Raw genomic sequence first — 243,793 nt, 5'->3', positions numbered from 1 at the left:
TCCTGTTATGTAACCCATTTCAGGGAGGAAATCAGCAAGTCCTGAATGAATTCTGTTACTGTGCTGACTGCTGGAAAGTTTGCAGTTCTATTTTGAGGTGAGCAAGCCCATCATTTATAGACCTCCTCACAAATACCACAGCCGTTCACGTCACCCCGCAGCTTCCACAACAAAAACAGGTAAGAGACCTGCGGCCTCAGAACATGGGGTCTCAAGAGGAAAAAAAAAAAAAGACCTCATTAGCCTCCTCAGGCAGTTGCCAATTATTCAAAAATGTAAATATCCAAGAGCAAATAAATATTCATCTCCCACACCCTCCTCCCCTCGCGGCTTGGCGTTTTTAAACTAAGTCCAGCAAAATATTCTGCTCAACATGAAAAGAAACGTCTGTTTTCCACAGAGCCCTTGGCCATGAAATCATTTCTGGAAGCTATGAAAGCAACGTCTTCAGGCCGAGGGCAGCTGCGCAGGCCAGGGTGCTGGCTGAAAACAGGAAACCTACCATCACACAGTCCTCAAGGGCCCCCTAGTGGGCCAGACAGGAACAAGGTCATGACACCCACAGCACCCAGGTGGAAGCAAAGTGTGGCTAGCTCAGTGGCCCTGAGGCCCCACCCCTGCCCTCAGCCCCCCACTCCTCATTTCCCACCACCTACCCCTGCGCAGGGAGATCAGGCCAACCACTATTGACTGGCATATTGAGAGCCACGAAGGGGCAACCAGAAGCCCACACTGCAATGTGCCAGACAGTAAACCTGCAGTCCTACTGGCTGCCCACCTGAGCAAACCTGCAGTCCTACTGGCTGCCCACCTCATTCCCCCAGGCACAGCGGAGGATGCTGCACTGGAGCCCCTGTGCCAATGAAAACAACTGGGACACTGGCAGGTTTATCATCTGTCAACTGTGGCTCGCTGGACATTTGGGGTCTAGTTCTTCTTGGCTGTAGGGTCACTCTGTGCATTGCTGCCCCAACACTGGCCTTCACCCGCTGCATGACGGGAGCATGCCTGCTGCAAGACCCCAAAACATCTGCAGATGCTGCCACGTGTGCCCACAAGAGCAAATCCACAGCTGGGGTAAATGAATAAAACATGATCTGCTTTCTACACTGCAGCTTAGAAACTTTTTTTTTTTTTGCCTAAAACATGACTGCAGTTTTCATTCTTCTATCTCTCGATTATATAAAAAGGACGGGTGGCAGCATTACGGTGCAGCACGTTCAGCCTCACTCTGCATCGCCAGCATCGCCTACGACATCTGGTTTGAGTCCCAGCTACTCCACTTCCAGCTCCCTGCTAATACTCCTGGGAAGGTTTAAGAAGATGTCAAAAGTAGGTGTCTGCCACCCGCGTGGGAGGCCAGCACAGAGCCCAAGCCTCCTGGTTTTGGTCCAACCCAGCCCCAGTCACTGCAGCCGATGGGGGAATGAGACAGCAGATGGAAGATCTCTTAAAAACAGAGACGAGACGGCACCGTTTTCAAGGACTACGGTATAAATACGACAGAGCCTGCGCTTTCTGCCTCTCTCCATCTCTCTAACACGCACTTCTTGAAATTCTTGATCACTCTCGAGAGTAAAAAATACCTGGTGTTGATTTGGGTTTCACTTTCTGCTTCTTGTTCTTCTGATGGAAGACATGTTCTTTGCATTTTACATACTGCACGGCCGACACGACGCGGAGGAAGTGAACCCCAGGTTGTCACCTGTTTCCATGCAAATTCCAATGAGCCCCCAAGGCAGAAGGAACACAAGCTTTATTGGGCACAACAACAGGCCACGCCGGCAAACAAGGACAGTGGGATCCTCAGAACACAAGCGCTCACATGCGGGCCGTCGCAGGCTGGAGCTGCTGTTACAGAAAAGCAAACGGTCCCAGAGCTTCCCTCGGCCACACAGCACATCCCGGGGCAGGTGTGCAAGCAACCGCTGATGAACGAATCACAGATCCCAAACAAGCTCCCGGTCAACTGCACCCCAACAAAATCACAATGTATGCACACATCACCTCTCCCACCCCCTGCAAACATCTGAAACACAGCGTTCACGAACATGGCCCAGCCTGCACCGCCGACTGTGCTGACGGAAAGGACAGACAGGTGACGTGGCTTTGGCACGAACGGAAATAACAACAAAAGCTGCACATCAAAAGAAAGAGGGGAGACATCAAATCTGCTGTATTTGCAAAACTTGTCGAGCATTTTTAAAACAAAAACAGACCTGGGAGTAGAGGAGTATTTCTTCAACAAACTCTCAATGACTTGAAAAAAGTTTGGGGAACATGGGATTGAAATCTAAGTTTACTTTGGTGCAATGAAAAGTGGGAGGTCGGTATCTATGCATAGTTTTTTCACCATATGCATTTTCATTATCTTCTTGCAATCTTGGTGTGCATACACTTCAATCTTTTTTTTTTTTTTGCACTGAAATAAACTTATCTTTTAATTTGGTTTCCCATGGACATTTTGAAGCACGCTCACGCACGTGCACACACACACACACACACACACACACACACACACACTTTAAATACACAAAATGACTTAAGGGTAAAGTAGCTGATAGATGGCTCCTTCAAAGAGGAAAAACTGTGTAATGTTCATTTGCAATTCCCAAGGGGTTTAAAACACTGCCTACAGAAGCAGGAGTGTGTTTGCCCCAGCAAAAACAAGACAGCATCCACACACAGTCTGGGAAAAAGCAACAGGCATTCAATTGCCGATTTCCAATAAACACAAAATGTAAAACACATTAAAAAGTGTCGTTAATGCCGACATCCCGGCGCAATGAACTACGCTGCCACTTGTGGCCACCAGCATCTCGAATCGCAGTGTTGGTTGGAGCCCCAATTGCTCCACTTCTCATCCAGCTCCCTGCTACTATGCCTGGGAAAGCAACAGCAGATCACCCAAAAACTCACGGCACATTTTCTTAGAAAGTTGGAGGAGAAAAAAAAAATTGGGCAGATCCCGCTCTGTGCACACACACTCAGCTGATGCAAGAGAGACACCCACAGCAAGGAGACAGGAACGGAGGCGTCGGCAGGCGGCCGTGCTCCCAGCGAGGGCGGGGTGGGGACTGCGCGAGGAACAGCTGCCCCCGCAGTGCTGCCCCACCCGCACCAGCTCCTTGAGCTCAAACCGGCTGCCACAGGCTCGCATCACAGTCGCTGTGTCACTTGTGTTCTTAGCACGTCCTTCCCAGATGAGTGACCCCCCAAAATCCTAATGAATCTGGGGACCCAGGGAGGTTCCTGCAGAACAGTTGAGGTCTTGTGTTCACTTACGATTCCCCCAAAAAACTAAGAGAACCTCCCAATCTCTCCCTGCCCCTTCATGGCTATTGTGGTCTCTCTGGAGAGCTTTCTCCCTCTGCTGCACGGTACCTCTTGGCAGTCTATTTTGCCATTCTCCCCAGTTAGAGCTGGAAAGCAAGGAAAAGGCTGAGAGATCCTCTGTTACCCCAAGAAGCTCACTGGCAAAAGGGCACTAAGAGAGACCCAGCACAGTAGCCTAGTAGCAAAAGTCCTTGCCTTGCATGCACCAGGATCCCATATGGGTGCTACTTCATGGGCCTGCTTCCCATCCAGCTCCCTGCTTGTGGCCTGGGAAAGCAGTAGAGGACGGCCCAAAGCCTTGGGACCCTGCACCTTACGTGGGAGACCTGGAGGAAGTTCCTGGCTCCTGGCTTAGGATCAGCTCAGTTTCGGCTGTTGCAGCCACTCGGGGAGTGATTCAGTGGATGGAAGATCTTCCTCTCTGTCTCGCCTCCTCTCTGTAAATCTGACTTTACAATAAAATAAAACCTTTTTTTTTTTTTTGTTAAAAAAAAAGGCACTAACATTATTTGGGGGCAAAAAAAGAATAAAATAAAATCCATGCATGGATTTTTTTTTACTAATTTGCATTTTCTCATGAACTTTTTAAAAGATCTTTCTGATCTGCTGGGAATATCTATAACTTCGTAACGAACAGCACCTGTGACCCACCTGCAGCGCCATCGCCTGCGCTGTGCCCAGTGCCAGGTGCCAGGGGTCTCCAAGTCAGAGCAGAACCACCCTTCAAGACCTCCAAGCTCATAGGCTGACATCCAAGAAAGACAGATGCGACGTTTTCCTCCGCTGCCTTGGAAACCACGTAGCATCTCTCGGACTGGCCCAGCCTCGCTGCAGCAGGGGACACGAGCAAGCGTCTGCTCCGTGCAGCCTCCCCATGTCTCCGCAGACCTCTCGGGTCCAGGTGACTGAATCAGACACACGAGACACTGCACAGCGGCGCGATCTTCAAGTACCAGGGCACTTCAAAAAAAGTTAATGGGAAAGCAGCAGAGGTCTATGCTGGTGCCAAGACATTTCAAAATAAAGGCAGTTTTTTCTACAACAGGCGTTCTCCGCAAACTTTTCAGAGCGCTCGGAGACACGGTATGAAGAGTCTCTTTTGCGGTGCCTGCAGCTTGCTGTTACCTCGCGAGGTTTTGAAAGGGCAAAACACAAGAGCACATTAAGGGTGCTCTGCCAGCCAGGGGCTCTCCGAGAGCAAGTTTCCCCAAGGGTGGGCAGTGTCATGATCAGGTGGCAGCTTACAACTCTCCCACATACACAAGCATTCGGCGCATTCATAAAGAACATAATCACGGGTCCAAATTACCAGCCACACTCAGCTCCCCAAGACCCAGCGACTGAACCCTCCATGGCACACACTTGTGGCTCCTGCAACAACTAACTTGGAAAGCCAAGCATGCCTTGCCCTGCCCCATCCAGGGCTTGCCAATGCCCTTCCTCTGAAACAAGTAGCTCCAGCCCAACAGAAAACACGCACACACACACACAACAAACACACACACGCAGCCAACCCTGGTGGGGAGGAACCCCAACTCCGGGCCACCTTTCAGCCGAGCGCCCCTGGAAAGCCGCAGGCAGTGGGAGAGATCCCAGCCCCCAGGCTCCAGCCTGAGCCCCTGGGGCCCCGGGCTCTTGGCTTTGAGAGTCACTAATCATGATGGCGCAGTGTGGCGTGTGACGCCTCTGCCTTTGTCAGTTCATCCTCAGTAATTCCTCCTAACAGGAAACAGATTTCTGTGCTGCGGCAGGGCCCGGCTCCCTGACCTCTCCACTGTGCACGCGGAGGAGCTGAGTCACATTTGCCATGTTGTCTAAAGAATTAGCAGAGTCTCTTATCACACCGTCAACACATTTCAAAGCGTGGTGGCCCGTTTCCTGCTGCAGACGCAAGCAGCTGTCCTCGCTACCAGGTCCCTACAAAGCATGATCACACTTCTGAAATCCTTTTATGAGGTGGCAGGGGAGGCGACTTCCAGTGCTGGGGCCGCTGGCTCGAGGGCACGGCGCCCTTGTTCTTCAGCTCCATTTTTCGGGATCCTGGGACCACGGCACGGTGGCGAGTCGGCATCTCCAATTGCACACGACTGTGAGGGTCACCTCTGCTCAATGTCCATGTCTTGCTTTCCCCCAAAACCCACACAAGAGCATTCTCTTTTTCAGATTATCGCTTTGTAAGAGGGAGAAAAACTTAAAATGGAATCTGCACATATTAGACTGTTAAAAATAAAAACAAGCTGTCTACAACCTTTCAACTAGATAGAAACTTTTATCACATGACAACAAATTCAAGTCATAAAGAAGCCCGCACAGTGACCCATCACAGTCTCCCGGCTGAGCCCCCGCCATGGTGTTTTCACATTTATTCGCTGATCATCTGGGGGTGCTGGCAGTGGGGGTGGGGCACCCGTCAGGAGCCTCCCTGTTTACAGGGTGCCAGGCCCTTGTCAGTGCAGAGCCCCAGCACACCAAAAAACTGCACGTGTCAGCAATCACTGCAAAACCAACAGAGGGGCGGGAACGGGAGCAGAACTTGAACTCGAGCCATCCAGGAAGCACGGAGACCATGGTCCCCTCTGCTGAGTGCCCAGGCTAGGACGTGAGCTTTGAGTAGCTGGGCGGGGAGAACCGCCTCCGCAGGTACTTGAGGACGTAGAGGGGGAGACAGCTGACCAGCGTGATGACAGACACCTTCCACAGGAATGACAGCGTGGCTATGAAGTACACATCTGTAAGCAGACAGGCACAGCGGTGAGCAGAGCACCGGGTCCAGGCAGGCGCACGCCATCAGCACCCACAACAGAAAGCCTTTGCTCCATCTGGGGCCAGTGTGCTGGGGATCCGGCATCACTTCCCTCCCTCCACGCACTCTTAAAGGGACAGGCTGGGGGCAGGCGCGTGGGCACACACACGTACCCCCGTCACTCTGCCTGCTTCTGTGCCTTCCTGTCACACAGGCAAACAGTGTCAGGGTGGGACAGGGCGGGAGAGAGGGGCTGGTTAAGGGAGTTTGTGATTTTCAATCTGAATGCTGGAATCGCTCTCCCTCTAAGCCCTACTCAGCAAGCCAAGGCAGATGCCAGCTTCCCAGAAACCCTCCCTGGTTCTTGGTGTAGGCCCCAGGAAGCCTGGAACTGGAGTGGAGGCCTGGGCACCCCGTTTTTGCTGCAGAGAGTAAACCTCAGAATTTCCAGGTGCTGTTGAGATGGGCGGGGGGGCAGCTTGTGGCAGCAGCAGCCAGGGCCATGTGGCTGCAGCTGGTGCCCGCTTCCCAGACCCAAAGCAGGATCCTGTCACAGGCAACTTGAGCTTCCTGGGCAGAGCCATACCCCTATGTGCCACTCTAGCCCAAGCCTTGGAGCACAAAGTAGAAGACTGGGGACAAGTGTGAACTGCTGAAAAGTGTGATTCCACTTTGCCCTGGAATCATCCCCCACCCTGCCCAAATGCCCACAACACCTGGGGCTAGATCACACCACAGCTGGGGGCTTACAAGCCCATCTGGGTCTACCATATGGGTGGGAAGGATTCAAGCATCCCAGCCAGCGCCACCTGTTGCTTCCCAGGATGGCAACAAGCAGAAAGCAGAGAACACGTACTCGAACCAGGCACTGACAGGGGACACCATCTCAAGCAGAGGCTTAACTCTCTGAGCAACAACAGTGTCTCCTCCACGCTGACCCAGTGTATTATATATGCACTTGTACTTCAAACGTGGAAGGAGCAGGGAACAGTTACAGCCAGTGAGAACGCAGTGCCCAAACAGCAGGGTCCAGCCACCCAGCTATGCCACAGCCCTGCCCTTGAACCCCTGGGTTCCCACAGGGAGCTGGTGGGTAAGAGGTCCACCCAGAACCATGAGCAGACACTAAGCCAGGCAGTCTTCTCCCACCCCCAGTGGCCAGGTCCCCCAACCCTGCAGCCTTCTCTGCCCCTAGAAGTCAGGTCCCCAATCCTGCAGCCCTCCCCAGCTTCCAGGACCCCCAGCCTATGGCCTCCCCTGTCCCCTAGCTGCCAGATGCCCCCACCCCAAAGCCTCCCCAGCCCCCAGCAGTCAGGTCCCCTAATCTCATGGCCTCATCCTGACCACTTCCTATCTGCCAGGTCCCCAACCCCGCAACCTCCCCTTGCCCCCATCTGCCAGGTCCCCATCCCCACAGCCTCCCTTTGCCCCCATCTGCCAGATCTCCAACCCCATAGCTTCCCCTTGCCCCCATCTGCCAGGTCCCCAACCCCACAGTCTCCCCTTGCCCCCATCTGCCAGGTCCCCATCCCCACAGCCTCCCTTTGCCCCCATCTGCCAGATCTCCAACCCCATAGCTTCCCCTTGCCCCCATCTGCCAGGTCCCCAACCCCACAGTCTCCCCTTGCCCCCATCTGCCAGGTCCCCATCCCCACAGCCTCCCTTTGCCCCCATCTGCCAGGTCCCCAACCCCACAGCCTCCCCTTGCCCCCATCTGCCAGATCTCCAACCCCATAGCTTCCCCTTGCCCCCATCTGCCAGGTCCCCAACCCCACAGCCTCCCCTTACCCCCATCTGCCAGGTCCCCAACCCCACAGCCTCCCCTTGCCCCCATCTGCCAGATTCCCCCACGCCATGACCTACCCTGGCCCTAGCTACCAGATATTTCCACCCCATGATCTCCCCTGCCCCCAGCTGTCAGGCCCCCAACCAGCTGCCAGGGCCCTCCCTGACCCCCTGGCTTCCCCCACTCCCAAGATGCCACCTCCCTCCATCCCCAGCTTAAAGCAGAATTAGAACTGCTCTGTGGAAGAAGAGGTGGACAAAGCTTTGTTTAAGCAAAGCTGGCTGGGGCTAACGGTACAAGCAATGGTTGCAGCAACACTGCATTTGAAACGCTGATATCCCATATGGGTGCCAGTTCAAGTCTCTGCTGCTCCATTTCTGATCCAGCTCCCTGCTATTGCACCTGGGAAATCAGCAGATGGCTCAAGTGCTTGGGGTCCCTGCCATCCATGTGGGGGCCCAGGTGGAGCCCCAGGCTCCTGGCTTCAGCCTGGGCCTGCCTTGTGACTCTGGGAAGTGAGCCAACAGATGAAACAGTTCTCTGTTACTCTGCCTTTCACATAAATCAATTAAAATCTTAAAAAAAAAAATAAAAAAGGGACTTGGGGCAGTCCAGTGCCCGGAGCTGCTGGACCAAGAGCCTGGGGGACAGCACGGAGGAGGCCCAGGCCATTGGGGCTTCCCCGTGGGGGTCTCACCGATGAACTCGTGAAGGAACACCAGGGAGGCAATGTAGCAGGCGAGGCTGAGCAGCTCGGCCACGGTCATGAGCCAGTGCCACGTCTGGATGGTGAGCGCCACCATGAGCAGCTCGGTGAGGATGAGCGACGTGAAGGAGATGGCCACAATATGCACGAACTCCGACTCGAAGAGCAGCAGCGCCCCGTACATGATGGTGCTCCCTGCCAAGGCCAGAGGAAGGTGACGCGTGGCCCCAGCTGCCCACCCACCCACGGGTCGCCACCCGCCGCTGCCTCTATCAGCATTCAGACACAAAACCCATCACTCATTACAGGCGAGCGGCACCTTGTGGCACCTGGGGATTTCCTTTTGACCTTGTGGAAGAACTAGACTAGGAAGGTCAAGCAGGCAGAGGGTATGAGTGGGGAAAGCCATGTGTCAACATCATTGACAAAGGGCCCCAGTCGGCTCCCCGCCACCTCCAGGACCTCTCAGAAGCAAACTCCTGAAGGTGCCACAGGCAGCCAGGGTGCAAGGTAAAAAGCCCCAGGGAAGGTAACTCCCCAGGGCTGCCCACATGTGTCACGGTCACCAGGGTGACCAGAGAGGAACAAATGGAGCCTCAGCGGCTACAACCTGACAATGCAGAGAATGGCTCAGCAGGGCCAGGGGCACGGCAGCCCTGGGACGCTCCCCGGCGGGCCCTCTCAGAGCGGCAGCTGCCTTTCATAAGCAGGGTTGAAGATGGAGGTGGCGCTGGTTATTACCAATTCCAAGCAGGGGCTGCATATTTTTAAGCCAGATGCCTGTAACACACTCTGATGGACTTCTCAGAAACATTCAGAAGAAGAATTCCTGATAACACTTTGCTGCCAATAAACGTGATGTTCTTTAAACACTGCGCAGCCACCGCCTCGCACACACAGGCTTGCAGTGAGCTGACACCTTATCTCCCACGCCTGTGCCCTGACCGCAACCCAGCCTGGGAGGTCAGGTGAGCAGCGTCCATGCTGGACTCAGTTCTCAGGGCAGGGATGCCTGACCTCTGTCAGCCACGCTTGTCCTTGGACCCCATGACCTCGCTGAGCAGACAGCACCTGCACACACCCGCCTCTCCCTGTTCCCCATGAGTGCTGTCGGCCAGGCGGCCCGGCTTCCATGGGACACAGCGTCCCCTCCCTGACGCTCACGTTCTCTGGGGGAAAGGGACTCCAGGGGCCCACGCTAGAGACAAGCTGGCCGATGGCTCCGCCCCTCCTTACCTTGGTAGATGCTGATTAAAACCCATATTAAGAAAGTCTTGTAGGACAACGGCCGCCCCTGAATGAGAGAGAGATCAGAGTGAGTCCCGCTCCTGCCCCGTTCCCGGCCCTGTCGACCCCATGTGGCTCTCATCCCCAGTGGCTCCCACGGGCGACTGCTGCAGAAATCTGTTTTTTTAAGCAAAATGATATTAGATGGGAGTAACAAGACAAAGGACATTACAGAGACATGTTCACCACACATGCTGTCAGAAGTGAGTACAAGACATCCAGGAGGGGCTCGAGGGACTGTGACACGGAACTCGCCAGGGCTTTGGAGAAGCTGTCCCCTGGCTCTTTCCCACTTACGTGACTGCAGCGTTTGCCACTCTAGATGTACATTTACTGCAGTTTTAACATAAAATACGGAGCCCTGTGTTGTGGAGCAGTATGTTAAGTCACTGCTCGAGATGCTGGCATCCCCTGTAGGTGCTGGTTCCTTTTTGGATGCTTTATTTCCAATCCAGACCCTGACACTGAACCTGGGAGAGCAGCAGAGGATGGCCCAAGCGCTTGGGTCCCTCCATCCATGTGGGAGACCTGGAAGAAGCTCCTGATTTTGGCCCAGTCCTGGCCACTGTGGCTATTTGGGAAGTAAACCAGCAAACAAAACATCTCTCTTTTTTCAAATACACAAATCTTTCGAATGAAAAAAATATATATTAAAAAAACACCCCCACCCCTTCCCCATACAGTATAAAGCCAGCAGCTGCAGTTTATTCACATCAGACACAAGCAGAGAGGATGGGGGCAGCGACAGCAGTGAATCCCACCTTGAGGAGGTCCTTGTAGAGTTCGGGGTAGAGCATGGCAACTTCAGACTTGACATCTTTGTCCAGGACCAGGGAGAACACGGGAAACATAGTGTAGATGGTGGAGTACCTGGGGTACGGAGATTGCCAGGGGTCAGAGCCACCCAGGGCTCTGGAATCCAGTGCCCACCACACCCCTCCTCCCACCTGTCTGCTAAGTGCTTCTCCTGGGCCAGGGCTGGCTGCCTGGCCTGGAGCCTCAGGGGAAAAAACTGGGTGACCACACTTGCCTCAGAATCTTGTGTGCCAAGTGTGAGTAGTTCCCCAGAAAACTGAGTACCCTTGACAGCACTGCCAGCAATGCCAAGGAGACCCCACAGGCAGTACGGGTGGCCAAGGAGAAGGTGTTCCAGTGAGTACCCGCAGGTGGGGAGGGCCAATCACGGCAACACCCGGAGGAGGGGGCACAGCCCGGCGATGGCTGGAGGCTGGAGTGGGGCTGTCGAGTCCGATAGTGATGAGGCTAGAGTGGCTGAGGATGAGGTCCACAGTTACAGGGAATGCTTAACTATATCCTGGTATGTTCTCCCCTCGGCAAGGCCCCAACAAAGGCAGCGCAGCCATGCTTCCCAGTACCCACAGCAGGACAGCGCACAGGGCTCAGCAGCGACCAAGAGGACGCCTTCAGACCCCTTGTCCTTTCCTAAAGACCCTGGTGGTGTTTATGAATCTCCTCGCTTGCTGTTGTGGTCTCGCTGGGGCAGGTAAGGGTGGAGACCACACGTGTGAGCCTTCTCCTCCTGCCCAGCTGGGGGTGCGGCAGCACTGTACCACTGGGCCTGGCCTGCCCTGGGCCCCCACGCGGGGTCCCTGCTCTCTTGGGTGGCACTCACCAGAGGTTCTGTAAAACATCTCTCTCTGGCCGGGCTCTCCTTACCCGATGATGAGGAATCCTTGGTAGAGAGGAACAGAGGCGAAGTAAAACACGGAGGAGAAGACGGCCTGCACCAAGGGGAGAGAGAGGGTGTCAGTGGGGGCCGTGATGGTGACAGTGGCTGGCACTCTCACGCCAGTCCTTCCCACAGCACCCCCGGGAAGGCAGCTGTGGCCACCACACCCACTACACAGCCGAGGATCCTGAGGCGGCACTGTGAGGGGTTGTATCCTGGCCAAGAACGCACAGCAGCCAGGTGACAGAGCCAGGAGTCCCCCCAGCCTGATCCACCTCCAGCGTCCACACTCAGCCCCTTTCCACCCCCTCCCGGGGACACTGAGCTCCACAGGACCATCCTAAGCCCAGCGGGGACCCAAGTAGACAATCAGGGACAGCCTGAGGACCAGACATGGCATCCTGGGCACCTGTGGTGGGAGGGGAGGGCTGAGGCCAGGAGAAGCCTGCAGAACACAGGAGCTGCCCAGCCCATGAGCATCACCGGCCAGGGAACGCCGCCTCCCCCGTCAGTGACGGGAGTCACAGGCAGGCTGCCCGCTCATGTGCTTCCGTGTTTCTGCCTAAGCCCCCGGGAGTCCCCTTCCTCTACAAGGCCTGTGCTGGCTTGGCAGTAAGGCCTTCATCCTTGCCTTGCCAGAGCACCCGGGTACAGGGAGTGTGGGAACAGCGGGTTAGGCTGCACCGCTAATGCACATCCCATTTTCAAGTCCCCACTCCTCTGCTTCCCATCCAGCTCCCTGCTGACACGTCCTGGGAGGTGGCAGATGATGGCACAGGTGCCATAGATGGAAGGTGGCTTTTTCTCTGTCGTTCTCCCAAGAACATAAATATCTAGAAAAGGCTTCCCACTAAGAAAAAAAGCACTTGGAGGAAATAAGAACACTGAGTCCACATCTACCTAGGTCCAGGGCACTAGTTCTCCCACAGCCCCTTCTGGCACAGCAGATAGGGGAGACGGTTGGTCCCCAGCAAACAAACAGAGTCTGCCCAGAGGGCTTCCTGGAGTCGGCACCAACGGGAGTGTCATCTGGCACTATAGAAGCCAGCTCTCGCCAGCCTTCCTTTTGTTTATGTGCCCAGGATGGGTGGATCATCTCCTGTGATTAAAGCCATGGCATTGCCCAGTTCAACTGATGAATTAGCATAAATTAAAAGTACAGATGCAGGCTGAGGAACCACACCAGCTGTTTGGTTTTGGCTGATTTTGATGAAAATCACTGAAAGATTCCTCTACACACAAACACAATAGATCCCTCACCATCAAACTGCCGCAGGGGGCCTGGAGGAAGCCTGCGTGGGGCAGGTCTGTGTAATGCCATCCAGCTCACTGCGCTGGGCAGACGGCATTTCTCATGAGATTCAACGCTGTTCCCAGAAGTAAAACACTGCCACATTTTTATGCTTGTCCTGGGCAACTTCCATTAATCCTGGGGAGGATGCTTTAAGCACAGATGTCTCAGAAAAATGCTGGTTTTGAAGTTATGGCTGAGCACAAGGTGACACATATCACCATACTGGAGGTAGAAACACTGAGACCTAGAGTGGTCAAGCGACCTGCTCCGGTAAGGAGATGTGGGTTCCAGGACGCACCTCGGCCGAGTGCTTACCCCTTGACGGGGGCTGCTGGCACCCCGGGGGCACGGGGATGGGAATGGGCAGTAGCCTTTTCAGCAGCCAGTATGTCTCTTGACCCGCCTCTGGCCGCCTTGCTAACACACATTGAACCGCTACAACCTGATGACCAAGAAGAGGGAACGTGGCAAAACCCTTCACTCACTCTAGACTCCCTTGGTGAACAACCACGATGGTGCCAAGATGCTGCCTACTTCCCAGGGTACTAACAGTCTCAATGACCAAGGCCAACTCTGCAGGGGCCGATGGCTGACCCAGGCCTTGGACTGTACATGGTGCATGGTGCAAGTTATGGTGGCCTCAGTAGGCAACCCCCTGCAGGAGGGGATGCTGGCCTGGTTGGGGTCCACCTGCCCAACAGACCAGGGGACACTACACAGACTCTCCCTAACACAGCCTCAGCCTCTGCATCTGTAAAATGGGCTCAGGCTACCGTCAGGATTGTGGGGACACTGAGGCCAAGGCCTAGGGAAAATACTCTCACGCTGTGGTTTTTTCTGTTGGCCTCTGCCTGTGTGTTCGTGAGAACCAGTGCTGCGGTATTTCCCGGACGCCTAACAAGCCAGTTACAACTCAGCCTCAGCCACTCTCATCCCACACTGCACCCACTCCACACTAAAGACCACTGCTGCTGCTCATGTCAACTCTACACAGACAGAGGCGGGGCTGGGCACCGAGGGGGATGCAACATGCCCAAGGGCTACCAGCTGAAAGCAAACGTCAATGTCGGCTGGGTTTCCAGGATAACCCAGAGCCCTGCACAGCTGGCAGAGGGGCCAGCTGCTCACCCACCTGCATGGTGCTGATGCACAGGCTCCTGTGAATCACGAACTGGCTGAGGGCCGCCGACCGCTTGTAGCTGTTCCGGCCATGCACCATGAGCAAGCGGCCAAGATGCTTGAACTGTGTGATGGAGAAGTCGGCCGCCAGCGAAGCCTGTTTCCCCTCCTGTAATGTGACAAAACGGGACGCCGTCAGAAGACCGAGAGGTCAGGCGGGGCCAACATGTTTCCCTTTAATTGAAAAAGTAAGACACTCTAAGATCTTTGAAGAACTTCAGCACAGAGGATCTTTGGTTTCAAGTTCTGTGCTGTTGGTGGTCCGAGCCCAAATTTGATTAAAAAGGAGGAATCTACTTAAATAAAAAACAGATAGTTATAATTTGGAGGTCAAATGAGTCTGCTATTAAGCCCTGGGGGTTCAACCATCCTATAATGTGTGTCAGAAGAATGATTCCAAATCAGAGAGATGTAACTTTCAGGCCTTCTACCAGAGAAGAGGAGAAAACAGCCCCATATAGGCCTCTGACAACACTCCACGGAATATTCCCGAACACGCAGCTCTGTGCGTTGATCCAAGCAGGGAGAAGTTCCCGGGCAGCCCCATGATGGATCCCTTCCTTGGAACAGTACACAATGGAAGGCAGTAATGAAACAGGCACACATGAGAGGACCCATAGGACAACCTGAGTGATGGCTGTGCTGGGACACAGCAGGGAGAACACAGATGCCCCATCCCGGTCCTCTTCCCGAAGCAAGAGTCAGAGTCACCTCTGCCTGGCTGGCAGCACCCATGGGACACTCTGTGACCATCCCCAAGGCTCCACAAACGCCAATGTCATGAATAACGGCTCCCACCATCCTGGTCCCAAAGGATGCAGAAATGTGTTTCACATTACAGAAGATTAAAGAGACCCGGAAACACACGCACACACACAGCCTGGGCTCTGGAGCTCTTCTCAGACTGTAAAGCCATTCTGGGGGACAACTGGGACAGTGACTACGCAGCCCACAGAATCACTGTGTGAATGCTACAGTCAGGAGGTGACACGGCTGCTTGGCTGATGTACAATGAGAGCTCCAAGCTGAAGGTTTCTTATTTCTTATTTCTTGAGTTGATCTGTGTGTATTTGAACGGCAAAGTTAGAGAGAAAGTGAGAGAGAGGTGTCTCCATCTGCTAGTTTGCTCCCCAGATGGCTGCAGTGCCTGGGGTTCAGCCAGGTGACAGGAACTTCATCCAGGTCTCCCCCATGGGTAGTAGAACCCAAGCCAGTTTCCCCTGTCTTCCAGGCACATTAGCAGGGAGCTGGGTTTGGAAGTGGAGCAGCTGGAACTTGAACGGATGTGCCTATGGGATGCTGGGGCTGCATGTGGCAGCTCCACTCACTGCCCCACGAGGCCGCCCCCTGCTGACAGGTTTAGGTCTAACACATCATCACCTTTGCAATTCACTTTCTGAAAGTGTAAATGTTAGGAACAGTAAACCCACACGAAGGGCAGGTGAACGGCCATTGCTTCACTCTACCTGTTCCTAAGGAATGTCATTTTCCAAAATCGAGAGTCGCAGGAAGGGCGAGAAGTGACGGCTGTGGGAACGTGTTACGGCACAGAGGGTTTGGCTGCCACTTGGACGCCTCCATCCTGTCCCAGCCACCCAGCTGCTTATGCAGCTTCCTACTGAAGGACCCGGGAAGGCAGAAGACGCAGTCACCAATGGCTGGGCCCCTGCCGCCGTGGAGGGAGACACACTCGGAGTTCCCGGCTCCTGGTGTTGGCCTGGCTGGACTCCAGGTGTTGGCAGGTACTCGGGGAGTGAACCAGCAAATGGAGGCTCTGTGTCCTTGAAGTGGAAACACACACTACCTTCCAACGTGAGGGATGGCTGTGCATGGACAAAGTCCAGACACACCGGAATGGAGCAAGCAGCACATCACAAGGCGGAGTGTGCTTTAAGTGGAGTGAATCATTGAAAGGAAGATATTTTTCTCTGTCTCTCCTTCTCCCTGTATATATCTGACTTTGCAATAAAAATAAATCTTTAAAAAAATAAAGTTTATACAGCAAAATGCTATATATACGCATGTGCACTCCTAACAAGTGTGCTCACACCCACAACCAATACAACACACAGACAACACCGTGGAAGAACGGCCCACATTCCTAGTTTGTGGTTGTCTTGAAGAAAGAAAGTATATACTTTATTTCTAAACTGTTTCCATTTTCTAAAGTAAGCACTTTCCCATTCTAAAAGAACAATCAGAATACTTTAGTAGAGGGAGAATTTTTAGAAGATTTATCTGTCTTATTCAAAGGCAGAGCTACAGAGAGACGAGAGGACGAGAGAGATCCTCCATCCGCTGGTTCACACCCCAGATGGCTGTAATGGCCAGTTGAGCCAATCCAGAGCCAGGAGCCAGGAGTCAGGAACTCTACCCGGGTCCCCCATGTGGGTGCAAGGACCCAAGCACCTGGGCTATCTTCTGCTTTCCCAGGCACATGAGCAGGGGACTGAACTGGGATACCAGCATGGCAGTTGGCACTTTAACACATCGTGGGCACAATGCCAGCCTCAGGGGCTGGTGGAAATGTCTTAATGGTCGGTATATAAGAGCTGCAGAGAATTCGCTGAAACTCCAGCGTGCTTCCTAACGCCTCTCCAGGGATCGAGGCAGACTTCACGGGTTAATGTCTCACCCACCCATCATGCCACTCGGCAACTTCACCAAACTGGCATCTGGCTGCGGACCAGACAGCCAGATACGGTGGGAAAGGAACAAGGAAAACATCCAAGGGTAGACACATTCATGGAGATACACGACAAAACTTGCAAGAGTAGTTCAGTGGTGCTGAGGCAGGGGGGCCTCGGTACTCCCGCATCTCATATGAGCACTGGTTCAAGTCCTGGCTCCTTCTCTTCCAATGCAGCTTGATGCTAAGGCGCCTGCCAAGGCAGTGAACATGCCTCAGATGCTTGGGCATCTGCCACATATGTGGGAGACCAGGATGGAGTTCCAGGCTCCTGGTTTATGCCCAGCACTTTCTTGACAGTTGCGGCCATTTGGAAAGTAAACAAGCAAGATGGAAGGTATGTGTGCGTGTGTGTGTGTGTGTCTCCCCCCTTCTCTCTGCCACTCAGTCTTTCAAATACATGAACAGCAACTGCACCTCCCACTGTGTCTGAGGAAGGAAGAAGCCAGGCCATGTTCTCCCACACCCCAACATCAGCGTGTCCAACATCCCCAAGCTTCCACCGACCCAGGCAACCACCACCAAGATGCTCCAAGTGCACTTGCTGTGCTCCAAGAAGACAGTCACAAGAAACGGGTTCTGGCAAGCAAATCAGCATCGTCTGCCTGTGAGCAACCTTGGGATGGGCCCTGACACCAAGTGACAGGCGACCTTGATGCACGTGGTTATTCTCCTCTGGAAGCTGCCCGCATCCCGAGGCTGGGTGGGTGGGGGACAGGCCCGTGGTGGGCGGGGCTGAGCAGGCAGAGGGGAGGAGCTCACCTTGCCTTCCACGCCCACACCGCAGTCGGACTCCTGGATCATGCTGACGTCATTGCCCCCGTCACCTGCGGGCCAGCAGAGAAGAGAGGTGGCTGTGCCACATGTCCCAGGGCACAGCGGTCCCCAGACCCTGCTCTGGCTGGGCACCTGCCGAGGGCCTGTCCCCTAGCCCAAAATGCCCAGGTAGGGCTGCCGAGCACCAGAGGCCACTCTCCAAGGGTCACTGTGCCCCAATGCCAGGTGGGCATGTTAGGTGTGACGCTGCTAGGGGACCCTCACCCCTGCTTACTTGCTCTCTCAAAGGGAAACACTAAAAACAGAAGCAGCTAAAATCTGTGGGAACGAAAAATGACCCGAGACAGCCCACCTGGGGGATTTCACGATAGGATGGGCGGCCAACACTAATTACACTTTCATAAGGAACCCCAGGTCCCTGCGGGGAGGGCCAGCAGCAAGGGCCCGGGCACTCACTCACCTGCCGCTTGGGACCACTTACCTACGGCACAGGTGAGCTTTCCGGTGCGTTCCTGCAGCAGCCGCACAATCTGGGCTTTCTGGGTGGGGGCGCAGCGGCAGCAGACCACGGCCGGGCACTGGCAGGCAAGCTCCATGAACTCATACTCATAGTACTTGAGGCAAACCTGGGGAGGGGTGGCGGGTCAGCCACAGTCCCTCCCCAGCTCAGCCCAGTCTGATATCCAACGGCCATGTGAGGCTCCCATGAGGCCCTGCACGCACCTCCAGGGAGTCCCCAGAGATGACCAGGGCACAGTCATGCTTCCGGCGGAAGGCATTCAGCTCCAGGTGGGCTTCGCCTCGGTTGGTCACCTGGAAGGGGAAGTGACGAGACGACGGCATAGTAAACAGAGGCTCTCCAGTGTGATGTCAGTGGCCACCCAGCCAAAGGCCCTGCCCTGGCCCCAGCTGTGATGATCCTGAGCAACGGGGGGACCTGGACGCCAGCCATCAGCCCACAAGCCCCGCGGGACTGACAAGCACAGGCCACCGTGTGCTGAGTGCTGGGTGCAGATCTTCCCACTGCAAGTTGCACGGGGAGGGGACTGTATTCTACATTTGAGCACTTTATTGCACTGCTTTGTCAAGAGCTTGCCATGAGGATGCCATGGTATAGCAGGCTAAGTCTCCACCTATGGCACCAGCCTCCCATACGGGTGCCTGTTCATGTCCTGGCTATTCCACTTGGGATCCAGCTCCCTGCCAATGCATCTGGGAACACAGCAAAGATGGCCCAAGTGCTTGGTTCCCTGCAGCTATGTGGGAGACAGAAGAGCGTCCCAGCTGCTGGCTTCCGCCTGGCCCAGCTCTGGCCATTGCAGCTGTCTGGGCGTGAACTAACACGTGGGAGCTCGATCTCTCTCTCTCCTTCCCTTTGTAACTGTCTTTCAATTAAAAGTTAATAAATCTTAAAATAAAGAGCTTGCCACTAGAGCAGCCAGTTTCTCACTAGCCGCCCAATCCCCCTCCTTCCAAAAGGGAGCCAGACAGGCTGCAATTTCCTTCATCTCCAGGGCCTTGGCTGCGGAAAGTCTTGTGTACTGCTTCCCATGCAAGAAGTGACCTACGAGGGCCAGGGGGCAGTAGTTCTCAAAGGGACCATGACGCTCCGAAACAGTGAGAGAACAGCACTGGCCCAGGGCCCAAGCCAGGAGCTCCCAACCACCCCAGAACATGCCTGCGCCAGCCTCACCACATGATCCCGCCCAAACTAACGCGGACCTCCATCTGTCCCACCCCAGGTGCTGTGTGCCGCCTCCTCCCAGCTCTGGGGGTCCCTGAAGGCGACGAGGCTCCAGGGTAGACACGGGCCCGTGCGTAGGTGGCTTTACCAGCCGGAAGACATGAATGTCCTGGTTTCTGGTCACCAGGTGGGCGTTCTTTGCTGTGCATGTGGCAGTCTCCAGCTTGTCCCCGGTCAGCATCCAAACCTGAAACCCAAGAGGCCCTGTGCGTTAAGTTTTAGAGGTGGGGCTGTTGCCTGCATTGGCTGCTGTGTCCCCAAGAACATGGGGGTGAGCCTGACGTGTTCCAGTCACCTCCTAGGATTCACAGGGTCTTCCCGACCCCTCAGAAAACACGGCAGGTCCTGGGATTCGGGGACCCCTAGAAGCCACTGCTGGTGGCCGGCTATGATGCTGCGACACTTTGAGAAGCAGCCCTGATCAAGCTCTGACCTGGGGGGGTTCATAACCCTCCTCCTAGGGATTCCTCTCACAGCAGCCAACAGTCTGAAAGAAGAGGACGCCCAGGGATGGAGGGGTCACGCAGCATCCCATGGGAAAACATGACAGTGACATCACAGCCTCTCTACATGACCGCATGCTCATGACAGCTGCTCCTAGGGTTAACTCTGCCCACGAGGTGTGACAGGAGCAGTGCCAGGGCCCACATGCCCTGAGCCAGGTCATGTCTCTGCCACGGGCCCAGAGAAGACAGGGGACGTGCCCAAAGCCACACAGCCCACCCTGTCCTGGCCAGGCCCCAGATCGGAGTCTGCAGAGAATGCTCATGATGGAAAAGCTCTGTGCAGACTTCAAGACATCTTACATCAAAATAAACAGCTTTAATTCTACTTTCCCACACGCTCTGTGCAGGCGCCTCAGTTCTCCTTTCATTAACTGTTCTGTTCCCACAGTTCCCAGCAGGGACGAGTCCTGAAGGCTGAACAGAGAGGGGCATCAGAGAGGCATGGCCACACCCAGCTCCAGGGACTTCCTGAAGGGCTGGATGCCCGTGCCAGGGGCGGGCCCAGGCCTTGGCAGGAGCCCCAGCCAACACTTCTCTGCGTTTCTTGAGGCTGCCTGGTGTTAGGTCGCCCCCTCCTGGCTGCTGCAGGAGTTCCCTCGTGGCCCACAGCAGTGGTGCCCAAAAGGCATTCGGGGTGGTGTGCAAAGCTTGCAGTTACTGTGAGAACAGAACTCAGCTCAACTGGGAGGCCCAGGACCGGTGTGCTTTTGGGGGGCTGCTGGTGTTGGACCTAGCATGGTCCATGCAGGATGGGGTGTAGTGCCTCCTAGATAGGCCAGGTGGCCCTGTCGGGCTCCTCTGACTGCTGCTCTACCATGAGGGTGGCGATGGCGCGGTGTGGAGCTCGTACTGCATGGTGGCCCAAACTAACAAGCGATGCCTACCTTGATGCCAGCATTCCTCAGGGTCTCCAGGGTGGGCCGCACGTCGGCTTGCAGCTGGTCCTCCACCCCGGTCAAGCACAGCAGCTCCATCTCCATCTCCAGGCTTTCGATCACCGTGGCCACCTTGAGCGAGCGGTCGTGCACACTCAGCTTGGCTTGCACATAGCGGGCCTGGGCACAGGGCGACGAGTCAGGGCTAAGGAGGGGCGCAGGTAGAACCCCAGAGGGTACGGCACACCTTGCCTCCTCCCCAGACAGGAAGAGGATCTGGGCTCAGCCCGTAGGAGGGCCCCGGGCCTCCCCCAACCATCCCTGCAGCCAATATACCCACCTGCTCTCTGTTCTTTCCAGGACCCTCATGGGCTTCCTGTATGTCCCTAACCCTCTTCCTGCCACCATGGAGGGCACAGGTCTCACTCCAAGAGCCAAAATTCAGCAGCCACTTCGGCACCTTCAGCCAACAAGTTTCCCTCACCCTGGCCTTTCTTCTCTCTGTTCCCTGCCCCCAGCATGTTAGCAAAAATCGGCAAGAAAATCCACACCCACTTATTCACAGGCACGTTCACACCCCAGGCTCTGAAACACAAGGGCAGGCGGTGGGCAGGGTGGGGAGCTAGGAGGGCTCCCCAGAAGTGGCTCCACCAAGAACAGAAGCATGGCAAGGAGACAGGCTCCGCCCAAGGTCTCCAGGGCAACAAGGTCAGGCCTGCACAAGCCCCTCCCTGGGCCCCAGCCCCTTCCCTGCATGCTAGCCAAGACCCAAAGATGACCAGGACCCTCCCCTCCGGCCCTAGAGCCCTGCACCAGTGCAAACAAGTCAGCACTGCAACCCAAGTGCCACACTTTCTGCAACTTAAAGACATCAGGGCTCCAAGGGGCGATTTGCACCACATTTTCCAGAACGTGCAGCAGCTGCCAGGAGCCATCCCAGGCCTGCAGGTGGAAATGCAAGCCAGAAGGATGAAGGTGTGGCCCTCAAAAGGATTTCTTCCTATAAGAGTGCCATGGAGACCCCTGCCTGGGGCCCCACCATCCCCTCTGAGTTCTGGCTCCACTTCAAGGCCCAGCTGCTCTACCTCCGATCCAGGCCCCTGCTAATATGCCTGGGAAGGCAGCAGAAGACGGCCCGTGTAACTGGACCCTTGCGTCCATATGGGAGACCTGGCTGGAGTTCCAAGTTCCTGGCTTCTACCAGGCCCAGCTCTGGTCATGGAGGTCATCTGGGGAAGGGAGATTTCTCTGTAACTCTGCCTTTCAAACTAAATAAATCTTTAAAAGCCAGATTTCAGACAGGTGAGGCCTAGGATGAAATTTTTAAAAAAGAAAGGAAGATAAATATAAGCAAGAGTTGTAAAGACAACGAAGAAAGTTAAATGAGATGATAGAAGGAAACGGGGGCAGGGAGGAGGGGAGTGTCAGGCAATCCAGGAAAACTTCCTGGAGGAGCTGGTGTCGCAGCTGAGACCTAACGGGAGAGAGATGCCCGCCAGCCTCTGTGCAGAACACTCCAAGCAGATGACAGCAAGTGCAGCCGCTGCGCAACAGCAGGGAAGCAGGCAGGCTTGGAAAGGCCCTCGGAAGGTGAGGGAGGAGCGGCAGGTGAGGGGACGCCGCTGGCTGGGACTGTGGAAGTGGGCAGGGCAGGCCGCGGGCAGCTTACCTCGAAGTCCTGGTACTGCTCCTCTGCCAGAGACTTCTTGGCTACCACGAGCACTCGCAGCCCTTCCCGGGCCATGTTGCCACACTGTGAGACAGACTGGGGTCAGCGGGGAGCCCCCGGGCCCCAGCTCCGAGAGCAACTGGACAAGGAGGTGGCTGCATCCCTTCTGAGGGGACAGGGAGAACAGCCAACTGGCAAGGGGTTTTCCCCTCAAGCACCCTTTCCCGAAGCGTGGGCGCTGATGGGCATCCCCCAACAGCTGCAGGAGGCTCCACTCAAACAGGAGCTGTGGTTCGGGGAAGAAGGGGGAAGGGCAAGGCTGAGCATGTGTCCCCATAAATCTCCCATCAGCAGTCATTGAGGAGTGGCTGCTTCCCCCATGCCCTTGGCAAACACCTGTCAGGGTGTGTGGCATGCACAGGGTGCCGTGCCAGGCTCAGACCCAGCCTGCTTCCTTTCTTGGTGCCCCCTGCCCAGCCCCTTGGAGGTGTGTGGGTTTGTGAACCCCCAATTGGCACTCCGGGGTCACTGAACATGAACCACATACTTCCTGCCCCATGTCTTCCACCAGGCCCAGGATGGCCTCTGCAGGCCATGCCACCAGGCCTGACCTGCTCCGGTGTCTCACTCACCTCTTCCTCCAGCCAGTCATTGTATTGCACGATGCCCGCCATGACAACATCCGCCCCCTTCATGTAAAACGTAATCTCGCCCGTCGACTCATCCTGGGGAGGGAAGCCAGAGGAGGCACTGAGAGGCCGCAGGGAGCACTTCCCCCGCTCTGAGCATCAAGTGTCCGAGGCTGACAGGCACTCACACTCTCTCACTTGGCCAAAGACAAAAAGCAAGGGACGATCGTGGGCTGGGCAAAGGTCACAACAGAGTCCAAGAAAACACTAGTTTGGAAAACTATCAAATGACGAAAAAGCAGGATCTCGGGGAGTTGGCACGTGCTTTTGCAAAACAATGCTTATCCCAGCTGCTTCGGATCCCTCTGCTGTAAGATGATTTTAAACCTAAGGGTCAGGAGCCCCAGCGACGCCAACCTGTGGGGCACCCAGAGCCAGGGAGGATGAGCAACAGAATCCGGAGGGCTGAACCTTGGCCCCACCCGCATCCAGATGCACCTGCAGCTCCGTGCTGGGGGCCATCCCTTGCCTGCCTGAGGCCTGCGCTCCGGATACCAGCAGCACCCACAAGCACCCACCAGAAACATCTCCAGACACCAGCAAACAGCCACTGTTCAGAGAACAGTCCTTTGAGAACCACAGGCCTGGGTAACTCTGGGCTCCGTGGCTACCTGAGGGCTCACCTAGAGACCAGGCCACCCAGATGCCCTGAGGCTTTGTAATGTCTCTGCGACAGCACCTACTGCCTGGCCCAGCACAAGCCCCAGCTGCATGCACTTGGATGAGTTGCTTCTCTTAACCTCAGTTTCCTCATCTGTAAAATGGGCAGACCAACAAGTCCTACCAGCTGTAGCTGAGATAATTCTCATTGAGCCCAGGGTCAGACCCCCTCACAAAGCACTCTCAGGGATGCAACACCTGCTGGAATCAGAGCTGACTTCTGCAGTCCTCGGTGATATTGGACACGGAGACCAAGTCTTAGCCCAGATTCTTAAGGCTAGAGGGGAGAGGGGCAGGTCTGGTCCCCCAGGAGACAGCCAGCACTAAAACTGGCACAGCTTGTGATTTGGCGTTGGCATGTATTAGGCAGAGGCTAGAGATGCAGGGAAACCCTTCCACAGTGGCACCACTACATACCAGGTGCCCATCTGGTCCCAAACACCAACAATGCCAAGGGTGAGCGACCAAGGCTCTGAAGATGGACGGAACAGGGCCTTGTCACTCCCCCCTGTTTTTCCTTGAGGAGGTGGGGGCAGCAGAGAGGCACGTGGAGACAGCTGGGCCAGCAGCACCTGGTCCCGCGCTCTGCAACCCCAGGAGCCCCAAGCAGTGCCTAGACAAACACTGACGGCGACTGAGGGCTCTCATTCACCTTCATGGTCATTTCCTCGTGCCCTCTAGCCCCAGGCAGGCTCGAGAACAGCGTGCCCACAGCCTCCCACACACTCCCAGGCACTCTCACTCTCCAATGAGTCCCCACTCTGCTGGCCTGGGATTCATGCCAAGGACAACCGTGGGGTCTGCACAGGAAAGCATCGGGGGCCTTTTCCCTCTCTGGTGGGACGCCATGGCGGTAGGAAGGAACGCCCCCGCCAGCTTCCTGCACCATGCAGCCGGTCTAGGCGAGCTCCACCGTCTCCACCAATGTAAACACAGGGTCCGCTATCTCCTCCTCTGAGTCACTTCCTCCCACCAAGTTCATCCCAACTTTACTTTGCTCCCATCTCATGGCCCGAATGCACTATCAGGTCACTGGGTCGGCTGTTGGTGCTGCGTTGTTCAGGAGCCACATCGTGCCCACTGTGGCCTGCGCCTGGCACCTGAGTGGAGGCCTCTTTGATACCAACAATGACGAAGCGATGATCTATCCCACCAGCCCAACTCCATCATCCACATGGGGGAGGCGAAAGGCGGCAGAATATTTCACACACAACAAAAGCACACGGGCATCCTTGGAAAGACAGGCATATAAACCCCCAAAGAAGCTGGCTGTTCCCCTGGCTTAGCTAATCTCTTACTAGCCAGAGATCCACGCAGTACACAGGCTGCCTTGTGGTGCTAGGAGGGGCTGTCAGCTACTGTGCCTGACCGCATGGGAGCAGATGGCAGGGGCTACAGTGCAATGGCTGCCAAGCCAGGCTAGGGAAGCCTCCAGCCTGAGCTGTCATCTTTTCGCATCATCTACATGTACCAATCACAATGGCTGTGTTCTTGCAATGGGGAGATGCAGGGGCGCCTGGATGGGAAGGTGGCGTGTGCTGTCTACTTCTCCTCAGAGGGCTGGTCCCAGGAACCTGGTGATGATTCAGCTCTCAAATGACCTCAGTGGAGACCACGGTTCTTGAACTTGAAAAACGCAATGGCTGGAACAAACTTGATTCCAGAGGAGATAATGACTGTCATTTCCCGGGAAACAGCCGCCCCCAGGATTGAAGCTGCTGGCCATTAGCAATAGGCTGGGCTCATGACGTGGCATGGAAGCCCTGGTTCAGGCCGGAGTGGACCATGTTGAGGGGGCAGACTCAGAAAGCACCTGTCAGCATGTGAGACAGACAAACCACTCAAGCCAGGCTGTTGCAAAGTGAGTTCCCATTGGGCCTCACTGGGCCATCCAGCTGCTGTGGCCACTTGGCAAGTGACGCAGTGGATGGAAGATCTTTCTCTCTGTATCTCCTTCTTTCTGTAAATCTGTCTTTCCAGTAAAAATTTAATAAATCTCAAAAAAAAAGACAATCCAATTACAAACCAGGCAAAGTCCTCTGAGAGCCAGTCCTCCCAGGAAAGAGCACAACAATCCTTGGACGCACCACTGTCAGTGATGGGGAAATGAAAACACAAACCCAATGACATGCCACTTCCTAACCAGGGGCCAACTACAAACCAGCGGGGAGGAACAGGCAGTGGCCAGGATGCGGGGATGCTGGCGCTGTTATGCAGGGCTGGGAGGGGGAGGCATGGAGTGGTGCAGCCATGTGCAGTGAGTGGTCTGGAGGGATCCAGGAGCAGGGGACGGACCCAGCATGGCTCATCCCTAAAGAACTACAAACAGAACCACAGATGCTATGTGCCCCTGCTCCCACAGCGCTAGTCACAGCGGCCGACCCAGGAACAAGAACCCACGGATGAAGGGACAAGTTGAACAAGGCACATATCCCAGGGGGTGCCAGTGAGCCACGAAAAGAACAGGTATGCCGATAATCCTGACACATGGCATCGTGGTAGGCATGGAACCTGGCAGTTAGGCTACTGGCTGCAATGCCCACGACTACCATCAGAGTGAGTAGGCTTGAGGCCTGGCTCCAACCCCTGGTTCTTCCCTCCTGCTCCGTAGGAGGCAGGTAGCGGGATTCCTATCTGCTATGTATGAGACCTGGTCTGAGGTCCTGGCTTGAGGTCCCAGCCCAGGCTGACGCAGGCATTTGGTGAGCGACTTGGTGGAAGGAAGTCGGCCACCATCCCTTTCTCTCACATTAGTAACAGGCGCTTGGAGCAGTGCTTAACTTGCTGTTTGGGATACCAGCTCTCCTATTGTACTAATCAGATCCCAACCTGGTCTCCAGTCCAGCTTCCTACGAAATGGGCACCATGAGGGGCAGAAGGTGCTGGCTCAAGGAGCTGCTCGGCTGCCACCCACGTGGGACACCCAGATCACGTTCCCAGCTCCTGGCTTCAGCCGTGCTATGGGGACATCTAAGCAATGAACTAGCAGTGGCAGGGCTTTCTCACTCTTGTCCCTCTTTGGCCCCAGACCCGCTTTTCAAATAGTTTCATTAAAATTCAAAACATAATTCCTACAATGAAAGAAAACGTGCTGAGAGAAAGAAGCTAGCACCAGAAGGCAGTGCAGTGCAGGCTTCCACTCACACGGCACAGCCAGAGCGGCTGAATGCAGACACACACGAAGTAGGCTGGACAGAGGGGTGGCGGAGTGGCTGCTGGGGGTGCAGGGCTTCTCCCCGGGCAACGGCCGTGCCCTGAATCCTGCCAGGTGGCTGCACAGCACAGTGAATGCATGACTCCTCGGGACTGTCAGCTGTCACTACATGACCTCTACCTCAGTAACACACAGAGATGCTGAATGGAACAACAGAGGAGGAGGGACATGTCACCAAAAACGGCCAATTCATCACTGTTACAACATTCACCCCAAAATCGGGCTCATGGGAACAGCCTGGTCACCTGGGACCTGCTTAACTGACACGCAAATTTCCTTTTGGCTGGGGGCATTACCGCCCAGTGTGAGTCTGGGCCACAGACACCATGGTAGAAGGCTGGGAAGAGGCAAGGAAGACTGGCCAACCTTCAGGGACACACCTGGTATCTGGGGTCTCCAAGCATTTCTGGGCATCACCAAGGACCACTCACCCTCACTATGATGCCCATGCGCTTGCTCTCGTAGGTGAACGGGAAGAGCTGCAGAATGGTGAAGTTCAGGATCTGGTCACCAGGGGTCCTCAGCTGCATGGAAGACTGGTCCCGGCCCACCAGGGTCAGGCCCACACTTTCGGTCCACTGCACCAGGGCCACCTAGGTGTGACACAGAATCAAAGGTCAGACATGTGGCCAAGTGTCCTGGCTTGCAGGGATGGGGAGTAGAGAGGGCAGAAGGCACATAGTACCAGACCCTGGGGACTGAGGATGGGAAGGGCTGTGAGGGCATCCCTCTGGCCCTGCAGGGCACCCACACTGGCAACTGCTCCAGGAAGCTGTAACACATCTTCTTCAGGCCCAAATCAGGCCGCACGACACAGGCCCGGCCCAGAGAGGCTGTGCGGGGCCCCCACTGGAACAATTGGTACCAAGCTCCACACCACCCAGGAAGGGGGGGGTTGTGCCCGATCTCACTTGGAGGAGGTGCTCATACTTCCAAGAGCATGCCACGGGCTGCGTTCTGAGCACAGTGAGCCTCACCTGGGCAGTGAGGAGCCCAGGGTGCTGCCAGGAGATCCGACAAGTGCCAGGGGACATTTTCCCTGTCACATCTGGGAAGCAGGCCCCACTGCATGGAGTGGACAGGGGCCAGGGACCCCACTCCACACCTGTAGCACACAGTGTAAACCACTCGGCCCCAAGGTCGACAGTGTGGAGTGGAGAGTACCACCCCACACTTGCATGCACTTTGGGGCTCAGAGACGCGAACAAGGCTGCCTGCAGCGGCAATGATGGAAAGTGGCCCAGGCAAGGCCAGGTCACCCCATGACACCCTGGCTGCCAGGAGGACCAGCTGGGTCTCAGTGGAAGCCTCTCACAGCCTCAGCCTGACTTGCTGATTGGGAGCTGAACCCATGGCATAGGGTGGCACACTCCAATCCAAGGGCCAGGCTGGGCAAGGCAGCCAGTGAGGAAGGCTGGGGCAAGAGGGAGCCCACACTCACCCCGAAAAAGGGAGGAGTCTGCAGCTTCCAGTGCCTAATGAAAAACCAGAGACCCTGACCCGCCCTTGACATCTCCTTACAGTCAAATACAGGCAATCCGTTCCCTATCAGTTAACTGATTAATGAATTTACATGATGTAAAAGCCCTGCAGTGGGGTGGGCATCGCACAGCAGCTAAGATGCCCCCCAAGTGCTCACATCCTATCTCATAGCACCAGGCTCAAGCCATCCTGACTCCACACCCAGTGACAACCCACATACATGTGCCCCTGTCCCCCACATGGAGATCCAGATGGAGTTTCTGGCACCTGGCTTCACCCTGGCCTGGTCCAGCCTTGGCTAGTGCAGGCATTTGGGGAGTGAACTGGAGCATGAAAAATCTCTCCCTCTTTGTCACTCTTTCAAATCAGTGCATGTTTTTCTATTTAAAAAGGAAAATAAATGCCCACAAAGAGCAAAATTCATCTGCAGAAAAACAGTCTGGGGTCTCTACGAAGGGGAGAGAACAGAAGTGGGCTTGAAGGCAGCTTACCTTGCCACAGAAGCAGCAAGACGGGCCCAAGGGCAGGGCCATCTTGCTTCCCCTCAGCCCAGCCCAGCGAACCACATGGACTGGCTCTCCAAGAGATGAAACCAAGACTCAACGAGGCCAGGTGGGTCTCTCAGGCCACCAGCCTCCATGGGACATGCCAATCCTCACTCACCCAGGAGTCCCTTCTTAAGGCACACAGGCCCTTGTCAAGTGGGGTGTACACGGCAGCCTGCTCCCGGAGGGTGGCACTCCATATCTCCATCAGGAAAAGGGTCTGTGGTGTCACAGGCAGAAGAAATCCCAAACACCCCCATTCCATCTCCCAGGACCCAGCAGATGTGTTTGAGATGACAGACTGCAAGGGACCCTGAAACAGGCAGATCCACCCAGATCAGCCAGGTAGGCCCGACGTGGCCTCACGGGCCCTCCAAGAGAGCCATCTGCAGCCAAGACAAGGGACAGATGAGAGGCAGAGGTCAGGCGAGATGTGAGGACCAGTGAGGTCATCAGAGAGAACAGGTAAGCTCAGAGGGAGATGAGGCCCCGGGGATGCGAGGACCAGTGAGGTCATCAGAGGAGAACAGGTCCCAGGGACGAGAGGACGGGTGCCGGCAGCGGTGAAGGGGGAGCCCAGGTATGCAGGCAGCCTGGGAGAGGAGGAGGTGGACAGGAAACACAGTCTCCCAGGGAATGTCTGGGAGTAGCCCAGATCTGTGGACACCTGATCCAATCCTCATGAGAGCCAGGTGAGACCTCTGCCCCACAAAACTAGAGGGCGGTAACTGCTTCATGCAGCCACCAGGGGCTAGTGACCCACTTGGGGAGCAGGAAGGAGGCCCTGGGGGAGATCCTGGTGGCACGCAGGCCTCCTTGTACTACAGGTCTACAACCCAAGATGTCCAAGTAGATGTAAAGAAACAAGGAACCCTTTGCTTTCTTCTTCTTCTTTTAAGATTTATTTTTAATGGAAAGGCAGATTTACAGAGAGACAGACAAAGATCTTCCATCTGCTGGTTCACTGCCCAAGTGGCCACAATGGCCAAAGCTGAGCAGACCTGAAGCCAGGAGCCAGGAGCTTCTGACTCCCACCCCAGAGCGCTCCGGGGTGGCCCTGCCGGTGACCAGCAGTAGGACTCACACTGCACAGCTGGTCAGCTGAGCCAGGCCCCATCCTCCCAGATCACAGTTACCCTCTGACCCAGGGCTTCCTCCATGTAAGAAGGAAACACACTCGACAACACATGGCTGCCATGTTCAAATGCTCGCAGGACCAGGACGTGGCCACGTGGGTGCCAGGGGTGAACAAAGATGGCATCTGAGCCCGTGCCTGTGCCAATGCTTGGCATGTCCCCATCGTACAGCGGTCTGGATTCAAGGCTTTGTTCCACTTTCCATTCCATCTCTTTGCTAACACAAATGGCAGGTGACAGTGATGGCTCAAGTACTTGGTCCCGGGGTCAACGCTGTGGTGGTGCAGCACATTAAGCTGTTCTCTGCAGCACCAGTATTCCACATGGGTGATGGCTCCAGTCCCAGCTGCTCCATTTCTGATCTAGCTCCCTGCTAAATGTGCCTGGGAAAGCTGCAGAGGACGGCCCAAGTGCTTGCTTGGACTCCTATACCCATGTGGGAGACTTGGAAGAAGCTCTGGGCTCCTGACTTGGGCCTGGCCCACCCTTGGCCACCGTGGCCATTTGGTAATTGAACCAGTGGATGGAAGCTCGCTTTCTCGCTCTCTCTCTGCGTGTGTGTGTGTGTATAGACACTACAGCCTGACGCTGTACATTTTCACTAACATGTGCATGACCTTACAGACGATCCCTCTAGAACAGAAACAGCAGTTACAGCCAGAGGGTGAGAATGACAGGTGACTTCTACCTACTTTCTAAAAACTCTACGATGCCTGTTTTTGGCAATGAGGACACTAGTACTTAAGATTTTAAAAGATCAGCCCAATGGTGTGGCCTAGCGGCTAAAGTCCTCACCTTGAACGCTCGGGATCCCATATGGGCGCCGGTCCTAATCCTGGCAGCTCCACTTCCCATCCAGCTCCCTGCTTGTGCCCTGGGAAAGTAGTAGAGGACGGCCCAATACTTTGGGACCATGCACCTGCATGGGAGACCTGGAAGAAGTTCCTGGTTCCCGGCATCGGATCAGCACAGCACCGGCCGTTGCGGTCACTTGGGGAGTGAATCATTGGATGGAAGATCTTCCTCTCTGTCTCTCCTCCTCTCTCTATATCTGACTTTTCAATAAAAATAAATAAATCTTTAAAAAAAAAGATTTTAAAAGATCAGAAAAAAATATTCTTTGTTGTTTTAATGTGAAAGAACTCATGGAAAAGCCAACTGAGGCCGAGGACGGTTTTTCTTGCTGGGAACACGGCTCCATCTCGAACCCCCGCTGGGAACAAATGCTGTAAGGGCTGTGGTCATCCCTACCACCCCACCTCCAATGACACCCAACAGCCTGCAGCAGGCAGAAAGCAACAGGCTGCGAGCTGCCAGCACCAGGGCACGAGGCAGGGACCTATCAGGGCGATTGCGTCTGTTCATTTCCCAGGGAGGGCCCAGTGCCCGCGGGCTGTAACCGATGCCTGACTAAAGACACTCCAAGGTTTCCAAAGCTAAAAGCGCACAGGAAACAAATTTAGGAAATCCTGCTTTCTGTTACAGGAAATGAATGCTACGCCAACTGGTAGGAATTACTGTGCAGCCCCAAAGTAAAATGATTATGGGTTTCTGTGTGGATTCTATAAACTGACCTGGCCCACATGACCCATGTTGTATTGATATTGAATTTCAAAGGTTCAAACCTGAACCCAGCCAATGCCGTGCACAGAGCTCCCGAGGGGGTTTGGAAACGGTGCTGCTTTTTGAGAGACAGGCCTTGAACCACGTGTGGCCTCCTGGGTGTACCCCCTAATCCTGCACACAGTGGCAGTTTTGCTATGAGTATGTCACCCCGGAATTCAGAAGGCTGATCGGGAGCACGTTCCCAGGGGCTACGTGAGCAGAGCTCTGGCGGACTTTTCCTGAGCGATACGGTAACATGTCCCACTGCACACATGGAATGACTGCAATAGAACAGCAGCAGTGAAGGCAACTCTGACCCTTAAGAAAGTTCCAGAGGAAAAACTCTCCTTCTTCATCGTGACTCACAACTCAGACCTGAATACAAGCGCCCAGCGGACAGAGAAGGCGCTACTCTGTCCTCCTCCAGGCAAAGTGGCTGGGAAGCACAAAGCATTCCCTCAAAGACTCAGGCGCCTGGACAATCTCTGCCCAGCCCTAGAGCAAATGTCCCGAAGTTTGGTAGGAGAGGGGCAGACAGGCAATAGTTAAGGGCCTCCAGGAACTCCTATCACAGCCTGCGCAGGTGCAGGCAGCCAGAGAGCAGGACACCAGCTCCTCCTGCAACTTGCTCAGCTCCTGAGTCCATCAAGTGCCCACAGGTGACCTCCTCCCAGCCCGTCACAACCAAGGCTCTGGGTCTGACATCTGTCATTCCACGGCATTGAGTTCCCGTTCCCAAGGGAGGACGAGACCTTGCAGACAAATCTGATAAGGTCGAGAGCAGAAGTGACAGCGAGCCTGAGGGGACTCAGTGACTAAAGCTCACATCCAAGTCGCCTGGCCTGTGGGGTGGCAGTGCCAGGGGCCAGCCTTTCACTCCGAAAAATCCTGGCTTGAACGTCAAGAGCTGCAGATGAGCCAGGGAGCTTCCCATAAACACCAGGCAACAGCAAGGGGCAGTCTCCCAGGTGACCAGTTCTACAACAGACAGGGAAGGGGACATCCAGGGGTCCGCTCATCTGTGGGAAGCCCCGGGTGGTGGGACCCTCAGTGTGCCGTGTCCCACGCCCTGAGCGTGGGGCCCACCAACACCCACAGAGCAGACCAGGCCCTTGAGACAGTTCATTTACCCAGAGCTACCCTCGCCTCTTCCCAAAAGGCTTAGAAACAAATAGCTGGGTGGTCGAAGGGTAAAAGATTAAAGCAAACCAAACAGCACATTGGGAAGCTCTCAGATCACGCGTACCACATACCTTTAAAACACTCAGTCATTCAACCCCCAGGATCTCCTGCCTGCCTGCTGAGAGCCATGCAGCAAGCCTGTGGTGGCCCCCACAGGTCACAGCAAGGAGGAGGAGGAGCCACTCCCCGAGGCTCAAGGGATGCTGGCTCACCTGAGCCATCTCCCTGGGGGCACGTACTACCGTCTCCATCACTGTGGGGGTCCCACCAGGCAGTCCACGCGGAAACACGGGGTGAGTGAGTGAACCTGGTCACAGCTCTGCCAGCACTCCTGGGGACAAGGATGCTTGCTGTAAAACGTTTACAGCCACTGCTGCTTTCCCACTCATTCGTGGAACCTGAGGAAGCTGATGCATGGCAGAGCAGTGGCTACGGGAAGCCAGAGAAGGGAGGGGTGGGCCGAGGGGTACGAAGCAAGAGGCAGCTTGGAGGGGCTGGTCCTAGCGGGCCCACGCCCAGGAGGGTGGCTCCGGGGAATAATATTATGTTGCATATTTCAACATAACCAGAAGAGAGGGATCTAACACCTTCATCACAAAGAAATTCCAACCATTTGAGGTGATGAATCTGTTGAAATCTTGATTTGCTCAATATACTATGGACTCATACATTAAAACATCACACTGCACCTCAGACACATGTACAAATAGTGTAGGCCAGTACCATCTGAAAAGGTATTGTTGCTAAAAATTAGGAATAACCTAACTTGCAATGATAACAGAAGATATGAAGGTCCAGTGCATGGCCCAGAAGCTAAATCCTCACTTTACATGCCCAGGATCCCAGCTGGGCATGTTAGTGTCCCAGCTGCTCTACTTCCCATCCAACTCTTTGCTTGCAGCCTGGGAGAGCAGTAGAGGATGGCCCGAAGCTTCGGGACCCTGCATCTGCGTGGGAGATCTGAAAGAAGCTCTTGGCTCCTGGCTTTGGATTGGCTCAGCTCCAACCACTGTGGCCACTTAGGGAGTGAACCAGCAGATGGAAGATTTCTGTTTCTCCTCCTCTCTAAATCTGCCTTTCCAATAAAAACAAATAAATGCTTGAAAAAAAAATAAGATGTGAGAGTATATACAAGCTGTAACTAAAGAAAGACCAGTTTTAATACTACTCCTAGAAAACTGGGAGCTAGAACAAGCTTCTGAGTGAGAAGCAGCCACGGCTTGTAACCCCAGCATCATCTGCAGACATGTCCGACTGCAGCCAAGCTGGAATCTCTGGATTCAGCCAGCTACCTTCCAGCGTGCCCAGGGAGGCAGCAGATGGTGGCCCATGTACTTGGCTTCCGGTTTTCTGGCTCCTGGCCCCAGCCTGGCTCCAGCCTGGCTGTTGTGATCATTTGGATAGCAAGCAAGCAGATGCTGTCTGAAGCATATCAGCAGGGAGCTGGATCCCAGCTGAGGCAGTCAGGGCTCCAACGAGCACCAGGCACATGATGCCAATGCTGCAAGAAGCAGCTGAACTTGCTGGGCCACAACATCTGCCCTGAATAAAAAAAAAAAAAAATTTAAAGGGAGAGAGAGACTGAGAGTCACAAGCCTTGGCCAAGAGATAGAGAAAATAGAAGTCACACACATTGCTGGCAGATGTGTACAATGATGCAGTCACCATGGAACAATCCAGCAGTCTGTCACAGGTCAAGCAGAGTCACCACGTAACCTACAGCCACACAAAGCCATGCACACCAACGTTCCCAGCAGCCTTATCCCTAACAGCCCAAAGATACCACAACCAAAGTTCACTGATGAATGGAGACACAAAGTATAGCAGCTTTAAAAAAACAACAACAAAAAAAACCCCAAAGTGTAGCAGGCTTATACAGCAGAATATTATGCAGCCACAAAAAGGAGCAGAGGGTACTGATCTACTATTACGTGGATGAATCCTAAGTGAAAGAGGCCAGCCTCACAAGGCCATGTGGACACTGCTCCTGTGCAATAGAGTTCTAGGGGGCAACTATACCAAGGCAGAAAATGCATGAGTGCTGGGGCTGGGGGCACTGGGAAGAGGGAGGAGAAAGGGCTTGGGGGAAAGTGGGACAGGGTTAACTTTCAGGTAATACTAGCATTCTACAGGTGCCTATGCTGCTGGTTGGGCACCTGTGGCTATGCCACTAAATCACTGAGCTGTTACTTGGATGGGACGAACGCCAAGGTATGTAGGCTACATCTTCAGGTTTTTACCCCTTAAAAGAAAGCATGTGGTTTCGCTCTTGCCCTGCTCTGCCACCTCTGTGAGCTGCATAACCGGCTCTGTCACTCTTCCTAACACAGAACTCTTGAACCTGTGATACTTTGTGCACACATTTGAAATGCATTAATCCTGGGCACTGTGGTGTAGTAGATTAAGCCTCAACACGTGGTGTCAGCATCCCGTGTGAGTGTCAGTTTGCATGTAGGCTGCTCCACTTCTGATCCATCTCCCTGCTGATGGCCTCGTTGGGTCCATGGCTTCCCAGGAGGCAGCACGTGGCTTCCTGCCACCCACCGTGCACCTGTCTCAGGTTACCTCGTCGGGGCTGGACGCCTGGTACACGCGGCAAGAGTCCTCGTACTGCTTCTCGGCCTCAGCCTGGTCGGTGACGCCGTTGGACTCGTACACGGGAGTCACGTTGTGGCACAGCGCGATGGCTTTCACAGCCTCGTGCACGCGGCTGCTCATGGTGCGCCGCACCTTGGTGGTGACCGCGGGGCCCTTCTGCGCCGGTGGCTCCTGGGCCTGCTGGGGGAGGAGACATGGGTGAACATGGTGCCAAGGCAGGCAGGCGGCTCTGGCAGGGGCGGGTGAACCCCAGGCAGAGCCACTGTTCGTTCACTGTTCAAGGCACGGAATTCTAGTTGACCTATGGCAACATAGAAGGAAAACAGGAATCGTTTACAAGGTTCCAATCAAGGATGGTTGAGGGGGGAGATGAGGACCAGAGGAAAAAAACTACAATTTAACGAATGAGGCCTTTCAGAAAGTAATGCGGTTGATTCTACCTGTGGATGGTGAGTCTGTCTCCCTTGGGGACATTGGGGCTCCAACCCGGGGCTGGGGGACCTCCTGCAGGGGTCCTGGAGTCTCAGAGCAGGGTTCCTGCACCCACACTGCTCCCGCTCAGCAGCAGGACTGTCCCGTCCGCTGGAGCACATTCACCCACAGCCACTAGAAGTCGGCAGTCAGCGATGTGACAAGAGACTGAAAGCATCTCTAGATGCCACCTAAGGGCCCAGGGAGGCCAGGATCACGGTGGGTTCAGAGCCACCACTTGATCAAAGGCAACCACTTCAACCAGCAATACCCCGTGAAGGGAACCACCACCAACAAGCAGCCTCGGCAGATGCTCAGAGCCAGGACCAAGCCTGGCCAAAGTCCTGCAAGAAGGTGCCCAAGGCTCCACCACAGGAGCAGCTGTAAGCATGCTCAAACTGAGCCTTCCACGCCAGCACTGGAGCCGAGAAGCAAGTGCATCCCCTGCCAGCACGCCACCGAGCCTGCCAAGGGCTGGGACCAGACTCGGTCTTCGGAACCCAATCAATGAGCACGGGAGGCGAGGAAATCCTGCCTACTCTCAGCTGGGTGGTGAACAGCTGTGTGACCTGCAGCCAGCTGCACCTGCTCTCGGAGCCGTGTGTCCCTGGAAGTGAGCGCAGTGGGTTACAGTGGGGCTTTCCAACTCAGCACTGCACCCATGCAGGCTGGGGGCAGCAGGCAGCACCCTCCTTCCTGTTTGTCACCCACCGGGCCTCCCCCAGACCTCCTTGGCAAGCAAGAGCACCACGGCCCTGGAGCACCAGACAGCACTAAGCCTCTGCGGGTGGGTAGGCCACTCAGGTGTGTGCAGGAGGACCCAGATGTTTTCCCACAGACACAGCACCGGCCTGCCTGGGCAGCCCCAGCTCACCTTGCTCCACCTTCCTTCCTGCTTACTCTGCTCCTTGAATGCCAGCTGCCTCAGGGCCTTACCTACATCCCTGGAACCCCATCGCCAGGTGACTGCAGGCTGGCTCACTCCTCACCATTCAGGTCTCAGGTCAAGCACCACCTCCTCAAAGGGCCTTCCTGAAGGTTCCCGGCTCACGCTGGCCCAACTCTCCATGCTTCTGGCAGCACCTCTAGAGCTGGCCTGATAACACTCTCACCCTCCAGCCGAGTGAGACCAGCATCCTTGTCCGAGTTTTTGCTCACTGTATCACCCACGCCCGGGGCAGGCCCTGGTGAACACTGACATCAGCAGAATGACCAATACCCAGGAGCCCTCACTGGACATGAGCTTTCTTTTTGGCTAACATTTCCAAGAAAGCATGGATGACCCCTTGGAGCGGGCATGGCTGCCTCCAGGTCTCAAATCACAGTTTGGACACTGGACCCCCTGCGGCGGGCTGCCACCCCACCCCACCTGACAGCACCCCGAAGCTGCTAGTGCTGATGCGTGGCTGGCGTCCACATTCCAGCTGCAGGGAACAGATGGGCTCCTTCAGGGGACCCGTGACACGTAGGTGCCCAAAATAGGGAACAGATGGGTTCTGAGAAACAACAAGATGACTTTCATTTCATTTTTTAAATTCTATTTTTAGTAGTAGCATTAGAGACCTCAGGTAATTAGACAATTACCAAATTACTCTGGTCACTGAGGGGACACCCAAGTGCTCTGACTTCCTGTTCTGTTAACCTTACTGTCAGGAGCACACGAATTTCACTTCCAGGCCAAAGGGCACTGCCTGGGAACAATAATGAGAGCCATGCCTGAGAACTCCAGTGTAAATGGATCGTTACCGGCCAAGTGCTTTTCATTACCAAGGATTTCACTCCACAATCGTAAAGAGGGCTGGGGGTCTGCAGAAAGGGCCTCTGCATGGGAGGAAGCCTAAACCTGACACACTGTAATTTACGCTTGGCAATCTGTAATTCACACTCGACAGAAATTGACGTGATGAAGCTGCAGACACATTCCTTAGCACCTGGATCCCGCTGTTGTGCCGTGGGACAGGCACTAACAAGACGTGGGATAAAGTTACTGCTGCGCCTGCCAAGGCTTGAGGCTGGTGAGGCTACGAAGCCCCTCGCGTGCATGGCCACCAAAGCCCCACAGTGCAGCTGCCGACCCAGGGCTGGGTAACAGCGCAGTAGAGGCACCTCCAGCAAGTCAGCCTGGTTTCACAAAGACCCCCCCATTGTCAGATCAGGGGTGGGGACCACCCGATCACCCATCAGAAGGCAACTGTGGAGGGTAACACTCGCAGCTGGCTTGCAGCTCCGTGTTCCCACTGGCTTTCTGATGCCCACTGTGACGGTGTCAAGGTCCCCCACTGGCGACCAGGGCCTGGGCTCAGGGCTGCGGCAGCGATGGGCCCTGGCTGCTGGCCACCTCACGTTCCCCATATGGAAGAGTTTCACATGGTGCGGTATTTAGCTCCAGCTCCTCCCCACAGGCCCTTTAACCTACACACATTTTGCCTTACTGCGAAAATACCAGGCGAAACAAAAACAGATGTGGCATCTGCTGAGGTGGGTTAGGCATTTGCTGCCCTCGGGGGGGAAAGCCCCCGCTCCCGGGGCAGATGGAGTGAAGGCCCAACCGAGCCGCATGGGAGGTCGGAAGAGGATTTTGTCACCACAGGCACGTGGATGCAGGAACAGGAGCCAAGATCTCCAGTCACAAAGGTCCTGCCCTGGGCTGGGCGGGGTCCTCTGTGCTCAGCACCCAGCCAATCAAATAGACCTGGGAGATGTAAAAAGAAAGCTTGGGTCACTTCAGCCCGGCTGCATCCCAAGAGGAACTCCCAGCTGTGCTGCAGGTAAGATCCATCCAGGCACCAAATGTGCAGGAACAAGGAACAGTGACTGCCCTGCTAACACAGTCTGCATTCCACCGTGCATGGACCTTCGCAGATACATGCACAATTCAAGAGAAAGGCTTTCTGGAACCCTAGCACCACCCACCACAAAAGCTTGAAGCTTATGATGCCTGAGCTGCCAAGGGTCACCAGCAACTACAGACACAGGACATGGAGGGACAAGCCAACAAAGCACTAGCAGTGGCCACCACCCCATACGACCAAGTCAGCACCCATCAACCCAGGCCCACTCCGGACAGGCTCTCCAAGTGTGCAATTCTGCCCCTCAGGTGCCAATGTCAGCCAAGGGGAACGGCCCTGCTGACAATCTGAGTGCGGAGTCCCAGGCAAGCTGCTAACCGTCCTGCACCACAAAGCCTGCCCCCACTCAGGTCACAGGGCAGACCAGCACCCAGAAGCCAGCTGGGAGGACCCCACCCATGGTCACCAACATTGGAAACCTGGGCCCCTTGTGGACTGTCAGCCAGCAGGCCAACTGGTGCCAACATCCTTTACAGCTGTGGTAGAGACCTCCGAACTCTGTATTCAACCAAACATGATACACCTCCACTACTGAGGTTTCTTTGGAGCTTATGAACTTTGGGACTGTGGCAAATTCCTCACTTGCCTCCCCTTAAGCCAGGCCCTCCTTCAAGACAAGTCAGAATGAGCTGTCACAGACAGCTATAAAGCAGGATGCTGCACAGCGGTACCCCAGCAGGGCTCAGGCACGCATCTCAGAATTACCAGGAAAGATGATCAAAGAGCCACACGCGTACCAGCCTGAGCAACACATACAGTAACTGCAGGAGGGCCCGGGGCACACAGGTTTAGTTTTACAACTTCACACACAGTTCTGCTGCACCACTCCAGCCAGGAAGAATTAGAGCAGGGGCTGGCACTGTGGCATAGCAAGTTAAGTCACCACCTGTGATGCCAGCATCCCATATGAGTACCAGGTCAAGTTTTGGCTGCACTGCTTTTCCAGATTCATAAGCAGGGAGCTGGACTGGAAACAGACCAAGTGACTATGCCCTTGCAACCCATGGGGGACGCTGGATGGAGTTCTGGCTTCCTTACTTAGCCTGGTCATGGTCATTGTGGCCACTTGGGAAAGAAGCCAGCCACTCTTAATAACTTTACCTTCAAAAAACGAATTACAAGACCATGATGTCTTCTTGATGAGAAGAAAAAGCATCTGGGTCTGGTGCTCCATGGCATAGCAAGTTAAGCCTCTGCCAGTGGTGCCAGCATACCACATAGGTCCCAGTTCGAGGCCCTGGCTGTCATGGCCATTTAGGGAGTGAATTAGTAGGTGGGAGATCTCTTTCTCTGTCTCTCCTCTTTTCTATGTAAATCTATCTTTCAAATAAAAATAAACAAATCATTAAAATAAATAAATAAATCCTTAAAAAAACGTTTCACAGAAGTACCGTGTGTGCCTCCGCCCAGACACACCACACCCATCGGGTGGTTTGGTGTCTTACACGCCACGTGTCATGACCAGAGCACAAGAACATGAGGTCTTTCTCTTGTAAATCACCCGTATTACTTATTTCTTTTGCAACAAAAACAGAAAGATACCAGCAGTAAAGCAGATTTTAAAAAAAATGAATAAAAATTATTTTAGCAAGATAAGGCATCTGTGTTGAGCACAAAGCATACACACAAAATATTTTCCCTGAGAAAACGTAAGCTAAACCATCCACATGCTTCTAGGAGACAGCATGGGCAGGTGCGTGGTACAGTAGGTCAAGCTGCTGGTCGGGGCAGCTGCGTCTCCCATCAGAGCACCTGGTCTCAGGGCCTGCACAGCTGTGCTTCCGGCCAGCCTCCTGCTAATGGTCAGGTGGGGCAGTGGATGCAGATTCAGAGCACCTGGTCTCAGGGCCTGCACAGCTGTGCTTCTGGCCAGCCTCCTGCTAATGGTCAGGTGGGGCAGTGGATGCAGACTCAGAGCACCTGGTCTCAGGGCCTGCACAGCTGTGCTTCCAGGCCAGCCTCCTGCTAATGGTCAGGTGGGGCAGTGGATACAGACTCAAGCCATGGGAGACTCAGAAGAAGCTCCGCATTTCTGGCTCAGCCACAGCTGTTGCAGGTGTCTGGGGAGTGGACCAGCATAGGGAATCTCTCTTTCATTCTGCCTTTCAAAGAAATAAATCAACTTATTTTTTGAAAAAGAACACTGGGCCATAGTAAGTAGGTGCTGAAATACTGAATGCTGTGCCCGTGTGTCTGCAGAAGAAACAGTTTACAAGCTTACATTCATTCAAAGCAAGTGGGGAGGGCACTGGACACAGCAGGGAAGATGCTGCTGCGAAGGTCGGCCTCCCGCATCAGACGGTCTGGATTTAGTCCAGTTCCGAGGCAGATACTGGGTGACAGCTGCAGGACTTGGGCCCCTGGCACCCGCAGGGGAGACCCAAATGGAGCTCCTGGTTGTGGCATGGCTCAGCCCCAGCTTACACAGGCATTTGGCAAATATAACGGAAATAATTTTAAAATTTAAATTTCCAATTATTTTAGCTATTACTCAGCCATAAGGGAAAAAATGTAGTCCTAACAGGTACTATGACTGGGAGAACCTTGGGTGCCCTGGGCTGAATGAGAGAGGCAGACACTGCCTGCCAGCTACGGTGTGGGGTTGTCTGATGACACATTCAGCACAGGCAAATGCAGGCAGCCTGCACACTGGAGGCAGCCCCGAGTGGGGTGAGAAACCCGGGGCACCTTGGAGCCTGAGAGCTGGGCCGATTTGGGAGTGATAAAAGCGTTCTGCCAGGGTGTTGTGAGTGCATTAAGATTGACCATCTCACACGCGAAAAGGGGGAAACTCAACTGTTTTGAATTATATGCCAATTATTTTTTAAATAGGTACTAATAAATAGGTAAGTAAATAAGTCAGCCTTGCCCCATAAAGCACTGGCTGCTTCTTGTTTACTTGGCCTTGTGTTAATAATCCGGAGCCCTCCAGCCGGAATCCCTTAGACCCACCTCCTCTCTTTATGGGGTTGCCTTTAGTTGAACAAGACCCTTAAAACCAGTCACCTGGCCACTCATAAACCTCAATCTACATGTCAACAGCCAGAGAATAAATACTCGTAGGATTCCGGCTCCTTCCGCAGGACACCTCAAGGAGCACACCTGTCACAGTGTGGGTGATCGATGAGCGAAGGTCCCCGGGTCAATTTCAAGGCAACTGTGGACGGTTTAGATTGCGCATAGATTTTGGAGGAAAAACATGAAGTGCAAACAGATGCCCTGATTTCCTTTCTTCCAGGGATTCATCATTGAAACCCTGCCTTGGGGTCCACAGAAGTGGGCGCCCACAGAATGGGCGATCTCCCCTTCAGGAGAGCTGTGAATTCCTGTTCACCTGTTAAAGGCACAGTTTTGGGCCCAAGACCCAGCACCTCTGACTCGTGCCTGAGGAGCTGGCCTGGGGTAGCCCACATCGCATCTTAACACTGTTATACAATTCCGTAGGTCACAGGAATGACCACCAAGGTCACCAGGTATCTATTGGGGGAGATGGGCATGCTCAGAGGCTGGACGGTGGAGATGATTCCACAATTCTGTAAATTCACTAAAAATCACCATGCCATACCCTTAACATAGCTGGATTCCACAGCATGAGACTTAGACCTCAATGCAACTGTTAGATAAGCACGGCAACCACCGCGCGTGCCTCCACCGACCAGCACTCACCGCAGGATGCTGCAGACATCAGGACAGGGCGACAGGGCAAAGCACACAGCTGGGGGGCAGCGGATGCTGTAAACGGGGCTCCCCCAGCCTCACGAACACCTAACCCCACCACAGCCTAGGAGGTTTAAACTTGAGACCCGAGTGGGTGGGTTTGTGAGCTTCCGCTGAGGAAGTGGCAGGAGACAAAGTTGACAGTAAGAAAAAAAAATCATTTTCTGACTTACAACCCTGTACTCAGCGTTATCAGTGCAGAACCAAAACAGGAGCCATAAAAGCTGAAATGCACAAATAGCCCAAGAATGATGGCCTCTGTAAAAACCACCCTCATGGGGAGGGGTCCATGAAGCTGTCCATATAATCATCAACTGGCAGGGAGCAGGCCCGAGAAGGGGCCTTGACCAGGATACAAACATCCTGCCCAGACAACGCCCGCCCGAGGCGGAGGGCCCAGGGCGTCTATTCCCAGCTCTGTGGGAGAGGGAGCGGCTGAGCAGCAGGTGCGGAGGGAGCTTGTAAAGACAGGGAAACTGGCTGAGAGGTCACTGAGGAAGTCAGGCCAGGCAGAGGGTTGAGCAAATGAACAAGAGTGAAGACAAAAGGCAAACAACAGGTGCACAGGCAGGAGCAGGTGCCACAGAGCAGGCACCCTGGGGTGAGCAGTAAGGAGGCTGGGGTGGCACGAACTAAGACCAGAACCTCTGGGGGAGAAGTGGGGTAGAGGATGAGGCCGTAGCGTAGGCACCATGGGCAACAGTGCCACGCAAGCAGGTGCACTGTCATCTACAACTCCCACTGGAGACCACAAACACAGAAAGCAGCATCGGCCTATCCAGGATGACAGGAATGGTGGAAGGGTCACCCAGGGAGCCACATAACTGGGTCCCATGCCCAGTCCTGGAGACACCAACAAGGACTCAGTCACCAACGAGAGGCAGGCAACGGGGACCAAGTGACACCTCCTCCCTGTGGTCATGTGCCTGGCTGAGGATGTCTCAAGAGACCGACAGCACTTCTTTAACAAGTCCACAGACTGTCCCAGGGCCCACCCATGGAGCTGGAGCGATTTCACTGTCAGCTACATTTGTGGATGATAATGTGAGACACAGCACAGTAACTATCACCCCTTCCACACTGGCCCCTGCTATCCTGGAGAGAGAACCTAGAAGCTCTGTTGCAGAAATTAAACAGACTATGGAAGGCCCCTGTAATGCTGTCCATCTTACTGAAACCAAGATCAAGTGTAACAAACAAAGGCAACATGTGGTCTCTTCCTGCAGGGCAGCTGCAAGCCACAGGGAGACACTGCTTCCACAAGACGGCTGAGAAGACCACCAGGCAGCATCGCAAGTAAGGTGCACCACTGATGAGGGATGCTCAGGCTCATAGCCAGGGTGAAGGACCAAGTCAGTATGTCCACACGCCCAAGAATAACCAACAGGACACTCCCAGCTCTTCCTGGTAGCAGCTGCTGGGCTGAGAACTTCGGCCTAAGTTTCCCCTGCTGTTCATGAGCACTTCCAGCCCCGAGGTGAGGAGACCTCAATGGTTCTGATTGAGTACGAATGGACAGCATTGTCACGGGTTTGTAGGGGGACGAGTGCGGCAGTGTTTTGAGGGCTGGGAGCTTCTTGCTGGGGGGCACCATTCTACACACAGAATGAACACTGCTGAATCATACACTTTCAGTGGGAACCACAGGGCACCAGGATTTACTACCTAAACTTAAAACATCCTGCCCAGACAATGCTGTGAGGAAACGTGAAGCACCCCCCAGAGGGTTGCACGGAGGGCTTTACCTGAGTGTACACGCTGAATATGTGACTCTGTACTTCGTCCATGGAGTCCAGGCCATACGCCACTGTTCCCAAATGCAGGCGTTTGAAAACCATCTCATTCTGGGTGAGGGTCCCTTGAAACACAAGACGCACGGCTGACGTGCAGGCAACGGTGACGTCCCCCAGCTTCCCGAGAGGTTCCTGAGTCACACGCTGGCTACAGCGCCGCTCCCACTGGAGCAGAGCTAAGCCTTTCCCAAGTAGAACTCCATTCCACTTTTTAAAGTAATGTCGTGGGTTTCCAAAGAAACACCACCAGACCCATTCCCTGGAGTGACCCAAGAGAACTGCTAATCAAGGAGCCTGCCTTATTCCACTGGCTACAAGGAAGGCGTGTGACATACAGCAGGCCAATCAAAATCTGTCTCAAAGGAACTTAAACTTTAAACAGAAAAAAAATACAAGGAGGGAAGAGGAGTGGTGTCCAGACACCCCAGGGCAGAGCTCCAGAAATCTCCAGGGGTCCTCGGTGCCAGAACTTTCTTCTCCTCCCTCCCTGACAGCTTCCCGCTGCCCAGGCTCTCTCAGTGGTGGAGCAGAAGTAGCCCTAGCTCCCCCCACTTCTCACACTGGGGAGCAGTGTCAGTGTGGGGGGCTGTGAGAGCGGGACTCTCGGCCAGGCTGAGTTCAAGGCCTGCTTTGGGCAGTAAGCAACTGTGACAGGTCACATCACCTTTGTGTCTCAGGTCCTAACTAACTCACAGGGCTGGGATGCAAACTGGCTCCCTAAACAGTAACAGGCTATGCATGGTCAGTGCAATGCAGGGGATCGCCGTTGCCCTCATCATCACCTTCATCCTCCACTGAAAGACCCAGGCTCCAGAAGGGACCCAGGAACCCATGCCTGTCCACTCTCCTGCAATCCTGGGTGGCCCTGGGAGAGAGGCAGCTCACCTGTCTTGTCGGTGAGCAGGTACGAAATCCTGCCCAGCTGCTCGGGAATCGTGCTGGAACGCACCACTGTGCCGGGGATTTTGGAATCCCTGCGGATAACCCAACTGTACACGATCTTGCCCATGTCCAGGTTCACACGCAAACTGGTCAGAAGAGAAGAGACACATGTGAGCGGGGGGGCACAGACAGGACCCCTGGTCCTTCACACACACATTCTCTCTCTCTCTCTCCTCCCCACCAGGCACACCTGTGCTGTAGCACACAGAGCTGCTCACGACACACACCATCTGCTGGGACTGAATTATCGGATTTAGCCTTACTCCACACCCCCGTCAAATAATGTACTGAGCCAATTGCTGCATCCTCAAGCTATTCCATTACAAAGTGAAGACTTTCAAAACACAGAAAAGGTAGCTGTTTGAATCTTAATTAAAAAAAAAAAAACAAACCTGTTAACTGGTTCCCTAAGCTTATCTATTTCTGCTCTTATGGTCATTCCTTCAAGTGTGTAGGCAGGTACACAACACAACAGTCATCACTCTCATCGTGTTACGTGCCCATATGAGAATGCTCATCTGTGGTGGCAAGTGATCATTTAAAAAGAGTGACCGGGAGAAGGGGAGAGGGGTTCTGGATGCTTCCATCATTCCACACTGGGACTGGCTCCTTCTAAGAGCCGGCACGTTCTCTGAGTGCAGGTGTCATGCGCACGAGCCTGCACCCTGCTCACCTGATGGGGATGATGTTGGAAAACAAGAGGAGGAACCGGATGATCTGCAGGTACCAGCGGCCGGCGAAGTGCTGCAGGGCGACCATGACCAGCGAGACCACCACCAGCGCGCCAAAGAGGATCTTGGTGAGGCAATTCACCTCCAGGTCAAACAGGCCAATCTTCAACAAGAGAAAAACAAACAGGGAACAGGCTAACACCAAGACGGCAAACAGACAACATCATAGTTTGCAATCAACACGCAAAAGTCTTCCTTCCAGCTACTCGGAACTGCACAGCACATCGCTGCAATCACAGCCCCCTGCAACACCAGGCCTACTTCTCCTCTCTCCCTGTGACACCGGCCCTGGACCCACTCTTTCCCCTCAACCCCATTGCAAATGTTGTTCTTTCGGTTTTTAAATCTAGCCCCCCTCCCACCCACACCAATCACTGACATGCCTGGGCTGCACCTGCCCAGGAGCTCCCACGCACCTTACTCCGGGGGTTGGAGGTGTTCATGACACTCCGCAGCTCTCTGCCAGTGTACAGAACCACGCCCACCACGGTGCCTGGAATGAGAGCACACAAACCAAGGCGATAGGAACAGATGCATGGCTTGACACACAGCTGCAGATCCCAAGTCCAGCAGCCATACCACGAGGATGGCAGAAATTGTGCTGGGACCACAGCCTGGCTCAACTGGTTAATCCTCCACATGCTGGCATTCTCATATGGGCACCAGTTTGATTCCCAGATGCTCCACTTCTGACCCAGCTCCCTGCTGACGCACCTGAGAAAGCAGTGGAAGACACAGTCCCAGCTCTTGGGCCTCTGCTTACCACATGAGAAACCCGGATGGAGTTCCAGGCTCCTGACTGCAATCAGGCCCAATCCTAATCATTGTGGCCATTTGAGTAATGAACCAGTGGATGGAAGACAGCTCTCTCTGTCTCTCCCTCTGCATAACTCCACCTCTGGATTCAATCAATCTTTTAAAAACAAAGGGTGTTGGGGCCGGCATTGGCATAGTGGGTGGGCCGCTGCTCACAATGCCAGCAACCCACGTGGATGCCAGTTCACATCCTGGCTGCTTTGCTTCCACTCCAGCTCCCTGATAATGTGCTTCGGGAAAGCAGCGGAGGACAGCCCAAGTGCCTGGGCCTTTGGGAGATCCAGAGGAAGCTCCTTACTCCTGACTTCGGCCTGGCCCAGCTCTGGTCATTGCAGTCATTTGGGAGAATGAACCAGTGATGAAAAGGCAGATCTTCTTCTTCTAACTCTGCCTTTCATATAAATTTTTTTTTTCAAACAGAGGGAGGGTGGGCATAGCAGACCTTGCCAACAGGACAACTAACTCTTCTCCTTCCCGCTTCCCAGACATTCAAGCACAGCAGAGGAGTCCAGACGGGGGAAAACACACTTCTTACAGACACACTACCTGTGTCATCCCAACTTCTCCCATCCCTGGGATTGAAACTTGCCTCCAAACTCCTCCTCCCTGGGAAGACCCTACCCAGGCCCTGGCAAGCTGCTTAACCTTAATGTGAAGACAATGTCTGGGTCCCGAGCAGCTTCACACTCCCTCCTGTTTCTAGAGCAAAGTGCCTGGGTTTACATCCCAGCTCTTCCATGCACTGTGTGACTGTGGGCAAGCTGCTCCTTCTCGCTGTGCCTTGGCAGCCTCCCCTGCCTCAGGCCACACACCTGTAGCACCGTTACGAAGGCGACAGGCACACAGCACACGGGCTGGGCTTAGCACACACAGCAGCTGCTGCAGCCCCATGTCAGCCCAGCACTGAACCTTGAAGCAGCAGCTTTGGCCTTGTCTGAGCGTTGGATACGGTCTCCATCTCCAGACCCTCCCCAGCAGCAGCACCCCCCGGTGGCCGTCCAAACACACCAGGGTCTGGGGCAGATTAGCACGGCCACCATCCGCTCTCCTCCAGAGCCAAGGGACATGTTGGTTTAAATCCCCCGAGGGGCCGGAAGGAGGGGAAAAGACCTTCAGACAGACCACTAATTGTCCCAAGTGACGGATGATTGTCATAATTACAGAGGAACGCCTTTCCCTGGGCAAATCGCTAACACATTCTGTGCCTGGCAGCTCACCTGATGCCACCACAGTGCCAGCCCACAGCGTGTTCTCGATGCCCAGGCTCTCGCTGACGGGAGGGTCGCTGTCTTCCTGGAAGAGACCAGACAGGCACAGGTGCACCTACAGCCATTCCCTCGGAGTCCCACAGGTACAAGTTCCAGGACTCCCAGAGGCTACCAAAACCTAGGCTGCCTCAGTCCCTGAAGGGGGCAGCATTGGCACAGAACCAACACACCTGCTGCGGACTTTAACCCATTCCTAGGTGACTGCTCACACCGACTGCCCTAGAAGCAGTTGTTACCACTGCATCAGTTAGGAAAGGATGATGAGAAGGCCACACAGGTTCAAGACAGATGTCGCGTCCTAAGATGATTCTCCATGCAGCTGGCTGACTCCTTGGAGACACACTTGTGGATATGGGGCCTGACTGTCCTGCCATTTGGGCTGTTTCTAGCTTGATGAGATCGGGCGTCAGGTCTGGAAATGTACTGTTGAGTCACACACACTATAGATGCTTAGGGAGGTGGCTTGGGGCTTAACAAGAGCAGGTGGCTAACATCAGGGAAACACTTCATGGGTGAGAGCTAAAACGCAGAAGCAACAAGCAGACTGCTGGCTGGTCCTGGAGTTTGCAGAGAGCCAGCAGGAACAGTCTGATTGGAGTTCTGCAAATCTACAGTCCCAGCGGCCTGAAAGCTTTTACATCCAAAGGTAAGGGCCATGCTGGAAGGTGGGGAGCCTTGCCCCATCTGGCCATGTCCCCAGGGACCCTCCTTGCAACCACAGGGCGAACCCACTTACCCGGGTAAATGTCCCCACGAAGTGATGAATGTCGATGTTGGGCTCCTCTGCATACACATACGACCGGACCTGCAGCAGGTCCTGTCCCACGCAGATGGTGCATTGGAGATAAAAAAAAAATCAAATAGGATTCAAGATCCCAACAGGCAGTCTCTGTTGAGTCATGAAAAGCAACCAAGCTGTAACTGCATGTCACAGGTTTCCTGGGCTTTGTATGAATTCTGACCCATTATCCATTGTTTTAACTCTGGAACACAAAAGGCTGCAGACCAGCCATCTCGGGAAAGGGCAGGATGAAGTGTGGAAGCAGGAGTATTGGCCATACCCAGTCAGCAGGCTCTCAAAATTACCCAGCAGGCAGCCGGGGAGAAGCCTCCATTCAGTGAGTTTGGGAGTTGCTACAATGGCCCAAGACACTCTGGGAGGCCGAAAGAAAGGCACCTGCTCATCTGTGTGCACCCAGCGTTCTCCAACCTGACCCCTAGCAACACAACAGCCAAGCAGCCCCTCGCATGGGCTTTGCTGAGCTCTGGCAGAGATGTCTAAGCTGCCCCGGGTAAATAACACGCTCCCTTAGCTTTGGGAGGTGCTGAAAAGGGAATGCAAACCCCAACACCTATAAAGACGGCTACTATAAAAACACTACGGGCTGGTGTTGTGGCATGGTGACAAAGCCACCAGCTGCAATGCTCGCATTCGATATGGCCACTGACTGGTGTCCTGGCTGCTCCACTTCCGATCCAGTTCCCTGGTGGTGGCCTAGAAAAAGCCACCTGCTGGTCAAAGAGGAGGCTTAGGGCCCGGCGTGGTGATGCAAGTGGTTAAGGTCCTCGCCTTGCACGCCCGGGATCCCATAGGAGCCAGGAGGTAGGCACCACAAACATAGATGACTTTGCACTACGGTCTGTGTACTGACAAGGAAAGTCATGTTAAGCCCGGAGCAGACAAGCTTAGAACAAGCACACTCTGATTCCACATATGTAAGATCACCACTCACAGCCCCGTCTACAGCTACACCTCTGTTGAGAGAACATCTGGAAGGACCACAGCCTCCTTTGCATCATGCCCTCTGGGAAGACGATAAGATCTGGGCAAGAGCTGTGAGCGACATTTAACTCTTTCAAAGCCTTCTACATGTTTGATGTTTTTTTAAAAAATATTGAGTTTCCTGATTTGAAAGGCAGCCAGAGAAAGATTCTTCCATCTGCTAGTTCACTCATTCAATACTCACAGGAATGATCCCAACAAAACGCCCAGGCCAGGAATCCCATCTGTGTCTTCCACCCGAGCGGCAACAGCCCAAGCACTTCAGCAAGGCTTCCGTTGCCCACCAGGGGCACTAGCAGCAAGCTGGATCCTAGCCACTGGAGGGATCACCTGCTGGTTTCTAGGGCATGTATTTGCAGCAAGCTGGGATTGGGAGCAGAGCCAGGACGTAAACCCAGGACATGTGGCAGATCTAATTTGATCTGATTGTAAATACAGGTGTTCAGGAGCTGGCTGAACCACTACACCCAAAGTCCATCCTTAATCTCTTTACCTTGCCTACTATATATCCATTACTTTACTCAGGTAATCTCTTCATATAAATACTTTAAACTCTGGTTACAACATGGCTCCCTACCCCGACCTCACAGGCCCACTAAGGCTAACTGTAAAGACAATGGCAGCTTATGTTCCACTGAGTCCCAGCACGGGCCTGGAGCAGACAGGGAGCGAAGGCAGAGGCTTCCAAAGTAGTAAGAAGCCCAGCTCCAAGCTGTGCAGAAAGCCCTCACGTCCAGGCTCTTCTAGACTGCAGAATGCAGCCCTGCAAGTCACCTGCAGGATCAGAGAGCTTTCTTTGAAGGTCTCTTTGGAAGATGCAGAATACATCCCCCAGATGAGATCAGCGTCTGTGGCTGGATTGCCTCTGTGCCTCCCAAAAGCTCCTGGACTATGGTTAAAAACCTGTTGTTCTGGAATTCCCGGTTTAAAATTTAACAGGGACTACAGTGCTGTTTCACTTTTGATTGGTTATGAAAAGTGAGGAGTGAGGCAGCCGTGCTCGCTGCTGTGCTCGCTGCCATGCTAACCCCACTAAGAGTGGTTTCACTGCCTGTCCCATTCAGGCAAAGCTCAGTATGCATGGGATGCAGGCACAGCAAGTGCCTCCAGATGCCACCTAATCCTTCCAGACTCATGCAGAACAGGCCAGTCTCTGAGCACTTACGCTACCTTCGTCTGGCAGCACGGCCAGTCCTCCATCCCATCCTATGTACTGAGGGGATGGCTGAGCCCGCTTGTAGGGGATTCTGCTCTAGAGAGAAATGGGACCTCCAAGGCAGCAACTGGAAAAGGCGGCTCTGACGAGTCAAGCTGCCCAGTGAGGTCAACAGTGGGAAGAGTGGGCTCCTGGGGGAGGAACTGGCCAGGAAAACATGCAGAGGCAGAGTCACTGCTGGCCAGGGCCCAGGGAGCAAAGGATGGCGGGATGGCATGGGGCCTGGAGAAACAGAGGCAGAACACCCGCAGGAAGGGGCTGCAGGACCAACCCTGGGTAAGATAAGAAGCCACAGGAGGTGGGCCACAGAGCAAGCATGAGTTCTAGCTCATCTTGTACAAGAGTGCCAGGCACCATGTCAAGGTTAAGCTACCCTTGAACAGAGCTGGCCTCACTGCTGGTAGGGTCTGCCTTGGGCATGGCCACCTGAGTGAGAACGCTCATACTCCGCAGAGATCTGGGATCCTCTGCTGCCCCAGCAGCACCCTTCACACCCAACTCCACACTGCTGAACTAGAGAGCCTGGCCCTGGCCAGGTGCCCAGGTCTGCCGCCCGAAAGCTACTCACCGCAGCAGTGGGGAGCCTCTGTGTGCCGGCCACAGGGAGCCGCAGCTTCCAGTCTGTCTCTCCATCCAGCTGGTCTGTTCGCAAGAAGCAAGACCCTGTGGGAAGAAGTCAGGTGCCATCTGGTCACCTGCAAATCAAGAACCTCTTCCTCGGCTACACAGGGCAATTCCTGTACTGCAAAAACTGCCAGCCAACAGCTAATAACAAATCCTGCTTCCCATGAGCTTGGTGAGCTCCAGGGCAGCAAGATCTGAGTTCAAAGCCCTGCTCCACCATACATCCATGATGGTCAGGATCTCTGGCTAAGCCACAGCATGTCCTCATAAGATGTGACATAAGCAGACCTCACACACTGGCTATGAGGAGTCAGACGGTGACCTCAGGCAGACCCAGGAGAACAGCCTCAAGGTCATTCAAGTTCCTCAGCAGGAACCTGGAGGTCAGGGTTGAAGGTGCTGAGCCACCTCCTGGCTTCACGCCCGGGACAGCATCCCCTCCAGCCTCCATTTCCCAAGGGCAAAAGTGCAGGCAGCGGGGCACTAACACAGCAGGGAGGCGAGGACCTGCGGAGGGGCACTGCACAGCGCTCAGGGCCATGCCCTGCAGAAGGCACGTCGGTGCCTGCTGTACACACCTGAGCCCCAAATCCAAAACCCAAACCTCCCCTGAGCACCAAGGGGACACCACAAGTGGAAAACTAGGCAGCATAAAACTGCTCCACGCACCTAACTGCTGGGAGCAGAGCACAAAACGACCTTTCCGGCTACGGACGTAAGTGTACACAGAATGTCAACAGACTCCACATTGAGACTTGGGTCCCATCCCCAATATTCCAAGTCTGGAAAAAACACTGCTGCTCCCAGACATTTTGGATAAGGTACTCTACCTGTTCTACATCTGTAGGATGCAGTCTGACCTACAAGTCCACACAGCTAGCTACACATTTCATCAGACGGAAAATGTCTTCACTTCCTGGAGCAGCCAGTCTCTGTCTTGGCTGAAGTGGACAGTCCATCACAACCTTGATCCATAATGTCCAGTGTTTATCACACAGGCCCCGAGAGCTGCTTCAAGGGTAAAGCTATGATTTTTAAAACAACTTAAGTTTGGACCTTTAACCTCCTCTCTTGATTACTTAATTTATCACTCACATAAAATTGTATTGGCAGTGCCAGGGTGGTGGTGGTGTAGCGGCCTAATTCTCCACACGCAGCACTGGCATCCCATGTGGGCGCCAGTTCATGTCCCAGCTGCTCCCATTCCAATCTAGCTCTCTGCTTGTGGCCTGGGAAGGCAGCAGAGAATGGCCCTGGATGATGGACTCCTGTCCCACATGGGGGGCCGAGAAAACTCCTGGATCCTGGCTTTGTGGCCATTTAGGGAGTGAACCAGTGGATGGAAGACCTCTCTCTCTCTCTGTGTATCTCCTCTCTTGGTAAAATCTTCCTTTCAAACAAACAAAAAAGCTCTTTAAAAAAATTGGATTGGCACTTTCTCCTAACACATAATAAAACAGGTAGCAACAGCCTCAAAAGAATAGAAAAGCAAATTTTCCAAATTTTCCAAATCTCAGATTAGACCGATAGGAACAACAACAAAGGTCTTGCTTCCCCCGAACAGCTTAAGTTACAGAAAATGCTAAGTGAGGCAATTCTGAGCTAACGCAGCCTGTGGGCAGTGGTGACTGCCACCCAGGACATACCCGCAATGGGCGGGGTCTCGGGAGAGTCACTGTGACTGACTCCGGCCGGAACGACAGGCAACGGGCAGGGGCCATGGCCACAACTCCTGTCCACGGACCAAGGGCCTCCCAGGCACAGCCACAGCTCCTGCTCATGGGCCAAGGGCAGAAGCGCCTTCCACTTGCCTACCAGCCATGGCCACAGCTCCCGCTCATGGGCCAAGGGCAGAAGCGCCTTCCACCTGCTTACCAGCATCTTTCCCGCCTAGCTCCTCCCACCAATGATTCCCCCGTGTTTCTTCATTCAGACACACATCCTCTTTCAACCTGTGACTCCGCCCTGGAGCCAGGAAAAGCAAGGCTTGTGTGTGCAGGATGCCAGCAGGTGCCCCCCATGCTTGTCCTTTCGTGATCGGGACCCACCGACCTACGAGGCAGCAGCATTTGCTGAGACACTGCTTGATCAAAAGAGTGCTTTCGGATTCGCCTTGGAGTTTCCAAAACGACCATGTACTTCTGTTACATTTTCAAATGATTATTTTGCCAAATTACCACTGAAAGGTTAATGGTTATTTGCCAAATTGGTCTCAGATGTTTACCATTTTTCTCAGACGTCCTCAGGAAGATCATGTCAGCAGGGACGCGCTGGTTCTGCATTGTGAGAAAGAAGAGAAGGTTACTGTGCAGGCTCCGCCCCCCGACCCTAGGATGGGGAGGCGAGGGGCCAGCCCCACCCTGCTCAGGCTCTTGCAAATGGCCGCCTCTGTCAAGGACGGAGATGGGGATTTATTTTGTTTTGAATCCGAAAAATCTTGCACTAGGCTGTTACTCCGTTAATCCCCTAGTGAATCTTATCTCTGAAAAGGAGCTCCTAGTTTTGCCGTAAATCCTACCTTGAAATTCCAGCCCCAGCTGCAAACCCACCCCAGCTGCTTCTCTTCTAGGCCACCTGTGGACCCCCCAGACCAACACCCTCAGCTCCACTTCTGGCTTTGACCTGTTTCCCAGTCAACACCTGGCTTTTGGGGGGAGGGGGTTAATAGGGAAGTCAAGCAGAAAGCGGCCACAAATGCCATCGCCCACAGAAGGCGGAAGCCTTGCACAGACCCCTGGTGTCACTGCGGTGGGGAAGCTATGGCCACATGGGGTGACCCGCCAGGGTCTGCTGAGCTGCCATCTCAAGCAGCCTCACTTCATTTCAAATCAACTTTGAGTTCTCACATTTAATCCTTTTAGAAGAGCACCGTTCAATCCCTACCAGAAACGAGCCAGCACATAATCCTTTTCTAATCAAATGTTATTCCAAGACCCTCCAGGACTGCCTTCCAAATCCAACGCCCTCTATGCACACACCCTGTGCTAAGAGACACGTGTGTTTGTTCATACAAGTAACAGGCATATTCACACTGCTTCTTTTTTAAACCACATTTTTGGCCTTGTTATTGTTCTCATGTTACATTTAACCCCTGCGTCCCATAAAACAGTCAGCAAGCACAGCACTTAAAGGCAAAAATGCAAGCTCCAAAGACTGAGCAAAGAGATGGAGAACTACTTTCAAAGCGTCTGTGCAGCAAGCTGACTCCAAGGAAGGATTTGATGATCACTTTCTATACTTCCAAAACAATAAACACATTGGGGCCAAGAAATCAAAACTTGGCGCTTGCGATTTTAAGCAGAATTCCCTGCTAACCCGCACACATCCATGTTGGATAGAAAGCTTTCTCTGTGTCTCCAGGAAAGGAAACTTCTCTCCCCAGGCCAAGCGTCATCAACCAGCTTGTCCACCCATGCTCGGCTCCAGGCTGAGGTGGCAAAACTCCGCATTTGCGCACACACGTGGCCAGCCGCGAGCTGCCGTCACTCACCTTCTCCACAATGATGAGATCCCCAACTTGGATGTTGGAGCTCTTCACCTTCACGGTACCTGCAAGGGAACAGGTGCACGGTTCATCACTGTCTCCATCCACCTGCTTCAGCAGGCTGTTCCTGCGAGCCTGCGGCCAACAAGCCAACAGCGCCCACCCGCAGCAGGAGTCAGCCCAGCCACCACACACGCACCTCCTCCCCTTCCCCCCAAGATTCAACCGCACACCCACTGCTGCGCAAGTGAAATCATCACCCCCTCCACAAAAAGCAGCTGAGCCCAAATGACTGATTTCCCTTTCGATTTCCACATCTGCGCGTGGCTTAGACGCTTGAGGTCAGAGACCCTGGTGTGTGCTGGACGTCCATCAGGGCGAGTGCCACAATCTAACACTGAGCACTCAGCCTGGGCTGAGCGCCGTGCAGACAGACGCTGATGGCTTCAGTTCACCTGCGTGGTCGCTGTCCAAAGGAGCCAGAGGAGGAAAGCAGGGGCAGAAAGCGTCCTCTGCCTTGCCCCGCTCTGTCTCAGAGCCAGAACAGGTCAGTGCTGCCACCGGCACCCACATCAAGGTGCACAGTACATGACAGACAGCAGCGAGCTCAGCCCAGCTCTAAGGACAGGTGACAGACCCTGTGCCAGCCCTGGTGTCAACACACATGTCCCACGAAGAGCTCACAGAGGCACACCTAGGTCTCACTGGCCAAGTACCAGTGTCCTCAGCCTACGGATGAAGGTTCTTCTCCCTCCAAAAGACAAAACAACAAGAACAACAAAAAACAACCCCCCCAAAAAAGCCCCAAAAAACCACACACACACAGATCTCTGGTACATGTAGATTTTCCCTTTGAAAACACAGAAGCCACCTTGGCTCTCGGGGCTGGATGTGGCCCACAGGCTTTGCTCCATACCCTCTATTTCAGCAAGAGAGACCATCAGACAGATGTTGTTAGCGCCAAAGAGCATTGAACAGTGATGGCAGGTGCAGACAGGAGGGGAAGCTCCCCTCCAGAGAAGGACCTGGAACAGCTCCCAGCACTGAGAAGGCAGCCCGCCACTCAGCACTCAAGCAATATCTACTGATGAGTGGAGCACACACGGAACTCAAACGGTGGTGGACAGGAGGAGGAAAGGAATCACGGGCAAATAGGGGTGGGGAAGCAGGGCAGCAACATCAACAAACTCTTCACAGGAGAGTTGAGGCCAGATTCAGCCAGCCAAAGGGTACTGTTGTTTCCAGGAACCAGTGAAAAGGCAGCCAAGGGCTGGCACTGGGACTTAGCATGTAAAGCCACTGCCTGCAGTGCTGGCAACCCTTATGGGTGCAGGTTCAAGTCTAGCTGCTCCACTTGCAATCCAGCTCCACGCTAATGGGACTGGGAAAGCAGAAGAGGATGGCTTAGGTGCTTGGGCTCCTACTGTTCATGGGGAAGCCTATTTAGAGCCTGGTTTTGGCCTGGCCCAGCCCCAGGAGTTGTAGTCATTTGGGAGACGAACCAGTGGTTGGAGGATCTCTCTCTCCAATTGTGCCTCTCAAATATGTAAATAGAAATCTTTAAAAAGAGGCAACCCAAGCTCGATAAAGTAACTTCCCCAGTGCTGCACCACACGCGGGCGGCCAAAGGCTGGAGTTCCTCCCCCAGGGCCGGAAGCATCCCCCCGAAGCACCCTGCGGCACGTCCGGGCAGCACATCCACCTGCAGTCTGGTGGTGGACTGGGTTTTCACACAAGGGAGCAGTGTCCCACAACCTCTGCTGATCACGGTGTCTCACAGGAGGCCCATCTGACTCACCAGTGCTCAGCCAAGACAGGAGAAAGGTAAGACATAATGCTTTCAACCCCTCAGCCAGCTCATGCCCAAAGCTGGAGCGAGAAGGGGAACAGGGCTGCTGTTCTGGGTGTGCTCCCTCCTTCCGGCACCAGGCAGCCTTCACCCGCCACCCCTTTCTGCTTCATAAAGAAGTGTAAGACACTGAAATAGCCGCACTGCAACAAGCCACTGCCTATGACACCAGCATCCCATATACTGCGGTGCCAGCTTTAGTTCCAGTTGCTCCACTTCCAGTCCAGCTCCCTGCTAATACACCTGGAAGGCAGCAGCAGACAGCCCAGGTACCTGCGCCCGTACACCCATGTGGGAGACCAGGATGGAGCCTCTGGCTCCTGGCTTCAGCCTGGTCCAGTCCCAGATGCTACATCTATTTGGGGAGGAAACAAGCAGATGGAAGATTCCTCCCCCTCTCTCTCCACCTTTTAGATAAACACATTCAAAAATAATGTTTTAACAGGAAATAATCTGTATACTCTATCACAGTATTAAAAACTGTAAACAGTTTTCAATGGAATTTCAAGGGATGTGTATTTTAGGTAATTCACCATCAGCACTGAGGTCACTTCTACTGGAACAATGCCCCTTAACAGGCTCTGCAGGGTTGGACGGCAACTGTCTTCACGTCATCACACTTCAGCATTATGAGTAAGCAGAGCTGGCCCTAAGCGAGCTGCACACCACCACAACGGACTCCGAACGTTCAGCATCTGATGGGCAATGGACCACTCCGCCCCCAGGAGTCGCTAGGCTCTCCATGCCCACCCACATCAGGGTCTTGCCCTGGTAAAATGTGGCAAAACGTAGTATTACACACAATCTGGCAGCCTGAGCCCAGGCAGGCAAAAAGCTAGAGAGAGACCTACCGGTGAGTGTGTTTAAAGGACTGCAGAACATACATTAACCCAGTTAGAAACGTTTGCTCTGGGGCCCTGGTGTCAGACACTCCCTGTTTATAGCACACTCCAGAAAGGTTCAATTCCCCTCCAACTCACAAAGCAGCGCTTGCATACAATCTGCGCAACCACTGGGATTTTTAAAAAAACATTTATTTATTTTTATTGCAAAGTCAGATATAAAGAGAGATGGAGAGACAGAGAGGATGATTCACTCCCCAAGTGACCGCAACAGTTGGTACTACACCAATCCAAAGGAGCCAGGAGCTCTTCCAGGTATCCCACACAGGTGCAGAGTCCCAAGGCTTTGGGCCATCCTGGGAGCTGGATGGGAAGCAGAGCTGCTGGGATTAGAACCAGTGCCCATATGGAATCCCAAGGCATTCAAGGAGAGGACTTTAGCCACTAGGCCACCACACCAGGCCCAACCATTGAGATTTTTTAAAAGTCATCTCTAGATTGTTTGGAATACCTACCACCCAGAAAATGTCATGCAACCATCAGCTACATTGTACATATCAGCAACAATGTGATATCTCCAGTCCCTGTTTGACTCAATCCCTGGATACAGAAGCAGCCAACGCCCAGAGCCCATGACAATCAGAAGTCCAGTAACAGAGGGTTTGACTGGGGCTGGCTCCAGGACATGGTGCGCTAAGAGTCCACCTGCGGCACTGGCATCCCCTATCCCCGCTGCTTCACTTCTGACCCAGCTCTCTTCTTCATGGCCTGTGAAAGCAACAGAGAACGGCTCAAGTCCCTAGGCTCCTACACCCACATGGGACGCACGGAGGTAGCTCATAGCTCCTGGCCTTGGATCAGCTCAGCTCCAACCATGAAGGCCATCTGGGGAGTGAGCCAGCAGATAGATGCAAAGTGACTCTCATCCTGTACTTCTCTCATCTTCTCTGCCTCTTCTCTCTATAACTCTTTCAAATAAAAACAAAACTTAACATTAAGAAGAGGTTCTGCCTGACCCTCTCTTCTCATCCCACCGAGATGCGGCAGGCAGCGTGCTCACGAACAGGCTGTTCTCCCGTGACTTCACAAAGGCACTGCCAGGAAGGCGCTTATAAATCTAAGCTGGCTCTGGGCGCCAGGGAACTTTCCCTTCATCTGAGCAGCCTCCAGCTTTCACAAACATAAATTTACACATTGTCTTGGGGTTTATTACTGAAATTTATGCTGTTGGCCTGACCCCCCACACACACACCTGTGTTCAGATCTGCACGAGCTGCTTACAATGATTTTTTTGAGAACCGGACTCCAGGAAGAGCAGGTGTTTTAATTCTTCCTGACTGGTAACTGCCACTGAACACTGGTTAGTGCGATCGAGCAGGAGACGGGGGAAGGGGGGCATCAGTGCATTCCCCAAGAGGGGCACCTTCACCCCTTCCTCCAGCACACACATTTCTCAACATTTCACATTCCATATTTACAATAAGCATGAGCTTGCTTTGCTGGCAAGAAAAAATAATACAGTAAATCAGCTTGGAGGTCTAAGCGACCAGACCCAGCTTTTCCCCTTCTGCCACTGAGTGCTGATTTACGACCAGTTCATCTGAACTCTGCCTCTCTGTCCATCTGCTCTGCCTCAACCAAACCCCTTTAATCCACGGTGTTTGCAGAGCGGTTGCTGAGTAACTCCAGCAGGCCGATCCCTCCAGCAAACACTCCTACTGTACCTGCCCACCCACTGGCCACCAGGTGCCTGGCTCCCCGGCAGGAGGACAGCAGGAGTCGCGCTGTCACCAGTCACTCCAGCTGCTCAGCCTCAAATCCCCCGTGAACATTCCAGAGGCTGGGGGAGTGGATCGCAGCTCAGCAGCTCCCACCAGGGAGACGCCAGACTCTCTAGCCCCAGGGTGCTAACAGGGTGCTCACCAGAAATGTGGCATGTGGACTTTCTTCTCCATGTTGCCATTTTTGGATAATCAAAAACAAGTGTGTTAGGCCTGGGTCTGGAGTATCTGGTGGGGGCAGGGTGGTCCTGGGGCCAAGGAGTACTTCCCTGCTCTCTGTATGGCCACAGGGACCGCTCCACCAGCCATGCACTAGGGCTGGCCATTGGCATCTGGCCCCAAAGCCCCCCAATGTGACGGCTTCCCAAGCCAGCAGGAAAGGTAGGCACAGCTAGTCAGGGAGACAAAGCAGGGCCCAAGCTGGACATGAGGGCCACTGGGTGGCTGGGCCTGACTCCCAGGAGTCAAACCTTTGTAGGGTGGGAAGGGCCCCACACCTGCCTGACTTCTGACCTCTCACCCACTGCTGAGTCTTCCACAAGCCGGGAGGAGAGAAAGAAAAACAAGACACAGAAAAGCCCTAACAGCCTCTGGTGGCCCAGCACGGGGACAACCTCCAAGTCAGCAGGGACTCTGACAATTGTATAGTCCTTCAGCAACAGTTACAAGTCTATCAGTCTGCTTTAAGTTTCTGAACACGAAGCCTCACATTGTCATTTTGCCCTGGGACTGTGAATTCTGTAGCTCACACAGCAGGGAGGTGACTACAGCCAGGAGAGCCAACCAGCATTATGGGCCAGCAAGTCAGCCATCCCCAGGACACCTGCGGCTCGAGCCACGGCTTGTGTCCTGGGTCCTGTGTCCCCTCAAGCCACAGCTGTGGACTCAGCTCCCCGCTCAAGAAGGACTCAAGCACTCCAGCAGCCCCTGCCACCCATGTGGGAGACCACATCTGGTTCCGGGGTCCTGGCTGTAGCCAGGTGTCATCCTGGCTGTCAGGAGCAGTCGCAGAGTGAACTAGTGAAGGGACGATCTTAATATCCTGTCCGTTGTGCGTTTCAAGCAAAGGAAAAGAAACATTAAAAATAATAATTCCCGGGAATCTCCTTTCCAGCACACCAGAGGGCCTGGCCTACCCTTAACACTGAATCCATCTCAGAGCATCCTGGCTCTTCTAGACCCTGTAACGCCCCTGAGCTCATTGCTAGGCGCCAGGATTTTAACATACATTCAGAGAGGGGCCTCTGCTGTGGCGTAGTGGGTAAGACTACTTTCTGCAACACGAGCATCCCGAAGGGGCGCTGGTTCTAGTCCTGGTTGTTCCACTTCAGATCCAGCTCCCTGCTGATGCATCTGGCAAGGCAGCAGAAGAGGGTCCAAGTGCTTGGCCCCTGCACCCACGTGGGAGACCTGGACGTAGCTGCCGACTCTTGATTCTGACCTGGTCCAGCCTTGGCTATGGGGACCATTTGAAGAGTGCACTAGAAAAGTGAACTTTCTCTTTCTCCGCCCTCTTTAATTCGGCCTTCAAATAAATAAAATAAATCGTTGAAAAAAAAAAATACACTCACAGAGACTCTGCAGAAGGTGGGAAGCAGAGTTTGCAAAAGCCGAGTGGAAAAATTCTCAGCCCAGCACATCTTCTACCAGCAAAGGTTTGCTGACAGATCGACCTCTTTCGGCTTTCGCCACTCGGAGCGAGTCAACCCTCGGGCTCCGCTGACAACAGCGAACAAACTTCCAGTCACTACGGCTGTTTATTTCTACAGCGCTGGACCCCACGCCTTCCATAAGCAAACCCATAGAGCCTGCCTTTCACGGATGAGAGCTTCTGAATAAGAGCAGCTTGTCTGCACCGCACAGAGAAACCAGATGTGTCCCCAAGCCAAAACGAGGGAGGGACAATTCCAACTGTAGAACAGCCTGCCAAAAAAAAAAAAATAATAATAACACATTTTAAAGAATAAATTCCAGGGCCTTGGTGGGCACGGGCCTCGGTTTTGACCCCCAAACACCTCCAGCCGTGCTTGCATTTTTCATTGCACACGCGGAGGACACCGCCTGCTTCGTGCAGCCTCCAGGCGCTGGCCCTGGATAATGTAGGACCCTCCGGCTTGCTCTCTGATCTAACTGTGACAGTGATGAGTTGCAAATTCGGCTCCATGTGTACATTTCCTGGGGTTCACGTTAAAACACCCAGCGCAGTTCAGTGCGTTAGAGCTGAAATTTTCATATTCAAATAGCACTGTGTGCACCCCCAAAGCCCCGGGAAAGGCTGTTTTTGTGGAAACAGGCAAAGGGTTCAGAAGTATTATTATAAATATCATTAGCACTTCCTGGAGCTTTTGTTTAAAATAGTGAGAACTTTAAAAAAAAAAAGCTGAAGTTTAAATGTAACAAGTTTATAACCAACAGAGGCTTTTAAAATAAATATTAGAAATGGTCTTGCTGGCTTATGGGGCCCACAAAGGATGAAGAGGCAGACACCCGAGGGGTGGGACTGGGGGCGGGAGCACGGTTGGAAAAGATAACAATGCAATTTGCAAGGCAGATTTTGCAGTCTGGGTTTTTTAAAGCGGTGGATCAGCTCGGTTTACCCGTGATTTTTTTTTTTTTTAATAAAGTGAAACTGAATACTCAGGGCAAACACGGAACCCTAGGAATCTGCAGGAACTTCTCAAATCTGTATTTAGCAAAATGTTTCAAATAAGTCTCAGACATGCTGATGTGCCAGACCTGAAGCAGGGATGCCCTGCAAGGGACTGCCACACTCCTGGGACCCAACGTGCCATCCCTACCCCAGGCTCTGCCCCATAGCTTCGCCACAACACACCTAAAAGGCCATTCCTCCAACCCCCTTCTTCAAAAAAGCGTAAAGTGCTTGTCGCAAGCCTGCCTTGTCTGCACAGTTTGAACTTTGAAAACACCAGCAGTACTTGGACCGAGCAAGGGAACAGGAGCAAGACCTGCCCGTCACCAACAGCGTCTTCCTAACCGGGTCTGCCTCTCACTGCAGAGGAACACTGGAAGGCCAAAGACAAGAACAAGCACATCCTGGGCCTTAACACCGAGACACCTGACGGCCCCACGTGGGCCTTGGGGTGACAGCTGAGTGCGTCAACTGGAAAAACTGAGTGCAGAGCGCCGACACACACTATTCAGAAAGAACTAGAAGCACAAAGGCACCAGCTCTGGTTTCTTCTGTGTTACTTTTATTATTATAATTATTATTTAACCACACAGATCTGAGCAGCTGAACAGGGAGTCTCTCCTTGTCCACAAACCTGACTTGGGCCCACAAGCCATCACCCGTGCCACAGGGAGCCCACGAGATGGAGGCCCAGCTGTCCCACTTCCCATCCAGCTCCCTGCTCCTGCAGCTGGGAAAGCAGGACTTGGGCCCCTGATCTCACATGGGGACCTGAACAGAGTCCCGGCTTTGGCCAAGGCCTGGCCATCGTGGTCATTTAAGGTTTGACGGAAGCTCTCACCCTGACCCCGTCCCCTCTCTCCCTGTCACTCTGTCTTTTTCTCAAACAGAAATAAATCTTCACAAAAACTTCTGACTCATGGCTAATGTCGGCACCGCTGCCCGCAACAGGAGTGGAGCATCAGCGGTGTGCCAATTACATTTCAGTCTGCGCTTTCCTTCCAGGCTAATGACCTGCCTAATTCACTTAGCCCTTGATCAGTCTGGGAACGCACTTCTGACACGAAGGCCCATAGCATTTCTCTCCTGAAAATGCAAATCCAATTTCTCTGGCCACGTGAAAAGGACTCCCTTTCTCAAGATTAAACTTCGGTTGGGGGGAAGGCAGGTACAAAGAGAAAGAACTCCTTCACTAAGTATGCTCCCCAGAGCCACCCACACCCTGTGGTCAATGCCACCACACCGTGCTGGTCTTCATCGTCGGCTTTATGTTTTTTGTTGTTTTGTGTTGTTCCCATTGCCAGTGAGTGTGTGAGTCCAGACAGACAGCTCTATGATGAAAGCATAAAAAAATCATCCAGAACTACAGCCACTCTTAGGTCTCCACGTATGAATGTGAAGGCAGGAAGAGAATGTTCTGCTATTCAAAAGCATCACTCCCACAGGCTTTCAACAGCTTGTCCACCGGTGAACAAGGAGGCCAGGGAAGGACTCTGTGAACTCAGAAATCCTGTTTTAAAATGTCTGACAGCGGGACCAGTGACATGGAAGAGCAGGTTATGCCACCTATGGTTTAAAACCCAGCTGATCCACTTCCTTGCTGTTCTGCTATTTGGGGAGTGAACCTGCAGATACAAGATCTTTCTCTCTGTTCCTCCTTCTCTCCTTCCTTCTATAACTCTGCCTTTCAAATAATAAATTAATAAAACTCAATTGGTACAGTTTCAGATGCATCTTGAACATACTAAAATGTTGGGAGCTCTGGTACAATAGCCTAGTGGCTAAATCCTTGCCTTGCATACATTGGGATCCCATAAGGGCTCCTGTTCATATCCCAGCTGCTCCACTTCCCATCCAGCTCCCTGCTTGTGGCCTGGGAAAGCAGTCGAGGACGGCCCAAAGCCTTGGGACCCTGCACTCACATGGGAGACCCAGAAGAAGCTCCTGGCTCCATGGCTTCAGCTCTGCTCAGCTCCAGCTGTCGTGGCCACTTGGGGAGTGAAATCAGTGGATGCAGTCATCAAGACTCTCTGGTTTCTGAACATCCGAACCTCACAGACAGCGTCAAGATTTCATGGGGGTTGGGGGGATGGGGCTGTGCCCCTGCATCCTTCGGCCAAGTGCCTGGGCTCTACCCGTGCCTCCAGGTTCCGCCAAGGCAGACTCAGGAAGGCAGCATGGATGACACAGGCACTGTATGCCCGCTGCCCACGTGAGAGACCCAGATTGAGTTCCCAACTCCTGGTCTCTGCTGTGAGCACTTTGAGTGAACTACCATCTGTCTGTCTGTATCAAATCAATAAACTTCTTTAAAAAAAAAGCTTTCATGTGCAGCACAAGCATTGTGGTGCACTGGGTTAAACCACCAGCTGCAGGGCCACTCTCCCATACTGGAGTGCTGGCTCAAGTCCCAGCTGCTCTGTCTCCAATCTAACTCCTTGGTGTTATACCTGGGAGAGCGGCAGAGAAAGGTCCAAGCAGGCCCCGCCACCCACATGAGGCCTGCAGCTCCGAGCTTGTGGCTTTGACCCAGCCCTGCCCTGCACACTGCGGGTATTTGAGGAGTGAACCAGCAGAGGGCAGATTAATCTCTCTTTCTACTCCACCTCCCACTTTCCCCTCTCCCTTTCAAATAAACAAAACAAATATATTTTTAAAATACACTCCAAGATCTGGGGGCAGGTTTTGTAGGCTCGTCTAAGAGAATAAAAAGAAGTAAAACATTTTTCCCACCCACCTTCCTCTGTACCTCAGCCCTACCCATCCTACTTGGGGGCCCACATGGGCTTACATCCTTCTCAATGATGTTGATATTAAAAACAAAATTTTAAAAGTGAAAAAAAGCTTTCATATGAATGCCAAAAATGGTGTTGGAGGTGATTAATTATTCTGATCTGACCATTACACACAATAGTCATGTGTTGAATTATCACACTATAACCCGTAGATTTGTCCAAGCACACGCCAATTTCAAAACAGAATAAAGCTCTGCTTAAAGGGAAAAAAAATTGATGTGGTAAAAGATAAAAAAAAAAAAATGCCATGCAAAGATATGGACTGATTTCTTTGATTTTGCACCTGAACGTCCTAAATGGAGATGAGAAGTTCTGCTCAGGAAGTATTTTTATTTCAGCAGTGAGGCCCTAAAAGCCTCATTGTTCCTCTGCCACAGCCTCCCAGCCCGGCTTGGTGAGTTAAGCTTCCCCATACATGGGTCACAGAATAGAGTCTGGCACCAGCCCATGAGTGGATACAGAACCCCGCCCAGCACTGCCCCACACATGGATCACGGGAACCAGCACAGGCTGTGTGGCAGCTGCAGCCTCAGGCTGGGCTCTCAAGACAGGCTGAGGCCCAGGTGCCACCTCCCTGTCCTGCTGCTTGCCACACCACCACCCTGGGGTCTCTGGCCACAGGCAGCCAGTGCCTCATGCTGGCAAGCTCTACCAACTCTCCTAGCACCTCTTCCAAGGCTGAGAGAAGTGAAGGCCAGGGCTGGATGTCGTTTGAGGAAAAGCCACTGCGATGTGCGGAAGGGTGGAGCCTGGAGCTCCTCCCCACGGCACCCTGCTTAGGGCAGCACGAGTTGGCTACCCTGCATTTTCAGAGCTGAGGACAGAATATTTCACCTGGGAGAGGAGTTAAGGCACACCAGTCACAAAGAAATGCCCCCAAAGGGGCCTCTGACTACTACGGGAAGGCCCAGGTTGCCTGCCTCTGCAGAGTGCCCCGATTCTTCTCACTGGCAACTTTCACCAGCTCTAAGCGCCTGCCCAAAGACTTGCATGCCTCTGCAACTATCAACTGAGACAGCACAACCTTTGCAGACAGCATCAGAGCTTCAATTTTTTTCTGGTTTTGCACCCAAAACAAATCCCATGGAAACTTCTCCTGCAGAGAAGCCCCCCAGAGGCCTGTAGCCCTGGAGGGGCCGAAGGTGGCTCAGAGCCTGCTCTGGAGTCTGAGCCATCTAGAGACCTCCCCTATTCCAGAACCCTCCTTTTCCTCAAGGCAAGGCACAGCTTTGACGCCCCTCAGCTTCCCTTAAAACGGCCCGAGCCCCCACGTTGGGACCTCAGTGATCAGCGGTCTCCTCTTTCCCCGGCTAGCTCAGCAAACTTCAGGCCACACTCGTTCCAGTGTGCAGACGGCAGACAAGAGTGCAAAGTGTGAAGTAAGCCCACTGTGGCCTGGCCGGAAGAGAGACGGCGGCGCCCTGGGGGCTTCCCCAAGGGTGCACTGTGCGGCAGCTTTAAAGTCCACCATTTAACCCGCACAACACAGGGCCAATTACAAAAGAGTCCCTCCTCACTTCTCCAGATCACACCACAATTCCTGCATACCTCATCAGCAAAGATTTCTGAGTTACCTTCAAAGGAACCTGCAGAATGGAGGCAAATCTCTTGCCTTCCTAACAATGTTGCAACAGTCTGTCTTTGAAGTCGTTGGTCCCTGTTGCAATAGTCTCTCTGAAAGCCTTTGCCCACTTCCACCAGGACAGGTGGGGGCAGGGAGTGCACCCAGCACAGGAAGGACATGAAGTGTGGGTGGCCTTGCCCTCTGGGCCACGCACGTGCGCATGGTTTGACAGGACCCACTCCGAGAGGCCCGGGGTGACTGCTGAGGCCTGCAGGGCTGCAGGCCGACACTGGCCTCCCTGGTGTCGTGGCAACCGAGCGCCCGCTGGCCACGCGGCGCCCACACACCAGCAGCCCGGGCCTTGAACTCTGCTCCCCTAACTGTCAGCGGCCATGATTGAGTTGCAACCCCGCCGCCCCAGGAGCTGGAGGCTGACCTCTTGCTGTGAGCCGGCTGTAGACCTGGGAGTTGACTTCCTTGTCCCGCACGTAGCATCGGATCTCCTCCACAGCCTCCCGGATGACAGTGACAGCCAGCACGAAGCCCTGTGGAGAGCGGGGACAAGGGTGAGCCAGTGAACGGGCTGCCTCTCCTAGTGCCTGGGGCGACAAGGCCAAGAGGCCAAGGGGGAGGGCAGCGGGGCAGGCCCTGTGAGTCACCCCAGCAGGCAGGCAGCAGCGGCTGCCAACATCCCTGCCACTTGCTACCTTCATGTGACTTCCGCACAACCCACCTTGCAGACCGAGGCACACGGAGGGTGAAGAACCTTCCCTGTGCAGGCAGGATCTAAGCACAGGACATGTCCCCGGCTCTCACACACAGAGACACAGGAGGGTGACAGGGAGGGGGGCACACCACGGCCTGGGCAGAGCCCGGGGTGTGGGATGGCAGCCTTTCCCACCACACAGATGCACGCAGGAGCCACGAGAACAAAGCTGGGCAACACCACCCAGCGTTTCCCTGCATCCTTAACTACAGCTCGGGCTCCCCTGCAAAGCAAGGGGATGAGGTTGGCCTCACCTGCGCCATTCCAGCTTCTATAAGGAAACCCTGCTGAAGAGGGGAGCCCGGGAACCTAACAAGGCCATAGCCCGCCCCCACCCTCCCCAGGCTCCCCCATTCATCAAACCTGGCAGGGGAGGGACAAGGGGGCGGAGCCACCTCAGCAAGCATCTATTTCCCTTCTAGACTTCTTTTCTTGTATCAAAAATGGCAAAAGTCTTCACTCATTTCTTCTTGCAGTCACTCACCTCCCCATCATCCCTCTGCCTATTTGAGGCTCCCCTGATCAATAATTTTCTCAAAACACAGATGGTAAGACCCGGCGCAATAGCCTAGTGGCTAAAGTCCTCGCCTTGAACACACTGGGATCCCATACTGGTGCCGGTTCTAATCCCAGAAGCCCTGCTTTCCATCCAGCTCCCTGCCTGTGGCCTGGGAAAGCAGTCGAGGACAGCTCAAGGCCTTGGGATCCTGCACCTGTGTGGGAGACCCTGAAGAAGCCTCTGGTTCCTGGCTTTGGATCAGAGCAGCTCTGGCCATTGCAGACACTTAGGGAGTGAATTAGTGGATGGAAGATCTTCCTTTCTGTCTCTCCTTCTTTGTGTATATCTGCTTTTCCAAAAACAAATGCCAGAAAAAATCTTTAAAAAAAATCCACAGATGGGATAACCAGCTGGGGGAGTTCTCCGCTGTGCTATGGGGGGAATCCCGTTCCTGTGTCAACGCCGTGAGATGCATCAGCTGTGAGCCAAGGGCTGTGCATGCCCTATAACTGCAGCCCAGGATGAGCTGCCCTGGGGGAGTCCTCCAGAGCCCCTCGGGTGCCCTCCCTGTTCCAACCCCCAGCCATCTCCCCTGCAGCCACTCAGAAGGCAGAGCATGCTCCAAACCAGAGCACAGGTCCCTTTTCAGAGAGAGGGGGAGGAAACCCCTGCAAGGGGCAGAGCCCCTCCCTGCAGGACCACTCCCAGCTCCTCTCTGTGCCACAACCAGGGGCTTCTGACTGCTGCGTCTTCTTTCAAACGGCCCAGCCTCTACTTCTCTCTGCGTGGGCCTGGGTAGATCCCAATGACATCTGCAGGAAGCTGAGCTTAAACACAAGAGCTGCTCACTACCGTCCCCGTCCATCCACACTACTGCCCTGCTCACACACACAGGACCAGCCATTCCCTGGGCTGGGAACTGCTTGACAAAGAGATGCAAATGATGAACCCCAGCCAGGGTCCTAGGAGGCCTGACACCCACAGGCATCAGGAAGGCATCAGTGGGGGGTGGCGTGTGCCTGGAGAGAAGTCACCCCGGCGACAGCGCGCACACACACACACACACACACACACACACACACACACACACACACAGTTCTGAGGGTGCTGAGCCTCTTTGGTGAAGTTGACATCAAAGACAGATTTGCTACAGCAAAGCTAACCTGTGGGACACACAAAGCAGAAAAGCAGTGACCCGCTATGTGTGTAGACAGGGGCTGGTGGGGGGGTCACGTGGCCTAGCAGTGAAAGACACTGAGAGCACCACACCTCCCCTACGGGCACCGGCTCACAGTCCCAGCTGTCCCACTGCTAGACTTGGAACAAGCTCCTGGCTTTCACTTGGCCCATTGCGGCCACCTGGGGAGAGAACCAGCATTTAGAATATCTGGAATATCTCTCCCTCTTCGTCTAACTTTCAAATACATAAATAAATCTCCTTGGGGGAAAAAAAAAGAAATGAGAGAGTGGCTGGAGGGAACTTTTTGGCGTGATGGAAAATTCTGTGTCTCAACTGAGATGGTATCTATGCGGGCATGCGCAGAGGTCGACCCCGCCGGACTGCAACCTGCAGACCTGTGTATTTGACGCACGCAGATCCTCTCTCAGTGACGACCAGGAAACTCTATACTTGTTATCTCATCACCCAACAAAGAAGGTTTCGGAGAACAACGTCTCCTGGAAAAGAACTCCCCCTCACGCATTATTAATACCAAGAAAAAAGCAATTAAAAGCTAAAACTTGGCGTCAGCATTGAGCTCAACAAGCTAATCCTCCACCCTGTGGGACAAGCATCCCATTTGGTGCCGGTTTGTGTCCCAGCTGTTCCTCTTCCCATCCAGCTTCCTATTTTTGGCTTGGGAAAGGAACAAAGATACCCTAAGTACTTGGGTTCCTACAGCCAAACAAGAGAACTCTAAGAAGCTACTGGCTTCAGATCGGCTCAGCTCTGGCTGCTGCAGCCACCTGGGGGGTGAACCAGCAGATGGAAGATGTTTCTCTCCATCTCTCCTTCTCTCTGTAAATCTGCCTTTCTGATACTAAAAAAAGAAATCAATCTTTGTTATGTACATATATGTATATTAAATAAATGAATGCTGAAACTATTCCTGAGCAATGAAGACCAATGTCACGAGTGGCAGGATTTTTTTGTTTTGAGACTTTTCTGTTTTCTCCACATCAGGAATTACATAAAAGCAGCATTTCGTTTCCTCCTTCCGGAAGGCGTGGAAGTAGACACAGTCACCTCCATTTTGCAGACGAGGATAGTGGCGCTATGAAGCAGTGTTCAAATGAAAAGTCTTCTCAAAGCAGAGTCAGAGCTGAACCCACGGAGCCCCAGGGACTGCCCTCAGAGCCACCAGAGCTGAATCTTCAAATTTTATTCTTATTGGAAAGGTGGCTTTACAGAGAGAAGGAGAGACAGAGAGTTCTTCCATCCTCTGACTCACTGCCCAAATGATCAAAACAGCCAGAACTGAACTGATCTGAAGGCAGGAGCTTCTTCCAGGTCTCCCATGCACGTACAGGGTCCAAAAAAAAAAATTTTGTTTTTGTTTTTGAGCTATCCTATGTTGCTCTCCCAGGCACGTTAACTAGCTTAGAAGTGGAGCAACTGGGACACGAACCAGCACCTATACAGATGCTGATACTGCAAGTGGGGAATTATCTTGCTACACCCCCATGGCCACCGCTCGTAGCTGGAGCTCAAGTTTGAGCCTGCAGCAGTGAACAATTCACACCGTGTTCCAACCAAGATCTGAAGCTTATCCCGCAGAGAAATCAACTGGAGGAAATCAGGTACAGTCACCTATAAACGCATGTTCACTGACTTCAACCTTCTCTTCTCCGCGGTCTCTTGGGAGAAAGGCAACACCTGAAAATGTCCCCCAAGGGACCCATCACAGGAAAAGCTGATGATAAAAGCAACCACAGGGCCAATGTTGGGCTGAGCCAGCTAAGCCGCTGCCTGTGACACCAGCACCCTACAGGAGTGTGAAGTTTGAGGCCTTGGTGTCTCACTTTCTTTTTTTTTTTTAAGATTTATTTTTATTATTTTTTCATTGGAAAGACGGATATAAATCTTTACTTTTTAAATTATTTTAAAGATTTATTTTATTTTTATTGGAAAGGCAGATATACAGAGGAGGAGAGACAGAGAGGAAGATCTTCCGTCCGATGATTCACTCCCCAAGTGAGCGCAACAACCAATGCTATGCCGATCCGAAGCCAGGAGCCTCTTCTGGGTCTCCCACGCGGGTGCAGGGTCCCAAAGCTTTGGGCCGTCCTCGACTGCTTTCCTGGGCCACAGGCAAGGAGTTGGATGGGAAGCGGGGCTGCTGGGATTAGAACCGGTGCCCATATGGGATCCCGGGCGTGTAAGACAAGGACTTTAACCACTGCGCCACCGCGCCAGGCCCAAAACAAATAAATCTTAAAAAAAAAAAGATAAGATAACCACTGACTTTGGGGAAAATCCTTCTAGATGGTCAAGCACTTAGATGCCCACTAATGCAGACCCAGGGAGGCACATGGCACGGTTCAGGTAATTGGGTCCTTGCCACCAACACAGAGACCCAGACTGAGCTCCAGGGTCCAGCTCTGGCCCAGCGCAGTCCCCGCTGCTGTGGCCATCTGAAGAGTGAGCCAGCACATGGAGCTCTGTGTCTCTGCCTCTCCTATGACAACAACAAGCACTGACTCAGAAAGAGGTATAGCTGTTGCCTCTTTCTAAAAGGAGAAAACATGTAACACTTCATTACTTGTCCTTCTTTGCTCAGAAACCCCAGAAGGAAGGACAAGAGATGAAAGACAGTATCTGGGGACAGAACTGGAGAAAGCTAGATGGTCACCAAGGGACACTCCCATGTTCCATGTGCCATCTGAATGCACTCAACTTTGAAATACACCTTTTTAAAAATCACTAATACAGGGCCCGGCAGCATGGCCTAGTGGCTAAAGTCCTCGCCTTGAACATCCCGGGATGGGCGCCGGTTCTAATCCTGGCTTCGGATTGGCCATTGCGCTCACTTGGGGAGTGAATCATCGGATGGAAGATCTTCCTCTCTGTCTCTCCTCTCTGTATATCCACCTTTCCAATAAAAAATAATAAAAATAAATCTTTAAAAAAAAATAAATAAATCTTTTTTAAAAATCACTAATACAAGGCACTATAATAAATATTCTGTCTTTACTAGACTAACTTTTAAAAAAATAAATGATTTAAATTTATGTAAGTATACAGTAAGCAGATGGGGAACCTAACAGCTAAAATAAAGTAAGAGTACTTAATCAGAAAATGCTAAGGCTGGGTGCAGTAGCCTAGCAGCTTAAGTCCTTTCCTTGCACGCGCCGGAATCCCATGTCAGCCCTGGTTTGTGTCCCAGCTGCTTCACTTCCCTTACAGCTCCCTGCTTGTGGCCTAGGAGTGTGGTGGTAGACAGCCCAAGACCTTGGGACCCTGCATCTGCATGGGAGACCCCAAAGAAGCTTCTGGCTCCTGGCTTCCAATCAGGTCAGCTCCAGCCATTGTGGCCACGTGGAGAGCTGGCAGATGAAAGATCTTTCTCTCTCTGTCTCTCCTTCTCTTTGCAGATCTGACTTTCCAATAAGATGCTAAGGGTGCTAATCCTCAGGTCTGATGACTCCTGGTTCACACTCGCACCTGCCCACACACGGAGCACACACGAGTGTTCCCTTCTCCCACACCTTCCTCACTCTGTGAGCCCAGCTGCCTCTGGCGTCTCCACCGTGTGCTGAAGGCCACAGCTGCCCGAGGCTCACGGCACCCCATGCTAAGAGCACAGGCAGTAGCGGTACTGGGTAGGCATGGGCTGTTGGGATTTTGCCCCCCTGCCACAGGGCCCTTGCACTGCCTGCCCCCATTCCCTTCAGCTCATCAGGAGGCCTTGTGAAGCCAGGCTGGCTAAGGTTCCCCTCCATGTCTCCCACCACCTAACCCTACCCTTGCAAAAAGCACTAGGCGTTAGCCTGTGCCATCTCGCTACTAGGTGAAGTGGTCCTGCTTCCCTGGTCACTATCAGTCCCCTCTCGGGGAGGGACTTGGACCCCTTCCCTTCATCCCAAGCAACCATCACAGTGTCTGGCATACCCCAGGGGCCCAATCACCACGTGCCCAAAGGACGTAAGGAAGAAATAAGAGCCCTGCTTTGCTGCCCAGGCATTAATGCAGGTTCATGTTGAAAATCAGATCTCCAAAAACATTTGAATGGAGCCTCTTTTGGGGCGGCGCGATTGCCTTTCTTCCTCGTTGTGACGCCCCCACAGTCCAGGATCATGCCACCTCCAACAGGCATGCCAGAACTATCCACAGAAGACTGGACCAGGGCACTATTCCCAAGAGGCACACTGCAAGAACAGCAGAGGCTGTGCGCTCGTTGGAGCCCAGGACGTGAGGTCATAATCGAAATAGCTCAGGGTTCCCCCAGCATACCCCCACTGGGGACATCCTTGCCATCCCAGACACTTGGGGTGAGAGAAGCAAGCAAGCTCTTGCCCCGAGACCGTTAAGGTGACTGAGCAAATCCTGTCCTGCCACACCATGCTACTCACCAGGGGAACCCAGTAGGTGTATAGCGCACCGAGCCTCATCTCAGGAACAAACTGGGAACAGGCGAGAAGTAAGAAATAGAGGTTGAAGAAGTACTTGAACTGGTTGAACAGCACCTGGAAGCAGACAATGCGGCAGACGGTCAGGGCTGGCCAGACGGGAGCTGGGCAGTCAGGGCTGGGCGGATGGGGGTCGCTCAGGGGGCTGGGCAGTCAGGGCTGGGCGAGTGGGGGTCGCTCAGGGGGCTGGGCAGTCAGGGCTGGGCGAATGGGGGTCGCTCAGGGGGCTGCGCAGTCAGGGCTGGGCGAGTGGGGGTCGCTCAGGGGGCTGGGCAGTCAGGGCTGGGCGGATGGGGGTCGCTCAGGGGGCTAGGCAGTCAGGGCTGGGCGGATGGGGGTCGCTCAGGGGGCTAGGCAGTCAGGGCTGGGCGGATGGGGGTCGCTCAGGGGGCTGCGCAGTCAGGGCTGGGCGAATGGGGGTCGCTCAGGGGGCTGGGCAGTCAGGGCTGGGCGGATGGGGGTCGCTCAGGGGGCTGGGCAGTCAGGGCTGGCCAGACGGGAGCTGGGCAGTCAGGGCTGGGCGGATGGGGGTCGCTCAGGGGGCTGGGCAGTCAGGGCTGGGCTAATGGGGGTCGCTCAGGGGGCTGGGCAGTCAGGGCTGGGCGGATGGGGGTCGCTCAGGGGGCTGCGCAGTCAGGGCTGGGCGAATGGGGGTCACTCAGGGGGCTGGGCAGTCAGGGCTGGGCGGATGGGGGTCGCTCAGGGGGCTGGGCAGTCAGGGCTGGGCGAATGGGGGTCGCTCAGGGGGCTGGGCTGAGGCAACTGGAAGTCTCCAGGAAGGCAGTGACAGTGACTGAATCTGTTGCACCAGAACGTGGCGTTCATGTCGTGTCCCCTCTCACAGGGGGCTCCACACTTCCACGTGTCATTTAGGATTACAGAGTCCTCTGTGACAGAAGGGAATCATGACAGACCCAGATGCTGTAAGCACCACATTCAGGATGGTGGTGACCGCTGGCTCACTTCTCAAGTGGCCACAACAGCCAAAGCTGAGTCGATCCGAAGCCAGGAGCTTCTTCTGGGTCTCCCATGCAGATGCAGGGTCCCAAGGTTTTGGGCCATCCTCCATTGCTTTCCCAGGCCACAGGCAGGGAGCTGGATGGGAAGTGAAGCAGCTGGGACACAAACCAGGGTCTAGTGGGACCCCAGGACTTGCAGGTGGAGGATTTAGCCAGTTGAGCCATCACACTGGGCCCCAAAATAAATAAATCTTTAAAAATAAATAAATAAGTAAGTAAAAGACATGGTGTGCGATGCCCACACCCAATGTCAACGTGCTGGGGTTCAAGTCCCAGCTGCCTGCTAATGCACACCCTAGGGTCCTTGCCACCCCTATGGAAGACCCATATTAAGCTCCCAGCTATCATGGGCACTTGGGGAATGAACCAATGGGTGGCAGATCTCGCTCTGTCTCGTGTGTGTATGTCTATCTGCCTTTCAAATAAACAAAATAATAAATGAGTATTTCAAATGACACAGTCATCTCTGAAAAGGATTCCAGCTGACCTAACTCCAGGGTACTCTACCACTCAATATTGATTAAGACATGGCCACTTTGGTCCTTCTCACCTGGGACCTGACTGCTGGTACTGCTGAGTCAACAGGTGCATGTGGAAGTCACACTGGCCAGTGACAGACATGCCAGCCACGTGCCTTAGAGGGGAGGGTGGCTGAGTACATGCCCATGACCATGCGAGTGCGACAACTGGCCAGGCCACCTTCCCTCTACTGAGGATGGATTTTAAGGATCAGGTACATTCCTCTTCCATGTTTTGGTTACAAGGCCACGTTCCCACGCTGGGAAGAGAGGAAAAAACCCATGACTCTGCTGGCACTTACCCCAGGAAGAAAGGTGAAAAAATTGTACTTCTGATTGTTGATGACATTTCGAGGATACCTCTGGTCCCTCTTCTCGGGGTGCCCCAACCAGACAGTGCGGGGTCTGGGATCCCCTCCACCACAGCATCTCAGCCACTCACAGCACCTGCGGGAAAGACACACCACCAAGATCATGCTCACACCACCCAGACTACACCCAAACCACCCTGCACCATCATCGAGGCCACATCCATATTGCTGAGGCCACACCCACATCTGCCCACCCATCCCAGAATATTTTTCTCTGCACACACTCTGGTTGGGTCAAGCCCCAACACTGGAAAACAGTGTGGACACTTCTAAGAAGCTGTGATCAAGAGAGAAGCAGCCGGTCCTCCAGCCTAAAGGATTTATGTCAAAAATATAGAATACATAGAGGAAAAAAAGTAGGATACATTTACAAATTTAGAAGACATAAGCTAAAAGTAATTTTAACACAATAAGCACAATCTGTTGTACAGATGAGAGAAGGAAGCCCAGAGCAGTCAAGCAAAGCACCCAAGTTGAACGCGATGCGAGAACCAGCCAGCTCTGCCCTCGACCGTGATGGAGGAGCATACACAAGGCAACATCTCTGAACCCAATACACCTGCCACCCCAATCTGGTTCTCAGAGCTAGGCAGCTCATTAGCACCAACCCACCCGTCCACCCAGGCACTCTGTACCACCCAGGTTACTCTCACAAGGCAAGAGGACTGGGCCACTCTGTGAGCATATTAAAAGGGCAGCACCAGGCCCAGTGCGATAGCCAAATGGCTAAAGTCCTCGCCTTGCATGTACCAGGATCTCATATAGGCACCAGGGTCGTGGGACCTTGCACCTGTGTGGGACACCCAGAAGAGGCTCCTGATTCCTAGCTTCAGATTGGCTCAGCTCCAGCCATTGTGGCTGTTTGAGGAGTGAATCATCAGTCAGAAGATCTTCCTCTCTGTCTCTCCTCCTAGCTGTACTTCTGACTGTCCAATAAAAATAAATCTTCAAAAGAAAAAAGGCAGCACCAGGAAGTTCATTTCTGGGTGCTTGGAGAGGTGCAATCCCCCACGAGCAGCATAATGCAAGGACCCCAAGCTGTAGAACACACACTGCACCAGCTCGTGGAGCCAGGAGGGCAGACAACCCCAGCCCCGCACGCCCCAGAAAGTCACCAGCTGAAAATAAACCAATGGTATGTCACAACTCCCATAGCTACTTTTCCACAGCAGACTTCTCTTCTCCCCTTTCTCCCACAGGTCAGGAACTGCAGGGCAAACACATGCCCATGTAACAGGACCCTGGAGATGAGCCGGCCAGCACCTGTTCACACATGCACAACTCCCAGGCAAACACATAACACTCTGTCTTAAAAATGGCATCATAATTCTGGTGGCTGGGACCTCGAGTGCGGCCAGGGGTCACTTCCAGGAACACGTGCTGGCTCCTTCTGAAGCTGGGCAAAGACAGAGACACACACAGAAGTTCCAGGAGGGTGATGCCTCGCCCCATCCTTGCTCCAGGTTCAAAGCCGGGCATGACCTGGGGCTATGGAGGATGTGGGGAAAGGCAGGCGTGGGGACGGGCAGGAGGAAGCAGGGCGCAGAGATCTGCTGCTTCGGAGACAGGAACTCTGAGATAACCCTGTTGATTGCTCTGCAGATCTTAGTAAGCTGGGAATGCTACAACTCCAGAAATACTTAATTGGGCAAATGTTAACAGAAATTCTCACTCAATCTGGCAGAATTAAAATTTATCTTAGGCCAAGAGTATCTGGGAGCCAGTCCCACCTCAGCTTCCCATCAATCCAGCTTCCTGCTAACGTAGCTGGGAGGCAACAGGTGATGACCCAAATACTTGGTCCATGCCACCCACATGGGACCGCCAGATGGAGTGCTGGCACAGCACTGGCTACTGTAGCCACATGAGGAACAAATTAGTGAATGGAAGATATCTCTCCCACTGCCTTTTTTTATTTTTTTATTTTAATTGGAAAGTCAGATTTACAGAGAGAAGGAGACACAGAAAGATTTTCCGTCCACTAGGTCACCCATCAAGAGGCCGTTATAATTGGAACTGGGCCGATCCAAAGCCAGGAGCTTCTTCCGGGTCTCCCATGCAGATGCAGGTCCCAAGGTTTGGGGACGTCCTCTACTGCCTTCCCAGGTCACAAGCAGGGAGCCAGATAGGAAGTGGAGCAGCCAAAATGCAAACTGACACCCACATGGGATCCTGGTACATGCAAGGTGAGGACTTTAGCAACGAGGCTACAGCACCGAATCTCACTCTGCCTTTCACACAAGCAACTAAGCATGTCACAATTAAACATACAAACGGGACTAGTGCAATGGCTCGACTTGCTAATCCTCTGCCTGAGCACCAGAATCCCACATAGGTGCTGGTTCATGTGGTTCATGTGCTGGAGGTTCCATTTCCCATCCAGCACCCTGCTTGTGGCCTGGGAAAGCAGCAGAACATGGCTCAGTCTTGGGACTCTGTACCTGCTTGGGAGACTCAGAAACAGCTTCTGGCTTTGGGTCTGCTCAGCTCCAGCTGTTGCAGCCATTTGGGAAGTGCACCAGCAGGTAGAAGATCTTTCTGTCTCTCCTTCTCTCTGTTGAATCTGGCTTTCCAATGAAAATAAATACATCTTTAACACACATACACTTATTTTTGTAAGTACTTTTACCTCCCAATTTTCTTATATTGAGTATAGGGGGAATCCCACAGTTTCATGTTTTCAATGAAAGAAGCTAAGAGAATCACATACTGCCAGGCTACTTATGCAAGTTTTTTTCTGCTCCATTCTGGCAGAAAATTCCTTGCACTAAGCTACTGCTGTTCTTCACTAACCTACAAATGCAGGCATGTGCACAATACATCAGTATACTCACTACACACAGACTACAAACAAACATAAGCATTCATCACAGGAAGAGGGGTTAACTAAACAGAGAGCCAAGGAAACGGAACCGGCAAGAGTTGTCAAGGAAGGAGGAACACGAAATGGCTCCATTCAAAAGACAGGGTCCAGGCAGACAGAGTGGCTCAAAGGCGTGCTCAGGACGCGAGTCTCTGCAAGAAAGCAAGAGAAGACACACGTCGACGTGGCCCTGCAGGTGCAAGGAAATGCCCTGGATTAGCTGACAGTACCAGCCCCCCTTGGGAAGAAGCAGTAAGGAAAGCTTTTCCAAGAATTCTTCAGCATTATCCATATTTTTTACATTGTCCATGTACTGTTGGGATGTTTTCCAGCTAAATTCACAGAAGTAGGGCCCGGCGCGGTGGCGCAAGTGGTTAAGTCCTCGCCTTGCAACCCCGGGATCCCATATGGGCGCAGGTTCTAATCCCGGCAGCCCCGCTTCCCTTCCAGCTCCCTGCTTGTGGCCTGGGAAAGCAGTGGAGGACGGCCCAAAGCTTTGGGAACCTGCACCCGTGCGGGAGACCCGGAAGAGGCTCCTGGCTTCGGATCGGCATAGTATCGGCCCGTTGCGCTCACTTGGGGAGTGAATCATCGGACGGAAGATCTTCCTCTCTGTCTCTCCTCTCTGTATATCCGCCTTTCCAATAAAAAATAATAAAAAAATAAATCTTTAAATTCACAGAAGTACACATCCAGACATTAGATGCCATGCAGCACGAAGCCCTAAGTATGGAAGGGGCCAGATGCTGGAACTGTAGCCTGCTTTCTCCTTTCTCACAAGCTCACTGCACAGCAGGGCCAAGGGTTTGTTTGGCATAAGATAACAGAAGGGCTTTGTATCAGCAGAGCTTGACGTCATCAACTTCAAGGCCACCTCCCTTTTAAAGACAAAAGGCAAAGTGAGACAGAGACAGAGGAGAGATTTTCCATTTACTGGTTCATTCCCCAAATGCCCACCACAGTAGAGCCGGGCCAGAATCTCCATCCCAGTCTCCCACAGGGGCTGCAGGAACCCAAGCCCTTGAGTCATCGTCCGTTTCCTCCCAGGCAAATCAGCAGACACCTGCATCGGAAGCAGGCAGTGGCTCCGATCACAACAGGCAGTCCAGTACCAGAAGCGGGCGACCCACGTGGCACCTGCAGCCACTGCCACAGGCCCACACCCATCAAGGTCCTTAGTCTGTGACTCTTCACATCACTCATTCACTTTTCACCTAGCACACTTTCAATACAGGAGTAGTTTGACTTTCAAGCAAATTGTATTTAACTAAACACTTAATAACAATAGGGGCCAGCATTGCTGCTTGGGCTGGTGGGAGTGGGGTTCACCACTATTCCTCTAGTGAATGGAATTCCTGGCTCCAGCCTGGCCCAACCCTACATGTGATGGACATTTGGGGAATGCACTAATACATGGAAGACCTTCCTTTCTCTCTCTCTCATTCTACCTTTTGAATAAATACATCATTTTTTTTTTAAAGATTTATTTTTATTATTTTTTCATTGGAAAGGCGGATATACAGAGAGGAGAGACAGAGAGGAAGATCTTCCGTCCGATGATTCACTCCCCAAGTGAGCGCAACGGGCCGATACTATGCCGGTCCGAAGCCAGGAGCCTCCTCCGGGTCTCCCACGCGGGTGCAGGTTCCCAAAGCTTTGGGCCGTCCTCGACTGCTTTCCCAGGCCACAGGCAGGGAGCTGGAAGGGAAGCGGGGCCGCCGGGATTAGAACCGGCGCCCATATGGGATCCCGGGCGTGCAAGGCGAGGACCTTTAACCACTTGCGCCACCGCTCCGGGCCCAATACATCATTTTAAAATAATAATAACACAGCCAGTAACTGCAGCTGCTGTTGGCTACCCATTCATTCACCCGGGATCCTGGAAGCATTCAGTGCTGGGTTTCCATCCAGTGAGACAGTGAACAACAACTGAGAAAATGAGGCCAAGGAAGAGAGAGCGTGTAGAGAAGGTGTGTGGCTCTGGAAGACTGGTAGGGCAGGGGCCCAGAGTGACAGCCTGGCCAGGGGACCAGAGCAGCATCCACACGCCTTGTGCAGTGCACGGCAGCCCAGGCAGGTGGGACTGCAAAGGCAAAGCCCTGGACATAGACAGAGCCTGGCATGCAACAAGCTCCCCATGGAGACTGAAGCCAATGGACACACCACCCAGAAGAGAGGACCTGCCTCCCTCCACGTTCACAACAACCCAATAGACAGACGCTGGCATCGTCCCCCTCCTCACAGTGGGAAAGCCGAGCCACGGAGAACTCAGTGACTCAGCTGTTGGCTCTGCTACTGCACCTGCCAAATCTACAGGGAACAGGAAAGCAGAGTGGGCCCAGCCTGCCCAGGCACACCCTGAGCTAAGAGCGCCCACACCCGGCACCACCACTTACAGCTCTGTCTGCATAACCATCGTGCAGCTTCACTGTCAGTCTCCCCACATTTTCTGGCACTCTAAGACTCCCCAGGGGCCGCGAAGAACAGCCCTTGTGCATTTGCCCATGATCTGTTCTGCCCACACCCATACATATTTGTGCCAGTTGGTGACAATCTCTGAGCACAAACATCACCCTTCAGTACCTGCCCTGCTCCTCTGGTGAGCACAGTGCTGGGCTGTTAGCAGAGGGTGCTGACAGTTCCTGCCGTCTGTTTCAGGCTGGGATGTGCCCAAGCCACCAGCCCAGAAAGCACATTTAGGGATCTCTCCCAGCCCCCCACCCGAAAGCCCTTTTCCTGCACCCCAAGCCTCCCGCGCACAGGTGGCTGACTCCCTTCTCCTTATGCATGCTCCTAGTTTTGTCTCCCAAGGCCTCTTTGTGACCACCACCACCCACATCACACACCAGCCCCAGCTGTGCCTCACCACCACAGCTGCATTCAGGTCTGCTCCCTGACCCGGGCAAGGGCCCAGGTGAGTCTCTGACAGTGTCTGCAGACATTTTTGTCACAGTTAGAGCAAACTATTGGCATTCATGAGTGGGGAGGCCGGGGACACAGCTCAGCACCTCACCACGCACAGCCCTGCGAGAGAGAATGACCCAACCCAAAGTGCTGACGGTACCCAGCCTGGGCACTCTGGCCCAGATCATATTCCTAAACTCCTGGCTTTAAAAGTTTACTCACTTTGTTCACATAAAGGTGTTTTAAAAGCTAACCTCACATCACTTGTCTATATGGAAAGCAGTGTCACTTAAGGGAAGTGTCAGAGAATTTCAAAGTCAACAATGTGAAAAGCAAACCCCATGACTCAGGACCAGCAGGTCACGGTGTTGGCCACGGCACACAGCTGTGGCAGGTCCTGGCCTCCACCCCTCCATCCTATCCAGACACCAGCAGGTGCTTGATGTCAGCAAGTGGCCAGGAGCCAGCACTGTGGTGCAGGCAGTTAAGCTGCTGCTTGAGACATGGGCATCCCACACTGAATGGCCAGTTAGAGTTCTTCCTGCTCCACTCCTTATCCAGCGCCTAGTGAATGGGCCTGGGAAAGCAGCAGCAGATGGCTCAAGGGCTGCCCAGATTATGTAAAGAGTGAGCCAGTGGATGGGAGATCTCTGCCTCTACCTCTCTCTGTGTCACTCTGCCTTTCAAATACAATAACCCTTTAAAAAGCAAGCAAGCCAGAGCACAGCTATAAATGCTGAAGGAAAAGTGAAAAAGAAAGCATCACTGAAGACCTCAGCATGACATAATTCCTGCCCAGGAATTCCCTAAACTTCCTCTTGGCAGCACCCACAAGCTGTCTGCCCACATCGCCGGAACTGCAGATGTACAGAGGAAACCCTGACCCTGGCAAAGCTGCAAGGGGCCACATTCTCCCATCTGTCCCGACAGAAGAGGCGGCAGCCAGGCTCCCTGCCGATGGCATCTGCCATCTGCCACGCTGGGGGGCTTCCTGCCCCCACCCAGAGGTCTCCAAGGGGCTGCTTCTCAGAGCTGCACTGTCTTCTTGGGGTCTTGGATGACGTTTCCCTTTCCTTTTTTATTTCTTTTCTATCGGTTTACGTGAAAGGCAGAGTGACAGAGAAAAAGTGATCCACCTGCTAGATCACTCCCCAAATGGCCACAACAGCCAGGTCTGCCAGGCTGAAGCCAGAAGCTCCATCTGGGACTCCCTTATGGGCGACAGGAACCCAGGTACCTGGGACATCCTCCACTGCTTTCCCAGGTTCATCAGCAGGGAGCTGGATGGGAAGCGAGACAGCCAGGATCTGAAACAGCGCTCCTACAGAATGCTGGCATTATAACTTTAATCCTCTCCCACCACAAAGCCAGCCCCAACACTGAGACTTCTTAACAAAATGAGCTGTCAGAGTGAGAAATTACGGAGCATAGCTTCAAAACAGCAGAGCTATGCAAGCGAGAAGAGGGGAAGTGGTGGAAACCCAGCAAGCTCAGATGCAAACCCCAGCCTGACGCTGCTGCCTGGCTCTGGTCTGGAGGCCACACGGCTTTCATTCCTGTTTTTTCTGTCTGTACAACAATATCACCTGCCTTGCCGAATTCCTCTGAGCATTTGAGGTTTGTACATGTAATGGGCCTACGACAGTACCTGGGCCACACCATACCCATTCAATTAATGACATGATTTCCCTTAAGCTGTTTTTCCAGGTAAAAAGAAAACCTTCTAATAAATGTTATAATACTAACCTGACCAAAAAAAAAAAAACAAACCACACATGAAAAAGCTTTCTCATTGTTTCTCATTGTAGACAGCAACAATTACACAATTACACAACCAGGTTAAGGTGTCAGACTCAAATAATTCAGTCCAGCCTGCTTCCTGCTTACCCCTCTATATGCATAAAGGACAAATCAAAGTGGGCCTCTAACCATCTGACTCAAACACAAACACTGGTTTTGCTAGGTAAGTGTGCTGACCAGGTGGACACTGGTTTCCCACAGTCTGGCTGAAGGCACTGGGAAAAGCAAATATTTAGAGGAAAGGGTTAAGGCAACAATGTTTCTGCAAAAACTAACAAGGAGTGGGCCTTCCACAGAAGCCCTCCTCAGCTCCAGCCAGCCCTCACAATCAACAAGCACTCGGTAAATATTTGCCAAAATTGCCTCCCTGCCTGCCTGCCTGCCTGCCTGCCTCTCACACCGGCCTCTCAGGAAACGGGAACACCCAGGAAGAAATAAACAAACAGCCTCAACATCCGGCATTGGGCAGACCTGGGAGAGCACAAAAGGCAAGTGAGGGCAGCCGTTTGGCCCTGCAACTGCCGAGATGCTGCTGCAGTGCCTGGGTTCGAGCCCAGCCTCCACTTCAGATCTACCTTCCTGCTGAGGAGCACCCTGCAGGCAGCTCAAGTACCTGGGCCACCATGTGGGAGACCCCCGCTCCTCTGAACTTTGCAGAAGAAAATCTTGGGTAAAAAAAAACAGAAGACAGAAACACGGCAGAGGTCCCCGTGGCATGGCATGGGCCCACCGCTCTCTTCCCTGTAGCCCTGTGGCCATGGCTAACACTACATTATACAACCATGAACCAGAGGATGCTATTTCCATAGCCTCTCTGCAGGGAGGGGAACTCACTCACAGGACGTATGTGGCAGATTCCAGCATGAACCAGAGAGGCTGGCTTGAATCCTCATTTCTTAACCTCAAGACACCCTGCAGGCATGCCTTGCCTGGAGCCGCAGCCTCCATTCTCTCCCCTTTACCTGTTCCCACGGAGGCGCATGCAGCAGTCAATGCCGAAGTGCTGCACCACCAGGGGCATGGCCTTGGCACTGCCATGTATCTAAGGCTGCCTGCCAGGTCACCCTCCTGATCCAGGGGAGGTCACCTTTAGAGTGTGGGCGGGGGGGAGGTGCCGAGGGCTGGCACAATGACCTGGGGGGGAGGTGCCGAGGGTTGGCACAATGACCTGGGGGGGAGGTGCCGAGGGCTGGCACAATGACCCGGGGGAAGTGCTGAGGGCTGGCACGATGACCGGGGCGGGTAGTGCTGAGGGCTGGCACAGCAACCCAGGGCAGGGACTACTCCCGGTTCTCCTGTTCCAGGTGATACTGCATGGCGAGCTCTATCTTGGCCCAGGGCCCTGGCACCTACACATGGTTTTGCCATGAGAAACAGCACAGAGCACAACCTGATTTTTCTCATCCACCAAGGACTTAATGACTGCCTGCAAACTCCCAAACACATCCCCAATAACTACCCAACCTGCCGCCAGAAGTGACACTCCCCTGGGCCACAAGCCAGACACTGGTGGCGTCCCACAGCAGGTGCAGAAGGCTGCCACTCAAATTCTGAGCCCAGAGTGTGGCCAGGCTTCTGTGAGTGTAATGCAGCACAGCCACTCCAGAAAACCACCCAGCAATGGGCAACTGCAGCCCCTGGATGCTCAGGTGTTCCACGTGACCCAGCCTACAAGAGCCGCGAGAACAGGAAAGCATGTATATCAAAATACACGCTGTAGGGGCTGGCACTTTGGTACAGCATATCAAGCCTCTGCCTGTGCCTCTGCCATCCTGTACAGGCACTGCGCTGGTTCGAGTCTCAGGTGTTCTACTTCCGATCTAGCTCCCTCTTCATGGCCTGTGTCACTCACAGGAGAGACCCTGATGAAGCTCCTGGCTCCAGCCTTTGGCCTAACAGCACTGGCCTCTACAGCCATCTGAGAAAGGAAGCAGCAGACAGAAGCTCTCACTGCCTCTCCTCTGTAACTCCTTAAAATAAACAGATAAGTGCTTTTTAAATACCAAAAGATATTAGTTATACATTAGGTTATAATTTACAACAGCAGGGGCTGGGGCACTGGTTCAACAGGCTAATCCTCTACCTGCAGAAGCAGCATTCCACATGGGTGTAATTGGCCTTTCCAGACCCAGCCTGGGGAAGCAGAGAAGGGCGTCCGACAGCCTTGGGTCCCTGTGCACACATGCTGTAGACCCCAAAGAAGCTCCTGGCTTTGGATTGGCTCAGTTCCAGCTGTTGTGGTCATTTGGGGAGTGAACCATCAGCGGACAGAACATCTTTCTCTTTGACTCTCCTCTCTGTAAACCCAACTTTCAAATAAAATTAAATACATCTTTAAAAAAAAAGTTTTCAACAGCGAAATGAACTGTTATTATGTTGCTTAACAGCAACTGGTTACACAGAGAGGAATCAAGGCTTTCGAACATTCCAGCTACTGCGTCTTCAATTCCCCTGTTACAGGAGCTCCAGGACTTAATAATGGGAGAAGTCCCAGGGTCGGGACAGGGGTGGGGGAAGGAGGTAGGGAGGCTATGTGTGTGTGTGTGTGTGTGTGTGTGTGTGTGTGTGTATCTATCTCCGAGCCAGGTCCTGTGGTTGGGCACCCACACCTCGGTGGGCTATGCATGACCCCCTCTGCTTCTCCATGTGCAGTTCTCCACCCAGATCTCCCTGGTCTCTCACTTGGCACAAAGCTCAGGAAACATGAGTGCCTGTCTGACAGCTGCTCAGCCCCGGTCAGCACAGGTGCGAGCTGACGGGAACTCCTGTCGCTGTTCTATCAGCAAGTGCATCCTTATGTGCAGCAGCCACCTGCTGACACAGGGACTCAGCCGAGGAGACAAGCAGAGACAAGCAGACACCGCGCTCTGGCGAGCATTGGATGCAGCAGCTGAGCTACTGGTGGAAACACCTGCAGCCCGCACCACGAGTGCCTCGGTTCCCCTTCTGGCTCCACCCCACTCGGATTTTAGCCTCCTGCCAAAGCGCACCCTGGGAGGCAGGAGATCATGGTTCAAGTGGCTGTGTCCTTGTCACCCACGTGGGAGACGTGGATGGAGTTCCCGACTTCTGGGCATCTGGGGAATGAACAGGCAGATGGGACCTGCAGCTGTCTCTCGCCCTCCCTCTCCCTTGTCTTACAAAATAAATAAATGCTTTTTTCCAATGGCACTGCTCTCATGCAGCCTACATTTTGTAGGCGAGTGCATGGGAATAGACATTAAACAATGAGAAACAAAACACAAATAAATATATGGATGCTGGCTCCCACACAGTGGGCGGCCTGGGAAGCCTTCATTAGGGAGAACCCACAACACCTGGAACAGCAATTCAACCCTGTGAGCCTCCACTTCCTGAAAATGGAGTGATCACAGTAGCTTGTATTGGACTACATCACAACCAACCAACTTAGGGTATCCACAGCAGGGGTTCCGGCACCTAAGAAACCCAAAGGTGGCAGAACCCCTGGGAGACACTGGTGGGGGGTGGAGCATAAGCACCTTGCTGGGTGCATCTTTGGGCTCTCTGTTTGCTGCCATCTCCCCACCACCACCGCCTGGGACAGAGCGAGCGCGTACTGACTACTCACGGAGGGAGTGAATGAAGAATCAACAACAGTTATTTTCAGCTCTTTGCTATAAATTTCCAGTAACATTTTTGTGACTGTGTAAAGCCTGGAGATCTGAATACCCTAACAAGTTGGCTGGCAAGCTGCCGAGATGCCCAAAATCCAAGGCCAGGGTTTCCGCGTAGGCGCTGGATGGCTGAGGCGCCAGGGACGGAACTTTGGGGAACGTGGCCTGGCAGGTCCCTCTGACCCCGTGCCTGAGGGACGACTTCTTGGTTCCTCGATCTCCCTTTGTTCGCTGTAGGGGTCTGTTCTGGATGCCCAGGACCTGGGACACAAACATCACTTCCAAGACAAAAATTAAAGACAAATCAAGGGGTGTAGCGTTTGAGACACCACTGGTGACACCCACAACCCTGGGTCCAAGTGTTGGCTCCACTCCCAAGTCCAGCTTCCTGCTAATGGGCACCCCGGAAGGCAGCAGGTGTTGCTAAGCGCTCGGCTCCTCTACGGGAGACCCGGATGGAGTTCCCTGCTGTCAATTATTTGGGGGGTGAATCCCCACAAACAGTGTTTCTCTTATTTCCCCTGCCCCAAATTTACAATCTTAAATAAGAGAGACTCTCAAACAGGCTGTGATTAGTCTGCTGTATCCATACACATTAGATGCATCTTCTTAAAAACCAAATGTACGCCAGTCTATGTCAAAGCAAAGCCAAAAGCAAAAAAAAAAAAAAAAAAAAAAAAAAGCCAACCTCTGGTTCCACAGTTGGATCATGCGTACAACGGGGCTGTCAGGTGAATTACAGGGAACAAGGGGCATAGAATGCCCTGAACAGCACCCAGCACCTAGCATGTGACAGAAGTAGCAGCCTGGTACTATGCAAGAGGGATGGCCGAAGTGACAACAGCAATCAGCAAGCAGCCACAGGTGGCAACGACAGTAAGAACAAACATGTGGGAGTGGTACCCACACCAGCAGGGCATGCAGGTTATCCCTGCAGGAGGAGGTAGAGTCCTCGGGTGGAAAAAGAACTCACGGACACCGGCTTACAACGAAGGTTTATTAGAAGCACGGAGCAAGATGGCAGCAGCTAAACCAGCAGCACTCAGAGAAATGTTCCCCAGTTCATTTGCCACCAGAGTACAATGAGTGAGGCCAAAAGCACAGTAGGTGCCCTAAGCCAGGACACCACATCATTCTGGAGGCCCGGCCCCAGGCCAAGGTGCCAGCTGGTCTGGCTTGCCCTGAGGCCACTTCTGCTCTGTTCCCAATGTCCTCACCAGTGTCCCCTCTGGTGCCTGAGTGCATCAAGCCCCTCCTCTTACAAGGCCACTTTCAGAGAGACTAGGACCACCCAGTCTCTCTTAAGTCAGTCTGTGAGGCTCTCACCTGCACAATGACTTTTGGTGCGCTGGGGCTGGGGGCTTGCACATGCGCAGTTCAGTCCACAGCGCCCTCACATTGCAACAGCTGCCTTCCTCGGCCACTAAATCAGAATGCTGACCTCACAGTGGAGAGCGACAGTCCACATACAAGCTGCTTGCTCAGTAGGCTTTCCTATGTGCATATATTCATTTTTTATTTACTTGAAAGGCAGAGAAAGAGGGATAGCTGACTTTCTCTTAACGGCTCACTTTCAAAAAGCTCACAAAAGCAGGGCTGCAGGCCAAAACCAGGCGCTCCACCCGGGTCTCCTCACTGGGCAGCAGACCCAAGCACTCTGTCCTCTGCCGCCTCCCCAGGCCCCATCAACTGGGATCTGGAGGGGAAGGTCAAGGGACCGAGCTCTGGTACTGACTTGGGGTGTGCACACCCCACGGGGTGGGCTTGTTCACTGTACCCCGCCACCCCACAGGTTTCTTGGGGTTGCCCTCCCTTTTTTAAGACAGAATAGGTAACTCACAAGGGTTAAAACAGGAACACAGCCCCTCAGAGTGAACACTGTACCAGCACAGTACTCCTTAAGGACACCTTGTCCCCAAGATGGCACAGGACCATATCTGGACATTTTTCCTTTTTTTCTGATCCATGTATTTATTTATTTAATGGCAAATAAATAAACAACCGCATATCTAAATGGGGTACAATGTGATGTTTTGATACATATATCCATTGTGCTGTGCTCACATCCGGGTCACCAACACAACCATCCCCTCCACTTCCTTCCTTTCTGGTAAGCGCATTCCAAACCCTCTTTCTAGCTATTCTGAGCCACATGCTACATCACAGCCTCCCACGGTCACCCTGCTGCACAGCACTGACTCTGCACCCACAGCTCATCCTGCCTCACACCCCAGCAGCCACTGCTCCGCCTTACCCTTCCCCGACAGCGGCCCCTGCACACTGCACTTGCAAGGGAGACAGCCTGCAGTCCACAAGTTCACGCACAAACGACATCGCAAACGTGGAGACAGGTTTGGCTGCCGTGGGTGAAGAGGTCAAGGCCTGCTGCTTCAGTCTGCAGAGAATGCCCTGAACCTGAGATGCTGCCAATGCTGGGGCTGAGACGCCCTGAAGTCGAGCCTGACTGTGTCCAACCATCAGGCAACACGGCGAAGCACCTGGCACTGGCAGGAATCTCTGCCAGGCCCGCTGATGCTGCCTTGAGGACAGCAGCCAGCAGGCTCTTCGCTGGCATTCGGCAAACACCACTGAGATGTCACCAGGACAAGGAAATAGCCAGGTACACCCTACCCACCTCCCTCCCAACCCCCTCAGCCAGGAGCTCTAGCTTCCCTCTCTCACAGCACCACAAATGCCATTCTTGCACCAATGTGGCCAGCTACGTGGTTTACAAACCACATTTTTCATAGATAACTTGGAAATTTTTTTTAAATCAATCCATACACACCATCAATCCTCTTTAATTTTTTTTTTTAAATTTGGAAGTAGATTTACAAAGAGAGAGAGTGAGAGATCTTGTATCTGCTGGTTCATTTCCCAAATGGCCATAATGGCCAGAGCTGCTGAGCTAAAGCCAGGCACTAGGAGCTTCTTCCAGGTCTCCCAAGGACTTACACCATCCACCTCTGCTTTTCCAGGCCATAACCAGGGAGCTGGATGGGAAGTGGAGCATCTGAGACAAGAACCTGTGCCCATATGAGATCCCGGCACTTGTAAGGGAAGGAGCAGTGTATTGAACCATGACCTTGCCCTGGATATTTGTTTCTTTCCCCTTATACTAATTACATCCCTAGGCCATTGGTGCCATTTAGCATCAGTCACTGCCTCCTAAATGCTGGGCAGGACATACGGACATCTACACATCCCCAAGAACTTTCAGTCATTTCTTGTTTCCCTTTAAATTGACTCCTTAGCGCCAGCCTCATGGCCCAGTGCATTCAGCTGCCACCTACGGTGTAAGCATCTGAAACCAGAGCAAGGGTGCAAACCACAGGTGCTCTAATGCAGCTCCCTTGGGAAAGCAGTGGAGGATGGCCCCGGTGCTTGGGCCCTGACACCCACAAGGGAAAGACAGATAGGTTGCCAGACTCCTGGCTTCAGCCTGGCCCAGCCTCTGTCCTTGTGGCCATTCGGAGAGTCAGTCAGTGGACGGAAGATCTCGCTCTCTGTAACTCTGACTTTCAAATCAATCAATCAATCTTTAAAAAAAATAAGAAAGTCACCCATGGCAATGTTCCCACTGCCTGGTCTTTGAATTAACACATGAAGCTTCCATATTCACCTTTAAGAGAACCAAAGCTACCAAATAAAATCAGAGCCATTCTGATTATGTAGGTAAAAGTCACCAACAATTGTTACAGCTAGGGACAGCATTGTGGCATAGCGCATTAAACTGCAACCAGCTGCGGACCAGTACGTAATTCAATCGGCTAATTCTGTACCAGCAAGTGCTGTCATCCCATACGGGGGCTGGATGGTATCTCAGCTACCCCACTTCCCATCCAGCTCCCTATTTAAGACCTGGCAAAGCAGTAAAGCCTTGGGACCCTGCACCTTCCCGGGAGACCTGGAGGAAACTCCTAACTTCCTGGTTTCAGATCAGTTCAGCTCCTGCCACTGTGGCCATTTGGAGAGTCAAACAGCAGATGGAAGACTTTGTCTCTCCTTCTCTCTGCCTTTGCAAGAAAAAAAAAAGCATCCCTCATGGGCACCGGATCATGTCTTGGCAGCTCCACTTTGAACCCAGCTCCCTGGTGACATGCCTGGGGCTGCAGCAGAGGGTGGTCCAAGTCCAGACCCACACAGAAGACCCGGGTGGAGCACCTGGCTTCAGCCTGGCCTAGGGTTAGCCGTTACGGCCATCTGGGGGCAAACCAGCAGATGGAAGATCTGTCTCTCCCTCTCGTTCTGCGTAACTATGACTTTCATAATAAACAAATCTTAAAAACAAAGCTGTAAAGTTGGGGGCCAGCTTAGTAACACACAGGCTACTCATCCGCCTGTGGTGCCAGTACCCCACAAGCACACTGGTTCCTGTCCCAGCTGCTCCATCTCTGAGCCAGCTCCCTGTTAATGCCCTGGGAAAGCAATGGAGGATGGACCACGTGCTTGGTCCCCTGCACCCACCTGGGAGACGAGGAAGAAGCTCCCGGCTCCTGGCTTTGGACTGGCCCAGCTCCAACCACTGTGGCCATTTGGGGAATGAACCAGTGAATGGAAAATCTCTTTCCAAACTAAACTCAGAAGCTCCATGCCCTTGCCCACAGGCTGCCTCGAGGGCGCACTTCAGCTGCTGACATTCACACTTATGTCTGAGCAGCCACATGAGAACTCTCCTGGGAATTAATAGCAAAAGCCCAAAGAACATTGGTTTAGGGCTCTAACTCCTCCTTCCACCTTGCTGCGTACATGGGTGAGGTCAAGGTCAATGGCCTGCCAGGGTTGAACAGCTGCCCATCTTCTCTTGGGACTGGTACAGAGGAGCCTCCCTGCCTTGGCTGGCTACTGTGGAACCAGGAACAACCCTGGACCGGGTAGCCTGGGGCACCCACTGCTTCCTGATTGGGTTCTGATGCCACATTGCCTGGTCACTGGAGGAGAAAGAATGCAGGCCTTGCCCAGCCCAGGGCAGAGCTCTGTGACTGCAAGTGGCTGGCACCAGTGCAGCAGGGCAGCTGGCAGAGGAGGCAGAGCACTTCCTGAGGGACCACAGCCAACTTATGCTCTGACCGTTGTCATGCAAGAGAGCAAATCGCTGCCCACACAGCTCTGCACCCCTTGAGTGGGAGGGGAAGGCTGGTGGGGCTGGGGGCGAGGGGCTGGATGTCGCTGTGTTTCACCCACATCTACACACTGGATATGTTGCATACCTAATGATACTGCCATCAGAACAAAGAGCACTTAAAAACCCACGCCCCTACCTCTGTGCTACACACTTGGCTCGAGGTCCCCGGAGGACACCCAGTTCTGAGGGTGTTCAAGTCCCTTATATAAAACACCATATGAAGGCAGGTGATGGACACAGCGGCCAGCAAGCCCTTTGCGACATCTCCTATCAGAGGGCCCTGGCTCTGCTTCTGATTTCTGCCTCCTGCCGATGCGCACCCTGGAGGGCAAACAGGGGACAGCTCAAGGACATGAGATCCGCACTGAGTTCCAGGCTTCTGGCTGAGGACTGGCCCATCCCAACTGCTGTGAGCATTTGAGAACCTCTGGTTGGAAGATCCGTGTGTGTGTGTGTGTGTGTCTATACACATGTGGTTTCCACCTTTCAAATGAACAAAAACAAATAAACAAAAACTAAAGTAGATGGGGCCCGGTGGCATAGCGGCTAAAGCCCTCGCCTTGAACGCCCCGGGATCCCATATGGGCGCCGGTTCTAATACCGGCAGCTCCGCTTCCCATCCAGCTCCCTGCTTGTGGCCTGGCAAAGTAGTGGAGGATGGCCCAAAGCTTTGGGACCATGCACCCGTGTGGGATACCCAGAAGAAGTTACTGTTTCCTGGCTTCGGATCGGTGTAGCACCGGCCATTGTGCTCACTTGGGGAGTAAATCATCGGACGGAAGATCTTCCTCTCTGTCTCTCCTCTCTGTATATCTGATGTTGTAATAAGAATAAATAAATCTAAAAACAAACAAACAAACAAACAAAAAACTAAAGTAGAAGGGCAGGACTGATGGCTCAATTGGCTGATCCTCCAAGCACCGGAATCCCATACGGGCACTGGTTCATATCCCAACTGCTCCACTTATTGCCTGGGAAAGCCGTGGAGGACGGTCCAAAGCCTTGGGACCCTCTCCTGCATGCGAGACTCGGAAGAAACTCCTGGCTCCTGGCTTCAGATAGGCTGAGCTCCGGCCATTGTGGCCATTTGGAAAGTGAATCAGTGGATGGAAAATCTCTGTGAAATCTGCCTTTCCAATAAAAATAAACAAATCTTAAGAAAAAAAAAGTGAGATGGGATATATGCATACAATACACACATATCCTCCCATAGACTTTAAATCTCTAGGTGGCCATGATACGCAATACAAAGAAAATGCTCTAGGTCCCGCGCGGTGGATTGGCTCAGCTCTGGCCTTTACAGCCACCTGGGGAGCGAATCAGTGGATGAAAGATCTTCCTCTCTCTCTTCGTCTGTGTATATCTGACTTTCCGATAAAAACAAATCAATCTTTTTAAAAAATGCTCCATAAGCCTACATGGTCAGTACAGACATAATTTTTTCCCAAACACTTTCAAAATGGAGTTGGTTGAATCCATGGATATTAAATCATTGGATACTCAGGATCCACCTACACACACAGGCTATCTTTATCGCTCAGTTTCCATATTTGCACATTCACCTACTCCTCCCATTTGCAACCCCTAAACCCACACCCACGGCCCTTTCCCAGCCACTCCCATGCATGTGCATGGGAAGAAACACTCGCATGGCCCACTGCTCTCCAGTGCCACGCCAGTGGGGCAAGCCAGCCTGCTCAATCCATGCTGCCCTCCCACTCCAGGCCAGAGTCCCCAAGGAGCCACTGAGAGGCACATTTTCTGCATGGCTGTGCTATTTTCAGCAATACTGCTGTTTTAAATAGCTCCCATGTGCAGTGCTGCAACGTGGGGTCCCCCCCACACACACAAGGTGGCTGGGGAGTGCCTCAGAGGGGGCACACACATGCTGAGCTGGTCCAGGCATCGGATCCTGTGCTGCTGGCTGGAGGTCCCATGTCAGAGAACCCATGTTTAACACTAAATGCAGTGTCGGACCTGTTCAAACACGTTCTGTCCGGTTCGGTTGACAAAAATGTTGTGACCCCAGGCTTGCAGCAACCTACTGCCCTACTTCCTCCATGAGCACGGGGTCAGGATTTGCTAACTCGGTGTTGGCAGAGGCATCACTGCACAGGACTCCTGGTAATGAGGAGGAACGGACCCAGTGCCACCTCTGCCACACTGAAAGCAATGAATATGTCAACACCACAACCAGAAATGACAGTGGTCCCTGGTCCTGGCTGGTCTGCCTCAGTAACTTGAGGAACATTTCTACAGAGGATAAGTTCACTGCCAGTGCAGTGGGCTCTTCTGCAGCCTGTATGTGGTGTATCTGGTCTGAAGGCTTGCTCAACCAGATCCCATTCAAAATGTTCTAGGAAGAGGAGGAGGTGGGGTGGGCCTCGCCTATGGCAGTTGGGACAACGCTGAGGGCGCCTGCACCCATAGCTGAGTTGGGACAATGCTGAGGGGTCTGGGTCCCAGCTCTGCCTCTGACTCCAGCTTCCTGCGGGTGCACACCCCAGGAGGCAGCAGGAGATGGCTCGGGTGCAGGCCAAGTTGGAGCTCCAGACGCCCAACCTCAGCCCGGCTCAGCCCTGGCTGTTGCAGGCATCTGGAGAGGGAGCTAGCAGATGGAAGCTGTCTCTTCGTCTTTCAAAGAAATTCATTACAAACCGTTTCGATGACAGAGTGAATGTCACCCAGGACGAAACCTGCACGAGGTTTCACCTGATGCTCTCTGACGTATAAGGCCTAGCAGTGCAGGCATTGTCCCTTAGTCCTATTTTACAGGACCATCCACCGCAACACTGGCACAGCAGCCTCGGCCTCCGTCACCCGAGTCCACGCCCTCCAGCATGGGCCTGCTCTGGGGACTTGAAATCATACTTGACAGGGGTCAGTGTTGTGGTGCAGTAGGCAAAACCACTGCCTCCAGCACCAGCATCTCATATGGGTGCCCGTAGGAGTCCCAGCTGCTCCACCTCTCATCCAGCTCCTTGCAGAAGACGGACAAAGTCTTTGGGCCCCTGCACCCACATGGGAGACCCAGAACAAGCTCCTGGCTTGTCCCTGCACGCATCTTCCCATCGCTCAAGGCACGACTAGGGAACCACAAGATTCCAAACCAAAATACAGGGGCTGAGCAGGGACATTCGAGGAAGCCGGGGGACAAAAACCCCACAACATGGTAACCGGCACCATCTTGTGTTTGCAGTCCTCGCACACCTGTGGAAGCCGCCCCCGCAGTCCACCACCACGGCCCGAGCCACTGACGCGGCAGTAAGCGGGCGCCGCCCGGCCGAGCGCAGGCGGGGGAGGGCCACCGTGGCCGCAGGCTCCGCCCAGCCGCGGGCACAGCGCCGCTGGAGCCCGCCTCACCTGAACCTTCGGAGAAAGCGCGCAGCTCCGGGTCCCACCCCCGGGAACTCTGATTGGCGGGGCCAGGGAATCTGAGTTTGCATCACCCTCTCCCCCGCCCCCAGGTAAGACAATCGCAGGCGAGGCCACTGCCCTGGAAAACCTCTCAACAGGAAGGCGGCAGGGCGCAAATGGCCCATCCAGCGGAAGGGAAGCCCCCACCACTGCCGCTGCCCTCCGCGGCAAGGGCACAGCAGGTGGCAGCTCCCACCCCGGCTAGGGGGGCTCCTGATTGCACCCCCACATCCCAGCTACGGGAGGAGGGCGGGGGCAGCGTCACCAACCGGCCAACAGGAGCCCCCTCCCACCCTCTGGGCTTGCGGTTTGCCTCTGCACCCCCCAGGGCAGGGAGGGGCCAGTGGTGATCCGGACAGCAGGTGGTCTCAGCACATCCAGGTTTGGGGGTAGGCCTAGAGACCCGAGGTGCAGCCCCACGGCGGAGGCCGAGACCTCCCAAGCAGGACCCATCTGGGCGACCGAGGGACGCTCCACGCGCGGGACATGGCTCCACACTGCCTAAATCGTGCTTCCAGGGACAACCAGCCGTTCCGAAACAATAAATCGGCTCTAAGACACAGCTGATCCTAATTCGGCGCGCCTGTAAACGGCGCCGGGGCGAGCCCGGCTTCTTCGGGTTTCCAAAGTCGCCAGGCAGTCGGGCCCCTGGGCCCAGCAAGGATGGAGCCGGGCGGGGGACCTGGCGCGTGGCTGGACCTGAGGACGCCCCCGCCCCAACACGCACACACAGCCGCCGCCGCGCCGGCCCGGCCGCGCTCATGGCGCCGGGAGTCGCCAACCTGTCAGGCCCGGCCGGGCCGAGCGCGGAGCCCCGGGGCGCGCGGACAAAGGAGAGGCAGCCGAGCCGGAGCCGGGCCCACTCACCCGGAGCGGGGCCTGCTGTCCATCCGCTTCTTCTGGCGCACCGGCTGCAATGGGATGTTGTCCGTCATGTCGGCGGCGCCGCCCGCCTTGGCCGCCGCGCCCCCAGCGCCGCCTGGGCCGCCGCCCGGTCCGGCCTCCGCGCCTCCGCCCGCCGGCGCCGCGCCGCCCCGGGGGAGGAGGCGGCGGCAGCGGGCGGGCCGAGCCCGCAGCGAAGGGGCGAGGTCGCGAGCGCCGGGCCACGCGCGGAGCCGCCCGCGCGGCCCGACCGACGGACACGGGCGCACCATGGACCCGAGCTCCGCGCTGCGCCCGCTCCCTCCGCGCCGCGCCTGCCACGGGGGGCGGCCGGGCCGTGTCCGCGCCGCCGCCGCCGCAGCTGCTGCTGCTACTGCTGCTGCTGCTACCGCTGCTGTTGCTGCCGCCGCCGCAGTGTCCCCGCCCCCGGCCCGCGCCGCGCGCCCCCCACGCGCGCCCACCCGGCCACGCGCCCCCCGCCCACGCCCTGCAGTACGCGCGCGCGCCCGGCCGCCGCAACCCCCAAACCCCATCTTCCTCGTTGGCTGGTGCTGTCTCCAAGGTTCACGTTCGCCGGGACCTTGAACGCGCACCTTGCCACAGCCACGGCCGAGTGCGCCCCCCACCCTCATCCACACACACACACGCCCTGGGTTTCGGGGCGCACATTCACAGGTGCCCCAAGAAATCACACACTTCGGCTCAGGTTTTCCCCCCTCACGCTTTCCTGGGATGCCTGAACTCACAATCACACCCACTGAACCACACAGCCTCTCACACTCATCAGACCCCTTTCTGAGACTTGACCAAGCGTCCCAGGCTCAGGGCGCCGACTCACTCTGCAGAGTCTTGCACACACACCTGACTCGTTCACCTGAACCCCAGCACATATTCATTCATTCACACTCTCACAGTGTCCGGGACACACCAACTTCCCAAGAGCCTGACAAAGCTTTGAGGACAGGAAAAACAACGGGACGAAGAAGGGAGGGGGCTGGGGCAGCACGTTCGGTTGCCACCTGCGAGGTCAGAGTCCCAGGAGCCCTAGGCTTGAGCCTCAGCCGCCGCTAGACTTCCAGCCTGGGAGAGCAGTGGAGGATGTCCCAGTCCTTGGGCCCCTGCAGCCATGTGGGACACCGGAAGAAGCTCCTGGTTCCTGGCTTCAGGCCATCTGAGGAGTAAACCACAGATAGGTGGAAAAATCTCTCCAATTCTGCCTTTTAAATAAAAAAAAAGTTTAAAAAGGAGGGAAGTTTAAAACATCAGTATGTAATTAACAAGCTTCAAACAGTAAACAATAATTCCAACTAATAAGCTGCAACTACAACACATTTTTTAAAGATTTTTTTTTTTATTGCAAAGTCAGATATACAGGAAGGAGGAAAGAGAGGAAAAAATTCTGTCCGATGATACACTCCCCAAATGGCTGCAACAGCCGGATCTGAGCTGATCCAAAGCCAGGAGCCTCTTCCAGATCTCCCATGCGAGTGCAGGGTCCCAAGGCTTTGGGCTGTCCTCTACTGCTTTCCCAGGCCACAGGCAGGGAGCTGGATGGGAAGCTGGTACGGTGGGATTAGAACTGGCACCTATATGGGATCCCGGCACGTGCAAGGCAAGGATGTTACCTGCTAGGCTAGTATACTGGACCCCAAATCGTTTCATTTTTAAAGGTTTATTTTTATCTACTTAAAAAGCAGAGGAAACAGTGTATCTTCCCCTGCTGGTTCACTCTCCAAATGCTGGGAAACCAAGACCACATGTGGACCAGGTTTACCCCAGCACCTCCTCTCACCGGCTGCCTCGAATCAGAAAGTGGAGGACCCAGGACTTGAACTCTTAGGGAGCAGCTGTCCCAAGCCACCATTAACTGACAGTATGTAGCACTTGCCTCTAAAGCAAACCTGTAAGTAGTCAGATCTGATGTTACTTCTTGTTGGGTCAGTGGATACATTCACTATGATATGGGGGAGCCACGAAATAGTCTCATGTCTGGGCTCTGGCGAAGAGAGGAAGAGGATCCCAGCGTGTGGCCGGTCTTTAATCCCAGAGAAGTCCAAGGGCTTAGAGAAGTAGCCGCACTGCACGGGGGAGAGAAAACACGCAGCATTCCTTGACCCACACACCTGGTCTGCCAGGCTTCTTGCCCTGTGTCTAAAACAATGCCCCACAGGGAGCGAGGCAACAGCTCCTGGAGCGGAGGAAGTGAAAACAGCTGGGCCTGTCAATCACAGCATCAATGTAGGCCCCACCTGCTCCTGCCTACTCCCTTGAATCACTCTTCAAATCCCGACCACAGGCTTTTCCTCCAGTGGTACACAGGGCACCCGAGACAGGGAGATGGTGAGCTCTTCGGTCAAGCCTTAAACCCGAATGGAGCCCCACAGCTAGTCCTCCCAGCAGCCTTCCAGCTAAGTCTAAATGATAACAAATATTGCATTAAGTGGAAGCCCAGGGCAGCCTGCAGTCACTGGACTAGCAAGGAACCAGGCTGGCCTCCAGTCCCAGCCTTCCTGCTGCAGATAGCAGGAAGTGGCTTCCTGTGACCCGCTGAAGCCGGGCTATTATGACACTTCTGGGTCTCTGATGTTTCTGATTCCAAATGTCTCACACCACCCCATCAGAAGGTACCCACATTTCTAAAACCTGGAGTTAAAATAAGGGTTCCTGAAGCTGGGATGGTCACATAGCAGGCTAATCCTTCATCTGTGTAATCAGCTGTATTGTGTCCTAGCTGCTCTACTTCCACTCCAGCTCCCTGGTAATGTGCCTGGGAAGCCAGCAGAGGATGGCCCAAGTCCTTGGAACCCTGCCCCCACAGGGGTGACCTGGAGGAGGCTTCCATCTCCAAGCTTCAAGCCAGCCTAGCTCTGGCCATTGTGGCCATTTGGGAAGCACAGCAGAAGACGGAAGCTCTCTCTGTAACTGATATTCAAGTAAAACAAAAAATCTTTTTTTCAAGAAAAGGGAGTTTCCCCTGCAGTCACACCATGAGGCCCCAAGCACACTACGCGCTGATCTGTCTCCTCCTCCAAGAAGAGGGTGATAGCACTGTGCCCCTCAGGCTCAATGGTTAGAGTAAGTTGATGGATTTCCACTGTGCAAACTCCATCTCCAGGCATTACCCAGAGCAGCAGAGCAGGGCTGACCGGGCTCCATCTTACCAAGATTAATCATCTACCTTTAATTTTCTTATTCTAGGTTTATATCTGATAACACCTGTGAAATCTCTCTGGGCGCAGCAATCTGCTGAGTTGTAAACACCAGGTTATGCCACTTCCGGTAAATGTGCAAACGCATCAACACCTTCTGTGACACTGTGGTTTCACTGCCACCCGATTCAACCTGGCATGGATGAGACACAAAACCCCCCTCTTCCCAACCCCCAGCCCTATCCTCACCCCAAGAACAACAGGCTCTGAGGACAGGTGGTCAAGTGCACCCTTGAAAAGTTCGTGTGTGAGGCAGGTGTTGTGCCACAGTGGGTTAAGCCACCACTTGGGACCCACACACTTCTGAGTCAGATGTGATCCACTTCCTACCAATGCAGCAGGTGAGGGCTCAAGTGTGTGGGCCCGTCTCCAATGTGGGATCCACATGGAGTTCCACGTCAGGCTTCAGGCTGGCACAGGCCTGGCTGTCTGCAACATGTGGAAGTGAACCAGCAACCGAAGATCCGTTTCTCTGTCACTCCTCCTCTAAAGGAGATGAAAACAAAAACTTAGCAAAAAGAAAAGCTGTGTGACCAGCAGCACCTAATCACCCGTCGAGCAGTAAAGCTCAGCCTTGAGTGGAGCCAAGGAGACAGCAGGAGGGGACAAACAGGCCTCTAACACGGCGCTTGCTCCACTTCCCACACCCCACAAACTTAGCAAGTCACCGTGCTGCCCTTCAAGGAGACTGAGGCTGGCTTTACACACACACGCATGCACACATACACACAATATAAACACACTAACAATCTTTGTCCTAGCCACTTTGCAAGTAGTTTACACCGGATAATTCAAGTTATTCCATGATGAAGTCATTTCACCTTGCAGTTAAGAAGCCCACGTCCCCCTAATCAGACTACCCGCACCCAGTCCCACTCACTGGTTTCGAGCTCCATTTTCCCAGAAACGCAGGCCTTCAGGGGGCAGGGGATGTTCTCAGGCGCCTGGGTCCTGGCTGGGGCTCTGGGCTCCTGGGCTCCAGCTGCCTAGCCCAGCCCTAGCTGTTACTAGGAACTGAGTGAACCAGCAGACAGGACATCTGAACTGAAAACTAAGAAAAAAGAAAACTATGTCACAAAGATAAGAAGAACTACCTCCGTGTATTGGCTTTGGCAGCAGACATGCCAACACTGAGACAGTAGGAATTAACACAGCTCTTGCACAAGCACAACAGGCAAAACCTCAAGTGTTCCGCGTTTCTTAGAAAAAGTTGCTTAACAAAAAGCATCAGGGACAACACGCCGTCTAGCACCTGCTAGTTGGGCATTGTTCTGGCTCTGTTTTGGTGTACAGTGTCTGAAGGCCTTAATCAGTCTTGCCCAAGGTGGCTGCTTCACCCTGCATGGAATTAAAGCCAAACTATTGGCGATCTTTCCGGACAGGGCGTCCATCTGCTCTGGAGCTCAAGATTTCACACCCAGGGACCTGGCGTGGTAGCCTAGTGGTTAAAGTCCTGGCCTTGCACATGCACCAGATCCCATATGGGCATCAGTTCTAATCCCGCAGCCCCACTTCCCATCCAGCTCCTTGTTTGTGGCCTGGGAAAGCAGCTGAGTAGGGCCGAAAGCCTTGGGACCCTGCACCTGCATGGGAGACCTAGAAGAGGCTCCAGCTGTTGCAGCCACCTGTGGAATGAATCAACAGACGGAAGATCTTGCCGTTTGTCCTCTGTATATGTGACTTTCCAATAAAAATAAATCTTTTAAAAAAAGAATTCATACCCAGCCTTTCTCCCACTGTCAGGTCAGTCCAGTGGCCCTCACCCATCAGGGGCTCCCTCAGGCGGCCTGTGAAGGCAGGTTGAGACTCTGCCCACTGGGGGGTGGGTGCCAGGGACATAACTGCTACCTGCTGCCTCCCACGGTGTACATCAAGCAGGAAGCTGAACTGCCAGGAGTGAGAACTCCAGTTCAAGCACCCTGATATGGGAATATGGAATGCACCTTAACTGCTTGGCCAAGTACCCGCCCACGCCTTTAACAAGCTTTGCACAGTCCATACAGCATCTGGAACAACCATCTTGTAATTACCTAGAACCCTGCCCTTCTGAGCAGCCCGGGATGGAAGAACATGAATGTCAATCCAGGGTGTTCACGCAACAAACAGACCTCTATGGTCACAGGCCAAGCATTCAGAGAGCATGCTAACAAAATGTCGAACCTTTTAAAAGCAGAGAAACCCAACAGCAGGTAGAGTTCTGTGTGTGCCTGACAAAGGGGGCAATCTGAAACCAACCAGGTTTGTCTTCTTGTTTCTAGGGACCAGAACTGGAAATGGTCTAGGTTTAGTGCAAGAAAAACACACACCAAATGGGAAGAAAAACATTCAATTTTTATTTTCCAACAGACAAGCATCAGCAGGTACAACTACAGGGGCATCTCTGTAGATCTTACATTCACAAAGCATCATTAGCTCAACAGGTCCACTGGTGCATTCTCTGTAACAATATCCACTTCACAGTGTAAACAGCTATCATTGTGTTCGTTTACAATTCCAGAAGGAAAGGCACAACTTGGCAAAAAACTTTTTGGATCCTAAAACAGGTGCAATAACTAAGACATATGCTGGGTAACAGTCCTTGGCCCACATCTCAAAGAAGACCAGGAGAGGGTCTTCCTCTTTGTAGATCAGAGCATTGCTTCATCGCCTGCTGCAGGCCATCACGTGGACAAGAGGGGGTTTCAGGAAGGAATCACGAAAGATCCTGAATGGCCCACTGCTCTCACCAACACCTGGGCTTCAAGACACGACCTGGGAATACTTCAGTGGTCATAAAATAGGAAAATAGAATCTATGGCTACAAAAATAAAAAATAAATGAGGTAGATAAATTAAAGCTTTTACACCCAGGACTTGCCTGTTCTATCTTCCATAGCCTTCATGCAATACTGAGGAGAAGAGGGGGGAAAAAAATCTTCACAACTTGGCATGTCACATCAAGGGGAAAAAAAAAAAATCAGAATGTGAACCTGGAGTTAGGAAACACATCCTTCCCAGATCCCTAAGCATGAGGTTAGTTTAACAGACCAGGGCTAGTGGACTCCATCACCTCAGCTGGGATTTCCCACTCAGGAGCCCACTCCTTCTGGGGTCTGGGACACAGGGGCACTTGTGGGGCTCCATGGGAACTGTACTTAAATAAGCAGCAACATACACACATGGACTCCCTAGGGCCTAGCACCTGTCCAGTAAAGGACTTCTGGTTCTAAGGTTGCAAGGATTTTGGAATTCTACAACCTTAGGTTCTTCCTTTTTTGTTTAATGTACATTCAAAAAGCAAACCAAAAGATAGAGGTACGCAGTTGGAGGGCACCCAAACAGGTCCCTAACACACGACGGGCCTCATCCAATTACCTACACATAGTTAGCACGGAGGCATCCAGCACTGCTCCCCCCACCGGCTATGCCCTCTTCCCTGTGACTGGGTCCGCTCCACCCTGAGACAGGTGCATCTTTGGAAACAGGCTAGGCTGTAGACAAAGCTTCTGCATCCGGCGCAAGTAACAAAGCTACTTTGCAAGACCCGCTTTTTTCCAAAAATTCAACGTTTCTAGTCTGTATTTGTTTTTGGTATGAATTTTTTCTTTACTTTTCATTTTTTTGCAAAGCAGCTTGGAATCACTCTGATTGTAAGACTGCCTGAGGTTGTGGTTACAACCGTAAACATCATTTGCATATCAGTAAGAAAAAAAAAAAGATAAAGAAAAAAGGAGGACTCGGCTGGTCACCTCTGGGGACACAGATTTCCTTCTCTGCACTTGTCCCTCCACCGTGGTCGCTCGGGTTTAGCTGACTGCAATCTTGTTTTCCTCCAGGAAGTGAGGGAACTGGTGTTTGGCCACAGCGTCGGTAGCACCAGGCTTTTCCACATCAGCACTGGTGCCCGACTGGGAGCCATCAATCTTGGAGACGGCGGCGTTATTCACCACAGAGCTGGCCCCCAGGGAGACGGGCAGTGGGGGGATGCCCCCGCTCTGGATCACCGAGATCTCGTTGGTCTTCATGGCCACGCCGCCGTTGAGCATGCTGGCGTACTGGGTCCACAGGACGGAGTCCATATTCACTGCCGGGGCCAGGATCTCCTTGGGAAACATCTCGGAGACTCTCTTCCCGTCGTTTCCTAACAGTGCCATGGTGTTCTCGATGGCCAGCTTCCTTCCACGGCGGGCCGAGTTGTTGGCCCCGTGTGTCATGTAGTGCACCTGCAGGAACAGGACACGGGCGCTAAGACAGGTGGCAACTCTTCGCTGACTTGGTTTTCTCCAAACCTGGCTGCTGTCCCTAACCATCTCCCTGCCGGCCTTTCTGGCATTGTAATACAGCGAGTCCAGCCACCTCCTATGGCACCACCATCCCATAAGTGAATAATATGGCCCCTGCCCAAGTCACAGCTACCCCACTTCCAATACAGCTTCCTGCCAATACACCTGGGAAAATGGCCAAAGATGGTCCAAATGCTTGGGCTGCTGCACCCACGTGGGAGGGAGGTTCCAGGTTCCTGGCTTCTAACCTAGCCCTGCCACTGCAGCCGTTCAGGGAGTGCATCAGTGGATGGAGTCGCTTGCTGTTGCTCCCCATCGACGCTTTCAAACAAGAACTAAATCTTATTATTAGTTTTAAAAACTCAAATGCTAGACACCTGGTTTGCTGGGAACTTTCTTATCTTTATTGGCTATAAGTTAACAGCTGCCCTCGCTCGCTGTCTGTCCCTGAAAGAAGCTAGGAGAACTATAGTTAAGGATGCTTGCAGTAAGTACTCTTGTCACATTCCAGACATGCTCTGCAACACTTCCCTGCAACAGCTCCTTACCTTGCAGTCATCTGAGTCACCACTGCCAGTAACGTGTGCCTGAGAAAGCAAGGGCTGGCCCCCACACCACCTGCCTGAGTTCTCCCGTAGCTGCTTTCAATCGTGGGGGAGGGGGGCGGGGGATAAGAGGATGAACTCAACATATCCTAACAGCAGCAATACTACAAAGACCACCAGCTGTATTAAGCACAGGTTACCTTTTTAACCTAGAATCTTCAACTCCAGGTTATTATTTTTTCACAGGTTTATTTCAGTTTAGCAGGATAGGCAAACAAAAAGAGTGGTCCTCAATTCCAAAACGAAACCAATCCACGGAAGATTAAGAGCACAACAAGTCTCACGCCGTCTACTTCCCACACCGGAGGGAGATCTGCCCATACAGAACTGGCAGGAGACAGGGGCATAAGCAGACCGCACCGCTGCTAGACAGTGCCGCTCGCTAAAAGCAGTTACTCTTTTGCCCTCTTATTTATATATACTTATTTCAAAGCCAGAGTTGGCCAATCTCATCTGGCTTGGCCTAGGCGGGGCACCAAGCCAAGAATGCCATCCAGTTCTCCCCTGTGAGTGCCAGGGACCCAATCATCAGACCTGCTGGAACCGGGAATAGAAAAACGAACTCCAGGCACTCAGAAGCCAGGTGCAGGTCTCCCAACCTTGATGCTTGGCACGGCTCTCAGAAACGCACTGGCTGACGGGTAAACAAGTGCTTGGAGCACAGGTTCAACAGTTCTTACTGGTCTGCCCCCGAGTACAGAAAAACCACCGATCACAGACACGATGCTTTTTTCTCCCACACACTGTCTCTGTGCAGCACATGAGATGTCAGAATGTGACAAAGCATCCGGGTTTCCAAAGCCAGATAGCTACAAGGTCGACCAGACAGCCCACTCCATCTCCAAGAAGCCCTCACTCCCGGATCTCACAGAGAAACCTCAGGCTGCCCCCTGCCGTTCCCTGGGCCTAGAGGGACGCACCTTCAGGTTGCCCTTGGTGGTGAACGCACGGCCACAGATGTTGCACACAAAAGGCTTCTCCCCCGTGTGAGTTCGCTCGTGGATCTGCAGAGCACTTGCAGACGAGAAGTTCTTCCCACAGCGCGTGCAGCCATGCTGCTTGGCCTGTCGGCGCGGCTGGGCCACCATCAGAGGCGTCGTTGTGCCTGGGGACAGGGTTGAGGGACCCACAAATGTGCCGGGAACTTCAACCTTGACATAGGTGGGCTGCGTTCGGATGAATGTCGATGATGGGAGGCTGCTCCGACCTAGTTACGCAGAAGAGGGGGGGGAGGGGAAACAAAACTCCAAGCCTTTATCATCCAACACTCCTTCACCCTTCCAACCAAAACACAGCAATAGAACTCCCAACTAGTCAATGGTTTTAAGAGCCTGGCGGTGGCTTCTAGGAAGCTTGCACAAAGAAGAAAAACACTGACCATTAGGGTTTGTATACAGGTGTGGGCAAAGGGCAACAGTGAAGATTTCAGCATTACAAGTTACCTTTAAAGGGGACCCACAGGCCAGGTTTCTGGGATTGTGCGACACTGCTGTTACTCTGCCCTGCCAAGAATGATTCAGCAGGCACCACACACGCTGTGTGTATTCACAATGGGCTGCTCTCTTCTTCCCCCAACCCCAGGCGGGATTCGCTTGTGAACACACATTGGGGCTGAGACCTCAGCGAGAAAGATCAAGGGCCCTCGTTTAGGTGGACAAAGGATGGTGCCCGTTTCTCAAACGTGCTTTTATCGTAGGGCCCAACAAGGTGGCACGGCAAGTTAAGCCGCCACTTGTGAGGCTGGCATCCCAGAAAGGGGTCCTACCTAGGTATGGTGCTTTGGGTTCTGCTTCCTGCCAGTGTGGCAGGACAGGACTGAAGACAGCCTTGGTACTCGGGGTCTTTGCCTCCCATTGGGGAGCCTGGATGGAGCCCCGGCTCCAATCTTGGCTGTTGAGTCCGTTGGGGGAGTGAAGCATAGGGGAGGCCTCTGTTTTCCTCCCTCCTTCCATCTCTGTGTCTCTATAAAAGCATGCTGAGCAGACTGCACAGCCACCCCAAAGGAGGACAGAGGCTGCCGATATTCTCTACCCGCAAGGACAGACAAGCTACTGTCCCTGGAGGAACTGCTCCAGCCCATGCTGCTCCAGCCCTAGGTTCCTGTTGGATGAACCCAAGCCCGAAAAGGGACATAAGTTAAACCCAAAGCTCCATCACCTTCCATCTCAGGGCGGCTGCTCTCGGAGCTCTCGGCTTTGCCCCCAGCATCGGGAGACTTGGACTTGATGCTCTCGGCTTGGCTATTGGCTGGCGAGAGCGCCTGGAAAGACGTGGGTTCCACAGCATCCGGGCTTCGGCTCTGATACTCTTGGTCTCCCATCAGCGAGGATGAATCGTTGGTCAGGCCATCACTCTCCACCGAGCCATTCTCCCGGCTGCTCTGCCGCTGCAGGCCGAGAGGGGCTGTACCCACTCTCCCTGGGGTGTCCAGGGAGGCCAGCACAGGGAAGCCCAGAGTGGGAGAGGCCGAGTGGACACTGGCAAGTGGTGTGGAGACCTTCGAGGAAGCGCTGGGCACATCCTGAGGGCTGACTTCACCCACATCAATGCTCTCGAGGTTGTCGTGGCAGACGGCCCCGGTACGGCCGTTCTCGCTGCCCGGGGCAGGCTCAGGGGCCCCGACGTCGCAGGGGCTCTCTGCCAGGGGCGTGTTGGGGATCTGGCCGCCCATATGCATGCGGATGTGCTGCTGCAGCAGCACAGCGTTGGTGAACTTCTTCTGGCAGATGGGGCACGAGTGCTGCGGCTTGACCGACGAGTTGGTCCGGTGGACACCCAGGTGCGTCTTCAAGTTGCCTTTGGTAGAAAAAGCCCGGCCACAGATCTTACACTGGAAGGGTCTCTCCCCGGTGTGGGTGCGGTAATGCATTTTGAGGGAGCTTTGGCAGCTTAAAACTCGGTGGCAGACGTGACACTCGTTGGGGTCGGTGGTGGCCTTGTCGATGTTCTCCACCAGCTGCTGCAGCTTCAGGGTCTCAGACCCTGGCTCGGGGACCCCGCTCCCTGGGAAGCCACCAACCCTGGAGGAGATGTGGTTGGGCCCCACCCCAGCTAGCGTAGGCCCACCCTCGCTCTCGGGAGAAGGCCCAGGCTGCAGGTCAGCAGGCAACGGGGCACCCAGGAGGTCCTTGGGGTTAGTCCCTGAAGAGAGACTGGCAGGTAGCCCAACGGAGGGAGTCCCCACCACAAGGACAGGCTTGCTGTCTACGGGGAGACTCGACTGGTCAACCGGGACGGGGACTGAGAGTGTATAGGGGATGCCAGTGCCTGCCACCATTTTGTCCTGGAACTCGGCAAAGAGCTGGGGGTTGGCCTTCACCTGGGGGTGTCGGTGAAAGTGCACTTTGAGGTTGCCCTTGGTGGTGAAGCGGTGACCACAGACAGAGCACATGAAGGGTCTCTCTCCAGTATGGGAGCGTACGTGGATCTGCAGGGAACTATCAGTCCCAAAAACCTTGCTACAGTACTTACACTTGTGCTTGTAGAGCCCGGCCTCGTCTCTGGCTTTGACTTCCACCGTGGAGACGTTCGGGGGCTTCCCCTTGCCCTTCTTGGACGGGTCTAGCGACACAGTGGAGAAAGGACTCTGGAAGAGCGTAGAGCTGGGAGCCTGAGGTAGCAAAGCGCTGGGGAGGCGGGACACGACGCCGGGCAGCACCCGGGCCCCGTCGGCCTTGAGGGCGAAGGGGGTGAGCCCCGAGGGCAGGGAGGAGGCAGTGGTGGCAGCAGCCGTGGCCGGGATGCCAGGGTGAGGTAGCTTGCCTTGTTTCAAGGCCTCCAGTGACAGACCCTGACTGCCAACCTTCTGGCTGAGCAGCGCCACGGCCGCAGACACCTGCTGGGACACGTGACTGCCCAAGGTTTTCAAGGCGTCGGTACCGGCCACGCCAGAGTGCAGAGCGTGCGAGGCCCACATGTTCACCTGGATGCGGATCTGCTCGGTGAGCTGGATCTGCTGGAGCTGCTGCTGCTGCAGGCAGAGGATCTGCTCCAGGACCCAGGGGATGCTGTTGGCACCCGGCACGGGGGCCGGTGGCGCATCCACGCTCCGCTGGTTCACGGCCACCTTGGTGCCACGCAGCGCCTGCAGTGTCACGTTAGTGTTGGCCACTTTACCTTTGGGTAAATAGCTTATGTCCGGGGAGGTGGGGGGCAGGGCGCTCTCTGCCTTCAGGTAGATGACAGACTCGGCACCCAGCTTCTCCTTCGGGTCCCCGGGACCGTCTCTGGGGCTGGGACTGAGGACCGATCCGGAGAAGTCTTCTGAAGGCACTGGCCCCTCGCTGTCGCTCATGATGAGGACAGGGGGATTCTTAGTGCAATTTTTCTTATGCTCCAAGAACTCGGAGTGGCTGAAGAATTCAGCGCAGCACTTCTCACAGACGTGGGTTTCTTCCCTCCGTGGCCGCTTCCCGGGCACTCTGTCCTCATGTGCTTCGTCACCAGCCCCCAGCTGGCTCATTGGGGCACCTGTGACAAGAAGAGAAGGAGCTAAGAATCCCGCCCACTACAGGAATTGGGGGACGATTTCTGCTTAGCCACTGGCAAAGCAACCCAGCAACAAGAGGACGATCACCTGGGAGCAAAGAGCCACCCCAGACTCAGAGCCAACTACCAACTTCCGCTACGGCTGGCATCTAGACTCTGCCACCAAGCATGAGGCCCAGACCTAACCCGGTCACCCGCACCTATGCACAGGATCTTAAATCTAATGCCCGGCAGCCTAATCAAAGAAAAAGGAAGGCATGAAACAGAACAAAGGCATGACACGACACAAGCCAGGAATGGTGGAAGCCAACAGGAAGCATCAGGTTGAATTATCCCTTAGAGCCTGTGCGAACCCTAACCCCGCGGTCCCCTGAAGCCTCCAGAGGGTAAGCTTATCGTCGCAAACCATCCAAGCCAGTGTGGCAGCTGCAGTCTTCAAAGACACACAGAAATGTGAGGTAATGCCTGCTTAAGTGCATCAGGATTGGCAACATGGCATAACAGGCTACACCTGTCTTATTCACATCCCATATGGGTACCAGTTCAAGTCCTGTCTGCTCCACTTCTGATTGAGAACCCTGCTAAAAATGCTAGGGAAAAGCAGCAAAGAATAGCCCAAGCCCTTGGACCCCTACATCCACGTGGGGACATGGAAGAACCTCGTGGCTCTGGCTTCAGATCAGCTGAGCACCGGCCACTGCAGATCAAACCAGCAAATGCAAGATCTCTTTCAATCCTTCTCCCCACGACTTTTTTTTTAAGACTTACTTTCTTATTGGAAAGGCAGATGTACAGAGAAGGAAAAACAGAGAGAAAGATCTTTTATCTGTTCACTCACCAAGTGGTCACAATGGCCAAAGCCAGGAGCTTTTCTGGGTCTCCCACATGGGTGCAGGGTCCTAAGACTTTGGGCCATTCTTGACTGCTTTCCCAGGCCACAGGCAGGGAGCTAGGATGTGAACCAGCGCTCACATGGGATCCTGGCACATGTAAGGTGAGGATTTAGCCACTAGATATTGTGCCAGGCCTCCCAACTCTTGACTTGAAAAAAAAAAAAAACCAGAAAAATGAAAAGCAGCAGGAGCATTTGCACAAATCGATCTATTTGGGCCCAGTGCAGTGGCCTAGTGGATAAAGTCCTCGCCTTGAATGCACCGGGATCCCTTATGGGCACCAGTTCTAATCCCAGCAGCCCTGCTTCCCATCCAGCTCCCTGCCTGTGGCCTGGGAAAGCAGCAGGGAACGGTCCAAAGCCTTGGGTTTCTGCATCCACGTGGTAGACACAAAGAAGTTCGTGGCTCCTGGCTTCGGACTGGCCGTTGCAACCAGTTGGGAAGTGAATCATCGGACAGATCTTCCTTTCTGTATATCTGACTTTGCCACACAAATAAATCTTTTAAAAAACGACCTAATTTTTCTTAAAATTTCCCTTCCCCAGAACAAGAAGAAATAGCAAATTTGGAAGCAATGAATTCACCCAATTTTCCCTAAACCTCGATCCTTCCCACCCTGATCAACCATGTAATCATTATTAATAAAATAAAATTGATTTTAAAAAAGAAAAAAATTTCAAATAAAATCTGTGCTTGAAATGCTAAAACACGTGTGTGTGTGGGGGGGGGGAGGGCCTTTGATGCAATCAGCCGCAAGTTGGCGAGCTGACATTTTCTTACTTTCACGATTACACTTCATTCAGCCCGTGGGATTTTGACTGCAGGGGCTTGCGGGAGAGTTGGTCTGGAAGCAAGCCTTAAAACAACCTTTGCTTGGCTCATTCCAGGCTGGGTATCAACAGGTAGCTCTGTCAGGTTCCTGGGGACGGGTGGGCCAGGCAAGAATGAACCATCCCAGGCAGGTCTGGCCTGACCAGGTGAGTTTAAGCTAAGGAGCTCACACCACCAGACCAGCAGTCAACCGTCACAATCCTGCACTTGACACAGCAGGTACAGCTCAAACAGTGTCCGTCACACAAAGCCCGCACTTCCTACTTCATGCATGCAAATGGGGTGAGACTGTTTACACTTCCTGCTCAGCCTAGTCATCACAACAGCCCCATTTAACAAACTGAAATGTGTGTGCCTGGGGGTGCCGGGTGGCAGTACAGCAGGTGAAGCCACTGCCTGGAAGTCAGTGTGTCCCAGCCGCTCCACTTCCCACCCAGCTCCCTGTCTCCCTACTTAGGGCCTGGGACAGGCAAGAACAGGGCAGCCTCGGTATTCTAGTCCTTGCCACCCATGTGGGAGACCTGAACGAAGCACTTGGTTCCTGGCTTCAGCCTGGCCACTCCAAGAATAAGCAAGTGGGGATGGACAGTCGACCTCTGTATATGACTTTTCAAAATAAATACTATCTGAAAACAAAACAATAGGAGTGGACTGGGTGTTCAGCATGGCAGTTAGCGAGCATCTCTGGGTGCTGGGTTCAAGTTCTGTCTTCCCTCCCAGTTCCCGCTTCCTGCTAACGTGCACCCTGCAAGCGAAGCGGTGAGAGGCTGGTCCAGCCCCAGCCATCGTGCGCATCTCTGGAATGAACCAGCAATCTGAAGATGTTCTGGTCTCTCCTCTCTGCAAGTCTGTTTTTCTAATAAAAACAAACGTTTAAAGTATTAATCTCTTAAACATGCACAGCCCAGGCCTGCCGACAGAAGGCTTCTACCTGCCTTTTGGCAGACCCGCCTTTATCAGGCTTCCTGTTGGCTCCCAGGAAGACGAATGGGAACTCTTTGCTATCTTGGTTCCGGGAGTTCCAGAAATCACTTTTAGGTGTTAGATGTGATACACCTCGTTACTCCCAGGGTGGGCTCCCAGGAGGCAGGCACAGGAGAGGGTCTTTTCTTAAGGCTCCAGTACCTCTCGGAAGCAGAACTATTTCAACAATCAAGTTCAAAGCATGAATTGTGAGAAGCCTAGAGTCTGTACACTTGGGAGTCCCCGGACTCTGTGTGTCTCCCCTGAAGTCGAAATGCAAAGCTTGCACGGGTCTGAAGGAGTTGGATCTGCCTGTAAAAGCAGTTTTGGAAGTTCTGTGCCAAGACACGTTGTGCAAGTTTCTTTAGGGGAGGCGTGAGATGGGCAAGTGTGAATGTGACTGGACGCCAGGCAACACGTTTCTCCAACTGCCCTTGACGCAGCGCTTCCTTTGTTAGGAATTCACTTCCCGTAACGCCAAGGTTATTCCTTGCAGCGTTTCTCTCCCTCCCTCTCTGTCCCTCTCACACACACGGACACAGCATAGATCATCAGTACATAACTAGGGTACAGGGAAGGATGTGAGGCAGAAGAGGATGTGTAGATACACAGCACGCACACCATGGATAACGTGAAGTGTGCCGAGAAGCTGCTGCCGGGGCTGGGGACGGGAAACGCACGGGAGACAGAAGCTGAACTTCCACGCTCTGTCACCACAGCGTCTTTCAGCTCCCCAGCGAACATCACCGAGCACAGGGCTACCTCCTCAGTCAAGACACAAGCTACTGAGCTTTGGAATCTATCTACCCCTTAAAAAAATTCTGTATGGGCACCAGTTTGAGTCCCAGCTGCTCTACTTTTAAAGCATTTATTGGAAAGGCAGATCTATAGAAGGACAGAGAAACATCTGCAATCTGCTGTTTCAGTCTCAAAGTGACTGTTAATGGCCAGGGCTGATCTGAAGCCAGGAACTTCTTCCGGATGCCCCCAGTGGGTGTAGGGTCCCAAGCAAGGAGCTAGATGGGAAGTGGAATGGCTGGGACATGTCCATACAAGATCCCAGAGCATGAAATGTGAGAATTTAGCCACTCAGCCATCGTGCCAAGCCTAGCCGTTCCAATTTTGATCCAGCTACCTGCTAATGTGCTAATGTGCCTGGGAATACATAGAAGATGGCCTAGGTTCTTGGGCCTCAGAACCCACTATGGAGTTCCTTCAGCTAGGTCTGACTCTAGCTGTTGCAGATATTTCAAGTGAACAGCAGATGGAAGACCTTTTTCCCTTCATTTCTTCAATGGACTTCCAAATAAAAATGAATCTTTAAAAAAGTGTTTTTTTTCACCAGGCCCAGCACCATAGCCTAGTGGCTCAATTCTTACCTTGTATCTGCCAAGATCCCCTAAGGGCACCAGTTCTGCTCCAGTTCCCTGCTTGTGACAGGCCTGGGAAAGCAGTCAGGGACAGCCCAAAGCTTTGGAACCCTGCACCTGCAGGAAGCTCCTGATTGGCTCAGCTCCGGTCATTGTGGCTACTTGGGGGGGAGTCAACCAGCATATGGAAGACTTTTCTCTATGTAGAGCTGCCTTTCCAATAAATAAATTTTAGGGGAAAAAAATCATCCACCTTCTGGGGGAGCAGAGAGAAGGAGCTGGGAACTCAACCCAGGCCCCCCACGTGGGTGGCAGGAACCCCGTCAGGAAAGGAACTGGATACTCCAGGTATCTTAGCCCAGGTCCAACCACCAGGCTGCACCTTCACCTGTCCCCTTGGCTCAGCTGCGCCACCTGCCTTCACTTGACTTCATTACAAGTTATCTTTGTTCCCACTTTGAGGAAAGGAGCTCAGCTGCTATCAAATCAACATGCTGCCAACAAGGAAACAAAGGCAGGCATTGGGTTCCTAGAATAACAGCAGAGAAGGATCTTGAATTGGGTAATTTCTGTTCCAACCGTAGCAATTTCAAGCTTTTAAAAAATCAACCCAGGGCCTGGCACGATAGCATACCGGTTAAAGTCCTTGCCTTGAATGCACTAGGATCCCATATGGATGCTGGTTAGTATCCCGGCAGCCACACTTCGCATCCAGCTCCCCGCCTGTGGCCTGGGAAAGCAGTCAAGGACGGCCCGAAGCCTTGGGATCCTGCACCCACGTGGGAGACCTGGAAGAGCTCCTGGCTACGGACTGGTTCATCTCCAGCCGTTGCGGCCACTTGGGGAGTGAACCATCTGACGGTGGATCTTCCTCTCTGTCTCCTCCTCTCTGTATATCCGCCTTTCCAATAAAAAATAGATCTTAAAAAAAAAAAATCAACCCTGCTCCTGGGGCTGCTCTGATGGCTCCACTGCTAATCTTCCTCCTAGAAATATCTACATCACACACAGGTTTGGTTCATGTCCTGGCTGCTCTGGTTGCCATCCACCTCCCTGCTAAGGCCTGGGAAAACTGTCGAGTGTGGCCCAAAGCTTTAAGCCACTGCACCTGCGTGGGAGACCCTGACGGGAACTCCTGGCTGTGGATCAGTGCATTGTGGCCATTTGGGGGTGAGCCAACAGGCAGAATATCTTTCTGTCTCTCCTTCTCTCTGTAAATTTGCCTTTCCAATAAAAATAAATCTTTAGAAAAAAGACTACCCTTGTGAGAAAGGCGACACAATTTGCCTCATCCTCCCATTAATGCTTTCCACTTCGATCCTGCTGCCAGCGAATGTGGCTGGGAAGGCAGCACAGGATGGCCCCAGTTCCTGGGTCCTTGCTACGCACATGAGGGACTTGAATGGACTGCCAGGCTCAGGGCTTCGGCCTGGCCCAGCCTCAGCTTTGTAGCCACTTGCAAAGTAAACCAGTGGATGGAAGAGCTGTCTCTAATACTCCCGTTTGTAACATCTTTCATCCACTGATTCACTCCCCAAGTGGCTGCAACAGCCGGTGCTGCGCCGATCCGAAGCCAGGAGCCAGGAGCCAGGAACCAGGAACCTCCTCCAGGTCTCCCACGTGGGTGCAGGGTCCCAAGGCTTTGGGCCGTCCTTGACTGCTTTCCCTGGACACAGGCATGGAGCTGGATGGGAAGAGGGGCTGCCGGGATTACAATTGGTGTCCTTATGGGATCCTGGCGCATTCAAGGCAAGGACTTTAGCCACTAGGCTACTGTGCTGAGCCCACCAACGAATTTTTTAAGGTAAGAATTTTGAAAAACTATTTTTATTGGACAGATTTACAGGAGACAGAAAGATCTTCATCCCGCTGGCTCACTCCACATGCAGCCACGTGGGATGCCGTTACTTGCGGGCCAAAAATTAGCCAGCTGAGCCGATCTGGTCCAAAGGTAGGAATTCTTAAGCAGGGTCCAAGAAATTGGGCAAGAAACAAACAAACAAAAAAAAAACCTCTTCACTCCCCTGAACTAAAATTTAACGTTTCAATTACAAATTTACAAATGTAAGAAACCCAGCCCGGGCTCCAGGAAGCCTGGCATTTACAGGGTGCTGCTAGAACAGCCTACCTAAGTTTTGTTATTTAACAAAGCAGCACGTGGTTTCTGGTTCCTATTCTAATGCAGTTTATTTCCTTGGTAGGCAGAGGTAGTTTACGCCTGGAGACACATTATGTTGAGAAGGAATCCCCGGCACACAAAAAGGTTAAGCTCCCCTGGGCGAAGGACCCAGCAGAGCAGCTCCCAGATAATTTACTGCCTGAACACCAACCCTACCAGCCTGCCTCGCTGTATACACAAGCTAGCCTCTTGTGTCGCCTAAGACACCAGCAGCATCCCACTTGAGTCTGAGAACAGAAGCAGCTCTGTTTGCCGGGGCAGTAAAAAGCACTTCGGCACCCAGACCACCACTGACCGGTGCCGGAGCCGTGTTTGCTGAGGGGTGAGAGGCCTCCTATGAACAACTGCAGCTGTGCCTAAGTTAACCCCAGAGGAGGAGCGAAAGGGGAAAAAAAAAACCCCACAGTTCAGAGATCTCAGGGCAAGGCATCCTCCACTGGCCACCCCACCCCCACCCCGAATTTTAGGAATGTTATCTCCCAGCATCTAGTTATCCAGTAAGTAGGAAGAATGCCGTAAACCCAGCAGGGGGCTTAAATTCAATCACTGCCAAGTGGATAGAAAATACTGACTATTGTATAGAGAACGTTAATCTAGCAGAGGCCAATCAAAATCTGGAGACACTAAAACGCTTAAAAAAATAAAACCTGTATATCTTGATAAAAGCATTACAGCCTCAAGCTTATCTTTTTTCATTCCCATATTGGAAGAATGACAATGGGCAGATTATCTAAGACACACAACACAGTCCCTTCCCCCACTCCCAGGAAAACCGCTTACCAAAAAAACAAAAGGAGACGAAGCCCCCATTCCTAATGGCGCTTTTACCTCCTCCAGTTCAGGGGGCAACTCAGCCCAGAAACGGGGGGGGGGGGGGGGGCTTGATGTGAAAGAAGAACTGGCTTGCAAAGAAGGTGGGACCTCCCCAGTTATCCAGGCTATGGTGATGTCACGTTCTGTCTCATCCACAGCTATCTCTGCAGAAATTTTGCAAGCGCCATAAGGGCCTATGGCCGCGATTTTGTTATCTGCTTCCCCACAGCAGCTTAGAACAAAGCTTCAAACACAGAGCTTCCTTGGTGATGGAGGGGGGAGTACTAGAGTTACCAGTTCAGCCAACATTTCGAAAACACGCTTTCTGGAAAAATGCAGCAGCAGCTTCAGCCTAAGCAGAAAAGGAAACTTCAACTCCTCGGCCCCATCACTTTCTTTCCAGTGTTAAGCTCAGAAAAGATAACCAGGCAGCCATTATTTCATTGCCAACTTGCACATCTGAAAAACGACAGGGGCGGAGACAGCAGCCAGCTTGGCCTGGCATGAGGCGTGGCTCTTGGAAGATGGGGACGGGGCAGAATCCCACCCATCTTTGGGCCCTGACTTTGCATACAGACCCCGGCCCAGGGCAGGGAGACAACCAAGCCGCAGGGGACACGGAGGGACAAACCCTCCAACAACCAAGAGCTGCCAGGAATTCTAGAGGTGAAGCCCCCCCCCCCAACGCGGCCTGGTGCCTGGCACACAGGATAAGCTATTGTCTCCGAGGAAATATCCTAATTGGCAGCTCAACACCAAATAGGCACAATATGTAAGCAAAACGGAAAACACCGTTTTCAACAAAAACCCTTTACTAATCACATTCCCGACACACAAAATGCCCTCCACAGTGAGAAAGGTGTCTTATATAAAACCCCCCAAAAAGCTAGAGGGTGGGGAAGGGAGGAGGAAAAAAAAAATCAAGTTTCAAGGTTACTCAGCTGAAAGTCACAGAGCTAGATTGGAATGCAGATTTCAAAATACCCACCTTTCAGAGCACACAGACGCTTCAACATTTCAAAACCAACAACTACCTCCGGGTCCCCGGGGTCTCCCCCAGAGCCCCACACCTCCCAGGCACTCAATACTGTATCTGCCTCCTTACCAGGGGGAATGGCTTTGACAACGCTATTTATTTTTTTATTAACACACGGGGCAGTGGGCTCACAGGAGTCCCTCACCTTTTTGGGAAACCACAAGTCCACGAAACTAACGCTGGAGCCCCAACAGCAGCAGGTCACTTTAGCCCGGAAACTGGGGCTAGAAGTTCCTCGAAATTTGGGACTCAAAACGTCCATGCTGTAATCCAGTTTATCACAAAGGGCACTTGAAACTTTTGAGAATAAACGCTAGTTTTCTGTAGGGTTGGTTCCCACCCCCTTCCTGACCACCTGCCGATTTTATCTAATTGATAGCCAGACTCCATTTTCCTAAGTTCTTAAACTGTCTTTTTTAAGTGGCTTGGCAAAAAAAATGCCAGCCCAATCTCAAGTAAGGGTAATATATATGTGTGTATATATTTATATACACACAAAAACATATACATACACACATACATGTATAGGAATATGACCAAGCAGGCATGCGACAAACAGCCAAAACGCCAATCTGAAAAAACGCACTGCTTGGGGAAACGACGTTCCGTCCCACAGTGGCAACCGGGGCTGTGCACACGCGCTCTGGAACCGGCAATTCCTTCCAAGAACTGCAAGACCTCGGGCCAAGAAAGGCAGGCCCAGTTGGCAGCGGCGGCCAGCGGGAGTCCCCGGGGACGCAGCTTCGGGGCTCGGCCCAGCACTGCCCCTCACCAGGTGGGGTCACTACCTGCGCGGGGACCCGCCTCCCAGACCTGGGTCTGCAGGGGGCGCCCGTGCGCCACGCTCCCGCTCCCAGCCGGCCGGTGCGCCCGGAGCGCTCGGTGCCCGCAGCGCGGTGGGAGCGCACGGCGCGGCCGGGACCCCAGCCCGGAGCAGGTCAACCGCAGCGGCCCGCAGCGCGCATCCCCGACGCCCTCCCGCCGCGAGCTCCCCCGAACCCAGCCAAGCACCACCCAGAGACTTACTGGCGCGCGCCTACCCCAAAATGCAAGGGGCGGGGGGGTGTGTGGAGGGAGAGGAGGTCAGAGCAGGACCAGAGGAGGGGTCAGAGCCAGGAGCTCGCCCCTCCTCTCTGGAGGAAGCGGGCGGGCCGAGGGTTAACCCTTTTGTTCCAGGTGGGCCAGGCGACGAAGCCCCTCCGTGCTCCCCCCACCTCCCGGCCGAGGCACAAAGAGAGTCCCGTCCGGACTGCTGGGGCCTGGGGAGCGCGCCCCCTCGGTCAACCCCACCCGCCTGCCTGGTTTGTCCCAAAGTAACGCTATCTAGAGAAAAAAAAAAAACAGGGACCTCGTTGACCTATTGCAAACTTTGGGGACTCCTCGCCACAAAGGTCGCGCGCGTCCTCCCGGGAACGCCGGGGCTCCGCGGAGCGTGTGCCGGTCCCGCGCGCACCCCGCCGGTGGTCCGCAAAAATGGGAAACCAGGCGGGGAGCGGAGGCAAGGAACAAGGCCGGGCAGGTTAAGGGATGTCCCCTCCCCCCACACTGCAAACTTATCAGGCGACAATTTGGCGGGACTAAGAGGAGATAGTGGGAGACGGACTTGCTTCGGAGCCGCCTCGACTAAGCGCCTGCCCCGCGCGCCAGGCCGGGCCAGGGTCCCGAACCCCTTTCGGGCGGCCTGGGAGACGCTAGCCGCGGCAGCGTGGACCAGGTCACCCCCCGAGCGTGGTCAACTCGCCCCGGTCCGACCCTCCCCTTCCACCGCCGCGCGCGCTCGAGGAGAAGCGGGCGCCCCGAGAACGCCGGGCGGAAAGCGCGGTGCAGGGGCTCCCCCGGGGCTCGGACCCCCTGGGGCTGGCCGCGGTTATTTTTAGGAAGTCGGAAATCAAAGATGGCTGGAGGTCAGGCCCCGAAAGGTTAGGGCGATCGGCAGGCGGCGTAGCCCCAGGAGGGAAGACGAAAAAAAAAAAAAAAAACCCTCAAAACGGGAAGCAGCCATGCCCCCCGGCCCCCACCTCTGCAGGCCCTCCAGCTCCTCCGCGGCGCGGGTGGCCCCGCACCCCGGCTCCCGGGAGGGAGAGGTCGCGTCCCCTCCCCCACCGGCCCCCTCCGGAGAGCTCTCCCGGGGTGCGCCCCTCCTCCAGCCCCCTAGAGAAGCCCCCGAGGGTGGGGGTGACTTTTGGGGTCTTGCAGGGGAGGGAGGGGGGGATACGAGTTATGGGGGGAGGTAGCAATGAGGGGAGTGGAGCCACTTTGGCGAGGGGGGTGGAAGAGGACGAGGCGAGGGGGCCGCGCCGGCGGAGAGACTGGGGTGCCCTCGCCCGAGTGGGCAGGAGCGGGGGGCAGGAACTCACACGAGGGGGAGGAGAGGAAAAGTGTGAAATTCGCGGGGCGCCGGAGCGGCCGGCGCTCCGAGCCCGAGTCCGCGCCGGACGCCGCAGGGCCCCGCAGCCCCGCGCCCTCGAGGGTCGCGCCGACGTCCGGGAGGCGCCGCAGCCCGCGGCCGGTCCTCTGGCCGCACTCACCCGGTTCCCCCGCCGCCGGCGCCGCTGGGGCCGCATCTGCAAACTCCGGGGCCGGCTGCTGCGGCGGCTGCTCGCCCTGGTCCTCCTCCGAGTTGATGTGCTGCGGCTTCGCCTGCTTGCGCCTCGACATGGTGCGGGCATCGGGGCGCAGGGAGAGCCGCGCGTCCTCGCCCTCTCCGCCACAAATTCCTGGAGTTGGGAAATTTACCCCCCTCCGGCCGGAACGCGCATGTCCCAGTAATTATTATTATCAATAATGCATTGCGATTTATCATGAGCCCTGACAGCTGATTGGCCTGGGTCCAGGACCTCAGAGATCATTTAAATAAACCCTCATTGATCAGGGAGGGGCGAGGCATTCTGGGCTTTGTAGTCCGGCCCTACATGTGACAAAGGCGTGTTCATCAGGGGAGCGCGGCTAATTAGCATCCGAGCTCAGATTGGCTGGGGCGTGGGCGAAATCAGAGGGGACCCGTCCTCGCCCGGGCCGTCCGAGGGTTGGGGGAGGGGGAGGTGACCAGCCACGGGCGCACGTACAAGTTTGGGAACGCCTGGGTTGCGTGGCGAGTCCCAAACTCTGCTTTTGTAGGCTTAGTATCCTGCAGCCGGCGAGGGGGTTGTCTTCACTGTGGCCCGATTTGGTTCAGTTTTGACATCCGCCCCCCTGCTGCCCCCAAAACCCTCCACCGAAAAAGCCTGAAGTGTGACCCGTATGTCTCGCATCTTTTTTTTTTTTTTTTTTTTTGACGGAAAATGTTTACATTGAGCTTCGAAGGCTGAGGAAAGGTGAATTGCCGGTTTAGGCAGCCTTACCACCCATCTTGATTCTTAAAGTGGCCTGCGAATTTACCAGATTTAATATTACCCTTTCACCAGGATCTGACTTCCTTATGTGCAGGATACCAGCCCCGCCCCAGGATTCACAGTCACAAAGTTTGTTGCAGACCTAGATTTAAAATTTTTTTGCAAATGACTGGCTACCAAATATAGAGAAGGCAGATTAAAAGCAAGCAGAGAGATGGGCCGATAATATTGAAATGGCAAGCAGTTGCATTTTCCCCACAGGCCATACGCGCCTGATAACATCGTATTTTATTGCGGAGACAAAGCTCTCGGATCTTCCATGAAATAGCAGGAGACCATCAGAGTAACTGGGAGTTCCTGCTCATTATTGGGATTTTTTTTTTGGCCATACTAATTTTATTACAGAAATATCTGTTCAAAGAGAAAGGTGTGCGGGTGATCTCTGAGTGTCTCTCTCTCCATTATACCATGAGTCCGCACGCCTTTAATTCGGCTCTCGCCCTAAGTCTGCTGAACGGCAGCCTTCTGCCTGTCTAGTGCTTGGTGCTTCCATCGTGCCTCCAGATAGGAGTCGTTATTTCGCATTTGCTTCCTTGTCGGGACTGAGCGAAGCATGAACCTTTCCTCCCACTTGGGCACGGTGTTTTCTTGATGAGTTATTCGTCAGGCTCCCAGCTTGTAGGAGTTGTGTGTTAGCTAATAAGGAATGCGAGCCCAGAAATCTGTTCACCTGGGAGACATCTTGGGACAACAGAGGAAGCAGAAAATAAACGAGCATCATCATCTTTTCGATATTCACAACCGTCGGGAGAAGCCAAGAAAGGCCATCTTGTGGTTTTTGAGTGCAAACTGCGTTGTTTTATGTAGACCCCGAAAGCGAGAAGTACAGCCAGCCACCATGTTGGGAAGCTTTTAGGATTCCTTTTAATAATATGTGGGAAATAATGGTACAGAGGAATACTTTAGAATTCTGACTTTGAGTTAGAAACAAAGTCAGTTAACACCTGTCCTGCTAACTAATCGACTGATATTCTCAACACCTTTTCTGGATAAAGTAGGAGACACAGCTTTACATTCTAAACAAGTGTTCAGTGGCTCTACAGCCCAGAGGGCAGGAGGGTAAGGCAAACTTCATTGAAGTTAGAGTTTTCTTTTGTAGGTGACAGTTAAAGTCTGTGAACCATTTCTGTTAGGACCAGGGAATGGTGCTGTTTACATCTTCAAGTGGTAATAATAGCGCTGGAGCCCCCCCCCCCCAGGAGTCTCCCACCAGGGTAAGGAGGAAGCCAGGACGAGTATTGGATCCAAGCACGCCCTCACGGTGGTTTCTCTCATTTTGAAAAAGAGCAAATGGAGGCATAAGGACATGAAATGACTGGATTAAGAAGTGGTTTGAGCAGGTGGTCAGTTCCTAAACCCTACTTTAGGATTTTTTTTCCCATGACATTCTAATAGTTATTATCCAGCTATGCCTAAATACAGACATCTCAACGAGAAAACGGCTGTAACAAACATTAATTCTCTTCTCCCCCGAAAAAACAAAACACCTCTCACCCCAACAGATGATTTTCAAGCTAATTGCTCACAAGTGGAAACCTTGACGTCATGAATGCCATGCTCGGGGGCCTGCCTCTAATTGGAGAGCTGCACCCAGGAGCTAGTCAAAAAGTCAGACAAGATCTCGGGTAAATGCAGGGTGTTGGAGGAGAGGGCAGACCCTAATCCAATGTTATTGTCTGATGAGTTAATGAAAGTTGTTTCTGCACTGCAGGGTGGGGCAGAGCGTGAAAAAAGGAGATATGATGAGACTAAAGGACCATCCAAGGTCTTCCATATTAAAGCCTTTTGTTAAGTCACTGGCTCTATTAAACACAAACAAACACAAACACAAACACAAACACAAACACACACAATCTCTTCGATGTTTGTACCAGACAGGAATCTGCAGGGAGATGTACTTCAAGGTTTGGTCTCTTCAGTCTGAATAGATGCTATACTCTTCATCAGGAGACTTGGGGTGCAGAATGCTAAAATCCATTTTTATTCCCATTTCATTGGTGAGAAGATGGAAGCTCACAGCTCCTCTCTGCTCCTTGGGGTCCTAAGAGACGCAGGCCGGATGATGCACCCAGCAACTTCCCAGGGCAGAGGTCTCAGTGGGTGACTTTCCCTGCAAAACCCCACTCCACCCCTCTCCTCCCTCCGCCTGGCCCCTGCCTTGGTCCCAAGGCTCCAGTCTCAGTTAACCGTCTTCCCTCATCACAATGTGTCCAGCTTGGAGAAGCCCCATCTTCCCTTATACAGCGTGCACCGTAGTTCAAAGTGCGCAAGGACAGATTTAGTCGTGTTCCAATTGAAGAAGGTGCGATTGTACAATGGTAAGAGCCACACGCACTCAATAGAAACTAGACTTGGGGATTTGTACCTCATCCAGTCCTTCGGCCAGCCACCTGCTCTCTGTCTCTCCGTATTGGGCAGCCAGATCACCAGGGTAGACAGGTGTCACTCTGTGTTTTCAGATACTATATTGGGTAGCCTTCACATCGCATAGTATGTAGAAACGCCCATCCGTGTCTCCTGCTGCTGGTGCCAGTGTATTTTTGATAAGATATTTTGCATGGATGGATGGATCTGTCAGAACATGGACCCATCCCTTCAGGGAATGTCTATGTCTGTCTATGCTTGTCTCCAAGGGCAGAATCTTCCCTCCTGTACCCTTTAGTCATGAGACACAGCCAGGAAGCCCAGAGGTTGCCCTCCATAAAAAGTGAGTCAATGATGAGTGACCTGGGGAGCCTGAACATGAAGTGTCCAGGCAATAACCACTTTAAAAACTAGCATGTCAGCTTTCCCCCCAAAAATTGAAAACAGAATTACCCTCCTATCCGGCAGTTCCACTTCTGAGCTTCCACCTAAAAGAACGGAGAGATATTTCTATCTGTGCTCATGGCTAAGAGTGGAAGCAAATCAAGTCGCCATCCACGGATGAATGGGCGAGAAAGATAGGATATATATTTGTTTATTTATATTTACACAGTGGACTATTATTTAGCCTTAAAAATGGAATTTGTATATGTGCTATCAGAGGCAAATGCCCCCTGAAGATAGTAAGCAAAATAAGCCAGTCACAAAATGAAAATATTGTCATTCCACCTAGATCAGAGCCCCAGATATACAGAGACAGAGAACAGAGCGGCAGTTTCCAAAAGTTGCTGGCAGGTGATGGGGAGTTACTATGTAAGAGGTGTGGAATCAGTTTTGCCAGATGAGAAAAGATCCAGTAAATGAGATTTGAGCTGATGTCACACACACTAAAATGAGAAACCAGAAGACAATGAGATGTTGGATATGTGAATGAGCCCCACAGGTGTAATCTTTTTCCTGTCTACCAGGGTCCCACAACGCCACCTCGCATGGCTCCAGTCAGGTCCACAACACTTGGTCTTTGAGCCTGAGTTCTTGGCCCTTGCCTCCCACAGGGGAGACCCAGATGGAATCCAGGGTACCTGGCATCAGATCTCCCTCCTGGGTCCTGCCCAAGCTGCTGCACCATCTGCGGGGTGAACCAGAGGATGAAGGATTCTCACTCTCCCTGTCTCTTCCTTCTTGTAATTCTGACAACCAAATAAATATATGAGCTTTAAAAACAAAACAAGTATCAACTTAAAAATTAACCTGTATAGATTTATGGAATGTGGAATTCTGCAAATGGTTGCCTTGGCAGGGTCAGACCAAATGTTTTCCCAGGGGCATTAGCAGAGAGCCCAAATTAATGATTTTGTACGGCCTGTGAATGATGTTATAAATATCCAAATGCAATAAAAGGGTTCCCAATCTCACCTTAAATAGACACAACAGAAATTTCTTTCTCTAAAAACAAAGGGGGGATGGGTGGGATTTGGAGGGACCAGGATTGTGGTACTGTAGGTTAAATTACCATCTGCAAAGCTGGCATTCCATGTGAGCACTGGTTCAAGTCCTGGCTGCTCTGCTTCCATTCCTGTTCCCTGCTAATGCGGACGATGCCCTCGGACTTCTGCTATCCACACAGGAGACCAGCATGGAGCTCCAGGTTTCAGCTTACCCGGACCTGGCCACTGTACCCGGCTGATGGAAGGCTCCTTCCTCTGTCTCTCCTGTCTTTCAAATGCATAAAATAAATCGTTTTCAAAAGGAAAGGGATAGACAATGGATTACCTGAATGGGAGTGCATTTAACATTATTTAAATATGCCAACTTTCATGTGAAATATATTTTATCATAGTTGAAAGAGAAAAGGTGGGTCTGGCGTGATGGCTCAATTGGCTGATCCTCGCCTTGCAAGCACCGGGATCCCATACGGGTGCAGTTTCATATCCCCGCTGCTCCACTTCCCATCTAGTTCCCTGCCTGTGGCCTGGGAAAGCAGTCGAGGACGGCCCAAATCTTGGGACCCTGCACCTGCATGGGAGACCTGGAGGAGGTTCTGGCTCTTGGCTTTGGATCAGCTCAGCTCTGGCTGTTGCGGCCACTTGGGGAACAAATCAGCAGATGGAAGATCTTTCTCTCTGTATATCTTACTTTCCAATAAAAATAAAATAAGTCTTAAAAAAAAGGCAACAAAGGGAAAAAAGGCCATTAAATGCTTGGGGCTGTCCCCATGGTGTGTGGGATTTCCAGCATCTCAGGTCCAGAGAGTCTGGGCCCATGAATCATGATCGGCTAGGGCTGAAGAAAAATGGGAGGTTTGGCTCCAGGAAGCAGCAGCTTTTCCTTCAACATGGAGCAGCCTCGTGGGGGCGTGCATGGATCCTGTCCACCCGCCTCCAAGGGCAGGCGGGCTTGATGTCCGGGAGGCGTGATTCCAACTTCAGAGTTGCAGAAGTCGAGCTGAACTGCCTCCGGAATCACGCTTGTAATTCAGCGGGGTTGCTGTGTGATGGGGCCAAGCGTGCGCTCCTCTCAGTGTCCGATTTACGGCTGCCACGTCAGCGCTCTGCGAGGCTCGCCACTGAGCTGGTGAAAGCTGCCCTGCTTGTCACTTGGTAAGCAGGGACTTGTCGCTCCAATTCCTCTGCTTACTGCAGCTGACAAACTCAAATAAAGAAGTAAAGAAAGCATTCTAATCCCCCTCAAAAAAAAAAAAAAAATTCTAGCCAGTGTATTAGAGCAGGAATGAAGAATCAGAAAAGACAGTTTCTGTGCTACCGCTGCAGGGGACCTGTACACGCCGTGTTGGGGTCCAGCTCGGACTCACACTCATAGCCGTTTCAGAGCGTTGATTTGCTCAGTCCACAATGGTTATCAGTGGGCTGGGGGCAACTGTTCCTTCCGTCACCCAGGGGGACATTTGCCAATATCTGGAGACACTTTTGACTTCTCATTACCTACCAGGTGGGGGCTAGGGATCCTGGCAAATAGCCCACAATGTCCCGATAACCCCGTACAACAAAGAATGATCTGACCCAGAACGTGAAAAGTTCTGGAACCGAGAAGCTGGGCCTGCAGCTTGACTTCAAGATCACATTAGCGTACACCTAATACTCTATTTTTTTATATACAACATTTCTAATGAAACGTTAAGTGTGAAATCCCAATGCAATCCTCTTATCTTCTCCAGGGGAGCCTTCTTAACCTCTGCAGTGACAGCAGGCCCCAGCTCCCTGACCCTTCCCCTCCAAGATTGCGCAACCACAGCCTCACACTCGCCCCGGTAACGATCCTGGGATTTATCTGCTGCCCCTGCAGGTTAGAGAAAGATAACATTTTGGAGTTCTGTACATTACACTGAACAGAATATCATACATTTTTCTTTCTTTCTTTGCAAAGAGAGAGACACAGCAAGAGAGGTCTTTCCTCGACTGATCTCACCCCCTCCAAAGCCTGCGGCAGTCAGGGCTAGGCAAGACCACAGCAAGAAGCTGGAAATGCAATTTGGTGAATATCATAGGCCTATTTCCTGATACTGTAGTGAATTTTTGTCAGTGTGGTTTGCAATATGAGTTTCTCCCTCTGGGGACAGACCTTTAGCTGACTTAAGTGATGCCTGTTGGACATCTGAGTTCTTAGTCTTTATTCTAATAACAGTTCTGTGAGCACCGTCCGAATTCTGGATTTCTTAGGCCTCATACCGTGAGACTTTCTGGAATGAAGGCTGGGTGTTGTGTCAGTTCACAGGCCTCCCAGAGTTTTTTCCAAACAGTACCTTAGTGCCTTTGTAGGCTCTTGTGTAAGCTTAGAGTCCCAGCCGTGGGGGCAGCTATAGGAGCCAGCTAAATGTGTCATCCCATAAACACGCTTATCAGGGCACTCACATATTGTGTAACACTGCCCGAGAAATGTATGGATTTTCAAAAACAAGTCGAAGGTTCAATTGATTGAACAATTTTTCTGCTAAAAACACTTCCCATCTCAATCCCTGTTTTGGCAATTTGGATTCGCTCTTTAAATTTTTCCGAACAGGTGCGCAAAGCCTGGCTGAAAACTTCTTTTCTTTTCTTCTTCTTCTGCTTTTTTTTTTAAATCTGCCAACAGAATCCCCACTACCTCCTGAAAGCCGTTGTGAACTTGGTCTTTAAAAAGTAGCAGGGCCAAGGTATTTCTGTGACTTTCCCACAACCTTCTTTCCTTCTTTATAATAACAAAGCTGGTAGAGCTAAAAGTCCAGCACCTTGGCAAGTTCACTGTCATAAATATCTACATGTCTTGGAGATATAAATTTTATTTATGTATTTGTGTATGTATTTATTTAATTATTTTAGAAAGTGGTAAGGTTTAATCGGAAGGCGAGGAATACAGAAGCAGGTGAGCCGTGTTCAGAGAGAATGAGCCAGGACGAGCTTAAAGGGTAACCGCGTGAAACTGCTACCTTTCATCCCTCAGTCTGTCCGTGGGAAGCAAGAAGAGTGAGTTCAGAGACCGAAAGAGAGGCACTATAAATTTTAATTGAAAATAAACTTGTCAAGGAATTTTGCCAACACCCCAAAAGTGAGCCGTTAGCGTGAGGCCAGCAGGAATGTTGCTGCCACCGAGAGAAGCGCTGAGGACGGCCGTTGCGGAGATGACGTGGTCTGTGAACACCACGTGGATTTTGTACGGAAGAAGAAAGAATCACTGTGCCCCTGCGAAGGAATAGAACACGGGTTCTCCTGCGTCTTCCTGCTAATTCCTTGCCTCCACTCAGGTTCTCCAGCAAGCAAAGCTACTCGGCCCAGGTCTGATGGAGCCAAGCCAGCAAGATGGAGAGAGGGTGAGGAAGGGACACGGCCCAGCAGGAGCAGACCAGCTGCTGCGAGCAGGTGAATCAAGAGGGGGAGGAAAAACAGAAAAGCAAAAGACCCCTGGCGAAGAGAATCATCATGACAAAAGCATTCACTGGCTTTTCTGCACTGGCTCCAGGTGATCTCAAAGTTAATTTCTCACAGCAAACCAGGTGAACAAACCCACTGAGACAGAGCCACGTGGGACCCAGCCTTTCCGATTTCCATCCATTCTAGCTTCCCCCAGGCTCCACCTGGCCGCGCCCTGATTGCTTCTTCACTAAGCAGGGAGGGGAATCTTGGCTTGCGACATTCATTGCTGGGAAACTCAGAAATAAATTGTATACAACACTTTTGATCGCAATCTATTCCACACAGATTATTTGGGGGTGACAAGGATGTTTATCTCAGATGTCTCCTAGCAGCACACTTGATTAGGTATTTGAGTTGTTTTTATTCTGCACATTCATTTGCTTATTCCCTCATTCAACAATTGGAAATGGAGAAATTTAAATGAGTGATACTCTGAAATGTGTTAACGCTTAACATGGACATTGCAGGCCTGTGCAAAATGCGCATGTTGACCCTGGCCGTTCCAGAACAGACATTCCATGACAAGGGAGCGCCAGCGTCACGTAACACAAAGACCCATGTGTGTGCTGCATAGTGTTGGCGATCCCACAAAACCAGGATGTCTTTGTGCAAGCGACCTGTGAGTCCTGAGCCTGTGGCGCCGCTGGTGGAAGCGATCCCACTGGTCATATGAGAGGACACCTGCACACTCCTTAAAGGGGCCAGCGCATGGCTTCGGCACTGGCTCTCGGATACACCAACCCGGGCTTTGCAGCATCGTGCTGGAGTGCACCGTTCTAAAGAAAAGCAGAGATCAATCGCAGCGGCCTGTGGCAGGCCCTTGCAGGAGAAAGGCACGGTCATCGCAGGCCAGGCCAACTCCGTTCCTGTTATGGCTGCAAAACTCCCAGTGGAGCGAGATGAGGTGTGCAACGCTGCGGTACTGACTAACCTGACCCTCTGTGTTAACAGGTGTGCGTCTTGGAGCTTTTTTTTCCCCTTTAAGATCTATCTATTTATTTATTTGAAAAGCAGAGTTGCAGGGAGAAAAGGGCGACAGAGACCTTATGCCTGCTGATTATTCCCCCAAATGGATGCAATGGCCAGGGCTGGGCTATTTTAGAGCCAGGAGCTTCCTCACGGGCTCCCACGTAGGTGCCGGGGCCCAAGCATGTGAACCATCTTCTGCTGCTTTCCAGGGCATTAACAGAGAGCTGGATCAGAGCAGAGGAATCAGGACTCAAACTTAGCATGCCTATGTGATTCTGACTAAGCAGGCAGTGACGTTACGTGCTATGCCACAGCACTAGCCCATCTCTCTCTCTTTCTTTTCTTTTATTTTTTTTAAAGATTTATTTATTTTTATTGGAAAGATATACAGAGAGGTGGAGAGACAGAGAGGAAGATCTTTCATCTGATGGTTTACTCCCCAAGTGACCATAACGGCTGGAGCTGAGCTGATCCAAAGCCAAGAGCCAGGAGCCTCTTCTGGGTCCCACACGTGAATGCAGGGTCCCAAGGCTTTGGGCCATAGTCAACTGCTTTTCCAGGCCACAAGCAGGGAGCTAGATGGGAAGCAGGGCTACTGGGATTAGAACCGGCACCCATATGGGATCCTGGGTGCATGGAAGGAGAGGACTTTAGCTGCTAGGCTATCACGCCAGGCCCAGCCCATCTCTTTTTAATAAAAAATTTTAAGTGAAAATAGAAGATAAAAGCCTATAGAAAAAGATATAAAGAAACTATTTTTGCATAGTTGTGCCATGTGTTTAAGCTAAACCTTATTGCACAAGAGTTAAAAGTTCAAAAAAATTTAAAAAGTTTATAAAGTAAGAAGCCACAGCTTCAGTGCACTTAGTAATGAAGACAAGCACCTGCTTTCGCAGAGTGCAGTGTAAGTGTTTGGCATTTCCGCAGCCTATGGTAGCACAGGATCGTGGTCTGGCCCTCCAGGGCATTCACACACACTTGCCAACTCACCCACAGCAGCTTCAGGCCAGCAAGCACATTCACCTAAGAGCCCCATGTGGCTGGTCCCATTTTCACCATTTACACTGGATCTTGGCTGTTCCTGTTCTGAGTTTGTAGATGCAAGTCCTTTCCACTGGGTTACACCTGCTTTCAGGCCATAATTTACATTACTTTGCTGTCCAGGTTTCTACAGTCAAGGTGCAACAGGTGCACCCAGCCGGTCTGTTACTCACGCTCAACGGTGCTTGCACACCTACCCATGTCTTCGCTGTGAGGGGAGAGGAAGCTATATTGTGAATACACTCCACGCCAGCTGGAAGCATGCGCTGTGGAGACAAAGCAAGGCAGAGGAATGTAGAATGTCACCAGATGGCCTTCTGGAGGGTGATCCGGACGGGCTCACTGCAAAAGAGACGTGGAAGAGCCATATAGGAGGTGAGGGAGGCAGCCAGCTGTGCAGAGGCCTGAGGCTGTACTTGAGGAGCCAGAGAAAGTGGGAATGAACTGGACACTGTCTGGAGCCCCAAGGCCTTGGAGAGCATGACTCTAGGTGCCTTCTTCTATCTTCCAATTATTTCTAGCACGTGATAAATGTTATTGTTTTAACCATTTTTCAGCATGTGTCATGTGAACTTCATCACCATCCACCTGCACAACTCGTGATATTGTAAAACTCAACTCCAAGCCCTGGCAGCCACGGTGGCCTCTAAGTTCCCTCTACCCTGCCATTGGCAGCTATCCCTCCACTTTCTGTTTCCATGAACCAGCCTACCCCAGTGCGAGCAGAATCACACAGCGCCTGCCCTTCCACGCCTGCCTTATTTCACTCAGCATGATGTCTTCCGGGTTCATCCACAGCATAGCATGTGTCAGTCACCATGGGCACTGGGCTGCCACCGCTGCACGTGTGGGCCAACACGGGGGTTGTTCCTACTTTCAGCTACCGCGGACAATCCTGCTATGACCATGCTTTCAGCTCTTCTGGGCAGACATATACAGAAGTGGTATTGTGGTGTCACTGGGTAACTGGTAATTTTTGAAGGAACTGTCATCCTTTCCCGTCTTGCCTGGCCAGGCTACATTCCCACCCACAGACCACAAAGCTTCTAATTTATCCACTTCGGTGCCTGTTGTGTTGCTTGTTACTGGCTGTGTAGCTTTCACGGCTGCCATGCGGTGGGTGCGTTTGGTACCTCACAGTGATTCCGAAACTTGGCATTCTCCGTATGCCGGTGAAGCTGAGCCTTTCCGCAGGTTTCAATCATATGTATCCCAGATCGAAGATTACGGTGCCTCTTGCTTTCCCACTTATTTTAAACATCATCTCATCATGGCAGCTTCCCAAATCAGCACTCAAATAGCTACCAGGTCATTTTAAAAGGCATTAAGAATACTTAAAAAGGGTGGCTAGTGGATGGTTAGTAAAGCCTGACTTGTCCAGCGCCAAGAACACCCAGGAGCCGTGATCTTCAGACAGACTTCCTCTTAACATCCCTGTGAAGACAACCAGCAGACACTACCCCTGCACCTCATTTTTTAAACGCCCCCCCCCAGGGCCATGAAAGACTATCAGCAGTGTTTGGACAGGAGAATGAGCTGATCATCCTTTAGAAAGAGAATTCTGGAAGTGGGCCTTTGAGATATCCACCTTGGGGTAACGGGTTGATGCTCCGACACCAGCTTCCTGCTCATGCAGATGCTGGAGGCGGCAGAGATGGCTCGAGAGTGACTGGGTCCTTGCCACCCATGCACGAAGAGCTGGAGTCGGGGACTGAACCCAGGCACTGGGAGGGGGGACATAGTTGTTCTAACCTCTAGGACAAATATCCACCCCAACACTTTTTTTTGTTTATTTATCTTATTTTGCTTATTTAAAAGGCAGAGAGAAAGAGGGAGAGAAAGAATCTTCCAGTCACTGGTTTACTCTCCAAATGGCCACAATAGCCGGGGCTGGGCCAGGCCAAAGCCAGAAGCCAAGGTCATCCCAGTCTCCCACGTGGGTGACAAGGACCCAAACTTCTGGGTCACCATCCACTGCCCTTAGCAGGAAGTTAGATCGGAAACAGAGCACCCAGAACTCAAACTGATGCTCTGACACGGGATGCTGGTGTCATACGTGGCGGCTCCACACGCTGGGCTATATTGTCCGTCACTTAAAAAGGCTCATACATAGTTCTCGAATTTTTTTTCTGATGTCTCCCAGATGAAACACAAAGTCCTTAGCTTCCTCGGCCTGAGCTCTCACACCTTGAATGACTCCTAAATCTGTATTCTTTTTAAAAGATGTACTTATTTTAATTGGGAAGCCACATTTATAGAGAAGGAGAGACAGATAGAAAGATCTGGGATAAGAGGTGGAGCAGCCGGGACACAAACCTGTGCCCATATGGGATCCCCGTGCTTGCAAGGGGAGGATCAGCCAACAGCCATTGTGGTAGGCTCTCCTAAATATTTGATCTGGGTACCTGGAAGGATGCCAGGGCCACATACAGAAAGAGGGCACGTGTGGCAGAGGGGGATGCTGCATAACCTCTCTGGAGTGTATTCCATCTGATTAGCCAATGAGATGTCCAAAGGCAGAAGCCCAGTCAGTAGTTGGAGATACTGTGAAGTTCAAGGGCAAGGATTAGGACGCTGCAGCCTAAGGTTGTACTTGACAGCGGTAAATGCAGATGAAAGAGAGACGAATATGGGGCTGCTGCTGTGGTGCCCTGGGCTAGGCCTCTGCCTGCAGCACTCACATTCCATATAAGCACTGGATCAACTCCTGGCTGTTCTGCTTCTGATCTAGCTCACTGCTTATGGCCTGGAAAAGCAGGGGAGGAAGGCTCAAGTCCTTGGGCCACTAAACCTACATGGGAGACCCAGAGGAAGCTCCTGGTTCCTGGTTTCACATGTGGCCCAGCTCTGGCCATTGTGGCTATTTGGGGGTTTGGCCAATGAATGGATGGTCATTCTGTTTCTCTTTCTCTCTATAACTGCCTTTCAAATAAAACAAACCTTTAAAAAAAAAAAAAGCAAGAGAGACCAGTGCAAGGGCCTGGAGCTCCCTCCTGCAAAGGTAACTCAGACAGCAGCCGACGGACTGGAAGGAAAGCGAGCTGGGAAGGAGGCAGAACAAGGGACCCTGTCAGAGGGAGGCAACAGCCCTCCAGCCAGGTACCACTGCCATTCTAAAGCAGACAAGCTCCAAGGTCCAGGTGTTGGGCACAGGGATGCAGAGCTGGCACATCACCCAAAAATGTTCCTCCACCTTCAGCTTGTATCTTTGTAAACAGGCCCTTTCTTGCTTGCTTCCCCGCCTTTATTTCTTATAAAATCATTTATTTGAAAGAACATGAGAGACAGAGAGAGAGGGAGATCCTCTAAGCAGTGGTTCACATGACAGCCGGAGCTGGGTGAGGCGGAAGCCAGGAGCCTGCAACTCTTCCCGGTCTCCCACGTGGGTGGCAGGGGCCCAAGCACTTGGGCCTCCTTCCCTGACGATGCTGGCTGCCTGGCCCGTTCAACCCTAACTGCTTCATTTGATGTCACCATTCTTAGAATAAGAGTCGCTCAGGAGCCAGTGTCTCATGTCCCTGCCTCTGTCCCAGGGCGTCCCTTTTCTGGTGGCCCAGGACTGCTGTGCGCCCTGTTGATTCTGGTGCCCAGCATTTCACCAACACACCCTCTTGGGCAGGGGATAGGCTCTTACCCCTTCCTCATCGTCCCATCCTGCTCCCACCTGAACAAAACCACCAGCCAAGAGAACTGTCGGGGGTCTTGCTTTGGGCTGGGGGACTCGGCTGTGGGCAGCCAGCAGTGGGCACGTGGGTGGGCTGGGGCAGCTGAGCTGTGCACGCCCCCCAAGGTGTCAATGAAAAGGCCCCACTGCTCTGTATCTGCAGCTACTCAAGGGAAATAAAGCCGTTTGCTTATAAAGAATTTCCATAAACATTTGTGAGGCTGTGTGTGAGGGGTAATCTCGGGATGTGCACTAAGCTAAACAGGGCAGTATAAACACAGGGGCCGCCTGGGAGGGGCCGCAGTGACCTGGCTCTGCCCCGGCCCGAGGACCCGCATCTTCATTCCTGGCTTAAAGAAGGCCACGAGGGGAGACACTAGGCAGCCCCTGGGCAGCTGCTCCAGCTACTCCCGTCCCTTGGTGCCCAGCGCTCAGACTCCCTGCAGGCGTCCGTGGTGAGAGCTCAGAGAGGAGGGCAGGCGCATGTGCTTGCCAGGGTCTGGTCTCATTTCATCCCTCGCACACTGCTGCATTCATTCTACAGGTGAGGAAACAGGCCCAGGGATGGGAGAGGGTAGCTGTGGGTCACAAGGCAAGCCTGGCTGCAAGCCCAGGTATATATGTGTGTGTGTGTGTGTGCATTTCACACATGTGCAAGCATCTACAACACCAGTATACAGAAGGGAGGGAGGCACTGCGGGTAGGAAGTGTTAGGAGGCCCCAGGATCAGGAGCAGTGCCTCACCAGAGGGAGGTTCCGTATGCTTCAAGCCGACGGCACCTCCTTGCCCGCTCCTGGGGCCGTGTGATGCCTGCACTGCGCCTAGCACCAAGGCTGAAACAGTGAACAGCATTAAAGGACAAGTGAGCAGGCCGTGGCAGTGTAGGGCTGCACATTTTGCTCTGAGTGGATTCAGTTAAGGATAGAAGTTTTGAGGGGCAGGTGTGTGACCTAGCAGTCTAGACGGTCCCATCCCATGTTGGAGCTCAATGCTCATATCGCACCCTCTGCTCCGGCATGCACCAGTGTGCACTCGAGGAGGTGGGGACAGCTCAAGCGGCTGGGCTGCTGCCACTCCCGAGTGCAGTCTGGACTGTTTCCAGCTCCTGGCTTTGACCAAGTCCATTCCTGACCGCTGCAGGTGTTTGCATGGAGCACAGGCAGATGAAAGTACTTTGGCTACCTGCCTTTGTCTTTGTATCTCAGCTTCTTCAATACTTAAACTGTTAAAATTAGGGGAAAAAAACTTTTCTTTCTATTTTTAAAGTTTTATCTGTTTATTTGAAAATTAAAGTTACAGAGAGGAAGAGACAGAGAGATCTTCCATCCACTGGTTCATTTCCCTGATGGCCAAGCGCTCCATTATGCTAAAGCCAGGAGCCAGAAGCACTTGGGCCCTCCTCCGCTGCTTTCCCAGGTGCATTAGCAGGAAGCTGGATGGGAGGCCAAAGCCGAGAGTCAGGTGGCAGCTTAGACCACTGTGCCACACACTGACCCTCATGTTTGCCTGAAGGTTCGAGGAGCTATGCACCTGCTTTGCTTTCACTGAATCCCCCCTCTGTGTCCCCAAGTTGTCATGTGTGGCTCAGGACAGAGGCTGACAGTGGGTCCCACCTGTTACTGCAGGTGCACCGACCCATACAAGCTCCGTGATGCTCAGCAGGGCTGGACCCGTGACGGCACAGCAGGTCAGTGACTTGGGTAAGGGCATCCCAGAGGCGGCTGGCCATGCGAGATTCAAAGCTGTGTAGAGGCTCTTTACCCCCTTCCTGTGCCCATCGTTCCATTCCCTCAGAGTGGCGGAGTCCTGGGGACAGGCGTGGGCAGGTCAGGATGCTCAGCTCCCATGCTGGAAGGCCTGGATGTGAGTGCCAGCTATGTGCGTTCCTGCTTCGTGTCAGGCAGCAGGTCAGGATGGTCCCCCACATGGGAGCCCCAGCTGCAGTTCTGGGCCCTTGCCGTTGGCTTCGTCCCATTGTGGCTGTCGTGGGCACATGGGGAGTGGCTGGGAGATGCGTGTCTCCTGTGTGCACTGGTGTGTGCATTCTCTCAGCATGTCTCACAGACATAAAGCTTGGTAAAATTTTGGGTGACTGTCACTTATTTCCGTGCAAGTGGGCTGAGGCCTTGAAACACAGGCTTTGCCCCGAGATGCCATTCTACCTCCCGGTGGAGGGCAACCCTGGGGCATTCGAATCATTCATCCCACCTTCTCGGTAGAAGTAAAGACAAGTTCTACCTTAGCTTTCTGACCCCTTCCACTTTCCCAGCCAGTCTTCAGCTGCTCACTGCCATCCTTTTCAGAGCGTTTGACCCAGAGTTGTGATAACCAACACGTCCTGAGTCTTGCCCTCTCCATCTGTGCCCACACAGCAGGATGCTGAGCACATGGGAGACCCAGAAAAAGCTCCTGCTTGCTGGCCTCAGAAATGCTCAGATCTGGCTGTTTTGGCCACTTGGGGAGAGAACCAGTGGATGAAGATCATTGTCTCTCCTTCTCACTGTATACCTGCCTTTCCAATAAAAATTAATCTTAAAAACAGCACATACACCAAATTCAGCTATATAGGAGCCATCAGGAGGGTGTCATAAATGGGAACTCTTACGGTTGGTAGGGTCGCACAGTGAGTTGAGCCTCTGATTTCAGTGCCAGAATGCCTCACTGGAGTGCCAGTTCGATTCCCAGCTGCTCTACTTCTGTCCCAGTTCTTTACTCATGCTGCTGGGAAAGTGGCAGAAGATGGCCCAAGTGCTCTGGCCTCTGCCCACCATGTGAAACCCACACGGACCTCCTGGCTCAGGTGGCTCAGCTCCAACTGTTACCGCCATCGGGGAGTAAAGCAGGTGATGGAAGATCTCTCATTCTGTCTTTCACATACATAAATTTCAAAACAGAAAAAACCTTAACTTCTCCTCACAGTCCACTGAATTGTAAGCCTCATCTTACCACAGCCTACAGGTGGTTCCTCAGGACACGTACCGATGCTGAATTCATTTTTTAAAAAAGATTTATTTTTATTGGGAAGGCATGTTTACAGAGAAGAAGAGACAGAGAAAGATCTTCCACCTGCTAGTTCACTCCTCAAATGGCTGCAATGGCCGATACTGAGCTGACTTGAAGCCAGGAACCAGGAGTTTCTGCCGAGTCTCCCACACATACAGGGTCCCAAAGCTTTGGGTCATCGTCAACTGCTTTCCCAGGCCACAAGCAGGGAGCTGGATGGGAAGTGGAACCTCCAGGACATGAACTGGCACCTATGTGAGATCCCAGCACTTGCAAGGGGAGGACTAGCCAATGGAGCCACTCACCTCCCCACCAGGTTCCCCCAAATCATAAACCTATCACACATTGTCCACCTGTCCATTTCTGTAGAAAGCCAGCCCCAGGACCTGTGGGGATTGGTTCCAGGTAGACATCCTCCCAAAGACTTCAGATTACTAATACTAATTCAACAGAAACAGTTGTTATACATTGTACAAAGAGTCTGCACATATCAACAAAAACACAATTTTAAAAAAATTGAGCAAGACCTCCCATCCACAGGCTCACTCCGCAGTTGCCTGGGGGCGGGGAACTCCACCCTGTTGTCCTCAGGCAGGAATCCAACTACTTGAGCCATCCTATGCTGCTTCCCAGGGTGCGGAGTTAGGACTGCAGTTGAGGTACTCTAAGGGGCACCACGAGGTGCACCTCCTGACTTCCTCAAACTCCTGCCCCCTCCCCCAAACTATTTCTGAATGCTTCAGATTCCTGGTTGGTTGAATCCATGAGGGCAGAATCTGCACACGGAGGACCAGCTGTCCACAGATGGATGAGTATGAACGGCAACACAAATGCACAGACCAGCCTGGAATTACATTCGCAGTATATTTACTTTTGAAAGGAAGAAGGGACTGAAAGGAGCAGGGCAGCTGGGGGGAAGGAATTCAAGGGGACTTTCACATCTCACTGCATGTATTGATCCAGTCTACAGCGGGAACCTGTTAATGTATTACTCGGCTTACAGATTTCAACCGTAAGGGTGTATGGAAGTAAAGGCGAAGTTGGTCTTAATAACCCGAGCATCTCAGGGATGGACTCGCTGACTGCACAACCTGCCCATTTAGCTGGAGGAAGGTGCCCCCAGCATTGTTTGCTCGCTCGCTCACTCTCTCTCTCTCACACACACACACACTGTGTGACAAAGGTGCATGGTAGAAGTACCACATGCAATGAGAAGCTGGCACAGAGAGTAAAGGGACCTTTACAAAGGAACATTACACAGCCTGAAAAAAGGCTGCAGAGAGAGAAGAGGGACCTAGAAGACAGACTGCAAGTTCAAGGGTGCCCAACATCTACACTCTCATTTGTGGGGCAGTGACACCTGCTCATCTCTGGCAATGCAAGTAAATTGCTGGTCTGAGTATCACAGCAGACCCAGGGAACAGAGACGGCCATGCATCGGGAAGCACAGCGTGCCCGTCCGTGGGCTTGGAGATCCCACTCAGCTGTCGCACCAGGTTGTCTGGAGCCTTGGGTATGACACCTGCTCAGAACTTTACTAAGACAGGAACAGAACAAAGCAAGCAGAAGCTCTCGGTTTTCATCTTGCTTGGAAACCCTTCCCCTCCTGGGAACACCGTCTGGGGAAGTGGTGACAGACAGGACATCCTCCAGGCTAAAGGAACAGGCTCCCACCTCTGAGTGGCCTCCTGGCGGCCATTCCTTCCCCCACTGTTCTTAGTTTATGTGACTCAGCAAAAACAGTACCAAAACTCAAAAGTTGCTTCCTTTTGCGTTAAAGTTCTACTTCCCTCTGTCTCTTTTTCTCTTGCAACAATAAAAATCTTACTCTAGGATGACACTGATGAAAAGGACAAACTAAACAACCACGAAATCAACAGGAACATCCATCAAGGGAAAACACGACTAAACAAGAAGATGGCAGGCCATCTCCAGGGCTCGGGGAGACGAGGGCCCCCAGGCCTCAGGACCAGGGAAATAGAAATTTCCAGCCACTTCTATCCTGGGTACATGCTTGTCACACACACACACAAAAACAAAACAAATAACAATTCCAACAACAAACCTCAAAGAGCAGAAGCCAGCGAATCCCCTTGCTGGTTTCTTTCTCAAGCTTTCCTGAGACCTGAGCTATCCTGGGGAAAGGACCACGAGACAGAAAGCGACACTAGGTAACCACCGTGGCCCAGGAGGGGCTGGTGAGGCCCAGGATACAGAAAGAATCCTGAACAAAAGGGCCTTTGGGGAGGCAATTGTCCTGAGCCCACCGTAACTTAGCACACAACAGGGAAGCTTAGGCAGAACCCTGGAGTGGACATCTGATCGACCAGAAGCCACAAGGCCAGCAGAGTGTCGTGTCTACTTTCTCTAAGAGTACAGGGAGGTTTCCAGGCTCTTTGAGCCCCACCCGTCTTTCTCTTCTGAAAGCTCCTGCCATTTTCTTCTGGCTCTGTGTCTGATTGGTAAATTCACGAACGCTTTTCACTGATGCAGGCTCTAATCCTCACGCCTGTAAATGCATTCCTTGTGCACGTTCGGAAAACGGGGGGAGCTTGGGGACGTCAGCTAAGGAGAACAGCAAGGCCGAGAAGGCCACACATCGTGTTTGCCTGCATGTGAACCTTCCAGAACCGGTCAACCCAGGGCAACAGAGAGTAGATTGGTGGCTGTGGGAGCTGGGCGGAGGGGGGTTGGAGAGGGTCAGCCAGCAGGACCAGGAGTCTGTTCTGAACTTGATCGTGGTGATGGGGCAATGCCTGTGGACTGTAACGTGTGTCAACTGCATCATAAGTTGCCAGGGCGCTGCCATTCAGCCCAGCAGTGGAGATACCCAAGGCTTTCATTGGAGAACCTGAGTTCGATACCAGGCCCCAGTTCTTGACTCCAGTCTTCCTAGGAGGCTACACGATGGCTCCAATCGTTGGGCCCTTGCCACACAGAGGGACACGGCTTGCCTTCAACTCTGTACCATTATGGGCATTTGGGGCATGAACCAGAAGGTCGACCAACTCTCCCTCTGGCTCTCCCTCTCTAATTCTTTCAAGTATAACAAAGGCATCTTTTCTTTTAAAGATTTATTAATTTTTATTGGAAAGGCAGATATACAGAGAGGAGACACAGAGGCAAAGATCTTCCATCCAATGATTCACTCCCCAAGTGGCTGTAATAGCTGGAGCTGAGCCAATCCGAAGCCAGGAGCTCTTCCAGGTCTCCCACACAGGTGCAGGGTCCCAACGTTCTGGTCCATCCTCCGCTGCTTTCCCAGGTCACAAGCAGGGAGCTGGATGGGAAGCAGGGCTGCGGGATTAGAACTGGCGCCCACATGGATCCTGGTGTGTGCAAGGCGAGGACTTTAATCACTATGTTATCGCACCAGGCCCAATAAATGCATCTTAAAAGAGAGAGAAACATGCCAGGCTGTGGCTTCAGTGGGCCTGGAGCGGGGCAGATGGGGGCTGTCTGTTAAGGACTTGGTCCTGTAGCCCAGTCCTGTGCCAGCACCTGCCTGAGGAGATGGAACAGCCAAGATCTCTGGCTTAAAGTGCAGCCAGACATCACATTCTGTCCAATCTGTCTTGCCATGTTTGAACTACTCTAACTAAACGTGCGATTACGGATTCTGTGGAGTCAGTGTAGTCCTTGGGATTTAAAGACTGCAAGTGAACCGTGACAGATAGCCTGTGGCATGATGCATCGATTCGCTGCCATATCTGAATTCTGTGGTTTTATGAGGTTTTTTTTTTTTTAAGATTTATTTATTTTTATTGGAAAGTCAGATATACAGAGAGGAAGAGAGTCAGAGAGGAAGATCTTCTGTGCAATGATTCACTCCCCAAGCGGCAGCAACAGCTGGGGCTGAACCGATCCGAAGTCAGGAGCTTCTTCTAGGTCTCCCACGCAGGTGCAGGGTCCCAAGGCTTTGGGCCATCCTTGACTGCTTTCCTAGACCACAGGCAGGAAGCTGGATGGGAAGCAGGGCTGCCGGGATTAGAACCATTTGAGATCCTGGTGCATGCAAGGCGAGGGGCTTTAGCCACTTGGCCACTGTGCTGGGCCCAGTTGTCTTGGGTTCTAACAGAGCTCTTAGATCCTGGAATCTAGAGCTCCAGCATTCTGTAACAACATCCTAGACTGCAGATGAAGGCATAAATCACTGGGGATATCTATTTCTTTTTTATCTGCTTATCAGATGAGCTGATACTGGCCTTTGCAAGATAACGGGAAGCAGACTGTGGTGTGGGCACCCGTGGTGCCGGGAGGTAAAGGTTCCGCGTCTTGGCGGCCGTTTGGAAATATAAACTGAACTCCTCGATGTACATAGCCCCTGACCTAGCAACTGTTCTGCTCGAAACGGACCCTACAGACGGGCAGCTGGATAATGTATGGATCAGGAAGTACACTGCCATACTGTGTGTAAAAGCTGGAGATCGTAATAGAAAAAGGCAAGACGTCCATTAGAGGCCACAGTGAGGCCAGGGCATGGTCATTGGAAACACGGCGCTGTGCATCCGCAGCTGGAGACAGCTGTGCACTGATGCGGCATACGCGCCATGTGGTGGGAAAGGAGGTGACGCACAGGGGTCAAACCTAATCTCAGATGCTGACCAGAGACGGAGAAAGAACTGCAGGTTGGACCATGTGGAAATGCAAATATTAGACCATTTCGAACACTAGAAAACTTTGGCGTAATCCGATATAGAGATATATTTTTAACTTAACACATCCTATTTCAGACATGGGAAGATTCACACATGGTTAACATATTTATAAAAAAATAATGAAGGGCTGGGGACTCAGTGTGATAGCGTAGTGGTTAATGTCCTCGACTTGAACGTGCCGGGATCCCATATGAGCACCGGTTCTAGTCCCGGCAGCTCCCCTTCCCATCCAGCTCCCTGCTTGTGGCCTGGGAAAGCAGTGGAGGATGGCTCAGAGCATTGGGACCCTGCACCTGCGTGGGAGACCTGGAAGCAGGTTCCTGGCTCCTGGCTTCAGATCGGCACAGCACCAGCCATTGTGGTGGAGTGAATCATCGCACGGAAGATCTTCGCCTCCGTGTCTCCTCTCTGTACATCTGCCTTTCCAATAAAAGTAAATCTTAAAAAGAAAAAAATAATGAAGGCGGTTGTGGTGCAGTGCGTCAAGCTGCGGTGCTGGCGCCCCATGTGGGCACTGGTGGGTATCTGGCCACTCCATTTCCCGTCCAGCTCCTTGTAATGTTCCTGGGAAAGCAGCAGAAGACAGCCAAGTGCTTTCCCACTTGCCCACCTACATGGGAGGCATGGATGAAACTCCTGGCTTCTGGCTTTACTGGTTCAACCCTAGCAGTCGTGGCCATTTGGTGAATCAGGTACTAGAAGAAAGTGCAATTGCTCGCTCGCTCTGCAACTCTGCCTTTCAGACACATTGATTGATCTTTAACAATAAAGAAAAGTAACACAGAGAAAGCACATATACGCCTTACACGGTTCCCGAGTGGTAACACGGAACAGAACTTTACGATAATATCAGAACCAGGAGGTTGATGTTAATATTGAAGATATAACACGTTCTTTCAGCATACCTGGGCTTTCACAGCCGCACCACGTGCTCTCCCAGCCCGACCCTCTCCTCATGCAGGCAGCCGTGGAGGAGTCCTTCGGCTAGATGCTGGACCAGTGGCTGACACGTGACAGGCAAGCATTTTCTCTGGGGTATTGACCTGTCTCCCATCATCTCAAACCCATGGGGCAGAAGCTCTTGTGCTGGGCCTTCCCCCTTTGAAGGTTCTTGCCACCAGGGGCAAGACTGCTGCCTCGTGTGGCACCCCAGCTGCCCATGCGCCCCAACCGTGTTTCTGTTCTCAAAGGGTCTCGGTTTGTATTGTTCCCCACACATGCTCTCCAGGACATCCAAGCACCATGGCAGAAACAGCAACCAGGGATAAGGGGGCTCGGGCGTGAGGAGGGGGCTCGGGGAGGGATGCCAGCTTTGGCCAGGTGCTGTGGGGTAGTTAAAGCCGCAGTCTACAAGACCAGTAACCATGAGAGCACTGCTTTGAGTCCCAGCTGCTCCGTTTCTGATCCAGTAAATCTGCTAGTGGATTCTTCACTCCTGGGGGCTCCAGATGAGGCCACGGCCTCAACCCACACCATGGCTGGAGCCTTGGAAGAAATCCCGAGCCAGAGACCAACCTGTGGCATGAAGAGAATGCAAGCCTGCACCCGCCCTGACCAGCTAAGGGCCCGTGTGTCCCACAACAGTGGGTGACCAGGGCACTTGTTTTTGCACTGTCCCTAGTTCATGCTCTTTTCTCTGTAACACCTGCCTTTGTGCATCAGGCACCTCCTGTGCAATACTGTGTGCAAAGCTCATGTCAGGGACTGGTGTCATGGCATAGCAAGTTAAACCTCTGCCTGCAGTGCTGGCATCCGTGTGGTGGCATGTAGTTCCACTCCCAGTGGCTGCTCCACTTCTGATCTAGCTCCCTGTTAATGCCCTGGCTCACATCCTTGGGCTCTTTTTTTTTTTTTTTAAATATTTTAATGACCATGATTACAGAGAAACCTGTATTTGTTTTATTATTTTTAAAGATTTATTTATTTATTGGAAAGTCAGATATACAGAGAGGAGGAGAGACAGAGAGGAATATCCTCTGTCTGATGATTTACTCCCCAAGTGAGCGCAACGGCCGATGCTATGCCGATCCGAAGCCAGGATCCAGGAACCTTTTCCGGGTATCCCACACGGGTGCAGGGTCCCAAAGCCTTGGGCAGTCCTCCACTGCTTTCCCAGGCCACAAACAGGGAGCTGGATGGGAAGCAGAGGTGCCGGGATTAGAACCGGCGGCCACATGGGATCCTGGCACGTTCAAAGCGAGGACCTTAACCACTAGGCCACGCTGCCAGGCCCCCTTGGGCTGTTATACCCATGTTGGAGAACTGCAAGAAGCTCCAGGCTCCTGGCTTTGGGCACGCCCAGCTCTGGCTTTGTAGCCATTTGGGGCGTAAACCAGTGAATGGAAGATCTCTGTCTTTCCTTCTCTTTGTAACTCAGCCTTTCAAATAAAAGTAAGTCAATCTTAAAAACAAAACAAGACTCATCACAAGCTGGCATGGGAAGTTCTAACATGATGTCCATTTTATAGCCAAGCATACTGAGGCCCAAACAGACTGGTAGGTTACCAAGAATCCACAGCTGGGAAATGCCCAATCAGACTGAAAAGCCAACATTGCGTGCCTTACAGCCTGTTCTGTTAGTGCCATTCAAGACTTCACCCTTTGGAATTCCTAATCTTATTATTTACTAGTGGGTTGGAGAGGAAGCCTGAATTGTTTTCCCAAAGGGCACTCTCTAGGTTTTCTGGAACAATCTGCTGAGTCTGCAGAGTATGAGGCTGACGAGGACGGGAAGTTGAGGCCTCGGAATCATTTCTTCCCAATCCATCTGCACTTCAGCTGCAAATGCCCACATTAATCTTTCTGTCTACGATTTGTTTCTTTGAAAGGCAGAGAGGAAGAAACAGAGCTCTTTCATCCACTGTTTCACTTTCAAATAGCTGTGATGTCCAGGGCTGGGCTAGGCTGAAGCCAGCAGCCAGGAACTCTACCTGGTTCTCCCACAGGAGGGTCAGAGACCCAAACTCCTGGACCATTTTGCACCGCTTTCTAGGAGCACCAGCTGGGAATGGAATCAGAAGTGGAGCAGCTGGACCTTAAACTGGTGCTCATGTGGGGCTTTGGCATTGCAGATGGAAGCTTAACTCACTGAGCCACAATGCCAGACCCTAAAGGAAATGCAGCAGTGACCAGTGCGGCGCTCTGGGCCCGAGTTCCACCCACACCAGCAAGGAGGACTAGGGGCTGGCGCCGCGGTGCACTTGGCACACTTGCATGCCCTGCCCAAGTGTGTGGCTGCAGTACTTCCCATCAGCTCCTTGCTGATGCTCCTGGGAGGCACACACACTGGCTCAAGTACTTGGGTCCGTGTGCCCAGGTAGGACACCCGGATGGATCTCCTGCCAGTTCCAGTTTTTATGGGCATTTGGGACAGAGAACCAGCAATGGAATATCTCTCTCTGCCTTTCAAATGGATGATAGTAAATTTAAAAATAAAGTAAAACTGGCACTTAACTCTAGGGATCGGGGGAGTTACGGCCAACACACTGGGCTTAGCACATAGAGAAAAGAAGACAGGACTCTTTGTTTCAACATGATCTTGGGCCTGGCGCTGTGGCCTAGCAGCTAAAGTCCTCATCTTGCACGCACCAGGATCCATATGGGCACCAGTCTAATTCCGGCAACCCCGCTTCCCATCCAGCTCAACTGCTTGTGGCCCGGGAAAGCAGTCGAGGACGGCCCAAAACCTTGGGACCTGAACCCACATGGGAGACCTAGAAGAAGCTCCTGATTCCTGACTCCAGATTGGCTCAACTTAAGTCGTTGCGGCCACCTGGAGATTGAATCATCGGACAGAAGACCTTCGCCTGTCTCTCCTCCTCTCTGTATATCTGACTTTGCAATAAAAATAAATAAATCTTTAAAAAAAGAAGAGAGAGAGAGAGAGAGAGTCTTAAAAGTCTTCTGAGCCTGTTTTCCCCAAGTCACTCTGGCACTGCGGAGCTTGGGCCTGGGGCCTGGAGGACTAAAGTTCCTGACACTGGATCTTTTTTTTTTTTTAGGATTTATTTTATTTTTTTATTGGAAAATCAGAGAGGAGTACAGACAGGGAGGAAGATCTTCTGTCCGATGATTCACTCCCCAAGCAGATGCAACGGCTGGACCTGAGCCAATCCAAAGCCAGGAGCCAGGAACTTCCTTCGGGTCTCCCACACAGGTGCAGAGTCCCAAGGCTTTGGGCCGTCCTCCACTGCTTTCCCAGGCCACAGGCAACGAGCTGGATGGGAAGCAGGCTAAGGGATTAGAACATAGAACCTGCACCCATATAAATCCCAGCACATTCAAGTCAAGGACTTTAACTGCTAGGCTACCATGCCAGGTCCAACCTTGGATCTTGAGCGAGCACTGCGATGCTGCCACACCCTGCCTCCAGAGAAGTTAGGGGTGTGTACAGTGGCCTGGTCCTCCCCCACCTGCCACAGGTTCTCTGGTACTCTGTCTGCTCAGCATCTCAGAGATGCCCAGGAAGTGGCCATCTCTGCTTCATCCAGGATCCACTCCACTCAGTCCAGGGGAAGACAACAGGGCTGGCTCCAGCTGAGAAGCAGGACAGAAGAGAGGCAGCCAGACTCATCGGTCGCCCTTGGCATGAACACACGCAGCCGTGACAATGGGTTGCAATGGCCACCTGTCCCCCTTATCCCTACCCTGGGCTCTGCCAGGATGGCCTGAACCCCAACCCTCATGCATGACGTGATGACAAGAACACATCTGATAAGACACTGTTTAGCTGTGACAAAGAACACGTTTGAACAGCCCAGAGAGATGGAAAGTATCAGAGTGGTGTAAAAGGAGCAAAATTATTTCGGATAAACCATGAAGGAATTTTATTACCTGGTGCAGTGATAAATCAAGTTCTCTGTAAATGCAATAAAACAATTGTTTAGTCTGCATGATTCATACCACAAACCTTAGGATTCTGGGTTTTGATCTTATTGCCGCAATAAACTGTCTAGACAGCAATTAACAAACGGTTTCTCCTTCAGATGTTTGGCGTGCCGGGACAGCGGGCAGCGGCACTTAGAAAGGCTGGGGCTTCTTCCTGCCCCGATTAATGAGCGGGTCGGGCCTCCTGCGAGTGTCGCTCTCTGGAGAGCAGTGTTCAGCCAGGAAACTCCGGGTTGGTAACCAGCACGAAACCCACGCGGTGCGTTGTGTCCGAACCCCTGGCTTGCTGTTCTGATATTGCTCTAGAGAGAAGTGACCAAAAACAGCTTTCCGAAAGTTAGCAGTGTAAGATGTCTCGGGTCCTGGAGGAGAGGAGAAAGACGCGGGCTGTGTTGGCATGGGAACAACCTAACTTGTCCGGGTGCTCCTGGCAGGTGCTGCTCCAGCTGCAGCAGCCTCCTCTGCAGTCCTGGGACAGGACTGGGATGAGGAAACTGGCGGAGAAGTTAGGCTACATGAGGTCTCAAAGCTGCTGCAGAGGGTGGGATTCAAACGAGGTCCACTCGAGGCTGCTGCTCTTCCTCCTCCTGCCAGATTCTGTTTCCTGAACCAATGCAGAATACAGGCATCCGACTAAAGACTCCTACATCCACAGCCTCACAAGCAAGGGGCTTTTGTCTGGCTGGTTACTCGGCATCACCTCCGAGGAAGATTTGCATTTATTTTATTTTATTTATTTGAAAGGCAGAGCGAGAGAGAAAGAGAGTGAGGAGGGGTGGAGAGAGAGAGGGGGAGGGGAAGAGGCAGAGGGGGAGCGGGTTAAGCCAGCTCTGCCACAGTCAGGTGGAAGCCAGGAGCCTGGAGCTCTGTCTAGGTCTTCCCTTTGCAACAACTGACAACTGAGCCATGTCCCTCCTGCACATGCCAGGAGCCAGGACAGGTGGGTGGCAGCACTTACACAAGTGACAAAACCAGAGCCTACTACAAACCAGAGTAGGGGGAGGGCCTGGAGGGGGCTATTGTGGGTCGCTCTGACTAAGCTGCTGCTCCCACTGGTTTATGTGAGGGCCGAGTATGCGCTGGGCAGAACCAGGCTGGACTGCAACACCCATTGGTTCCAGTGGAAGTCAGGGCTGAAAACAGGACCAACCCAGCAATTGCAACTACCAGCTGACCGGGGTGATGGACTGCGGTGGGCCTGTACTTGCTAGTACATACAAGAATGTGGTCTGGGAATACCTCAAAGTTTCTTTGGAGATCTCCCCAATTGAAATGCCAGACTCAGAACCCTAACCAAGAAAAGACAGAAGACAGAACAGGTCAATCAACCACCTCAGCCATATGTTGGCAGTGAAAAACTGGACAAATGGAGACTCTATGACGGACTATGTCAATCAGTGGATTCTTCAACGACCTCATTGTGCTTGGAGTGGTGAAATTGGCAGTGATCCATAACTGGTTTTTTCTTAACTATCAAACAATTTTTTTTTCTTAACTATCAAACCACTTGAGCAAGTATCTCAGAGCATGCCCTACATGTGGGAGACTGTGTGGGGCTTCTCCCTCAATATCCTCTTTATCTCAGATACATGAAGGAAACAATATGGAAATAATAGTCTTACCCACTTTCCTGTAGCCCTTGTACCTTTTTACCCTAATTAACTATGTATAACTATGTAAAGATTGTCAAAAATATAATAAAAAAAGAAAGAAAGAAGGAAAGAAAGAAAGAAAGGAAGGAAGGAAGGAAGGAAGGAAGGAAGGAAGGAAGGAAGGAAGGAAGGAAGGAAGAAAGAAAGAAAGCGGAGCCTACTAGAATGCTGACCAGTAGGGAACCATGCAGCTAAATTATGGTACTTCTTCCACCTACAGAAGACTGTGGTGGTGAGAGGAACAGGTGAATTGACTCCGGAAGCTTCACCGGGGCCACAGTGCTGAGTACAGCGAGTTCCAAGACAAATGCAGAAAACACAAAGTAGCCTTGTGAGCTCCCTGCAGGTGCCTGTTTTTGCATGGGATGCCCGGAAAGGGTCTGAGATGGACATTCTGAGCTGGTGGTCAAGCTTCCCCCTGGAGGAAGGAAGGGTGGGGACTTGGGCAAGCAGGTTCTCTAAGGGAACTTCACTTAGAAGGTTCCAAGGTTTTTTTGCTAAAAGGACATCTTTGTGAACAGTGAGTGCAACCACAAAACCAGATCAGACCCATCTAGAGAAGTTGTACACAGATAAATTATGAAGCAGATGACTCGAGGGTGGGCATGTTAAGCCACTGCTCAGCTTCCACGTTCTATTGGAGTCCCTGAGGTTAAATCCCACCCGCTTTGGATGCAGCTTGCTGTTCATGCCCCTGGCAGGCTGCAGGTGACCCAAGAGCTGGCGTTCCTACCGCCCATGTGGGAGGCCTGCATGGAGTTCATGGTCTCCAGCTTGGACTTGGCTGCTGTGGTAAGCCAGTGTATGCAAGATTTCTCTCTCTCTCCTTCTATCACTCTTCCTTTCAAATAAAAATAAACAAACTTTTGAAATGAATAAAAATGACACACTTATCTCTTTATCCTCCCTCCCTTCCAACCACCCATCTGCCAACCCATTCACACATTCAGATCTGTGCTGTCAGGGGACTCTAAGGCCAGACTGCTGGTTGTAAAAAATAAAAATAAAAATGACCCTTGACTACAGGTAGGTCTCAGATTAACCGGAAGGCATAACTGAGGCTCTGGGAGCGTGTGACCCTTGAGGGGACAGAGGACAGTGGCGCAGGTGTTGGAGTGGTTTTAGCGAAGATGAGTGGTACCGTTCACCTCTCAGAGCCGAGGTCCCCATCGACGGACTCGGCTTCATCCACGTAGTAACAGGTCAAGGCTGTACTTTGGCCCCAAGCCCTCCACCAAACAAACAAGGTTACTGAGTTCAAGGTGATTGGTGAACATACTCTTCCGGGGTGGGCTTTGCGTGCAGGAGTTTTCTCACTGCTTGGACCACCTGCATCCTGTATCAGAACACACGAGTTCGAGTCCCAGCCCTGCCTCCCATTCCAGCTTCCTGCAAAGGCACACCTTGGGAGGCAGCAGGTGAGACCCAAGTGCTTGAGCCCCTTCAGTCTACATGGAAGTCTCATGACAAGTTCCTGGCCTTGGCCCTGTCCTAACCTTACCGGGCTGCTGAGGCCTTTAGGGAGTGACCCAGGAGGCGGAAGCTTTCTTGCAGTCTCCACTTTACAAATAAATAACATCAGCATACTTTTTTTTTTTTTAAGTACTGAACTCTTTAATAGATAAATAAGTTAACAGCAAGTCTCTGGGCTTCTTCCCCATTCATTTCTAGAGAAAACTGCACTCCCCAGATGCTCAGGGCTTGGCTAAGAATGCCCCCCAGGAAGTATTTGTGGGGCTCCCCCCAGGGCTGCAGCCCTAGTCTGCTGCTACAGAGCAGCATCTGCTAGACCCTCTGGGGCTGCCCCTTCAGCTGTTGTCTTACCTCCGGGGAGCTCCCAGGGTCTTTGGAAAGACAGACACAGCACTGGCAGTGCCATGTCATGGCATCACCACGTAGGGCCATTAAGTGTTAGAGAGGTACTTAAAACAAATACATGAAGCCAAATAAAGATTTTTCTTTAACTCCCTAGAAGTGGTGAGCTCACACTAACCTGGAGGCACTGCCACCTGCTGCCAGAGACTCCTTGCCTCCACCCTCCAACCCCGGGCATGCTCTGTTGTCCACGCAGCCAAGAGGCTCCTCTTCACCTAACACCTGTCCCCACCCCCACCCCTGTCTTATCACCTGCTCCATCGCTCTCTGACATCCAGTCCTGCTTTTCTGCCTGTTTGCTCTGCTCAGCCAGCCAGCCTCCCAGTTGTTCCTGGAAACACCCCCCACCTGCTCTTCTTACTCTCCTTGTTCGTGTCTTGCAGGAATCTGCTTGCCTTGCACTTCCTGCAGGTTTTTGCTCAAAACAGCTTCTTAGGGCAGGAAATGTGGTACGGCAGGTTAAGCTAACACTTCCGCCATATGTGTCCCAAACAGCACCATCAAGTCCTGGCTACTTGCTTCAGATCCAGCTTCCAGTTACCAGACCTGGGAGGCAGCAGGTCTGGCCCAAGGCCTTGAGTTCCTGACACCGACATAGCAGGTCTGCATGAAGTTCTGGGCTCCTGGCTTTGGCTTAGTCCAGTCCTGCCTATTACAGGTATATGAAGGATGAACCAGCATATGAAAGACCGCCCCTCTCTCTTTGTGGCTCTACCCTTCAAATGAACAATTTTCCTTAAAAAAAAAAAAAATCAAAACTCAGTTTCTCAAATCATCCAAGATCATTCTATATGCTAGTTCATGCTTATTAAAATGTTTACTATGGGGACTGGCACTATGGCACAGTAGGTAAAGTAGCCATCCCGTATGGGTGTCTGTTCGAGTGCTGGCTGCTTCACTTCCCGTCCAGCTCCCTGCCTGTAGCTTGGGAAAGCAGTAGACAATGGCCCAAGTCTTGGGTTCCTACTTGCACACGGGAGACCCAGAAAATGTCCCTGGCTCCTTGTATCCTGATTTCAGACTGGCCCAGCTCCCACCTTGGCAACCATCGAGGAAGTAAACCAGCAAATGGAAGCTCTCTCTCTTGACTGCCATCTTAAGATTTTTCTTTATTTTACTTTCCTTGGAAAAGCAGATGTACAGAGAGAAGGAGAAAGAACTTCTATCTGCTGGTTTTCTCCCCAAGTGGCCACAATAGCTGGAGCTGTTGTGAAGCCAGAATCCAGGAACTTCCTCTGAGTCTCCCACGCAGGTGCAGGGTCCCAAGGCTTTGGGGTATCCTTGACTTCCCTCCCAGGCCACAGGCAGGGAGCTGGATGGGAAGTGGAGCAGCCAGGACATGAACTGGCATCCACATGGGGTCCTGGTGGTTGGAAATGGAGGATTAGCTAATTGAGACATTGTGTCTGGCTCTTAAATAATCTTTTTTTTTTTTTTTTAAAGTTTCCTGTAATTCTTTTTCACCTTGTTTTCACTGGCATTTTCTCCCCAGTGATCTGCTGTGGGGTGCAGGTGTCAGAGCAGCAGCTGTGCAGCACAGCACCGGCCCTGGTGTACGCTGGCAGCTGGGCAGCAGCCATCCATGTTGCATCTTAGCAGTGACAGCTTTTGTTCCCTTTAGCTGTGCCTCCTCTTTGCTGGAGCACAGCAAGTCCATGATGAGAATCTACTTCACTTGTAAACATCCTATTTGGAGAGAAGGCTATCATCTTCCAATGCCACACCTTGGTAAACAGAAAGCAAGCCCTTTTCTTTTTTTAAAGATCTATTAATTTATTTGGAAGGCAGAGTTAGCCTCGTGAGAGGGTGGAAAGCAGTGTGGGCTGGGCAATTCTCCTGGCTAAGCTCTATAGTGTGTTCCCAGGGCTGTGGACGCACTAAGGTGCACTTTGCAACAAACAAAACTCAACCCTTGCACAACGAAACCAACTTGTCACAACTATTCCAAGCACTCAGGTGTGACCCTAGGAACACTCTTCCCCACGCCGGAGTCTCTAAGGTGTCATCAAATGACATCCCCGGACCTCCCCTGCATACACAGGAGAAAAACACAAAAAACGAAAACATTTGTCCCACCCACCTTCCTCCATCCCGACCCTCCCTTACGGGAGACCCACATGGGCATGCGTACCTCTTAACTCCATAAACAATATTAAAAATAAAAAATGTTAAACTCGTGCACACAAAAGCCATGCAGTTATGGAGATTTCTTCTCTCCTCTGGTTCACTCCCCAAGAGAGTCACGACAGCTGGAGTGGCTCAGGCTAGTCAGGAACTGGGGACGCCATCCGTACCCCACATTGGGAGTCCTCCAGCAGTCATCCGCTGCTTTCCCAGGGAGCTGGAGCAGCCGAGACTGAGTGCCTGAGGCCTTACTACACTCTCCCCTGTGTCAGGGGCTGGTAGCTGGATGGCCAATTTTTAAATTAAAAAAAAAAAAAAAGATTTATTTTTATTGGAAAGTCAGATGTACAGAGAGGAGGACAGACGGAGAGGGGGATCTTCTGTCTGCTGATTCACTCCCAAAGTGGCCGAAACGGCCAGAGTTGAGCTGACCTGAGGCTGGGAGCCAGAAGTAAGGAGCCTTTTCCAGGTCTCCCACGCCGGTGCAGGGTCCCACAGCTTTGGGCCATCCTTGACTGCCTTCTCAGGCTACAAGCAGAGAGCTGGATGGGAAGCAGGGCTGCCAGGACTTGAACTGGTGCTCATATGAAACCCTGGCATATGCAAGGCAAACTTTAGCCACCAGGCTACCACCTCAGGCTCCATATATTATATTTTAATATAGTTATGCTTATCCACTATTTTCTTTTACAAGTTATGCATTTTGTGTTTTATATAAGAAGTCACTTCCTTGCAACCTTATACAAGATTTTCCTATATTATCTCCTAAATTTTTTTAAAAAGATTTATTTATTTATTGGAAAGGCAGATGTACAGAGAGGAGGAGAGACAGAGAGGAAGATCCTTTGTCCGATGATTCACTCCCCAAGTGAGCGCAATGGCGATGCTATGCCGATCCTAAGCCAGGATCCAGGAACTTCTTCCAGGTCTCCCACGCGGGTGCAGGGTCCCAAGGCTTTGGGCCGTCCTCAACTGGTTTCCCATGCCACAAGCAGGGAGCTGGATGAGAAGCAGGGCTGCCAGGATTAGAACCAGCGCCCATATGGGATCCCGGTGCGTTCAAGGTGAGGACTTTAGCCACTGGGCCACGCTGCCGGGCTCTATCTCCTAAACATTTTTTCACTCCAGTCTTTAATCAATTTCACAGATGATGTGTGTGATACAATTCAGCTTTCAGAAGAAGATGTTTTGATATGAGGACAGAACCCAATTTTACTTCTTTCCCCAAGGATAGCTAATTGTCTTTCGCCATAGTTCTCATTCTCCACAGATCTGTACTAACAGCTTTATCATAAATTAAATTCCCTCACAGTGAAAAGTTTCCATTTCACCTTGACCATCTTTCTGAGCCCTTTTCTCGTTCCATTGGCCATTCATTCCCTGGCAGCAGTACCATATTGTTCTTATAACTACAGACTTAGAAAAGAGCTTTAGTTATTAGGGGTCATTTCTCCTACTGTGTGTTGTACTTTTTCGTTTGTTTTATTATTATTAAAGATTTATTTTATTTTCATTGGAAAGGCGGATACACAGAGAGGAGAGACAGAGAAGAAAATCTTCCATCCAATGATTCACTCCACCAAGTGAGCGCAACGGCCGGTGCTATCCCGATCCGAAGCCAGGAGCCTCTTCCGGGTCTCCCGCGCAGGTGCAGGGTCCCAAACCTTTGGGCTGTCCTCAACTGCCTTCCCGGGCCACAGGCAGGGAGCTGGATGGGACGTGGGGCTGCCGGGATAGAACTGGCGCCCATATGGGATCCCAGGCGTGCAAGGCAAGGACCTTAACCACTGTGCCACCGCGCCGGGCCTATTATTATTATTAATCATTTTATGATACAGTTCCATAGGCTCCTGGTATTTCCCTTATCCTAGCCCCAATACCCCACCCCCAATTAGTTCCTCTATATCATTACTAAAGTATAGTTCTTCATATACAGTCATATGTCCATCACTGCGGGCATGGACAATGCAGAGAGTCCAGCATCCTATTGTCAACATACAGTAAAGTTTCATTGTAAGTCCATCTTTGTCTGGAAGTGGAAATGCATATTACATTGTATCCTCACATCTGGATATGTTAGTCTCCATTTCACAGCTACTGTACATCCCCTCAAATGAAAAGTCATAATACAAATATCAACAATAGAAAGAAAAATAGAAATTTACAATGCCATGCAGTTAAATAACATGTTACTAGATATGACAGTCTCCATTACACAGCTACTATACATCCCCTTAAATGAAAAGCCACAAAGCAAAATCAACATCAGGAAGAAAAAAGAAATTAATTCCACTTGAAGCTAAATAACATGCTACTAAATGACTAACGTGTAGCTGAAGAAATGAAAATCAAGAACCTTGTTACAGAAAATGATGCTACTGTATGATCTAAGAGTCACTGAATGATTTAATCAGAAGAAAGTATTTTGAAGAGATGAAACTAACACAAAACATCACAACCCATGCAATATAGTTTCCGCTGATTTTTGTTAGTGAAATGTGTCTCTTCTAGACAACAAATAGATGGGTTTTGTTGTTTTTAATCCAGTCTACTAATCTATGGCGTTTGATTGAGCTAAGCCATTTACATTCAGGGTTAGTATGTATGGGTGGTACTTTGGTCCTGTCATTTTAGGAATGGGTTGTTCATTGATTTAGTCTTCTGTTTTCATTTTACTGGGATGTTCTTCCCATTTGCTTTTGGTTTTGTTGGGTGCTATTTCTCTTCTCTGTCAAGAGAATATCTTTAAGTATCATTTGTAGAGCAGGTTTGGAAGAAGCAAATTCTTTCAATTTTTCTTAACTGTGGAAGAATTTTATTTCATTTTCAAAGACAAAAGAAAGTTTTGTTGGATATGTTATCCTAGGCTGACAATTTTTTTCTTTTAGAATCTGGAATATGTCACTCCATTTTCTTCTTGTCTATAGAGTTTCCTGTGAGAGATCGCCTGTGCTTTTAATTGGCGTTCCTTTATATGTCAATTGATTTTTTTCACGTGCACATTTAAGGATCTTTTCCTTATGTTCAATTGAAGAGAGCTTGATGATCTTGTGTCGTGGTGAAGATTGCTTTTGATCAAGCCTGTTGGGAGTTCTGTGCCCCTCCTGGATGTTGTTTCCCAATTCTTTCTCCAGATTAGGGAAATTTTCCTTTATTATTTAATTAAATATATTTGCAAGACCAGTTTGTCTTTCTGCACCTTCTGGGACTCCCATAATTCTTATATTAGGACTCTTAATTGTGTCTTTCAATTCTTGAATATTTTTTTTTGGCCTAATCCAGCTCTGCTTCCAGCTTCTTGTTTGCTTCCCCCGATGACAGGAAATATCTTCCAATTTTGAGATTCTTTCTTCTGCTTGCTTCATTCTATTTTGGAGACTCTCCACTGTACTTGTAATTTTCTCTACTGTGTTCTTAATTTCTGATACATCAGCCTTGATTTGCTTTATTGCTGTTATTGCTTGTGTAAAATATTCCTTAAATTCTTTGAACTCTTGTATGTGCTTCTCATTGTTGATCAGAAGCTTTAAAATGAGTTTTCGGAATTCTGTATCCCCCATTTTCTCGATGTCTTCTTCAGTTAACTCTGAGGTTGACATAGGGTTTTGCTCCTTTGCAGAGGAGTTTTCGGTAATATTCATTGTGCCTTTGTCTCTTCTTTTGCTCTTTGTCATTGTACTTCTGGTTAGCAGAGTCTTCTCCTTGGGGCAGGTTTCTAAGCTGTGTCACCCACAGGTCTACAGTTTGATTTTACTTATTGCAGTTGGTACACAACTCTTTGCTTGCAGCCAATTGTGCCACTTCCTCCAGCAAGTTCCAGGTCTGGGTTCTTATATTAGATTTCCACCATGGTCTCCGTAGCCCCAGCTCCTGGCTTACCACTCTTCATCTCCTGTGATACCATGCTGAGGCTGCACCTTTGTCTCTGCAAACTTTTTCCTACTTCCAGTTGGAGTAGGTCCCAGGATTAGGGAGACACCAGGTGTCCTATATAGCTAGGTTGTTGGTGACACTAGTCTTGCCAGAAACTGTTGAACGTTAGGTCTGGGTGCCACACAGATCTATTTTGGCCTGTACGATGCCACAGTCAGTATCATTTTCCTGTGGGACCAGTGCAATCTACAGAACTCAGTGAGTTCCCACAAGCTCAGCACATGCACAGTTCACTGTTGTCCCCTGCAGTCCTAAAGCTTTTGCCACAGTGTACAAAATGGCACCTGTCATACCACTACTAGAGATCTTGATCTGCTGGCCGTCAGGTCTGAGCACTGCCCAGACCTGTCTTGGGTGGAACCTGTAGAATGCCACGTTGATGCAGTTCACTGAGTCAGAAATGAGTTCACTCCCAGCTCAGCATATGCTCAGTCCTTTCCCTTACCTTTGCCTCCTTAAGCAAAATGGCGTCCAATTCAGCTCTAGGGGGCTGATTGGGCTGTGAAAGCCACCCTGTTCTCACACTGCCCATCTGGGATCTGTGGCTCTGTCTCTGTTTCTGGTCAAATCAAACAGACCAGCAGGATGGACTGTTCTTTGTCTGGGTTCACCTCCCAAGTTCCCAGTGAAAGCCCCTTCCCACCTGATTGCTGGTGGAGTTCAGATCGTCATTAGCTGAATGCTTTGGGTTATCAATCACTGCAACACCACACCGTTGTGTCTGCTGCTTCCCTGTGTCTGTCAGTCTCCAGGTACCCCTCTGCTGTTGTTCTGTCCTTTCCTATTTCCCGAAATGAGTCCTCTTTGCTTCATCCTGATTAAATGTTTCTCTGTCCATTTAAACATGTCCTTACCCTATTCCTATTCCACCATCTTGATTCTCCTGGGCTTTTTTTTGCAATTTTTTTTAGCTATTCTTGCTCATTTGTTCTGCTATAAAAATTTTTGAGTCAGCTTGTTCAATTCCTTAAAAACTCAGATCTTACAGGAGAGCTAGTTCTAGGAACTAGGACAGGTTGCTCATAATAGTCTTGCATTTTTAAGTTTATGTAAGATTCATTTATTTATTTGAAGGGCAGTGACAGAGAGAGAGAGAAAGATCTTCCACCTGTGGTTCCTTACCCAAATGACTGTGATGACCAGGGCTGGGCCAGGCCAAAGACAGGGGCTTCACCTGGGTTTCGTGCATGAGTGGCAGGGGCCTAGATCACTTGGCCATCTTCTGCTGCTTTGCCAGGTGCATTATCAGGGAGTTGGATTAGAAGTGGAACAGAACTCAAACTGGTACCCATATGGGATGCCAGCATTGCAGGAAGCCAGCCCTTTCAATTTATTTACTTACAGGTTTTGAAAGGCAGTGACACAAAGAGAGAGAGTGCAAGACCACGCCCGTCTATCAGCTGATTCCCACACCCCTGCAACATCTGGGGCTGGGCCAGGTCAAAGCCAGAGGCTGGAGTGCAATCCAGATCTCCCCCCATGCGGTGGCAGAACCAAGGTACATGAGTCATCGCACGCTGCCTTTCAGCAGCTCCTCTGGAGTGAGCTGGAACTGAAAGTGGAACTAGGACTTGCACCCAGTCACTGCCATATACAACGTGGGTATGCTATGCTGGTGTCTTAACCATTACGCCAAAAGCCCACCGCGGATATATGTATTTTTAAGCACATACAGCACAGAGCTGTAGGGCAGGTATTTGGCCCAACATTTACCCACATTTCATATTGAGTGCTTTAGTTCCTGGTTCTGGTTCTCAATCTCTCTTTTTCATTGGAAAGGCAGATTTACAGAGAGGAGAGATACACACAAAGTTCTTCCACCAGTGATTCACTTCCCAAGTGGCTTCAGTGGCTGGAGCTGCGATCTGAATCCAAGAGCTCTTCCGGGTCTCCCGTGCAGGTGCAGGGTCCCAAGGCTTTGGGCCATCCTCCACCGCTTTCCCAGGCCACAGGCAGGGAGCTGGATGGGAAGCAGGGCTGCCAGGATTGGAACCAGTGCCTGTATAGGATCCCAGCATGTTCAAGGTAAAGACTCATTTTAACACTTTTAAAGTTGTTGAGGCTTAATCTATTCTAAAGATCCTAATTTCCCAAAGACCCTTCCTGGGCCTGGACAATAAGGATGGCTCCAAGGATCTACAACATTCCCTCGTAAGCCTGATAGTAACTGCATTCCCACAAGAACAAAGGGCCACCACTGCCGTGACTGGCACGGTCCCGTTCCTGCTTTGGGCACCTGCAGAGGGCATGAGAAGCCTGGGCTCCGCTCTGCCACATCTCACAGTGAACAAGCTGCATCCTCCAGCCCCACTCAGATCCTTACACTCACAGGAAGGAAAATTAAATAAAGCCCAAATCCCCTCCCCGGGTGCACCAGCCCCAGGTCGATGGCCCAGCTCGGACAGTGCAGACCAAAAGGCAGTTCTGGAAGGAAGTTCAATAAGATCTCAGAGCTAAGCATGGACGCATGGACACACGGACACGTCCTCCACCCCCATTTGCTAGAATGTTCACCCTGGAAGGGTGTTTCCATGTATTTATTTGAAAGGCAGAACGTTTCTGTGTTTGAAACACTCAGAGGCACCCAGGCAAGGCCAGGTAACGTCCCTTAGTGAGCCCTCTCTGCGCACCCTGCCACCCTAACCCTGCGTCTTCCCATCCACCTGAAACACCCCGCGTGCTCCCAAGTTCTGGTCAAACTGGTTTATGAAACCACCATTGGAGCAGTCCGGTCTTGCCGGTGGACAGGGCTGTGCCTTTGTGTGGCCGCAATCAGGTTATTTATGGGGGATGGAGATGACTTGCGGGCGAGATGAAAGCTTTGACGTTAAAGGGAGGCAGCAGCTCAGAGGAGCAGCCTTCTCCCCATAGCAATGACTCTCAGAGGGCATAAATCACCAGGGACCATTAACCCTTCAGGAAGGGTGCTCATAAACCTCCCTGCCCAGCACACAGAGCACACTCTCCCCGAGTGCTCCTGTCGGGAGCGGCGCAGCTTCCCCACCAACTCCTAGCTGTCTCAGCCCAGGATGGAGGACCAGCAGACTCCTTGCAAAATCATCTCTTCAGGGGGCCTCCCATCCCCACTTGCCCAGGACTTACTGGGCAGCATACCAACGCAAACCTGCTTAACGGACCCGTCTCCTCCCTGTGCCCCTTGGGGATGTGCAAGGCCTGTGACTCAGAGGTTAGCTCAGGTTTAGCTGCCATTTAGCGGACTCTGCTATGTGCAGGGCGCTGGGCAAAGACAGTTCTTGCTTTTTCCCTTTTGATCCTCACAAGCGAAAGGGTCCATTTCACAGGTGAGGAAACTGAGGCTGAGAGAGCAGAAATGACAGGCCCAAGGTCATAGTTCAAATGGTATCTGTCTCCACAGCCCATGTTCTGAATGGCTCTACTTCTCATCTTTCTTAGCCTGCCTCCTACACAAATCAGAATTTCTGAGGTTTCTAGAAGCTTCAAGAAAAAGGAGGAGAGGCCTGGAACAGCCATACTTTTATTGTTAACCCAAAGAGTAGAGGAGTGCCCCAGAAGAGTTGGACTTCTGGCTAAAGTGCTCCTGCATCTCAAAAATCAAGCCAGGGGCCTGGCACGATGGCTTAGTGGCTAAATCATCGCCTTGCGTGCACTGGGATACCATATGCGCATTGGTTCTAATCCTGGCAGCCCCGCTTCCCATCCAGCTCCCTGCCTGTGGCCTGGGAAAGCAGTCGAGGACGGCACAAAGCTTCGGGACCCTGCACCTGTGAAGGAGACCCAGAAGAAGCTCCGGGCTCCTGGTTTTGGGTCAGCTCACTCTACCTGTTGTGGCCACTTGGGGAGTGAACCAGGGGACGAAAGATCCTTCCCTCTGTGCTGATCTCTGTAGATCAGCTTTTCTAATAAAAGATTGGAAAAGGATTTATTTATATTTATTTTATTCGGAAAGGCAGCTGTACAGAGAGGAAGAGAGACAAAGATCTTCTGTCTGCTGGCTTACTTCCCAAGTGGCTGCAATGGCCAGAACTGAGCCCATCCAAAGCAAGGAGGCAGGAGCTTCTTCTAGGTCTTTTACATGAGTGCTGTGGCCCAGGACTTTGGGCCGTCCTCTACTGCTTTCCCAGGCCACAAGCAGCAACCAGATGAAAAGTGAGCAGCTGGGACACAGACTGGTACCCACATAGAATCTTATCACTTGCAAGGCGAGGACTTCAGCCACTAGTCTATCATGCTAGGCCCGATATAAATAAATTCTTAAAAAAAAATCAAGCTGGGACAGGTGTTTGGCACAGCAGTGAAGACATTCCACATCAGAATGCTTGGGTTTGAGTGCTGGTTCTGTTTCCAATGCTAGCTTCTTGCTAATACATACCTTGGGGAAGCAGCAGGTGATGGCTCCAGAACCTGAGTCCTTGCCACCTATGTGGGAGACCCAGAAAGGCCCCTGGAAAGCTTCTGCCTGGCTGTTTTTTTCCTCTACCTTTCAAATACAGTAAAATCGGATACTTACTTTAAGAGATAAAGTCTACTTGTTAGGACCCTGTCACTGGCAAAGGCCAAGTGGGGAGGAAGCGCAGTAAGTTACCTGCAGAGGAAGAGGAGCCATGCCTATGTGCAGCCAGCCCTGCCTGCCTGGCCATCTGGGTGCACACAAGACAGCACGAGGCCACAACTCCCCAACTAATTCTGAGCGTGTCTGAGTGTAGAGCACCTGTCATCAGAGGAAGCTACTCCGCGCTCCAGCTTCCCGACAGGTCCCTCCAGAGGTGCTGCGACAGCTCCTCCGCCCTGGCCGGCACATAGATCACTTTTATTGGGGACTTCCTTACCGGGCGCCAAGCAACGTTTTCTTCCCTTAACTTCACACATTGCACTATCTGTGAGGCAGATAAGAGTGTTATCCCAGCTCAGAGACCAGGAAACTGGGGTGTGAAGAATCACCAAGAATGCTCCCAGTTCCCAAGCAAGGGCAAGTGTGCCCTCAGCACACATCTGCCTGTGCCTGGAGCCACCTGTGTAGTCCCTCTTTGAAGTGGGGGTGCTCCTGGCATCACTGGATAAAGGCCAGTGGTGTACTCTCAACCCACCCTCCACAGAACAGCCCTCCGTCACCACCTTCACGTCTCCCATGCGGGTGCAGGGTCCCAAGGTTTTGACCTGTCCTCCACTGCTTTCCCAGGCCACAGGCAGGGAGCTGGATGGGAAGCAGGGCTGCCGGGATTTGAACCAGCGACCATAGGATCCTGGCGAGTTCCATGCAAGGACTTTAACCACTAGGCCACCACACCGGGCCCTGTTACTCTGACTTTTAAATAAATAAAATAAATTAGAGAAAAGAGAAATCCTGCTCTGAACCAGGAAAAGGTTCACGCACCCTGGGGCAGCCCTCACTCCACAGCGTGAAGGACTAGCACGCTTCGCAAGCAGAAGAGGCAGAGAGGGAGAAGGCTTCTGCTTACTAGCTCTTTTTTCCCAAACAGCCACAATGGCTGGGGCTGGGCCAGGCCACAGGCAGGAGCCAGAAGAACCCAGGTCTCCCACGTGGCTAGCAGAAACTCAACCACTTGAACCTTCTCCACTACTTCCCTACGCAGCATCGACCCTGGCAGGAAGCCAGAGCTGGGGCTGGGCATTGAGGCCACGCCCTCTACTCTGGGGCACAGGCATCTGAAGCACGAAGCTGCAGCAGCCATTGCAGTCCACCTGCCTAACTCCCCATGTGCTGGAGGACAGCTCCTACAAGGGCAGCTCGAGAGGTGATGGAGCCTTGGCTTATTTGGTGCTGGAACCATACCAGACACCAAGCAGGTACCCAGTAACTTAGTGAATGAATGAACACCAGGTGCCAGTCACTGAGAACTCCAGGCTTGCCAACACCCTGCTAAGTGTATTACTGGCACTAGCTCATTCGGTGCTCCCAGCAAGCCTCAGTAGAACGTCACAGGTTCAGAGTCCAGCACAAGCGGGTCATGCCAGGCTTGGGTGGACAGAGTGTATGGATTTCTGTGGGGCTCAGGAAGGGTGGTCCCAGCTGATCCCCTGACTGTGTGATAGGAACAGTCTGGTTGGAAGTGTTCATTTACTCCCATCTGCATCTATACGGTTTCATCAACACATACTTGATATGGGTGTAGATAAAAATGAACCTGTGGGAGATATGGGAAGTAATATTATTAATAACCTCAATTATATCCTTAATATTACTACACTTTTGTTGAGATTGATAACCCAGAAATAGCTATAATAACAGACCTTTTTCTGTAGATTATGCTGTGACTTAATAATGGATATAGTATGTATGTTGGAGTTTTTGAACAGAGGTGACTCCATCTTCCTAAGCTACTGGTGAAATGGGCCTCCCCTCTTATCACTCCTGTAAGAAGCTCTAATCTACGTAAGCATGTCATAAAAAACAAGTTATGGTAAAAATGATAAAAGAAGAAGAAATTGTGTCTTGACAAATATTTTTAAAAAAACATGTTTCTCAGAACTAAGAACTAAGAGAAAGCAAGTGTTGCTGATAGATAACATGTAATAGCCAATCAAAACGTAACAACTGCTTGCTTGTCCCACTGAATTGTATAAAAACCCATGCCTTGGTCCCATCACTGAAGGCAGCAGGCTCCTGCTAGACCGGAGCCAAAGCCCTTCGGCTTCCATCCGAAGCTTGCAGGCTCCCACGAGGCCGAAGCCAAAGGCCCAGAAGACTTCCACCAGACCGAAGTCAAGGGCGCTCTCGGTGGCTTCCCCTGTCCTGTTTGTTGTGTGCTCGCTTGAATAAATGCTTCTTTGCAAGCATCCATTCTCTCAACTAGTGGCGTTTGTTCGCAACACTGTGTCAACTCACATCACACTTCTCTCGCAATGAGCAAACATCCAGGATCCACAGCAACAATTATTCCCACCACCCTGGGTTTTTTTAGCACTGGCTCCTGATTTAGAAAACCAGTGTTGGGGTTTGGGATGCCACAGTGCTGGGTTCCAGTCCCAGCTCTGCTTCCAACACTAGCTTTCTGCTGATGGTCAACCTGGGAGGGAGCAGGTGATGGTCCAAGTGGTTGAGTCCCTGCCCCTCAGGAGAAGGCCCAGCCCTGGCTTTCCCGGCCCAGCCCTGGCTGGCTGCAGGCACTTGAGGCATGACCCAGGAGATGGGAAGTCTGCCTACCTTTTTGTGTTCCAAATAAATGACTAAAATTTTAATTTAAAAAAGCAGTTTGGGTGCTAATGGGATGGCACCAAGCAGACTATAAATCAAAGGGTTTCAGGGACGCGGGGCAGAGCTGTGTGTGCTGTGATCAGAGAGATGCATCTTGAAATAATCCTTCCACGAGCAGCCATGGCACAATAGGAGTGACCCTCCACTAGGGGTCCAGCCGCCTTGCCCAGCCCCGAGTTCACCCTGGATGGGGGTTCTCCTTTGTCCTGTTTGCGGACATCTTTTCATACTGCAGAGAGGAGCCTTGGAAATTAAAGTGAGTGGGCCTCTTGGCAGCTTTTTATGATTAGCGTTTGGTAACAAACAGCCCTGATGAGGTGTTAAGAGCCATCCTGCCCCCTCATTGTGGAGCTCCTAGACTCCTGAAAAGGCGCTGGGCAATTTATGATCCTTGGGGCCCCCACCCCTTCCTGAGACTGCTTCCGAGCCAGCAGCTTTAGTTCTCAAGGCACTTCCTGCAATTTACACGCCAGGGCTGTGCCTGCATCCAACCTTAGGAAAGGTCAGCCCAGGACCCCCCCCACCCACCCCCAAGCTTCCCAAACTCTGAGAAATTCAGACGACTTCCCACTGCTTTGGGAAGCATGGGCTCCTAGCAACGGTTTCCCACGGCTCCCCCCCCTTTCCTTCCTGGTGATGAATTGAGCAGGGGAGATGCTAGGGATTCCTCACCACCACCACCCCAAAAATCCCTCCTTCCATGTCTCAGGAGCACAGAGAGCTTCTTGGCACACGCGGGCACGAGCTCTGGGCTTAGCTCTGTCTGGGGCAGCTCCACTGAGGCTGGGGAGTCCTGTCCTCTGCCGAAGATGGCCGACCCATCCTGGCACTCTGAGGTATCTATGACTGTTTATTTATCTGACTGAAAAGCAGAGTGACAGAGAGGAACAGACAGATCTGTCTGTCCACTGGCTAACCATCATTCCAACAACCCTGGCTGGGCCAGGCCAAGGCCAGGAGCCAGGAACTGCACAAGGGGGCAAGAACCCAAGCACCTGGGGCCTCATCTGCTTCCTCCCAGGCATGTTAGCAAGAAAACGGATCGCAAGCGGAGCAGGACTCAAACCAGGACGTGGACTCACCCTGCTACAGCACCTTGGCTGCCCTCTGTCCATATTCTGACAATGATAACATAGACAATCCTGCTCCCTGCTACTGCATCTGGAACAGCAGCTGAGGGGCCCTGAACCCTGGTGGGAGGTCCAGGAGCCAGGCGCCCAGCGCAGCCCTGATCATGGTAACCATTTGGGAATTTGGGAAGTGAAGGAGCCAGCAGATGGAATCTCTCTGCCTTTTCCTCTCTCTCTGCCTTTTAAATAAACACAGAAATCTTTAAAGAAAAGCACAAATGACACAATACATATTGTACTCCCTGAACTTTACTGAGTGAAATCATATAGTCAAATACTACATGTTTATTTTTCCATTGGATCGGTTCAGCTCCAGCTGTTGCAGACACCTGGGGAGTGAACCAGCAAACGGAAGATCGGCTGTATCTCCTCTCTGTATATCCGCATTTCCAATAAAAATAAAATTTGGGCCCGAGTGCTGTGCCTCAAGGCTAATGTCCTCACCTTGCAAATGCTGGGATCTATATGGGCACCGGTTCTAGGTTCTAATCCTGGCAGCCCTGCTTCCCATCCAGCTCCCTGCTCGTGGCCCGGGAAAGCAGTCGAGGACGGCCCAAAGCCTTGGGACTCTGCACCCATGTGGGAAACCAAGAAGAAGCTTCTGGCTGCTAGTGTGAATCAGCAGAGAGATCTTTCTCTTGGTATATCTGTCTTTCCAATTAAAAAATGATAATAAATCTTTTTTAAAAAGAGAAATTTGCAGCCCCTTAATTTGCAAAACCAAAAGCTGTGCTAGCTGCAACAACGTATTTGTAAAATACCTAACTGTTCCCTCAGCACCCCCAGCCAAGCCCCCCGAGAAGAGCTGCACTTTTCCCAAATGCAAAAGAAATGCACGTGGCACTCCTTTAGCATTCCAGCCACAGCTCAGCTCAGACACTGGAGGGGGAACATCACTCCTGAATTAGCGAAATTTGCTTTTCATAAAGGAAGCAAACATGTTAAGCTGGGTGGGATCAGGTGGGGGAGCTTAGGGGGTTTAGAACTTTGGAAAGGATCTTGAGCACATAATTATTTGTTGCACAACGTGTGGGCCAGCACACACACAGGTGTGAAACTATCCTGCTTAGATGAGAAGCAATCAAAAGAACATGCAGTGACGTGTGAAAAAACAATGAAATTCATGTGTTGGTATCCATTAAGAAAACTTTGGATATAACCTCCAGTGTCTGAAACTGAAATAGTATGGCAAAGTTAACACAGAGAGCTGGATGGGAAGTGAAGCAGCTGGGATTAGAACCAGCACCCATATGGGATCCTGGCACTTGCAAGGCAAGGACTTTAGCCACAAGGCTGTTGTGCCAGGCCCAGATTTTCCAGGGCCAAACTTTAAAATCTGTACATATGGGCTTGGGGCAGTAGCCTAGTGGCTAAAATTCTCACCTTGCACACACCAGGGTCCCATATGGATGCTGGTTCTAATGTTGGATGCCCTGATTCCCATCCAGCTCCCTGCTTGTGGCCTGGGAAAGCAGTCGAGGACAGCCCAATGTCTTGGGACCCTGCACTCGCATGGGAGACCCAGACAAAGCTCCTGGCTCCTGGCTTTACATCAGCGCAGCACCAGCAATTGCGGCCACTTGGGGAGTTAATCATCGATGGAAGATCTTCCTCTCTGTCTCTCCTCCTCTTTGTATATCTGACTTTCCAACAAAAATAAATCTTTTTTTAAAAATCTACACATACTTTGACGCAGCAACTCAATTTACAGCAATTTATCACACGTATAAATTCTGTCTCTGCGTGCCAAACAGAATTCGTGCTTTTGAGCTCCATATCCTGCAAGTACATTATTCTCTGAGTTGTGTGATGTCAGGGCACATACAGGATTTCAGTATTCAGCGGACTGCTGGATCATTTTGAAATACCCATTTTTATCCCTGGTCCTCTCTCTCAGATGGAAATACACTTTGTCCAGAATCAGTACTACCACTCTGCTTTACTGTGTTCAGCGTTCCGCAAGGATCACGTCGTTCCATTTCCTACCCGTGATCTCCTAAGTGCTTTTCTTGGCGGCCGCATGGGGTGGAGTCTTGATCCTCTTCTGCGACTGACAATCCCTGGCAGTTAACTGGAATGTTGCAAGTTACACTCGGAGTACCTTCTGATATGGTTGGACTTTCCGCCCTTTGTCTGCTGCTGTCCCATCTCTACCTTATTTCTTCGCCCCTCTTTGTCTCCTTGGTGGATTGAGTTAATCTTTAGAATTCCATTTATCTCCACGACTGATTTTATTACTTGTATGTGTTTATTTTGTTAGTGCTTGCTCTAGGGTTTATAATAAGCACTTTAACTTTATCACAGTCTACCATCAAATGGCATCATAACACTTCCCGTGTAATGTAAAATCCTGGAGCAATCTGCTTCCATTTCCCTCATGTCTGCTGGACTTCATTTGTCATAAATTTTACAATTATTTATATGATGAACCCTAAAGTTATTTTTGCTGCAGCCAACTCTTCTTCATAAATTTTAATTCTTAGAACAGTTTCAGGTTCACAGAAAATTGCTAAGATTCTACAGAGAATTGCCATATATCCTGCAGCCAATTCCCCTGTTACCAACATCTTAGTAACCTAAGATGGCGTATTTATCACAGTTACAGAACTGTTATCTATGTGCACAATTATTTAAAGTGCCTGCTTTATCAAGAGTTACAGAGTGAGAGAGAGAAAGAGCCTCTATTTTCTGGTTCACTCCCTAAATGCATAAAACATCCCGAGCTGGGCCAGGTCACAGCCAGGAGCCTAGGGCTCCCTCCTCCCAGCACTTGGGCCATCCTTTGCTGTTTAACAGGGATCGGGATTGAAAATAGAGTATTCAGGACTTGAACCGGCACCCAAGTGGGATCCCGGCATGTGCAAGGCAAGGATTTAGGCTACTGTGCTGGGCAGAAAACTTTACATTAAAAAAAAAATCACAGTTTTCTCTATGGGTGCAGGGGCCCAAACACTTGGTCATCTGCTGCTTTCCCAGGCCACGGGCAGGGAGTGAGAAGTAGAGAACCCAGGGCTTGAACCAGTGCACCTGTGGGATGCTGATATTACCTGCTGGGCCACAGTGCTAACCCCTGGGCTGCCATATGGGCGGCCACTCAGCTGGAGCTAAGGGGTCACCTAGGTGGCTCTCAGTTGATGGGCTTGGTAAACAATTTTCATAGCAAAAGACTGAGAAGAACTGAACTCCACTGTGTTGTTCTTGCGTGTCTTTTCACTGGTTAATCCCTAGTGACCAGCAGGAGAGAGTGCGTGAGCCCTCCGGTGCCAGGAGCTCAGCATCCAGAGGCCAATACGGACAGCTTTTGGGTGGTACCAACATGCAATCAGTCTTTTGCCTTTTGTCTCTTTTTAAAAGCATGATAAAGCAAATCGGTTAAGGCCTTTTTTCTCCTTACGATGGCTAGGCAGCCCTCCACACTGCCCCCTGCCTCCTGGCCAAGTCCAATACTTGGTATTTGTGAATCTGCAGAGTGAGGCTGAGATGATGGCAAGGACAGGAAACTCTCTTGGCCTTGAGAAAGTGCCAGCTGAGTAGATGGATCATCTGGGACAGAGGTGCAGAAAAGGAAAACCGATCCCAAGGCTTGGAATACTCCACTTTCCAGGGAGTGATCCCTGGGACAACTGCTACCTCTCTGAACTGACCAAGGAGGCAGTGCTGGGAGCAGGAGAGTGGAGCCTGGTTCTGGGACTGGGTGACTCCAGGTGGGTGGATGGGGGCCTACCGTAAGACCCCAGGAGCCCATGGAGTCGGGGAGCAGTCCTCAAAGGAACCAGGCTGGCCAATAACCGGAAACCTTGCTAGGAAGCAGGGAGTCAGCCTAGCGACTGAACTTCCAGTTGGGATGCCCACATCCCATACGAGTGTGCCTGAATCCAGTTCTGCCTATGCTCTCAATTCCAGCTTCTTGCTAATGTCCACTCTGGGAAGACGCAGTTGATGGCTGAAGCAGCCGAGTCCCTGCCAGCTGTGTGGGAGACCTGGGTACAGCACCTGGCTCTGCTTTAGCTGGAGCCAACCCTGGCCATCACAGGCATTTTGGGAACGAACCATTAAGAACCATCTCTTTCTTTGCTTTTAAACAAACTTGTTGGGGAGACAAGAACAGCACATTGCATAATTCTAGGAGCCAGAGTCTTCACAGAATTGCGAAGACATTAGATCCTGCTTCCATGCATACAATTCTTAAAAACATTCCCCCAACTACCCAGTGTCAGTAAATCAGACTCACCCAGCCTTGAGTGCTCCTCAGCCGTAGTGGCACTGTTCCTGTGTCCAGTCCGGTGTTTCTGGAAAACATGTCTTCTGCTGGTTTAGTCCAGATGTGGCTTCTCAGGAGCAACCTGTGGCCAAATGATAAATTTATTCCTACCCAAGCGTTAAGGTCCAGTGCTCCACACAGAATTCAGAGGTGGCGCACACACAATGCAGAGGCATAACCCAATAGCCGGATTCCAGTCATTCTGTAGACACTAAAGGGGCCCCAGCAGGTGCCAGACCCTTGTTTTTTAATCCCTCTGGGTCTCAGTGTTCTCATCTTTAAAATGGACACACATCAAGCCTCAAATACAGGACCTGGCACCGGGCACACACAGCTCTCATGCTTATTCACCATGGCTGATGCCTCTTGATTCAGAAGCCCCTGAGTTTTAAACGTGCTGCCTTTTACATGGCACACCACCAAAAAAACAAAAACAAGATCCAGCCACTGTCGTCCTCTTCCAGGCAGCGGTAGCTCACTTGGGAAGGCAAGCGTCGCTCCCCAGAGCAGGAGAAGCAGGTGCAGGAGGCAAGGCTGCACTAGCTGGGTCAGGGTCAAGGAGGCTGCCAAACGCACTCTCTCATCCTTGCAGGCCTCCCTGGTCCCGTTACCCATCAGTGGGAATATCCCCTGCACCAGGGCTGTTTCCAGAACCTAGCAGCGATGGCACCATGAGGACACAGTGAGCAGCAGCTGTGCACCACACGGGCCTGACGCTCAAAAGCCAGAGGCTTATGGGAGTGATGGAGACGGGCTGCAACACGGGGAGATACCAACTATGCTGGCAAAAAAAAAAACAAACATAAATATAGAGGTCTGGGCATTCTTCAGAATATTCATGGGACAATGGAACGAAAAGATAAGCTTATTTGGGTGCAAAAAAAAAAACCCATACTTTTTTTTTTCAAGAATATGCATTTTCCATGACTTTTTGAAGACCTTGTTTATGCAAATTTGTTTTTTTTTTTTGAACTGAAGTAAATTTATAAATCTACTTTCCAATGAAACTTTAGAAAACATTGTAGCAACTTTCTTTGTAATTGCCCCAAACTAAAAATAAATACATCACGAGGAGGTACTTTTCCTCAATACAAAAGAACGAGCTATCAAGCCATTCCAGAGCACCAAAATATCTCCAGTGCATTTTGCTCAGTAAAATAAGACAGTCTGGAATGTCTTTCCCCATATGGTGCCATCCTTCAAACCAGCTGCAGTAAGCAAAGCTATGGAGATATCACAGACCAGAACCACTAGCGGTTGAAGAATGGGGATGCTGAGAAAAGTGAAGCACACGGTGCTTTTTAGGGTGGGAGAGCTAGGAACTTAGCAGCACCCAATGTATTCAGATTTCCCGAATGACACGCAGACAGAACTTAAGATGGCCACCCGGCTGTTAGCACAAAATGGCAGTTCGTGTAGACTCATACCGGTTAGCAGACTCCAGCCTGAGAGCCCATGGCAGAGGAGGTGAGAAGCGGTCAGACTCCGGGAAGATTCCAGACAACACAGGCAGGATTCTGTTGTGGAGTGGACTTAGGGCAGGAGAGGGAGGGAGCAGGCGAGCTGCTGGGCGCTGGGCTGAAGCTGTGGCCAAAAGCTTCCTGCCGTGCGCAGCTCTGCCTGCCTTTCACAAGATGGCAGGTGTGGCAGGTGTGGCTTGTGCACTGGAAATGAGACAGTCTTCCAGGTGAGGCTCCTACTCCATCCAGGCTGCAGGTTTGAAACATTTGAGGAGCTTAAGGGAAACCTCCAGCACCTCTGCCTACAGGTGGAACCAGGGCACGGGAGCTCTCCATCTTTCTGAACCTCAAACAGGAATGATCTCTCATTGAAGTTAGCCAGAAAGGGAATGGGAGCTGGACAGATGGGAAAGGCCCAGAGCAGGGGTGAATGTGGGAAGGGGAGAAGGATCCCAACTCCCTCTTTCCCTAGGGTAGAGGGCTTGGCCACAGGTGGACGCTAAGAGAACTCAGCTGTGAGGACCTGGGGCAAGAAAGGCACAGGTGAGCGTGGAGACGTCATTTCAGCCTCCGTGTAGAGCTGGGATGGGGCGGCAGGCACACTCCACCCTCTGACCTGCCCCAGCCCTTGTCTGCAGTGTTGGGTTCGGAAGGATGCAGGCCTCTTGGGATTGGAAGATGAACGCTGTGATGGGTCAGTGATATCCCTGGTGGAGAGAGGGCCCTTTGTGCTGTTAGCATTAGAGCTGCATGTCCAGGAGGACGGAGGAGCAAGGACCAAGGGAATGGGGAAGAGAATATCGAAGCCCAGCCCAGGCACCTCTGAGGCCCCGCTGTCAGATGGCAGATCTACCGTCTTTGAAATATTTACAGCATTTGACTCTAGAAACAGTAAAAGCTCTGCATTCCTTATAAATGCGTAAGATCTTGGGGAAACAGAGGATTAAAGGACAAGAAAAACCAAATAAGTTATGTCTGAATATTTGTCTAAGTGCTTAAACCCTCTAGACTAATTACAATTTGAAGTCATCCCAGAAGGCTTCAAACACGAAATTGTGGAAGCGAGTTAATCATCAAAGAGGTAACTAGACAATAACTTGACCAACAGCAGGAGACCATGGTCTGTCTAGATAAACCGATGAAGGGACTACAGAGAGAATTGTGGGGGCTGACTGAACTGCTGTGTGATCTGCTTGTGGGGGTGGTTACACAACTCTCCAAGTCTATTGAAATTCAGTGGAATACACACACACACACACACAGAGTCAATCAGCAAAACCCAGGGGAGACACTTGGCCTAGTGGTCGGGACACGCGTATTCCACATCAGAACCCCTGTTTGATTCCAGCTTCCTGCTAATGCACAAGAGTTTGGGTCCCTATCATCTAGGTGAGAGATGGAGATGAAGTCCACAGGTGCTGCTGGCAGCCTGGCTCAGCCCTAGCCATCGTGGACAACTGAGGAATGAATCTGTGGATGGGGGCCTCTCTCTGATCTGAAGCCAGGATCCAGGAGCTTCTTCCGGGTCTCCCACACAGGTGCAGGATTCCAAGGCTTTGGGCTGTCCTCTACCGCTTTCCCAGACCACAAGCAGGGAGCTGGATGGGAAGTGGAGCCGCTGGGATCAGAACTGGTGCCATATGGGATCCTGGTGCGCTCAAGGTGAGGACTTTAGCTGCTAGGCTACCGTGCCGGGAGCTGAAAGGTAAATTTATAGAGAGAAGGAGCGAGAGAGAAATCTTCATCTACTGGTTCACTCCCAGATGACCACAATGCTTGAGGGTGGGCCAAGCAGAAGCCAGGAGCTTCTTTCAGGTCTCCCACATGGGTGCAGGGTCCCAAGCATTTGTGCTATCTTCCATTGTCATTCCCGGGCCACATTTGCAGGGAGCTGGGTTGTGAGTAGAGTAGTTAATCTGCTGTACAATACCAGCCTCAACATTTTACTTGAAGCTTTGTTATACGGCTTCCATTGTTTACATTTAGCCTCATCCTTGGAAACAGTGTCTGTAAAATTATTGGCGTGATGTCTCTTTTCCTAAAAGCCATTAAAACCCATATAAGGGGCCCAGTGCAGTAGTCTAGTGGCCAAAGTCCTCACCTTGCATGTGCAGGGATCTCATATGGATGCCAGTTCGTGTCCCAGCTGATCCGCTTCCCATCCAGCTCCCTGCCTGTGGCCTGGGAAAGCAGTCGAGGATGGCCAAAGCCTTGGGACCCTGCACTCACGAGGGAGAGCTGGAAGAGACTCTGGGCTCCTGGCTTTGGATCGGCTCAGCTCCAGTTGTTGTGGTCACTTGGGGAGTGAACCAGTGGGTAGAAGGTCTTCCTCTGTTTCCTCCTCTCTGTATATCTGACTTTGCAATAAAAATAAATGTTTAAATATATATATATATATAGTATTGTTGTCACTTTTCTGTAAGATGAAAATTATTCCAGAATGAGAAATGTAGTTTTGAATAAGGTGGCATCCACAGTCTGCTCTTGAGTTTCTGTGAATTCATTAACAACATCTTAGGAAAAGGCTCCGGAAACAGCAGGAACATTTGGATTCAGGATTCACTGAAATGGGGGACATTTAGGGAATCCCAAGACACCAGAGAGGGTCTCAAATCCAGGTTAGATTTTCTTTTTTTTCTTCCTGTGTTCTATGAAAGTTCAATGTTGGCCTTCAAAAGCTGGCTGTGCTTAGCCTTTGCTTCCCGGGCTGGATCGGGCACCCTCATCAGAAGCCATGTGTGTCTCTGGGTCATGGGGCAGACATTCTGCTTGCATTTTTGAGAACTATGAGGGGTGGGGAAGAGAGCAGGATCTTTGAAATCTGACCCTAAAAGTTGCGCTGCTGACCACTCATAAGAATGGAAAGTGCGGATCTGTAAGACTCGTGCAAATAAAATGCACAGCCACATAGAGCAGCGCCTGTAAGCAGGATTAATGCCCTTTTAAACCAACCCAGAGCATGGAGGTATATCTTCTGGGCTAATTGCCACCAGCAGATTGCAGAGAGAAAGACAGGCTTGGGGGCAGAGGCGGTGGATTAAACCCAACTGCAGAGCTGCTCAGAGCTGGAATGAAATGAAATAACCTACTGAGTTATGCGGAGAATTTAACCAGCACTGGGCTTGGTTTTATTAGGCATGCATTTGAAACTTAAATATGTTCTGAGGACAGTGCCTTTTCACAGCCCCGCCAGGAGCTCGTCCAGGAAGGGCACAAGTTTAGGAGGCACAGGATGGGACGGTGTGCAAGGTAGTGGTCGTTAGGGATGCTTCTCTGCTACAGTCCCCGTGAAAAGGCTTGCGTGGAATTCCAGGCTTGCGTCAGACACGCTCCGTGCCCATGTCTGTGTTTACTCAGCCATCCTCGTTGCCTTCCCTGTTTTCTATGTGATTAGGGATTCCTCATTAGAAAGCCACTTGTAGGATTTATCTATGGCGCTTTAAGACCTAGGACACTGATATTTTTACCTTTAAGTTCTATATTTTTGTTGACATGTTATTTTGGTACTTGGTAGGTTCAGATGGTCCCAGGTGCCGTATTTCAGATTAAATGTGTGCTTGTCTGAAAAGCTTGCAGTGTTTGTTCCCCTGTCACCATCCCAGGCTCCTGCCTTCCCTTGTGGCCATCTGGGGAGTGAATCAGCAGATGAAAAAATCACACTGTATCTTCTTTTTCTCTCTCTCCCTCACTCTCTGCCTCTTCCTTTCTCTCTGGAACTCTGCTTTTCAAATAAGTTAAAGAAATTATTTCTAAGGGTCCCAGAGTTGGTGTACATGCTGAGAGATGTTTCACGGCGGGCTGTGTGTGTCACTGTGCAACTGCCATAGAATGCATTTACACACCCAGCAAGGCACTGCTGCTGTGCTCCTTTGGCGGTGCTGAGCGCCATGGCCTATGCAGTGCATGTGTGACCGTGGCTAGTACACTCAGCAGAAATGGCTGCAATGGTGGTTTAGCTTTTCAATGCATGGTGGTGGCTTGTAAGACTGAGCCCTTTTCTTTCCAGAGCAGATGCACATTCTTACAGGCAGACTCTTCTGTCTAGGGATGGATCAGACAGGAATACTACAAGAAACTATTCATTTTACCCATCCCCTTCCTCTGCGATCCTACCTGGGGCGACGGGCTGGCTGCAGTTCAGTCGGCCCTAATGCCTGTCCTAGACCCCGTCCTGCATGGGACAGCTCTGAGCCCAGGCTGGTGATGTTCCATCTTGAGGCGCACAGCTGAGCCATCGTCTGTAGGGAGGAGCCTATGTCACCCAGGACTCCAGAGTAGAGAGGCCTGGAGGGGGAAGATCCAGGAGGAAGAGTGAGTGGACACTGCTAGCTGCCACCCCTCCAATGCTCTCAGTTTCCTGGCAGTATTAGTTCCGGGGTCCCAGGAAGGAGACACAAAGGCAGTAGGATTGGTTTTGTGGATAACAACGCCTAAGGCTCAGACACGCTCAGAGTAACCTAACCTGCCACACTTGAAAAAACATTTATTTGCTAGACTTCGTCACAGAGAGGGAGAGGTGGACAGAACTCCACCTGCCGCTTCACTCCCCAGTGACTGCAGCATCCAGAAGCCAGGCTCATGGTCATGGTCCCCAGGAGGCTGTGTGACCTTGGCTGCAGGACACGAAGGGCTTGCTCTGTGCAATAGAGGCTGTGAGTGGCTGGCAAGGAGCCGGTCCTTGTTGGTTGCAAGCCTGGTGCCTGTTAGAAGGACTGGCACTGCAGACACTGGGGGGCTCCTTGGGAACAGGGTCCCAGGAACTTTCTGTCTTGTTTCACTATCTCCCCTGGCAGTACAAGGTGACAGTCTCACAGTTGTCACTAATATGTCACCCAAAGGCCGGGTCAGGTCACTTCCTAGCAGTTGAGCCTTTATAACATCACTTTCTAATCCATGGGACTCTGACGTTCGCATTCCTAGCCATGAAGCTATGCAGCATCTTCCTCTAATTTTCTTAAGATTTATTTTATTTTTTTTTTATTGGAAATTCAGATATACAGAGAGGAGAGACAGAGAAGAAGATCTTCCATCTGCTGATTCACTCCCCAAGTGGTCATGATGATCAGAGATGAGCCGATCCAGAGCCAGGAGCCCGCAGCTTCTTCTAGGACACCCATGCAGGTGCAGGGTCCCAAGGCTTTCAACCATCCTCAACTGCTTTCCCAGGCCACAAGCAGGGAGCTGGATGAGAAGCGTGGCTGCCAGGATTAGAACCAGTAGCCATATGGGACCCTGGTATGTGCAAGGTGAGGACTTTAGCCACTAGGCCACTGTGCCAGGCCCCTTGTTTTAATTTTTATCCATTTAATTTTATTCATTGGAAGGCAGTGAGACACAGGAGGGGAGAGACAGAGATCCCCTATGTACTGTTCGTTTTTAAACTCTTGTCACTAAAGGCCCACCACAGCCAGGGTTGGATGCGGCCCAAACCAGGAGCCTGCCTGGGTAGCAGGGACCTACTTATTTACACCAGCACCTGCCGCTGCCTCCTAGGTGCACATAAGTAGGAAGTAAGCAGAAAATGGAGCTGAGACTTGAACCCAAGTACCCCAGTATGGGACGCACGAGTCCTAGCAGCAGGTGGAATGCTGTGCGAACACTGTCCCTTCTCCCGCCCTCCCCACTGCTGTCACACACCCACCCACCTCCCACACCCCAATCTTCCTGTATACTCTTCAGTTTGTGGGCTGTAACTTGCCATGCTTCTTAGCAAATCTGCCACACTGAGCCTCAGACTAGGAGCTTGTCTGACACATTCCTGGCCCTTTGCCTTGACCTCGTACACAGTAGGTACTCAATATATGCTTTTCAGTGAACACGCAAGGTGAAGTATGGAGCCATCTGGTGTAACGTTTCATTTACAAGGTGTCTTGGAGTTGGGGCTTGAAGCACAGGCTGCATCAAAATTTTCTGCCCTGAAGTACTTTCTAAGCCTTCTTCTAGTCCACTTTTTTTTTTTCCAATTTATTTATTTTTCTTTGAAAGGCAGATCAGATTTATGGAGAAAAGGAGAGATGGAGAAAAAGAGCTTGCATCTGCTACTTCATTCCCCAAAAGGCCACAATAGCCAGAACTGAGCAGATCTGAAGCTAGAAGCCAGGAGCCTCTTCTGGGTCTCCCACATGGGTTCATGGTCCCAAGTCTCTGAGCCATCCTCTACTGCTTTTCCAGGCCACTAGCAGTGAGCTGGATGGGAAGTGGAACAACCAGGACATGAAGCAATGCCCCATGGGATTCTGGCACTTGCAAAGTGAGGCTTTAGGCATTCAGCCATCATGCTGGGCCCTCTAGCTCCTTCCCATGTTGCCCTGTCTAAGCTGTTCACCACACTTCCCCAGCCCCAGCAGAGCAAGTGCAGAACCCCAGGCTCAGCCACTCTTCTGCACAATGAATTTTGACGTGGTTGGGTGAGTATCTGGCTCAGTCTGTTTCACCTATACAGCGGACAGGCAGGAAGGGGACATGCAGGTTGATAAGGACCGAGACGTCCCCTGTGATTCCATGGAGTCTGGGAGGACGATAACCGAGCCTTCTTCATTTCTCAGTCGCCAGTGCCTGGACAAGCCCCGGGTCAGTGCTTCTGTTATTTCCCATTGCTATGTAGCAAATTACCCAAAACTGAGTGTCTTAAAACAGTAAATGTTTATTATCTCATAGTTCCTGTGGGTCAGGAATCTGGGTGTGGCTTAGTCAGAAGGTTCTGGTTGCAGATTAAGAGGCTAACCAGCTGCTGTCACTGGAGGCTTTGGGGCAAGAGGTACCACCTCCAAGATGGCACATTTACATGGCTGTTCGTGGGAGCCTGGGTTCCTGGCAGAGGACCGCCCCACGGGGCAGTCCTACACGGCATAGGTAGTCCCACAGAGTGAGAGAACAGGCAGGGTTGTAGCACAATGCCATTTTCCCCCAAATGTTTACTAAGGCTTATTTGTTTTTGTTTCTGTTTTTGTTTTAACATTTATTTTATTTTTTATTGGAAAGTCAGATATACAGAGAGGAGGAGAGACAAAAAAGGAAGATCTTCCATCCATTGATTTACTCCTCTTGGGGCTGCAACAGCCGGAGCTGAGCTGATCCAAAGCCAGGAGCCAGAAGCTTCTTCTTGGTCTCCCATGTGGGTGCAGGGTCCCAAGGCTTTAGGCCGTCCTCCACTGCTTTCCCAGGCCACAGGCAGGGAGCTGGATGGGAAGCGGGGCAAGCAGGGCATTAACCGGTGCTTGCAAGGTGAGGATTGACCACGTCATTGTGCCACCTCCCTTTCAGGTCCTTGACTGACCTCTGGCTCTGACTGCCATCCCCCATCAAGCTTGGCCGCAGCACTCAGCTGTCTGAGGGTTGATATCTGAGATGGAGATGACTTCACTGCCTCTTTCCCTTCATGCCCCCGTGTGAGTACCAGGAGGCCACGAGCTTTTCCCTTGCTCCGTCTCTGATCTAGGAGAGGGTCTAGCGGAAAGGAGCGCTCAGCCATTATTTACTGAATGATTAACAGTTGGCTACCTGAGCGCTGAGCGCGTCACCTTCCGGAACGTTCAGCGGTGGGATCCGCGTCTGGCGCTGCTTACTCGGATATCTGAGGTAGGGCATTTGTCAAAGATGCCTTTTGGGAGGGAGGCCGTGACCATGTGGGACCTTCTCGGGTCTTGTCTTGGACTTGGGAAGCACATCCTGGAAGGCTGCATGGAGCAACAAGGCCACAGGTGGCCTCTGGGGAAAGGGCTTGGTGTGGCCAGACCTCTGTTCATCAAAGAACCAGCCATGTGAGTTCTCCTTTTAAACACTGGCAGGTAATGTAACGTGTTCAAAAATCAGCCATATTTCAGTCCTCTGAGCCCCTCCGACGCGTAAGGGCCTCCCTCAGGCCAGCACCGTGGGTACAGCTCAGGATTCTGCAGGCTGGCTCGGCAGGCCTGTTGTGCTGGGGGAGTTGAACTGATGCCTCCCACTGCAGTAATCCAGCCAGCGGACAGAGATTAGAATCAAAATCAGCCGCAAGCAGAGAGCTTTAGGATTCAAAGAGGAGTTCTCCACCACTCCAGAAAAAAGTTGGCATGAAATTAAGGTGACAAGGAGGGGAAAGAGTCATGAGCCAGTGGCCCAATAATTCAGCTTTATCTGCAGGAAATGATTGTCACAGCATTAGGAAGGTGGGGGGTGGGGCACGAGAGGGGAGAGGTCAGAACCAGCCAGGCTGCAGGCGACAAGCCCGGGGCAGCTGCAGCCTGGACTCCATTGAGGACAGACTGCCCAGAGTAAATCATTGACTGGGGCTGGGCGTTGGAGGGGCAGTGCTGGGCCACATAACCAGAACTAGAGAGAAGAGGAACCACAAAATTAAGCGGAACTCGCTGCTACCTTTGTTCCCCTAATCGACAGCTGTGGGGTCCAGAAAGCCTGACTCACTCCCATTTTATTGAGATTCTCTGCATATGAAACCATTTACAAAGCAGGGATCTGACTGATAGCATCAAAACTGTGGGATGTGTGAGATTCCTGTGCTGTCCTGGCTGCTCCGCTTCCAGTCGGCTTCCTTGTTAATAGCCTGGGAAAAAGCACTGAAAGATGGCTCAGGTGGATGGGCCCGTCACCTGTGCGTGTGGCTGACCCGGATGAAGCTCCTAGCTGTGGCATGACCTACTGCTGGCCGTGGTAGCCATCTGCGGAGTGAGCCAGTGGATGAAAGTTCTCTGTCTCACTGTCTCTGTAACTCTTTTTAAAATTAATTAATTAATTATAAACAAGCAAACAAATCCACCCCTACAGGGCCAACACTGTGGTGTAGAAGGCTAAGCCTCTTTCTGTAGTACTGGCATCCAATACGGACACTGGTTTGTATCCTAGCTCCTCCACTTCTGATTTGTCTCCCTGCTTATGGTCTGGGAAAAGTAGCAAAACATGGCCTGGGCCCCGGCATGGTAGCCTAGTAGCCAAAGTCCTCACCTTGCATACACCAGGGTCCCATATGACTACCAGTTCTAATCCCAGCCACCCTGCTTCCCATCCAGCTTCCTGCTTGTGCCCTGGGAAAGCAGTCGAGGACGGCCCAAAGCCTTGGGATCCTTTACCCACGTGGGAGACCCAGAAGAGATTCCTGGCTCCTGGCTTCAGATCGGTGCAGCTCTGGCTGTTGTGGTCACTTCGGGAGTGAATCATTGGACGGAAGATCTTCATCTCTGTCTCTCCTCCTCTCTGTATATCTGACTTTCCAATTTAAAAAAAAAGTAACTCTTAAAAAAAAAACCCTATAGTTACAAATTATAACTTTTAACAGACAGAAAATGCAACTTAAAATATAGTGTACTGTCACTGGGCCTGCTAGGAGGGAGTTTTTACATAATGTTGATTCTTTTGTACCATACACTGTGACCTAGTGATGAGACCCAAGCTGCAAGTTACACAGATCTTCCTGACTGAGGAATCTGGTACAGAGCAAGCGACCTGGGCTCTTCAAAAAGTTATATCACAGCCAAAGTATCGGTGGGCCTGCAGGGGAGGGTGGTGTTGATTTTAAGTGACATAAAATGACCACATGCATAGTTTACAATAACCTCTTATCTCTTCAACCACCAAGGGCTCCTAACCCAGAGAAATGAAAAGGAGATAAGATGCTAATAGCCCCGATTTGGTTGGACACACCTTAAACATTTCAATATCACACTGCCCTTCACAAACACATGTGACTATACTGTATTCATCAGAAAGAAAAAAAAAAAAAACCCACATGTAATGCACAGTCCTGGGCTGGATCCGGGCTTGGGCACCCGGATCCTATAAAGCACCTGCTGAGGAAAATGGGCTGGCACTGTGGTGCCACCGCCACCTGTCACACCAGCTCTGCACGCAGCTCCTAGGCTGCTGGGTCGGGCCCAGCTGCTCCACTTCTGATCCAGCTCCCGGCTGGTGCAACAGCAAGCAACAGGAGATGGGACAAGTCCTCGGGCCCCACGCCCCTCTGGGAGATCCAGGTGGGGTGTCCTGGTTTGGCGGCTTCGGCCTGGCTCAGCCTGGTCATTATGGCTATTTGGGGAATGAACCTGTGGATGGGAGATCATTTTCTCTCTCTCACTCTGTCTTTCAAATAAATAAGTCAATCTAAGAAATACTAATACTAATAAGAAAACTCTCCAGGTGTAGTGTTAAAACCTGAGAGATTTAGTGACAAAATCCCATGAAGGATGTGAGTAAATATACTAGAAGGAAAATAAATTATTGATAAGTACACGTGGCAATGTTGCTGAAGTCGATCCAGGCAACAGGTGTGCTTGCTCTATTTTGTCAAGTTGGAGAGTTTTCTAGAATCAGAGCTCAAAATAGAACAAAGAAAGCTTACAAACCTGTGGGAAATATTACATCATACATTTGACACTTAATACATTCGTCCGTGTTGCAAATGATGGCGATTATACATGGGGGCCAGCCCATCCTCCCCAGGGCTTCTCAAAGCCTATGAGGATGAGCTCATAGCAAGGAACACCACAAGGCCACGCTGAGCCTGCAGCCAGGGTCACGTGGCTTCCCGGACCTGCTGTGATGGTACCAGTGGCTATTGTCTCCTCATTTTACCCCCACGCTGATTTTGTCAGAAAACAGATATTAGACTGCCCCTCGGGCCCGCCCAGACTCTCATAAATCCTGTTTATTTTCCAAAATGGGAGAGGGAAGGTGGGAGATAAGGGAAGAAGCTGATTAACCAGTTAAACCATTTCTGTTGGTTCAAGTGATCAAATTTCACTGCATTATCTTTAATGTGAATAGTTAACTTTCCAGGTGGAGTTCTATGAAGCGGAGCAAGGGTGGGTGACCACATCCTCCCCTCCCCCACCCAGGCCCCCTCCCCTGCTGCCTTGGGGACACGTAGAGGACACCACTGGCTGCAGTGGCATGCAGACGGCGGCAGACACTGAATTAATTTCATTTGTGAGGAAGGAATTCCCGAGGAACCAAAGTCCGCGCATACAGCCCTTTGGCTTCCACGCCTTGAAATTCCTTTTGCAGGGAATCAAACACCTGGGATTCCCAGTTATCTGGAATGGACTCACATTTCAAAATGCAAACTCAGTGTCTGGAAACACTGAAGAATTCCTGAAAGTTCCCTCAGCTGGTCGTATGTATTGACAAAGCTCCTGGCTCGAGAGGATGAGACAAGATCTCAGAACTCGGAGGGCCGATACAGATGGCGGGAATTAAACATTACGGTGATCGAGAACCCAAGTATCTGGCTGTGTTGCTTCACCCGGTTTTAGCCGGCTGTCGGGGCAGCCCTGTCGCTCTGCATCACGACTTAACACAGTGCAGTTTCACAGTGCATTCTTCAACACAAATCTATGTAGGATGCATGGATATACATTCTCCCATAGAATAAAACACAGCAACAAATTGGGGGATTGAAAGGGGAAAATGAATGAAATGGGCGAGTACTGGCCTGACGTTATATCAGTTACACAATGCTGCTGATGTGTCAGACACAGAGAAGTCGAAAGAAATCCGTCATCCTGAGGGACCTCTCTTCAGCCAGCTAGGAGATGGGCGCCCACGGGCACTGCCTCTGGGAGGACAAACTGAGGCCCGCGGGACAAACCTGGCCCCCTGCCTGGAGCGTGACTTTGCGGACTGTCCACAGCCGCCTTGGTGAGCGGTTCTGCAGCAACCCTCGGATGTGCAGACTTCACTCCTGTGGCCTGACCTGAAGGGTGTGTCACCTGCTGTTAGTGCCACGCGGCCGGAGCGAGGCACGTCCGGACCGGGGAGTCAGCTCACTTTAACTGCGTGACCTGCAGCACACTCCTTAAGATCTTTCCGTTCTCAGTCCTCCCGCCTCTTACATGGAGATAATAACAACAGTGAAATTGACAGAATACTCACAATGTGCCCAGCACTGCGCTAGATACTAGAAATGTATTCATTCACTCACGCCCACAGCAACCCTCTGAAGAATATCGCACGCTTACCATCATTTAAAATACATGTGTGTGTGTGAGAACACACATGTACATTCAAAGGCAGACTGGTAGGGAAAAGACAAGTCTGTGACCTGAAGATGCTTTGTCCATGCCTACAGCAGCCAGGGCTGGGCCGCAGCAAAGCCAGAAGCCAAGAACTGCTGGGTCTCCTGTGTGAATGACAGGGCTCTAAGCATGTGCTCTGTCATCTGCTACCTTCAGTTACCTTAGCAGGAAGATGAACTGGACAGAGTAGCCAGGATGAGAACCAGCAGCCCACTGGCTGTGCCACCACATCTTCCCCTGTCTCCATTTTAAAGTTGAGGAGGCAGGGCCCGGTGTGATAGCCTAATGCTAAAGTCCTCGCCTTGCATATGCAGGGATCCCATAAGGGTGCTGTTTCTAATCCCGGCAGCCCTGCTTCCCACCCAGCTTCCTGCTTGTGGCCTGGGAAAGCAGTCGAGGACAGCCCAAAGCCTTGGGACCCTGCACTTGGGAGACCCAGAAGAGCTCCTGGCTCCTGGCTTCAGATCGGTGCAGCTACAGCCGTTGCAGTCACTTGGGGAGTGAATCATCGGATGGAAGACCTTCCTCTCTTTCTCTCCTCCTCTCTGTATATCTGACTTTGTAATAAAAATAAATAAATCTTAAAAAAAAAAAAAGAAAGACATGAACAAATCAGTTGGCCCTCGACTGGCATTTCAGCTCTCACTCCATGGACTGGTTACTGAACTAGGTGCTTGGTTGGCAGCCGCCGGGGTGTCTTGCCTGGGGAAGGTGGAGATGAAGAAAGTGCTGCTTTGCTCGGTCTCTGGGTTAACTGCTAGCATCTCCTAAAAGGACAGCTGTCAACAGTGACTTTGGAAACAGGAAGCAGGAGAGGAGATGAGATGACAGGGTGACCACAGGCTCTGTGTGTGTGTGTGTGTCACAGTTTGCCAGTTGTTTATGATGAGCTGATGGCTAACAGGCAACCCGCAGCAAGAAGTGTATTCTGAGCCCATTGATTTCTTGGAACTTAAAGTATATAAGTCACACCGCAGTTGTAGGCAATACAGATAAACAACAGGAAGAAAAGCAACCAAAAACAAACACCCATAATCCCATCATCTTTTAAAAAAATTTTAAATTATTATTATCATTTTATGATACAGTTCTGTAGGCCCTGGGATTTCTCTTACCCTCTCCCCGAGTTCCCTTCTTCCCCCACTGAGTTCCCCTATATTATTACTACAGTATAGTTCTTCATACACAGTCATATGTCCATCATTGTGGGCATAGACAATGGCAGAGAGTCCAACATCCTATTGTCAAGATACAGTTAACAGTTTCATTGGGAATCCATCTTGTCTGGAGGTAGAGATGTACACTGCGTTGTATCCTGACATCTGGATATGTTAGTCTCCATTACACCATTACTATACATCCCCTTAAATGAAAAGCTCAAAACAAAACCAACAACAGGAGGAAAAAAAGAAATTAAAAACACCGTGAAGTTAAGTAACATGCTCCTGAATGTCTAATGTGTCGCTGAAGAAATGAAAAAGACTCCAACTGGCGCCCTGCCACGGGGGACGGGAGTTCCACGGGCTAGCTGCATTTCTTGCAGCCGGAGCCTACCCCAGTCCCACTGTCTGGAAAATACCACTTTGACCAGACAGGAAGGGGGTCGGGGAGGGCTCCATTGTCAGTATAGGTTTTGCTTGGTTTGCTTTTTCATCAGCTGCAGGAATTGTTTCAAAGCATCACAAAGTAAAACGTCTAAATAAATGGCGGTAACGCCATGGTGATGGTGTTTATCTAGGGTGGGGACTGCCAGACCTCAGCTCTCTTTTCTGAACTCTTCTACTTTTTCTTTATTCTTCCCCTCCCCCCCGCCCCCCACCAAGCCTGAATCTCCTCAAGGTGAGAAAATAACAAAACAAAACAAAACCCGTCAGGAAAACTTTTCAAGTTCAAAAAAATGCAATGGTTAGCAATGAACTTGGGGTAAACATTCACATGAAAATGCCAGTTCCAAATTGTTCTGCAGAAGGCACAGTAGAGTACACAGGGAAACCCCTGGAGTGTCTAGAAAGATTTATCGTTAGACGAGTCTTCTGTGAAATGCAGTTGCCAGTTTAACATAGAGAAAAAAGTTCTAATTAAGGCAGAGGAGTTTTCAGCCCCATGTCCGGTAACTCAAATTGTTGCCTAAGTAGTACCTACATAAATCTGTTTTCTAATTAGTTGGGCTTCTACTGCACAGACACTGTATCAGGCCAGATTTTTTATAACAAAGCAATGTTAAGATATTTCCATGTGGAGGTGGAGCTGTTGTGTAGTATGTTAGCCTCCTGCCTGCGGCACAGGGCATTCTCATATGAGTACCAGTTCCAGTTCCAGCTGCTCCACTTGCGATTAAGCTCTCTCACTGCGAAGGCAGTGGAAGATGGTCCAGGCACTTGGGTCCCTGCTCCCACATGGGAGACCTGGAGGAATCTCCTGGCTCCTGGCTTCAGACTGGCCCTGCTTGGGCTGCTGCGGTCATCTGAGGAGTGAACCAGCAGATGGAGGATCTCTCTGTCTCTAAGTCTGCCTTTCAAGTAAATCAATAAATCTGTGAGTGTGTGAGAGAGAGAGAGAGATTTCTGTATGACTCTCTTTGAAGCCCCCTTACCCCTACCCAGGGATATATATTTACTTTAGTCCATAATTATTGGAGGAAAATAGCAGTCAATTACCCATCTGTAGGTAAAAGAATCTGACAACATTAAAACAGAAGCTGAAGGCTCTTTGCAAAACGTTTAGGGACGACCAAGCTGGTTTCTGAGAAACAAGCCACACACAGAGTGCACATTAGAAATGAGAACCAACAGAGAAACGGACCAGAGCTGCTGCCAGGGAGTGAGCTGCTGGCCTTTCCTGCTTTGTCAGTTGTGCCCTTCCTGTGGTCTTCACAGGAAGAACGCTTCCCATGCAAAACACATAGGAATGACGCCCCCAAAACACCAAGGGGGTGGCCTGAATCCAGGGGGCAGACAGCATGGGGCCAGGTGCGCTGGCCAAGCACGCAAGTCCTTGCCTTGAACATGCTGGCATCCCATATAGGCGCTGGTTCTAATCCCAGCTGCTCCACTTCCCATCCAGCTCCCTGCTTGTGGCCTGGGAAAGCAGTTGAGGACGGCCCAAAGCCTTGGGACCCTGCACCCACTTGGGAGACCCGGAGGAGGTTCCTGGCTCCTGGCTTAGGATCAACGCAGCACCGGCCGTAGTGGTCACTTGGGGAGTGAATCATTGGACAGAAGATCTTCCTTTCTCTCTCTCTTCCTTTCTGTATATCTGACTTTCCAATAAAAATAAAATAAATATTAAAAACAAAGATAAGACAGGATCTAAACTCTGCGATATTTGTGCCTTCTTATCAGCAACATCTTCTTCCACAGGTGTCTTTGTTTAAAGCAAAGGCTCCACCCCAGGGGCTCATGTGGCTGCCTCAGTGAATTGTTATGGAGATAATCAAGGCAGTGACAGACTGAAACTTAGGGGGCCACCCACCGTCCCTTCAGTATTAACAACAGGAAGGACACAAAGTTAGTTCTGCTTGTCCCAGTGTTCTCCTGTTCCAAATTAGCAGTTAAAAAGTGACCTTCAGGGCCTGGTGTAGTAGCCTAGTGGCTAAAGTCCTCTCCTTGCATACACTGGGATCCCATATAGGTGCTGGCTCTAATCCTGGTGGCCCCTGTCTCCCATCCAGCTCCCTCGGACGGAAGATCCTCCTCTCTGTCCTCCTCTTTGTATATCTGACTTTGCAACGGAAATAAATAAATCTTAAAAAAAAAAAAAAAGTGACCTTCACACGCCACCTGCTCCCTGCCAGCTCACAGGGCTTCCTGGTCCTGCACTGACTTTGTTCATTTCAGTCTCTGAGAAACCCCATGGGCCTCCTGTGGGTTCAGGGTGGACCCACGAGTTGATAAGTTGTTGGCTGCCAGCGGTCATCCGAAGGCTGGACGACAACTGGAACATGGACTTCCCAGTGGCTCCCCTATGGCCAGCTCTCGGCAGGAAGCCAAGCTTCCTGTTCCCCGGGCCCCACTGGGCCTGTCCAGCTGCAGTGTCCACATGGACCCCACTGGGCCTGTCCAGCTGCAGTCTCCCCATGGCCCCACTGGGCCTGTCCAGCTGCAGTGTCCACATGGACCCCACTGGGCCTGTCCAGCTGCAGTCTCCCCATGGCCCCACTGGGCCTGTCCGGCTGCAGTCTCTGCATGGCCCCACTGGGCCTGTCCAGCTGCAGTCTCCCCATGGCCCCCACTGGGCCTGTCCAGCTGCAGAGTCCACATGGACCCCACTGGGCCTGTCCAGCTGCAGTCTCCGGGCCCCACTGTGCCTGTCCAGCTGCAGTCTCTGCATGGCCCCCACTGGGTCTGTCCAGCTGCAGTCTCCCCATGGCCCCCACTGGGCCTGTCCAGCTGCAGTCTCCCCATGGCCCCACTGGGCCTGTCCAGCTGCAGTGTCCACATGGACCCCACTGGGCCTGTCCAGCTGCAGTCTCCCCATGGCCCCACTGGGCCTGTCCAGCTGCAGTCTCTGCATGGCCCCCACTGGGCCTGTCCAGCTGCAGTCTCTGCATGGCCCCACTGGGCCTGTCCAGCTGCAGTCTCCCCATGGCCCCCACTGGGCCTGTCCAGCTGCAGTCTCTGCATGGCCCCACTGGGCCTGTCCAGCTGCAGTCTCCCCATGGCCCCACTGGGCCTGTCCAGCTGCAGTCTCTGCATGGCCCCACTGGGCCTGTCCAGCTGCAGTCTCTGCATGGCCCCACTGGGCCTGTCCAGCTGCAGTCTCCCCATGGCCCCACTGGGCCTGTCCAGCTGCAGTCTCTGCATGGCCCCACTGGGCCCTTCCAGCTGCAGTCTCCCCATGGCCCCACTGGGCCTGTCCAGCTGCAGTCTCCCCATGGCCCCACTGGGCCTGTCCAGCTGCAGTCTCCCCATGGCCCCACTGGGCCTGTCCAGCTGCAGTCTCCCCATGGCTTTTCCCACTGCAGGGACCACAGGAGCCAGTGTCGGCTGCCTTTTGTCTTGGACCTCACACACACACAATCATTCCCCCAGCGCCTGTTGGTTACTGAGTCTCCCCCTTGGGGCACGAGAGGACACTTGAGGTGGGACCAAGTCAGAAGGCTGGCTGCTGTAGGAGTCTTTGAGAACAACAAGCCAGAGACATGTTGTTTAGGCATCACTGGGGGCCTAGGGGGCCTCTTTAGGACAGTTTTCTGATGGACTTAAGCATTTTTGGAGTGTCAATCATGGGCACCATGTTGGAGGCTGAAGCAATGAGTACTAACCCACTGCACCTGTTTCGAGCAGATGGTCTTACCGCGGGGCCTATACGCACATGAGCCAGTATGTCTGCATGGCACCATAAACGCCACCCAGCAAGAGCTTGGCGGCTGCAGTGGGCCTGCTGGGCGTGAGGAGGGGGGTGGGAGCGGTCAGGACCAATTTCCTAAAGAAAATGGGCCACGTTTATCATGAGTGCAGCCCTGGGCTAAGCCTCTATAAACGCTGCATCTCAGTCGGTGCCCCCAGCAGTCCACAGGGGTGCCTGATATTGCTGGTGTCTTTCCTTGGTGTTTGGCATCTGTCTCTTCCTCTTACCCCAGAACTGAAGAGGAAATCCAGGCCAGAGGGGCAGGGGTTGGAGGTGGGGGGCAAGTTTCTAACCCTGCAGCATCTAGAAGGATTCCTGGCACAGAGTCAGTCTTGGATACTGTTTACACAAACCACTGCTTACCCATTTTACAGATGAGAACATAAAGGCTATGAGCAAGTCTGACTTCCCTAAGATCACAATGACCAGGAAGAGGCTGGAGCAGAGTGGCAGCCCAGCTGAGGGTCCATGGCTAGAACCTACACGACAGGCCTGTGGCCTCCAGGACAGATCTGGTAGGCAGTTGCGACCAAGACAACCTAAGGCAGAGGGCTGCGGACCAACCCTGTGAGTGTCATGAGGAAGTCACTAGAGTGGCACGAGGGTTGGGGGACAGCAGAGTGGACTCAGGCTACTGGGGACCACAGGGTCATAAGCTCCTAAGCTCAACTGGTAGGTTTCACCATGATGCTGTTTCTTTTCCTCCCTCCCTTCCTCTCTCCCTTCCTTCAAGTTTTATTTATTATGTGAAATGCAGAGAGAGAGAGAGAGAGAGATTCACTCCCCAAATGGCTGCAATGGCTACAGCTGGGCCAAGTTGAAGCCACGAGCCTAGTAGTTCCTCCAGGTCTCCCACATGCATGGCAGGGGCCAAAGCACCCGGGCCATCCTTTGTTGCTTTCCCAGGTGCAGAAGCAGAGCTGGGTTGGAAGTGGAGCAGCTGGAACTGGAATAGGCACCCATGTGGCATGTGGGAGTCACTCTGCCAGCCCCACCCACTTTGTGAGAGCGGGGGAGCTCCAGAAGGTAGGACCCAGAAATCCTACGTTCCTAAGCAGGCATTTGGGGCAGTGGCTAAGGCGCCACTTGGGACACCCACACCCTCTTCTCAAAGGACCTGGCCGGAGTCCCAGCTGCCCTGCTGCCCATCCACACACCCCGGGAAGCAGGAGACAATGGCTCAAGTGTTTGGGTTCCTGTCACTCCTATAGGAGACCAGGATAGAGTTCTAGTCCCATGGCTTCGGCCTGGCCCAGTGCTGACTGTGGGAGGGATTTGAAGAGTGGATTGGAAGACAGAAAACTTATTTCTGGGGAAAAAAAGATGCCAAGTTCAAGGCCTCCTGGAAATCAGCTAGTAGGGTCCATGTCCCTGCTTATGGACTCGGTCACACAGTCCTAGTGCCTCGCTCTTTACTCCACTCTGCCTTCTCCTCACACAGCCACGGGCAGCCGATCCCTGCCCCCTGTCCCAGCACTCTGTCTTACAGGAATATGCCACAACCATAGTTATTGCCCAGAGAAATCTAAAAACAGCTGAGACCCACAAAAAGCAAACGGAAAAATGAGAGGTGCCAGGGAGCAGGGGCACCCCACGCAAAATTCACAGGGCCGCACCCAGAGGAGGTGTTATCTTTAGCCATCTTGGCTGCAGCTTTCGCTCACAATGCCAGAGCCACATGTGCAATTTCACAGACAGCTGCACAGTCTGAGAGGAGGTCGGCCACTGCATGACCAGGCCAGTGCAGTCAGGTCCAAGCACCTCCCTGTCCACTGTCTGCCCTCCCTCCCCTTTGGCGCCCATGCATGTCCCATCTGCAGGAGCTGAGCAGGGCAGTGGTGAATAGCACAGCTTCCAAGTGCTCGACAACCACAATCGGTAGAAGGAGATGAGTCGGTGCCTGGAAGAGAAATCTGCACCCACGTTCACTGCTGCTTTCTGCATAATGGCCAAGAGGTGAGAATAGCCTAGCTGCTCATCAGCAGATGAACCGATAAAGGAAATGTGAGGGGGCAGGCACTGAGGCTTAGTGGGTAAAGCTGCTGTCTGTGACACTGGCATCCCATATTGGCATCGGCTCCTGCTCTAGCGACTCCATTTCTCATCCAGCTCCCTGCAAATGGCCTGAGAAAAGCAGGGGAAGACAGCCCACGCACTTGGGCCCCTGCCTCTCACATATAAGACCCTAATGGAGTTCCTGACTCTTGGCTGCAGCCTGGTCCAGCCCTGGCCACTGCAGACATCTTGGGAGTAACTCAGAATGGAGGACCTCTGTCTCTGTGCCCCTCCCTGTCTCTCTGCAACTCTGGCTTTCCAATAGAAGTATGTATATATGCACGTGTATAGGCACACACACATATTTTTTTGAAGAATTTCTGATGTGCAGTTCTGTGACATGACTGAAAAGGCAAAGCTAGAGGTAGAAGGTAGATGGATGGTTGCCAGGGCCTGAGAGAACGGGCAGGATATGGGGAATATTCCAGAAAGTGGGGGGTTGTGATCATTGCACCACTCAGTACATTTACAAAATAATAATAACTGGGGCCCAGTGTCGTGGTGTAGCTGGTAAAGCTACTACCTGTGATCCCATAGGAGAGCTGGTTTGAATCCTTGCTAGTCCACTTCTGATCTAGCTTCCTGCTGAGGCACCAGGGAAAGAAGCAAAGGATGACCCAAGTGCTTGGGTTACTGAATACATGTGGGAGATCTGGAAGAAGCTCCTGGCTCCAGACTGGCCATTGCAGCTATTTGGGGAATGAGTCATAGGATGAAAGAGCCCTCTGTCTGTAACTCTGCCTTTCAAATAAACAAATTCATCTTGGGGGATTCACTCATTCATTTCCTTCATTCACTCAGTTGTTCATGCAGCAAATTCTGCTAAGCACCAGCTGTGCACCAGGGGCGGAAACGGCAGTGAGGCAGACTCTCCCACTCCCCTACGAGACCCCTAGGAGCAGCTCTGTTTTCAGGGCAGGTGATCAGCAACCTGATTCCACTTTGCCCTGTGATGGGTCTTGCCCACAGGTTCACTGCTTTTGGGCCCACTATTCCAATTCCTCCACCAGCTGTTCTGACAGCCTGTGCACAGCTGGGTCTCCATATCCACATCTGTTTATTTATTTCAAAGGCTTACGATCACAGAGGAACACACACACACAGAGGAGAGAGCACGAGTGGGTAATCAAGTTCTCGTGCATTGTTCTACATCCCAAATCCGCACAGGACTGGGTTTTGCCAAAGCAGGGATCTCGGAACTCAATCCAAGGCTCCCATCACTGCTGCCTCCCAGGGTGCACACTGCCAAGAAGCTGAAATCAGGAGCCAGAACTGGGACCCAAACCCAGCTACGCAGACACAGGCATCTTGAGCAGCTTCGAAACTGCTCGGTTGCCTCCCAGCCCCTACGGCCGTCTCTTTAGAATCACTCCAGTTAGGATTGTTGGAATCCTGAAATGTGCAGTTGACAGTCGTGCTCACTGTGTATGAGCAGAACCTGAAGCCTCAGAGAGGCAAAATGATTTTCCCACGGTCACACAGCTACAGCGTCAGCGGTGGGAGGCCCCTGCGTCTTGGGGGGTGTCTCCCTTCAAGCGGAGGTTAGCACTACGGGGCATGTGCAAAGCCATCTCTTCACTTACTAGCTGTACTGGAAAGAGACAGAGACCTCAGTTAATTCAGCTGAATGAGCACAAGTGCAGGAGCAAGGAGTAAATGTGGCACAATCTCCCAAAGACCTAAGTTCAAATCCTACGGAGGGAAGCCCATCAGCTCAGCCCCTCAGGCTGCTCTGCATCTCACGGCTGTTGCGTGCCCCAAATCACTCGCATCACTTGCTATCTGCTGAGCCCTCTGTGTGTCAGATCCCACTCCAGAAATGTCAAAACCACTCCTCGAGAGCCAAGGATGTCTCATTTTTATTTGAGCTGGGTGGACAAGTTTGCCATTGAGTTAACTTAGTTGTAAAATCCTGACCACAGCTCCCAGGGCTTACTGTGTGCCTTGCATTGTGCCTTGGCTTTGTAAACATGGACACTGGGAATCCCAGGCTGGTTAAAACAGCTGGACCTCAAAAGGAAGGGCTGACTCCCACCCCTTGTCCAAGTGTGTATATACTCTTAATGAAACCCCACACAAGGAAGCAAACAGCCCATGATCCTAAGAGGAGCCACGGGCCTCACTGTGGGGCAGGAGGCTCCTGGCAGGACGCTAATTCTCCCATGTCCCTTCCTGGAGCCAAGCCTTTGATCTTCCAGCTCACAAATGACGGGGCCACCACGGTGTGCTGAGTGCCAACCCCGATCTGTCCGGCTGGCCTTTGCATGTTTAGCTATGTGTGGAAGAAAGGAGTGTGAAATACGGTGAGCTGACACACAATGTGTGTCCCACAACCACCTGCCCAGCCACCTTCTAAAGAAAAAAAAATGGGGCAGGTATTGGGGTGCCCCAGGTAAGGCCACTGCATGGGGTGCCGGCTCGCACATCAGAGGGCCGAATCAGCAGCTCCATCCTGTTGCAGAGCAGCCAGTGACTCTGGTACCGGGGTTCCTGCCACCGGGGAGGGAGCTCCAGGCTTCCGGCCTTAACCCTGCCCAGCCTTGGCCGCAGTGGCCGTGTGGGGAGTACATCAGCAGATGGAAGATCTCTGAGTATGTCTCCCTCGCTCTGTCACTCTGCCTTTCAAATAAATGAACAGATTTTCTAAAAAGCAGTCTATATTCTGTCATATATAATTCTAAGTCATGGTTTATGATACATGTATGAATGTATGTGTCGCAAATGCCTAATATGGTCTATTTAAAAACAGTGGGTATAATTTATGATTTGAACTAATGAATTACAACAAGACTTCAAAAGTTCATGGATAAAGGGAATTAAAACCAATTTACTGTGATCCAATATAATCATGAAAATAATGCATATCTCGGGCCTTCGCTTTGAATGCATTAGGATCCCATATGGGCGCCGGTTCTGATCCTGGAGGCTCCCCCACCCCCCTTTCCCATCTAGCTCCCTGCAGGTGGTCTGGCAAAGCAGTTGAGGATGGTCCAAAGCCGTGGGACCCTGCACCCGCATGGGAGACCTGGAAGAGCTCCTGGCTTCAGATTGGCTCAGCTCCAGCTGTTGCAGTCACTTGGGGAGTGAAACATTGGACGAAAGATCTTCCTCTCTGTCTCTCCTCCTCTCTGTATATCTGCCTTTCCAATAAAAATTAATAAATCTTTAAAAAAAAAAGAAAAGAATGCATATCTTATCCATAATGAGCATTTTCTATGAACTTTTTGAAATCACCTGGCAAAAGTACTAATAATAAATTTTCAAGAGCTGATGACTAAAAAAAACTTAATTCTAAATATAATCTCAATACAGGCTTTTAAACTGAAATTTTTGGAGAATTAAAAAAGCCACTAAACCTTCAGACTACATTTTATTTGATCTCCAGGATCAAATACCAGGTATAAATTAATGACAAAAACATTAAAGGAAGCATTTTGGCATGAGATGCTGTAAAACAGATTGAAAATTGCTGACAGGTAAGTGGGTGAAATGTTTTATTTCCATAAATAACTCAGTACTGGTGGTCCCCGCATCTTCCCAGTATCTTGTCATTCAGACTCCTGCTCGCTCAAGCAACTATTAAAAGTCTTTTGTTGTGTAAAACGTGGCTCCTTTCACAAGCTTGAACATTTGTGGGTCCATTGGAGTGGACAGGCAGGTTTCCAAAGATCTTCCTTGCCCTGGCTAAATCCTACGACTTTTCTGCAATGTCTTTTCAGTGCCATTCACCCTCAAGTTATCATCTTTAATGAAAAAATGCCTGCTGAGGGGACTGAGAGCCATTTGTCGGCCTCCTGTCGGGGGAGGGCACCAACAGCGCGGAGCGGGCTCCGGGTTTTTATTGTCACGTCGTAAAGGAGCAAATGGCATCAGTCAATACAAAGAGACTCCAAGGGGTCTGGGAGAGGCTGGGAGTGACAAAATGGATTTTTATTCACCTCCCAACATTCTCTTTGCCTATTTTAGTTTGCCTCATTCCCTTTGCAACATAACAATGCTATAAAAACACCCAACAGGAAGCCGATAGTCATTAAAAACCACAGGACTGTCCTTAGGACTTCCAACATAAGGAGGCCAACACGTATGTGTTTGCACACACAGGGCGGCGGGGTGGGGCGGGGGAGGGGCGCTGCCGGCTTTGGGTGGGGGCAGTTAGAAAGTATTTCTTTCCAAGAATAACACAACCTGTTTGACTAAGTCTTGATTCTCACAGTTTTCATATTTGGCTCATAAACATCTTTCATAACACTGATAAAATAGCTAAGGTGTTTATGAGCTGTAAGAAAAGTTCATGCCAAATGCAGAAAAAAGGCAGAAGTGGAGTGGGTCCCCGCAGACCCCATAGGAATTGTGCCCCTCCCCCTTCCCCTCCCACCCCAAGGGGGGGTGGAGGGGGAGGAAGGATTTCACTGGAAGCTATTTAAGTACACTGCTCAGCTAGGCTCCTGCAGTAAACCAAGCCTCAACTGGAGCGGAGCTGGCCAACACCGGAGGGCCGCAGGAAGGTGAATGAAGAGACAGAGGGGAGAGAGGAGAGAAGGGCCGGCACAGGGCTTCCTTCCCCGAACTGACCACTCAGCCAGGGCCAGGCCGGGGCTGAAGCCAGGAGCCCAGAACTCAGTCTGCATTGTCCAGCTAGGCGGTGGGGGCTCTCTCTGTGAGCTGGGAAAGGCATGGAAGCAACCCAGCACAGAAAGCGGACCAAATCTCAAGCTCTGAAATTCTAGCAGCTGGGCCAGCAGTGTTTTCACAGACATCAAAACTCTGTAACCTGGACTGCCACCTCCACAGGAGAGTCAACAGGGCTGAGCAGGTGCAGGAGCCCCACAGAAGCCACATGCCAAGAGGGCCACAGTGACTTTTTTTTTTAGATTTATTTATCTTCATTTGAAGGTAATATTTACAGAGAGGAGAGACAGAGAAAAAGATCTTCCATCTGCTGGTTCACTCCCCAACTGGCTGCAATGGCCACCGACCCGGAAGAAACTCCTGGCTCCTGGCTTCAAATTATTTCAGCTCCAGTCGTTGCGGCCACTCTGGAGTGAACCAGCAGATGGGAGATCTTCCTCTCTGTCTCTCCTCCTCTCTGTAGATCTGCCATTTCAGTAAAAATAAATACATCTTAAAAAAAAAATAAAAGTACATAAACAAATGAAAGCTTAAAACAAAAGTCATCACAAAAGGAAGGCAGCAGGAGAGAAAGGGGAGATATACGGCACTGGAAATAACTAAGAAACCCAAGTCCTTCGGTAACTCCATCTGCTTCCGCTGGAAATGGTTAAAACAAACAATGGCTGACTGCATGAAAAAATGAGATGCAGGGCTGGTACAGCAGTGCAAGTTTTTGCTTTTTTTTAAAGATTTATTTATTTTTATTGGAAAGTCAGATATACAGAGAGGAGGAGATACAGAGAGGAGGAGCTTCTGTCCGATGATCCACTCTCCAAGTGACCGCAACGGCCGGAGCCAGAAGCCAGAAGCCTCTTCTGAGTTACCCACACAGGTGCAGGGAGGGTCCCAAGGCTTTGGGCTGACCTTAACTGCTTTCCCAGGCCACAGGCAGGGAGCTGGATGGACAGTGGAGCAGCTGGGATTAGAACTGGCACTCATATGGGATCCTGGCGCGTTCAAGATGAGGACTTTAGCTGCTAGGCCACTACACCAGGCCCCCTTCAGAAACTTTTACCAAGCATTGAAGAGATTAAAGACACAAATACATGAGAAGATGGAATTAATTTTGTGAAAACGTCCATGAGCCAAGGTGGACTACAGCACAGGTTCAGTGCAATCCCCATAGTAAATGATGCTTGGAAACCTGATACATAAGTATGAACTGGGACCCTTAGTTTAGATTGCACACAAAAATAAGCTCAGAATGGACCGGGGACAGGCATCGGGTACAGTGGCTGAGCTGTTGCCTGGGGCACTCACATCCCATAGCAGACACCTGCTGAGTTCAGCAGAACTTGGCTTTGTACTAGAGTGTACTCTGTGAAGGCGGCAGCTGGTGGCTCAAGTACTTGAGTCTCCTGGCCATGTGAGAGACCCAGAGAGAGCTGCTGGCTCTTGACCTCAGCCCACCTGTGGCCACTGCGGGCATCTGGGGAGTGAGCCAGTGGATGAGTGGTCTCTCCATCTTTCTACCTCTCAAAAACCAGGAAAATGATTATTTTAAGATGGATTCAAGTCTTAATTGCAAAACTGGAAACCATACAGTTCCAAGTGAGACTGATAATAATGGAAGAGCTCCTTGCCGCGGGTTTTGGCAAGGATTTTTGGATGTGACACCGCAAGTGCAGGCAGTGAAGACAGGTGCTCCCATCTGCTGGCTCTGTCCCTGGATGTCTGCAATGGCCAGAACAGAAAGGTGGGAACTCAATCCAGGGCTCTCCCACGTGGAAGGCAAGAGTCCAGGCATCTGAGCCATCACTGTCACCTTCCAGCATCGCATTAGCAAGAAGCTGGAAGTGGGTATCAAACCTGCCAGGCGCTTCTATGGAACTCAGGTGTGCCAGCTGCCAGAGCCGACGCCTCTCGCCAACGCATTTATTTAAATTTATCTTCCCTTCCTTTGTCACCAACAGACATGGTTTTTACAGGCAGCACAAGTTGTTTTTCAATGTTTCAATACTAAATTTCCAATTCTAATCAAATAGTAAGTTTCATCTTAAAGTCTTGATGATTAATTTCATGCCAAATGTTAATATTTAGTATTAAAATATTAAATTTCATATTATATTCTATTAAATTCTTCAAATTCTTAGTTAGACCTTTGGGCTAGTATTTAGGTCTCAGAGTATTTGGGTTTAAAATCTGGTTCTGGCTCCAGCCTCCTGCTAAGGCACACCCAGGGAGGCAGTGGCAATGGCGTAAGCAATTGGGCACCTGCCACCTGTGTGGACTTCCCAGCTCCTGGTGTCAACCAGGCTGAGCCTGACCACTGTGGCTATCTGGGGAGGAAGCCAGCAGATGGCAGCTCCCTGTCGCTGCCTCTTTCGTAAGTCAGTTGGGAATGACACCATGGCTTAGTCTGCTAAACCTCTGCTTACAGCGCTGGCATCCCATGTGGGCGCTGGTTCCATTTCCAGCTGCTTCATTTCCAGGCCTGCTTGTGGCTTGGGAAAGCAGCACATGATGGCTCAAATCCCTGGGCCCCCTGACCCATGGGAGATTGGTTGTGGTGGCCATTTGGGGAGCAAACCAACTAACTCGGAGATCTCTCTTTATTGGTTTCTCCTTCTTTAACTCAGCCATTTAAGTAATAAAAAATTAACAAATCATTTAATAAATAAATAAAACTGGCATGAGTTGAGATACAATGAAAAGGAGAACATAAAAGTGTGAGCAATGCAGTGAGAGAAAGCAAACAATTGCACATGAAAAGACGAAAGAGTTCCTTAGGAAAACTACTGAACACTCCAAATCTTGAAATAACTTCTTCTTCTTCTTTTTTTTAACGGAGTTCCTGCGTGCTACAGTGCACAGGTGCATGGAGATGGCGAAGCTTGTACTATGCTGGCATCATTAGGAAACTAATCAACACCTCAGGCCGTTCGCGCCACCATCCTCAGAATTAAGCTAGAAGTGTTATTAAGATCTGTATTTGGTTTAAGATGATGTGAAATAAGGCTGTTTGTCGCTTTAATTTCTTATTTCTACAAAGTTCCAAACATTTCCCCTGTTGCATGTTACAGAGCTTCAGACAGCATAAAGTTTGAACTGACTTACTGATTTAAGCAATTATAGTATTTGCCAGTAGCAAGACAAGGTATCTGTTACATTTTCCTTTTTTTTAATATATGTAAACTATAAAGCCACAGCTTCAATGTAACTTTATTTTTGACAACAGCATTTCATAAGAACCCAACACCGTGTGGTTGGGGCTATGAGAAATCCACCTCCATCTTTCAGAGGGCTTCCTGCTTTGGGTCTGCTTGGTCCTCCCCTTGCTGAGTCTTACGTCGTGGGCACGGTCCTTGTTGACCGAAGCCACGCGGCGCAGCCCCAGGACGGTTACCGGAACACCGGGAGGATTTCCCGCTTGCACAATCTTCATCTTTCCCGAGATGTGAGCCACAGCCGCTCAGCGCTGTCAATCATTGCCACTCAGGGCTGCACACACGCCCCTCCCCCGCCCCTCCCCGACTCCGCTCCCCTCCTCAACTCTGCAGTAAGAAAGCAATTGACAAACTCATGTATGGAAAGTGAATCTTTTGTGCTCTGCATAATGACCAATTTTTCCTTTGCTCTCTCCAAAGCTGTTCAAACAAGAGCTCCATTGTCCCCGTCAGGACAGAATAATAGAAAAACTTCAATGAAATCTGGAGGTCATTTGACCTCTTAGGGACATGGAGGTGGACATCACAGCTGCAACAAACAGAGCCAGGAACCACGGACATGTTACGCGCACTCATATTTTTAGAGGAAAGAAAAAGAAAAACATAGATTTCTGATGTCCTCAGAGGCTGTGCAATGAGCCGATTCTGGAATGATGAGTGTGCTATATAACTCGGATAAAAGGAGAGTAAAACTGCTGGTTGTAATAACAGCAAAACAGGGCCCGGAGCGATAGCATAGCAGTTAAAGTCCTTGCCTTGAATGCACTGGGATCCCATATGGTGCTGGTTCTAGTCCCATCAGCTCCACTTCCCATCCAGCTCCCTGCTTGTGGCCTGGAAAAGCCCAAAGGATGGCCCAAAGCCTTGGGACCCTGCACCCACGTGGGAGACCTGGAAGAGGCTCCTGGCTTCGGATCGGCATAGTATCGACCCGTTGCACTCACTTGGGAAGTGAATCATCGGACGGAAGATCTTCCTCTCTGTCTCTCCTCTCTGTACATCCGCCTTTCCAATAAAAAAAAATAATAAAAATAAATCTTTAAAAAAAAAAAACAGCAACACAGTAGCATCCTCTGTTTATTGAACACTCCATACTTAGAGCACATGATGAGTCTAGAGGTGGAACAATGACTATGCCCATTCTATGGGTGAACAAACTGAGGCTCAGCGAGGGACAGCAGACTATCCAGGAAGTTGTCACAGTGAAATTCAACTCTGTGTTATGAAAAGGACTTGGGAGACAAGATGGGCTAGGGGCACGAGGGAAAGCGGGGAGCAGTGGAGGTGCAGGTCACAGATGGCGCAGCCTCATGAGGTGGCCATGAGCTTCACCGAGAGGGCTGTGTTTGGGGCAACGGTGGCAAGGGTGGGGCCCCAAGAGTGCCCACCAGGCGGTCTGCTGCTGCTTCACGACGGACCATCAGGGCTTAGAACTGTGCAAACCGCACTCACCGCTCCACTTGGCTTTCAGAAAGAACTCTGCAGCTCTGGCTTGCATCTCTCCCTGGCCATCTTGCTCCCAAGTCCCTCAGGGACCAGGGGAGCTAGCAGAGAAAGTGGGCCGACAGTGGGAACTCCTGGGGGAGGGAGAACCCGACCAGGACTCCGGACGGTCTCGGTGTGACCCCACTGCCAGGGCTGATTGGGCTTGTGCAGACAAGGTGGCAGCTCTGCATTGCTGGGAATCTACTTCTTTTCTAAAGCATTTTTTAAAAAGAAGTATTTATTTTTATTGGAAAGTCACATTTACAGAGAAAGAGAGACAGAGAGAAAGAATCCTAACCAAGAAAAGACAGAAGACAGAACAGGTCAATCAACCACCTCAGCCATATGTTGGCAGTGAAATACAGGGCAAATGGAGACTCTATGACGGACTATGTCAATCAGTGGATTCTCCAACGACCTCATCGTGCTTGGAGTGCTGAGACTGGCAGCGATTCATAACTGGGGAACTATCAAAACCACTTGAGCAAGAACCTCAGAGCATACCCTACATGTGGGAGACTGGGTGGGGCTTCTCCCTCAATATCCCTCTTTATCTCAGATACATGAAGGAAACAATATGGAAATAATAGTCTTACCCACTTTGCTATAGCCCTTGTACCTTTTTACCCTAATTAACTATGTAAAGATTGTCAAAAAAAAAAAAGAAAGAAACAGCCCATGGAAGGTCTTTCTCTCTGTAAATCTGCCTTTCAAATAATATATATATATATTTTAAAAATTATTTAAAAGAACCCACTTTTTCTTGCTAAATGAAGTTGGCAACTATGTGAAAAGAGCTCAAGAAATGTGTCTGGCAGCTGGTGACTGAATGTTCAAGGAGACAAATAAACAAGCACAAGCCCTTAATAAGCCGGACCTAAACAACAGCAATACCCTCCCAGTGGCTTCTCTTTTCTCTCAGCCGCCAGGCTCTCTCCCCTCTGCCCTGGACTGTTCTCTCGCAGCTCCGGCTCTGTCTTGTTTACCAGTGGGGTCCTCAGTGATGTTTGCTTGGCTGTTTTTTTTACTACTGAGTCTCACTCAGTTCAAACACCCTCTCCTCCAGGAAGCCTTCCCCGAACTCCCCTTCACCCATTTCTGTATTACTCCTAGCAACCAGCCAACACAGACCCGCCCTCTGTCCCTGCATTCCCCTGCAGCTAGACCCAGCCTGCCATGCTTCAGGCCACAGCCTGTGACCCCATGTTCAGCACAGTAGCACAGTGCTTCACACAAGGCACACGCTGCATGAACAGTGGCTTTGTCAGGGGGCCAGGCGACACCGTTTAGACTGAGCACTAGCACTAGCACTCGAGGCCCAGTTTGGAGAAGAGGAATCCATAGCACACTCGGCCCCTGATGGGGTGGCTCCTGGGGGGCCAGGATGTAAGTGAGCACCTCCAACCGCCTGACTCTACCTGCTCAGCCTCTGCTCAGAGAGGAGGGCAGGGATCCTGGGCCTCATGCCCTAGTGCCATCTGCCTTCACACCCTCGCTACCTCAGCCTTTCACTGGAGCTCTGTCCTCTGAGAGTAAAGTATGAAACACGAGTGGGCAATCGGTACGGCAACCTGCAAAGCTCAACATGGTGCCCCTCAAAGACAAGATGCTGCCAGGGCGGGCTTTGTGGCTGCTGTGGCCCACGGGCTGAACTGCTACTTTGTGCATCCTCACTCCATATCAGGGCACTAGTTCAAATCCCAACTGTTCCACTTCCGGGGCAGCTCCCTGCTGATGCATCTAGGAAGTGGCAGGCGATGACTCAAGTTCTGAGTCCTTGTCACCTGCCCCAGAGAACTGGCTTCAGTTCCCAACTCCAGGACCTGGTCTGAGCCAGCCGTGCTTGTGGGGATTTGGAGAGTGAACCACCAAAATGGAAGATCTCTCTCTCTCTCTGTCTTTCAAATCTAATCAAAATAAAAAGTGAAAAGAAACAGCGACTTCAATCAAAACATTACAATATAATGATTTCCTGTCTTTCATGAATAATTTCCTGTCTTTCATCAAGTTATGGAGGCTGGTGCCAAGGCTCAACAGCTAATCCTCCACCTGCAAGGGCTGGCATCCCATATGGGAACTGGCTGCTGCATTTCCCATCCGGCTCCCTGCTTATGGCCTGGAAAGGCAGTGGAAGATGGCTCAAGTCCTTGGGCACCTGCACCTATGTGGGGGACCTAGAAAGCTCCTAGCTCTTGGATTCCAATTTTCTCAGCTCTGGCTGTGGCAACCATTTGGGGAGTGAATCAGTGGATGCTAGATCTTTCCCTATCTGTCTCTGCTTCTGTCTGTAAATCTGCCTTTCTAATAAAAATAAATTTTAAAAAATCAACAAGTTACATATAATCAGATTATCCTTCTAAGATAAATGGTAAATATTATCTTTAAATGAGAAAACACCGATATGTTCACTATCAGCAACTTAATGAAGATATATACATACCTAAGATTACATGTCTTATTTTTTTAAAGTTTATTGAGTTGTAAAGATTTATTTGTTTTTATTGGAAAGTCAGATAACAGAGAGGAAGAGAGACAGAGAGCAAGATCTGTCTGATGGTTCACTCCCCAAGTGACCTCAGTGGCTGGAGATGAGCCAATCTGAAGCCAGGAGCCAGGAGCCTTTTCCAGGTCTCCCATTTGGGTGCAGGGTCCCAAGGCTTTGGGCTGTCCTAGACTGATTTCCTAGGTCACAAGCAGGGAGCTGGATGGGAAGTGGTGCCACCGGGACACGAACTGGCACCCATATGGGATCTCAGCACTTGCAAGGCAAGGATTTTAGCTGCTAGGCTACCACGCCAGGCCAGGCCCTTAGATTTAGTTATATTTATTTATTCATCTATCTATCTATCTATCTATCTATCTATCTATCTATCTATCTATCTATCTATCCATATTGGAAAGGTAGATCTATAGAGAGAAGGAGATACTGATTCACTTTCCACGTGGTGGCAACAGCAAGAGCTGAGCTAATCCGAAGCCAGGAGTCAGGAGCTTCTTCTGGATCTCCTTTGGGAGCAAATCCCAAGGTTTTGTCCATCCTTCACTGTGTTCCCAGGCCACATGCATGGAGCTGAATGGAAAATAGAGTACTCGGGACATAAACCAATGCCCATATGGGATCTTGGAGCATTCAAAATGAGGATTTTTAGCTACGTAAGCATTGTGCCATGCCCATCACAGTTTTTAATTTTTTAAAGAAGACTTATTTGCAAAGCAATGAAAGAGATCTTTTCCACAAGCTCATAACCACTCCTCTCTCCCCGTCACCCTCCTCCAAAGGCTGGGCCAGGCCAAAGCAGGAACCAGGAACTGTGTGTGGGTCTCCCTTGGGGATGGCTGCTGTCTACACACTCAGGCCATGTTCTATTGCTTTTTCCTGTACATTAGCAAGGAGTTGGATTGGAAGTGGAGCAGTTAAGACTCAAACCTCTGTTGATATGGGATGGCCGCTTTGCAGATGGCTTAACCTGCTGAGCCACAGTGCCAGCCCCATACCATTCTCTTCCTCATCCCTTCGCATCTGGCCATCACACTGATTCCCAGGAGACCAGAATCTCCCGGGCCCACTGGTACAGCAGCTGGCCCATGGCCCTCCTAGGGAGTGGAGCATCAGAAGAGCCTCTCCTCTGTAAGGCTGTTTCACTTGCATGCACCACATTGTACTTTATAGCAGTCTGTAATGGGAGATACCCAAGCATTGCCCTTCCTTTTTCTTGGATCAGCAATGCCTCGGGGCAGATAAGATTTTGGACCACTGTCATTTTCATGATAAAACCCATTTAGCAAGTTAATCCTTTGGGCAACGCCTCTTTATTTCACTGATTGCTTACTACACAAGAAACCTAGTAATAATTAAGACAACAACAGCCCATGATAGAGTTAGATAGCGAATGTTAAAAAAGATCCCAGGCCATACAAAAGGTATTTTAGTCAAGGTCATTCTGAAATCAACCAGAATGAGAACAAAATCAACCAGAGAAGACAATTTAGGAACTCAAGAACAAAAACAAAGTTAAATGTTTCCAGCATTGATTTACATGAATATTATTCAGAGAATATTATAATTCAGAGAATTAATATTAAGAATATTATAATTATCTGAGGTTACAGTTCTCTGAAAGATCAGCTGAAAAGAAAAAAAAGTAGTTTATTTCTAATGCAGTTTTTTTTTTAGCTTAAGCATGAATTGTAAAAATTTACCCCTTTACTAAACAATTTTTTTTGAACAGAGAAAATGACAATAAATGTAATAAATGAAAAGAGTGGAGGATTGGCAAACAAACTAAAATGTGCGTTGGTGTTTACTGCAGGGGCAGACACTGGGGCAAACTCAAATGTTTGCAACAAGAGCGGTATTTTTGCACACCATGGCATAGCCTTGTCACAGACTCCTATGCATACATAAAGGGAATGCCGTCCACTTCTGAGCATTGAATTGGAAAGACTTGAAAACCTGGGCAGAAGCAGCACGGCCAGGTGTTGTGCGACTGGGCACAGCATACAGGCAGTGCTGATTTAGATTTCTAACATTGTTCTTCTATCCTGCTTCCGGCCGATGCACCTGGGAAGCAAGCGATGCTGGCTTAAGCACTGGAATCGTTGCTGTCCACGTGGGTGACCCAAGTGGAAGCCTGGCTCCTGGCTTCCACTGTTAAGGCTCTTTGCTGAGTGAACCAGAACATGGATGACCTCCTTGACTCTCCCCTCTTCGGTCACACTGCCGTTCACATAAATAAATCAACAAGACCAGCATGTGTTGATGCTCGCAGCTGTGATGCGAATTCCTACAAAGAGGTACACAGGAACTTTCATTTTCTTCTGCAAATTATCCTAAGGGCAGACTCTAACCTACAGGCACATCTTGTGGACTTCAGCAATATTTCCAAACGGAGGAAGACAGGTTGACGGCACTGAAATCAGATGTTTCCAATGTAAACTTATTTCACCCTTCTAAAAGTAATTGTGGAGGCTCAAAACGCATCCTGAATCATAACAGCCAGCCCCTTTGTGGCTCATTCATTTCCCCCCCAGAAAATCGAAAATGCGCCCAGCAGGATGTAAACGCATGCCTTTGGGGAAGGTGAACTTTTACACCAGTTCTGCCTTTCCAGCTTTCTAAAATGTGGACCTTACCAATTTCTTTGACCTTTCTTCCCAACCCCCTTCTTTTTCTCATTCCAATGCATAGCAGTGACAAGGCATTGAATTACCAGTTTGTCACTAACGCCATTGGCTTTATTATTCCTTTGAACAGAGGCTCGGCTTAAAAAAGAGAAGTTTTTCTTAATAAGTAGCTGTTCATCCTTTGGTATGCACATCTGGATCGGGGGTCTTATCTACAGCATGCTAATGCAGCTTCCTGCAGATAGTGATAAAAGAACAACTCAAAATAACAAAAAAGGAATAAAATGTGCCAGATGCCTAAAAAATGAGGAGGACAATGCCAATAAAAGCAACTGGTTTTCCTATTCTGGGGAATAAACTCGACCCACAATTGAAGCAATCATTCTAGTGGCCAGTTGAAAGAAATCTTTTTTAAGGGATTAGCAGAGGGGGGAGAAATAAGGAAATATCAGCTGACAACCGCTGCCACATTCTGTTGCAAGTTGAGAGGGAGAGGAAGCCGAGGGTGCCCGGGGCGCAGCTCCGGCGTCTGCCACGCTGCTGCGTCGCTGCTTTATTCTTGTTTTTGTTTTTTTCTCTTTCTGTCCTCATTTGGCTGTGATTTAGATATTGTTCATTAAAGGTCATATTGAAAGATTTTGATCCACAGTGTTTTTTTTTTTCTTAATTACAAAATATTTCAAACCTGTCTATAAGTCCCCAGGCCCCACACGCTGCGCTGAGCACGCCTCACCTCTCCAAACTGCCTTCCTCCCATGTCCTCTTACACAAGACTTCCCTCAGTTTCGACCTTTGTTCCTTGAAGGAAGGTGTTTTTTGGTTGTTGTTTTTTGTTTGTTTGTTTTAATAGAATCCATTTCCTAGTCTTATTGGTTCTCAAGGGCCACCCTTCCTGGGCTCCGTGTAAAACAGGCTCTAATGTTTTCAGAGTTAGGCTAGAGGATGGAGGGCAGGAGCAGGAGCCACAGCTTGCATTCATGATTTTTGCCCGTGATGACAACTTCTTTTCAAAAGTTACCACTGCCAAGTTGCTTTGTCAATTCCTGTGCCCAGAACCGGGCGGCATGCTTCCTGGCCGACTGTGACTGCTTAGCCAATACAAACTTCTACTTTCCATAAATTACTCCGTCAGCTGGGAGCTGAGGACCAGAGGCAATGGCAGCCTGTGTGTCCTGAGCCCACTCCCACTTGTGGCTTGGATCCTTTCTCAGCCTAACCAGATAACATTCATGAACCGACTCCACATTAACATGCAGCAGGCATGGGAAAATGATAAACTCCTATTGCCACTGTCATGGCAACTGAAAAAATGACTGCTTTGCCAGGAACAAGGGCCACAGGAGAAGAAAGGCAAAGGCCCGGGCTCTTTCTTCTATCTGACATCTGTTGTTTAACATACAAAATTGTATTATGGAGGGGCGGGCTCTTGGGCAGCGCTGCAGCCTGCCTCCGAATCCACTGAACGCTGCCGCCTGCCACTGCCCCACCCCCTCTGAGTTCCCCAGGGTATAAAATCTGATGCTGCACTCTCACTGTGGCCTCTGGGTCCTCTCCCTTTGCACTCCAGGTAGCAGAGCCCACAGCACCCAGGAACGCTGGAGGAAAGAAGGGCCTCGTGCCATGGGGCGTGTTCTGAAGGACCAATCACCCAGCTCTACCTTTGCAACCTTCCTTCTCCCCAGCTTTCTATCACCAACCCTTTTTGGATTCGCTGAAAGCAGAGGTTGGACAGGATTTGTGAATCCAAATGCAACACTAGCAGAGAGAGAAAAAGAGGGAGAGAGAGAAAGAGTGAGAGAGAGAGAGGAGGACAAAGGGTCAGTAGTGTGTAGGGCTGCAAGCTTAACTTGATCATTTCAGGTCTGTGGCTGACCACCCAGGGCTGTCACTGGGCTGGTGTCTGTCTTTCCCTCTGAGTTTTTTTTTTTTTTTTAAAGACTGTGTGTTCTTCTTTTTAAAAAAGATTTATTTATTTTTATTGCAAAGTCAGATATACAGAGAGAAGGAGAGACAGAGAGGAAGATCTTCTGTCCGATGGTTCACTCTCCAAGTGGCCACAATGGCTGGAGCTGAGCTGATCCTAAGCCAGGAGCCAGAAGCCTTTTCCAGGTCTCCCATGCGGGTGCAGGGTCCCAAGGCTTTGGGCTGTCCTCCACTGCTTTCCCAGGCCACAAGCAGGGAGCTGGATGGGAAGTGGAGCCGCCAGAACTAGAACCGGCGCCCATGTGGGATCCTGGTGGGTTCAAGGTGAGGACTTTAGCCGCTAGACCACCGTGCTGGATCCACTGAATTCTTCATAAAGGGCATCTTTCAATTAGTCATGGGAAGCAAAAATAACCCCACTGAGTTTCCAAATATCTCCAGAAGTTGGTCCTTAGAAGGACTTTAGGGCTGATTCACAAAACTTCCATATTCTCCAAACACATCACTCAGAGCAAAGTCCTTGGAAACATGGAATTCAAAGAAGAGTCATCAGGTGCAAAAATTCTGGAAACCCATATGATACTTTTTTTTTTAAGTGCGCATGTGCCGTAAGCATGGGCCTCACATTTTTTGTTGTACCTTTAAAGAAACTGCTCTTTTAATTTCATGGTTCCATGAACTTTCGGAAGCTCCCTTCTCTGTGGTTTTTGGTGGGGAAATTTAAATGAAGTGACTCTAACATATTCGGCTCCCCGCCTCCTTCCCTGCTGTGCCCAATGGCCGCATGAACTACGGCATGCTGCAACTGCAAGCTGCCCACTGCTTTGTTGTCAGGCCATCCTGAAATGGATGAATTTGAAATTTCCAGTAAGCATGAGCTGCAACCCCTTGGCAGGAGAAGGATTAGACAAGTGTAAACAGAAGGAGCTCACCTGCAGAATGCAGTGGATCAGCGGTGCCCAGGGCTGTGCACGGGGAAGCTCAAGTGGCCAGGTCTGGGGTGCAGCTTGGGAGAGCAGGCCGCAGGAGCAGCTCAGTTTGTTTTCACAAATTGTCAGAGTAAACTTGCCATGTGCCGCCTGGGCACGGCCACTGGCTAGCCGCGAGTGACCACGTACAATCACCACGGGGGCTGCAGGCGCAGCCAGGAAGGGCTGTTGCACCCATGTGCTTGGGGGAAGGGAGGCAGACTGAGGTGGGACAAGCCCTAAGCAAGCACGGAGGACACTGGGTGCTGGACATGACAACAGGTCCTACCCTTGATGCTCACGACATCTCAGGCCACAATGGAGTTCCTCCCCACATCCCCACTGTGCACCCTCCCCCACACCCAGATCCCCTGATTTCTGTTTCCAACAGCAGTCCTGGCAGGCGGGAGCTGCACATTTGCAATTCTAGATTTTTTCCTTTTGTTGTGGGCTTCCGGTAACCCATTGTTGCCTTTTTTTTTTTGGATTTATCGTACACATCAAATAATTCAAACCCTAGAAACAGTTCTGGGGTGCTTCCTGGGGCTTCCTTCCACAGGGTCGGATTCCACAAGGTACAACTTTCTGAGGGAGGCAGGGGAGCCTTTTCGTTCAAATCCTCTCCAACTTCTCCTCTGCTCTTTTGACTACTTGTTTGGGGCTCCCTGACAACTCCAGAATAAAGCCCTGGTTGGCGCCCAAGATGCATCAGAATCACTCGGTGAGTTTTTCAAAATCGGGGGTTTGCTTCTGTTCTACGTTTGGGGTCAGACTCCAAAGTCTAGAAAAGGGCTGCTTGATTCTCAAAGACCAAAAAGAAACTAAGAACGCATAGAAACACACGTGCATTTAGACTTGGGAAAATCACTGGAAATAGGAAACAAGGCACATCTCAATCTAAGTATCACCTAATCACCTTTGGCCTCATCCTGCAAATCCTAATGTTTCAGTGTATGCAGTTGGTATCACAGATTTGCAGTTTTACCACCACCGTCTCAGGTGGACAAGTCCAAAGTCCAAAGGCCAGTGCCTGAAAATAGCAGGCACTGCTGGGCAGGTGCGGTAATGAAGGGACAGTTTAATTTTCAAAGATTCACTGAGCCCGCCCAGGGGGCCCTGTAATTGAACAGAAGCAGGAAGGTAGCTCAGAGGGGACCCTGCTACTGAAGTTGCCACTCCTCCCTCATCTTTTCTGCTCCCGCAGCAATGTGAGTGGTCCTTCCTCTCTCTGTGTCCATTTTCTAAGTCAAGTCACTTGGCAAATGGTTGAACAGGGGTTTGGGGCCCAGGAGGCTGACATTCAAAGCCTGTGTCCTCAACTGCTCATGTGCAGGAAGTCATTGGACTATGGTAGGCGTGCCTGTACCCAGATGCCCTAATTAGGGATCATGGTAGTTCCATGTCCTTCCCAGCCCAGGGAGGCAGGTGACTGAAATTCACAAAGGTTCCTTTATCAGGATGTTTTCAGATGAAGTACCAAGGAGTTGACTAAAACTTGACCCACAAAACAGAGGTGGGAAGTTCCAGGGTGGCATTAGAAGATCACCAATACCATGGCGAAAGCAACTTTCTCTATTCTTGTTATGTCAGTTCAGTCCCCAGTGAACCTGCTTGTAGACACAGGACTGGCACTGCAGCCCCATCAACTCATCACTCAGCATCAAAGGTAGGAGAAGGAGCATGAACCCCAATTCAGAAAGAAAATCTTCCTGCCAAGTCTTTGGTGGCCAGACCAGTTACACACTCACTTCTAGCAAAACAGATCTAGGATGAGTTGGAAGGTGGCAGGAGCCTCCAGATAGTTGAACAAAACCCCAAAGCAAGGTAGAAAAGGATGAGGGCAGTTGGGCAGGTGAGCAGCATGGTTCAGGAAAATGTGACTTCTAAAGCTGGGTGCCACAGCTCGAAAAGAATATGGCTTTGAACCCACACAGCAGATGGCACTCTTCGTCAACTGGGAAATGAAGCTGATCACGATGTCTAGCTTGGGGGCCTGTGGGAGGTCTTTATGTCATGGGTGGGGAAGGGGCCCTTGGAAAGGATGCCTTGGGAACTCTCTGCTTCCCAGCTCACCCCACAATATTCCTGCATACACCTCATCACTGTCACTCTCCAGCCTCACTGGACAGCAGGGCTGATGGAGCCACCTGACCTTAGACTATGAATCCCCAAAGCTGAGAGCTGAAATAAGCCTCCCAAGTAGCTTGTGATAGCTGTTCCCTTGTTGTGGAAAGCTGACTAGCGGATTGGCCAGTATCAGTTCACTTAGAGTGGGACAACGTTGAGCTGTCACTTGCGTTACTGGCATTGATTTTGGAGGATGAGTTCAGTCCTGGCTGCCCTCATGCTAACTCGGCACCAATGAGTCTGTCAAAGCTTGGAAAATGGCCCAAATGCCTGAGGCCCTGCCGCCCACATGAAGGGACCAGCAAGGAGTTCCTGGCTAACTGCTTCAGCCTGGCCCAGTCCTGGATGTTGCAGCCATTTGGAGAGTAAACCAGAAAATAGATTTCTCTCTCTCAATCTGTGTGCCACTCTGCCTGTCAACTATTTAAGCAAATTATAAAAGAAAGAAAAAGGGAGGGAAGGAGGGAGGGAGGGAGGAAGAAAGGAAGGAAGAGAGAAAGAAAGGAAGGAAGGAAGAAAATAAAAGAAAAAAAAGAAAAAAAAAATGACAAGACTCCTGAACATCTGGCAATGTATCCTCATGTTTTAGCCCTTGCGGTTGCCAGTGCCATGAGCTCATTGTTAGCCATTACAAGGTGGTCTTCATTATAAAAATACTCCTGGTAACAAAAACATTCAATTACAGATAGTTAAATTAGCGAGACTAGCGGGGTACGTTTTAACTAGTGACCCAAGTTAGATGGAAACAGATAAGTTTGCAGAGCCTTCAGCCTGACAAAGGCAAGGGCATGAAATCAATTTGTATGCAAATGGCTCCCTTCTGTACCTCCCACCAAGGGAGAGTCACACGCAAGTCAGATCCTCCTGGGACAAAATTCTTTCTGAAAGGATCCTGCTTAAAAGATGCTAAACACTCCTTTCAGTTTAGAGACTAGTTGTATGTGTGTGTGTGTTTAATCTTGTTGTCCTTGTATACAGGGAAAGAAGAGAATTTACAAATTGTGTTTTGCTCCTGTTGGCTTCACTTTCAATGGTAGACCAGTTGCTCCCATGACAATCATTTAATTAACACAACGTGGGAGGGTCAAGGATCCCAGCAGTCCTAGTTGTGCTGTAGGCAATGTTTTCCTTGGATGGCACTCTTGATGGACGGTAAGAGCTTATGATAAGGAATAGGATGATGCTGATTATGCTAACATGTCTACGGCATTTGCTCTAAGCCAAGCACTGTGCCAAACAGCTTCCTGTGTCAGTCAGGACCACACACTCGCACTGTGCTGCAGTGAACCCAGCTCCTCTAGGGGGGAAGAGTGCTTTGTTAGACCCCTTTGATAGAAGCACCACTGACCTTTGGAGAGCCTAAGTGATAGCTGGAGACTCAGCTCTACTACTGGGAGTTCAGCTGAGGCTTCCCAAAAGCTGTGCTGGGATCCTAATCTCCAGCACGTGCAAATGTGACTTCATGGAAAAGGGTCTTTGCCCAAGTGAAGGATCATCCTGGACAACCAAGGTGGTCTCTAACTTCACTGACAATGTCCTACTAAGAAGACACAGACCTAGAGGAGGAGACCACGGACAGAGGTGGGAACTGCAGGGAGGCCCCGTCACACCTAGGGGTGCCTGGGCCACCAGGAACCTGTAATGGAGCATCAGCCTGAGGACACTTTCATTCCAGACTCATTCCTGAAAAAAGAGATGTCTTTCCTTCCTCTCTCTTTCTTTTGTCCCTTTCTTAAAGATTCACTTATTTTTTTAAAAAAAAGATTTATTTTAGTTTTATTGGAAACTTAGAGATACAGAGATGAGGAGAGACAGAGAGGAAGATCTTTCATCCACTGATTCACTCCCACAAGTGGCCACAACAGCCAGAGCTGAGCTGATCCAAAGCCAGGAGCCAGGAGCTTTTTCCGGGTCTCCCATGTGGGTGCAGTGTCCCAAGGCTTTGAGCGTTCCTCGACTGCTTTCCCGGGCCACAAGCAGGGAGATGGATGGGAAATGGGAAGTGGAGGAGCTGGCAATCATGCTGGTGCCCATATTTGACGCCAGTGCCATAGGCACCTTCTTTATGCCTTATGCTACATTGCTATTCCTAAGAAAGATAAATTTAAATAAAAAATCATGTTTCTTGGGCTCAGCAGGGTAGCCTAGCAGTAAAAGTCCTCACCTTGTACCCACCAGGATCCCATATGGTCACCAGTTCCAATCCTGGCAGCCCTGCTTCCCATCCAGCTCCCTGCTTGTGGTCTGGGGAAGCAGTGGAGCATGGCCCGAAGCCTTGGGACCCTGCACCCACGTGGGAGACCCGAAACAGGCCCCAGGCTTGTGGTTTCAGATTGGCTCAGCTCCAGCCTTTGTGGTGACTTCGGGAGTGAATCATCGGACGGAAGATCTTCCTCTCTGTCTCTTCTTCTATTTGAATATCTGACTTTCCAATACAAATAAATAAATCTAAAAAAAAAAACATGTTTCTTTGGAAAGAGATATGCAGCTCAGGCTCCTTGCATGACAAGTGCTGCCCTGATCTGGAAGCCAGAAGATGACCTTCATAGAGGCCAGTTGCTGCATATTTGAGTTAAATCAAACCTGTTTTTCCAGATCCTAGTAATCTTATAATTATGCAAGAGAGGTGCAACTTAAAAGAATCACAGCAAAGCGATGTCTGTTTGCATGTGTGAACATATTTTGCCAAGCAGGTGACAGAAAAGTTAAAACCTGGTCAGTCATCAGACAACACAAGAAAGGGTCTGGATACTTCCTCAACTCGCCTCTGAAAGAATCCATCCTTCCATGACTCGCACTAAATATTCCTAGTCAAGAGCTCTCCTGGGCCCGGCGCTGGCCTAGCAGATAAAGTCCTCTCCTTGAACACACTGGAATCCCAAATGGGTGCCGGTTCTAATCCTGGCAGCCCTGCTTCCCATCCAGCTCCCTGCTTGTGGCCTGGGAAAGCAGTCAAGGATGGCCCAAAGCCTTGGGACTCTGCAACCCTGTGAGAGACCCAAAAGAGTTCCTGGCTCCTCGCCTTGATTGGCACAGCACTGGCAGTTGGGGAGTGAACCATAGTACAGAAGATCTTCCTTTCAGTCTCTTCTCTCTGTATATCTGACTTTGCTGTAAAAAATTTTAAAAAACCCAATAAGATAAATCTTTAAGAAAAAAAGGAGAGAGATCTCTTTTTCCACCACCTCAAGGTTTTTACCCATCTTGACCAGCATCCACCAAAAACTCTGATTTCCTTTTATATGAAAAAATATATATTTTTAGGACCCACAATGGCTATTTTTAGCACAATGGTCAAGGGTTAAATACCTTGCAAGCACTGGGATCCCATATGGGCACCATCTTTGTCCTGGCTACTGTACTTCCCATCCAGCTCCCTGTGTATGGCCTGGGAGAGCAGTAGAGCATTGCCCAAAGCCCTGGGACGCTGCATTCATGCTGGAGACATGGAAGAAACTCCGGCTTTGGATCAGCTCATTTCTGGCCATTGCGGCCATTTGGGGAGTTAACCAGCAGACAGATCTTTCTCTCTGTCTTTCTTTGTCTCTATAAATCTGAGCTGTCTTTCTAAGGCAGATAAATAAGTCTTTTATTTATTTTTCCTGGAAAGACCCAAGGCTTTGCGACATCCCCTACTGCTTTCTTAGGGTACAAGCTGGGAGTTGGATGGGAAGTGGAGTAGCTGGGACATGAACCAATATCCATATGGGATGCCAGCACTTGCAGGGGGAGGATTAGCCAATTGAGACATGGTGGTGGACCCTCTGATTTCCTTTTGACTTTAACTGTGGCTTTTGGCTTTGATGTGTGTCCACGCGCTACAATGCTGACACATGCTGTTGTTGGGTGTACCTGTGAGCTGAGTTCGCCTTGCTTTCCTGTCCTTTTCTAACGTTCCTCTATGAGAATGCACTATGTTGACATAATACACTAAGCAAACGACTAATAAAAATGCACTTAAAGACACTAAAATGTAGTATTCTGAAGTTGTGGGTCACAGAAGCAGGTGGCACTGCTGCTGCGCATGGTGCAGCCCTCTCCTGAAGGACTCGGGGAGGCGGCAGGAGAGAGTGAGGGGGATGACTTCCAGGCAGTGTTCCCCGGCACTCGTCACTTGTGGACCACGGTCACAATTTTTAAAACTATTTATTGATATGCAAGTCAGAATGGGATTGGGCAAGACAGAGAGAGAAACTGACCTATCTATTGGACTACAACAGCCAGGCTTGGTCTGGGCCAAAGCCAGGAGCCAGAACTCCGTCTGGTCTCTCGTGTGGGAGGCTGCTGCCCAACGCTTGTGCTGGAAAGCACTGCCTTCTGGGTGTCTTGGCAGGAAGCTGGATTGGGAGCACAGAGCAGCCAGGACTCAGACCAGGTACTCCCAGGTGGGATGTGACCACTTCAGTGGGGCCGCTGAGACTACCATGCCTATTATTAGTCTTAGAAAATTCATCTATCACATCATTCCTGTGAGTGTACGGGGCTCCTGGGGCACCTATTTTCCTGCTGCAGGGCTTTCAGAGTTACGTGGAATGCCTGGGACGGTTCTCCTCTACTTGAAGTTTAGAGCCAGAGAATGTGATTTCCTCCCCCCTCCAGGCAATTAAGATTAAATAAATATTTACATTTTCTTACCATTACCCAACATTTTCCACTCTTTATTTTTGGTATTGTTTCAGAGCAAAGTTTTGTCTTGTTCTCTAACATTCTAATTGCTACTTAGATTTCTGGGTTGTAATTTTGCTGCTATGTAAATTACATCGCTTCAGTAGTAAAACCCAGCAAACAGTATTTATTTCCTTCCTCTGCCTTGGAAATTGATGCCTTCTGAAAGAAAAGCAGAAAGTAATGAAAGCAAGACGCAGCTCCTGTCTGGATCTTGCTGATGCGATTTTGAACCAGTCCCTAGAGGAAAGAGGAGATAAAATGATGCCAGACTAGCCAGGGCTCTTGGCTGTTTCTGGTGATGTAGAAGCAATGTGACCAATATGTCAAGTGAAAAAATATTTCCTTGATGAAAGTCATAATAACATATTATGTGTAATAACACAGGGAGCAGACATGACTCCAATTCCAGAAATAATAAAAACTGGTGTCTCAGCAACATAAACCAGCTGGAGAGGAATGCGGTGCCAGGACAGGGAATTGGAAAAGCCAGGCCAACCATGCGCTGAAGTTAAACAGAAGCCTAACTTAATTTTTAACCCCTAGCTGATACTGGTATATTACATACTTCAGTCAAAAGTGACACGGATGCCTTTGGCTCTCTGCAAAACCACTGTGCTTTAAATAAGATAAACATTTATTTTCCTTCGATGGAAAGCCACGTAGGTGGTCGAAGCCCGTGATGACGTGGCCTAGGCTCAGGCTTGCTCTCCGGTGCTCTGCACACTTGCTCTCACGGCTCACACGGCAGCGTCCGAGCCCAGTCAGCTGCAAGACGAAAGGAAACAGGAGGAAAACAGTAAGGGGACCCCCGGATGTGCGTCACTTGTATTTCGACACTATCGGCCAGAACTTGGTCTCAAGAACTTTGGAAACGCGGGTATCTGCAGCAACGATAGAAACGTGCCCTGATGAAAATTCTGTTGCATGCAAGAGAGACGAGTTTTTGAGGAACAGCTAAAATCTTCTACCAAAGCCAAAAAGCCTGAAGTTCCATAAGGATACAGAAAATACTCATTCATTTAGTTATTCAACCAATGCTTTTCGGTTAAGTGTTCACTGAGCGGCTACGATGGGCCAGGCACTGTTGCATTGGCTGTGCCACACTGGGAATAAAGACAAAATCCCCTGCTCTAGTGGAGCAGACTTCTTGTCGGGAGAGGAAAGACAGGAATAATTTGCACAAGCAACAGAATTCTTGTCATCGCTCAAACATTTGTGTCCTCCAAAACTCAGCTGCCGACATCCTAACCCCCAGCTAGATGGCTTTGTGACGCGGGTGCCTCGGAGGTAAGAGGGTCTGATCATTATTTTAGATTTATTTTAATTTGAAAAAACAACAAAGAAGAGACACAGAAATCTTCCATTCATTGAGTCATCCCCCAAATGGCCACAGTGTCAAGAGCTGGGCTGATACACAGCCAGGGGCCAGGAGCCTGGGCTATCCTCCAACTGCCATTTTCCAGTAAGTCCTATGGCTCTGACTGCACATCTTTCAGCACAGCGTTTTTTCAGGAATGTGCATGGCACCTCACGGAGCTGGTCATATTGTGTAAAGAATTGTGCGCACATTATAGAAAACCTTCAAAGAGGCTAGGAGAGTTGTGGGGGGTATGGAGGGACAGCGAAAGTCTCTGCTGGAAGAAATCATGTTCCCTAATGCGCTTGCTCTGCATCTACACACTTTGGAAAACCACCACACCACACATACACAGTTACCTAGGCAAGCTTGTGCATACAGCCACACAACACACACAGAATCCCACACACATGCACAATACAGCCATACACACAATCCCGCACACATGCAACACAACCACAATGCCATTCCCCACACACGACACAACCACACAACCACACATGCAGATCCACTCATGCACAACACAAGCAGACATGTAACCGCTCTCACACACATCTCTCTCCAAATACAACAAGACGCATTGCATGTCTCAGGTCCTCACCTACAACCTTACTTCCCCACACTGTACTGCATGTTACTGTACGGATGGACATCCCTGTGCTAAAAGGCACGGGGATGGGCGTATGGCCTAGCGGTTAGGACACTCAGCAGAGCGCCTCTGTTGGATTCTTGGCTCTGGCTCCTGACTCCAGATTCCTGCTAGCATGAATTCCTGGAGGCAGCAGGGATGGCTCAAGTAGTTGCATCCTTGCTGTCCACATTTAGCTGTCTGGATTTAGTTCCTGGCTCTCGCAAGTAACCTGGCCTTCTACTAGCTGTTGCAGGCGTTTGAGGAGTAGACCAGTAGATAGAGGATCTCCGTCTCTCTACCACTTGAATTAAAAAGCAACAACTGTTTAAACCATAAATTTATGGTGTGTGTGTATATATATTTATATAATATATGCACATATAAATTTATATGTATATAAATACATATACACATAAATATATATACATAATACAAATTTATGTATAAGAACTTTATTTGAGAGGTAGAGAGAGATTGGATAATTCTATCCACTGATTCACTCCCCACCCCAAATTCCCATAACAGACAATGGACCATGCTGGGACCGGGCTTAAGCAGAGAGCTGGGCACGCAGGTGAGTCCCCCACGTGAGGTGGTCCTGGCTGGACGGCATCGCCACAGGAGGGGTCCACATTTACGTTCACAGGTGCCCGGCCCACAGTACTGTCTTGGCACACACTGCAGTTCCTGCATGGCACGTACCACGTCTGCCACCTATATTGCCTTCTGAGGTTTTTTTCTTCATTTTGTTGCTCTGGACACTGCTCTCCTCTGCTTTTGTTTATTTCTCTGTTAAATCCCCAGTTACCACCCCAGGAGGGCTCAGCAGACAGCTGCCAGAGAGATTATGTAAATCATGGCTGGGCGAGAGTAAGTACAATTCAGCTTTCCCTCCCATGGGGCAGACTTCTTCCTTTTTTTTTTTTTTTTTTGGTAAGAGTAATTTTATTATTTGCATGGCACAGAAAGACAGAGAGAGAGAAGAAATTTCTATCCATTGGTTCACTCCCAAATGGCCACAATGGTTGGGCTGGGCCAGGCTGAAGTTGGGTCTCCCATGTGGGTGGCAGGGGCAAAGGGACGCAGGCCATCCTCCACTGCCTTCCTATGCACATTAGCAGGGAGCTGCATTGGGAGTGAACAGTTGATATTTGAACCAACACTCCAACATGGATGTCAGCATCTTAAGCACCATTTTAGCCTGTTGTGCCACCATGCTGGCTCCAAAGGCTTCATTTTTCCACACTGCACACATATGTTTTGCTTTTACAGTAGTGGAACTATACATACTCATTTGTTTAACACTTGCCTCCTTTGCCTAATGACTTACCCAAGGCAGCTGGGGCCTGGTGTGGCTAAAGTCCTCGCCTTGCACATGCCAGGATTCCATATGGGTGCTGGTTCTAATCCCAGCTGTTCTACTTCCCATCCATCTCCCTGCTTGTGGCCTGGGAAATCTGTCAAAGACGGCCCAAAGCCTTGGGACCCTGGGAGATCCAGAAGCTTCTGGCTCTGGCTTCGAATCAGCAAAGCTAGGGCTGTTGTGGTCACTTCGGGAGTGAATCAGCAAATGGAAGATCTTTCTGTGTCTCCTCCTCTCTGTATATCTGATTTTCCAAGAAAAATAAATAAAAATAAAATAAATGAAATAAATAAAAAATAAGTAGAATAAATAAATATTTTTTTAAAGTTTTTTTTTTAAAAGATTTATTTTTATTATTTTTTTTTTATTGGAAAGGCGGATATACAGAGAGGAGAGACAGAGAGGAAGATCTTCCGTCCGATGATTCACTCCCCAAGTGAGCGCAACGGCCGATGCTATGTCGATCCAAAGCCAGGAGCCTCTTCTGGGTCTCCCACGCGGGTGCAGGGTCCCAAAGCCTTGGGCCGTCCTCAACTGCTTTCCCGGGCCACAGGCAGGGAGCTGGAAGGGAAGCGGGGCTGCTGGGATTAGAACTGGCGCCCATATGGGATCCCGGGCGTGCAAGGTGAGGACTTAACCACTTGCGCCACCGCGCCGGGCCCTGGTTTTTTTTTTTTTAATTGGAAAGTCAGAATTACAGAGAGAATGAGACACAGAGATAAAGATCTATCCACTGGTTCACTTTTCAACTGGCTGCAATGGCTGGAGTTGAGACAATCTGAAGCCAGGAGACAGGAGCTTCTTCTAAGAGTCCCATGTGGGTTGCAAGGTTCCCAGGCTTTGGGCCATCCTCTACTGCTTTCCCAGGCCTAAAGCATGGAGCTGGCTGAGAAGTGGAACAGCCAGGACGTGAACTGGTGGCCTTACGGGATGTTCGTACTTGCAGGCAAAGGATTGGCCAGTCTACTGTGTCAGCCCCTATTATCTCGTTTAATCTCTGTGTCAGCTCTTTGGGGTGGTCACTGTTAGCACCACAAAGCTCACAAACTGAAACGCAAGACATTCCTCAGGTTCAGATATCTCTCCAGTGTCAGAAAACGGGAATCAGAAAGTCCAGGTAATAACACCCCTTTTAAAGTTTTTATTTATTTAAATATTTGTACCTTTTCTTTGCAGTTCATTGGTTTTTATTTATTTGAGAGGAAGAGCGAGAATGAGAAAGAGATCTCTATCGGCTTACCCCCACATGCCTTGCAATAGCTAGGTCAGGCCCAAGGCAGGAGCCAGGGCTCAGTCCAGGTCTTCCATGTAGGTGGCAGGAACCCAGCCACCTGGGCCACCACCTGCTTGCTGTGGCGGGTGTATTAGCAGGAAGGTGGAGATAGAGGCAGAGCCAGAACTTGAACCCAGACCCTCCAGGGAGGGAGGTGGCTGTCCCAAGCTGCAACTTAAACGTTACATGAAACATCTACCCGTTTCATCTTTCTGAACTTCAGCATAAGATGCTGAGTGTTTCCCTACTTTAATAAAGAGAGTTATTTTCAAGAGGGCAAAAACACGTAGTGTGCTGACGCACACGTGTCGGTAAAAAGCGACTTCTTTTGCCATCCACACCCTACAGATACTACAGATACATCCAGACCTGTTACTCCCAAGCTCCCCAGTGCAGCATGAAATCCTGGGCCAAGGTATCAAAAAGACAGAGAACTCCACAGCGCTGGAATGGAGCTGTCCTGCACCAGTGTGAATTGCTCAGTCTGGACGATGTTAGCATCAGGCGAAGCGACAGGACGGGCACCCTGGCCGTGACTCTGCAGCACAGCCTTCCTGCTACGCTGACAATCAACTCCAGATACCAAGTTTATTTTCCAAGAGCGTCTAGTACTAGATTTTAGTTCTGTAAACACACTCCCTATGTGGTTGGGCAAACATGGGAAACACCTGGCCAGGGTCACGTTATGGTAAAAAGACAGAGGGGAAAAAAAAGGACCTGTCCTGCTTCAGCTGGACAAAGGGTATATTTAGCCCCAGAATTTTTGTGGTGACCTCTGCATTCTGAAATGAATTAGAGGTGGGGAACCACTTGGTAGTCTGCCTCACTTGACTCCACATAGGAGTGGCTTGAGGCGCAGAGGCTCTGCTAGATCCGAGGGAGCACACACCGCCTCACCCAGCCTTCTGGAACTTTCTGTTGCATGGGTTAGCTCAATTACTACTGTTATTTTAGCTGAACTACTGTCATAATGATTATTTTTCCTAGCCAGATTATCATATTTTAGTGAAATTCTTATTAGCCAGGTCATTATTATTTTAGCTGAATTATAATTTATTATTCCTAGATGGATTATTACATTTTATCTGATTTCGTATTTTCTGATTATTATTATTTGTGTATTATTTGCTGGTTACTATTATTTTAGTGGAAGTATCAGATTATTATTATTATTATTTTTTAATTTTGACAATCCTTACATATTTAATTGGGGTAAAAAAGGTTCGAGGCCTAAAGGGGGATATAGAGGAAGAAACCCCACCCAGTTTCCCGCCCACCCTAAGTCCCGGATGTGGGGCATGCTCTGAGATACTCGATCAAGTGGTTCCAATAGTTGACCATTCATGGGTCGCTGCCAGTCTCGTCACTCCAAGCACGATGTGGTCGTTGAAGAGTCCATTGATTGACACAGTCCCTTCTAGAGTCTCCATTTGCCCAGTATTTTGCTGCCAACAAATAGCTGAGGTTGTTGCTTGACTTGTTCTGTAAGTATCAGATTATTACTACTTTAGGCTCAATTCTTGAATTGGCTCTTCTTCCCTGGGTTATTTTGCTCTAGAATGAATTTCCACCTTTGGTTGCATGGCCAGGAAAAATCGTTTTGTTTTGTTTTGTTTTAACGTCTCAAAGATCATCCGAGGGATATCTTGGGAAGCAAATCACAGGCCATTTCATCTCTCCATGAAACTTATGAACATCTGCATTGTTTTTGATTGTCCTAACCAACGTGGCATTTTCCATGCAGATGAGGAAAGTCCAGCCTTCCTAGAATTCTGGCCATTTTGCGTAGTCATTTCTCTAAGCGTCAACTTGGTGGCTGGCAGATGATGGACACTATCTCTAGGATGGGCAAAGAGAGGAAGAGCTTTACACAATATCCCGGTGCTCAGTGCGTCTAGAGGGGAAGCAGCGTTTTTTTTCTGCGGGAATGTAAGGCAGTATATTTGAAAATGCAACGGGGCAAGGACATTTGCTGCCTTTAATATCCACTTTTTGGGAACAGTCCTCATTTTCAGGAATTTCCAAGTTAATACTGAAGAGTAAGCAAGATGGGTTATTTTTCTCTTATCACTCAAATCTGACCACATTTGGTGTCTTAGAAGCATCCAAACACTGACATTTTGTTTCCGTTCATGAATAAATGAAGGGGTTTTAGTTGATCTTTCATTCAAATGGCGTTTTCAAACGGGAGCATATGTCTCAGGCAGTAATTAGTGATTGTTTAATATAACGACCCTGCGGGCTGGGAGGGCTGCAGGTTAACAGGCAAAGCAATGAAAAATAGTAAAGCATTAGCAGATAGCATAAATAGTCAGATCTGACCTCCAGAGGTCAACAGAGAACTAAATAGTGTGGTCACAGCATGGACTGATTTAAATCCACGCCACCCCAAGCCCTTCCTGGCTGGTGTGCCCCACGGATTCCACGGTCCAGTTCTCGCCGGCAGATGGGAGAGAGACAGCGGGCTCAGGGCTGCTCGGTCCCCTCACTACTACACGTGGGTGGCTTCCAGTGGAAAAATAGCCAGAAGTATTTCAGGAGCCAAATGAAGTTATTTAAACAGAATGCCACTGTTGTCCGCTCCCCTCTTTGCTGCTCTAGCGTGATTTACGAGGCTAACGCCAATACAAATACATAATTAACCTTGGAAGCATTTGGAATATCGGCGTTCCCACACTGTTTCCCATTCGTGGGCTTCTGAGATTTAAAAATCACACCCTTAGCCTAGAAAACAGAACCATTGGTACACTGATCAAAGGATAAGCTTTTATCTTCTTCATATAAAAACTTTTTTTTTTCCCCAAATCAAAAAGTGTTTGAATGCACTCTTTTTAAGTGACTTCCCCTCTTTTTAAGTTGTTTCCCTTTGGCCTGCTCTTTCTCCACAGGGATGACCACCCCGCCTTGTGCTGCTCTCACACAGACCACGAGAAGAGACTTCAAAAACTTTATGGAAGAATCAAATTAAAGATAAGTTGATTTGTGGATCAACATAGTTTTGGACTCTTAATTTTTTTTTTTCACGTTAGAGATCTCCCATGCACTTTTTGAAGACTCTCTGTTTGTAGCTGGTTCCGATTTATTTTTAAGCTCATAATGTTTTGATTAAGAAAAGGGAGGAAAAAAAAATCTTCTGGTGATTACAAAATCACTTTAAGACCCAGAGGGAACTATGCCTCAGTGACAAAACAAATTTGCCACAAATCATTGTACAAAAGAACAGCAGGCTCTGCGCCTGAACCCCGGACTGCTCCTATTCATCCCACATTTGTTTTGGAAACCACACCCTCCTGCTGCCACGTCCAGTATCTCATTGGCATTCTGACCCTTCAGATAACTGAACATCTGCTCCTCGGCCGCATCTTGAAGACCCTTTGTTCCCCTACAGGGGAGAGCAGAGGCTGTCCTCATGGGTACATGGTCCAGGCACACCATTGTGTGCACAGCTCCTGGCACAGGCAGCTTGGGCGCGCCACTAGCCAAAAATGCAGCCTTCTATCCATCCCCAACAACATGTCTTTGGAAGATGCGACGCTACAGGTGGAGGAGACACAGAGTGATGCAGGCACCAAGCACTTGGCGCCCGGTTTTACCCAGCAGTTGCAGGTGGCAACCCATAGTTTGACTTGAGCTTCAGGTTTGGTCGATACCCTTTATTTTCCACTGTGATGAGGAGGCCTTATTGCTCCCCCTGAACACAGCTGTAAGGATTTCCTATGGATTTCCGGGAGGAGCCACAGATACCAGAGATCTCCTAACACATTATTCACTGAATCCTAAACATCGTGGACTGTAAATTGCATTCTTCTGTTTGGAAAGAAATAAGTGTGCCGATTAACTTGTGACACGCCTCGTGTTCTAAAACCTGAAATGCAAAAAAAAAAAAAAAGTGCACCCAGGAATGGTGATATTTGCATATCCTAGCACGGGTCTATGGAGAGATTTACGCAATTTGCATTTCTGCAGTTCACTGACTTCAGCTGCCTGCCTTTCTCCAGGTGGCCGACTGTGTTCTGCTTGCAAGGACACGTGCCATGGGGCAGCCAGAACCACAGGTTGAGTGAGCGGCTTCCTTTTATTATTTCATGGGACGGTTTGGTGTGTCGTGATCTCACAGATGGAGCCAGCCTTGTTAATACCTGTTCTTTTAAGTCTTGAGTGGTGGAACACCCTGGACACTTCTATTATTCTAGTACTAATACCCTAAATCTCAGGAGACAAAGGGCAATAGCTCAGGGGCCCGGCGCGACAGCGTAGTGGTTAAAGTCCTTGCCTTGTACGCACATGGGATCCCATATGGGTGCTGGTTCTAATCCCAGCTGCTCCGCTTCCCATCCAGCTCCCTGCTTGTGGCCTGGGAAAGCAGTCGAGGACGGCCCAAAGCCTTGGGACCTGAATTCATGTGGGAGACCTGGAAAAAGCTCCTGGCTTTGGATCAGCTCAGCTCCGGCCATTGCAGTCACTTGGGGAGTGAATCATCGGATGGAAGATCTTCCTCCTCTCTGTATATCTGACTTTCCGATAAAAATAAATAAATCTTTAGAGAGAGAGATCAGGTACTCTGGATAACTTAAACATTTTTTTTCTTCCCTGTTCTAAATGGTAGCCAGGGCCTCGCAGCGTTTTGTTCAGAAACTCTGCCCTGCATCTCTTAAGCTGGAAGACTTTGGGGCAAATGTTTGTGTCTGTGAAATGCAATATTCGCCTCACAGGATTAAATGCGTTACTGCAAATAGCTTTTAGCTTAGTGTCTTGTATATCTTATTACTTGTGATTATTCTTTCTGTGATTTAAAAAAATTAATTTATGTTGAAAGACACACAGAGAAAGAAATTGAGAAGCAGATGTCACTGAATGGCTGTAATAGCTCGGGACAGAGTCCAGTGAAGCAAGGAGCCAGAAATGCGATCTGAGTCTCGCACGGGAGGGGAATGGCAGGGACCAAAGTACTCGGGCCGTCACCTGCTGCCTCCCACCGAGTGCGTTGGCAGATGCACAAGTGGGCTGGAGGCAGGGCTGGGACTTGAACCCCGGGACTGTGCCTTCCCAAGCGGTGATTTTACAGGTGCCAAACACCCGTCCCAAGTGTGATCATTTTGTTGCCATCAGACCTGGCCTGTTGATCCAAAGCTGCCAGAAACGTCACGCTGCTTCCCAAACAGGCAGTGCCTTTGCCTGGCATTTCTCCAAGAGTAGCCATCACTATTGTTACTAAAGTCACGATTAAGCTTTCTTTCATTGTTCTTGACTCCCCTCCCTTCAAAACTTAACATCGGTATTTTTTCATATCAGCTACAAAAGCTGACGTTCAATGGGCAAAATTTCCAGTTCTGATTCCTGGTTGTGAATATGCGTTTTCAGATTTCTTGGTGTGGAAATGTCTTTCTTTCCAGATGCTTTGAAACAGCCACACGATCCATGGCCTGTTTCTGGAGTCTTCATCTATCACTGCACTCTTCTGATGATTACGTTCATTTAGGGGGATTTCTGAACAGGAGGAAAGATTTTAATAATTAAAACATTTGGGTGGCTGCCTGACCTATTACACCTCTCTGTGTGTGAAGAGCTAAGAGTGAGCAAGAAGTGGTTTTCGCAGGGGAGAAAGGCATGGAAGTGAGGGCAAAAGCTGGAACCCAGCTGCTTCATTTTACTTTCTAAGGCCTTTAAAAGATTTCACTGGCTAAGCAAGCAGGCTCAGGAATAGGGTGGTAGAAAATTTAAGGGAATACCAAAAACTCAGAGATCAAGATAAACCACATTCACTGACCCACGGCAAGGAGCGGCACTTTTTAAATGCTCTTCCGCTGCTTTAAAGGATCGTGTGAAGGATGTCTAAGAAGCTCAGCGGCCCAAGGAAATCCAGGAAGGAACAAAGTTTCAAACTTTGAGATAAAAACAGGATCAGCAAATAAGGTTTTCATGGAGTGATTTTTTTTTTTTTTAAATAGCTAAGGGCCTGGTGCGGTAGCTAAAGTCCTCGCCTTGCATGCACATGCCAGAATCCCATATGGTCATTGGTTCTAATCCCAGCAGCCCTGCTTCCCATCCAGCTCCCTGCTCGTGGCCTGGGAAAGCAGTCAAGGATGGCTCAAGGCCTTGGGACCTTGCACCCATGTGGAAGACCTGGAGGAACCTCCTGGCTCCTGGCTTCGGATTGGTGCAGTACAGGCCATTGCGGTCACTTGGGGAGTGATTCATCGGACGGAAGATCTTCCTCTCCGTCTCTACTCCTCTTTGTATATCTGACTTTCCAACAAAGGTTAAAAAATAAATCTTAACGAAATAGCTGAGATGGATGATGTCAAGCAAAATGACGGTTCCAACAAAATGATTCTAAGGACTGGGCATTGTGGTAATATCATCCCATACCGGCTACTCTGCTCCTGATCCAACCCCTCGTTACTATTCCAGGAAAGCAGTGAAAGATGAGCCAAATATTTGGGCCTCCATCACCCATGGAGACCTGGATACCAGCCTTGGCTTGAGCTGGTCCTGGCTATTACAGTTATATGGGGAAGTAAACCAGATCTCTGTGTGTGCGTGTGTGTGTGTGTTACTATGCCTTTCAAATAAATAAGCAAATTTCCAGGGAAAAAAATACCACATAGGTCAACATAGTGGTATAGCACATTAAATTTCCACCTGTGGTATTGGCATCCCATATGGGTGCTGGTTTGAGTCTGGCTGTTTCACTCTGACACAGCTTTCTTGCTGATGGGTCGGGAATGCAGTGGCAGATGGCCCAAGTGTGTAGACCCCCGCACCCACATGGCAGACCTGGAGGAGACTCCTGGTTTCTGACTTAGGATTGGCCTGGCTCTGGTCAGTGTACCCATTTGAGGTGTGAACCAGAGGGTGGAAGGGCCTTCTCTCTCTCTCTCTCTCTTTATTTTCTTTGTAACTCTGTTTTTAAAATACAGGTAAATAGAATAGTTATAGGATAGGCAGGGCTGGAACCCTCCTTCTAGTCTTTCTGTTTTCCCTTGATCAAAAGAACATACCAGGTGGAGCATAGAATTTTAAAAAGACATTTCCCTCCCCCATTAGAAAGGCAGAGCCCACAGAGATAGACACAGGTTTTCGATTTACTGGTTCACTCCCAAACGGCCACGACACCAGGGCTGGGCCAGGTGCAGCCAGGAGGGCTTGCTATGCAGGACTAGCTATTTGACCAATCATCTGCTGCCTCCCAGACACTGGGAACAGAGGTGGGGGTGGGGCCCAGTCCCAGGCACTGTGGTGCAGCCAGAGCCATGGCCTCCCCAGTGGCAGCACAAAGCCTTTGGCTGGGCACAGAATTCAAAACTGGATTGCTTTGCGCATGAATGCTCCATCCACCACTTGCAAGCTGGGTGGCCTGGAGAAGGTTACTTAACCTCTCTGGGCCCCACTTAAAGGGAGGGCTTTGCAACAGGCTCAGGTGAGGATTAAATGCGACCGGGCAGGTAAGAGCAAGTACTTAGGGAGCCGGCCTGGGTGTCAAGAGCAAGCTCATGTGATCTGAGAAAGAAAACCACCTTGGTTTGCTCAGGGTCTGATGGTCACCCCTCCAGGGCCATCCTGTGTCCAGAGGGGCTGCCCTACTTCACCCATGCTGTGACGGCGCACCCTTCACTCAGCAGGCTCAGCGTGGCTCGGACACGGAACCCAGCACGTGTGGGATGTCAACCTCTGCCAGCACTGCTGACCCTCGTTGGAACACTCTAAGAAGTTCCACGTTATTATTTTGGTGAGATGTTCCTACAGACCACAAAGTGGGGTGCAGGACCCTCCCTTCCCAGGGGTCTTTATTCAGATTCACTGACACTGCAGACTGTGTCAGCCGCCACTGCTCAAGTACCACAGACCTCATGCCATTGTCCTAGGTATACTTCAGCATTCCCATTAAAAAACAAGCAAACATCCTCTTAACACCAAGGCCTCCTCCAGCAGCCGGCCCCAACCGCTCCACAGCGCCTGCTCCGCCCTGGATTCGTTCCCATCAAGATCCACGCTGATCTGAAACCACTTCCTGCGGGGAGCCCACAGCAGGTGATGGCGGAATCTTCACCATCTCCAGCTTCCCTGCCCCCCCAACTCAGAAGACAAACAAACACAATTCTAACCTATTTTTCAAACGTGTTTATCTAGCAGAAAGGGTGGTGAAGGGGAGGAAGTGGAGGAGCCACAGCCTGGGGGGAAGGGAAGAGGAAGAGACACAGACGCGGAGGGGCGCTGCCCGGTGGTGGCGGGATGTTGCCGTGGGCAGTGCCCGTGTTCCCTTGCAGCAGGCCACAGGCTCCCTGGCCGCACCCGTGTCACAGCCAGGTGTTGAGTGTCAAGCCCACTCTGGCCATTGTTTATCCTCCTCCGCAGATTAATCCCTTGTCAGTCAAACCAGAGATGGGCTCAGGAAGACAGGCCTGCGTAGCATCCCATGTGTCAAGCCCCCTTGACACCCTTTATCTGCCCTTATCCCCTAGATGCACCGTGATCCCTCTGCCGGTCACGGCCCGCAGCTTTGGAATCTGTGCGGCAGCCGTCTGCAAGGGAGGCACGGGGCTTTTTCTTTCTTTGCACAGAAATCATTGTTCTGCTACAATCAAGTGTCCAACTGGGAGTGCCACGTATCTGGGGTTCAGAAGAGGTTCTAGGGCCACAGCCCCCTGCCAGTTTCTGTTGATGGCGAGATCTTGTTACAACTTTGGACCTCATTTTTGTTTATTGAGTTTGGTGATGGGGAGGGCAGGTGCATGCAGAAGTAAAAAAAAAAAAAAACTTTTTAAAAATTCCAGTACTAAACAAGAAAAGAATCAAGACAGGGGCTGGCACTGTGGTATAATGGGTTAAGCTCTGGATTCCAGTGCCAGCATTCCATGTGGGCATGAGTTGAAATGCTAGCTACTCCCCTTCTAATCCAGCTTCCTGCGAATGCCTGGGAAAGCAGCTACAGACGGCCAAGTACCTGGCTCTTACATCCAGATGGGGGAACACAATGAAGCTCCTGGCATCTGGCCTCTCCCCAGCCATTGTGGCCATTTGTGGAATGAACAAGTAGATGAAATCTCTCTCTGTAACTCTGCCTTTCAAATAAATAAAACAGATCTTTAAAAAAAAAAAGAGGGAGAAGAGACATGGAGGTGCCTGTATTTTGCTGTATCATAAACATAAATGTAATAAGAGTAATATTAAACCAAGATACTCTGTGGAAGTATTTCAGGGGTTATGCTATTCTTACTGTTTTTTGTTTGTTTGTTTGTTTGTTTTTTACTTTGAACATTGTAACTTTCACATGAAATTCTAATTAATTGGGCCCGGCACAATAGCGTAACGTTAAAGACCTCGCCTTGAATGTACTGGGATCCCAAATGGGCACCAGTTCTAATCCCAGCAGCCCTGCTCTCCCCTTCCAGCTCCCTGCTTGTGGCCTGGGAAAGCAGTGGAGGACGGCCCAAAGCCTTGGGATCCTTTACCCACGTGGGAGACCCAGAAGAGATTCCTGGCTCCTGGCTTCGGATTGGCTCAATTCCAGCTGTTGTAGCCCTTTTGAGCGTGAACTAGTACATGGAAGATCTTTCTGTCTCTCTCTCTAGAAATATGCCATTCAAAGAGAAAATAAAAGCTTATTATATAAAAGCTGACAAACTGAGCTAACAAATCTTCCCTGAGGGGATTCCCAAGAGAACTTTAACTTCCTTGGCTGGATGGATTTCTAGTATAACAGACCATCCCTGGCACAGGACAACGGTAAAGATGACAAAGTCACCTGAAACTGACAATGACAGCAGGGTGAAAACTAATTTTTTTTGAAGCAGAGCACTCCTTCACTTCAGCATTCACTTCACCTTTGCGTTCTCCCATTTCAGGATTTATTTAGTTTCTTTTTATTTGAAAGGCAGATCTAGATGGAGACAATCCTCTTCTGTCTGGCACTTTGAAGTGACCAGGCTGCAGCCATGACACCTCTCCCGGTGTCTCCCATGCCGTGGCAGGGATTCAGCGAGCCGAGTCACCACCTGTTGCCTTTCAAAGTTTCACACAGGCAGGAAGCTGGGGTGAAACATGGAGCTGGCACTGCAAAGCTAGGTGCTCCCATGTCCCATATGTTGGTGCTGTGCCAAACATGTGTTAGCACTGTGCGCTACTGTGCTGCTGTGTGCCCTTCCTCCTGCCTACTGAACATGCTGCAGAGAAGACAGAACTGGGAAAATACAAGTAACCTGGCATGAGCTCCTTTGTGGAAAACATAACCCACTTCAAGATACAATTTTTGTCTGATGTGTCCTTTGATAGACGGTCTCTGACTGTAGGAGGTTGTGCTGCCGTTGACTGATGGCTGACACCAGGCTGTGAGATGTAAAGTACCCAAGCTCAAGGGCTGGTGAGGCCCTGCCAGTAGGGATTAGTGCATCAGAAATGGGAGTTCATATCCTGACAGGAGGAGTCTGGTGTTAAAGTGTAGTGCATAAAGCCGCAGCTTCCAGTGCTAGGATTCCAAATGGGTACTAGTTAAGCCTTGGAAGATGGTCCAAACTGGGAGGCCTAGAAGAAGCTCCTGGCTCCTGGCTTTAGCCTGGCCCAACCCACGCCATTGTTGCCATCTGCAGAATTGGCCAACAAAGATCTCTATGCATCTCTCTCTCTTTATGTCTAATTTTTTCAACTAAAAAATTATTTTAAAGAGTTTATTCTTGGGGCCCAGCGTGCTGGCCTAGCGGCTAAAGTCCTCGCCTTCAATGCACCAGGACCCCATATGGGCACAGGTTCTAATCCCAGCAGCCCTGCTTCCCATCCAGTTCCCTGCTCGTGGCCTGGGAAAGCAGTCAAGGATGGCTCAAGGCCTTGGGACCCTGAACCCATGTGGGAGACCTGGAAGAAGTTCCTGGTTCCTGGCTTTGGATTGGCACAGCTCTGGCTGTGGAAGTCCCTTGGGGAGTTAATCATCAGACGGAAGATCTTCCTCTCTTTCTCTCCTCCTCTCTGTATATCTGACTTTGCAATGAGAATAAATAAATCTTTTTTAAAAAGAGTTTATTGTTACTTTATTTGAAGGGCAGAGTTACAGAGAGAGTCCAAGCACTGGGCTTCATCATCTACTGCTTTCCAAGGAACATGAGCAGGAAGCTGGGTCAGAAACAGAGCAGCTGGGAATCCATCTGGCACTTTGATGTGGCGTGCTGGTGTCCCATGCCAGCAGCAGCTTAACTCACTATTCCACAACACCTGTCCCATTGCAAAACATTTTGGTTATCAAACAGAACCTTTTAATATTATCCTGCTAAAAAATATGGAGCTGTCTAAATTTACTAGAAACATTTCTCTTGGTTAAATAGGCTGAGTTTGCAATTTCTACTTTGTCCCAAATGTATTTCAGGTTGGTTAATTTTTTCCTCTACATCTTGGGTATGCTTTTCCCAATTTCAATTCCACTGAGTGTTTCCCAAGCATAGGCTTTTTTTTTTTGTCTGAGTCTTTTGTGAAATCAACTCTTTTTGAAGTGCAAGTGGGATGAATAGCAGATACCACAAAAGTGAAGCCACTTGTGGATGACAGGTCTTGTTTAATCTAGGGGGTTCTTTAATGGCTGCGTTGTTGCTGCTGTTTAGAGAATTACATAAAATGAGCAGCATGCCCTCAGTCACCTGAAGTGGTTTCTTCTGGGGGAGCCCAGATGTTGGGGCTGCTGATAAGGCATGAACAGCCGCTTCCCTGCTGCTCGTTTTCCAAGGGCGTGTTAGGTCATGGTACCAAACAAGGTGCACCTCACGCCATCTTTCTGACAGAGCTGTGTTTGATCTTTTTTTATCAGCTAGTTGAAAACACACACACTGAAAGAAAATTAAATAATAACCCCTAAATGTAGGCCTAGTTCAATAATTTAGATGGCCAGCCCGCCTATTGTGTCTTTAAAACATATTTTACAAAGCCCAATACATCCACACTACACACTCACAAAACCATGCAGTCTGTTGGAATGTTCCTAAGGGTTACACACACGTGCTCTGGTTATTCAGTGTCAATAAACCTCACAGCTCTTGTCTAGTTTTTAAATTCCAGTTCGTATTGAACCAGGTCAGAGTGCTCTGCCAAAGGCAGGGGTGTTAGTGTCTCAGCTGTGTGGCTTTATCTGAACAAAGGACGCCTTGGGCCTGGCATGTAACATGGTTTTTAGTATATGTGCTGCTGAAACAAGCGCACGTGACATGATATTAAGGGCAGGTACCAAACAGATGACCCTGCCCCTTCTGCTTGATTTCATTCTGTTCAGAACATTCTGCAGGTGAGCAGAGACTTTGCTGGATGTCCATGATGCACAGAGTGCCACAGGGCAGCCCAGCCCTCCCCTCCGCCACAGGCTTCAGCATCAAAGCTACCAGGGTGCAGCTGAGCCACGGTCCCCTTAGCTGACCTGGAGCTCACTTCTGCTCCCTTGGTACAGATGTCCCTCCGTGAATGTCCAAAGCATGTGCTGCATGTATCTCATGCCAAGGTCTAGTGTCAATGCCAAGTATAGGTCATGTGCTTTGCCATCCAAAACCAGCAGTTTCGGGCCCGGCGCGGTGGCGCAAGTGGTTAAAGGTCCTCGCCTTGCACGCCCGGGATCCCATATGGGTGCTGGTTCTAATCCCGGCAGCCCCGCTTCCCTTCCAGCTCCCTGCCTGTGGCCTGGGAAAGCAGTCGAGGACGGCCCAAAGCTTTGGGAACCTGCACCCGCGTGGGAGACCCGGAAGAGGCTCCTGGCTCCAGATCGGCATAGTATCGGCCCGTTGCGCTCACTTGGGGAGTGAATCATCGGATGGAAGATCTTCCTCTCTGTCTCTCCTCTCTGTATATCCGCCTTTCCAATAAAAAAAAATAATAAAAATAAATCTTTAAAAAAAAAAAAAAAAAAACAAACCAGCAGTTTCTTGGAGATAGCTCTTTTTATCTGACACCAAACGAGAAAAGGAGTTGTGCTGTCAGGATTCCGAGATGGTCACTCCAGGCCTTTTCAAACTGAACTCATTTTGGATTTTCCAGGACCAGAAACATAACACAGTAGACACATGATCAGGCTGCAAGGCAGGCCAGCTCCCTGGCTTCCAGGCGTGGGTAGAAGATTGCCATGAGCCGAGACCCTGCTCCAGGTGGGCTGCCGTTGCCTGGGAGTTGGGGTCACCCCTTGCTCAGAATGGGAACACATCAGGAGCATCACTGGGGACTGGACGGGTTTCCTCTTTGTGCTTTTCATGTGCCTGGGGCTCTTTGATGGCTCAACCTCAGGCTGTGTCAACAGGCCCACAATAGCCTGAAGGTGAGTGAGAGCCCTAGTCAACAGTTAGGGGTTTGGATCTGGCGCAGTGGCCTAGTGGTTAAGGTCCTCACCTTGAACGAGTCAGGACCCCATATGGGCATTGGTTCTAATCCCGGTGACCCTGCTTCCCATCCAGCTCCCTGCTTGTGGCCTGGGAAAGCAGTTGAGGATGGCCCAAACCCTTGGGACCCTGCACTTGGGAGACCCAGAAGAGCTCCTGGTTCCTGGCTTCAGATCGGTGCAGCTCCAGCCGTTGCAGTCACTTGGGGAGTGAACCATCGGATGGAAGATCCTTCTCTCTGTCTCTCCTCCTCTCTGTATATCTGCCTTTCCAATAAAAATAAATAAATCTTAAAAAAAAAAAAACCACAATAAAACTTGGCTATGGGCCTGGTCCCTAAGTCCTCACCTTGCATGCGCAGGATCCGTTATGGGAGCCAGTTCGAATCCTGGCTCCTCTACTTACCTTCAAGCTCTTGCTTACAGCCTGGGAGGCAGTAGAGGATGGCCAGGATTGGGACCCTGCATCTGTGTGGTATGCCCTGGCTTCTGGTTCCTGGCTTCAGATTGGTTCAGTTCTGGCCATTGTGGCCATATGGGGAGTGAACCAGCAGACAGAAGAGCTTTCTCTCTGTCTCTCCTTCTCTCTGTAAGATCTAACTTTCCAATAATAATAATCATAATAAGACATTATACATGGGGTTAACTGTAATAAAATACATTATTAAATACTTATACAAATAAGTAACAAAATTAAAATCATAATAATTCAAAGATAATACTTCCTTATACGATTACAAGAAACATTAAAACGATTGCCATTTGTTATTCCTAGGGGGAGGTGGGCCAGCAGGAAGCTCAGCTGTATGTACTGAATTTCTCGGGCATGGCATTGAAAGGGGCTTCCCTGGCAGGCACGGGAGCGCTTTCCCGATCATGCCAGCTCTCGGTCGGCCCTGAGAGCCAGCCTCGTTCTCATCACCTGCCGACTGGGTGCTGAGGTCCGCCTCTCTGCCAGTCCTGCCGTGCTGTGCCTGCTTGGCCGGTGCCGAGCGGCGTCTGCCTCTGGCTTTCCGCTCATAAAATCCTGCCCCTTCTCACCCCAATACTCTCTAAGGAGTTTGCCAGGAGGACACAGAAGCACTTTTCCTCCCAATCCCAGGTCTGCAGACCGTGGAAGGGACATCTTTTTCTATCTGGGAATCCACGCCTTCCGGGAAGGTGGCAGCAGGAGAGGGCTGGAGGGGAAGGAAGAAAGAGGGGCTGAGAGGGGTGCAGAAAAAGAAAAGAAAGATTCAGTGTGTAGGAACCACGTGAGATGGCGGCCGGAAGACGCAGGGAAATCCATCAATCATTGCTTTCGTGATGGCTGTTTTAAATATTTAGCTGAAATCGTCCTCATCTGGGCGTCAGCTGTTTTCCCTGCGCTCCCACACAGCACTCGGGGCTTGGCAGGGGACCCCGTTTAAAGGTCCTGGGAGGATGGTTCGCAGCAACACTGGCATAGGAAACACTCAACCTGCGACTTGAGAAAGCAGTTTTTCCTCATAAAACCCTTTGATAGTTTAGCCATCTGGTCAGAGGGAAGCCCCGCATATGAGAGGCCCAAATAGGGTCAAAGGGCATCCTCTGGGCGGGTCAAGGGGCCCTCCCCGAGGTGGCTCCAGTGGACTCCGCTAAAAGGATGCCTGACAAATTATGGCGCATTCCACAGCTTCGGGCGTACGTATTTGATTACAGTGGACAGCAACGCTGTGGATCTTTCTAGCAAAGCGTTGAGAGGGAGGAGGGGACCTGCACTTGCGTGGGCAGAGGAGCGCCCAGGAGTGGCATGGTGTGGCTTGGGGATTCACATCTCTCCCCCATTTCCCCTCGGAGAGGAGGAAGGAGACCCCCCAGAGTGCCCTCACTGCGCAGACACGAAGCCCTGGGCTGCCACTTTCCTTGCTGTTTACTGGTCAACAGGCACCGTGTCAATGGAACGAGCCATACTGATGGCTTTGTTTCTTAGTGGGGGTCAGAAAACCAGGGGAATCTGGGTGCCTGAAGTGTCATTTTCCTCAGGCCTGGACAGAGGTGGAGGAAGCTGCTCCATTTATGGCGTTTTTGACCGGCTCTGCCCGGCATCTCGGATCTCTCCAGACTAGAGTGCCAGGCGGGCATCCCTCTCCTTAGAAGCAAGGGGGGACCAGGCCACTGTCTGGGAGCAGTCTCTGCGGTGTGACTTGGGAGGGAGGGGAAGGGTGGTCAGCTCTTGGCGAGGGGCTGGCCCCTTGGGGACACTGGGCCCAGGACAGGTTCTCAGCTCTGCAGGCCACACGGTTTAACTTCTTGGTAACTGCCAGCTGCCGGGAAGGAAGAAACAGCGGTGGGGTAGAGAGTTACAGAGCAGTCCAAAGGGGCAGGGAGCCAGGTAGTGCCGGGACCCCAGACTCCCTGCCAAGAGCGCAGGGCTGCAGCCAGGGCAGTGCCCGGACCCCAGACTCCCTGCCAAGAACGCAGGGCTGCGGCCAGGGCAGTGTCCGGCTCTATGTTTCTATGACTGTGGAATGAGATACAGAACAGACTTCCCCAGTGTCGAGTGGACTGTCACTGCATTCTACATGTGGGCAGGGCTGTGCCACCAGCAATACTCTAGTTTGGGACCATCTTTTATTGAACCCAAGAGGAAAGCCTTGGTGCCCACAAGCGCCCCTGCCCCAGCTTTTTTTTAAGTTAATTGTGCGGACAATGTACAACACTCTAACAGTAACCAATGTATTTACTGGATCCGTTTCCTTTCCGGCACGCGTGGGATGAACACACGCGTGGATCCCTTTTGGCTGGCTGCATCTGAGACAGAGAACAGTGAATGGCAAGGATACAGGGCAGAAAAGGGACAGAGCCATTTCATCGCTGACTGCCTCCCCAAGTGACAATCTCAGAGCTGCCAGCAGGGCCCCACAGGTCCCTGCGGTCTGCACAGTGGCATCCCTCGGCCCTTGAAGGCATCTCCTCGGCAGGCCTCCTTGGCAGCTCATAGAGCTGTGACTTAGAGCATTATCAGAAGTCACGAAGGAAAACAAGTCATGTCAAGTGCTCACTGCACCCAGGAACGAATGTTGAAATGGGAAGAGGGGTTAGTTCTTCCATTTCACAGATTAGGACACTGAGGTTTCCAGAGGTGAGCACAGATATATAGAGAGGAAGATTTCTGTCTATTGATTCACTCTCCAAGTGCTTGCAACAGCTGGAGCTGTGTCAGTCTGAAGCCGGGAGCCAGGAGCCTCCTCCCGGTCTCTCATGTGGGTGCAGGGTCCCTAGGCTTTGGGCTGTCCTCGACTGCATTCCCAAGCCACCGGCAGGGAGCTGGATGGGCAGGTTAGTGGAATAAGGGGTCGGGGACCTGTGCCTAGTGGCAGGAGATTGTTTCAGGTTATGTGTAAGAGATTCTTCCTCATCCCTCAAGATTACGAGAAACTCTGGTCTAAAGCCGAATGAAGGGGCTCTTAAGTTTCGTCCCACATCTGACAGCAATGCAGTGTCATGACACACTCAGAGCCTCGGAGAGGCAGATCCTGACACAGTCGGGATGTTCCAAAAAGCAGGATGGAATCCCGGAGAGCAGCCTGTTGGGAGAGGCCCGAGGCTGCAAAGCAGCAGCTCTGGCTGAAGACAAGCTCTGAGAGAGGCAGAGAGGCGTCTGCTAATCGCCAAGGGCAGAACTGTCAGAACCATTGAGTCTTCAACAAGCTTGAACAGCAAAAGCAAGGCTTTCTGGAGAGACACAGCAGCCAGGAAGGCCAAAAGAATCAGTACTGCTGCCCTTCTGGATTCTGAGCATGGAGAAGGAAAGCTGTGTCACCAGGCCCTTATCAAAAAGAACACGTTATGTCAGTCAGTGAGATTCACAGAATCCAAGTGCAGGATGGCAGTCACCGGGGATGAGGGGCTCCTATCCTCTGAGCAGCCAGCATCAGCTAACCACGACTCAGGCGCCCTGGGTTGACACACTGCTGCACCCCAAACATGTAACAGGGTAGGTCTCCTGGCCAGTTCTTGCCACAACAAAAGTCAGAACTTCCTGCTCCTGACTGTAGATCCATGTCACAGTTACCTGAATAACAGTGGCAGTGCACCCAGAATCACAAAGCCAGAAATGACTGCTTACTCGGGTCCTGCTAATGGGAAATCAAGTGGGGCATGCATTCTGGGCTGGCAGTGGAAACACACAACCACCCTGAGAGGCTAGGATGGACGAGGGTCCCAACCCCAACAACAGGTGGCAGACACAGCAAGTCACTGAGCAGGCCCCATTGCAATGCTGCCAGGCTCCCACGCACACCATTGCCCAGATACATGGCAAAAACACACCCTTAACACCTGTGCATCTCCATGTAGGAAACTGGGCTGCCATTTGCCAGCCACTGCACAAAGCACTTCAGAACATCTGCTGGGAGCACAGTGGTTAAAACGCTATATACATCTGCACGGCACATCTGGGTGCCACGGTTCAGGTCCTGCACCTGCTTCCCCATGTAGTTTCTCTCCAGCGTGTACCCTAAGAGACTTGGACCTTTCCAGTTCTACCAGCTCCTCTGATCATATGGCTTAGGGCTTCTCCTTTTCTTACTAAAAGGACACATCTTCTTCTCCGCTCATCGCTTCTCTCTCTCACCATCTCTACTCTTGCCGTTGTGTCAGGTCCTGCCAATCAGCAGCAGCATAGGACACGAACCTGGATATCTCTCATTAGTTCTCCAGCAACAACATTTGAGGAAAATGGAAAAAAATTTGTGGTGCCCCCCCAAAAAAACCAAACAAACAAACAAACAAAAAACCTGAAATCCATGCAGTTTTTATTACAACATGTGTTTCTTTTCATGGACTTTTTGAAGTCCATGGATTTCAAACTTTTCTATATCCAAATCAACTTGAAATTCCATTTTCCATGGCCCTTGGGTGGTGTTGTGGTCTTAGGCAGCTAGTTCAGGGTCACAAGCTGGAGAGCCACACTTCCTCCACTTACATGGTCCTTTCTGCTCACCTGTCACCACCTGGAACCTGAGAAGGCACAGTATTGTGTTGCATAACCAGTCCCCTGGCAAGCCCCCAAAGGCCCATGGTAGGGAGAGGCTCACCCTCTTGTTCCGTGCTTCCATTGCTCTTGCTCTCCACTCTCAGCCTCCCCAGTACCTGCTCGCTCTCTGGCTTCTCATGGACAGACTCAGGGACAGGTGTCCCCAGATCACCGCCTTAGTGTCTGAGTGTTCTTCACCCTCTGTTCACTGCTTGAGTCAGTGCAGATGCTAATGCTAAGATGCTTTGTATTTCTAATTTGTGTACTTTCAAGAATTCCAGGAGAGGTGAGGCCTAGCAGTAATGGAATGTGGGCAGAGAAGCCAGGGAAAGGTGAATGTCTGCAGCTGTGTAAGTGTGCCTAGGCTGTTCACTGCATGTCTCTCAGGACAGCTTACATTGCTGCGGAAGTTGGAGCATGTCTTCGGTTGAATGGATGGGTTTGACAGTAATGACCATCTGTTGCTCTCAGGTTTGGATTCAGACTAGATTGCCAGTGGTCTCGTCATTTGCTAATTTCTAGTGAGCCCTGTTATCACCAAGCTTGGTTAATAAAGATTCCTTAATACACCCTAGTCTTGTCTGGCATGATCTTTCCCACATCCCACAGCAAGTGGTACCCCTGCACTGTCTTCAATGTTGAAAAGGAAGAGGTTGTATCATGGAATCCCACAATGTGCAGCGAACCAATGTCTTGTACCGTGCTGCTGATGTGGCGAAGCCAGCTCCCTGAATTATCCTCCCGCACATATTTAAGCTGCTCCTGATGCCCGCTGCAGGACAGGCTGCTTATTGGGGTTTTAGTTGTCTAGGGCCCCTCAAGAACATGAGGTTCCTGCAAGAACCTCCCAACTCCAGGCCACTGGTTCACACAGGCTTTCTGGCTTCCTCTAGATCAGTCAATTGAATTGCAAAACCTTATGACCAGGAAATGGCTCTTACAGTCACCATCTCTTGATGTGTGTGGTTAGTTTTCAAAGCAAATGAACACCAAAAATAATCCCGATAACAAGAGAAAAATGTTAATGATAACCATGTTTAGGTTTAAATGGGTCCCTTGATAGTGAATATTTATCCACAAACTCAAAATAACCAAACTGTGGGGGACAGGTTCCATCAATGTCTGTGGTTAAAAATTTCCAGAATAAAAGTTGAGTTCCTCTAGACTTAATACCTTTATATGTACCGTAATGTGGAAGGGAGAACTGATAACTTGAGCTATGGTGTCTTTTTAAAATGTGTCATTTAAATGCAAATGAGCTACTTGGGGCATTATTGAAGGGAAAAAAAAGATTAAACTAGATTATTTGCATCATACTGCAGGAGGATTATCCAGTGGAGACAAGCTTTCCCACAATGCCTGGTCCTATTTCAGTTTCCAGACAGGTAATTTTTTAGATGGACAAACACAGGGAGACTGGGCTATTCTTGGAACCTTCAAACAAGCCCCGCATTCCTGCATGTTCTGATGAAACACTTCTAAGCAGTTTGCGGGTGATCACACCAGCAGTGGCAAGGCATGTGAATGTTCAAAAAAACAATGTTAACCAAGGGAAGCAGTTATCATATCTGCATCATAACAGCCTCCAGATTTACAGCTGCAAAAGGTGGATCTGGTCTAGAAGCACAAAAGACACGGAACAGTTTTCTTTTTCTTTTTGTTTCAAACTTCCCTCCCTCCAGACACAGGAGTGTCATCACTCAGAACCCAGAACAGTGGACAAAATCCACGGATGAGGTTTTTGTTCACACGTTGATTCTTCAAAAGCGAAGCCACTGGAGGCATCAAAGCGAAGTGCTTTGGCCCTGCTCTCACTCCAGAAAACACCAGGAGGAGGCAGGAGAAAGGGTGTACATGAGGGGGGAAAAATTGGCCAAGATAAAAGAAGTTAAGCAAGTCCCCAGGTCTTGCTGTATTTTTAACGGGGTTGTACCGTCCCTGCTGTGCAGCCCATAATCCATGCTGGGAGAAGCACCCCTGCTGGGCGGCTAATTAAACAATTATAAATACAAAGGAGGTATCCATGGCATTCCAGGACTCAAAGAGATAAAGCACTGAAGATTTAGATTGCCAGGGGCCGATCTCTTAGGGCAGTGCTGGCCAGGAGTCCTTGGGAGACCCCCAACTCCTTTACCCTCTCGGTTATCCTCTATGTCTCCCTTTGCGCTTTTAACGAGGGAGTTATGGGATGTTAATTTATTGGCTTGCAATTACTTCACTGTCAGGATTGTACTGTACCTGAGGTTAGAAAGAACATCTTATCAGGAAAAGTAGTTTCCTGACTGCTCCAGAGGAAACCAGCACTTCCAATACCACCGCCGCAACAGAAGACACCTCAGATCTCTCACCTCAATTCCACGGGACAAACTAAAGCCAAACATGATTCAGTTTCTTGTGAAAGTAATGTGGGCAGGGCCCAGCGCCATAGCATAATCGTTAAAGTCCTCGCCTTGAATACACTAGGATCCCAAATGGGCATTGGTTCTAATCCTGGCAGCTCTACTTTCCATCCAGCTCCTTGCTTGTGGCCTGGGAAAGCAGTCAAAGATGGCCCAATGCTTTGGGACCCTGCACCTGCGTGGGAGACCTGGAAAGAAGTTCCTGGCTCCTGGCTGCGGATCAGCGCAGCACCAGCCATTTCAGCCACTTGGGGAGTGAATTATCGGACGGAAGATCTTCCTTTCTGTCTCTCCTTCTCTCTGTACATCTGCCTTTCCAATAAAATAAATTAATCTTTATTAAAAAAAAAAAAGGTAATGTGGGCAACTTTAAGATGAAAAAACACAGCCGTTATAGTAGATACATCCCCACCACGTATTTTTTAAAGATTCATTAATTTAGTCAAAAGTCAGAGTTACAAAGAGAGGGTAAGTCAGAGAAAGACACAGAACTTCCACCCAGGTGGCTGCAATGGCTGGTGCTGGGCCGGGAGCTCATCTGGGTCTCCCACTGTGGGTGGCAGGGGCCAAGGTCTTCAAGCATCATCTGCTGCTTTTCCCAGGGCATCTGGCCTGGAAGTAGAGCAGCTGGGTCATGAACTGGTGCCCACAGGAGGCATCAGCATCACAGGAGGGGGCTTTGCCTACATGTAGGGGAGCAGGGTCTGATGTGCCGAATCAAACGTATTCCCTAACAACACAAATGGAAAACTTTCCTAGTGTCTTTTTTTTTTTGGAAGTTGTTTGTTTGTTTTTAAATTGGAAAATCAGGCATACACAGAGACAGAGGAAGATCTCTGTCTGCTGATTCACTCTCCAAGTAGCTGCAACGGCCGGGGCTGAGCTGATCTGAAGCCAGGAGCCAGGAACCTCCCCTCTGGGTCTCCCACGCAAGTGTAGGGTCCCAAGGCTTTGGGCCATTTTCCACTGCTTTCCTATCCCATTAGCAGGGAGCTGGAAGGAAGTGGGGCAGCTAGGACACAAACCGATATCCCTATAGGATCCCTATGGATGGATGCATGGTGAGGATTTAGCCACTAGGCTATCGTGCCGGGTCCAAGCCTGATTTTCTATCTGCCAGGCTACTCCCCAAATGGGCACAATGGCCAGGCTGCCCAAGCCAGCATGTCTATCTGGGTCTCCCTTGTTAGCAGCAAGGGCCCCAGTATTTGGACCATTGTCTGCTGCCTTCTCGAGCGCATGAGCCAGGAGCTGGATCACAAGTGGAGATTTTTAACCAACAATTTCTCATTTCAACTCTATAACAAACAAATTTTTGAAAGGTAGAGGGACAAAAACACAGAGGCATTGCCTAAACAGCTGGTGCTGGGCTGGGCTGAAGCCAGGAGCCAGGAAGCCCTTCCAGGTCTCCCACCTGCACGGCCGGAATCCTTCAGCCACCATCCCGGCAGCCTGCCGCCTCTCAGGTGTGCCAGAGCAGGAAGCTGGGAACTGTGGATGCACACGCTGCAAGCGGTATCTACTCCTGACTAACACTCCTCATTCCCAGTAAGCACCAGCAGAGGCAGGACAGTGCTCAGTGCTTCCCACAGGGCAGTGCCCGGAGGCAAGTCCTGCCTCCACTATCCAGCGAAGGCATACCCATCCTCACTACTCACATGGAGGATGCAGATTGAGTTCCAAGACCAAACCCAGACCACCCAGGCTGGTACCAGTCCTGTGCGCTTCCAAAGCTTTGGATTTAAGGCTGTTTTTAGCTTTCTGGAAATACTGCGTAGATGGTACAGAGATTTCCCAGACACAGACACGCAGCCTCTCCCAAGCCTAGCATCCTGTATGACTGCTGGGACAGCAGCAGCAATGAGCCTTGCAGCTTTTACTTACGTTCCCACTTAGTGGTCCAGGATACACTGCCACATCCTGCTCTCCGTTGTCCTAGTCTCTCTCCCTGCCACTGTACATGAATAACCTGGAGGTGGAAAGACTAGTGGACATCTGTCTTGAGGTCAACTGACAGCTCCCATATCCGGCTGTCAACCACTAAAGGACATGATTTCGCCAGCTTGGCCTGATTTACAAAGCTTCTGGGTGGCAGAGGACCAAAGAAATTTCCAGGGCTCTGGGATGTCAGGTGTGCTAATAAAGGCCCGGTAAGGCCAGGTGGGGCACATCAGCACCTCGTCACCGTTGCTGCCAGTCACGCTGGAGGAAGTGTGCGATTTGTTCCTAACACAGGGTCACTTCCTCCCTTCCATCACCACCTCCCAACAGCTGGCACAAGCCGCAGCCCAGGTCGCTTAGTGATGTCTCCAAAGCTTGTTTGGAGGTCCTAGCAGGGCAGCACGGTTAACTGTGTACCCTTGACCTAAGACTGGTCCTCCTCCAGCAGGGAAGGTCAGCCTCTTTGACCAAGCACACAGCTTTGGGAGGGACGCACAAGAAGCATTAACCCTGATGATAAATGAGATGACAGATGTCACAGCCAGATCTTCCTCAGATTTGGTGACATCTTAAAGTGAGGCCACAAACTGATGGCAAGTGTCACTCCTCACCCCTTGGGGGACGTTCAGAATCTCAGAGACCCTCCTGAGAAGTCTGTCACCCAGAAATATGAGGTTAGACATGGGGGTGGTCATTGGAAATTATAAGAAACCAAACTGCTGTGTGCTTTCACCAGAAACTCCTTCGGTTACTCATTCGGCAGTCACTTGCTGAATACCCACAGCTGAGTATCAGTTCAAATTCTAGCTCGCTTGCTAATGTGCCTGGAAGAGCAGTGGATGGCCCAAGTGCTTCAATCCCTGCCACCCACACAGGATACCCGGATGCAATTCCTGGCTCCTGGCTTCAGCCTGGCCTAGTCCTGGCCATGGTGGACAGTTGGGAAGTGAACCAGTGAATGGAGTCTTTCTTTCCTTGCCAGTCTGTCTTTCAAATAAATAAATCTTCAAAAAAAAAAAAATAGAAAAGGTTGATTGTTAAGATTCTACTTTAATAATGAAGTTGGGACAAGCCACAAACGTCACCCCGCTTGTGACTGTTCTTGGACCATATTTTACAGTTGCTGTCACACTGAAAACACAGCAAAGCTGTCTTACTTGACACTATCCCCACCCCACAGCCCTTTCTGGATCCCCCACTTTGATCACTTTCAAGATTTACATCCAGATATCCGAGTCAGTCTCTGAGGCCATTAGCAGTGAAAGCTAATCAATTGGAAATGGTCCCTGATGGGCAATTTTCAAGCAGTCATCACTAAAAGCCAGTCGTGCTGGCAGCTTTGGGCCATCATGAGCATCCCAGTCCCATTAGAAGTCAACGCACTTGCTGAGTCCTGAGATTCCTGCACAAGTAGTGAACACTGCTCAAGCAATGCAAGGCCCATGGGAAGGAGCCCAACATCTTTGGGGCACAAAGTTCAGAAATGCAATAATTTCCCTTTTGTTCGTTACTAGGATAGATGTATACAAACAAGGTGAGAAATCCAATAATTTTGTGTTCATAGAGCTTTCTAAAAGTTTAAAAATAATACTTTGAAAAATATAAAACAGAGTTATAGAGTAGGGGACAAAGAAGAGAGCTCTTCATGGATTGGTTTACTTTCCAAAGGGCCAGCCAGCACTTAGAGCTCCACCCAGGTCACATGGGTGTCAAGGGTACTAGAGACAAGTGCTTTAGTAAAGAGCTGAGTGCAAGCAGAGCAGCCAGGACTCGAGCGGGTACTCATATGGAGTACAGGCAGCACAGGTAGTGGCTGAACCTGTTGAGCCTCCACAGTGGCCTCTTCACAAGCTCCTGTATCCTGACACCTGACCATTGGAAAACTGCTGATCTTTTTTTGTAACTGCTATTAAATAAAAATATTAAGTAAAGACTAGGCATTAATGTAAAAATCTTTTAAAAACCTCTTCTGCTGAAGTCATGAAAAGTTACAAATGTTTAATGACCATCAAATCAACGATTACAAGACTGAATTTCTTTCCTTCACAAACAAGGCTGGTTGCTGAAATGACAACTATACTCACCGAATAAATTCCAATTTTACCCTGGCAGCAAACAGACTCAGAGAAGCCACCAGTTCTTTCAGGCTCCCATGTGGCAAGCAGAGGTGCCACGCAGGTCACTGTAAACAAACCTTCAGTTTGTCATCCAGAGATTGGCAGAAAATGAAGTCAGTGTGTCTCAAGCACAGGGTGGAGACCAGACAGATGTGTGTGAACACGTGTGCTGTTTGTGCATCCGCATGTGTGAGTGTGCACCCAAAACTCCTAGCAAGAAAGACGTACAGTACGAGCAAGGCCACAGAGCCTCGTACATTGCCAAGGGTCTTACACATTGAAACCAGTATGTATCTTCAGAACAGGAACATCAGAGAGAATATATCAGAACCTGGCAGAGAAATCTATTTTTACTATTTATGTCACACTTGCTCGACGTAAAAAGCCAAACAGGCAGAACAGGAACAACGGGATCGCCAACAGAGGCGTAACTGGCCGTAGCACAGCACTGGCCTCAAGCACACAAGCATGTAATCTAGATATCATTGAGATAGAAGTGCCCCGCACCAGCAAGTTGCCATGGCTGGATTAGGAACTTCCATTTGTCACTTGCTGTTCTCCATCTCCCCTAGTGACTTCACCTTGCTTTTCCCCGAAGACAAAGTCACTGTAAAATACTGCTTATCCTGAAAGGCACAGTGCTTTCTGCCTGGAAGGAGGTTCCCCCTCCAGGTACCCCAGCCATCTCTATATCATGGGTTCTGCATGCTGGTGGAACATAGGCCTCCAGCCATCTTAGGCCATGTGGGCACCTCACAGACTCCACATACAAACCTGGGTACTTCTCTAACCCCACAAAACCAAGTCCTAACTAGCACATCACAGGGCCACACCAACCGTTACAGTTTAGGCTCAGAGGGAAGAGAACTGCCTGGCAAAAGGAGAGGAAGAAGCAGGGGTGAGCAAGCTTGGGAACAGAATGTAAGGAGAGCCATCATCAGCAATGGCTAGACGATATCCCTTCCGGCAGGGGCAGGCTCAGGGTGCAGCCTGTGGGTGCAGGGACTGTGAGGGTCTTGCTCAGTGGACGGGGTGCTGCTGGGACTGAGTCCTCATGGACACATCTCTGTGTTGACATCCATCTATACCCGGGACTCAGGGGAACTGCAGGCAGCAAGACCAGGTAGCGTTTTTTAAAATACAAATATTTACTGAGTCAGACTGAAGCCAGGAGCAGAAACTCAATCTGGACTCTTACACATGCGTGGCAGGAACCAAGTACATGAGTTATCCCTAAGGTCTCTCTGAGTTTGAAACTCGTGGGAAGTTGGGATCTGGAACAGAACTGGAACATGAACCCAGGCATTCCTCTAATGGGACTTCGGTGCCCTACCTGACATCTTGGCTACCAGACCAAACACCTGTCGCCTTCTGTGACGTTTAAATAACTTCTAGATGACTTATAATGCCTCATACAAAGGAAATGCCTTGTAATCAGCTGTTATATTATGCTGTGTAGGAAGAATGACCAAGGTCGGGGATGCCTGGAGAGGTTCAGTCAAGTCAGAATGTTTTTCAAATATATTTTTTAAAAGATTTATTTACTCGGGCCGGCGCAGTGGCACAGTAGCTAAAGTCCTTGCCCTGCATGCACGAGGATCCCATATGGGCGCCGGTTCTAATCCCGGCAGCCCCACTTGCCAACCAGCTCCCTGCCTGTGGCCTGGGAAAGCAGTTAAG

At 51.2% G+C, this 243,793-nt stretch overlaps 2 protein-coding genes across 7 annotated transcripts; both read right to left on the bottom strand.

Annotated features, from left to right (window-relative positions):
* Window positions 1-1,109: 1,109 nt before the first annotated feature.
* Window positions 1,110-96,286, bottom strand: ATP9A (ATPase phospholipid transporting 9A (putative)). Of its 3 annotated transcripts, XM_040981299.1 has the most exons (30): window positions 96,128-96,286; window positions 95,980-96,091; window positions 75,300-75,444; window positions 73,404-73,517; window positions 67,004-67,112; window positions 55,093-55,151; window positions 53,827-53,878; window positions 51,547-51,641; window positions 48,716-48,796; window positions 47,929-48,004; window positions 46,312-46,388; window positions 45,838-45,998; window positions 45,108-45,250; window positions 44,175-44,287; window positions 35,360-35,572; window positions 27,276-27,437; window positions 22,914-23,006; window positions 22,282-22,365; window positions 20,622-20,792; window positions 19,320-19,418; window positions 18,211-18,300; window positions 17,969-18,113; window positions 17,473-17,537; window positions 13,975-14,130; window positions 11,536-11,600; window positions 10,620-10,728; window positions 9,808-9,865; window positions 8,563-8,766; window positions 5,936-6,065; window positions 1,110-1,123 (listed from the first exon to the last, which is right to left on the bottom strand). In XM_040981299.1, exons 1-30 carry the CDS (start codon window positions 96,264-96,266, stop codon window positions 1,117-1,119), a joined length of 3,327 nt encoding a protein of 1,108 aa, XP_040837233.1. In that variant the 5' UTR covers window positions 96,267-96,286; the 3' UTR covers window positions 1,110-1,116. The 3 variants fall into 3 exon arrangements, with proteins under 3 accessions (XP_040837233.1, XP_040837232.1, XP_040837234.1); XM_040981298.1 differs by lacking the exons at window positions 1,110-1,123; window positions 96,128-96,286 and having other exon boundaries at window positions 4,838-6,065; window positions 95,980-96,089; XM_040981300.1 differs by lacking the exons at window positions 1,110-1,123; window positions 95,980-96,091; window positions 96,128-96,286 and adding an exon at window positions 39,725-39,737 and having other exon boundaries at window positions 4,838-6,065; window positions 35,360-35,560; window positions 44,146-44,287; window positions 75,300-75,367.
* Window positions 96,287-102,916: 6,630 nt separating this feature from the next.
* Window positions 102,917-119,300, bottom strand: SALL4 (spalt like transcription factor 4). Of its 4 annotated transcripts, none has more exons than XM_040981052.1 (4): window positions 119,171-119,300; window positions 106,227-108,539; window positions 104,990-105,276; window positions 102,917-103,404 (listed from the first exon to the last, which is right to left on the bottom strand). In XM_040981052.1, exons 1-4 carry the CDS (start codon window positions 119,298-119,300, stop codon window positions 102,988-102,990), a joined length of 3,147 nt encoding a protein of 1,048 aa, XP_040836986.1. In that variant the 3' UTR covers window positions 102,917-102,987. The 4 variants fall into 4 exon arrangements, with proteins under 4 accessions (XP_040836986.1, XP_040836987.1, XP_040836988.1 ...); XM_040981053.1 differs by having other exon boundaries at window positions 107,541-108,539; XM_040981054.1 differs by having other exon boundaries at window positions 104,990-105,282; window positions 107,559-108,539.
* Between the last annotated feature and the right edge of the window lie 124,493 nt (window positions 119,301-243,793).

The sequence above is a fragment of the Ochotona curzoniae genome, unplaced genomic scaffold, assembly GCF_017591425.1.
Source record: "Ochotona curzoniae isolate NIBS_2020 unplaced genomic scaffold, NIBS_Ocur_1.0 contig_3520, whole genome shotgun sequence".
Taxonomy (NCBI): Eukaryota; Metazoa; Chordata; class Mammalia; order Lagomorpha; family Ochotonidae; genus Ochotona; species Ochotona curzoniae.
This window is presented reverse-complemented; position numbering and strand designations above follow the sequence as displayed.

What these genes read in the sequence shown, in the direction of transcription:
- ATP9A (XM_040981299.1), bottom strand. Translation starts at nt 96,266, where the DNA reads ATGGTGCGCCCGTGTCCGTCGGTCGGGCCGCGCGGGCGGCTCCGCGCG. An exon ending in TTTTCACCTTTCTTCCTGGG is followed by an intron (nt 73,518 to 75,299) that starts GTAAGTGCCAGC and finishes GTCTGCTTCCAG; the next exon opens with GTGCTGTTCAACCAGTTCAA. An exon ending in CAGCCGGCTCACAGCAAGAG is followed by an intron (nt 55,152 to 67,003) that starts GTCAGCCTCCAG and finishes GTTCCCTTGCAG; the next exon opens with GTACCGTGAAGGTGAAGAGC.
- SALL4 (XM_040981052.1), bottom strand. Translation starts at nt 119,300, where the DNA reads ATGTCGAGGCGCAAGCAGGCGAAGCCGCAGCACATCAACTCGGAGGAG. An exon ending in CAGCCGCCCTGAGATGGAAG is followed by an intron (nt 105,277 to 106,226) that starts GTGATGGAGCTT and finishes CTGCGTAACTAG; the next exon opens with GTCGGAGCAGCCTCCCATCA. An exon ending in CCACCAAGGGCAACCTGAAG is followed by an intron (nt 103,405 to 104,989) that starts GTGCGTCCCTCT and finishes CTGTTCCTGCAG; the next exon opens with GTGCACTACATGACACACGG.